At 44.6% G+C, this 288,358-nt stretch overlaps 2 protein-coding genes and 1 long non-coding RNA gene across 10 annotated transcripts; 1 reads left to right on the top strand and 2 right to left on the bottom strand.

Annotated features, from left to right (window-relative positions):
• Positions 1 to 47,520: 47,520 nt before the first annotated feature.
• EXOG (exo/endonuclease G) lies at positions 47,521 to 95,668 on the bottom strand. Of its 4 annotated transcripts, none has more exons than XR_008747318.1 (8): positions 95,470 to 95,668; positions 94,062 to 94,211; positions 90,471 to 90,610; positions 88,624 to 88,700; positions 85,581 to 85,695; positions 58,973 to 59,137; positions 50,214 to 50,410; positions 47,521 to 49,850 (listed from the first exon to the last, which is right to left on the bottom strand). XR_008747318.1 is itself a non-coding variant. In XM_055804599.1 (8 exons), the coding sequence occupies exons 1-7, from the start codon at positions 95,615 to 95,617 to the stop codon at positions 50,348 to 50,350; spliced, it is 858 nt and encodes a 285-aa protein (XP_055660574.1). In that variant the 5' UTR covers positions 95,618 to 95,668; the 3' UTR covers positions 47,521 to 49,850; positions 50,318 to 50,347. The 4 variants fall into 4 exon arrangements, 3 of the variants coding, with proteins under 3 accessions (XP_055660574.1, XP_055660575.1, XP_055660573.1); XM_055804599.1 differs by having other exon boundaries at positions 50,318 to 50,410; XM_055804600.1 differs by having other exon boundaries at positions 47,521 to 50,410.
• Positions 95,669 to 97,168: 1,500 nt separating this feature from the next.
• ACVR2B (activin A receptor type 2B) lies at positions 97,169 to 205,490 on the bottom strand. Its single transcript, XM_005240952.4, has 11 exons — positions 205,098 to 205,490; positions 125,440 to 125,647; positions 121,587 to 121,696; positions 120,085 to 120,236; positions 118,804 to 118,947; positions 117,555 to 117,698; positions 116,507 to 116,655; positions 112,762 to 112,876; positions 109,946 to 110,084; positions 107,477 to 107,607; positions 97,169 to 106,333 (listed from the first exon to the last, which is right to left on the bottom strand). Exons 1-11 carry the CDS (start codon positions 205,147 to 205,149, stop codon positions 106,139 to 106,141), a joined length of 1,539 nt encoding a protein of 512 aa, XP_005241009.2. The 5' UTR covers positions 205,150 to 205,490; the 3' UTR covers positions 97,169 to 106,138.
• A 191-nt stretch (positions 205,491 to 205,681) lies between these two features.
• Positions 205,682 to 210,973, top strand: LOC114013095 (uncharacterized). Of its 5 annotated transcripts, none has more exons than XR_008747554.1 (4): positions 205,682 to 205,772; positions 206,583 to 206,818; positions 208,053 to 209,208; positions 210,596 to 210,973. It is a non-coding gene; the product is annotated as an uncharacterized LOC114013095 (long non-coding RNA). The 5 variants fall into 5 exon arrangements; XR_008747555.1 differs by lacking the exon at positions 205,682 to 205,772 and adding an exon at positions 205,954 to 206,159; XR_008747556.1 differs by lacking the exon at positions 205,682 to 205,772 and having other exon boundaries at positions 206,281 to 206,818; positions 208,053 to 208,260; positions 208,964 to 209,208.
• Positions 210,974 to 288,358: the final 77,385 nt, after the last annotated feature.

Raw genomic sequence — 288,358 nt, 5'->3', positions numbered from 1 at the left:
GCTGCAGCCAGTTGGTTTTGGTAGTGCTGTGACAGTACCCAAGACATGTAAATTCAATCTGAGGGTCAGGCCACTTGAAGAAATGCACTGGCTGTTCCCTCTGAGATGAGACAAAAAACTTTAGAGTTCAAATAACAGTTTACCCATTTTTATATTGTCATTACCTGTCCTCATCAGTAGCTCTTGATGCACCCATGAGCTAGGCTGATCAGCTCACAAAGCTGTGCAGAAGGACTGGTTCAGGGGTTATAGCTAGGGTGGTTATAATTTTAGGGCACTCAGAGAGTGGGTCTGAAACAACATGGGTGCTTTGCCCTCCGAGCTTGGCTGTCTGTGGAGGAGAGGCTCTCACTGAGCTCAGGAAAGGTCTTTTGTCCCAATTAATACAGGGTTGACTATTGTCTGAGGAACTCTGATCATCTTTTCAAGTATGAATTACCTTGCATCTGCAAAGGGATGGAATCTGCCACCATGCTGCCAGGTCACCTACCTCCACCAGATTAGCTGTGGGAGGTTCATGTGTGAGTCAACACTGGGTCAGCACTGCAGTGTTTGGAGTACTTCAGCAGAAACGCTTCCTAGAAAAATGTAGTCTCTCTGGATACGTATCCTCCTTTTTTTCTGATGGGGAATCTTAAAAAAAAGTTTCAAAAGGGGATTCTGTTTTCAGAGGAAGGAGGAACTTTTTAAAATGAAACAAGAAAATTTCCCAACACCTGATAAATTGCAAGACAAAGACTGTGATGTTGGCACTGCTCTCCTCATTCATGAAGGGTAAAGTTAAAACCTGCTTCGAAGTCCTAGCATTGGGAACATGACTCATTAGAACTGGGAATTTTATTCAGAAGCTGAAAAATCCCACTGAAACTCCCTGTTCTTTTAAAATAGTATTTCTCCTGAAATAGCAAACTTTTTGTTCCAAATTCTCCATTTAGGGTTATCTGGAAGCTAACAAGACTTTTGATTTCGTGCAGGTGGAACAATGCAAGTAGAGATATAAATGCAGAAACCTGAACACACAGTGCTTAGGTCAGCAGCCTACTTCTGCAGCTGGGGATGGAGACAATTATTATTTTGTGTGTGCCATTATTATTTTTAGTTCATACTGCCCTACCACCTTTCTCACCTGTTTAACCTAATTTCCAACTGCTTTTCTAGATGGAGTGATACATACACAGTTCCAGAACAAAACCAAGAGCAAGCTCTACACAGTTTTATTTACATGTCCCTTCTGGTTGTGGAGCTGACTATTTGGCCATCTGCATTGCTTGACCTACAAGACAGATCTACCAGCCTTGCTGCTGGTACAAACTTGCTTTTTTCCATCCATGGAGTGTTTCAGCGCTCACTTGACCTGCCTGGGAGGTGGGTTGCCCAGTTGCCAGCATGAGGGTTTTGGAGGATGGCAGACCTCCTAACCAGATGCATCATGATGCTACAGAGCCTGGCAGATTTCTCTGTGTGTAGTGCAAGGTAACCTGCAAAGGTAGGGTGATCTTAACACTCGTGACCTAGAGCCTGTCTCAACGAAGGCAATTTTCTTCTAAGCTGTGAGTGTGAATCGGGAAGAAGACAAGAAATGAAAATATTGCCTGTTGGTTTTGGGGGAAGAGGACAAAATAAAGCTCTGCTAGAGGCAAAGTGCTGGGCCTGAAGCTGGCTTCCTGTCCAGAGCTGAGTGATTTCCTACTTAAAAGCTGATTAATCCAAATGCTTTTCAATTTAGAAGGCAGAGATCAATCAATAATTATCCCATTTAATCCCAACATAAATCCTTTAATTTTTTTTTAATTAAAAGCAGCCAAGCACCACTGGCTGGGATACACCAAATTGCATTAAAGTCCCAGGGGAGAGGCACAGGCAGCAAATTGTGCATGTGATTTTCTTCTTTCACTGCTGCGTTTAATGGCTGTTCTCTCTGCCTCCTGGTAGAAAATGATGAGCTTGGGATGTGTCTAGCAATGAGCAGGCAAATTAGACTTCTCTTCCAAGTGTGCAATGACTCAGAAATCAGAAAAGTGACCTCTTTCTGCAAAGAAAACAAGTAAGGGGGAGCTTCGCCAACACCTTTTCTGCAACAGGGCCCTCCAACAGGGATAACAGATGTTGGCCATGGTAGGATCCATGAAGTTCAAATTTCCCAGCTCTGAGCAAGATTTTAGTACCTCCTAAATCTGGCTCTTGGTTTGAGAATTTCAAGGGAACCTAATATTATGGTACATCCTATTACCTGCCTGCTTAGAGCAGAAGTCTCTGTTCCTGGCTAACAATTACCACAGTGTAATTGTGGGTCTAATCAATTGAGTAATGTAAACAGTAAAAATGTCGTAAGAGCTATGTCTCAGCTGTCATCAAATGTACAGCCACCATGCTGGTAAACGCTGTAGGACAGCCAGGGGGTGTATGGTGAATGCCTTTGTTTGCAGGTCCACTTTGGTGGTTGAATTATGAACGCTGCTTGCAGCCAATTCTCGGAAACTTACAAGTTCTACCTCTGTTGGTCTAAGTAATTAAGCTGAAGTCACACCCTTCTTCTTTGATGCCAAGGAGGTCTTCATTAAATTTTATATAAACATGCTCCTGCTACAACTTTAATGGCAAAGTTAACTAAAAATGCCAGTAATTAAATCAAGCCAGTTTTCCCATGGCAATGAGTCAGTGGTAGGACACAACTATGGAATGGGTCAGAGGCTCACAAGGTTGGATGAGCCTTTCTACAAACAAAAGCCTGTGCCTAACCCACCTCCTCTTCCTCCAGCTTGACATGAACACCATCAGAGTTTTAAAAATGCAGGCGTTGGCTGAAAATAGTGATGTTGCCCTTCACATAGCAAGATGTTGAGGTATCCCTGAGGCACTGTGCTGGAGGGGAAGCCTTTCCCGTTTGTTTCTTCTCAGCAGATGCGCCTGGTAGGAACAGCATCCCAGTGTGACTAACTGTAAGCCAAAAATGAAGAGTAAGGATCATAGAAGCAAATACAGCCAAAAACATGAGACATTCCCCTTGGCTTGTAGAGCAGCTTTCAATGTAATGTAGCTACAATTTTCTCTTACCCTAATATGACAGCCTTTTAAAGACTTCTTCGGACTTTAAAAGTCTGTTTATATTGAGCTAAAAAAAGGGCTTTGCAGCACTGTCCAGTTACGCTAATGTCTTCATTGGCAACCACAGAACAAGGGACCCTTATCTAAATGCCTCCTTTTTGCTGGTTCCAGTGCTCTGTTTTTGAAGTGTGTTTAATTTAGATGTCTCTGTAAAAACAACCCTTCCTTCATTTCTTGGAGTTTGAGGGTTTATTTTCTGCCAGCTCTTCTTGGAAAGGCTTTGAATCAAACAAAATTTAATTATCCATAGAAAAGAAAATACAAACCCAACCACCATTATTTTCTGTGTTTGAAATGATTGAGGCTTTTCAGAAAGTAACTTCTCAAATAGAAGTCACACCTGGTGAAAGTGAAAGCTGTGGCAGAGTCATACCATGCAAGCATCCCCTAAAGTGTGAAGTTCGACCTAAGAAGTACCCTGGCAATATTTTGGGTTACTGCAGAGGCTACAGCATCTTTGAATCATGCATCACAGAGCATTGCTCCATGAGCTATTAGGAGTGTCCTGAAGATCGAATCCATTAATCTGAACGTTATGTGCTGGCCTGGCCCTCATCTGTCTCTGCTGACAAACATGATACTACTTAACACAGCAAGTCACCTGCTGGGGTGGCTCAGGGATGAGGGTGTTTCAGCAGTGCTCGGTAGCATGACCTGAAAAGAGTGCCCATTCTGACATATCCACATCTATCAGCTCCCTGAAGGGAAAATATGTTTAATAAGAAGAATCCAAAACTTTACGATCGTGTCTAAGGTAGTCACTGACATGCAGAAATGGAGACCTGGATGTTAGAGGAGAGGCTGGGAATTGCAGTGTTGGTGTTTTAGTCGCTTCTGAAACTGCAGACGATGTCTGGGAACAGTAGAAGGTATCATAAGACCTACCATGATCAACATCCACATCTACCTTCCCTAGACTGGGTCTGGGCATGGCTGGGCACTCCCTGATCAGCCCACCTCCCCGGATCAGTCCTTTGCCTCACAAAACCCTCTCTTAAAGCTGCCAGAAGCTCGAGAAAACAGGACAAAGCAGCAAGCGTAGTGTTTGCAGTTGCTCCTCCCAAGCTGGCCATGTGCAGAGCCTCTACGGCTCCTGCATTTGAGTTTGATGTTGAAGGTGGGAATGGGAGACGCCCCCCGGGTTCTGGCCAAGCAGCAGCCTGTGTCTCTCCCACCGGTTCCTCCTCAGATCACTAATGCCCCGGGATTAATGATTCTGCTGACTCACTGCATGGCCGGGAATGTCCCTGGGATCGGCTGCAGCTGCTGCTATCATGCTGGAGAGACTGTAAACTCATTAGCCATTATCAGTGTGGTAGCACTCATCCACGCAGAGCTGCTCCCACAGCACCGGCATCGGGTTTTCTCAAGTGTGTTTTGAGGACACAAAATGTGGGGTTTGGGTACCTGCTGCTGGGGAAAAAGCAAGGTGAAGGGTGCACGCCCCATCCGAGCAGAAGACTCAGAAGGTTTGAGGTGGCCAACAGCTCCTTGCTAAACTTGGGATTGACTCCACTGCAGCTCTTCCTCATGTACATGTGAATGTGAGCCTTATCACAGACAGCTCTGCGATACCTCGGGAGCACAGCTGTCGACATCTGACCCTTGGACTCCTGAGAGAAGGGGGGACCTGCAGGCACATAGTGGAGATAATGTTTGAGGGCTTGGTGTGACTTGGTGCTCCCTGGGGATCCTGCGGAAGAAGGATTTTTTTTTAATTTTTTTTTCCTGCGCAGAAGCAATCCTGCAGAGAAGATGTGCTATAACGTCCTATCAGCTGGAATTCCCTGTTGAAGTTCGCCAAAGAGCAAGCAAGGCCAAATTTCAGTCCTTTTATACCAATGCATGTTAATTACAGCAGAAACGGGTTTTGGCACTCAACCAGTTCAAGCAATAAATCTGCAGCACTAGGAAAACTCATCTCTGCTCTGGCTGAAGTCCACATCTTCAAACAAGGGTCACTTGAGTTGATGCAAGAAGGACAGCCCTCCCTGGAGGAGAGGGGGGCCTCCCTGCACAGCAAGAGACCTACAGGTCTGTCCTCCAGAGTGAGGTGGCAGCAGGGTGTTGGCAATATCTGCATCCTGTGGAGGTGGTGCAAGCTACTGCTCCAGTGCCACCAGTGCTCTGGGAAGTTCCTCTGGGGCCTGTCAGAGGAACACCTACCGAATAAATGTCTATTATCCATGCTGGCTGGCAGCCAGGGAGCTGGGTCACGCTGCTGCACACGACCACTGACAGCTTCTCCCTACCCCTCTGGCCTGGCAGATCAGGAATAACTGGGAAGAGCTACCACCCGGCACATGTCGTAATTACAATATAAGCCCTGTCAGAGACACCATTTAACAGGGTATGCCCAAATGCAGTTTAAGAAAGGTCTGCAATGTGGGTTTTTTCTTATTTGGAAAATACTCTGGTGATATTGGGAAAGCTGTTTCAGGGGAGATGCTGTGTGATGCTGATTTACACCCTGGCACAGGTATAAACCATAGCTCAGGCAGCTTGCAATGCATGTTTTTCACTTATCCCCTAGCAAGAAGCCCATGCCTATGGCTTCCAAGTGAGTCCCTTCTCCATGTATGTTATCCATAAATGCTTTTTCCTGCCATTTATCTGGTAAGTTATGCGCATGTTCTTATAAGGATAGAAAATAACCTGCCTGTTTCACAAACACTAGTATCCCTAGGATGTATCACAATGTGAGGAGGCAGCCTTGAGTTACCTTTGGCCTGGCACTTCCAGCATCTTTGAATTTTTTAGTATCTGTTTCATTAATTAAAGAAATCTTTTCTACTCTGTATGTGACCTGCTCTGCAAGGACATCGGTAGGATACGCTGCTGGTGAATAACAATGTGAATGAGTTACAGTTCCACTGCTTCTAACTCTGCACCCCTTTATTGCAACTGCTTGACATTTAACTTGTGTTGAGCTGAATGAACATCCCTATCACCTGAACAGTAAATTCCCATTCTGATTTTGTCTCTTACCCCAGCATGGATTGTAAATTTCAGAAATGGACTAAAAGAAAATCATCATTTTTCTTGCTGTTAGGATCACGCCTGCCTTCAGGTGATACTCAGTGGCTGACAGCACGGCTGCATAGGAAATGAAGGCAGGAGCTGACATATTGCAGGAAATGGACTTATTCCTTTGTAAACCTCACATTTTTCTATTACTTGAGAAAAACGTGAGGAAGTGGAGTTCAGGGCAAAACAGTATTTCTAGATCTGTGTTGAAGTACAGGGATTATGTTCTTCTAGTGTATACATGGTACCTAGCTAGTGAAGTCCCTCTCATTTCTCCCCCCTTAATAAAATTTGACGAAGTCCTTCAGGTTGCTTCTCCCAAGGCTCTGCCAATTTTTTAGGTAAAGGGCTCGGATTCATGGGTAGAAACCCAGGGGAATATCCTGCATTTGGATTTCCACACATGCAGCTGAGGGCAGAGCTTATTCCAGGGATCATCTCCATTCTAGCCAAAAGTCAGCTGCAGTGAGAGTGTTTCAGGACACAGACCTGACCCCACATGCTCCACCAGCCTTGATAAAGCCAATGCCTTCTGTGAGATGTGGATGTGGGGTCTGTCCTTGGTGTGACCTATCACCAGGCCCCCCAAGGATGGGCTCAGTCCAGAGAGGACTTTTGGATGCTAGGGCTACATGCACCTAATTGAAGAGCCATTAGCAATAGGGTTGTGGAAAGTTTTTCACAGTGACATATTGCTCAGCTGACAGGACAAGCAGCTTCCAGACAGGGTCTTGCCTCTCCTAACCCTTCCTCATACTTGGTGCAGAATTTGCCTTCTGTAGCAGATTTGGTGGGGGGAACAGACTTTTCTTTTTCTCCAGTGTTATCCCTGGGATAGACTTGACACAAGTTTCTCTGTGGAAGACTCAGCCTTGATACTGTGCTTCAGGCTGACCCAAATACAGGCAAATAAGGTGAATGTCTTTGCACAAGAAAACCGTTGATCAATGACTTTCCTTCTGCAAGGGCATATACCACTGCAAGCAGGTTTGCAGGAAGGTTCAAGGGGACATTGCCTGGCAAGGACTGGTTATGTCCGGCAAGGTCCTGGTGGACACCCTACAGCACATCACCCCTAAAAGCATTGGCAGTCTAAAGCATGGGGATTAATTTTACCATACGCACCTTCACCAGACTAAAATCGGCTTGCAGCCAAGGCTAGCATCCACTCCAAGGCAGGTTGGTCTTGGGATGCAGCTCACCTGGCTGGCATGTTTCTGACCATGTAGCCCTCGTGCCACTGCCCCTGTGTAAAAGAGGGAGATTGGGGGAAAGGAGAGCTGAGCACTGCACGTCTGTCAAAATCCCTTTGCACCAAGAAATTGACTCTGTGGTGAGGCCATCTGTTGTGAGAAATGTTTGCTTGTGATTAACAAATCTCAATCTTGTAAGGAAACCAAATCTTTTTATTTAAAAAAAAGCAAAAAAAAACCCAACAAAAAAAAAAACCACAAAAAAACCCAAAACAACGAAAACAAAACAAACTTTTTGAAAGGGGGGAAAAAAGCAGTAAATATCTTCTGTAAAAAAAAATAAATTTGTTCTTAACCTTTGTGTAATATATACATGCAGGAATACCCTTCTGCCCAGCAGTGAGTAACTCCAGTCTGAGGGAGCATCCATCTCCATAGAAGCACAGTCCCCTTGGCTGCTGGGATCTCTAATATAAATGCTCCCAAATCATGACCAGCTACCCCTTTTTTTCTCCCTTCCAGCCCCCAACAGCAGGATGGGAGAAGGAAACAGTATTTAAAAAAAAATAATTTCAGTGTCCCCCTTCTTGTCTTTTTGCTTCTGACTTTTCGGCATTTGCAGGTCATATTTTCAGGCTGCAACACCACGGGCATTTTCTCCACTGTAAGGCAAAAAATTTGCATTTTGAAAATCCTTCCTAAAGAAATGTTTAAAGCACTTAATTGCTAGACTCCCAAAGCCAGAGCTTTAAGGAAAACACAGACTACTGCAAAATATGTAATTGAAAAGCAAGCACTGACAGAGTGTGCTCCTTCGTCTGTGGCTCTCACGCAGACCTACAGGCTTCTGTTATTTCGCCCCAGATTAAGAGAGGCTCCTTTTGCCCACTAAAATAGTTTTATCCCTTTAGTTGGCAGCTGAAATGATTACTTGGTTTAGTAAGCAGTGCCCACACTGAATTACCACACCCGTGGGCACTCTCTGCCCTTGGGCTGCCAGCATTTTCACAGGATGCAGTGGGAATTTTTTCCATTTTAACACTTGATACCCGGCTCCTGGTTTTACAAACATGTCAGAAACCGGTGCCAAAGCAAATGTGATTTGCATTCAGTAACCTTTGTGCCTGTGGCCCCTGAGAATACATTTCCCGACTTTGTATCACCTTGTAAAATACTTACAGTGAATGAGCAACAATACACTGATATTACTCCATGGAGCAGCCATTCGATATGTGAAGTCAGGAGTTCCAAGAGGATTAAGGATCACTGGCAATGAGCAAGCCACATTGCTTGTGGACGTGGAAGCAGCCACAGCTGCTCTCACTTTTCATGCATTGGAATTATTTTAGCATCAGTACAGGATTGCTCTGGAGTTTTGCTTTTCCAAAAACCATTGACCCATATTTGTTGCATTTAGAAGAATCAGAGGTCATGCGGTTAGGGAAGGTGTCCTGCCTAGCAGACATGAAGAAGCTGTTAGCTACTCAGTGTGAGAAAATTCACTGCATTCACGAAAGATGGAAGTCAGGCTTTCTTCTTCTAGAGACCTATCATCCACTCCATATTAAAAAAAAGAAGAAAAAAAAAAAAGATTAAGATCTTCCCATCCCATTCATGTCATTCCTTTCAGTGCCAGCGCCTGCTTATTCTAGTCTTTGGGCTATCATTTCAGAGAGGGTGTTCTGTCTGGTTCATTTCAACTGTATGAATGTTTTCCTGCTAAAAATAAAACAATTGTTAAGAGAACCAAGGGGATAGCACAGAGAAGAGGTACCACAGAATAGTATTACTTGGACAGTAATGTGTACTCTAAGGAGCTGCTGTTTGGGCACATTAGAACAGCCTTTTTTGTGTTGGTAACAAAAAAGTAGCTACAAGCAGTAACCTCCTGGGTCCCTCTCTCCATACCCTGTCTCCAGAGCACCATTTAAATGCTTGTGTATGAGACAGGGTGTCCAGAATTTGGACAGCCTCACAAGAGACGAGAACTTCCTCCTGCAGAATCCATAATTATGGGAACAGTGATGTAGATCCCAATTAACATGAGCAAGAATTACAAGCTGGCTACCAAGACGATGGGGGCATGGTACCTCTCAGTGCCATTTTGTCTGATGGAACATTGCTGGATGACAGTTGCCAAGGGAGGGTTCTTTTCTGCATGGGCAGGCAGCTCTTCCCTTCCTCCCTGCTCCAGCCTCAGGGATGTGCCCCCCAGCTCCCGGCTGCACTGCACTGCCCACCCATGAGGTGGTGGCAGCTCATCTTCAGTTGCTCCTCTAGCACCTCGCTTGCAGATACCAGCAGCCAAGAGCTGGTGCTCTTTGCAGCAGCTGCCCACAGCTGTCTACCCAAGAAATATCGCTGGGTGTTATTTATTGAGGGAAGAGTCAAATATGCAAGTCAGGCCATGCTGGATGAGGCCATACCTTGCCATGACTGAGTTTGTGATGCACAGGACTACCAAATGGGGACAGGGTGAAATAAATTCTGCAAATACAGCATGTAGTGCTCCTTCTTGGATGCAGAACAGTGAGTCGAACTGCGCTGATGAAGTCTAGGACTTCATTTTTATCTAATCCTACAATGAAAGCTTGCACCAGTGTTTGTAAGCTGGAAGGTTTTGCCTCCTTGTCACAACTCCTGCTGGAAAGTGCTGAACTGTCTTCATGAAACTAAGTTATGGAGAATCTAAACTTTAGGGGAATTAGAAAATTCAGACATGTTTCTTTTTGCTGCTGTTTTTAAGGCTGAATAGCTGAGTGCTCGCCTTCAGGGATTCTCACTGTTATTCTGTCTGTGGATTATGTCATTGCAATGTAATCTCTTGTCCTTCTGTAGTTTATTCATGACTGAGAGTCTTGTAAATGTAAAGCCAGAACATTTCATAGGGAACAGTTTTCTCTCTTAACTCTGTCAGCTTCCTTGGCAATAAGGTCTAATGGTTGGAGCAAACCCTCTGGAAGGCAGGTAAACCTTTTGTGGGCCGGCTTGGTGTCTCCCCTTGGAGTATGATCTGGTTTAGCCATACAGGTTGGTTTTAGAGCACTCAAAGTTTACCAGCTGTTTTGAGATATGGAAGTGATGTGCCCTGGGTAATGTGAAGTCATAGGAAATGTTGCTCCAGAGGTTAGGTGGCACAGGGCAGAATCCAATTCAGTTCCTTGCTCTGAGTTTCTCACCTGAAACTGATGTCTCAGTCTGAGGTAGAAACCCTCAGCTCCAGTGGAAGCCAGTAGAAACAGGCAATCTAAGAGAGCAATTCCCCATAGACAGACACATTAGCAGAAGATGAATCACCCTGTAGAGGCAGCTATTTCTCTCCATTAACTTAAAGACAGCCTGGAGCAATAGTTCAGCTGAGTTCCTTTGGCTGAAGAGCCTCATCCTGGCTCTGTCAACCCCACTGTGCTCTTAAAGCAGCCACCGATACAGTCACAGACTCATCTGTTCTGAGTACTTGGCATGTGATAATTCAGACCATGGCCACCCTATGGACAGCTTTTCCATATGTTCATGTCCAAAGACATGAGGGTCTACACCTGTGTACTCTATGCCTGGATTCATGCCTGCAGTTTATTATCTGCCCAGCTAAACGGCTCCATAGTGGCTATAAAATTCAAGGTTTATTCTTCTTGGTCTCGATTCCCAACAGGTAAAGTAGGAAGGATGGCACCTCTGCTCCCTTCAGGGTTTTTGTACGGATAAATACAGTCAGGCCTTGAGAAAACCAGCTCCTATAGGAGCTGTGGAGAGAGATGGCATAAAAACACCTAACTGCCATTTTCGAGAGTGCCTCTGACAGAAGCCACTGGCATTTTGTTATTTGGGAAAAGGTCGGTTCCTACCCCAGGTAGAAATTTTTTAAACAACTTCATTGAATGTTGAATTAAGTTTGTCGTTCTGCTTTTTCAGATTATGTAAAGTTTAAACTAATTTTTAACAGAAGGAAAAGTTTTAAATCCCTGTATTCTGCACTTGCTCTCTGTGAACATAATCTGACCCTAGATAAGCCCTAGACAGATGTTTAACTTAAATGCATTCTCATACCAGATAATACTGGAAACTTGGCATGAAGATGTCAAGTGACCTTACAAAAAAAACAAACCTCATTGTGGGTGCTCAGCTCTCTGCTCCTGTTGCAAGATCCTTGGCATGATAAAGACCAAAAATAAGCAATAGAAAGTACTGTGAAGAGCCCACTGCAAGAACATACCCATCTCTCTGATGATGAAATGAAACTGGGAACACTTAAGTCATCCATGGTCTGACAGCAACATCCCATAACCCTTCCACCACTGAGCAGAAGAAGCTGTGGCAAGAGTGAATCCTTGTGGCTTTGGAGACTTCCTGGCATGTCCTGATTTCTGCAAACAGTTAATAGGAAGGGAAGGAGAGAGGGTAGATGATGGAGAAAGAAGTATGAAAAGCAGGAGACAGAAGAGTTAAAAATAAATTGGGGTTAGATTGATTTATGTAAGATGACAATATAGGCTTATGGGCTAGGCTTATATAGGTCTGCTGTGAAGAGAAAAGGCAATGGCAGGAAAAAGTGAGTTATGTTATGTCCTTTTCTACCCATAGCCCTCCCTATGTTAGGTATGGAGGAGCAGGTTTTGGCAGAATATGATTCTGAGCTTGTGAAGACTGGTAGAGAAAGGGATTGCTTTGGTCAGGATAAAAGGACCTGGAAATTTTAGAATGTCTTAATATAAGTAGTAAAGGAAAAAAATAAAATCATGGCTAAATCAAGAGCTACCAATAAGTCAGTGGGGTTTTATGCTTGGTTTCCTGGTTACAAAGATGCATCCCCAGCAGCAGCTTTAATACCCAGAAGCAACACAGAGTTGCTGGAGGGACTGTGCTGTCGTGCCTACATCCAACTCAAAATAGAATAACATAAACATCACCTTAAAACGCAATGGTTTAGCTCTCACAACTCCTTATTCGACTGTCAGCTTTCCTTCAGCAGCTGACCCCTTCCCACATCACACAGATGACCTGGGAAGAGCTTGACAAACACTGATTACACACAGCAGCAAAGCAGGATCAGGGAAAGTGTTTGCAGCACCGAAGTTACAAACATGAACCAAAAATGAGATTTGCCTTTAGGGGGAACAATACAGAGAAGGTCTAAGGAGCAATGGTAGGATACAGCCTTTACCTTTGCAATCTTGTCCCTTCTGCTTGCAAAACAAGCAGGTTTTGACTGTATTTTTGCCCCTTTTCATGTCTAAGGTTGGTGACTGGCTACCTGTCTAAAGCTCATCATGTTCCTTGCTCAACTTGATCTTGGCCACAACTCCACCCCAAAGCAGAAGGGAAGAGGAGGTGGGGGTGTAGCCACAGAGGTGGCTGTGACAGTGCCCTGCCCAAACTGCAGAAGAGAATGTAGAAAAGAGTCGTCTGGGATGAGGCATCATCTCTCTCACTGTATGTGGGAGTTCACCTGAAGTTCACATCTGACTTCAACGTGAAGCTGGAGCTGATGTGTGGGCTCATATCCATCACGTCCTTTGGCTGTAATGAATTCAGCGGGGGAGCTCGTTTTGATGGAGGAAGATCACAGAGATCCACTAGCAGGAGCTGAGCAGCAGGGAAGTCTCCAGGCAGAGACAGGAAAGAGGAGGAGGTGTTTTAGGTAACACCTTACACGTAGGTGTGAAACACATTGATTTTTCCAACCCCAAATTGTAATGCACATATTTCAGTTATTACTCCCCAACCATACTCAAACAAAAGCCTTGAAAAGAGAGTTGTTCTTCTTGATTTATTTTTTTTTTAGATAAGAGCTAATTTCTGTTTCTTGTGGGTTTGAGCTCTCAGTCACAGCAGTGGGACAAGTTTTTACAAATTACACAACCGCTTGTGAATGCAAAGTGAGGATTGAGGTTACATTTACAATACACATTGCAGGCAGATTTGAGCTTGCTTTAACAAAGCTGAGCCAAACAATCACCGGAGCCCTATGGCCACACTCACACCACCAGCCTGGCTCACCCTCGCCTGGGCAGTGCAGGGTGCACAGGGGCTGCACGCCACTAGCGCAGCAAGCTCCTTCCCCAAATGCTGTGCAACGCTTTCAGCTGTGTGCGGGGAACACAGGACTCAAGACTGTCTCACATTCCCTCCTACAGCTGAATGGATGACCTGGGTTGCTTTTCTCTACCATCATCCCCGCGAGACGACACGGTGAACCTGGTAGCTGCAAAGGCACTCAAGGCTATTAGGTTTTGCATCAATCTCTGCAAAGCTGGCTTTAATCAGCACTCTCCTGCCAGCTCCACAGAGCATTCCCTGTTATATCAGGATGGCACAAAAAAAAACAGAAAGAAGCAACCAAAACCTGCAGTCGTCAACATGGTCTTCACAGCTGTTTGTGCGCTTTGGCTGTCTGGCCTGAAACGTGTATACAGACTGCGTCCTAAGTGCCCTGATAAGATTGGGGCTCCAGAATGTGTTGTCCTGAGAACGCTTGCTGCTGTTTATCTGCAAGCTGAAAAACTTTCCAAAGTTTCCCGGCCATCAGCCCTGACACCCTGATTCAGACCAGATGACAGGCAGATGCGATACCGACAGCTTTCATGCCTTGGGATGATACCGAAGTGGCTGAGAACCCAAAAGCTTTGAGCGAGCTGTTGAGTTGGGTCTGCTGACACGGTGGTGGCTGTTGATCCCCGCCACCACTGCTCTTGTGGCATCCTGTGAAAAGCGTGGGATTTGTCTCCCCCTGAGACCTGGGGTGCTCCTCGTCCTCCTGCAGTCGGTGGTCAGGAGGTGACAACCCCATCCTCCCTCCTCCTCCTCCTCTTTTCCAGGCTGTTGGATGCAACTTCTGTGTGAATATATGCAGCATCAGCTTGTGAGCATATATATTGCTCCAGCACAGATGTGTTTAATGTGATGGATGTGGGAAAGATGCCAGAGGCCTTCAGTGTGGGCATCTTGTGTTCTTCAAAGCATTGGCACTGTGAAGTGCCAGTGGGTAGGGGCTATTTTAAAGCTGAGGGGGTTGACATCAAGCTGTGGCTACTTTCCCTCAATGTACAGGATGGCGAAAACACCGAGCAACCTCCCAGCGTGGTTCTTGCTGCTGTGCTCCCAAGACCACCCACCCATAGCCTGCCTGATTTGATGACATTATCCTGATTTATTAGATGTTTAAATCATTTATAGAGAAAAATAATTTTTGGGTTTATTTTTTCCATTTTTCAGGAAAAAAATATTTACAAAGAGAAAAACTTAAATCTTACTGTATACATCCTTATAAATCCTTACATACTCAGTGGGGTGTTGTGTGGTTTAATAGCTTAATTAGTTAATGTTTATAAAGCACTTCTGATATCCTTGTGTGAAAGATGCTGTAGAAGCACAAACTTACAGTATTTTCACCACCTGGTTAAAATCAAGCAACCTATAGGAAAGAGCATAACTTAAGCATTTTATAACCCTTCCAGAGCTTGCAAAAGCTCAGAGAAGAAATCAGACTGGCTGCTGCTCCAGCTACCAACTGCTGACAGTCCTGGAGGTTTATGGTAACCTGTGTCCCATGGGAAGGGAAAGTGTTCTCTACAAAAGGCCGGTGTTTTTCAACCCTGTGCAGTCTGCAGGGTGGTGAAACGTGCTTGGCGCAGGGGCTGCCTGCAGAGCCCTGCAGTTTGAATTCCAGACGCTGGTAGCTCGAAAGAAACCACGTGGAGACCAGAGTTAGGAACTATTTCTGGACGATCTCCTTATCAAAAAAAGCTAAAAATAGCAATAAATGCCCCAGGTCCTTTGCTAGAGGGGTAGCAACCAGGGCCCACCAGATCTAGTTCCCACCTATGCAGAACCAGCTCTGGAGTAAAAGCCTACATGGAGTTGTTTCCTTTCTCTTCATTCATGCCTCTGATGTCTGCTCATAGCAGCGGTTTCAATCAGCCATTTATGTGCCTTTTGAATCCAGAGCAAACACAGAGACATCGATTTCCTCTCCCATTCATGTAGCTTTGTCCTTGTGTTTTGTAATTTTGAGGTCTCTATTCCTTTTCACAGCTGAGCTGGGAATTTGGCTCAGGCCACCACCGCATGCTGGTTTTGGAGGGAGATGGGCAAAAAACCTCCATTTCAGAGGAATAGCTGCCACGCAGGAAAGATATCCTGGAGCTGAAACGGGTATGCTAAGAAAATATCAGCTCAGAGGGTCATCATGGGCAGAAAAGCACTCTTAGGCATTACTGGGAGAGGTATCAACAGGCTGCTCTAGAAATGATGGGGAGTCTCCATCATGCCTGGCTCCCAGCTCCCCCTTGCCCAGAAGATGCTGCAGTGTTGGTACGGAGAAGGGTGACAGGCAGGATCAATGGTACGAAACAGCTCCTGTGGGGGGGAGGATTTAATAGACTGGGACTCTTCTGTTCACAGGGCAGATAAAGTGAAGGAGGACATGGCAGAAAGGCATAAAATCATGACTGGCCTGGAAAAAATGAATAGGGAAGGAGACTCTGACTCCCCTTACCCAAGGACTAAGGAGGGCTCAAATAAACCAGCAAGTGGTGGGTGGGAAACAAATAAAATACGATGTTCAGCACCCTCCGTGCACTACAGCTTCAGAGGCTGGACCACAGGATGCTGTAGATACTACATTTTTTTACATGGGTTCAGAAGACATAACGTTGGGAGTGATCTCTGCCCACTTGAGGCAAACCTCCTCTGTGGTGGCCTTCTCTACATGCGCAAGAAGCCTAACTCCAGCCATGCTTTTTGTGCTTCTTCCATATGTTCTCTGTAAGGCTTTCTGCAAAGGGGTTTAGCCACAAAATACTATTTTAAGCATTTTTTTCAGACAGCATTGCTTTAGCTCTGCAGCCCTGGGAGACGATGTTCTTCCCTCCTTGTTATGGGCATGGGGGCAGAAACAAGACCTGTCCCTGGTGCAGGGAGAGCACCAAATTCAGAGCCAGCCCGTGTTAAGGTTTCTCCCATTCAAACTTTGTAGATGACTAGACAATTTAGCCACAGGGACAATTTTAAAATACATTTGCAATACAAAACCTTAAGAGCACCCACCAAAGGCAGGGGATGAGCAATGATTATTTTGCACCCTATTTCCCTACCTAAATACAAAAGCATCTTCATGATTTTGATTTTATGATTAAATCACAGCTCATCCTTCATCTTTGATACGAGGACATTTAAAAACCTTTACTGATCTACTGCCTGACCCTATCCCTTCTAAAATCACTTCCAAAACTTGGTGTGATCATTCCCCTTCATGTTGACCAGCTACCATTTCCTTCTCTCTTCCTTCAGCTACAGTTCCGTTTTGCTGGACTTCTAAAACGTAGTCACAAATGACTCTGACCTTGCTCTCAGCTAAGTCTATATAAATTCGAAACATCACCTCTGCCTTTGATCCATCTTGCCAGCATGAAGAATCTGGCTCTGAAGTATGGATAGAGGATAGAGCCAAAAAATAAAAAGCTGATACAGTTCTAAACCCAAATTTATCCACAGGACTGTCTTAGTCTTCTGGCTCACTAGAGACCTGACCATGTGCAGGTCCACATGTGTCTTCAGTGTTAATGAAATCTGGAACAATATAATGCTTTGCTTTTAGTATAGGCAAAATGCAACGACAATAAAACAAAATCCTTCAATCTCATACATAATGTCATTATTATTATAATATATATTCTGTCCTCCCTCCTCCACTGGCTGTGTTTTGACCCTTTTGTAGCATAGGCCTTTCAAACATTACACTGCCAGCACTGCTTCTAATCCTGTATTGTTTCAGCTTTATATATCCCTGTAGGCACTGGGATAGCACAGGGCTTGGATATCAAAATAAATCCTTGGGTCTTGAAGCCACTTTTTAGTTTATCATTTTATTTGGAGATTGTTTAGGGTTCCCCCTCAGCTCTGAAATTACAGCCTATATACTTGCAGCTATTTTGTCCCTCAAAACACCTTGTCACTAAATTATTTCATGCAGGAACTTTCTTATAACTTATCTCCTCCTCTGACTTGTTCACACTTAAAGGTCACAGTCCTCTGCCTCTGGTATCACCAGCTCTCACTGCAGAAAGAGTCAGAGTCCCAAACTGCAGCAGGAATTTGAGGAGGAGGAGGCAAAGGAGTGCAGGACAGAAGCATCTTCCAGACGATTTATGGGCCATTGGAGAGGGCAGAAAAAGGGGTAGGATGAAGGGAACAAGAGCATCAGGTTGCAGCTTCAAGGAGGCAGCCCGGCAGCCTGGGCATTGCTAACCAGAGCTCACGACTGCACACAGACGTGCACTCCAGCTCACTTGCACCCCACCTGGTCTTTGCTACCCATCTCCCCGCCTCTGAGCAATGTGTTATTCAGAAAAACACATCACCTGGGTGTCAGCCGCTGTCCTGCCTACCCAATAGCTAGATGCACTGCAACAGGCCTTTTAAATGCAGCCTGCAAAATGTTCGATGAGTATCTGTACTTGTGACAGGAGCCCACAACAGGAGTAAAGTCAAAACGCCTGCATCCTGCCATGAAACTGAATATACCCCAAAAAACCCTCAAAGGGTTTCAAATCTGTGAGGTGGATTGTATTAGGGTACAAACCAGAACAGGAACATCTCTTAGAAACAACAGGGACTTGCTGGGTGAGATAAAGGGAAATAAAAGAGTTTGGGGGTGGACTGGGTTAACACTTTTGTTCCTGAAGGTCTTTCAGCTGCTCAGACTCTACAGCCAGGTGTTCTCAGGTACACCCACATGTCCTATTTCAAGGTCAAAATCAACTAGAAAGCTCCCAGTATCCAGATTTAGACTGGAATCCAAAACACACGAGGGACAAGTTAATTTTGCCTCTGATAAAAAGGGAGGTCTGGCCAGCTGATTTCACTGTCATTTCAGTAGCAAGTGGAAAGGGAAGGCAAGGGCTGTCCTCGGAGGAGACCCATACAGGTTACACAGTCCAGGTTTTCATTTAGTTGGAAATATGCTAAAGCTAATTGAATTTCCTTTGGAAAAACAGAAGCTTAAGTGAGAGGATGCAGTGTTCTACCACACTTTTAAAGTAATAACAACTGTTGTGGAGGGTCTGCAAAAAGCCAAAGTGGCAGGTTTTCCCAAACCAAATCATATTCCGCCACAACATGTTATGCCGGGAGCAGACAGGCAGGCGATGATAGAGTGGTGGAGAAAGAGGTGGGAGGGCATTTATAGATAAAAAGAGATTTGTAAATATTAAACGTGAGTCTTAATGGACTTGCATTTTCTGCCAATACATTAACAAGGGGAGAGGATTAGCAAGCAGTTTGGCACAAAGACCTCCATCTACAGAGCAGATATTCTGTAATTAGGAGGACCTGTGCTTTGAGAAAGATATTTATTTGGGTAATCTAAAAACTATTCTTGAAAATCTGCTTCTCACACACACTTGCTGACTTGCAAAATACTTGCTTTTTTGCTTTCCACAATGAGCAGAGACTGAGATCTGCCCAACTGCTCTGAAGCAGTTTCTGCCTCTGTATGGACTGTTAAGTGCTGCTGTTATGAAAAAATACAGATGTGCCAGGCTTTACTGTTGATTTCCAATAGATCTATGTGAATAATTGATTTTGCTGCATTATTGCCAAAGGAGTAAACTTAAGAGGGGGAAGCAGAATGCCATGTAAAAACTAATTTTCAGGGGTTTTATAGCTCAAAGCCACACTGTGCTTTGTTTTCTTTTGTTTTTTTCTATCAGTGCATGTTTCACTGCAAATCCATTGGAAAAGTGAACATCTTTGTTAATAATTGTGCGTTGCTCTGGGGGGAGCCACTTTGATGCACTACATGCAGTTCGCATCCACACAGCCACACCAGTGCCCGGATCTAAGTTTTGGCTGGGATAGGGTTAATTTTCTTAATAGTAGTTTGTATGGTGCCATGCTTGGGATTTGTGACCAAAACAGTGTTGATAACCCAGGGATGCTTTCATTACTACTGAGCAATGTTTACACAGCATCCTGGCTTTTGCTGCTTCTCCTGCTGCCCCACCAGCAAGTGGGCTGGGGGGACAAGGAGCTGCGAGAGGACACAGCCGCGACAGCTGGCCCAACTGACCAAAGGGACATCCCATACCATATGGCGTCATGCTCAGCAGTAAAAGCTGAGGAAGAAGCGGGGATGTTCAGTGTTACGGCATGTGTCTTCCCAAGTCACCATTAGGTGTATTACACATGACATAGACCTGCTTTCCTGGAGATGGCTGAACACCTGCCTGCCGATGGGAAGCAGTGAATTAATTCCTTATTTTGTTTTTGCTTTACCTGTTAAATTGTCTTTATTTCAACCTGTGAGTTGTCTCACTTTTACCCATTTGAGTCTCTCCCTCATCCCACTGCGGGGAGCAGGCAGGTGCCTGGGGCTGAGCTGCCCACTGGGGTTAACGTGACACTGGGAAATGGCGTTTCCCCAGCAGCAGTCCTGATTCTCCATGTCTGAAACAACGTGGCTGTTACAGGACCAGACAGTAACCATCTCAAGCTGCAGGAGCAACTTCATTAAGTTCAAGCTGAATTGAGCTGATTACGTTCCATGATAGCAGCCACCTAAGTCTGCCATCCCCACTGCCTGGCACAACTGTGACCTCCCAGAAAATTATTGCTCTTCTCAGTGGGAGCAGAAACAACCACCCACAAGCCTCACACGCTGTAAATTTGCTATCTTCATCATATATATATTATAGAAAAGCTCAGACTTGAATCCTTCCTTGCACAGCCTGAACTGTCATTTTAATCAGCATTACTAAACTACCCAGGAACATGAAATGCTCACAGACCACAGTGGGGTTTAGTTTTCCTGCATCATTTGTACACATTCCTGTCCCTCATCTATACCTGTCCATCCCATGCAGGGCTCTGCAACACAAACTACTCCTATGCAGAAAAAATGTTGGGGATTTCGCCTTTTTATTCCCCAAAGTCAATTTTTATTCTGCTTACAAGGTAAAATTAACATTCTGAAATCAACTGTTGAACAAGCTGAAGCCAAATATTTTGCAGTTAGAACTGCTTTTGGTAAGCAGCATCTTCAGATCTGCCAAACTTATAAATCTGCAGATATTTAGATAGATCATGAAGCCCTAGATAAGCACACCTGGAGCATGTACAGTGATCTGACCACTACTTCATCTGTCCATCTTTACAAAGGCAAAACTCATTAAAAAATTCACTCATTTCAGTAGATACGTGCTTTTAAGAAACATCTCAAACTGCAGTTTCAAAAATACCAAGTATTAGTCTGTTCCATTGTATTAGGACATCATCATCATTACACCAACGCTGTGGTTTGCTGCTGCTGTTATTAAGCCCTCCAATGTTTGCATAAGATAAATTCACTGCACTTCAGATTATTCTACACCTAAATGAAATTGAGTTTGTTCATCCTAGTGAGTTGCCAGGCAGCCATTACAGAGCATCAGGCATTTCTGATGTGTCTGTTAGCAGGTGCAATTATTGAAGAAAGTGGAAATAAAAAGAACAAAACTGAGTAGATACATTTTTAAGTCAGGCACCTGTTAGCACACATGCTTTTGTACCTCTTTAGGCAGCTACGTGTACTTCAAACGTGTAATTGTAATAGGTACACGGGGTACCTAAGCATCCACTGCACGGACAAGCGAGTCTTGCCTGCATCTGTGATTTCTGTGCATGTTTATTCAGCTGCAAACACATATAATCCTTTAGCTTTCAAAAATGAATGCCAAGCAGTGCTTGGAGGATTGCAGTATGTGGTGGCACAGTGAGTGTCTCGCCCTGGCACGCAGGGCACCCGCTGGGACATTACTTAGGACCAGTCCTAATAATGGATCAAACACCTGAACATGCTTTAGGCAGGTTTAGGCATTAAAACTCCTAAAAGGGAGGAGGCTGGAGAACGATCCACCCCTGCTTTGCAAAATGGGCCACTGTGCTCCTCTGATAACTCAGGTTTAGTCTACAAGCTGCTTAATGTGGCAACGAATAAACAGCTTGAGGAACAGGAGCTGCCGCAGGGTAGACCCTACTCCTACAAGAGTGGGCAAACCACACAGTTTCTAAGCAGGACTTTATGCAGCCAGGGAGCAAAAAGATACCCCAGTTACGATGCTGTTCTGAAGCTTTTCAGCATTTTTTTTTTTGCTTTCGGAAATCTCAGAGGGACACAAGTTACAGCCCTGTTCCCTCCCACTCTCCCCCATGGAGCTGAGCTGCAAGAGATCGGCTCCTTTTCTATTACACGACACTCTCCAGAAGAAAAGTTTCAGTCTGGGAATTTTAGAAGCTTCAAAACCGCTCGGGTTTTTCATCTTACAAAGTGCATGTTGGTAATTATCAATGAAATGGAAAAAAATGTAAAATACTTCGTACTGGCTTAAGTTGTGCAAAGGCTCAAGAGGAGACTTTATGCTCTGTCAGAGGAGACTTGGGTTTAGCAGTATGCCAGGTTGATTTTGCTTCTGATACCTTTTTTGCTGACCATACAAGTCATGATCCCACCTCAAAATTACCAATTGCTAAGATATCCCTCCACAGCGTACTCTGTCATCCTTTATGTTGATGGATGAGAAAGAAGGTAGAGGTTTTACTGATAAAGAAATGGGGATCATGAAGAAAGGTACATCGCTCTCCTGGGAAGAGGAGAATTTCCCTGCTGGGAGGTGGCTTGGCTCTGGGTCTGCTGGGTCTGGCTTGTGAACAGCATCCTTTGCTGGAGCACCATCAGCTTTATGAAGACAGATTATTCAGAGTTGTTCTTCAGCCACACAGTGATTATAATAAAGTTCAAAAAGACATGTATTTCAGAAAATGTAGCAGCCAGTCACTTCGGGGGTTTTTTGTTTGGAAATGTAAAATAGCTGTGTTGAGCTGAGTCTGCTCTAATTTTGTCATAAATTTACAAGTTATGGACTTAGAAGGAATGCTTCATATTTGTTAAAAAAAAACCCAAAACACAAAAAACCAACAAACTTTAAAAATCTTGCAAGAAACAGAGTTTTGTACACATAAACAACATTCTGGAAATGCCTTAACAACATGTCATTTTGTTCAGGTAGTACCTGTACTAAGTGCTTTTTTTTGATTTATTTGAAGATGAAAGAACACACTTTGAAAAAAAAAAAATTGAGTAATTGTTTGGGAACTGGGGGTGGAAAAAAAAAAAGGTATCTAAAGATGTGCCAAGTTTCACATGAAAACTACAGGTGTGGCTAAGTGAAAACATCCGTGGTTGGGGCATCAACTGGCACAGTCAGCAAGGAGCCAGCCAGCTTGTGGTGTCCATGGCCCAGCTCCATCCCAGTGCCTAAACCAGGGCAGAAAAATGGTGCTGGAAGTGCCTGTCTTTCTCCAGTGACTTCAACCACAGTTTAGGGTGAGTAGCTGTGCTGCAGATGCCTACATGATAAACCACTAAAGTGGAATGAGACAAATCCCCTCCAAAATACAACCTAAAGTGAAATAGATGAAACCAAGGGGATGAAACCCGATGGACTCATCCACTTGGCTTTGGGTGCTGCCCCATAACAAAAGCATGCGATGCATTTACCCCTCTGCAGCACCGCAGCGGGCACCCAACAGGCCGTGCAGGAGCAGCCGCCAGTGCACAGGGACTGGCGGAGCAGAGGGGCTGATGCTCTGGGGTCCAGCTGTAAGGAGAGTGGTTGGAAGATGTGCTCTGTCACTGCACCGTGGCTTTCTGTCTGCTGTATGACCTCATGCAGAGTTGTCTTATGCGTTGGATGTTTGGGAGATCCGAGCTATCCAGCTATGCCGTATAAGGGGATTTCAGCAGAGCATGCTTCCATCATGCCTGGTGGGTATTATCTGTATAACCCCTTCGGGTCGTATTATCTCCTTTACTGAAATCTGTTCTATATAAGGGGCTGGGAAAGAGCTGTGCTTCCCAATCTGCTCGTGCCTTGGAGTGGCGAAAGGACCGTGTGCCTGCAAGGAGTTGGCTCCAGCCCCAAAACATCCCCGTGCCGAGATGGCTGGAGCAGTCGGCGTGGAAGTTCATTTTTCATTTTCTTTGTAATTTGCCATCTCCCAGTCCTTCCCCATGAAAGTTCTTCAGAAAATGGGTAGTTTGGTCAGATAATGGTCTTTAGTGCCAAAAGGCTGGATGCAGGGTATGAAATCAGGTCTGGAGTATAACTGGAAGAAGTCAACGCTCAAACCTCGTGGCAGCATCCAGGAAACAGAATGGTCAGTTTTGTTGTCATGGAAATGCTACTATTAAATTTTACATATGTCAGATGCACTGTCTGATCTCCTTTATACGTACTACAATTCAGTATCTACTGGTAAGATTGCTGTGCTGCAGCAAAGGAGAGGCTTTGCAAAGCAAAAGAGTTTTCCACTCATTTCTGGGATGCATAATAATAAGTTAATGGCACAAAACTACCCATGGTCAAAGCAACTTTCTCATCCCCCCCATTAGTGTGTGGTCTGTTTTGTATATAAGTGATTCATTATAGAATTTTACTCCCATAAAAGCTCTTCTATCCTTCTTTTATGCCAAATGGCGAGGAAAGCCAGAGGCAATTAAAACAAATATGGCTTGAATTACAGGCCTGTTCCCACAAGACCATGTGATAAGTAAATGGGTTAAGATGTGCAATAAGGCAAAGTGGATGCTGCGGAGACGCCACCTTCTCAAAACTGGCATTGCTTCTGGCTTCCTTGTGCTCAGCCCCCTCCCTGTGAGCCAGGGTCTCTCCAGCCCTGCTGTACCACTCCATGCAAAGTGGGTACAAAGGATTGCACCGACATGCAGCCCCTGGTACCCGTCATCCTGCAGTGTGCAGCCACATCTGCTCAAAGGCCAGGTTTTACCTCCTCAGCCCAAATTCCAGCACCTAATTCCAAAGCGGTTTTTCTGTGGGTGCTGGTGGAAGAAGGCAAGTAGAAAGCCTCATGCTCACAAAGCAGAGAAGAGAGTAAGAACATTAAAACAGTGAAGGATGAGGGAAAATGAAAAAGGTTTTCCATCTTAGACCTCTGCTGTCACATCAGATCAGGGAAGGCAGAAAAGGTCAGTGTATTTTTTTTTCAATAGTGCGTTTCCTCTGGTGAACTTTCAGTAGTTTCACCTTCTTCAACTGTGATTAGATAAACGAATCAGGATTTGGGGGAATGCTGTGTCCTACACCAGCACCTAGCAAGGAAAGGTCCAAATGCAAGTCCACTCCTGTTCAAAGCTTCAGGGTGTATGAAATCTTTCCAATTTTTTTTGGCACAGAATTGAGATGGAAATTTAAGCAATGTTGTGTGCAGAATGACACCAATACAGGTGCTGATCAAAAAAAGAATTAATTTATGTGGTCGGATCTTTACAGAAGGGCATGAGGCTCCCTCAGAAGGTGAAGGAGAAAGAAATCATCTGGACATCACTCTTTGTACTTCTCTATCTTATGATAAATTTCTGTTCTTTACGCTGTAGTGTAAATCTCAGTTCTTTACACTGTAGTGACTAATACAGTAAAACTTGTAATCAGCTCTTTCCCATGAAATACTAGGCGAAATTCTGCACTTGTATTGCATTTCTGATAACTCAGTTGGATATGAGTGGAGCTTGACATCACCGTAGGTCTGAGCCACCAGGAATCACGTTAACCACCAGCAGAACTGATGCCACGGCAGCCTGCTTTAAATGAGGTCACACTTCTGCATCTTCAGGGCTGTTCAATGTCCTTAAAAGCCAAGGCTTGGTCCACACCCCCTAAGCTGGTTGCTCTGGCATAGAACCATTTGAATGGATGAACTGACCTTGGCCAAAACTCTCCATGGGAAATTTTCATTTAGCTGACATTTCATTTTTTACAAAATGCTGGAAACACAGGCTTTGAAAACTGGGGGAAAGGGTGCCTTTGGAATGGTGCCTGTGCTTCCCTGGGCTGGGGGAGACTGGGAGAAGGAGAAATATATTTTTTCGTTCAGCTCTTAATGAAAGTTAACTGGGCATTTTAATTTGCAAATTCCATCTAAAACAATGTTATTTTAACATCTTGTGTAATTTTTTCTATAAAAAATGCTTACCAGAATTTTTCCTTCACTGTCTTCCTGCTTACAGCCCTGCACTCCATAGAGGAATGAGTCTCTGGGTAGGACACTGAGAAACCTGTATCAAGGTGGAGGGGAAAGTCAGCAGGAGGAACAAGATTACTTTTTTTTTTTTGCACTAGATTTTACACGGCAGCAAAGAACATCCCAGACTTTGATCACTACCTCTACACTGGGTCAAAGTAAAAAAAATGACATTATAAATAGTGTAACTTGAGGTTGCAAGGCTTTGGTTCAGGGATTTTTAACTTTTACATTTCCATTTCACTCCCATTTAACACTCTTCCTCCTGCTTTTCTCTCCTGTGAACTTTTCAAGCATGCTTCCAAACCAATATCGCTGCTGTTAAATACATACAAAGAAGAGCTGCTGATGCTGGTTTAGATGGCACATTGCAAGGATCCAGCTGAAGGGAGAAGGAAGGAGGGTGCGTATGAGTATCTGAGTTAGAGCTGTATCAAATCTCACCACAGGCCATGAGTTTGGACCGCTAGGAAGGGGTGAGTGGGGCCAAAAAGCAGCGAGAGTTATAGCTTGAATAAACAAAAAAATAAAACAAAGTTGCTGACTTGTTTTCCCCTCCCAGATCTCATTGCTCATTGAAAACAGTCAGTAACGTTAAGTATTTACTACATGTATGTCAATTTACAAGCCTCCCTCCACCCAGGCCGCTGTGCCAGAGAAATTTTAAAACTTTTGCTTACAGGGCAAGTATGTCCTGCAAGGTAATTTGTGAGCTGGTCAGCAGATGCTCTGGGTCTGACCTCCCATAACTTGGTGGCAGTACCATTGCAGGGTTATACTGCAATAAAGAACCCCCCCTTCTCCCAGGGCAAAAACCAGTGCAGTCTGGAGCTGGCACAAGAGGAGGTCAGCCTGCTCTCATCTGGCTCCTTGCTTTGGCAAAAAAAGTCTTGCTCGGCTCTGTGCCAAGCATGGGTGATGGCTCAAGTTATTCCAGTCTGTTCTCTAGGGATCCACCACATCTTGTCACTCTGTCTAACAATTCTTCTAATTCAGAGAGGAAAGAAATAATCCACCAGGAGCAGAGGTTTGTCTAGGGCACAAACAGTGTGATCTCGTTGTCAAAACAGCCTTGGATAACCTGGGGTAAAAAAATCAGTGCTGCTGGCAAGCCAAGGGATGTGCGCTAGCCCTGTGCCTGTGATCAGTATGCTGATTTTACCGTGTTTGCCCTTTTCAATGGTCATGTCACGCTGAGCCCCACAACCCTGCTTTAATCAGTCTCTAGCTCAGCCGTGGGTCGTGTGTGGGTCAGCACAGACTGCCCCCAGCCTCAGCCACGTATCTTTCATCAGAAGTGAAACTGGGGAAAGGTGGGCACCAACTGAAATTGTCATTAGCGTGACTGAATGAGCAGGCGCAGACCTCTGAAGAGGCTGGAGCGCATTGATTTTTCCCTGTTATTGTTATTTATGCACGTGCTTAGCTGTCTCCCGGAAATGGATGCACAGGCCTCAGCTGATCTACTCATGGGGGTAAAGTTAAGTACTTCAGAGCTTGCAGGCTCTGGGCCTAAATCCATAAGAGCAAAGCATCTTGCTGCGTGCTCTGAATTTATCTAGACCAGAAACCCTTATTTCAGCTTGAAGCTTCCCAGACCCTCTGCCTGTGCTTTCATAAGAGGATGACCTTAAGCCCTCGACATATTCTGTTGAAATGTGAAGTTCTGGCAGAAAGGCAAATTATTTCTTTTCTTTTCTTTTCTTTTCTTTTCTTTTCTTTTCTTTTCTTTTCTTTTCTTTTCTTTTCTTTTCTTTTCTTTTCTTTTCTTTTCTTTTCTTTTCTTTTCTTTTCTTTTCTTTTCTTTTCTTTTCTTTTCTTTTCTTTTCTTTTCTTTTCTTTTTTCAAAATAAAACACAATAAACAAACATAAGCTGCTGCCTTTCTCTGGCTCTTCACTTCTTCTACTAGATGGATTCCTCGGGCAGACAGGTAAGACACAATTGAATTTGTGAGCCTAATGCATATCAGTTCATGCACCCTAGACTAGCTTCCAAAACTGCACATCACACCATCTGTCATGCATAGGTGGAGGGTAAATAGTAAAAAAAAAGTCTGCCTTGGTTCACAGAAGAAAATCATTAGCACTGGAAAGGGTGCTGTTACCTGAAAAAAAGGCAACATGTGCCTCAGGGAACGAAAGCTCATTAGAGTGCTAGTCTCCATTTTCTTTATTGCTAACCATAGTGAGTAAACATAAACCAAAATGTCTATTTAAAGGATTGCAATGCTCAGTCACACGTAATTTTCAAGCACTTTCTACATGTCTGATCTTGCCAAAAGCTGTTCTTCCTTTTCTTCACAGCTTTTGGGCTTTCCCTCCATATCTCCCCACACCTCAGCCTGTGGAATCCGGTAAGGACATCTCTCTCTTTCATACCTCAGTTTCTCAGTTCACCTCCCCAGAAACCATCACCAAAAGCCACCAGCTCCCTCCCAGAGCTGGTGTTTGCCACGGCGCAGTCATACCCTGCACTTCCCACGCCGTGCAACGGACAGCCCAGGCTTTACCGAGCAGCTTTCGGGGCAGTCGATGTTACCAAAGGTCCAAGTTATGTTGGTCACACGTTTGTTAGAGATCACCATATTCCACAATATTTCCACTAATTCCAGGCAGACTCACACAGTTGTGTGACAGCTTGTGCATCCAGATATTCAGTGAGGTTTGGACTAGGCTCCTTCCGTATGTGAGAGGGCTGCTGCTGTACCAAAATCTCCAGCCGCCTTCCAAATGAGACATGGCCAATGGGGATTATGATTTTTTGCATTTTGTTTTTACTCATCAGACTAGAGAATGACAGCATCCCCTTTTCGTTTAAATGATTTATTTACAAATTTCTCCAGCACTCGCTCTGTAATGAATGCACTGATGAGAAATACTTGAGACATTGCTTGTCCTGGATATAATTAAATCTTTTCTATAACTTGAAACTGCTATCAATACTTATTGAAACACGGAACATACACTTGTCCAGTGAGTGCTTGAAAGTGACTTAGGTTATTATGTTGTGGTTGATTTACAACAAAGCTTTCTGAATTATGAACTGCAAGAAGAAGTAATTAAATTTGAGATGTTAAGGCTGACGGTGCTTCAGATTGTGATAAATACCAAGTCAGAAAAGTCTTCCCCAGGGATGGTAGCATCAAGAGATGCTCAACTGCTCCTTAGGCATATGTTTTATAGTGGGACAAGTCTTGTGTTGGCAAAATGGTATTTATTTTTTTAGGGATGGTTATTCCACAAGTTAAACCAGTATGAGCTGCTAAACATTACAATGGGAAGGTCACTGAATGGTTAAAGAATTAAAAAAAAAAAAAAAAAAAGAAGAACCACAATAAAATCCTGCATCAGATTGATTTTCTTTCCTTACATTTTAGCTCTCAGATTTATGGAGGTAGTTTTAACAGAGTGCCTATCAGCAACTTAACTCAAAGCCTTAAATGCCAAGTGCTCTTTTGTAGCAAGTTTGCTGCCATTGCAACTGGTCAGCAAAGGCTACAATTTCAAACTACATTATTAATTGAACTTGATAAATAGTCGTTGGAAAGGGATAAATTCCTCTAGAGCCTGATTCGTTCCACTTATCTGAGATGTCTAGTTCAAGAGGGGATGAGTTGTCCTTTGTGAGGCACGCCTCTCATCACAGGCTGCAAATGGACCTTTCAGCACCTAACTTCATGAGAAGTAATATTAAATGAAATACCACCTGGAAAGACTAACTGAGACAAGAGATAATCTGTTGTTCAGTTGCTGTGACAGGTCATTGATCCTACCCTCCACACCGCACAGGTATACCTTTCTTCTAGTGATAAGACTTAGGTATATATTTTCTAGTCCGTCAATACAGATAGCAGCAAAAATACAGAGGGACATGATGGGCAGGTTTAATATCATTCCAGCTCCAGACATTTGGCATGCAGGCTTCAGCATCTCAGCTGGCACAGCCCTCATTATAGTCAGTGCAAAGAAATACGCACTTTGAGGACCTGATTCAACTGGCCAGCTTTAGAGGACAAGGTGAACTGCACCTCCAAAACCATGGACACTTCCAAACCCCCAACTCCATGCGTTGTAAGAAAAGCAGACAAATAGTTCAGAAATGGGTATTTTTCAGCGGGGTAAGATTTTCAATCAGGTATCACCCACTTTTATAGTCATTGCAGTGGGTGACTAAGATAGATCCCAATCACTGCTGCTGCTTGAGCAAGAGAGCCATTGCAATATCTAGAAAGAGAAAGCATAACTGTCTGTATTAGTGTACTTGATGTCACATATTTATTTTAAAAGTCCGCATTACAGTACATACCCTCTGAAAACATCCTCATGAGGTTGCTTCAGAGTCAGCACACTTTAGTCCCTTCTTAAGTGGTGATGGATGAGATTCTTTCACTCAATTATTCTGTGTATGTTACTCTAAAAACAAGTCATCTTTTAAAGGAAGGGAAGCTTTTGCTCTGCGTCTGGCTCACAGAAGCCCTACACTTGGGAAAGATGAATTTTCAAGGTTTCTTTCAGCTCAGTTTTTTTATGAATAGCTTATTTCTAATTTCTATGAAAAGGCACATTCGTCATAGATTTATTGCACACAGTTGTCAAGATTACAAGATCTGTCCCTACTGCTTTTGGTGTTAGCAAAAATAATTCTCAATTCCAGAAGAGCCATTGTTATTTGTGGACAGCTTTTGTATTTCTTCCTGAATTAAAAGCTGCAGACACAGAAGCACAGCTAAATTTAAGTCCTTAAAAAAACTTACTTCTGCAAATACATAAACCAGATGTTCTTGTGATTTCTAAGCTGACATATATTCACTTCAGCAAAGTTAAAGGGATTTCCTGGATGGATAAGGATTTAAGCCATTAACCCTGGTCATTCGCTCCTCCCAGCTTCCCAAAGTATCAGTTGTCCTCAGTGTCTGTCTCCTCAAACCCCTCTGTGTTGCATCCTCATCACCTCTGGTCTGGTGATCATTTTTTCCAGCTAGGTATTTTGATGACTCTTACGGTATTATTTGTGCAGATGATGAAATATATCATTAATAATTTATTCTCCAAGAACCCCATCATAAGAGTATTGTTGTGTACCTGCGGATGGGTTTGTCAGGCATTGCTTCTGCCTTGCCTGGCAATAAAAAAAACCAAACACCCACCTGCTGACCTTGCTGCACATGGGATGGCAGATGCCTTTTTTTCTATTAAAACACCAATACTGCATTTCTGACTCAGGTTCCCCTTTGACTGTGAACCAACCAAGGGCATGTGCCCACATCTGCAGCCTACACTAGCATCAGAAGTGGGATTTCCCTCACTCTGATTAATCAGATTGGGATACTGGCATCAAAATCTGATGGTGGGGCAACTTTAACCATTTCATGTGTGATCCCACTGGTAAATAGAAAAAAGTTCAGACCGAGAAAGAAGTCCAGGACAGAGAAATTTGGGGTACACTGCAGGCAAGCAAATACAGAAGGAAGAGCAGGATCAGATGGGGAGGGGGGGGAGTGGAAGAAAGAGAAGGGAGAATAAAAACAGAGAAGAAAATGCAGTATCCTAAAATGAAGCAGCAGTAAAGCATTCAGCCCATGCCCCATCACAAAACTTATGCTGATGATGTTCTCCCGCTGCCACAAACCACCTACCATCATGGGTGATCATTTTGTCTGCAGTGTGGGATGAAGGGACCTGCCTTTATACTTGGCCTACAGGCTGTTAAATATAAATTAAATATACATTAAATATAAATATATTCAGAAGCGAATGCGATGCTCTTTGACTAGGTGATGTTAGAAATAGTTTACCTTAATTTTCTACCCTAAAATGAATCTATACTCTTTGGATATTCCTGCAAATTCAGCCTCCCCCTCCTCTTCCCCCCACATTTCTAGTTCCTGTCTAAATCAACTGCCTAAATGGAGGTTTCTCTCTAGCATGTGCCCAAGTGCAGCTAGGAGCCAAGTTCTGCAATAAGGCTGACAGGAGAGTAGACCTCTATTAAGAGAGGTGGCAGCAAAGAACAACACAGTGATTAAATGCAAAATTGAAATCATAATGAAAATTGGGGCACTGAAAAGAAATTTTAATTAAGTAAGCAACTGCAAATCAAACAAATGTATTCATTATTTAATCAACTAGTGAGTGCAAAAATCTCAACTAATCAGGAAAGTCTCAGGGAGCAGATAAAGAAACAAATCAAGGAACCAATTTAAAATCCATAAGAAAATAGCACACGTCCTCACTATAAAAGAGCATTTGTCTGAGAAACAGGTGAGCTGCTTTTTTTCCACAAACATAATCTTATCTTTGTAAGGATGTGTGTTTTTATTAAAAAAAACAAACAATACCTTATGCAAGGATTTGGGATGCTGTGTCTTCTTGCAAATTTGCTTTTAATCTGTTCAGTCATAGAAAGAGTGACTGCAAAGTGATGTTTTTCTTTGCCTACTTCCACCCATTTTTCACCTGCTGCACTGACCCCCTTGAGGTATCATGATAACCAATTTGTTTTATAAGGAGATAAAACTTTGGGTGCCCACAGCTACTGCTCAGCTCCACGTACGCCACAGTGCATCAGCAGTGCAGAGCATTTGGCAGAGGTGGTGGAATCCACCTGGGCTGTTTCACACACATGTAAGCAGAGGAATGTGATTTATCATTGACTAGAACTTCACTAAAGACTCCCAACCTGCCCCTCCTTAAGGGGAAGATGGGATACCAAGCACCCCACCTGTACAATGAGGACCTGCATAAGGCTGTGCTTTTCGGCATGTTTTTACCCCAGACTTTTTCTGCCCGACACACATCAGCCTGTGAGCGGATACACACCATTCACTTCAATGAACTCCTTGCCGAGTCAGCAAACCACTCAGCATGAGCAGAGAAGCCTTTCAAGCCTCCGAGTTACTTCAGGGTAACCAAATGAGTCACAAGCAGCCGAGTAATTACTTTTCCAGGCTTCCTTACTTATGAATTTGGATCTGTGTACAAAAGCATGAATCCAGAGAGAATTGGCCATCATACTTTGCGAGCATAGACTTGTTTGCACTCAAAGCAGTTGGATAGGGGCAGGAAATAAGTTAAAGAATAGTACAAACAAGTCATTTACTGCACAGTCTTGTAAGTATAGCCTGTCTAGAGCTTAATAAAAACCACATATTTAATTAGTGGCTTCATTCAGCATTGTGTGAACAGTGATTCACTATGCCAAGCAAGAGGAGATGGGTAGCAAATAGACCTTGTACAAGGTACCCAAGGAAAAAAAAAAGATACTTTATACAAAGAGTAAAGACCAGCATCATAACAAAGATGTGGTGCTTTTAAAACACAAGTGTAGCAAACTCATCTGTAGAATAAGTGCAAACTGATGTTGTACATCTCTGCACCCAAGGGAAAGGAGTCTGATTCTACACCCTGAGTAGGGAACTGGTACACCAGATATCTGGTTTCCTATTCTTTCTCTGTCACTGGAACACAGCACAAACACTTTTCTATTTCTGCTTGTCTGCATTATTTGCTTGCTCCTACTGCCACAATGGCCACACAGTTCCCTCTCGAAGCATTTTTCAGCCCATCACACCTGTTTTGCAGATGGAAGTGCTCAGCCCTGTCACCCCACAGGGGTCCCGATTGCCTAAACACCGCTTGGGGCTCCAAGGTGAAAAGCTTTTGTTCTGCAGAGGCAGGGCTTGGGAGGCCCTTCAAGTTCAGAGCTGCTGATGTCTTTTCACATTAACATTTCCTGGGAGTTAAAGGTCTGCCAACAGCAGTCCCCAACATGCCCCAGTCTTTGGAGGACCAAGTATCCCAGCACCTAGCTCATTCCTCAGGCTTATCATATTGCACAATTTAGGAGCTACCTGGTGGAGCCTGGGCTGCAGAAATGCTCCGAGCAGGCTTGCAAGGCCAGGCCTTGCCCTCTCCGAAATTAAACAGTTCCCTGCTCCTTTCCTGTAGGTCCACAGGTGAGGAAGTTGGTTCATTTATGGAAGACTGAAAAATGGTTCTGTCTCAAATAATGGGAGTTGAACCCATTTTCTGGGCACTGTGGCCACAAAATCATAGGGGATGCTGAAGCAGTGATTTGTGCTTCATTCCTGATTTTGTTGCTATGCTGGTCTCCTGAAATAATTAAATGATAATTGGGCTGGTCTGAGAGGAATGTAGAAGTGTGATTCTGTAGCTTCATGATTAGGGTGCTCCCCTAGGAGGAAGGATAGCTGGCTTCCTGTCCACTTAATATTTTACGGCTTATTATTAAAGCAAAAGCTTTGCTCTGTGCTATTCCCTGAGAGCCTTCGGAGATACACAGATCTTCCCCCTCAACCCTTTTGTCCAGCTTTGCTGCCAGTTTGGTGTTTCAGCGTCAAAGAGCAGAAGCATTGCAAGCCCAGCTGGGTGCTGACTTGCCTAGTGCCAACCGTTCCTGTCTCTGGGGGGTGCATGGAAGCATCTGCCCGTTGTGAGCCCGTGGGCAGCCCTGGGGAAGCCCAGTTCAAGTTTCACATGGATTTTGCTGAATCTTAAACTGTGGAAAACGTAACATAAAGGTAAGTTAGATGGGCATCCTGCTGCTGACTACCGCTTTTCAAAGCAGTCGCAGCATAGGGCATTTTATGCTTCAATGATCCAAATCAAACATTGTTCCAGTTCTCTGATCGGGGTACAGCATCCCTCTGCCTTGCAAGTTGCCGTTGCCTCCAAAGTCCACAGTCTGCACACGTGCTCCGGTGCTGGCTTCGCTACCACCAGCCAACATCCCAGAGCATCTCCTGCTCTCTCCTAACCACATTAGCGGGAGGTAATGACGTGGTTTAGATCGAAAAGAAACAGTAAATTCGATTGTGACTTACTAGCAGGATCGGCATGCTGTCAGCAAGCACACACACGTACCCACGCACATGCCCACAGAGTGACCTAGCCTTACGTACGCACCAGGGCTTGTCTCTGGAAACGCACTTTCTATTAATTAGCCGAGATCAGAAACAAGCTTCTTAGTCTACTGTGGGAGATAATGTCATCCTGGGCCAAAAATAAATCTATCAGCTGGAAACTGGACGAATAGAAACTGGACTGATTTTAAGGAGGATGAGGTCATTTTTAGATTACATCATGCAGCCATGTTGCATTCCGATTTATATACTATGAGAGTGTATAATAATTTTGGCTTTGCTACAAAAGCTTATTTGAGTAAGCAATCTCAGGAAAGAGGTTAGAATTTTTCCTACGCAGAGAAAGCTGGTTTATGAACTTCTCCATCCTATAGCAAAGGAAGCATTATTATCTCCTAAAATCCATCTCCCCCAAATCCCTGGTTATATCTGGAGGTCAGAATTGTGCTTGCTACAGGGAAATCCCACTCAGCACACATCTAATTATGTTTCTGTCTTCAGATCCCACATCACAGTCCCTGATAAAGGAATAGACAGGAAAGAGGAATCAGTTGCAGTCCGGTTTATGATTTTACATCATTAAGCCATCGGGGACTGCCAGGCAATCTGAGAGCTTAGCGAACTGAACTCTCGAAGACCTGTTAAGCACTCAGGAGGCACTATGCAAACCCACAAAACAGGAGCATTAATCGTAAGGCAGACTTGTCAGGATGCTCAATACATGAGTGACAGATGAGAACAGAGTGGAAAAGAGAACAGGGAAAGGCAGAAAATAAGAACTGGGAGGTTTGAACAAACCTCAAAGTCTCACAGTAATTCTTCAAAAGTTGTTTTTGGGTTTTTTTGAGTGAGACTTTGCTTTTCATTTCATAGGGGCAAATCCATGCTTTAGCACCGATTTCACTGGAATTACTCCAGATTTACTGCAGTGTAGCTGTACAGCATTGGCTTTATAATAATATGCCTCATTAGTGGCTACTTACAGTGTAACTGAATTATAGGATGCCTAGTTCTGGGCAGTTGCTGCAAAATGGAGCATTGACGCGGCACCTAATAAAGTACTTGTACATGACTTCTGGGAGCTATAATGCTATATTATTTATGAAGTGCCATTGTGTTTTAAAGACAGAACACCACATGTTAAAATCTGTTTTATTTACATAGTGTCACCAAGGATTAAATCTATTGTCTTTACTGAGAATATCCCAATCTATACAATGCACATATTGGCACGGAGCATCCCTGGAGGCACAGAGGTCAGACATGCCAGGGCACACCAGCACCATCTATGGAGACAGAATAGTTCGAAGTGGATGTGTCCTGGTATAAGCACCGAGCCAGATGTTCAAAATCTGTGGAAAACTAAGAAGAGAATGATATTTTTCCCAGATCTGATTTCCCATGAAGCTAGAAGTGGGTAGGCTCTTTCGTGATAACTTATGCAGCACTTCTGCTGGTGAGGAGTGCTCAGGGAGAGCGGGGCAACTCCTAAACAAATAGTCCCCCATCATGACTTTTGGGAGCAAGTGGATTCCTACCAGGAATTTTGTCCTAAGAAGCAAATCTTTATGTACAAGCTCTGAATGTGTATTAAAGACATTTTGCATGTGAGAAAAGAAACGCAGCGTCAATTCGAACCCCTACAGCAGTAACATGCCATAACCCCACTTGCTGCATTTGCTGTTTGGTGCTGGAGGGCAGCACGTTGCCCGAGTCCTGGAGCACGTAGGCAGAGATGTCTCCTGCCAAATAGGACGTTTAGTCTGGTCCTACCCTGAGGTGCTGCCACCAGGTGACTGCAGCTCCAAACCAGCTGTCACATCAGCAGCATTCATCGGGCCATGCGCTGCTTTGCAGTGCTGCAAAGACCTCTCTCTATCCAGTGTCCCATGAAGGAGAACCGTGTGGAGCTTACAGGAGCCCTGACAGTGGAGCAGAACCCTCTCTTGGGGGAAAAAAGATAAAAATAGATTTTTAAAAAGTAGATTTGGGAGCTTTGAGGACATTATCCTCCTTGAACCAAAGGGGAACCAGCTCTTCTCTGAAACCCATGCCTTGCCTAACCATTGCTCTGAATATCAGATTGGGTGAAGTCATTCTAGTGAAGACCTTTCACCTTTTTTTTTCACCTTTTTTTTTTTTTTTCGAGAAACACCTTGCCCCCTAAATTGATGCGTTTCTCAGAGTACTTCCCTTAGGTGATCTGACCATTCAGGGTCCCCTCCCAGCAGGTATGTCCAGCTGCTGCAAACATGATGAGCCACTGTGCGCACCCCTGGCAGTCCCAGCACCACCAACACTATGTAAGGATGCTGAAGTTTTGAAGAACACCTAAAATGAAAGACATGACTGACCACAAACATTGACCTACTTGAAGCAAGCACTTCCCTAGGAAGGCAAATTGCCTGTTTGGGGCATGTCAGAGGAGCCTGGGATGAGTGGCTTTGTTCTTTGCTTGCCTCCTGCCTGGACAGTCCTCTGCTGGCATCAAGGGACAGGAAAGGGGTGTAAGATGCATGGGCAGCCCTGTTCACTGCTATCATCTTCTGTCATCTTCTCTCCTACTTCTTTTCGGGGGGGGGACCTATAATACCAGTGGAGAGGAGCCAACCAGTCCCTGTCTGGTCTCAAGTCCCCTAAAACCTCCAAGATCTTTAATCTCTATTCCCGCCTCTCTTCTTCCCAGGTCAGTCTCAAGCCTCCCACTGGGGTGGTGCTTCCCCAGATGCTGCTTTCACTCCATGAAAGTACCACTGATCCCTTCACCACTCTGCAGCAAAGCCCCCCAAGGCTCTCCCAGTCATCACCACTCTCTGAATTCCCACTGAGGTCTCCAGGGATTTTAAAAGCTAGAGGTTTTGCTGAATTAAGTCTATAGGTAGAAGATTTTACTTCATTTTCTAGATGGAGCTAGTTTAAATTGTAAAATCTTCAAACTCAAGACTACTTGTGCTTCCACAACCCTGGAAGAAGGGAGACTAGAAATCCTAAGATGGATAACTGTGAGGAAGAAACTGACCAGTGCTGTCTGGAAAAGTGGATTTCTGTCACTGGGCTCAGGTCTGCCTTCCAAGTTATCCCTACGGATCACCCAAAAGGCATGAAGGGGGCAGGGTTTTGGTCAGGATTTCACAGTGGAAACCTCCAAAACTGAGAATACGACTAGGATAGCAAAGGCTGGGGCAGGTGTGAGAGCAATGAGGTTCCTCTCGAACAAAACGGTTGGAGCTCCACGCAGCCATCACCCTGCCCAAGGGCAGTGGTGGGCTTGTGTGAAGAGGCTCCTGGCCAGCCAGGATGGACATGCACTGGCACAGGAGCTCTGAGGAGCTTTGGATAGGATTAAAATCGCCTGTGTTGTCAAAATGCTCCAGTAGAAACACACTAAAACAATAATTGCATTTCTATAATGTTTTAAACCTTTAACAAAACAACTCCCATTTGGGGTGAACCTAAGAGTGCATTGTGCTCCCACTGGGGAGACCCCCGGCAGACTAGCAGATTGGGGAGCTGATCCCTACTACTTGCCATGTAGGTGGGATGGTCATTCTATATTCAGGATAGATGAAGGTGGTAAATAAACTTTTCACAAGAAAAATAGCTGAAGTTGCGAGACTGGTCAGAAAAGCATGTGAGGCTGACCAAAATTAAACCACGTAAGGAAAGCTTGGCCTTGGGATTGGATGCCAGAGCAGAAACCTGTGCCCTAGTGCTGGCAGAGTGCTCTCTCTGTGTGTGGCTAGCTGTGGCTGGCAGAAAAGGAGCAAGTAGGTTGCTAAGCAGAGTGAGAAGGCATTTACAGGATGCCTATTAGAAAAAATGATAGAGAAATGTTGAGGTGCTGGCTGAAGGAGAGAGCTTGGAAGAGGAGACATGCTCTTGTTTGCTTCCTGCAGCACTAAAGGACCAAACATGCATCACAGACCGCATCAAAGAAATATCTGGTCATAGCCAGTTCCCATCCCTACTGGACACAGGCTGGGGGTCCCTCAGCATTCAATAGCTGCTTGGCTCAAAATGGGGAACAGTAATTCCCACGCTTCAATGAGAGCAGTGCCGTGTCTCTGATGGGCATGTAATGCTCTCTCGGAGCTAACTTTGCTTTTCTCAGGCATCCAGTTTCACAGCTAGTTAGGCATGGCTGTGTTATACATCTTCTTAAACACCACCTGCTGCAGCCGTCTCCTTCCAGAGCCTCCTCAGCTCAGAGCCGGGTCTTTCAAATAGCTGTTGTCTGAGGGTACCGCTAGCATGTGGTGTATTTGTTTTCTGCCATAAGCTCATGAGGACCTCGTAAACTATGTGGGATAAATTAAACCTTGCCTCAGCCCCAGTGGCACAATGAAGCTAAAGGATGAATTTAATCACAGGACGGTTAGTGTCAAGTGGCAGAAGAATCTCCCTTTGCCATCTTTACTACGATGTGAAATGCAGCTGCTGCTGGGGAGAGGAAGCCGTCTCTCACAATGCAGGTTGCAGGTGGCATAAAAGAGATGCTAAGGAAAATTTTATGTACTGCCTGTTCAAATGAATACAAAATACAAAGGTCTCTATAGACACACACCAACTGTTTCTGTAGGAACAGGTCAGAGCTGCAATATTTTTCCCCTGAGGGTACCAGCAGGAAAGTGTGAAATTTATTAGTGTTCTAAAGCAGCCCTATTTGCAAACACAAACTGAGTTTAGCTTGGAAAAAGTTTTTATTCCATTTTCCAACATGTTTCCCTTACTGTTTTGCAATGGGGGGCATCCGGATAAGCAGATCTTTCCCCAGCTGGGCTGTGACCCCGGGAGAGCTCTCCGCTGGAGGGGCCGAGAGGGAGCAGCGGGGCATGGGAAGCGCGGGGGGTATTGATTTCAGACCGGCAGCCTCCTGCCAAAGGGCTGGCTCCACGGCTGCCAGCGCCCTGTGTCCTGCCATTAGCCAGTGTCATTGCCCAGAAGCGAGACTCCCGCAGCCTCCCCTCGCTAATCCACCAGCCACATTGCCAGCTGTAGGTTTGTTTGGAGGTGGCACAGGGGGAGGCAGGGAGGAGACCCATTTAGCCTCCTAGGCATGTGTGCAGGGAGAAGGTGCACGCAGGGACATCGCTTCTCTCTTGCCTATCATGGAGGGGTGTAAAATGAGCTAATATGAAGAGACCCTGACTAAGTGCACCCAGCAGGACAGTGTAGTGAGGACTTTCTCCCCCTTTCCAGACCCATGAGTGCCCCCAGGGACAGGACCACAGAGCTGTAGCTGTGAGCAGCTGCCTCATGTGAAGCCTATAACATTTGTGACTCGGCTTCTGACCTTGCTCGGTGCAGGGCAATTCCCCAGCTGGGGACAAAGAACCATCAGGGCTCCCTGAGGCAGGTCCCCCTGGGAGAAACAGTCCTCCCCCTCTCCCAAGGGGCTCACATGGGGACTTGTGGCAGGTTTTCACAAGAGGTGAGCACTACAACGACCCCCACGAGGTTCTCCAAACACATCCAAGCTGGGCATAAATCCATCTCTCATCTTCACCAAAACCCCAGTGGGCCACCACCGTCACCCCAAAGAGGACAGCAGGGAGAACATGAGGGATGATCTCGACCCATTTGTGCTCCTAATTACTATGTGTGTGCAAACACTGCCCTCTGCCTCCTGCAGAAAGGCTTTGTTGTTGGGCTGGAGATCTGCTGGGGGGTTTATTTTCCTCTCCTATGAAGCAGGATGATAAAACAGCATTATCCAGCCTGGCAGCGGGAGCAAAATGCTGGCACGCCTGGCTCGGCACTGGTAGTGCCAGCCCAAATATTCAGAGTCATGTTGTGAGTGGGCTGTAAAAGTCTTCAGCCCTACAATAAGTAACACTTGGAGATTTTCTCCTATGTGTTATGGAAGGGAGGACTTTGGACTCCTTTTGCCTACAGGGCATTTTGCCTACGGGCATATTTTCAAGCATTTTTTGCCCAGGATAAAGGTTAGGCAATTTTTGATTGTTTTTAAGTATGTTGATTTTCTCAAGGGAAGGGGAAGATAAAATGGCATCAGACTTTATACCTAACCTGAGACACCTAGGCAGGCTGCTTCGGTCCCCAGAGGACTGGCAGTGCAGATAAGTGGAGCAAAGCCAAAGGTGAGCAAGGAGACGTAGGAGCACAGCAATGGAATGACCTTTCCCAAAGCCACAGCCAGCCCAGGGCATGGCCAGCAGTAAAACCTGTGCCTCTGCCTGGCCAGGACAGCAGGATGAGGTGCCAGAGCCTGCTTGCCTGGCTGGGGGGGCATCCCCAAGCTCCGGGAGGATACACAGGGGATGGGCAATGCTCTTGTGGGGTGTCCATCACCCGAACACCAGCGCTTCCCTCTGCCCCGTGACTCCTGAAGGGCAGCACGGATGCCGAGTCCCAGGGATTTCAACAGGAGGGAGGTGCCTAGCCCCTGTTCACACCTTGGAAAGTCTCCTTGGCCTTTTTTCTCCATAGGGCCCTATATTGTCCCCAATGGCTGCAATGTCAGGCTTGGGGAGGCATGGAGGGCAGGAAGGCAGCGAGCCAACTTGTGAGAAGAGAAAGCATGAAGGTTGCATGCAAGCTGCAAATGAGTCCATAGGAGCAAGCGGGGACTCCCTGGCATGGCCTGCCCTTCTGCAGACTTTGGTTTCCCCATTGAGGTGGCAGCTCTGCTTCTGTTTCATGCTGCTTTGGTATAGAGGATGTCACGGGGAACACTGTTCTAAAGAAATGCATCCTTTTTTTTTTTTTTTTTTTTTCTGGTCAATAAACTTGCAGTTTGACTTTAGGGTGAAGATTTGGATCAATTCTCATTTTCTACAAAATGATTCTCTCTTATACACCAAGGAACAGAATTGAAAATGTAATCTATCTTGTTGGGAGGTAGAGTCAGGGTCATGAAAATTAACCCCCAAGTGCCGTTTAGTGTGCCTTTTCACATGCCAGCAAATAGCAGAAAACATCTTTGGATTTCTAAACAGTAATTTAGAAAAAAAATAGTCATTTTTGTCCAGACATCTGAAAGGATCCTGCCACCAAGTCACTTTTCCTCTACAACATAAAATGAGAACAACCATTTCCAGCAATGATTTGCCAGCAAATAGCAAATGCTCTTGCCAGATGGAAACTGGGATCTGGGTGACTGTCTCACAGCACTGTATTTTAATATTTGGCTATATAAATTGAAGCAGAACTGGGCTTCTTCATATTAAAAAATTTCACTTCTGAATCCACAGGGTAAAAATTAAAAATTAGAAGTAAAATTTAATGAGCACTCTCATGTAAGGTCAGGAAAATGTGACACTAAAATGACCTGAACTGATGAAGAGACTAATCAAGTGTAGCTGGCCCAACACAGAACGCTTTGTGGAGGAACTACCCAGATATTGCCTTTATACTTAGAATTTAGACTTTATACTGCAAACAGGGGTACTGGAGGCAGACCTTTAACCCAGCATGCCACTGGTACGGTTCTTACTGGTGAACACCAGAGATGATGCTTGTAAAGGAGGCCCAGGCTGGATAAACGTGCATGGCGATCCACCAAAGTCTGTGAGAACTTCTGTGGTACGTGGGTCTTCTAAAACTCATGGGAGCCAAAGGAGATGCTGGGAGGAGAGCACAGTGGGTGGCGTGGAAGGAGAATCAAATATCCCAGTGTGAGGAAGGAGGATGCTGAAATGGGTCAGAGACCTGGGAAAAGCTCCTCCCGGTGCAAAGGCTTCGTGTCAGCACCAGGAATCACCCTTGGATCAGTTCTGCGAAGAGCAGCTTGAATATTGCCTGTGAATCAGGTTGATCAGGTGCCTCCTGTGAAATCCATTCAGCAGCTGACTGTTGGGATTTTGACCAAACACTTCTTTTTTAAAAAAACAAAAAGTGTCTGCTTTCCATTGCTACGTCCTTTCTATTTGGACTGATTACTTAAAGCCAGGAAAAAAAATGTCATTCAGAAGATTTCTGGTGCTGGATGGCAGGAGCTGATCCCTTGTGAATCAGGCTTGGTCACAGCTCGACATGTGGGTTCCAGGATCTGTTTTTCTTCTGCATGGTAATACAGGGAAAGGGAAAACCGAGGTGCATCACAGCACTGTTTTGGGGTGTGGGCAGTGAAATGTTTTTGGTTAAAAACTCAAGGCTTCAACTCTTTGCCAAAAGCAAAACAACAACAACAACAAAATAATAAAAATAAAAAAATCATTAATGGAAAAAACTTTCTCAGTGGCACTGCACATAAACTAGCCGAGCTGATGAAGAACAGAGCCTGATGCATAAACCAGAAAATTTTGAACAGAGCCTGATGCATAAACCAGAAAATTTTGAAAGCAACTCAGCTGACTTTTATCCTCACCGCTGAACTAGGTAGAAGTGGCCAGCTCTAAATTACTATTCTTTTATTCATCACCTGAGTTCTTATGACACTCGAGAGAGTTCAGGATATCTTTGTTCTGGGGCTCTAAAAATGCAGAATAAAAAGCCCTCCTAAGAATTTCCAACCTAAAGAAAAGACAGCATTTAATAACAGGCGCAATAGATTACTGGGAAATGATGAAGTGGTATCTGTCAGCATGATGGCCGTGAAGCTCGTCCATCAGTGACTTAATTACTACCAAGGGCTCTCTGGCAGCAGAGGCAAGTTCAAAGGCGAGCAATAAGGGCATTTTTCAGATAGTTTCTTGGTGTCCACAGGAAAACACAAAGATGCTTGTTCAAAAATTCTGTGAGTGAAAAGCAGAGTCTGGTGTGGGGCAGGTTAGAGCTGGGAATTAGAGGCAGCAAAAAGAGGCAGCAGAGGTCTGGAAAATACAAACAGACGGCTGTGCCTGATGCAAAAAGCAAGGCAGCAAGGCAAACCCGTGGAGATGTAAAAGCAGAGAGGTGTGCCAGCCAGGGCAACGGGGTGGGGAAATGCTGTGAACAGGTACGTGCCCAGTAGGACTGTGCTTGCCAAGGCTAGGGAGAAGGTTGCTGCAAATTTGATAGGAATCCAGTTCATGTAGTCCACAGATACTTGCCAGGGATGGATTCAGCAGCTCAGTTTGGATACCCAAAATGTCAGTGAGATAGCTAAGCCCCAAGAAACAGAGGAATGTGTTTGAACACCTCCCTGTTTTTTTCTGCTGCCTTCACGCTCAGCAAGTGCATCTCTGCTAGAGCAGAAGCTATCAGAGCCATAAATGTGCCCAGGGCAGAGGTGCACATGGATGGGAGATGTGTGCACAAAGCCACCCACCAACAGTCACAGCTGTGACACCCATGGGTGATGAGGAAAGATGCCATTCAGCACAAACACATCATCCTCCCCACATCCCTGGTGGCCATTTCCCAAAGCAGCGTTGGTGTCAGCTTTTCCGCTCTCACAACAGCCACTGAAGTGCTGCTCTAGTACTTCAAAAGTGTCTGTTAAAGTAGCACTATGACAGTCACCAAACAGGCCACTGCTATCTATCTTTAGGGATAAGATAAGACATCAAAGTGATTGATTCCCAGTTCTTCACGTCAGAGCCGAATGTGGGGCCGGTGGCAGCCCACGCATCCCCCCATCCCGCAGGAGTGTGGTTGCATGTGGGAAGGACTGTCAGATTCCCAGTGGCTTTTTTTTTTTTTTTCCTTCAGTCAACTTTATCTCCTTCCTGTTGGCAACCAAGCTTAATTTGTGCTTTTGAAATTATTTCCCTACCTTTAAATAACAATAAGAAACACCCACGGAAAAATGTCTTGGTGCCCTGACAAGCAGATTTACAATGGGAAACGGTGACCACCCAGAAGCAAAAAATTATAATTATAGGCACATAATTCATTCTATCAGTCCACCACCAATAACCACAGCATGAAATGACCCCATTAACACCCCCAAGACACAATCATTTACCTTCCTCCAATACCGTGTCAAACAAACAGCTCATGGAAATGCTTGTTATTTTCCTGGCTGCAAAAGCCTGCCTGCTAGCCAGTGGAAAAATGAGGGAAAGTTGTAAATGAGAACTCTTTCCCGATTTATTTTAAATTTGCTAGCAGATAGTCATCGATGGTCTACTTGAGAGGCTGTTCTGCCCTCCCTTTCCACGCTCCTTGTTGTCTAATACACATGGTATCATGCCTCCTCAGCAGAACCGGAGGAATGCATATGTCACACTGCGAACCCAAAGCAAATAAGAACATCTCTTATCTGAGCTGAGCTCCCTGAGAAGGTGCTGGCTGATGGGAGATAGGAAGAGGCTTGCTTGAGGGATCTCTGAAAGCTCCTTATGGCCTGTTGTGAGGCATCCAGATACGGGCTGCAATGGGATGATCCGAGGGAGAGCTTAATAAGTGACTTTCAGAGGTTTTAACAGCAGGAAGAAAGGAAAATGCATTGTCTTTACTTCCCCCCTAGAGTGTGTCCTGGGCTGCCACAGGGGCCCAGGATGATGGTTCTCCCGGTTGATGGTTATTCTCACCGGGGAGGACCCGGCTTGCTGTGTTGATATGGCATTTTGAGGGACTCTTGTGGTTTGTGCTGCTTGAGAAAGGTCCCCAGCCAAATGTTTTTTCATACTCTTTCATTCCGAAGCACCCATTTCTGGGGGCCACCCACGGACACATGGGAAACCACACAATCAGGGAACACCTCTGGGAAATGCAAGCCTTTGTGCAAAGCAGCGGAGGGAGGTGAATGGAGTTCGCCTGGAAAGCCAGAGCTGCATAAAACCCACCTGGTTTTCATTGAAGAAAGACGTTGTGCTGAGATGATATTAAACTCCCTAATGCATGGTCTGGAAGAACAAGCGTGTGCTGCCTGCCATCCTACCATCAGCTCCTGCTGCACAGCAGCAACCAAATAAAAGTGAGAAATAAAGTTCCTAGGCTGACGGACTGGGGAGAAAAAGAAAAAAGAAAAAAAAAAAAAAAAAAGAAGAAAGAAATGATACAATCAATTAAGCAACAGAATTATTTTCCAAGGAGGCAGTCAATAAGGCAGAAACACTAGAGATACAAATAGCCTGGAGGAACACGCTGGCGGCTTTAGTGCAGCCGGCTCTTTTCCATTAGCAGAAAGGGATTGCTTAGCTGGACACGCGGGGTCACTTTCCGCTTCGGTTCCTCCCAATCAACGGCTAAACTAACAGGTGCAACCTGATGTTTAAATTTGAATACAGATAATGGAGAGCTGCCAGAGCAGCGACGAGAGAGAAAACCGGCGTGGCAGATGCCTGTTGAGATGAAAGTGGGGATACCGGCAGAAGGGCTCCGGAGCTGGGTGGCGAGGAGGAGAGGTTCAGCCCGTCGCCAGCGCAACGGCTGCTGGATATCCTGTGAAACATGAGTGGGAAATCTGAACACAATTACAAGAGGTCAAGTGTCCGCATCAGAAAGCTATGAAAATCACGGGAAGTGATTATTAATAGCCATAGCAGAGAGGCTGAGGACTTAGCAGGTGGTCCTTTCATAAGAGGGACGTACCTGTTTTGTAGGGGCAGGCAAACTCGCACCCCTTGGCACTGTCAATCAGACCCTTTCTCTGCGACAGCAAGTCTCGGTCTCAGCAAACACACAACGGGAGGGGATAACAGCAGTAGGTTGGATGGGATTCCTGCTTTGCCCCAGCCTTTCTGCGTAATCGTGGGCAAAGCCACCCCACACTATCCCATTTCCCATCCCCAGGAAGCAAATAATTGTCTCTCCTTCTCTGGTGGCCAAGATTTGGACCAAGGAGGCAGTGGGAAATCCTGAAATGAGATGGTTATTGAGGACCCTAGGAGCTGATGCTTAATGCAGTCTCGTGACTTCTCAGCTGTGCGGGCAAAATCCAGGTTTCTTACCCCCAGAAATGCAGGGATGGGACCTGCTATGGGATAGAGTCAGTCTGGACTGAAGAACTGGACTTCCACTGCTTCCAGCAGGCATGAGATCCAGTAGCAATTCCTACTCCGGGCTGGGTATCCCAAACCACAGTAGCCACCATGCCATAAACCAGCATTTTGGTCACTCAGCAGGTTTCAGAGCTTTTACCAAGACAAAGTAGGCAGGAGCATGGTGGTTTTCTCTCTCCTGGTAGGTGGCTGCCCTGGGCAACAGTCTTTTTTCTGCAAATCCTGTCTGTGGTTTGTTCCCTGTGGCTCCCGCATTTAACCTATGATCCAGATACATAAAATACCCAACTTTACAATAATTAACTCTCTTGGAAGCCACCAGAATGTAATAGAGATTTGTGCACAGTCCTTCTCAGTAAAACACAACTGTTTTTCAAAATGGTTTAGCTTTTTGGGGAAGGAGGACACGGGGCCAGGCTCCATCCAGGAGCAACCCCGAGGATGATGCCAGATTTGGGGCAAGATGGTTCTCTGATTAGAAAAATTCTCTGCAGGTGGAAGGGTGAGAAGATGTGGTACATACTTTTTTGAGAGTTTGGATAGCAGATGCAATCCCTGATGTTTTATTTGAAATAACTCCTACTCATTTGTGGAAGAAGAGCTCACAATACTCACATTTCCAGTGCACCTTATTTCTCTTGTAACCTGCAGCCCACAACTGTCAACTTGATGCACAGTAAAATATGTAGACATAAAATGGTCAGGAAAATTCTCCATTTGCTAAGCAACAAATATGATCAGTGCTTCTTTGTTCACTCTAAGACTCTGTAAAAAAAAGGCCTAAAAATTTGAAAATGTAGATTACTAGCAAACCTTAAAGGTCATCCTGACACATAAGGCATTTAATGAATTCCTGGATTGATATTTTTCTTAATTCTTCTGGAATTAGATTATAATGATTGTATTTGCACAGTCTCAATTTTTTTGGAAATGAAGTGTTTGGTTTCATTAAATAAACTAGGGACTTTGCTTCAGAAAGAGTGACTTTCTTTATGAAACTAGCTTAATTGCAACTAAAATACGGGCATATATGCTGCAGTAATCATCCTCTTCCACAATTGTTTCAGTAATTCAATTAGCCTGATATACAAGAAAGGAAAGTAAATTTAGCTTCAAATTGAAGGCTACATATGATTGGTATATTTGACTTCAGGGGATATTTATAAGCAGATTATTCTTGGGGAACTTCAGCAGGTAGGACTAGAACTGCATTTTTTTAAAGACACTCTGTACAGGCACCGAAATAAATGGTCAGTGCTTATGGTAGTCCAGCCTGGAGATCCTCTGACAACATAGGTCCAAACACTTGAAAAAAGTCTGATCCAGGGCTTCCTTCTACAGAGGGCATGACATTTTTATAAATGGTTAAATCCTCACAAGAATTACCACTAATTCCAACTTCAGAGAGCTACATTGAAAATGTGTTTATTTAAAATTGCTATTCAGCTGTTCCTTAATTAAAGTTTACAAAGCCTGAGTATGCAGGAACACCCGCTAGAAGACCTGTAATTCTTGGCAAAGGGCAGAATTGAAGATGTGGTGCTTTTTTTTCCCACATTCTCTGAGCTAGCACAGGGAGTTTTCTGCCCACCAGCTTTCTTGGTCCCACACTAAGGCACCAAACCCCTCCAGTTTCTATGTGCAGCTCCGTAGCACCAAGCTCAAGGCTGCAGGGTCCATGAGATGTCACAGAAATAAAGAGTCAGCCTGAATATTGCAGTGTTTAATCCAAGCAAACCAGATTACTGGGAGGATTTATGTCCTAGTGCAAACTTCAGCAGTTAGTCCCATAACACATGTGAAGCTTCTGAAGCCTTATCTTCTCTTTATCAGTTGAATAATACCGGCTCCTGCCTAGCCAGACTAAATGGGATTTTAATTGAATGTTTCCTTTAAAAATCAATGGCAGGAAAACAACAGGGTCAATAGTGCATGAGCATGTGCTCAATTCCCCCAAATGACACACGCACACCCACCAAACATATCCATGTAGGCAATACAGCACTAGCGTGATTATTGTGATTATCATTATTACATATTCTTCTGAAATCTGAATTCAGCTCTTGATTCCTTGGGCTATGGGTAGGCACACGCTTGGGGAGGGGGCACGTAATTATAAATGTTGCAGCTGGTGCCCATTGCCTCACCCAGAAAAGCCTGGGATGGCTGCAGGAATCGCTGGGCACATTCTCATGGCCTGCCTTCACTGTGCAGAAAGGCAAATCAGATGATTGCCGTGGTCTCTTCTTGTTCGTGTCCTTGCTAAAATAAGTCACCCTGCTCTTCACCCTGTGATCGGTTCCCGAAGGCAAGTGCCTGCTCTCACATGGCTTCTTAAAAAGCCCATGCATCGCCGTTCAGATGCAGGCTTTTGCCAGTCCTGATCTGATTGCAGGAGACAGCCGTCTGCGGAGCTGCGTGGGATAGGGTAGTTTTTAAGGGATAGCCTGGTCTTTGGTCTGAACAGAGAAAAAATGTCCCTCAAAATGAGTCTGAAGGGACGGGACTCAACGTGAGCCTTTGGCTGATTCCGTGCAAGCTTCACGCATGCACATACACAACCGTGCCTCGGTCTTGGCTTCGGGCACCCTTCGTCTCCCAGTGACAGCCCTCCCCTAAAAGAAGGACATTAGTTATGGTGACCTGAACAGTATTTTCATGACAGTACCCACCAGAATTACTTCAGCTCCATCTTCTCTCCATGGATGGGATGGGTATTTCCAGCTCAGCTTCTGCAGGTGCTGCACAGCAGGTGTCTGCAGCCACAGGTCCCTATTGCTGCATCTTTCTGCTCCTTCCCGTGCCCATGACCCATGCCCCCTCCACCTGTCCCTCCACCTCGTGCACTGCCTTGGGCCATGGGACTGATTCTGAGCCCGTTGATGCTCACCAAAAGCTGAGCTCAGAAAAACGTGCTGTGTGCTGTAGTTCCTCCTGGCTTTCCTTCCCATGCCCCAAAAGACGTACGTCATGCATTGTTCCCCAGCCAGCACTGCCCTGGCTTTGCCATGCATGCTTTTAGCCCTTTACTGGGTTTCCTTGCCCCCCCGCTGCATAGCCACCTCTGCAAATCTGTCTCCTTCCCTACACATCCCCTCTGCATTTCACACATCATTCCCTTCACTGTGTCCGGCTTTACCAGGTTTTCAAGCTTTGACTCGAACAGGGACATTTTTTAGCTGTATGAACCCTCTAGAGTTAAATCCCTCTGCAGATTTTTCTTTCCTCTTTTCTCTTTTTTTTAAACCCAAAATAAGGGTGCCTTTTTCCAGTGTAGCTTATACTGCTTGCAGCCTGCTTTGCTCCCAGATACATCTGAGCCACTTCCCAGTCATAACAGAGAGAGAAGTATGCTGAATGGCGTGAGCAGAAGAGATAAAGGCTGCTGTGCAGCAGCATCTGCTGCTGGGACCACTCCACGTCTCTCTTGCCCCTTCTCACCTGAGTGGAGCTGTGCATGGATGTCTGAGAGCTAAAAAAGATGCGTGCACAGTAGGAATCTAACCCTGCGCTCGTGGAGATGGAAATCTAAAGAATTTGTTAAAATCAAGATGCAGTTATCTCTTTCACATTTACTGCCAATTCAGTGAGGATAAGTATCAGTCATCTTCCAGGTCATTAGCAGCCTTCCCCGAGCATTGCTTTCCAAGCTCTGCTTTCACAGCCTGAGGCTCCAGGTATTTTCGAAATACTACAGCAAGGTGGATGCAACTTCTAGGACACAGATCCCAGTTTTAACCTGCGTAAAGAAGAAAAGCTTTTAAAAGTCTATGTTTTGGTTGAAAACTGCTTATCCATTTGAAAGAGCAATAACTAATAAAATCAGATATTTTGTAGCTCTTATTGCTCTAGGATGAGCTATTACTGCCCTACCCAGGTTACAAGGCATCGGCGTCAGCAGCACCAAGGCATATTCTCTCCCTTTCACCCCCAGGCTTATTTTACTCATGAGCCGCTGGAAAATGCAAAAGCTGGTGTTTGACGTTGGGGTGAGCTTTTTGGGGGACACCATGCTATCTGCTTTGCCACTAAATGAAGCAAAGCGGCCGCTCTACATCCCCTGCTGTGTGTTTGGCTGACTTGTTACCCGTGATAACCTCACCAGCTGCCCAGGCTGCTTCAAACGGCGCCTTGGCTGTGGCATCCATAGCCTGGGCTCTCCAGGGAAAGGGCTTTTAGAGGGAACACGCCTCCCTTCCACCTCACCCAGCTCACTCAGGCTTGGAAAGCCTCCAATCACAGCTGGTTGTAGCAAAGGTCGGGGTTTTCTGTCGGGCTTTTTTCTTCTCTCTTTCTGGCCTGGAAGAAAGCAGCAGAACCACAGGTGATGCAATTCGATTAGAAGCTCCCGAGGCTTAAATTAAACAGAATTATTTATCAAATCTCTGGGCCATTAACCCCGTCTCTAACAACAGCCGTACAATAACCTCCCCCTCGCTCCTCCCACATACACTTCCCTTCTCTTACAAAGGCTCAGTGAGATCCAATAACATAAAATAAATAAAACCCCCCACATCCTTCAGTTAAAAAAAAAGAAAGTGGCAATGACAATAACAAACAAACAAGTGACCTCAGTGCTGGATGCCGGATGCTTTGCTGGCTGCTACGGGACTCAGGCTGTGCTGCATCCCTGGGGGGGCACTGGTTGGGCCCCCCAGCTCATGAGCCATGTGGGTGTTGCAAGGACAGCGGTGCTGCCCGCTGCCATTGACCTTTCCCTCATCCTCATCCTCACCCTGCACAAGCTAGCTAAACCTTCATCTGTGTAAATAAATCAGAGTCCCCAGCAGGGAGGTACACCCGCTGCCAGATATGTTTGGGATGATGCACAGTGCGCCTAGCACTCGTGTCTTCGCTTGATGCTCTTCCCAGGGCTGATGCTCCCAACCCTACAGCCAACACCAGCCTCCCCATCCCACCCCTCCAAACCTCACTGAGAAGGACCCTGAAGAACCAAGACCTCATTGCTAAGACTGCACACATTTAATATTTTTTTTTCTTTGCTAATTAATTTTTAGTTCTTTGTTCCCTGGTTGATGAGAATTTAGGTTTTGGGAGAGCCAGACTTTCTCATACTTTCACCTCAGCCACAGCAACTGAGCTTTATCTGGGGTGAGACAGTGTAATGGAAGCCAGACTCTGCTCTGCTTGCCATTGGTACTGGGAGCACCAAGTGAAACGTCAAGTTATTTTGCAACATGGAGTAAATCTGTAGTAGCTGGCAATGTGGCAAATGAGCTACATGTTGCTGAAAGGAAATCAATAGACTGCTTGAGCCTGGAAAATTTTACTTCTCTGATTTTGATATTTTATCCCATAGGTTGCATTTGTCTGATATTTTTTATAGTTCTCTGGGACAAAATCAGCCTGACAGACATGAAACCTTTGTTTGCACAAAGAAACTTTGTTTCTTCCTGTTTTCCTACCTAAGCAAATTAAACATTTTACATTTCAGTCGTCTCCAGCATGCCTGCCCTGCAGGAATGTTACTGGTGCTATTTGCAGAGAGAAGATGCTGAATAAAAGAGCAGAACCTGTCCCTAGGGTATTTTACACTTCCCCTACCCTTGGCTGATTAACAAAGATTTTAGTTCTATCTTAGTACTTCCTTCCGGCTTTGTTCAAATTATTTGTCTTGAACATTTCTTGGCTTGAAAGTATGTCAAGTTCAGTCTCTCCTGTGGGAATACCAGGACTTCTACTCCAACCAGGAAACACTGCCGGTGCAGCCTGCTCCAGAGCAAGTAACTCGGCTTGCACCAGGAAAAGAGGCAGGAGAGACTCCATGAATACTGTTCACCTCCTGGGCCAAAGTTTAGAACTGCTAGTGTTTAACTTGCAATGGTTTATCAGTTCCCAACTGAAATAATAACACAGTCAGATGTAATCCAGATAGGTCAGAAAAGGTAGAGAATGAGGAGGCAGGAATTCTATGGAGTCTTTATGAAGCCCTCTATATTTATATGCATAAAGACAAACTTTACATATATAAAGATGATATGGTTTTATCACCTTTAAGGAAGCTGGGGCTGTGTTTCATTTAAATTAATTACAAATGTTACCCATTAACGTTCTTCTGACCTCTTGCTGACTAATTAAAGGCCTATCATGATGCTCAGAAATGTTATTCAAAGTGAACCAGTCTTGAAATATGTAATGTAATATATACGATTAAGAAAAGTATAGCAATTGCCTAATTAGGTAAACAAGTAATATAATAACTCTTATTTGAAAGTTTTTTCTGACTGCTTCCTGAGCTGGGAGACAATTAAAAAAATAAAAAAGAATGAAAAATCCAAGTCCAAATGCAGCAGGCCAGAACTGTTTTTTAGACACAGGGTAAACAAACCTCCCATGGTTTAACCGTCACTTACAAAGACAGAAAGAATTCAAGCTTTCCAAGTGGACTCTACTTTTGACAAAGCAAATCATTCTATTTCTGCCTTAAATCATGATCTGGAAATGAAGGGCATTTCAAATGTCACTTGATGTAGCGCACTGACGTGGCTGTATTTTGGTAAGAAACCTATCATTAACTAGTCTTAAAAGTTTGTACAGGGCTCGGCAACCATTTGATGGTCTGCTGCAAGCGCCACGGAGACAACCTCAATTCTGGCATTGCCACACTTGTGTAAGCCTGGCTGCGTGACCTTAAGACATCTGTCTGTATGTGGCAAGTACAGATCCTATTTCTCCCTTCCTTACATTTGCTCCAGTCGTTCACATCCGTGCAAAGCAGGTGCAAAACGTCATGACTGTTCTCACGCAAACAACGAGAAGGTCGGTCAATGCCAGTAATGATGCCTCAAAGTTAATTACCCCCTACTTTGAAGGGGGGGGAGGGTAAAATTAGAATATAATCCTGAATTTAACAAACATAAAAGAGCATTTAATTATTCTAGTTATATTGTTATCCCCAGACACTTTCTCATTTTCGACAGGATCTGCTCCTCTAGGGCAGGAGATAATTGCTTATTTCCTTGTACACTTCAGTGATCATTCTGGAGTAGTTAATGATTTATTAGGAGAGCTGGAAGTGTTCAGCCGCTCTGCAAGTCAGGCAGCAGCACTGTGTCCAGCACCTTTGATGCTGATAACAAAAAATCCAGCAGCCCAGAATCAGGGCCACTGATCAGGAGCACTGCCAGGCAGTGACAGGGTGGTGATACAGGCTCTTTGCAGAGATTCCCCTCCTGTGAGATACCTGTGATGAGTCAGACTCTGGGAAGAAAAGATAATTCTGGTGTAGGGAAGTCTCTCCCACTCCGTGTTTACCTGCTGTAAAATCTCCTCCGGGCCGGCGGAAGCACAGCTGCATTAGCACAAAGCCTGTGGTCTGGCTGGAACCCTCTCCAGACTTTCAGGTTGTCAAATTAACATTTGCATCAATTTAATTTTCACATGACTCATCACTAAGTGATTCAGTCTCCAAACAGCCTTCGAATGGAGCTGACCTCTCTTTCAAAGCTTGACCTCAGGTGGGGATTGAGAGGAGGAACAGGAGACTGATGCAAGTGCAGATGCCAGGGTCAGGCAGCTCTGGCTTCCCAGGGCGCAGCTCGCAGAGGACCAGGGCTGTCGCTGCGCACCCACCACCTGCCACACACGCTTCCTTGCCACCTTGTATCAACCGGCAAAAAGGACAGTACGCACAGAGATAGGAGTGGAAAGCAACCGCAAGACAGCAAAAAGCACCCACGTGGGACCCTAACGCTGAGATTGAAACGTATTTTTTAGGTAAGACCTATGAGCTGTATGAAACTTACCCAAGTCCTGTGCACTCTCTTGGTGCCCGGGATGTCCTTTTGCCTGGAGCAAGCTGGGACGCGCTGGCGTTAAATGTCAGTAGATGGGACTACAGTGAAGAATTTGCAGGGGACATGCTTTCCTGAAAGCATAAAGGCCCAGCCTTTTTCAGCCTGTCTTTAGACCTCTGCAGCTGCATGTTTTGCCTCCAGACACTTCCCTAGTGGACATCAATAGTGATGTAGCAATCACACCAGCAGGCAGGCGAGTTTGAAGACTGGTCCCTTTTCAAGTTGCTTGTAAAAGAACTGTGGTTCCCATTGCTCCTAGGGAAGCAGGAGGGGCTGCAGCACCTGGTTTGATGAGGAACACAGAAACCAAATGTAGTGCTAATATTTGTAGAGGGAGAAAACAAAGCTCTGAGGGGGAACAAACCCCACAGCAGGTGTTCACCTACACCTGGGTAAGATGGGTCAAGCCACCCCTCTGGAGGCATCTACCGCTCTCTCAAAACTAGGAAGGGAGCAAACATCTGAAGTAGGTGGTTGGTCTGAATTCCCTCCATTGCCAATACCTGTCCCAAATGGCCTAAATTTGGTCAGACAAGGTCAGGCTCAGCCTGGCAGTTACCTCCTGAGTGCAGCATGCCAGACAACTTCACCACCATCAGCTAATGGGCCACCAAACAGCAGCATCTTAAGGATCACCTGGCAAAAGAACTGTGTACAGGTCTACATTCAAAGGTGGCCCATGGTGATCATCCTCCCCATCTCCCTTCCCTGTCTTTCTCATATATTCTATCTACAAAGCTCCAGTATCAATGGTTGCTCCTAAGCACCTACTTCTTTACACCATCCCAGTAGGATTCAAGGAAAACTCAGGTTGGAAGGGACCTCAGGTGGTCATGTGCTCCATGCTCTCCCATTTTGTTTCTTGGAGGGGAATTAAAGGCTCGAAAGAAGTAAGCAGGACCTGCTGGTTTTAGGAAGATCCCAGAAAAATGACGGCCTTGGGCCCACCTCACCAAGCAAAGTCATGTCTCCTCTGCTCCATAGTGTCAGCCCCCATTCCAAACACGGCACTTTCTTCTTCTTTTTGTGTACTCCCACCCTTCAGCATCCTCCCCACCAAAAATCCCACCCGTATCGCCCAAAACCCTGGTTCATCTCAGGTCTTTGACCTATGCCAGTTTTGGGAGCCACCAGCAGCTGCCCAAGCTCTGTGCCCTGCTGCCAAGAGAGACCCAAGCCTGATAGGGAATGTTCTGGATTTTCCTGAAGGCTTGTTTTTTAGTAACTCTCCATTTTCAGAGCTTATTGGCTTGCTCTTATCGTGAAAGGTGCCCCTGGCAATACTCATCCTTCCTTTATACGGAAAACATCCCGGGCCTGAAGTTATATAAGTGTCACAAGGGTTTAAGGCATTTTTTCCCCACTCACTCATAAGTGTCAGTTAGCTTCTTATCCACAGGCTGGGAGTCCAGGAGCAGTTTGTGTCTCTTTGGCTCCTGTATCTCATCATAGGGCACTTTTCACTTCAGAAATCTCTCTTCCCTTCTTAGGCTACTCCTCAAGTCGGGAGAAAGACTATCAACTGATGTCTGAAGGGGAGGTCAGCCCAGCAAGCAGCTTGATTTGTCTCTCCGCAAAGCTGAAAGTCAGGGGTATTTATAAGACGGAAAGACACAGGGCACTGACCCTTTCAGCTCACATTTCATTGTGAGGGATCTGAACTGTTAATTTTCCAGTGCACCGCCAAGAGGACCGCCAAAGAAAGTCCCAACTGCTAAAAAAACTCATAGTAAGCTGTGAGAGTCCTCTTGCTAGTTGAATGACAGAACTGTATTCAAAAGCATATAGATAAGCGTGAAAAAAGCTGTGAAACAGGGAGGAAAAGCATGAGAAACAAAAAGAGTCGCAGGCTGCCTCCGTGCTAGGGTGCTGAGCCAGCCACCAGCAGCACATGCAGACCGAGGCTGGAAAGGCCCAGAGCCCTGTCCTTCTCTCTGTTGTGGGCATGTTTCTCCAAATGCATTGCCAGAATTTCATAGAGACCATGGCCAAAGCCGCAGATAACAGCAGATAAAGATGTTCCATTTCTCCTCCGGACCAAAATTGGGGATATCTGCTTTGGTTTGGACCAGAGCCATGCGAGAGAGACTCTCACAGAGCTGGAGGAAACCTCTCCAGCCCAACCGCTTCCCTTGGACAGCTTTGTGGGAAGAGACCACAGCCAAGTGTCCATGGCTGGAGCCCTGAATATTTCAAGCTCTGTGAATCTCTGCTGATGTATTTGCTTCCTAATGTACCGGACTCCGTTAACGGCTCTTGATTTATGACGTGGATGTTGAAACTAGTCTGCTTCCCTGTTTGCCTGAACACATCGGATCCTGGAACCTTAAGGTCTCTTAAGCAGACACCATATGAGAGGACTCATCATTTAGCTTGGTGCTAAGATCTCTTTTTTAACACTCCATCGATGTTAAAAATCCTTAAATGAAGCTCAGGCCTAGAAACAAGAAAAGGGGTGTAAAGTTGTGTTGGTTTCCCACACAAGCACAGGACAGCTACGAGCAAGAGTTAGGCTCACATTTCTTACAAATGGTATGAAATAAATAAGATGGGAGGATGTCCTCCCATCTTTTCCTGACCAGAAATAATTCAGTTTATAATGGTTGCAAGCAAGAAACTTTTAGAGGGAAGCACGGTATTTGGGTGAACGTCTCTCGCACCTCTGAAATTTGTCTAGCTGATCTATACAGTCTTCCCGTGACCCAGCCGCAGATTCCAGCTATGGTTTAATGTAGCTCTCTTTTTCTTTATGTTAGATGTGCCTAACTAATCTCTTTTCCACCCATAAATTTCAGCTAAATACATGCAATATCACAGAAATACAGCTGCTGCCATACAAGAAAACACTTTCCAGAGCTGAGGTCTGCACTCTTCTCCTCCCTTTCTCTGACACACTTACAGTGTATGGTTGCCAGAAAAGTTTATCTAAAATAAGAGTCCCACTGTGGACACCATGAAGTTAATGAATCAATCGATGTACTTAATCCTTACAGCAGGGTGTAATGCACTACCTGGCTTTAGCTGAAAGAAATTTGGAGTTTTTTTCTGATTCCTGGATCTTTTACAACAGCTTTACAGCCCACTACCAGGCTCTTTTGATGTGAACTGTCACTGATCAGCACTGATAATATAGCAAATGAGAGACTTGATGGGCTTCTTAACATCTCAGTCATCCATAGACCGATGACAGTTCCAGATTAGCTGTTGCTGTGCATGAATCCATCTAAAATACAATATTTTGCTATATATTTTTTTTAATACAGGCAAGAGTAATATATCTTGTTCAATATAAACTCAAAAAGAGGGCGTAAATATAGACCAAAAAGAAACTTAAACCCTGGGGCACCTACAGATTAGACAGCAGCTGAGTTACGGCTTTGAGAACTTTGGTTGTGTTGAAATTTGTGTCTTTAAGGTTTTGCTTTTAGGTTTTTGGCTAAAGTTTCCAGACATTGAAATTCCTCATTAATTTTATTTCTCTATATTTTCATGGATCATTAATATGTGCAATTTATCAAGCAGGTGATAATAGCATGGCAATAGGAAAAGAAAAAAAAAATATCAGTGCAATAATTTAATCAAGTGCCTAAGCCTGCATCACGGGGCTGAGACTTCTGGGTTTCATTGACTCCACACTTGACCTTGAGATAGTTGTGTCTGTCTGCCCATTTGTCTTCAAAATTATAACCTGCATTACAGGTGTGCTGTGAACTTGCAGTCCTGCCTAGGAAGCCCATAAAGAGCATCTGATGAGCGGTACCTCCCTGCACATCACAATGAGCATTTGTAGCATTGCTGGCAGGGAAATCTTGCCACCAGAGACAGTGGAGCGTAAGACACTACTCACCCCACCCTAAAATGGGTGCGTAAAGAATTAGAAGCACACACATCTCTCCATTGATTAGAAATTGAGTTCAGTGCAGCTCACTTAGCAGAGGTCATGGTTTCTTCCCTCCCTGGAAGAGCTTGCAGAGGATCCAGGCTAGACATCCGACTGGGACATGCTGGTGCTGTGATGTGCAGCCCCGCTCCCTCCTGCACGGCTCCTGTACCCAGCAGGGTCAGGTGAGGCAGCTCTGCAGCACAGGTGGGGCACGAGGGGAACCAGAGACCTGAGCTCCAGTTTTCATTTTCTTTCTGCAGGGCTTCATTAGCACACAGCAATGCCTGTTAAACCCAACCAGCACCCAGTTCAGACCCTGCTGTTCCTTCATTTCCATTTCTTTCAGTAAACTTGTATTATCACCATTGATCATTCTGTTAATATGGGGCAGTAGCTCACCAGCACTTGATAAATTACCTGACCAGTCATCACGGTCCATCACCTACCTAATTGCATCCCTGAAAGAAATGGTACTCAGCCCTGTAATGCTCTACTTAAAAGTAATATAGTTGCTCTGGAAAGCTGTTAACGGTGCTGCGCCACATCTCAAAACAACACAGCTGTTAAAAACTCATTGGGGAGGAGGATGCTGACGGTAGGTATTGAAAGCAGAAGTGATATAAAGCCTCTGTGCTTACTGTTCTAATTGTTTAACGCATAAAAACTGGCCAGCACTTGTCAATTATATCTTTTCTTTAAAAGAGAGACAGTAATGTGAGGCGAGAATGGGAAGGATGGGGCTGACTGCCACTGGCATGACTACGGGCTCGATGGGGTCACCACAGTTTGCGCAGTTTTTACATAAGTACCAAATCTGGTTCTAAAATTATTCCTCTTTTGAGAGACAATTGCGTGTTTCATAGCAGGCCCTGGCTCTCCAGAGCAGTCTTTGGTGCTGATTCCTAAATAAAAGTGTATCTCAGAAGGGTTTGGCTCAGGAAGCTGCAAGTCCAATTCTGATGACCTGCTTAGGTAATTAACGTAAGTATAGTGACAGCAAAAATACTGTGTCCTGCTGTGTTAGGACGCTCCAGACTGCCTAATCAGGGACCTCCCCGTGCCTTCAGCAGGAGATGTATCTCTGAAGGGTGAAGTCAGAAAACCTGGGGGCAGACGGCAGGAGTCATGAGCTGGTAATAGGCACCAGGCAGAGTCATGTACCTGATTTTCCTCTCCTGGAGCTTGGATCTCCCATCGGACGGACACCTTCAGCCACTTTGCACTCTCTTGTGTCACCAAAGTACAGCTCATGCTCTTCAAAGCACCATCAGTGAGTAAGGCACCACCCAGTCTGTGCAGGACAGGAATATTTTGACATTGGGTGCCCTGGAGGATTGACAGATGGGAGACTGAGTTTCTAAGCAGAAAGAATAGACAGCAACCTACCACACCTCTATTCCAGCCCTCCCACAGCCTGTGGGTATGCCAAGAGGCAGACTTTCTCTATGTCTATCCCTGGAGCTGGAGCCAAGCTGCCCCAGATGCACCACACCTAGGACAGAAAGATGGAAAAATTAGACCATCACCCCATAGTGCTGGCCACACACCGAAGGACAGACCAGCGCTCTGGTCTCTCCTCTCAGGACATTCCTGAGTTTTTCAGTCAACAACTGTCTCCTACAAAGGGAATAAGCCATGCCTGAAGCAGGGATCAGCACCCAGGAAGGCCATGACAGAAGACCCAGCAGCACCTGGGCCAGAGGATCACCCACCCATCACTTCATAGTTAGGATGGCTTTCCCTGAAACTTAACTTTGTTTTTCTTTGATGGCAAAATACAGCAATTTCTTCCTGCTCTTCCCGCCCAGACATTCCCCTCCATCCCAGATTAGAAATTCATAGCGCACACGGCAGGTCCATGACTGCTATTTTTGCACATTCTGCTCATCATTTTCTTTAGTCACACCTCTGTGATGTTTAATAAGACCTCGCTGAATTTGACAGCAGTTGTACGCCAGAAGCAGACATAGCATTAGTCATCTTTCCTCTACTGTGGAGTAATGCAATAATGACTAGTTAATTAAAGCCTGCCCCTTACTAATACGCTGGGCTTCATGCTTTTTCTTTTGTATATTCAAAATCCAGGCATTTTCCCCTGCAGATCAGCCCTGTCTGAAGCGGACAAACCCTGGTGAATTGCACAGCGAAGGCAGTGCCAGAACACCAAGGAACGAGGGAGGAACAAGTGAAGTGAGAGCAAAAGAGGAAAAAGTACATGAAAAACAGTAAGGTAGAGGGAAAATTGGGAGGACAGGGACTACTTGAAAGCCACAAGCATCCTGGGCCATTACCCACTGCCTTGTCTGAGACCTCTGCAGTCACCCCAAAAGTGAAATGGCAACACAGTCCACCGTGGTGCGAGGGAAGGTAGCAGGACACACAGAGCACATGTAGTAAGATACATGGACACATCAGGTAACGTGGAATAACAGTGCTTTAGAAAAGATGTTAATCTGTACACAAAAGTATTTTCTTTTGAGTTTTGAGCTTTCATCCTGTGCTCTAAAGTGGTTATAAGGCAAGAGAGTTACAATCGCTGGTAGATGCATGATATCTGCACCCTTCATCGTGAGTCGTCCTCACAAATTTCCTTTCTCATTATGTTCTTCCTCATCTGATATTTTTTATACTTTCTTTTGAAAACCAAGGGTAGGATTGTCATATGTCAATGTTTAAATTTAAGTTGTTAAGCACATTTTAAAATATCAGGTCAATAGCAGAACCATTTCAGTCTCCATTATAACTAAGACTGATGACAAACTAATGCAGGCCACGTAAGGTGGCTGCTAATTATTTTGTGTCTGAGGTAGAAGAGCGAGGACCTGATCCCACAGAGTGCGTCCTGAAAGTCAGACTGAGATATTTATCTCAGTGTACCAGGTCGCTTTTAAGACTCCTCTTGTGAGGCTTCAAATTTTGGCTTTTACTGAGCTGAGGATCACTGAGCGGAGGATGCAACACCATCCTCAGGCCATGTGCAGCAGCAGCATGGACACTCCAACAGCAAATGCACCTCTTCCCTGCTAGACCAACACCCTTTAACCCAAACACAGAATAGTTTTTTTCCTGTACAAGGCTTCTGACCTTCACAATGCAGCTGATGTTATGGAAAGGCCACAGATGAGCAGGAGTAACTGCCAAATAATTCACAAAAAACCAGGCTGTTTAGGCAACCCGGAGACTTATGACACAAAGGAAGACAACAACGATATGTTATCAGCGAGACATGATTTTGACATTAGATGTTGGATGATGAGAGCCCTGGGGACTCAAACATCAAGACAACATCCTGAGCTGGGGCTCCACGTGTTGATCCTGCTCTGTTCCTACATTCCTCTTTCGTAATGCCTGCTAAAGCCAGCACTAACAGGGACCAAAACAGGATGGTGCCAGTGGCTGAAAACCAGCTTGGGAGGGATGTAGCACCATTGGCTGGAGATGGAGACAAAAACCATGAAGAAGGTGAGGTGGGCCAAGGAGCCAGCAGAACTGACCACGAGTGTGGATCTACTTTACCCTTTAAATAAGGTGCTTAAATGTGCAAACTCCCGAAGAACAACAGCAGCCTGGAGTACTGTAATTGTAAAAACAAGAGCACTTTGTCAGACTTCCCTTTCATGGCATACTGTTTCACCCGAAACAATGTTCCAAAGGTCAACAACGCTGTCACATAAAGTTAAGTATCTCCTTCTGTATCCTGATGCCTCAGGGCCTTTTGCACCCCAAATATAGCTGAAAAGATCTAACATTAGGGATGTAATTTTGACAATTTTGGCCACCATGCCCAATATATTAGTGCTTATATTGTTAAATGTGTACCCTGAATTATATAGGTGGTGCACCATGACTGACTCCATGTTTTCATTTTCTACCTTTTCAACCCCAAAGGCACAAATTTCCTTTTTATGAAGAGTCCCCTTCGAAGTAACTGAGACTATTTGTGTGAATAAGGGTTTGTAGGGTCAAACCTGAAAAGTCTTAAGTCATTTGGATAGGAATCTCATCTTCTCATGCATACAGAAGATACGGGAAGAAAATACATAAACCTGTTAAATTATACATCATAGTCAAGACCTCCGTTCTGCTGTGTTGGCCCATTTGGAGCTGTACTCTGCTCCACTAAAAAGAGTGGGCCTACCTGACAGCTAATAGAACTGAAAATTTCATCCTATGGCTGCAGTTATATTGTCAAATCAGAATCAGATGGATTTCGTATTTAGGATGAAATCCTCAAGCAGGACTGTTCTTTCATGACCTTCAAAGCATGTTCAGATATGTTGTACTGGTAAATTAGCTGGAGGCCTGGTTATTACAAACAATACAGAGCATCTTGCATTAATGTGTCTTTCCACTCCCGCCCCCCTCCCCCCCCCCCCCCCCCCCCCCGCCTTCACCCCCCGAAAGTGGCTGGTTTTACACAGATTTCTCAGGGAGGAAAGTCCCCAGCCCATGTCCTCACCCTAGCTACACCCAGGTACCTTACAGAAGGCTGCTAGATGGCATGAGCCAAGGCTGTGATAGAAACTGTGCCAAACATTACACAGCCTGGATGCTGCCAGCCCCGTACCCAAGACCTATCCTTGGACCACATATTTTCCTAGCACTCTTTCTGCTGCCTTGGAGTCCCCAGAAGCAGGTTCTCCAGCTCCCTGCCCAGCTCAGGCAGCCCCACCGCTTGGGCTCAACCCCCTCCAGCTGAGCACCCTCAGAGCAGGGCACAGAGACGGTGTGTGACCATGGGGTCACCTGCAGCATGAGCCCCTCAGCATCTTCTGCCCTATCTCCCCCAAAACGTTGTGGACCATCACTGCCAGCTGCCTGGAGGTGGTCCCCAGAGGGGCTGAGCAGCTGCTGCTGTTGGGTGCCAGCGGGCTGGCGTGGGCAAGCCCTGCAAGGGTGACAGCAGCAGCTTTTGGGAACTGAGCATGCTGAAACCACATCTCTCCTGTGCCCCAGCTTAAAAACAAGATCGTGCTTCCTTTCATAAGCCCACTCCTTCTTTCAGTTCCCAGGGATCTCTGAAAGGTCATGAAAGCTGCAATAACAGTCTTTAGTAATAGTAAAATGTTTCTTTTCAAGTATTTGTGTTATGTGTTGGATGTTGCTTACTAAAACATTCACCTGGAGGGAATGAAAACGCCCCCTCAGACACACACACATACATCCCGCAGATAAAAGCTCCTTCTAATTGCAGCAGGAAATGTGACATTTCAAACTGGATGGACGACGGCACTAATCATCCCCGGTGAGGAAGGATCCTGTGGGGACCGGGAGAGGGAGTGGGCAACCAAGCTGCTCCTTTCCAGCTCAGTGCCAATATGCTGTGAAATGTATTTTCTTAATTTAATAAACAGCCCTTCCCTCCCTCACACTACCCACTTCTCACGGAGCAAATACGAAGTGGAGAGACCCTGTGTCGCAGCAAAGGGGGGAAGTTGGTATCAGTTGTGTCCAAGATTCTCCACGTGTTGGCACTACGTGCAAATTTTCTTCTGCTTCCAAGGATGTTAAAGAGTGAAGTGGTTCACTGCCATTGGTAGACTTCTAGTTAGCATTTAAATTCTTTTTCTCAAAAGGGAGGAAATAAATTTTACATTTAATTGAATGCAAACATACATCTTACATATGGCATACGTAAAGGTGCTTTACTGCCTGTGGTTGTCCACTCCCCCTGGCTGCCACAGTCCCTTCAGGAAAATAAAAATAATGATGGTAAATTCAGACCTTCAACTCAGTGGATGAGTCCCTATAAGTAATGCCATACCGCTTGTTGAAAGACACTTTGAATGACACATAGACATGTGAGCACACAGTCAATAAATTATCCACCTCTAATTAAAAAAACCCAAAACCTCTCCCTTTTCCCCACCACCAACTACTCCTTCTCCGGCACACATCTGCTGCAGTATTTACATGGATTATTTTTTGTATTATTATTATCCCTTATCCTACCTCCTTACACAGGCACAGCCCCCCTGCCATAGGGTGGGAGCTGCTTAGAGCGGGGCTCAGTCCAGATGTGTTCGCCGCTGGATGCCCAATGCCTGGAGACGCAGCCCAGCACTCAGTGCACAGGATGGGCACAAGGTCCATGGAAGGCCTCCAGGAAGGGCTCATTGCTGCATGCTTAAATCTGATGATGCCTCCTCGAGGTCTAACCATGCTGAAATTGGGACAGTATTGTCATCACCAGTCACAACCAACACCTTCCTGCAAGCAGATATTTAAGCTGTTGTTTTAGAAACTGGCAGAGCAGTGCACCTCCTGACCCTCCTTTGGGTAACCCAAAAAATAGGGGAGTCATTTTGGACTGATCTTGGATGACACATCCTTCCCTGCCAAGCCCTTGCCACAGGATGGAAGAGAGCAGGCAGCTCTCCCCTTGCAGAGAGCATCAGCAGCGTTTTGGATGAGTGAGCTAGTGCAGGATCAGGCATTAGGGACAGAGGGTTTTCTAGGCATCCTTGGGATGCTCACATGGAAAACAGGAGACCCCATTCCACGGATTGAGGAAAAAATGTGCATTTCCTTCAGTTTTAATACCCAGGACTGGAAAATGCTGCATGGCCAGCACTGGGCACATAGCTCTGGGGCAGCAGTGGCCATCGGGGCAGAGAGCAGAGAGGAGGGTGGCAGGAGGGACACAGGCTCTGGCCCTCCCATCTACCTCCCTAAGCGGTTAGGTGACAGGCACAGACAAGGCACATCAGAAAGGGGACACCCCACGTGGGAGTGCAGTGGTTCCTTGCCTACGCATGGCACTGGCAAACCTTGCCGGCTGCCTGACTCGGAGCAGGGAAAAGGATCTGGGTGTTAAGTGGGCAGCATCACCATGGGAGTGGGTGCCGGGCTTTGGGCTCATGGGAGATGCACTGGGGATGGTCCCTGGCAGGGCATCACCGCTGCTGGGTGCTCCCCTGACCCCTCTCCGCCTTTCCCTCACTAGCATCTTGCTTTTCTGGAGCATCTCATTTCAGCGTCCAGCTGTACTTGAGGTAAAAATGTGTTGTCTTGAGAAAAAAAAAAAAGAAGAAAAAAAAAAGTAATTTACTGTGAAGCACTGGCTGAAAATCATTTTCTGAACCACTGCACAATTTTAATCAGACGACCACACTGTATCCAATCAAGGGAGGATTTGCGAGGGGGGTAGGGGGGCGTTTCACCGTGGCCTTCCCCAGAGGACAGTAAATCCAAACTGCTCAGGAAGACGAGATGTCTCAGGCTTTGCAGCCTGCCCAAACCTAATTTGCACTAGAATTACATGGCCATTACTAATGTATACATTGACTCAAATTGATTACTTTGCTATTAGTAAAAGCAACATGCTCACTTTGGTGATGGCAGCTTCCAACAGAGGAGGAGGAGGAGTACAAACTGGCGAGAGCAAAGTGAAGGTGCTGATTTGAAAGAGTACATGGAGATGAGGAGAGCCACGGGGGTGAAGGGGGCGATGGGGGTGAGGAAGGTCATGCTCAGGGGAGAGTTTGGCAAGCAAAAGAGCATGGAAATGGCTGGATGCTTTATACGCTTAGCACATCTTGCATTAAAAAGAAATACCACCTGGCTTAAACTTTGAGTCCCTGAAGTCTTATCACATGTAACAGGGGCATCTCTGGTTTTAATTCAGACTCCTAAGGCCATGGGAGACCCCAGACCTACCTGGGGCTCCCGTTCATGCTTGCAGTCCTGGGGGTGCTGCTCTGTGGGAGCGCCCAGACATGCTCCTGCACAGTCTCACCCACTTCTTCATGGCACTTACAGCCTTGGCAGGGCAGAGACTCACGCACCTTGCACCACCGATAAGCTCTGCAGTGAGGACTGCATCCTCCCTCGTTGGCCCAATGACAGCCAGAGCTTCTGAGCAGTTTAGGGAAAGTACGAATGTTTTAGCAGGAGAGTTCATGTCCCACTGCCTCCTACACCCCCATGGTGAATGTGTCCCCCCTGGGAGCGGGAACCTGGAATTCAAACCCCCAGTGCAAACTGGGTGCAGGGGTGTTTGAATACTGGCCTCCAGCATCTCCAATATGTGTCTGCTTTTCATCTACATGGCTTTTGCAAGAAGGATGTGGTCTGCTTTGGATACCCAACTCCTGGCAAGGGCTCAGGACAGGCAAGTCCAGGGATGGCGAGGGTGCTGCTCTGCTACTGATCGGACTTATCCTGATGGCAGGAACATCGATTTCTTTCCTGAAATCTCCTACTCGCTACAGCACAGATCTCATATAATGAAAACATAACCCTGGAGCCAAAACTCCTCTCCCACACAGCCACACGCAGATCCTAACTCCACGTGAACATACATTTTGCATTCCCACCCACAGGAATCCTGCCCCCCCTCCACATTAAAGCACCTGAAGACTGGAGCTGAGATAAGGGAGGATGGGGAAATTTTACCACAGCCTTTCACTGCTCCAGTACAGCTTCTCCCCGCACAGCTTTTCCCCATTACACTTGCTTGACATCACAGGATGCCTGTGACAAAGCCCAACGGAAAGGTTAAGATATTGTCACCCAGGCTATCACACACTAAGCAATCACTCCGTTTGCTCTTTAACCATGGCAGGTATTTCCAGGGCTCCAAAGTTCACCCGGACAGGGGGTGGCAGTGGGGAATGGCAGCCCTGCCACCAGCATGTCCCTTGCCATGAGGTCCTGAGCTCTACCAGATTCTCTGATTAGATTTCCCTCGACTGGAATGGACAGTCAGTCTGATAACAATGCAGTTAGTAGTAGTGTAGCAATAGGAAGAGCAATACATTTGTCTTCAAGATGGGGTTAAAACCGTTTAGGTTAACCCCAGCACCTTTTTCTGGAGCTCAAGCTGCTGCATCACAGCTTGAGGTGAGCTCAGTTAGGTGCAACGCTGTGTTCCAAATAAATAAGCAGGACAGTGGTTATGTTCTCTCCTCTTCCCACTTTCAGAGGACTGGGAGAGGAGTGGTATCTCCTTGCAGATGATGGAATTCAGCTTGTAGAGGTGTAGGTAAGATAAAGACAGGGAAAGACTGAAGCCTCAGTACCCAGAGCTGGAGACTGAAAAATGAAGTCACGTGTGACGAAAGGAAACCAACTGTGTGCATTGCAAATGCAGCGCTTGCAGCAAGCCCTACACTTCTTGCCCATCTGCTTTTGGGACCATTACATGCATATCCATGCACAGGCATAGGGCGATAATCCTACCTTGTCCACCTCGCCGAGCGGCATCACAGGGCTGATGTTCTGCAGAAGGTCCTGCAGCTGCCACTGAAGCAGCTCAGGTTCCACCCAAAGGGACCTGCTGATGGCTGAGGGACATGATTTGGCATCTTCCCCTCTAGCATTGTCACCGGTTAGGTCAGCTTTCTCGCCTTGCTTTCACACCCTTCAGTTTTCACTTACCTTGCATCTTACAACACTTCAGTAATGAAATCCAAGTTCAAGCCCACTGTTACAGCCAGGCTGTCTAATCCAGCTATGGTTCCATTTCACCACGCTTTGTGTCCCGTTGTGGCTCCCCAGGTGCCATGGCCACCCTGCTTTTGAGGGACCACAGCACCAAAGAGCATCAGCTGGGTCACACAACAGGTGTAGGGGGAGGAAGGCTTATTTTTCTTAATACATGAGAATAAAATGAGGCTGGCAGGGAGACAGGCTGGTCTTCCTCCAGATGGGCGCACCCATGGAAAGATGTGACAGGACTTCAGGCTGTTGAGCACCAGCAGCTCGGTGGGTGCTCCCGTTCCCTCCCCAGCTCCAGCCTGCTGAGTGCCGAGCCCTGGCTCATCGGCTGCTGAGAGCTGCTAAAGAAAAATTGCACAGGCCTGTATTTGTTGTCTTGGGCATATTTATGCTTGACACAAACCAAATTTACTTCTGTCATCTGCTAAATACCTCCACACTGGTTTTTAAGCAAAGTTGGAAGCACTTCATTCCAGACCTGTTTTCTGCATCTTTCCCCACTCACTGGACACTCCGGTGGGGATCCCAGCCATTGTACCTCTCAAACTAACATCAAAAGCTTTGCATTCAGCTCTTGGAAGTGAGTGTTTTGGGAATATTATGTTGCCACAGCTGTTAATTTTTCACATGGCAGGTGGAAAACTTGCCCTCTTTGAAGGGCATGACGGAAAAGGCCAGTTGCTCTGTAATATTTTACAAGACGAGAAAGTGGGGGCTGTTTGTAGCCATCCCAGAGCATCCATCCCAGAGTATCCACACAGACACTCCAGATATTTTAACCAAATACTCAAAGCTCTTGTTTGGTCTTTTCCTCCAGGCTATGGCAAAAGCGGACAAGCCATTAATTGCACAGGAAGATGGCTATTAGGAAGCGTGTGAGAACTGGCTACACCAGCACTGTGTAGGTGGAGCTGATTAGACGGACCTGAATCAAAAAAAAAAAAAAAAAAAAAAAAAAAGGTACATTTCCTTTGCTGCATGGTGAGAAAAGCTTTTCCTCTGTGACTGCAGGAGAAGACAATTCAAAAATAAGAGGAAAATTGCTCCTCACTTCCCCACTGAGCCAGGTTACTAGCAAAAGCACTTTGGGGTTTATATATAAATTCCTCCACAGCTTCACTGCTGAGCAACAAACACATGGGACTAGGATGGGCACAGGGGGATTTGGCATTTTCTTCACACAGGCTGGCACAGGTTAAACACGTAGAGACCCAGGCACTACAGTACCAGAGGTGCCCTATTCCCTGCAAGCTGCCACCAAAAACCCCCTCTGTTGCCCTGCGGTCCCATCTTTAAGGAGCTCTGGTTTATCCACCTGCCTGAGATGCATCTTTGGAGCTGCTTCACCATGGAGACCTCCCACCAAAACCAGCTATCATAGCTCAACAGCCCATTCCACCCACCAGCACAGATGATGAAGGCACCTGGCAGGCAGGAGACCTTCCAGTCTTCTGGGGCTGACATGGCCACCTGTCCGGCCAGCAGACCCTGGGGACAGCACAGCCCTAGCTGGCCAGTTCAGTAGGGTTTGTAGAAACTGGAAGTTTCCACTAGAAAAATCCATGGCTTCAAGTACATGAACCAAATTAAAGAAGGCTGTGAAATCATGCCTGCTCGGACATCTCACTAAACCAGGTGGTGTACTGGCAGAATCATGGAATTGTCTAGGTTGGAAAAGACCTTTAAGATCACCAAGTCCAATTGTAAACCTAACACCGCCAAGCCCACCAGTAAACCATGTCCCTAAGCACCACACCTACACATCTTTTAAATGCCTCCAGGGATGGTGACTCAACCACCTCCCTGGGCAGCCTGTTCCAGTGCTTGACAACCCTTTCGGTGAAGGAATTTTCCCTAATACCCAACCCTTAATATCCAATCTAAACCTTCCCTGGTACAACTTGAGGCCATTTCTTCTTGTCCTATCACTTGTTACTCGGGTGGAGAGACCCACACCCCCCTCACTGCAGCCTAGTTTCAGGCAGTCGTAGGGAGCAATTAGGTCTCCTCTGAGCCTGCTCTTCTCCAAGCTGAACCACCCCAGTTCCCTCAGCCAATTCCAACAAAGGGCTCATGACTGAGAAACCCAGAGGAACCCAGCGCCCACCTCCAGCAAACCCTGCTGGCCAGATTAGCTTCTGCAAATCCTGGGGTTTGTTACCTACCTGCCTCCATTTGTTTTACAGGACACCCAAGTGTCTGTCAGAGAGATGATTCCAGTGATGGAAACAACACAAGTGTGTGTTGCAGTATCTCTTGAAGCCCCTTGATGAAGTAATACCTTAAATTTCTGGGTTTGTATCTTCTCCCCTTCCAGCTGTTGCCTGCTGTATCTAATACACGTTACTTTTTAGGACAGGGACTGTTTCTCCACAGGTTAGTGCAGCACTTAGCACAACTAGCTAATGAGACCCATCTTTACTACTATGGGACAAACTGAAAATTGCAAAATAGTACTCCAAAGTGAACGAAACACACAAAAATTAAACCCAGAACTTTAAATTCCCACCACCCCCCTAAATTGTGTTTACAGATACAAAACAAGAGCATTACACAAGAACAGTGCAGGGTTAAATCGTCACCTAGACTGAAATTCATGAAGAAGCTGGAGTCAAAATTGTCTTTGGAGCAGATACACAACTTGGGTGGTCAATCTAAAGGCACTTTCAGACATTATTATCAAACCCCTTATCTAGGAAAAATCATTAGCTTCATACCACACTGCTGTCAGTATAACAATTCATTTTAAATGGGTATCGTAGCATCACAAGCAGACAGACAGGTATTAGGGGCCGGAGACACTTGTTTCATATCCCCCCATCATTTTTGGCCGCCGAGGCTGACACCATGGAAACAGTCTGCCCTCAAAAGGCCAAATACCAAAAGTGCGCGAGCGGAGCCAGTGGGCTGCAGCCCAAAGCCAGGAGCACGGTGGCAGCCCCTCCCCCCCCCCCCCCCCCCCCCCCCGCATTCCCTTCGCTTGCCTGCCTCCTATTTACCATCACTTTCTCCCTGATTCAAGATGAGCAGTTACAATCAAGAGTCAACAACAGTCCAGGGAATATCAGAAAATCACTGTATCAGGTTGTGGACAGCCTGGTGTTCAACTTCCCTTGTGATTCAGTTATTTAGCTTTAAACCCAAACAAAACAGCAGAGGAACAAAGGACAGAGTTCTCAGCTTCCAGGGCTCCTGCTGCTTAGCTGCATCATAGATTCGTATTGTCACTACAGATGCACGCAGGGAAGTGATTAAGTGTGCAACAGGAAAGACAGATGGACACGGACACGAGCACAGTTCTCATGAAGGATCTTCAAACAATTACTTACGTAGGTGGCTCAAACAAGTGTGTAAAGCCTCAACCCCCTTGCTATTACTTGTCTTATATTTCCTGTTGTAAAGTACATTTTTTTGCTATATGCTAGACTCCACACTTACTTCAGATGAGGAAACCAGCAGCAGAGCAGGTGAGCGCACTCTCTGGCACAGACCAGCACTGGAAGTGGTTTCACTGTTCACCACCTGCTGCCACCCTCCAAGGGGAGCTGAGGAACACCAACCATGCTCCAACAGCTGAAAATTATATAGGGAGTCTAGTCTATGCGGTAAGCCAAGAGGCATGGAAGTTATGGTAACTGGGGCTTGCAGGAATTCCAGGGGGTACGTAAGGCCCGAGGAGGTACCGAGTTAAGGAGCAGCTGGGCTCTGCAGGAGGCCTCCAGAGGTGAGTCACATGCCGCACTTTTGCTGGTGTTGTAATGGCAAGCTGTCAGCAGAGAGGGAAGATACCTGGAGTTCCTCGCATACAACCAATGCTGTCCCAAAGGCGCTTTTTTTTGCTACGGATGGACACGTAGCCATAGCACTGAGAGCTGTTTCAGCTGTCCAGAGAAGGTGCAAGCACTGCAGGAGATTTGTAACCTCAGCTGAAAGGATCGAGATGAAAGGGAAGGTGAAATGCTGAATTATAAAACATAAATAATTCAAATAATGGGGAAAAAGAGAAAGACAATGCAAAGAGTGATGACAGATACCTTTTCCAACGGGTGAGACCATCGCAGGGCCAAAAGGCTGCTTGGACTCCAGTGAAGCACACAAGACCATCAAGAGGCACGTGAAGTATCTGGCACTTTGTTATTCCAGGCAACACATGCTGTCATCTCCCACATTCTGCAAAGGGAGAGGTGGCTTGTTGTTTTGCGATTTACTGGTTTTGTTACATTTGATAGGATTAACAACCAAAATTCCAGGCTAAAATTGAAATGAGCAATTTCAATTTCCCTCTAATTTATGTGGGCAGTAAGTTTTTATGACGTCCTTAGCTAGTTGCATTTCTCTGGTTTTAAACATCTGGATTTTGTAAATATGTTCTTGGCAAACACAAAAGTGTCATGGGAAATGTAACTGCTTTATAAAGTGATCTACTTTTCGATACTGCAATTGAACTGAGATGAAGGAAACTATACAGTTTTTTAGAACATCCAGACGATGATTCACAACATCCAAATAATGCTCCTGATTCATCCTTTATGTAAACAGCCCAGTTCAACCTGGCACTACATGACCCTTCTCAGAAACCATTAACTCCCGCGTTAAAACTACTGAAGGTGTTTTTTATGGCACAACTCTAAAATTATATAGACTCTTACCACTAAAAAAAATTCTAAGTATTTCCAGTTTTTACTCTTTCTTTCCAGATGCAAAATCTGAGGATCAGAGGATACCAGTCATACTGATTTATGTCTGAAATTCAAGATGTATATACAAATAAAGTACAAAACTAGTGAAAAAAAAAATCATTCAATCTTTCAAGCAGATGTAAATCTAAGCAACTTCAGTTGCTGCTGAAACAGAACTGGAAATGCATTTTTAGTCAATCTTCTGTTTTCACACATAAGTTTTGTTGCGAAACCAAACTTTATAAACCAAAGGCTGATGCTAGGAAAAAAGCCAGTGAATGACTACTACAAGCAATGAGAAAGCCATGCTTACCTCTCAGATCAAAAAATACGCAAGAAAACAAATTTATCCAAACTTAGTGGTGAAAGTGAAATATTAAGCTTACATTAATTTATGAAGACCCAGTCTACACTGGTAGCAACTTGTGTAAACTCTGCTTCTATTGCTTTTTTAAAAGAATTGCAGAATTATATATGAATGGAAGAAGTCTGCTGCAAATGACAACAGTTGACAGCTACTGACACGCTGAAGTATCCAAAGCACACAAGGTCAGGAGAGGTTAGAGACAATCTGATTTGGTTAACACAACTAAGTGAAGACTGTAAGGGATTCAGATTATGTCGTACAGGTCTGTAATAAAAGATCTCTAAAGTAAACATTTCCAATTAAATTTTTAAAAATCCCAGAAAGTACCACTGCTTCTACAACATCATATTGAAAGACATTTACAGGAAGAATTACATTTAAACATGTTCCAGTTATACTCCCAAGGTGTCTACAGTCTATTTTTATAATATTCCTAGAAGGGATTCCATACAAACCCCAAGTCTGACGTCTCGCTTGGAAAATAGCACATAGCCTTTTCTGGATGTCCAGTATCTATTCATGCCAGAAAGGGGTCATTTTCATTTCCCACATCTAAGTACTGCAGCAAACCATGTGTGTGCATCATGTTACACAAGAATGAACGTTATTCCAAACCCATCAGCTTCCAAATGTTTTATTGCTTTCACAACTCAAAAAAGGATAATTCATAGAGCTCTTGTCTTTGTGTTTGTCTGCAGCTCCCTTTTCAAAGTACAAACCCCAAACATCTTCCTGAGCAAGTACTCAGCCAGCTTTTCCCTCTCTAGCTGCTACTTGTTTTTCCTGTAGTAGCTCCTCTTCTTTCTTCTTGTGAAGTTTCCTAAGATATTCATCAGGCTCAATTCCTGCCTCCCTTAACTCTGCCATGGCTTTCTCCAGCCGGTGCAATGTACGGGCACTCTGCACTTTTCGAGCAGTGATGTACAATGTAAATTCCTTGAAGCCCATCAGTTTACAGGTATCCACTTCACAGATATTTTTAACATCTTTGGTTTTGTCCACCTGGGGGAAGAAAACTAAACCTGACATCTTTTCCAGATCTTCAATATTTACTTGGAACTCAGTGAGGTGGTGACTGAAACCTATGGGATTGTTTGGCACCACAAAAGCCCCCAGTACCAAGGGTTCTGTAGATGTTGTGCTCCGTCTGGCAAGGATCACCTTGTATAGGTGGGATGGCACAGCTACATCATCCTTTCCGATTACCTGTCAAAAGGAAAGCTATGTTACAGATACAGATCTTATCAGTTGAAGGGGAGGAAAAAAAAAAAAAAAGATGCAAGACTAATCCTACTATGTCTGAAAATGAGCCATGGCATATAACTACACATCAAAACCATGTGCAATGTTATCAGACCAGAAGCTTTCCACAGAGGGTGGAAAGTAGCTGGATTGGGTCTTGCTGGGATGGAGACAGTTTTGCCTGTAGCAGCCCTCACAGTGCTGTGCTTTCCGTTGGTAGCTCGAAAGGCAGCTAGAACACACCAGTGCTTTGGCTGCTGCTGAGCAGCGCTTGCACAGCATCCAGGCTGTCCCACCAACATGCCCCCCTCACCAGCAGGCTGAGGGTGGGCAAGATCCTGGGAGGGGACACAGCCAGGACAGCTGACCCAGAATGACCAAAGGGATATTCCATACCATACATCTGCTCAGCACATACATCCATACCATACATCTGCTCAGCCACAGCACTAAGAGAAGGGGGAGCAGGGAGGCATTCATCATGATGTTGGTCTTCCAGAGCAACCGCTATGCACACTGAAACCCTGCTTCCCAGGAAGCGGCCAGACACTGCCTGCTGATGGGAAGCAGAGAACAAATATTTTATTTTCCTTTGCTTCTGCATGCAAGCCTTTGCTTTTGCTTTATTAAACTGCCTTTATCTTGACCCACAAGTCTTTTTGCATCTTATTTTCTCCCTGCCCCCCTCCCTGTCCTGTTGAGGAGGGGATTGATGGAGCGGCCTGGTGGGCACTTGGCCAAGTCAACACACCACAGCACCATTTCTTTGCAGCCCCTTATATAGCTGTTCAGGAATAAGCTAGTTATTTGATGCCTGAATCTCTCAATCAGGAAAAGCAGGGCAAAGAATGCTTCACTGCAGGGTTATTCGCTCACTGTTGGTAAAAAAGTTTCCCAGAAAGTTCTCTGCTTTTTGCCTCTAACCCACTGGCATTATATTACACTGTTAAGAACAACAATGCAGTCAAAAGGTCAAAAGATTAGTCAGTTATTGCCTAAATATTTGTAAAGATCAGCAACAAGAAGCTCTGGTAGAAGAACGAACTTGAATCTCCCAAGCAGATGCAACTTCAGCTACAGCTGAAACTGAACCAGAACCAAATCTGAAAAACATGCTTGGAAAGAGGGAGTCAGCCAAGACCCCAGCTCCCTGATCCTGGTGCAGATCCCTAAGTGTACTCTACCTGAAGGGATGGTAGAGCTCATTTCTCATACTGCCCCACACTGCTAATGCTTGGAAAGCTGTTTTCAGTAACGGTGGCTCTATAGTAAGTTCCTGACCTAACAGTTCCAAATCATATGCATTTTAATATGCATTTCAAATCAGCTCTAACTTACCTTCTGTCAGCTTTTTTTTAATCTCTATTACCTATACACAGGTTGCATTTAAAAGCTATGTTACCTAAGTAAGCATTTTTTTGAGGGGACCTGGATATAAAGTACATTCAGTCACTCAGTATCTTGGAAGAGAAGCTATCCAAAGAAAATGAACCTGTTTCTTCCACAAATTCACTACAATTCAACTTAAGAGCTTGTACATGTTGGGTTTCCTGCTGGGTCACTCAGACAAGGATCCAGGAAATTAACTGAAGCACTGGGAGTGGAGGATCAGGACTCTGAATTCACATGACATCTGTTAAAAGCTCATACATGTATGTACACAGTAGACACCCCACCCTGGAATAAGGTGTCAGGAAGAAGTCCAAGGAAATACACCTCTTGATGATAAACATAATCTCTCCAGAATTCAAGATGTGACGCTCGTACATGCAATGTATTAGGTTTGGTGGTTTTTTCTTCAATATTGCTGAACTGAATCTGCCATGCTAAGAAAGTACAACAGGCTCACACACGGAAAGTCTTGAGTTTTGCATAACCCTTCTGTGCAGCTACCCTTCTAAAAGCTGTACTTCTATTCTAATGGCAACAGAAGAAAAAGATACAAAAACTATAAAGGCATCTTATTTCACACATAAACCCCAGTAATTTGGTACTATTTCTAGTATATGCACTACCTGCAAAAGCAAAGACTGCTTGTTTTGATTTTTTGACAGTTTTTGTTAGATACAGTTAAAATATAATTTCAGAGAAAGCAGGTATTTATTTTACTGCCACAACAACATTAATAGAAAGTATTTTACAAACTAATTCCGTGTATCAGTCCAGACAGGCTTTGTCCATTCATATGTCTGATATAACTCAGTCACAAAAGAAACACTTCCTATGTATGCTTTATTCTGAGAGTATTCAGCACTTTGGCAAAAGAAAACATGTTTTTACAACTAAACTTTGCCTGTGGCTACTGAATCACCAAGGTTCACATCAGTCTATTCCAATAGTTAATTAATCTCAGTTATGAATTCTTTCAGCGCTTGAAGTGTGTCTTCTACCTCTGTTGTCAGTTTTTTACGTGACCAGTCTTAAAGACTTACTGGTTAGACCAAAACCAGAGAAAGTACCTTCAAGAGAAAGGGAAAACTTTGACAATGTTTTTTTATGTTTTGTACGATAATGTAGTAGTAACATTACTACTGCCTCTCCCAAACATGCTCTTAGATTTCTTTACTCTGTTACAGAGTATTTGCTTCCCCGTCCCCAAACTAGGCTATTTAATAGCTTTGCTATAGTTTAAACTTTTTTTCTTGTGGGTTGGGGTTTGTTTCTTGGTTTTGTTAACAAAATCGATCTTGCTTATGCCACCAGCCTTCTCCTAAATAAAAGCTCTGCCTAGACATCTAACAGTCATTGAAACTGGTAAGTAATAAATAAATGCCTTATGCCAAATCTACTTTCCCTTTCAACGACAACAGATGTCTTGATAGGGAAATCAGAGCTCCCGAGTGTCAAAGCACTTTGCATTTAGCATTCAGTGTGGGTGAAACCACAGTTACAGCTCTGCAGGATCAATGGCATAAATAATCAAAACTGACTGATGCACAGGTAATTTTAAAATATACTAAAAACTACGCATCAACACATTGTTATACCTGGTGGGTTAAAACTGAATTCCAAAATGAATGGTGTTGGGAGTTTAACCTATCTGAGATAGGTGGCACTCAAAATGGGGAGTTTCTACATGCGTCGTACAGGGGTGAGAAGGAGGGAGCCAAGAAGCATTAAGAACCCTGAGGGGGAGAGGAATGAGTTCATATTCCCATATTCACCCCAATGCATCCAGTAACTGACACTATTGAAGGCAGAAGGTTGCAGTTCCTTTTCTCCTGCTGAAGCGGGCAGCTTGCAGCGCCTGCCCTGCAATCCCACCTTCTGCACACTCTAGGGCAGGGCAGAAGAGAAGGGAGGCTGTACACAGCTGCACTATACCCTGAAGCTGCTGTAGCCTCCTGAGAGAAGGCAGTAGCGAGACTAAAGCCTGTTCCCCAGATTCTCCCTGGGCCAACAATCTCCTGACCTGCAGCATTCCTGCGCAGTAAGCCGTGCACTGCCTTTTCCAGGGCCCTTCACATACTTTTTCCCCATTATAAATACATATCTGTGTACCAGGTCCTCCCCAGCTGAGTTCTCTCCCCTTCTCAACACCTCCTACAACCGCCCCCCGCCCCCAACCTCTGCCTGTTGTATAAAAGACTAGAGGAAGAGCGAACATGCAGATGGAGCTGCTACAAGTATCTCCAATTAGGGGGTATATAGCATATGTAAAACAAACAGGTGAATGAGTGTTGAGTGAGCTAGCAGAGGGAACAGGGGATTGAGTCTGAGGACTGAGTGGGTGGATAGAAAGGCTGGGGAATGAATAGAGCTGCACACAGAATAGTTAGGTATGAAATGGAAATGCTGAATGCCTGAAGTGGGTGTTAAGGAAAAACAGACCCCGTGCTTATGTAATATTATGCAAATATATATATTCTATGCAAAATAATGCACATTTATGCATAGTATATGCACCTATGAAGGAGGTAAGGAAAGAGAGGACTAGTTCAAAATGAAGGAAGAATTGGCCTTTTGAGAAATGTAGCTCTTAATACAACTCAACTCTACACAGGCAATGGCCATACACGTAATTTATGTACCACTTCAGTTCCACATAAGCTTTCTTTTGAGGTTTAAAATAAAATTTAAGTAGTGCACAGGCTTTATACTAGTTCTCTGAATAGCTGTAAACTACTCTAATTACATCACTGAGTTCTAATACTGTCAGAGTGATTAAAACAAACTTCAGCCTCTGAACAGCCAGAGTCCACAAGTGTCCTTTCCTTACAGGAATCGGGGCATAAAGTTCTATCCCCAGCTCATTCTGCCGGAGGAGAATACTATCAAAGAAGGGTGCCCAATTTCTCTGACAGAGTAAATACGCATTACAAAGAATATCTAAGTTTTGTCCTGCAGTTTAATGCTTATGTGAACCAGGCACAGGATGCACCACCAATAATTTATGCAGCCAGTGTAACCCAATGATTTCTGTTAGAAAAGGAATGCAGTTCTGGAACATGCCATATTTCCATCATTATGCTCTGTAATATACCACAGTTTGCTTTTTTATGGGAGTAGGTAGAGAAGCTACAGATAAATGTTTCCATAGGCACCCCCCGCATACAGCTCGACAGACAGGGAAGGAAGCTGGATTCTCTAGAAGTGAAGTTTGCAACAGAAGCAATAGGTAGGAAAAACAAACTCAACAATTCATTTCCTATTGCCACCTAGGGGATTCTCCTACCTAACTACAGCGGTCTGAATCACTGTTCTGATCTGCACCATTTCATTTATCTCAGTGCATGCCTAATAGAGCCAGACAGCATATGCTTCTATTGTAACAGAATAGAAAATGGGTTAAGATTATCCATGCACAGATGTTGACTTTGATTTGTACTAGTCTATCCACAGGCAGCAGATGATCTTTCAGCAATCAATGCCTGAAACAGCTAGCTGTCACAGCTGGAGAAGAGCTGCATTTTTAACAGTATCTGTGATTCAAAAAAAAATTTATGTGCTAATACAAGCAATAAATTCCAGCAATGGCCTGTTGAAAATCACTACTGTCCCACATGTCTTCACACTACGGTAATAACAGGCCACAGGGTAAATTTTTGTGCAATCCTTCCATTTTGTTATTCCTATAAAATTTTGCTTAATCTTTCAAATTTTCAATAGCCTCATAATACAAAAAAAAAAACTATCAAGCTAAAAGCCTTCTTTTTATAGCATTAAATATATTCTTTTCCATTCATCATTTGGGAAAACAACATGAAATTTCAGATACTATTTCTCTTCGTTGTCTGTATCAGTCCAATGTGAAAACATTCATTGCCCTAACTTTCAGCAGCTGCTTGTTCCTTTCACTTTTGCTTTGCTCTTACTTTCTTTGGTGATTTGGTGGTGGCTGAAGTCCTTACAAGTGAACTGTAGTCATCTAATAATGCAACATTATGATAATGCAATTTTCAGCATAGTGTTTATTGGTTTTTATTATTATTGACATTGTTATTGACATTCCACAAGTGTGTATAAATTTGTTATACTCCTGGATGCCCAATTAAACGTGGACAGCTGTCATGAGGACAGGCCATTAAAATGTGTGCAATTCCTGACATTTAGAGATGTTTACATATTGCTAAAACAACAAACGTGTTGGTAAGCAGTTATACAAACTTAAAGAGCTCACAGGGACAGATAAAGATAAGGGCAGAAGTAATATGATTTCTTAAAACAGAGAGAACTCTGTGAGCTTTGATAAATCCGGTCTCTTAGCCAAGTCACTGGATGGGGATTTGTCTTAAGCTTGGCTTTCCTTGTGATTTTTGCCAAATCCTTAAACTGTTCTTGGTCGTAGTTTTTAAAATTGGAAGGACTAATTTGATATTATCTGTGGAGTGCTTAAGTATCACAGTAAGTAATGAAGACATTTGCTAAAGTCATGTAGGGTAAGTTAAAGCACATGGCATTAGCTAATTTTACCTTTGTGGTGGTAGTCAGGCAAATAGGAGGCAAATCCCTAAAAATGACAGTCTGGAGTTTATGAGAAAGAAAACTCCATGCTTAAATAAACAGGAGAAAAGGAATACATAAGGTGTAACGGCAGAACACTTCATACTATATTAGAAGAAAACAGAGTGTTACTCTTACCAGAAAGTTTTAAAAATACACAAATGTTACCATATTTTCACTTTATAATGGAGTTCTTAACATCTTCCCAGAGCAGTAACAAAATTATCTTCTTCTGAAAGGGTAGGAGGAATTCTTAAAAGAAAGGACTCTCGAATCTGAAAGTAGTATTTTGCCACCTAGTGACTAGAAAATGAAAATCAACCGTGAAGAGCATTAGCAGAAGGAATTAGCCTTTCACCAGCCAGAGCCAGTTCTGGACTGGCAATTATCTGAGATTCTCTTAGAACCTGGTAAACAGAAATCACATCCAATAATGCCTTAACTGCCAGCACACACCGAAGAGTCCTTGTACCAGAGGGTACCATCATCAAATACGTTAAAATGATAGCTCCAGAAATTCCCTCTGCACTCTACTGTTTCTTCACTCTCACGCTCGCTCTGTATAATAATCTGACTTTAGAAACAAGCCATACTGCAAACCAGAACAGACCGAAAACAAGCATACACACAATTCTCTGTGTAACAGTGCTTCCATCTACATCTGGCAGCAAAAAAATTAAGACTTCTGCCGCACTTCTTGATGGACAGAACCCAAGGACATCATTCTTGTCAACCAAAATAAGACTGTAGCTTTCTCTGAATAGGCATTCGTTTTGTTTTAGCTGTAACTTGAGGCATGATACTGATGAGGCCCACCAGATGTTCTACTGTAGATAATATTCTTGTTGATACAACCCCAGGTTTGACAACCCAGAGCTTTATTGTAATTTGATACTAAATTCTGTATAGAAACAGACTTTTTGGCATTATAAAAAACTCCCTTTGCTATCAGTATAATTTTATTTACTTGATCATTGTGACAGCATTAACTGCCTTCACTCCAGTTCCTTTTGGATTTGTGTTAGGCAGCACTGATGCTGTTGATATTGTTTTTTCCCCAATATTTGAGAGAACTCTGTCAGATGGCATTGAGAAGAACCAAGGGATGTGAAGGCAAACCTAGCAATACAGAAAATACTACAGATAAAAATCATAGTAACAATCTGCAACAACACTGCACAGCCAAGCACTCCAAAATGCAAATGTACGTACTTGAGGAAAATTTAATTTGTTATGGCTGGTCTGATTGCTACTGCCAAATCATTTGGCAATCCTAAAAAAGAAAAAAAAAAAAGAGATGGTAAACACCCCCCCCCCCCCCGTGCCTAAATACATATTTATGATATTAAAAGACAGACACTTCACCACCACCCCCTTGTTGATTTTTTTTTTTTAATTAAAGAGGGTGTGTATACACATTATGATACTGCATTTATATGGTGACCAATGACTACTACTTCCACAGAATCCACTTAGGTTACTTAACACTGAATGCGCTACAGTCCCTATCACTACTCTTTCCATAATAAAAGAACCTTTGGGATGGGTACAGTGCTAAATAAAAGCAACCCCATAAATCTGTCCTGCACGTTTGGTGTCTCTTCTCCTCCAATTTTAACCCACTGTGTATTATTTTCATTTGTACATCATGTCTAAATTTAGGGCTGACAGCTCCAGACGTTTAAACCAGCTGATCTAAGATCTAGTCTTTTGTACGTAAGTTTTATGGGACGTGTATAATGGACCTCGATCCATTAGTTGCCTGTGTAGCCTTGAGCCTATCTGGAGCAGCCAACAAAAAGTAACAGTCCCCAGTTTATTTCCTCCTTTAACAAGGATTCCTTCCCCTGTAGCATCTTGGCTAGGAGAAAACCTCTACTACTTCTGAAAGTTGACTGGGGAAAACCATAAAGTACCATCTTATATGTGAGAGGTGCAATGATTTCCCAGGGACTTATCTGCCACAGACTTAGATGACAAGTAAGTATATCTTCTGGTACAGTTACCATGCATCTCTGGCACAGCCTAGTCATTCAATTTTGAAAATTAAACAGCAGATATGATTCCAGTATGAACCCAGTATATCACTAAAATGTACATTAAAATGTTTCTTCAAACAACAAACAAAATTTTATCCAAATTGTACTTCCATTCACTAACCAGAGCCAATTTTCTTAAATTAGTATTTACTACAACAGCATTGAGAATAAGGAGGGTGAAGCATTGAGTGTGACACTGTAGAATTATTGCAAAATTTGTACTTCAAACTCCAAAATCTGCTGACAGAGGAAAATCACTACAGTGACAGTCACTGGAGAAGAGTACTGTATAAAACAAGAAAATGTCATTTTGATTTGATCTGGACAAAGATGAAAATCCTGTGTCTGCCTCTCCCATGACATAGAACAGACTTTTCCTGTTGGCATTCTATTTTACATATATTCACAAAATATGTTTTTCAGCTACCAAGCATGGTCATCAATCTACTCTTTGCAATAAAAGCCTCCCCTGCAGACAGATGAAATGACAGAACATATCTGAGGATACTGCAAGTTCAGCCAATAGACAGAACAACACTGGCATCTAAGGAGTTCAAGGTTAATTCCCTTTCTGGAATTAAACAACAAATGGTACCAGAGTCCAAGCAGGAACTGGGAACAATGCCATGACCGATGCTCTGTTGTTCCTCTATAGTGATCTAAAAATAACCTTTTTGGATGTCTGATGAGAAAAACACCAGCCTGTGAAGCCATGGATACATGTTTCACTGTTCCTTTAGTCAAAAACAAGGAAACTAGGATTGAAAAGAGGATCTGAGACAAATCAGTGCAGGCACATTCACTGTAGTACTTCAGTGTTTTCTTTTTTCCACAGTTCTAGTCTCAGAGAAGAAGAAAAACATGAGAAAGGAGCCTAGCCTCAGCAGTCACATTGTCAGATTATAGGTTGTAAGTTTCAGTACTATTGTGTATACTGTAGCACTTCCAAAACAGCACATACAAAGGACACCTTCTCATATCAGCTTCATAAGCACAAACAATGAGGACTAAAAGCCTTTCATTTCTACGGCACTTGTTTGAACCCAGCAGTTCACTCTGAAAGACGGCTAAGAGGCACCTTCCCTTCTCGTCAGCTGCCAACTCTTAGCACTGGTTTAGGGGCAGAATCCCAGACTACAACAATCAGCGGCAATGGCTGCAATTATATCGAAGGTATCTGTTTGAAAAGAATTTCTCTCCAGTGCTTTAACAGGTTGTGTTCCCTCTTCTAAGTGTATGTGTTGAGATAAGAAGGGAAAAATAAAACCAATCCCAAAATCCAACACACCACTCCACTTTGAAGTCTCTCTCCCCAAAGGACAACTTCAATGACAAGCACAAGAACTTCTGCCGTAAAGAGATTTCAAAAAAACAAAACAATCCTCACACTGTATTTATTTACACTTAGGAGTGTAGCCAAAGGGAACCCAAATAAAATAATTTAATGTTTTAAACAAACAAACAAAACCCCTCAAAAGTAACATTTTACTTTTCCCACTTGTAGACAGCATTATCTGTACTTAAATACAGCTTAAATACAAATCAATTTACATGATGAATCTCACCATAGGAAGCTGAGTAAAGGATTTATGCATGTGGCCAAATGGTGAAATGAAAGCATGAATACCATCATGTAGCATTCCACCGTTTTCAGTCCAACACTGAACTTAAGTTTATATTAAGACCAAAAGTGATAAAACATTCATAAAAGACCAGAGTTGTCATCAAACCCAAGGATGATGAAGACATCTTGGCAACAGACAAGAACAGAACGATATGATAATCTAAGCAGCATGGACATTTTGTGCCACTATTATTCCGTCACCATATCCTGGTAGCAAGTTATTTTGAATAAAAGGCAGTAAGATGCAGTGCCTGCTCTTATTTCTAGCTGGAGAATACTAAAATTTACATTTCAAAACCAAAATGGGGAGCCACAATAATTTCTCAGAAAATGTAATCTTTCTCTTCTAAGTAAACACTTTCTCTAGAGGAAAACTAGAGAAAGATGACCAAGATTAAAGTGAAGCAGTTCATAGATGATTCAGCTGCTTCCTGGAAAATCATTTCCAGCTATAAAACGTTCAAGTCAGCTCAGAATTTTTAATTCTTTGCTATGTAAGACAAATATGTATTTTTAGGGATAAAAAAATAAATGCAATATCCTGACAGCTACAAGGAGGCAAATTCCAGCAAGCTATGTGCAAGTCTGGAGAACTCTTATGGTACCGTTCTGCATGACAGTAAGCTAAATGCTCAGCTCAAGGCTGTTGAAAGGAAACATTTCCCTCCTGCTCCCAGCTATGTGCTTTTGGACGTATTCATGCTGTCACCAGTAAGCGCTGGACTCCTCTGTGTGCTGCTCTATCTTTCTAGGGCTGTAGAAAACAAGCCCAATAAGCAAATAAAGAGTCTGGTATGGATGGTCTTCTATTGCATTGAGTAATTAGGCATCTCGTGGAAAGATCTGACAGTCATCACTGCTGGCAGACAAGGGAAAGGACTGAAAAGTATAATGGGCAATGGCAAAGTCATCACTCTCCCTTTGGGTGACAAGGAACCACTGGCAGTCTAAAGCTGATTTTGCCACTAACATCACGTGGCATTGGTCATATCCCTTAACCACGGCTTATTTATCCACTTGCAAATGAGCACAGCTGTCACCTTCCTCACAAAGATGTGGTGAGAGCTGAAGTTTGGAACTGCCACTGAATATGCAATTATTATTACTGCATTTTCATATGCATAATACATGACTGTCTGGGGAAAAAATAACAACAAACCCAAACCCAAAGCTGTGATTTCATCACAGTCAAGGTTATAGACGTGCAGGTGGGGATATGAGACAGTTTTTAAAGAAGTAAAAAGGTAAAAGCGAACAGGAAAAATTAAATACTATCATGACTGCGTTCCAAGTTCAATCAAATGGAAATCACCTGTGTATTTATAATGGAGAAACAGTGCCTAAATCTTACCGCTCAACAAGCCAGTATTGAAAACTGAACATCTCTTTCTTTTGTGTCTCTCGTATCCCTCTGAAACAGGGGCTTGTTGTAGCAAGCTCATTCATTGCCCCTCAGAGAACTAGTTGGACAGCTGAATCACTCACAAGCTGAAGCTGCAGTTGATCCAAGTACTTATTTTCAAGGAAAAGTGTTTTTTCAAGAGGCGCAAAATACAGCATTTGTTATTTGCATCATGCTAGCTTTCATCTAGCAACTGAAGACAGCAATAATATCTCATTACAGCAGGGGCAGAAGGTAATACTCCCTCCCTTGAATGCCTTACTATGCTCAGATCCTACAGACATCTAAACACATGCTCACAAACAGCAAATCCAGATAAGCAGTATTAATTCACCCCTCAACTTGATAGCTTTCCCTATCTGTCTGTCTATCAGCGATGGTTTCTAACAACTGTGCATGATCAATCCTACACCCTCAAGGTATTTTAAGCAGGTAATAAAAATAGGGGACCAAAAGAAGAAGGGGGTGTATCAGTACCATGGACCAGTGATTACACTGCATCCACCTAAAACCTACAGAACTTGCAGCTGACTTTGGTCTGCTCAGAATCTCAGTTGCAAGGCCTCATCTAAGTGATGCATGCAGGATATCGGCAACCAACTGCTTCTGAATTAATGAATAGAAGTATTCCAATACCCTATATAGTTCTGAGAAACCTAAACTACCTTTGTATTGCACGGTCTCTAAAATACATAAATAAATGACTGAATAGATGCCTACATAACAGCAAAACCCACTAACTCTCTGCTTAGAGCCTGACATGTATTATGGAAATCAGGAAACAGCTTTACTGCAAACTGTAAACAGACATTTAATAGATCCCTCTTTGTAAATAAAACACATTATTTTAAAATTATACTTTTTCATGTGTAGGCAAGATCGAACATCACTGCTGATCTTGTGCCAACTAGTACTAGACATTCCCTACATTTTGCATGTACTAGGATGTTTAACTTTGTTTTATCAAGCTACAGTATCACTTTTAAATAAATATTACTACTGCACTGTTAACCCAGCAACATATATACATACCTGATAAGTAACACTCTTCTTTCCATCATCACTTGTTTCAGGCAAGGTCAGAGGTCCAGAAACTACCCAAACATCCTCAAATCTCTGGGTCAATTCCCGACAATACATTTCCATTCTGGAACATATTTGTCAGATAGGGTAAAGTCAGCTGGGAAAACATAATAAACTTTGAAACATACTGTGAAGGGCAAGATAAACATCTGACAGTTTGGGAGCAGTTTTCCAAACTCATGTGACTGACTCAATTCAAAGAGGGAATAATGCAGGTCCAAGTCCTACTTGCCACTTGTCACAGGTTCACTTATTTACAAATAGGGATGTATTATCGCACACATTTGAAAAAGGTTTCTGTAGCCTTACCACCGGTGCTGAAAATCTGAGTTCTCTACTTACTGCCACACTTGACACTAGAAAGATACCGTTGATGGTCCCTTGGGGTTAGTAAAATACTTATTTTAAACAGCAGGTTGTGGCATTCTTACTGCGAAAGATTTTACCACGATACTCAATTTGTTATGCTCCTTCCCAAGGAACCAACATCCCATAACAGAAAGCTCTTTCTGTAGCTCAAAGTACTTAGGAAAGTTTCTATGCACCATTCCCACAGTCTACTTGTCTTTTTTTTTTTTTTTTTTTTTTTAATATAAAACTGTTTAAACATAGAGTAGTATGTTGCTTTTGCTTTTTAAACTAACTGATTCAGTTTACAGCATAAAATATTTCTCCAAATAAGAAGGTTTCTGGATCCTGCCTATTTTATATAAAACAAAAGATTATAGCCTGTCTTCGATCTAACACCCCAAGTGTTAAATGAGTCACGTACAGTGAGCACCCACTGGTCCTTTACTAAAAGACAGAGTTGCACTTAAACGGACAGAGACCACAACATGAGCCAGATGAACCCAGCTAATCTGGCTGCCTCTTAAACAGAGAGGTTTCACCCCCTTCTTTGTTTCATCCCTATTCCTCACACCTCTCCTTTGGGTCACCTTTAGCACTCTTCATCTCTCAATAGCCTAGAACAAACTGTTTTGATTTAATGAGTTAAATCAGCTCATACAAATCAGAATTAGCAGGAATGAGCCCTTTCTTCATGTGATATGCCAAAGCACTGATCACAAGCTAATTTTTTTTCCTGCTGTTGTCAGCTTTGCTTCCAAGCAGCTCAGCTCCTCAGGCTGTCTCATGGCATGGCAATACAACCACCACCTGGCACAAGGAAAGAATGGGAACAAATGCAGCTAGGGAGCAAAGTGCTTTTGGTGGTAGCCAGGACAGAGAACAGATTACAGTGACCACGAATCACACTGAAGACAGAAAACAACAGTTAAACATCAGAAAATAAAAGAAGCACGTGTGTTAGTGGCAAGAGAACAAGAAATGATTAAAGTGCAGTTAGACCACACCACTGAGCCAATCTAATAGCTTACTATCTAACAGCTTGCTGAAAAATGCAGTCCTGCTCTCCCCTTTCCTACTGCTCCCCTTGTCTGCCCCAGCTGAAAGTCCTACTCCATCTTCCACATTGGCTCTGGCACTTATCTCACCAGTTGATCCAATTTTCTAATCTGGTAGAAACATAATCAAGCAAAACAAGATGCAAGTCAGTTCAACTAGGTTCACAAATGGAACTGACTCCCCAAGAGTCAGATTAGTACCACAGCTGGAACTAGGAAAGCAGCAAAAATACATGGCTGGAGGGCAAACACCACTTAAAAAACCCCAACAGATTATTAAACTAAATTGTATTATCTACCTGCACCTCAGAAGACAATTCAAGAAGCAAGCAAGGAGAAGGAGGGGGAGGAAGAGAGTACTGAAGCCAGGAAGGGATACAACACACGTGAAACACGGTATCCTTAAAACTATTCATCACTATACAAAGTGACTGACAGAAAAAGTGGCACCAATACCTTTGTCAAGCATTTAAACTGTGGGGTTGGGAGAAAGTGCTAATAGCTGCTTAAATGGTGGGGCTGACAGTGCCAGGGGAAATTTTCAAACACTCCCCACGATCCCCTTATTAGACAGAGATCCTGCTCAAGGGAAATAAAGGGGTTTTCCAACCTTGAATTAGTATAAATGCCTAGGTTTGGTATAAGGAAATTTTATGCTCAAATACTTCCAAGTATTAAAACAATACCAAAAAATCTCTTAACATGTTATATCATTTTATTTGTCTATAAAACAGTATAACCTTACTGAAAGCCTCATAGGATTTTATATGCATTCTTGTAAAACTGGAAAGCAGTGTGTAGTTGAATGACAATACGCTTTTGGTAGACTTTTAATACAGTACTGTATATAATTCTGCTAACCTTTCCTTGAGTGAACCTTGTGAAAACCCTAATTTTCCCCTCCTGTTTCTGAGTCTTAACATTCTGTAAGTCCTACGCAAGGAGCACTGGATGAATGCTACTTTTATTAATGTTTTCCTCTGCTCCCACTAAGGAAAGAATACAAATCCTATGTGAAGAGATTTAAATTTATCAACCACTCACTTCACCTCAAAGCCGATCCAGCCAGTGCTCACAAGTGACAGAGAACCTGCCTGACTGCTACTTGGAAGCCAGCACTTGAAGAAACACCCAAGACCTGAAGTAGTCACGACTCAGTGGGGAGCACTCAGATCTTCAATTCAAAGTGAACCAATGTCCACTTACAGAGATGGGAAGCACTTTTTTGAGGAAGAGGTGTTAAAGCAAGATCTAAACCCTTTCCTTGCTTCTACTGAATTTTCCTTGAGGACAGAGATGTTAAGCCTGGTACCTCTACCCACATCAGCCAGAGAAGTAATTTTATCTTTTCCAAAAATGTCCTTTACAGTTTTATTGAATAAATAACTAAAGCAATTGTTATACTGTTCTTGCACTGTAAGGACTGAGCTGCCTTTCATTTGAGAGAAAGTTCCTATGATCTCTACAGATAGCCTACAAAGTGCTGTAGAATACCTGGACATGAAGAAGCTTTATAAATATAGCATTTTTTGTTTATGCCACTGCCTGGTGTTTTTCACTTAGTTTACTTAAAAGCAATTTCTCACCTGTTCCAAAATCCAGCATTATTTTCATAATTCTGAGGTACGATGTTGGACAGATAAAATGTTTCAGCCATAGCTCTCTGCACAGAGAAAGAAAATAATATAATTTAATTTAAACATTTACAAGCTGAAAACACATTTTAGAAGTTTTCAGATCAGAATCCATTTCTAGTTTAGTCTTCACATGATCAACATAAAAGTTCACATAAAATCTAAGTCAGAACATCTCAAAAAAATATTTTGGATTATGAGGTGCATAACTGAGGCTACAAACCTTGCAAAATGTATCTACTTTTTGGGGCTTTGGGGGCGGGGGTTGACAGAAATACAGCACAAGAATGTCCAATTCTAGAGGCATAGGAATCACTATGTCACCCAGTGTCAGTTTCGTAATGTCTTTGGAAGTGACTAGCTACTCTTTTTTTTGAATGAGAAGGATGCTTTCACCCATGCTTGTCATTTATTTGACTGCCTAATGGGTAACTTTTTCTTTCCCTTACAAGTAAAAGTTTTATTAAAAATATTCATCATTATTTTATAAATTCATAACATGCAGGTGATGAAATTATTTACGAGACCGTAATGGCCAAACATGTACATATCTGCCTAATTTTATCTTTCAAAAGTGTTATAAACCTCTCTGAACAGAAGCCCACATGTCTCCAGATACAAAGGATGTGGCACTGAAAAACAACGCCCGTGCAGGCAAATAAAGAAAAAAATTTCCAAGATCTTAACCCAGAATCTTCACAGGTCCTGTACTTGTCAGTGTTTTTTACATAGTACTTTGTCAAATTGAAGGGGCTGACAGAACTCCTTAGGATAATGAGCAAATACTACCCACACTAATTACAACTGTGAAATAAAAATTTTATAATCCTTTATTTGAAAGATTGTATCATCTCACTGCATTTCAAGCCAGGTACAGGATCTCTGCACAGGTAGCTCACCAGCAAAATCTCCCCAAAGACCACAAATAAATAACCACAAAGGCATTTCCAGTAGAAGTAAAACAACTGGTTCTTTCATCCACCACATGCCACTGTGCTGTCACTCTACCCCACCGCATACTGTTCTGTCTGGTAGAAATACAAATTCAAACTGCTTTTTAATTGACAAATTGCTGCATTAGGCACATTTCACAAGAGGATCCAATAAATCCAAGGCTGCTTTGTTAGTCCGCCAAGGCATTAGAGCATGCTTTTCTTACAGCTCAAATAAATGGCAGGTGAAGACATTTTATAGACTGAAAGAACTATGGCAAAAGGTGGTTCTAATTTACCTCATACACACTGCCAGAAAGGAAAAAGCCTTTTAAATCATCCAGGCAATCCCCTTGCCGATACAGAACAGTACTTAACAGCTTCTTTGCTCTGCCCAATCTAGCCTTAAACATCTCAGCACCTGTTGGCCAGAATGAAGTCACCGTACCCTGTCTCCCTTGAACTGAGCTTTGGAAGACAATTGAGGTTAGTCTGATGAAGGTTATCATCTTCATTTTACAGGTAGACAATGTGACATACAAGAGGTTGAGAAGACTTGCTTAACACTACGCTGTTCAAGATATACTCGCATCTTCTCTGCCAAACAAGCTAATCAAGGTGTAATTTAATGAAGTATGTCACCAGAGCATGCACCCGATTTAGACGCCTGAAGCAGACTGTGAGAGCATCTACAGTGCTCAGTCAGGAACACACCTTGTAACTCCAAGTCCAGATCTGTGCATCAATAATGAGATCATGTTCCATCTCAAAACAAACTGTAAAAGGAACACTGCACATTACTTTAAAGGGTCTTTTGACCCTTTCTGACTGAAAAACACAAATTAAAAAGAAAAAATAAAATCCTACTGTTGAAAATTTGTTATCTCCCGCTGGTGCCATGTGTCCTCGTGACCATCCGCTCCCAAGGTAATCTTCATTGACAGCACTAAACATTAGAGGGATGTTAGGATCTGGTCTGAATTTACAGTGCCTTCGGTCCGCACTGCCTGAGGAATAACACACCAAACTGTTAGGTTATCATTAAACCATCATAAAAACAAGACAAAAAACTGGTTCTGTCCCATCTTGCCAAGTGACCCAAGCTTAAGGATTACACACATTCATCTAAATTGGGTATTTGTCTTCTCAACCATAAAAAAGAATAACTCTGCTTAAATACCTGTGCTTCAGTTCTCAATCCGTCCCTACTATACACTAGAAATTCTAACATGCTTTTATAGAGAAAAAGCAAAATACTTTGGCCTTTATCATAAATGCAGGCACATTAAAGGCAAGATTGCTAAAGATATAAACCAGTATATATTCACTCTTTAGGACAATTAAGATACACAGATCTTCACTACAACCATTTCTTCTTTTTCCAAGCCTAGCCTGAAGTAGGATAGGTATATCTTTATAAAATTAGACTTTGTAAAATAATAAGACTTTCTCTTGAATGGGTTAAGTAATTTGTTCTTCATGAACACAGAAATAAACATAGAGCTTTCCTGTTCCTTTCCAAGATTCCCCTTCTGCCTGTCCAGACATTTGGGAAATGTCCACGAAAATGACTAGGCCTAAAGTATTCTGGTAGACAACAACATTTTGCGGGGAGGGTTGGGAGGGGAGCTAACTTAACTGTTGCAGAGTTGGCAGCCCATTCTAAGTTGCTGTCTTCACTGGGGAGTCTGTGCCTTCTTCCCAGGTTTACTGGTCATACACCTACATTTGTGTCCTTCCACTGCGTGAAGTCCCAGTCAACTCCTTGGAAAAGAAATTACGCTGAGTAGGCTGCAACTTTGAGACTACTTCATCCCAAACACTGACTGCCTCCTTGGAAGTGATGGTCAGAAGAGCCCTACATGAATTATTCTGGCACTGACAACCTCCTGTAACACACCATCTTTCTTAGGAAACAGCTTGGGACCTAAGAACTTCCATAGTTAAGGAAGCTGCTCTAGAGAAGCAGCAGACGTACGTGCAAGGGCTAACTCAGCTGTGCCTGTGCAAGGGCTCCACACAGGGAGTGGCACAGCATGCAGCTGGAAAATAACTGGCTTAGAGCACCATCACTGTGTCCACATTTTTTTCTCCAAAATGACAATATAATTCAAAGTATCTACAGCATACTGATTTCTTTCTTTATAAAATTCAGGGTGTCATCTTAGGCATAATTTCATAGATGCAATATACAGGACTGTTTTACAGTCTCTTTTCATTTAAGCATGAATCCGGGCCTGTACACACCAGAGAATTTTCCTCAAACTCAGCAGTTTATAGAGCACCTCCTATTGCTATACAACGCGAATGGCAATTTTCAATAGTCATCACTGCTAGCTGTTAAAACTATTCTTTCTTCTATAGCCGACTGTGCATGCACAGGCAAACTGCAGCACTCTGGCTTTTTTGTCATGTCAATACTATCACTGAGCACATTTGCACCCTACGCTTCCTTGTGCTCCATACTGAGAAAAAAAGTGTGGTACATGTCTCCATTTGGCAGCTCTTTGAAGAACACAAGGATATGCAAAGACCACAAGGAAGAAGGGAAGAGGCGGACAATGAGCATGCATATGGATAATGCATTTCTTGGAAAACAGTGCCTGTAAGCAATTTCCTCTTTGCATAAGTCCATGGAGGTGATGTCAAAACATAGAGGTGGTCAGAGCACCTTTATGCACTGCAGGTAGAAGGAAGGAGCTTCACCTCTCTTTTATTTTGGTAAAGCATGTGACATGACACTTCAACACAGGAGTGATGCTTAGGAAGCCACATGGACAAGTTTATCAGTGTGCAAAACAACAGAATTCTTATTTTTAAAAAATCCTATTTAATCTCAGTATTTACGACAAAGTGTAATCTATCAATTAAACCTGAAAAACAGAAAAATGTATCCTTATTTATTCTGTGTTCACTGCTTTGACGAAAACAGCTAATTTCTTCTGTAATCAATTTTGTACATCTCATATACATGTAAAGATAATTTCTTTCCACTATGTTTTTTAAACATTTAAGTTCTTACTTATCAATAAAGTACATTTTTTTACATCACAGCCTTTTAAAACTCCAGAACACCAAAGGTTTTCGTGACCTTCCCCGAACAACACAGTTCTACCTCAAATCTCAATTGGAGTAGCTATCAGACATAAATCAAGAGTTGAATGCCTCAAGATGCTTGATCTCAGCTTACAGGTTACTTGTATCTGATCATTTGGAAAACATTTTAGCAATTCGGCTATTAAGGCCCACTTGAAAGTAAGCCTGGCATTACTGCTTTCTTCTCAGAAACAAGTGGAATCAATGATGCTACTTAGGGGTTGGTTATAAATATTTTCAGGATCACGCTTTTAATTTTGAAAGGTAATTTGAAGACAGTGATTAAGATATATTTAGAGGGCTACTGCATTCATAAAACATTTTACAATTATACAGTTACCTCCATTACTAATAATTTGCCTTATAAAAACTGAACTAATGCTATAAACTTAATTTACAATGACTGTATACTTCTCATATTTCATTCACTACTGACAGCAAAAAAAATCACTGAGCCTCTGTCTTGCATAAAGAACAGGAGAGAGAGTATTAGATAATGCACATCAGAAAATACAACAGAACTGCATCAGCGTAAATAATGGCTGCAGTAAGTAGGTAATGCCCTATCCATCTTTGAACAATTACAGCAGTTGAAGTCCTTTGCTCCATTTTTATCTCACAAATGGACATTCCTCTTTTCTTCCCATTCTGAGCAAATCTCTAAGATCTGCACATGAACAAGTCTGGTCACTAAAGGCGCTGACTCCACAAGCATTCACACATATGGGGCAGTACCTAAACTGGCATAAACTGGACCACAGAACTAACTACACTAGCTAAGGAAGCAAAAGCAATTTTCATGTGCTTCAGCAGTAACACTGATCTTTGCAGGTCTGAATCCAGTAAGGAAAGTTTAATTTTCAGCGTTTCATCTTTCCTCCATTCATGTTTAAAAGAGGTAAGTTAAGCTTCACTCCTGCAACATGACTTAACTGACACAGCTATATCAATCTGGTGCTTACAGACTGTTTCATAGCTGAAATTTCCCACAGAAGGTAGCTCTAGTTCTCCTTCATTCCTCCCTTTCATAGCCCTTGGGCCAAGTGTATCTTGCAGGCTTCAGGACATTGTACATCCAATACCAGACTAGTCCCAACAAGTGAAAGAACACTGAAGAGGCCTGCCAACCTGCAATGACAGATCACTTAAATCACTAGCAACATTAGACATATACTCTAATGAATGAAACTGACATCCACCCAGAGGCACGCTGCCTCCAGTGGGATTGTGAATGGGTGGAAAAATCCATACCTAGAAATCACTATAGTATTTTTCTCCCTGCTTGCTCCTGGGTCCACCTTTCTGTGAACAGCAAAGCCCATTCTGGGCATCATAAACGTAAGCAAATAAATACCTACATACCCAGCGTCTTCTGTTTTGAAATATGTTCTATCACCCATCTAGGCACTCGTTTTGCCTGGTCATAAGACAATGCATGATTTGTATAATATCTGGTCTCTGTTCCAGCTTCAGGGAATCCATATTTTTCCAGCAGAGACTCTTCTACTGGTTCTAAGAAGAAAAATAAACAGAAAGCCATCCAAAGATGAAATGGGATCAGAAACAAGACAGTAAGAAAAGTATGTCAGTGGATGTAAATATACTGTATAGGGAACTACTTGAGGTTACTGCCACAATTAAGACCTAAAAAAAATACGGAGAGCTATCCAGTGAAACTCCCTTCTACAAAAAAAAAAGTTGTGCTTTTCATTGTGTCCTCACATGAGGATCTCAGCTCTAGGACTAACTCACCCACTCTACTGCCTCCCAATATCTACCTAGCAATTGCCTTGGGCTGGCCTTCAGAAGAAAAGCTAACAGATACTTAGGAACAAATCAGTCAAAAAAAGAAGTTACGGACACAGGAAATCAAAACACACCCATTTCACCCTTCAGAGTTGGAAATTACACTCCTCCTCACAAACTGAGATGTAGGAGTTGAGCAAAAGCACGAGTCCTGCAGTCACCAGGAGTGTGTGCTCACACGCTTCTGAATGAATGAAAGCTTCACGTTGAGGATTTGTTGGGGGTTTTTTTGTTGGGTTTTTTTTTTTTTGCAAGTGACATTTTTGTCTCATGGAAGAATATTTACAGCATCTTACTGACTTCCTTGTCCTCCAGCCATCTGTTCGACAGCCACTCGTGTTTTTAGAGCCGTTCTTCCTGTGCTTTCCAACAGTCCGGTGCTTTTAAAGCCTTCAGGTTTCCCCCGGGCCCGGTGCCCCCCGCAGCCCCCTCCCCACGCCTCAGCCCCCTCGGCAGGTGGGCCGGGGCCTTCCAAGGGGACAGCCACCACCCGTGCTGGCCGCAGCTCCCCGGGACAGCCCAGGGCACGCAACAGCTTAAACGTAGCTATAGCCTGACCTGAACTGCATGTTTAAAAATAAATATATATATCTGTGTGTGGTGACATTATGGGGCCGTTACCAGATCACACCAGGCTGCTGCTCTCCGCTCCCCACTGCCACACGGGACGCTTGCTGCCACGGTGGCACGAAACCCCCTCCCTGGCAAGCCACCAGCGCCTCGGCGGGAGCAGGTGCGGCGAGGAGACTGCGTTTCCAGCGCAAGTTACAGCCCAGCATCCCCAAATAAGCCCCCCACGCCCCCAACCCGGCGCAGGTACCAGGGAACCGCCCGCCCTCCCGCCCCCCCCGGGCGCCCCAGGCTGGGAAAAGGCTCCCCTGAGGGGAGGGCGCCGGTTCGGGGCCGCACGGCTGTGGGGAGCGGGGCCGCCGCGCCCGGCCTCCCCTCTGCCCGCGGCTCTTACCCTCCGGCAGGGCTCGCCCGGGGACCGGCTCCAGCTGGCTCTGGCTGCGGAGAAGCCGCCACGCAACCCAGCACGACACGGCGGCGCCCGCCGCGGCCCCGCAGAAGAAGCCGCCCAGAAAGCGGCGGTGCCGGGGCAAGGCCGCCATGGCGGCGGGCGGGGGTGTGCAGCCGCGGCGCCGCGCTACCCCCGCCGCGCCCCCTGCCGGCTCGGCTGCGGCACTGCGGGCGTCTGGGCGCCATGGTGGCGGCATCGCCTCAGCGGCGCCGCGCGGGAAACCACCGGCAGGGAGGAGCGGCGCGGGGTTTGCCCGAGAGCGGTGGGGGAGGGAGGGCGAAGGCGCGGGGCTCGCCCTCACGGGGGCCGCAGGGACCGCCCGCCGAGGGGCGGCCTACCGAACCGCCAGCCGGCGAGCACCGCAGCGTGCAGCGTGATTGGCTTTAATCACCTTCTGGTGATGTGGCATCAGGCTTTCTGTCAGGACCACCACCAGCCCGATTACTGCTGGGGGTTTTTCCCTCACAGGTGCCCGGTAGCGTTTGTATGGGCCTCATGTGGGCCCACTGCAAGCATTTCCAAGCCAGCACCAAGCGTGAGGCGTTTTTGCTGAAAAAAAGGACCAGTTTAGCCATGGAAAACACCAAAACATGAGGGCTGCGTCGCCACGCTGTCAGCTCACTGAAGGCAGCTTGCCCAGTGGTCTGGCCACACTTCGGTTTGTGGCTGAGGGCTTCTTCTTGTCTCATGTGGGGACCAGGAGTGCAGGGGACTCGGGCTTCTTTTTTTTTTTTTTTTTTTTTTTTACCTTTTGTAATCTTCTTCCAGCTCCCGTCCCCCTGCCTCACAGAATCTTTTTCGGTGCCCTGCTGAAGTGGGGAAAAACCCCACCAAGCCCACGGTGTATGGAAGCTGCACCTCGGTCCCCGGTCTCAGCTCCCCCTGGCAGCAGATAGCTCACGCCGAAGCCATTTCCCTGTCTGCAGTTTCCCCGCCTGGGAACCTTGCAGCACTCGTGCATGCTGCGTGGTTGCTAACAGCCTCCCTCGGAGGAGGAAAATCTCCAGCCATCTTCATCAAGGACCTGGTTGTGCGGTTGCTGTGGGCACACTGTGAACAGGGGTGTGCTGGTTCATAGCAGCTGTACGTTCAGTGTTGTAACTTTCAACTTCCAGCAGCTGTTAGGGAATTAGCGGACAAATTTTTGTAAATCAGGTTAGAACCATTTAGGCGACTGCTGTCCCTTGCTCTCTGCTCTGCTCTTCTGCTAGAGCTGGTGGAAGGGAAGGGCAGGCACTTCACTGCATGGTCCTGAGATTTACCTTAAACCCCCCCCCGATCACTGGCAGCTGCAGCTACCTTGCTGGACTTTATTGATAGAGCTTAGCATGCATGTAATTCCCTGTGTAAACAGGTTTTTGCTGGGAATGATAAGCAGTGCTACCATAGCGCTAGAAGAGGCAACACACTTAAAAGCGTACAGCAATTCAAGCTAATTCCCTCTTCCCTCTGGAGGAGTTACAAATGATGGGCAGCAGAGGCCTCAGCTATGCCTCTGCAGGGATTTTGTTAGGGATTTTGGATAGCTGAGAAGCTATTAAAACACCAAAACACTCTTCTATAAAAAAGGAAATACTCCAGCTAGATGCTAAAGACAACAAAGTAACAATGATTTTTCACATTGCACCAACAAAAGAAGCAATTATTTGTAATTTACTGTTTATTTTCATATACAAAAAGATAAACTTGAAATAGGTTCTTTCTAGTTTTTTTCCTCCTATCTGTTGGGGTGTAGCTGCTTCACACAGGGCAAATACTACATTCATACTGATTTATTCAGACACCCAGTGCAAAGCTGAAGCAGCAAAACTCCAACTTGGCAGATCTAATTTCAAACTTGAGACTCATTTCTAAAATACCACAGTAAAAAGGAACAAAGATCCACTGCAAATTCATGAACTATGATACAATGTTCTTTCCAAAATGTCTTCATTTCATAACTGCAATACAATGGATGTCTGCATTAGGCCATTTTATATATACATTTTATATATATATACTTTTGCAGAATACATATATAAAATATACATATATAAAAAATCAGCACACTTCAATCCAAAAGGGGTTACAGCAACGAGCTTAACTCTGTATACTTTTTTCTTTAACAGGATACTTTAGTATAACTTTTGTTAACTCAGTAGTACAAGCTATCTCTGTTCTACATTTTTATAGCTACAAGAGTGAAATATAACCTACAACATTTACATTTCACATATCTTGGTATACAAACAGTACTTATTGAATTTGAGCCAAGGACCAAAAGACTCTTTAAAAATTATTTCACCATCTGATAGAGCTTCCTGTAATTTACACTCAGTTTATTCTGCAATCTTCTAAATCATTTACTTAATCTCATAGCTTGAGTTTAAATCCATTCAAACTGGAAATCCTGGAGAAACAGGTTACTGCAAACTCTTATGTATACTCTATATATACAAGTTAAGTAACACAGCGTAATAAGACTTAGCTATTTATCCTAAAACTGATATACACATATTTCACTACGCTAGACAAGTCTTAGGATTTTTATTTTATTTCTTTAAATAAAGCACAAATTTAGAAGTAGCTGGTAAAACTTACAATAAGATGGTTTAAAATGACAAATGGTTAGGGTGAAATTTCTTTCTGCTGGTGCCAAAACTTTTTCTTGTGAGTTTTGTACTATGCTGTGTTGTTTAACTGTATGCATCTAATGTTACATGCAGAAAGCTCTTTCCACAAGAATTGACATCAAACTGTACTTAAGTCAACTTTACAGTATAAAATTTGTCAAACTTAAGGACGAATGTGAAAATATTAACAGGTGAAAGATCAGGCTTTCAACTCTATCATGAGGATCATGCAGAATTCATAAGTAGATAGTTTGAGCAGATTGACAATGGCATTGTGCGGACTTATGGCATAGAATTGAGGTCAAGAATGTTACTTAGTTTGCAGTAACCACCTCCTTCAATTCTCATCCACCAACAGATCAACTTTTGCATCATAGTTATTCCATTGGAAGGCCAGCAGCATTGCAAAATGCCTCCTCCTGGGAGATTTTAGTATTTTTTGTAAATGATTTACCAAAGATAATCACAAACCATCGATAGCCATAGAAACATTAGACAGTCAAGGAAAAAACAGGGAAAGGGAAGCATCTCCTTTTCTTCCTGTAGTAAGTTAATTACTAATATTTAATTAATTAAATGAATTACTAGTAATAGTAAATTCATTACTATTTGGATTGGAAAGCTATTATTTTGTCCAAGTAAAATACAGACTGTAATGTTGCATCAGCTACATGGACACAATTTTAAAAAAACAGACATTTGGGAGGGGAACACGTACATAAGGTGTAGATTAAAAGAACGGTGTAACTTTTTTATTTTTTCCCCAGAAAATATATCCAGAACAGAATTCTCTTCAGCAAAGTACCATTAAGAAGTCATTACGGTTGAAGGTCTGCTTTTATGAGAAGGTTCTTGGGAGAAGGTGGTTGGAAAAAGGAAAGGGCCAGACGGGTTCTAGGTCTTGCCAACACGTTTTTTGCTATTGACAAAGTTGTTCTGGTTCCAAATCCACCTTCAGGAGCTATGAAATGCTCCAAACTCCTCCTCCTCCTCTCTCATGGCTGGAATTTTGGTTTGGATTGGTTTTTTTGGGGGGTTGGGTGGTGGGGGTCCTAGTGTTTTAACAGGGGTGGCAACACAAAGATGCCAGTGACCACTAAATTAGGATTTTAATTGACTAGGATGGTTACTGGTTAAACTTCAGTTCCTCAAAACAGTGGAAAATTTGAATTAAGTATGGCCAATGCCTGCCTTTTCACAAAATCAGAACCTATGAAGTCTTCCCAGAACATGTTTTAGTTTTGCAATACTAACCTTACTGGAATGTTATATACTGAGGTTTGTTTTGGTTTTTTTTAACAACTGGAAAGATTAAGAGGCCTCTGCTTAAAAATGGGCCAAAAAATGCAGAAATAGTATTTTAATCACATCATCTGCCCCATTAAAATACTGAAATAAAAGGCTAACAAAGGAAGCACTTTTCAGAAAACACTTTCTTGATATATATCCAGCACAATGCCATTATAGAGCTTCAGAGAAGCCCTTTTGGTTTTAATGTTGGAAAACAAAAAAGTTTTGCTTTTTTCCTTCAGTCCTTGGGGATCACTTTCCATTTACATATATATATCATATATATACCTGTATATATGTATATGATACATATATATAAACACCCATATATAGCAAGGTTCCTGTTTGTGTATGTTACAATATTGTAGTATCAAGGAGAATCCAGATAGCAACACTGTTGTTTAACATGAGGTTTGAGGTAATTGGTTCTTGAAATACCTGGATCACAGACTGCATCCAGAAATAACAGCTGGGCAATGAAAAGTGTTTTTTCAGACAGAAAAAACTAGTAAAAAAAAAAAGCTTACAGCAGTTGCTTTTACATGGAGAAACAAAGGCACAACAGAATCGCATTACATTTCAGAACAGCTTGATGGACATAACGCAAGTATGATCTCTTTCTGTGGAAGTGTCCTGACAAAAAGGATTACTGCTTACTCGATAGGTTACTACTTCAGTCAGGCAACCGAGCGTCACCCCAGAAGTAGAGTTTTAAGAAAGAAGTCCCATGTAAGTAAGGGACCAGGTGTACTTCGAAAGTGCTCCAGGAACAACACGCACATTCACGGTCCCACAGAACGGGATGGCACCTCTCCCGCTGGCTTCCACAGGGCCAGGACTTCACTAACACCACAGATGTAGGACTCCGCAATTGCAGGAGCCTGCTCAAAGTCGTTTAAGCACTGGTTTCAAAAGGCACACTGTCAAGCCAGCTTCAAGGTAGTGCAATGTACCGTTTGGTTTAAAGCTTTTCTCAGTAGCTCTTACCCCACTGACACTGTGCTGTCGAGGCTAAGGGAACCAAAAAGACCAGAGTGAATTTAACGTCCAATGGGAGAAGTTAGCTGAAGTGAAAAGAAAACATTTTAAGGTGGTTTTTTTTCTTTAATACTTCGAGAATACCTTGGATTGGCTACACAAATTTGGAATGCTCTTTTTCAAAGTAGGACTTTGGACATGACAGTGCTCCTTTTCTCTAGTGCCTCCAGCCCAGCGTAAAATCTGATGCTGGGAACAGAGAGCACATATCTGCGTGTCTGGTGAAGCCCGATTAGTTGTGTCATTTCAGAGAGCAGGAACTTCTAGGAATTGGTTTTATCAGGACTCTACTGGCAACAGCTCCTTACAGATCATATTGTCAATGCAGCAGACACAGCTGCTATAAACGGATACGGCAGTGAGCGAGATCAGCCTGGCTATTTGGTCTTGGTAAATTCTTAACACCCTGACTTCACAACTCACTGCAGCACCATGGCATACGCCAAACGACACACTTCTCACACATGGATACTTGCATGAACACGTGAAAAAAAACTCTTCCTGGTTAAACTGAAGATGGTCATAGAAAAGCAATTAAGCTTATTTAGCAGAAGGGATGTGACATGCAAGATAACCTAAACATATACTCAGTGCCATCCTCAAAGCATGTCCAAGTACATCCAAACTTGCTCCTCTAACTGGTTTCAGGCTAAATGTGTTCTATCCTCTAGACTTTGATGTAGTGCACACAATTTAGACATCATATATATATTTATTTATTTGCTGTGCATACACAGACCTTTCTCCCCTTTCCCTGCAGAAACATATTAGACATTACAAAAATAATTTGTGGTATAAAAGAATTCTCACACAATGTAGAATTTTTGTTTGTATATGTAACTAAAATATATATATATATTTCCAAAAGTAAAAAAGTCAAAATGTCCTTATGTTCCTCTATTATATAGTCTATTTTATTTACAATGTTACCAAACAATATTCTGTATGTAAAAGTGATAATAGTGTACGGGACACTTCCTGCTTAGCAACTTCTCAAGCAGAGTGTGGCTTGAAGAGGACTGCAACAACAGCACTGTCACAACGTTATCAACCAGCACCTTCACCTGCAGTACGAGTTTCTTCCATACTAAGTGAAATCAAATCTTCCCCCTATAAACAGGGCAAGTTCTGACAGTCTGCCCAGAAAGCAGCCCAAGAGGAATGAAACCTGTGTTCTCCGCTTTCTGCTGTGATACTAAGGGGGATTGGGATTCCTAACAGCGAGGCCTGATCCAGCCAACCTGGAAATGGCCCCCAGCAACGCTGCACTGCATGGACCCACAAGGCTTCTGCTGCTTCTGCTGAAACCAACAACTTCACGTGGGAAAAGCAGGGAGTCAGACACCCAAGTAAAATGCAGTGGAGTTACCAGGGGACACTCACGGACCTTCTCTTTGGAACAAACACACACAAAGATCTCGGCATTTCCATAGGTGTCACTTTACCTAGCATAGCATATTCTGTAAGAGAATTTCAGCTGAAGAACAAGGCAGAAGAGAAAATGGCTTTATCTTAAACAGAGAAAACTTTATGATCAGGACTAGCTAACACCCTTAATCATAATAAGCCTGGTACTACTTAACTGATGGTTAGACTGGTTTCTAGCCATCTCTTAGAACATGCACATGTATTTTCCCATGAGCCACGTACAATTTCCAACCTTGCCCTACTAATGCAATTTCATTAGAAAGTCACAGCTCTATCATCTCAAAAAAAGTGGTGTTAGCTCCTGTGGTACCTCCACTTCCAAACTGTGAACTCAAACTTTCTCCACCTAGGAAACCAGCCCAGCTAGTGCAATAAATTCATAAAGGGAGTTACTCCAGAGAGATGGGGAATCCTGGCTCCTAAAGTCAAGGAGAATTTTTACCCAGGATAGTTAAGGTTAATATTCACCTAAGAAATGCCACACAAGAGAGGAAGGTCAACAATAAAATTCTGCAGCAAAGTTTTTGAAGAGCTACTTCCTCTAAGTCTGAATGGGAAGTGAAATTTGGTGCTTGGAAAGTACCGTAAGAGGTGTTGTACCCATCATATTCAAGGGAGTGTTAAGAGGAAAAGAGCCGCAATTGCTTATTACAGCTAAATGTATGGAGGTGCCCGATGGCTGGCTGGCTTGGAAAAAGCCTCTGCAGTACTGAACAGAACAAAAATCATGTTGTCAATGAGAGTTCAAATGCTAGAGTAGCGCTGAGGAAACCACTTGCTTGACAGCTCAAGCGTTGAAAGACCACTAAGTTAATCAGAGCTTGCCTTCATTAATAAAATAAATAAATACCAGTTTCAAAGAACAGCTTTAGCTAAACTGGTACAAATTTGTAAATAAGCAAAAGTTCAGCATTTCTTTCTCTGCTGCAACAGCAAGACACACATACCTACAAACATTTACAATTTGTAACTGAGCACACACGCAATTTGGAAATTCTTTTTAAAATCATTTTCTGAATCCTGTTGACAAGATGATCTATAAGGAACCATTACACCAGGGAAGATGTAATACTTTACAATCAACATTTGGTCAAAGTTTGTATGGTCGTGCAGTTCCCTGCAGTAAGATAAGCTACACGTGAGAAATTTTTATGCTTTCTCAAAAGAGAAGATTTCGGAGACTGTCTAATAGGCTATTAAAATCATATGGCACTTTCAATAAATACTTTAAAGCTTCTTAAAGAAATCAGGATAAAAAAGCAACTGCTGTAATAAGCCTGTTTTAGCCATAATACATAATGCTGAAGGAAAAAATCCAGAACAGCAAACAAACAGGTATTAACAGTTAAAAGACAGTACAGCTTTTTTCTTTCTGCAGCAATATGAACCAGCTCCCATGCCTGGGGAAATGGAAGCAAGCCCACCTCAAAACAAGTATTCACTCAATCTTAACCGCTCTACGCTCCACCCCAACCCTTACATCACTTCACTACTAAAACATAGTCACATTTTTATATAAATCTCAGTGCAGAAATGTATTAAACATGAAAAATACTGATCCTGCGAACTTTTATGACCATGCCTGACATTAAGTGAGCGCCTAATGTCATGACGCCAGAAGAGCTACCTACACACTTAATGCCAAGCATAGGTATGTTGCAGCATCAGACCCAAAGATGCCAACCACGACCAGGGACATTGGCTGGGACAAAATGGTATGGTTCCGTCTGGTTTTGTCAAGGTGTTCTCAACAGAAGCACATCAACAATAGAAACTTCCAAACCTACACACAGAAATACAGTTACATGTGTGTACATACTAATATGCAATATACATTCAGTAACTTGAAAGAATAGGTTAAGACTTTATTCAGATAGACAAATTAAGGCAATTATCTTAATGTCTCTTCAAGATAAAGGACCATGTCCTCATTTGTGATCTCTAGGTTTTAAAGCTATATTTTTCAAGAAATGTGTTTCAATTTTCTTTGTATTTTCTCCAATTAGTGATTTTTGCTTGCTTAATAAATTATAACTGTGCAAGGGTGCACGCTGACAATTTGGCAGTGGCAAGTCCAATTAGTTTATATAATACAGACTTTTTACATTTTCATAAGAGGGTGATCAGTTTAGAACTGCATTTTGGTTTAACAAACTGAAAAATTTAGGAGTTCTGGCCATTCCATGGATATAACTTTGTCAGTCTAGCAAGACACAGAATTCATGTTATATTCAAAGTCAAAAAAATAAAAATAATTAAAAAAAAAAAAAAAAAAAAGATGTACTGTCCTTTCACTAAAACAGACCAAAAGAAAAAATAACACAGAATGGAAACAGCCTTCACAAATAAGAGTGAATAATGCCCAGGTACCTTATATAGGCAGTTATTCTACAACTGTATACAGTTATTTACAATGGTGCTTTATAAAACAAACAGAAAAAAAAAAATGGTAGCACTTCCTAAAAGATTTTGGAACTTTTTTTCATTTTTTTCTTTTTTTAAAACTCCCTTGTCATAAAAGCCAACTTACATTAAAATATACTTACTACAAGACAACACAACTAACAAAATATATAATAAAACTCATACAAGTAGAAAATTCTGAGGTATTTCTGGTTTGAGGTGGTCTGTGGTCATGAAGTTTTTAATTTTTTTTCAGTTTAAACCTCGGAAGCCACGTAACGTGTGTGTGTGTGTGTTTTGTGGTTTTGTTTTTTTTTTTTAAGTTTTTTTTTTTAAACATTGCATGTTTTGCAAATTAAAAAAATATTTCAATGTTGAATCAGCAGCATTAGGAACATTCACTGACTAGAGCGAGTTTATGGCATAATAAGAGTAACGGTATTTTAGAATATGCACCACTTTAAGACAAAAGAGTTTCATCACAGAGTGAGGAGAAAGCAGCGTCAAAGAAACCAGTCGGAGAGATGCTGCGATAATCACTGCTGCTGCTCAGCTGCCTGGGCATCCTGCAGCTGGGCAGGTCATAGGTTTCTCGGATGCTACAGGAGCCATCTGCCACCAGTTCAGGTATTTCCACCCCCGCCCCCAACCCCAAATTAATAAGAGAAAAAAAAAAAAATATATAGAGCCAGTTTTCACACTTTTCCTCTCTCCACCATCTGCACTGGTAGCTTGGGCTGACAGATAATCAACCCTAAGGCCGAATTCCCTGAACTGACTCACACTTCAAGTGAGATGCAAAAATTTTCCCATCTTCCAGTATTTTACCAAAGTGCTCCTGAAAACACACTTTCCCACCTCTTCTGATTACATTGCTTGAAAGCATCCTTCCCATTACTATCTGGAGTCAAAAAATAAAATGTAATTATAGTTCTGCGCTGTTCTTTTACCACCCAAGCCTGAGATACTGGAGGAAGAACTAGCGCCTTGCTTACAACCACTGGCTCTTTAACTCAGCTTTCTCCATACGCTGCAGCTGTTAATACTCTGCCCAGAAATGTCCTTCCCCTCCTCTAATGGTTACCTGAGAAGTAGCTCCATAGCAAACGATGTTTCCCCAAATGCTGCCAAATCCAACGTCACTCTCCCCACCCCTATTCTATGCTCCCCCCTTCAATTCTACCATCAAGAATTAACATTCTCCGCCCAGTTACTTTTTTTCCATGTTACAATGACACCCGTTAGATCCGTAAAAGACACATCTGCTGTTTTTTTTTGAAGCTCACTTCCAACAAAAAAAAAAAAAAAAAAAAAAGGAACTGAACCCAAAACCTAAACAAAATGGGGAAAAAAAATATCCTTTTGAGGAAGGTGTATTCTTTATATAACAGTCTTTAAGTTTCCTCCACAGTTTGCAGCATTGCGTTTTCAAAGATGGTAGGTGGTTTTCCTTTATGTCACAGATGCTCCGCTCAGAAGACAGACCGATAAAGAGAAACCCAGAAAACTGAATAAAATGAAAACAACTGAAGTGAGTTTGTTGAGGTTCTGAGGTACCTGCACCTTTTCTGCATTCATTAGTCGGCACCTGAATGCTTGCTGAAATGTCCATTTTCTTAATACAGTAGAGCAATGTGCTGGTAAAATTGATCCAATCCAAAAAAATAATAATAATAATAATAACAATAATAATAAAAAGTCAAGATAAAATAGCAGCTGCATTCATGTGTTTGTTGGATTTTTGTGTTTTTGTTTTTTTGTTTTTTTATGTGTTTTTTTTTTTTAACTTTTTTCTTTTTTTTAAATCCACTGAGTCTGGAAAGACAAAAGTGAACCAGGACTTAGATACTAGACTCTTTGGGTGGCAAGTCCACGTTGGTGACGGATGTCACGATGGAGACGAGGCAGTCCGAGGTAGTGCCGTTTACGGATTTGCGGATCTGCGCAATGCGCTCCTCGACACAGCCCGCTGAGAGCCGAGCCTCCGCATCGTGGTCCCAGCACTCTTCGATGGTCACACAGAGCTGCGCCAAGCCCTGCAGACAACAAGGGGGAGAAAGCACCTTCAGCAACGAAACCTGCTCCAGGGACCACCTTTGCAGCGAACGGGGAAGTCCACTTCACACAGCCTAATGCTGTAAAGAAAAACTAAGAATATTTCCTCCATGGTATGCCAATTACCCTAAAATTAGCTTTAAGAATTGCTTTCAATATGTGGTTTGGGGATTTTTAAGATTCTGCTTTCTAAGGCTGTAGAGCTTGGTCACATCCAGCTTTTTTTCATAGCCCCTAAAGTATTTTTTTTAATATCAAAATACACCCCAAGATTCAGTAGTTAAAGCTTTAAAAGACATTAAGTATTACGAACCCCATGATAAAACCATGAGAGCTGGCAGCACCATATCAGTTACCATGAAACCATTGCTTTGTGGGCAATCGCTGCTGAGGATATCCCCAAAATAACCAAATTCAACTCTGCTAGAAGAGCACAGCTCTTATTTGAACCCTCATTTGAACTGGAATACTCATCTTTACAACCCACAGCTCTCCTTGACTTCTAGCCTATGAGTTAGTACACATGACTGTAGCCAAAACCGTGGCCGTTTGGTCAGAACAGAGGCATTTAGCTTTTTCCTGAAGCCCTGTGAGATTTCATCATCTGCTCAGCTTCCCAGTCTTAAAAAAAAATCACCTCTTTTATTAAAAATGCAAGCCTGAAACAATCTACCTCTGGGAAACCCACGCTGCGTTTTGCTTCATTGTCTGCTTGGCTTCACATTTAATTAGTTTTTCCTCAAAAAATTGTTAAATCTTGTATGTTATCTAGCTAGTGAGGAACACGCCTCCAATGGTATGGATCGTTTTCTTTTTCTTAATGGAAGGGACTTTATTTTCCATCCTTTAGACCCACTAAACCACCACAAGCTCCGTGTTCAGCACTGGCTGACTTCAGACAGCTGATTTACCCTCTAAATACAAGGGACAAATGGGAAGTAGAGCATGAAGGTGTCGAGCAACCCCTCGTGCCCTGGCACTGACACTCTAGCACCAGGGAGCTGGTCTGTGCACCAGGGTGGGCTGGTTAGCTTCCCTCCAAAGCTAACGAGCGATGCATAACCACATCCCTTGTTCCCATCACACAGGAAAATATTTTCCACTGTTAACCAGGAGCAACGTACAGGGTGTTTCAGCCAGTGATCCTTGAACACAGGGCGCATCTTTTTGTGAACCACCACTTCTTGCAGGTCCTCAAGGGATGGGTGCTGACCTATTTCTTCTTCGAAAGGCAGCATGTATTCATCCACTGGACCTGAGGCGCACACAGAGAACTGAGTTAGTACAGAAACGTCCTCCGCAGAGCTACCTCCTCCCCATGCATGAGTGAGCTGCGACTCCAGAGCAACCTCAACCCGCTGCAGCAAAGCCTGAAGTTCACATGTCATTGCAGACAAATGCGATTTACATTCCTCCTGCACAATGGACTTTGCTGTCCCCACTGTTTGTCTGGCCACGCATTTTCCACCTCACTGAGTTACGAATCCAAACCCTCAGCCAGGCCTCCCAATCCCACTGCTCTCCTGGAGGAGACTCGCCGGGTAGTCTGGCTTAGTTTAATAGAAAGAGCAAATCAGCCCATCCTCCTCACATTTTAGCACAAATAGCACAGCAATTTGACAGACAACAACCTAGAGAAAGGTTTCAGCGTAAACATCATTTCATTTTAGGCACTGACTAGCAAGGTCAAGCACATACACCACTTGTGATCCGGCTTGTTCATAGGTTTGATTCAGCCCTGACACGCTGGAGCCAGATGCACTTGTCCCAAGTACCAGGTTTAAGTGCAAAATGATTTCTGAACACTTTAGTTATACCAGTTATGGCTGTGAACTGCCCGGGGCCACAGGAATGAGACAACTGTTTCGAGTATCAGTGCAGGTGCTGGACGGTAGCAATAATTTCTGCTTATTGAAACATCATTTGGCTTTTGGCGATGCATAGATGCTCTCTCACAAATGGCAGCCCCGCTTAACTGACAGGCTTTTTCAGGGTGCTGTGCAGCATCAGTTATGGTTTCTCCGTAGCAAAGAGTGACCTCTTTCAAGAGTGGAGATATTTCAAGAGGGCCTTTCCAGACTAAAATAAAAGAGCTGACCACTTCAGCTGGTCATGAACTGTGACACCAACAACCTGACATTTAGGTAATCCAGAAACACTCATTCCAACGTATGACACAGTAACTCTCACAACGTCCCCTTCCTCTTCCTCCAAGAGGAATCAAGGCTACAGAGAGCTGCACTGGTGACCTCCAAGCCAAATCCGCTGTTTACACATCACTTCTGAGCTAGAAGTGCAGATGAGGTTCAGCTCCCAGTTATCCCAAAGGAAGCCTCCTCTCTGATTTAACAGTGCTGCGTATGGCACCTGGAGTAGCTTGGCCAGCTGTTGCCTGAGAAGCGTTGGAAGGGTATCACAAACATGACAGGCAAAAATCCAAGTGGATATTTGGGGGGCCTCAACAGAGAAGGGTTATTCTTTATATGAGTGGATCTGGGTACCGCTGTTTCACCCCACTGTGCTCCTACGTCCCTGCTCCTCTGGCATTTTTTCTAGTTAGTGAATTTTTGAAAAAAAGCCCTCCTCTTACCACACACCTATGCAGCCATCCTAATTATAATCAAGCTCCTTGGTCCTACTGTAATACTAACAAAAACATTTGAAGTCCAGGTGACGTACTGTTAATTTATGAACTTGATATTCAGTCCAGAGTACCTATAACTATACAGAAAGAAAGAAGTTGGAGCAAGCAGACTTGGGGCTACTACAATGAAATGATTGGTTCCCTGGCCGGGGCAAGGTCCTGCAAGTGGCCAGGGTGTCACCAAAGGGCAGCTCTGCTATTTGGATAGAAAAGATGCCCCATTTTGCAGCATCGTTTTAGGATGAAAAACCTGAGAAAGGAGACACCATTAAAGTTCATTCTTCTGGATTACTGAGAAGAAAGGGACGTCCTCTGAAGTTGTTCCATCTACAACAAACTCAGCCCACTGCTGAGAGAAGGCTTGATCAGCGAAAGTCAAAGTTTAATACCAAGCAACTTATGATAGCAGGGAAATGGGCATCCTGATCCAAGAAGATCTTTCCAGCCCTGTGGTCCTGCTATTTCACCGAGGTGTTTCACTTCTGGGCTTTCCATTCAGGCTACCACACTGCCCTGTAGAAGCGAGGTGTGACAGCCAAGCTGGAGCTGAGGGCAGCTCTTCTGTGGAGCTCAGAGCCTGCCCTGGTCACAGGCAGGAAAGCAGAGTGCCACAGAGAGCAGCACAGAGCAGGCTCAGGACTAAAGGACACCCGCCACCGACAGAAGATTCATGTACTCCTTCTCACTCTGAGTTCTCAGCCAATATGCAATGCAACCGCAATTAAAGGCACTTTGAGACTTGAACACTACAAGGGTTGTTATCTACAGAAAATGACAGCTTATGTCAAAAAACAAGCAAGTGAAAAACAAGTTAGCTGCTTAATAAAAATATGCCATTGATTTTTTTTTTAATATTTTTTTTTTTAAACAAAGCCAGGCCCATGCTCTGGATCACTAAATCATGCTGAAACAGAACCCTCCCCAGGGAAGAGACAATCTTTATTCTTACCATCAACTGCTCTGCATCTGGAGACTAGCTCCCACAACACCAGTCCCATTGCATACATGTCTATTCTCAGGAAGGCGTCTCGTTGGAAGTTGATTGCTCCCTCTAACACTTCTGGAGCCATATACCTCCTTGTTCCCACCTACAGAGAAAAAAAACCCCACAACTCAAGTTACATTCCAGTTGGGCCCATCAGCTTCTGCTGGCTGGAGACAAGTGACAGGTGGTTTCATTAGCCTTACGGCTACTTCTGCTAAAGTTGCACCTCACTCGAAAAACAAGCAAAAGGGAGCTGTTTTTTCTGACACCGAATTCTCATTAAGATCGCCTGAGTCTAGATAAACTACCTGAAGAAAAAAAGCAAAGTGCATGGCTACATGTGTGATATATCATTCAGCGTATGCTACAGGTCTAAATTAAATGCAGTGCGGCACGGTGGGTACAGATGAAATCCTGCCTGCTTTGCATCCCACCACATCTCGCTCCAGCAGCACACACTGCATGAGAAAATGCAGTCTCTGGAGACACACAAAACCCCCTGAGGGCAAGTCAGACTTGGTTATTTTAACTGTTGAAAGTTCAATCCCCTTTTACTAAAAAAAAAAATAAATCTATATCAATATATATATATATTAAAAAAAAAAAAAAAGAGGAGAAAAAAAAGAGGAGAGTAAAATTGACATATCCTGAAATGATAGGAAAAGGTGTTGGTTTGACAGCCCCTGAATAAAACAAGTCTCCTGCATCCACAGGAGTAGTAAAGCATGAACCCTCCAAAGTCTACCCTGCCCTGGCTTGCCATGATGTGGTTCAGAAAAGATCCCCTCTCACTTTGAGGGGATTCAGTCCTCATTATACTGCCTGTTTTGTTGTGATTAGCCCAGGTAGAGCCATACTGAGCTCCTCATATAGTTGTGGTTACATATGCAGCAGAATTACAGCCCATAATGTAGGGCAGCAGAAAGGAGAGCAAGGGGAAAAGCACCTTTATAACATGGGAACTGAAATGCTTTTAGTATTTTCCTTTAGGAAATTTTCATCTCTTCTTGCTGTTACCTGAGGCAGTCAGGACAGGGGGAAGCCAGGATATGAAAACATGTGCAAAATATTGGAAAAGTTCAAAAAACAGGTGGAAAAATGAGGAAACCTGTGGGGAGGAGCTAACCCAGAAGTGTTCACTCTTCCCGAGATAAAGGTAAAAAGGTAGCCTGCACTGGAGATGGGCATTTGGAAAACCCTGGAGGCACAAGGAGGGGATGCTGGCCTTGCTGTGCCCTGGTACAAGAGCAGAACGAGGAGCTTTGCTCTCTGCAGGGCAAAGGCAGAAAATTAAGAATCCATAAAAATGTAGTAGATTGTTTATGCGGCACACAGACAGCTCACAAGATCTGCCATTGCTAAACGTCACCCAAGCAGTCAGCTTGGCCGAACTCTTAAAACTAAATTAATTACTTTTAGGAGTATTACTATTTGTATTGTAGTACTAGCATTAATATTCAGGAGTATTAATATTTACATTACAGTCTAGACAAGTGGTCCGTGTGGTGGATGGGGAACTGGCTGACAGGCCGCACCCAGAGGGGGTTAGAAAATTGCTCCTTTTATAAAACCGGCAACCTGTTGCGAGTGGGGTCCCCCAGGGATCGATATTGGGCCCAACGCTGTTTAATACCTTTGTAAGTGATCTGCATGATGGGATCAAGTGTACCCTGACGAAGTCTGCTGATGATACCAAACTGCGTGGGGAAGGGGACACTTCGTAAGGGAGGGCCATACTGCAGGAAGACCTGGATGGCTGGAAGAGTGGGGTAACGAGAACCTGAAGAAGTTCAACAAGGACAAGTGCACCTGGGAAAACATAATCCAGGAGTGCAGCACAGGCTGGGACCTACCCAGCTGGGGAGCAGCTCTGTGGAAAGGGACCTGGGGGTCCTGATGGACAAGCTCAATATGAGTGAATGGTGTGCTGCTGTGGCAAAGAAAGCCGATGGGATGCTAGGCTGCATCACCAGTAGAGATAAAGAAGTCATCATCCCATCCCACTCAGCGCTTGTCAGGCCACAACTGGAATATTGTGTTCAGTTTTGGTCCCCGCTATGCAAAAAAAGACGTGGACAGGTTGGAGATGTCCAGAGAAGGGCCACAAAGATCACCAAAGGGCTGGGAAGCCTGCCATGTGAGGAAAGGCTGAGACAATAGGGTTTGTTCAGCCTTGAGAAAAGAAGGCTTAGGGAAGACTTTATCACTGTGTTCCAGTATTTAAAGGGTGGCTACAAAGACGACTGAGACTCCCTTTTTGCAAGGCATTACATGGAAAAGACAAGGATTAATGGATACATCCTGGGGAGATGCCGATTGGACACAAAAGGAAATTTTTTCACAATGAGAACAATCAGCCATTGCAATAATCTCCCCAGGGAAGTGGTGGATTCCCCAACACTGGACACTTTTAAGATTCAGCTGGACTGTGCTTTTGCCAAGGTTGGGCCAGATGATCCTTGTGGTTCCCTCCAACCTGGTATTCTATGATTCTACGAATATTTAATACCGAAGCAATAAAGAGCCAACAAGTCCTGTGTTTGAAGGACGAAGCTGCCTGCCCCTGGGATTGGGGGAACCTCACCTGCACAGTGGTCAGGGGGGGTCTGAGCACTCTCCCAGATCAAAGCAGCTCCTGGAATTTATGTCTGAGCACAAGCTTTTATGGAAAATACATATCTCAAAGAGAATTAAATGCATCTATACAAACTACCTCCCACTTCCAAGGAGCTATGGTAAGCCCAAGTTTTTAAAATGTTATTGTTGACGATAATGATTACCTGTCCATGAGTGTCCCCTGGAGGCTTTCCAGGTTCAAACCGTACAGCTAGTCCAAAATCGGCTAGCACTGCTGTCAAGTCGTTCTTCAGCAAGACATTTTTACTCTTGAAGTCCCTATGGACAAGCCAAGAAGCAAGTTTGGGAAGGGTTTATTACAGCACACGTCCAAATCACATTGCAACAGACCACGCTGTAAGTCTCTAGGCTTAGCAGCCCCCGGCGATCAGCTCCTTCCTTCCCCAGCTGCCCGGCACAGCTGGCTCTGACAAATTCGGCTGCCTCTCACTGCCTGTGTCCCTAAAACACAACCAAGCAGCCCTGTGCTGCCCAGCAGAGTCAGTCAAACTCTGTGGTGAATCAACCTCAAAATAAAAGCAAGGAGTGATATGAAGGGGGGTGTTTAATTAAAGCAGGCAGTATAAGGCACCATTTCTGGCTCTGAGCACCAGCTGTGGACCCCCACCTCTGAGCACTTCTTACTAGTTCTCAGTCCCAACAACAAAAGCAAGACAGGTTCAGGCGGTGCATTTACTCTTTAACCTAGTAAGGATGTTTGCTCCTATCTACAAAATTAGATCTTCCTGGAAATTAACAGATGCTGGTGGGACTCTTTTCACCCTGACAACACGCTTCAACAGACTTTTGCCATAGTCATCTATTACACTTATGTTTTAATTGCTGGATCGATCTTCCATGGAGAATTTGGAGGGTTGGAAAGCAAGCAGGGAAGGGGGTGAGCCCACACTCAGACAAGCTGTCAGGATCGGACTGGGCAGCTGCTGGGCAGGTGTAAGCATTTGCAGAGAGATGGCGGGTCTGTGTTGAAGGTGGCATTAAGGGGACATTTGTGTCAGTCCTCTGCTATAGCACGATGGTTTCAGGGCAGCTCAGGTAAATCTGCAGGGGCTGCAGAGGGAGGGGGGAGTGGAAGAGGGTCACACTGAGATGCCTAATCCAGTCAAGCCCTGTTCCCTGGGCTTCCTGCATTTTCATCTGAAAAGGAATGTTTGGCAATCTAATTAAATTACAGACCTTAGACAGCAGATGGCAATTGTCCTGTATGCTCAGCATTATAATTTCCCTATCATCAATTCACTCGGTGACCCTGCTGATTGCAGGACATTGCAGGCCTGCACAAAATAATTAATGAGGGCAGATACAATTGTTCCGCACTAGAGAGACCTGTCAAAATTCTTTGGGAAGAGAGAAACTGCTGGACCATAGAGAAGGGCTGCTCACTGTGGCCTCAGATGCCAGAGCACCAGCTCAAAGCACCACGAACAAAAATCATCCTGTACCGCCCAGCCCCTGATTCTGAACTTTAAAAATCAGAAGAAAGGATTTTTGCTTTCTAAACTAAATACAGCGTGATGGGTATTTCTGGCTTGACGATTATGATGGGGGAAGTGAGAGTGAAGTTGGAGAGCACCATACACCAGGGAGCCCCAGCTGAAACCAGCCTCCATCACCACAAGGGGACACACGGGGTTTCTAGGGACACAGTACAGTTTTGCAGAGCCCGCATAACATTTGTACTCCTCTGTTACACAGAAAAACACCATTTACCTAATACCTGTCGTCTTAGAGACTGACTGCTTCCATGTATAGCAGTTTCCCCACAGGCTTAGAAAACAGCCATCATCTAATGACATAGATAAACTCCTTTGCTCAGTCAGCATTAGGGGATTATGCCCTCCAGGATGATACAGATTGTGCACGAGATTTTTGCAAAGCAGTGGCTCAGCTAGGACCACACAGAAATTATTACAGTCTGCTAGAACGATATGCTTCCAAAGTGAAGTGGGATGTAAATCAGTATTATTGCAAAGGCATTTCCTGCTGGTTTTCACCAGCACTGCCCTTCGGGCATGCAACAGTTAACTACCACATCTTGATACATGATGTAGGGACTTCCCTTTGTATTTCCTTTTTCCCCCCAATTTCCATACATTTCCCCATTTTTCCACACTTTCCTTCCTTCCACAATCCCCCATGAACCGGCAAGTGTGAGTTGCAATGCAAACATACCCAGGACAGGGAGACAGACTTAATCCAAGCCACGCCACGTAGAATTCCCACTAACACCTGATGCATTAGACCATCCTAAAACGGCCACCGGTAAAGTGGCCTGAAAAGAAGAAAGCGTCTTTTTCTGTGCAATGCTTCAAACTAGGGAATAAGAGAGCAAGCACGGGAGATTTTTTCAGCTTCCACGTGGGGGCACTTTCGCACCAACAAGCGATCCCAGAACCTTAATCCTCCTCGTAGTGCCAGGGGCCAGTAAAGCCTTGGCTGAACCCCTGCCCAGCAGTGACTCGGGGAGTCCCACCTGGCAACCCCGCCCTCCTCGCATGCATTGTCTGAAGCCATTCAAAAATCCCACCCCCCTGACTGAAAACGTATTTGGTGGTTTCTTTTAAAACAAAAATAAAAGGAGTGGGGTAAAACAAGGGAGGTCCCGTGTGTCCTGAAATCCTTCTTCCCTAGGTATGTGCTGAACTCACACAAATGGTGCATTCTCGTCTTTTATCTTTTGCTAAATGGATGGGGACACTAATGAGCACGATCTGTGGCTTTAAAGCTTTTCTATAGCCTTTCTCTGTTCCCCACCCTTAGGAATTTTCATGTATAAACCACTGCCTTTATTCCACAGGGACAAATGTCAGGGACACAGGGGTCAGTTCCAGGAGCAGCACAAAGGCAGCTGCAGGCTCTTTCAACAGCCCCCAGCTCTCAGAAATCTTCAGGTTCCGGGGAGGGGGTGTGTGTTTTGGGGGCAGGGACAGCCTTGCGAAACCAGGGATTATCTTGCTGTACATGAAGACATGCCCATTAGACCGGGTACAAATTGCTGCAGCTGGACCGTGGGGTTTTAAGTCCCTCCTAGATGAAATGCAGTGGGTGGTGGGGGAGTAAGGCAGTGGATTACAGCATGTAGCCTGCATAAATCCCTTCTGGAAAACTCCCCCCTCCTGCCATGACACTAGCAAACCAGCTGGTAGAGATGCTTTAGTCCAGGGCAAGCAAAGTGGAACTGGGAGAGGGGCTAAAACAAGGATCCTTGCATCGAGGATGGTTTAACCCACCACTTTCTGGATTCCCGCTGTCCCCACAGAGCTGCCACCCAGGTGGGTTGGAGCATGTGCCGAGACGTCTCAGAGGCACTGTGGTGCCTGCGCTGGTGTCCATCTTAAGCACCCTGGCACGATTTCGGCACTATGAAGCTACAGTGAAAAATAAATAGCAGCCATTTTCTGCATTTCTACAATTTCTCCATTTCTTACCTAATGATCAAAAGCTCTGTGGGAAGACATGCAGTGGAGTTATCAGTCTAAAACACTTAGGGAAAAACAGAGTCCAAATCTTGGTACAGCCACAGAAATACACAGATTATAATGTGATTTATCATGCACAGTCCTTTCAAAGAGCAGTTCTGCAGCAACCAGATTTTCCTTCCCACTACATGTCAAGAGAAGAGTTGATGGCAGAGGGAAGCACCTACCCTCCAGACATTTGCCATGAACCACTACCAACTGCACTGACTGTTTCACAGACAGGACACAATGCCCTTCACCGTTTCATACGTGACTGAAAAAAATTCTTGCGTTAGCATCGGATTTGTTGGGTTAAAAGGCATTCACATCCTAAAAGCACAATTTCCTCCTTCATTCAACAGCATCATTTCAAAGAGATTGTAAACATTTGAACACAGCACTTGAATGGTGTCAAGGAAAGAAGCCGTACCTGTGTGCTATAGCAGGTTTATGTCCTTCACCTTTGCACCAAGGGACATCTTCATGAAGGTAGGACAAGCCACGGGCCATTGTTTCTGCAACATGGCAGAGCTCATTCCAGCTGATAATATTGCCCTTCAGGTAATCCGTCAGAGAGCCCTGCGAAACAGGACATCGCATGTTCTTAATCGCAGACCCTGCTACATGACAGATGTGCCAACTCATCAGTTCAGAAAATGGTTTTAATGAGTGCTTGAGAAATCTGAACCTTGATTCTACAGGGGGAAAAAAAATCACTAGCAGAAGTAAGAAAGAAGAAGAAATTAAACCCAGAAGCGTTCGTGAGTCCTCAGCCCCTGACAGCACAGAAAGTGTCTGGATGTCTAAAAGGAGTGTACTAATCTGCCAGGCAAGTGGAGGGAGGTAAGGAAGGGACAAAATAATCTCAAACCGAGCAATTCATCTAACCTAAGAAAGGGGAAAGCCTTCCATGCAAGAAGATGATGCATCATATCAGCTGGTTGTGGCAATGATTGACTCAGTAGACCTTGGATTAAACAGAGGGATAACACTGCTGGCTCAACTCTGGATTTGCGTGTGTTTGTTTTATTTTAAGTGTTAGTCCTGTTTGATAACTAAAGCAATTCATGAAGCCGGAGGTGTGCCCCGAGCTTCAAAAGCAAACACAGAGCCCATCTGCAAGGGGTGAGTTGGGACTGAACAGTCTGTGACACCTGGCTCCCACGTGCTCAACTATGCATGGTAAGGGATGGTGACCACCACATATGTGAGCTGTAGTCTTTTGTGCCTCTCTCTCCCCGCCAGGTCCCACCTTTATTAATCTTATATTTGTGTAGGAAAGCCTTGAAAGCTAAAGGAAGGGCCTTTGAAGTAGGGGGGGAGGAGCATTCTTCCACTACCACTGAGCCATAGCTCACCAGGGACAGACTGGAGAGATTACAGGGGAGTTTCTGGGAGAATATTAGACACCAAACCCTTCTGTTCCACAACCAGCCGCTTCTCTGCCTTCCCAAAATGTATGTGCAATGATACGTTACCTTGTCGTGGAAAGCTGTGATTAGCCAGAGCTCTGTCTCTAAGTTTGTCCCTCTTTTCTCTGCTGCGATAAATTGCAAAAGGTTTTCATGCTTCATGCCAGGCGTATTGAAAATCTCCCTCTCGCTTTGCCAAGATTGCTTATCCTAGAGCAGGGAGAAATGCACCATCAAAGATCACGCTTCCCTTTAAAGCAAACAGCTCTTTCAGCTCAGTCAGAGATGCTCACGGTCCTCTTAATATCACCCTCCAGCATTTGGATGTGGTGTGTCCCTTCAGAATGAGGCTGTTTTCCTAAAAGGTAAGCGCTGGAGAAAGACTGGAAGTAGCTGTTCTCAGTCTCCCTTCTCCAAAATCATCCTCAGCTATTCCTAGAGCACATGTGTGGCGAGCGGGGAGGAATCCAAACTCAACCTCACTGAGAAATAAGATTTGTCAAGATTTCCTAAGGATGCTTGCAAGAATAAAGCCTGTGCATACAGCACCCAGATCCGCATTGTAGCTGAAACTGTTATGAATGCAAGATGTAATCTAGGCTCTATTGAATATTTACCAGTAGGTCACAGCTGGCTTGGACAGAATATGTGCAAATCTCCTTTAACGACACTATGACAACAAATACTGAGCAAAAAATTAATGAAGAAGGAGATAGCAGAGAAGCGCAAAGAAGTTTAAGTCATTCTTCTTTCATTTGAGTTTTGATTGCTTTACTGTTTCCATCTGCAATTCCTAGAGAGTCAAGTCAGGAGTGTTCAAAGGTTTCCTAGAGTGGAAGACGTGAGCTGACAGAAATGCTGCTGTGCAATTAGCTTTCACAGCGCCGGGGCTGTGCCTTTGTAAGCAGTAAACTGTTTGCTAGGTTCGGGTCTGGATTTACAATCTACCCAGGCAAGACACACAAAGCCAGGGCTTTGGTCCTTTGTGTGTGCTTTGGGCATCGCAGCTGCACGCTGTCTTACTGGACTTTAACACCACGGACATTTGCAGTGAAGTTAAAATACCCTGCAGATTTCAAAATGTGCTTGATTTTGCCCTTCTTGCAACAACTACTACTACAGGATGCATTCGGTAAGGAGATAATACAGAGAAAAGTGTAGGAACGGAGGGTCCTTGAACTTTTTCCCCCAGCGGAAGAGTCCAAATGCATTTTTGTTATGGCCTTAAAAAGCATAGCCTCCATGGGCACTTAGAGCATCTCAGCACAGGTGAGGAAGCCCAGCAAGTGAGAACCTAATGCAATGCCTTTCTCACCTGAATAGGGAAGATTTTCACTGCTACGTAGTCGTTCATCAGCTGAGCCTTCCACACGCAGCCAAAGCGGCCCCTCGCCTTGATCTCCAAGAGCTGCAGAGGCTTTAGGCCAACCAGGGGAGAAGGCGGTGGCGGGCCAGGGTCCTGCATGAGAGAAAAACCTTGTCACCGGCTGAAGACAGACAGTAAAACAAAGGGAGGGGAGGAATGGAGATATTGCAGATGGGGAAAGAGGTGTAGAGAAGTAACATTTTATTTAATACAAATTATTTAGCCGTACTGTCTGCAGCAAGAGCAGCCCAAAATTCCCTATCTTGCTTTGTAGGGTATTTGTATAGAACATCTATAACAACCTATGCCTCCAGCTGTCACTTTGTGTGTCAAACTCCTACCTGCCATCCTCTGGGCAAAACCTGATTTCTCCCATGTTCTCAAAGCAAGAGCTATTTTGGGCTGTAAAACACTGATGACCTCAAGGCTACCTCCTGCCAAAAGTAGGAACTTCTTGATCTTTGTGACCCAACAGCCAACTACACCGAAAACCTCCCACTGCTTTGCACTTCATTAGCCATGTTTCACATAACCCTAGCAATGGGCAGTAAACAGGTCTGTCAGCATCATAAAGATCGTATCTGTTTAAACTCTGCACTGGTCCAAGAGAACAACGCAACCCTGCAGGATGCGTGGGGCTGGAGCTCTGTCCTATCTGCTTTCAGCCGGGAAAGGTTCACAGTATGGGCTGTAATGGGTAGAGGAGGGAGGGAGAGGTAGCTGCTCAGCCCTTCAGAAGAAACCAGAAGGCTCAGGGCACAGCAGAGCCAGCAAGGACCAGTTCCTGATGGCTTTGGACCATGAGGATGACCTCCTGCACTCATTCTCTGATGGCTCATAAAAACGAGCTTCAACAGGGAAAGCATCTCCCCTCCCCCCGTAAAGCTGGTACAAACTTTATCATCTCTCTGATCTCTGCTCCTCTGCTGAAAGTTGGCTGAAAACAGGCAACAGCTTGGAGATTTTGGGGGGAAGGGTAGCCAACAAGCAGGGCTATGGAACTCCATCCCTTAGGAATCTCAGACGTGGTGATAACCCCATCTAAACCCATCAGCCTCACAGGGGATGCTAACACCACCACGTTGGCCAGCTGTACCACCAACTTCAAAAAGATAAGAGAAGAAAACTTAGGCCACCTGAAAAAGGGTGGAGCAAAAGTGGATGTGAACATATACTACGCAGCCTCCATGCCTTTTGTAAGGTCCAAACAAAGGGGAGTAACTCCCTTACCTCGTTAATGTCGACATGCCCGTAGGGAGGCTTGCGGTGACGGTACATCCAGAAGGCCAAGAGGATGGCCATGGAGAGGACAGCGATGGGGAGCAGCGAGTATACCAAGATGTTGAGCAGGGAGGGCGTTGGTGGCGGTGGCTCGTATATAACTGCGAGAAAAGAGCAGGGTAAGCGAGGGGAAGGACCCTTCAGGCATGCAACAGCACTGTCAGCTACATGTCCAGATGCAACCCAGCCCCATCCTTCCTCCTCCTCCAAAGCTGACAACGCTTAATGGCATGTCCCATCACATCCAACAGTATTCATAACACTCTGCGGTTTACTCCTTTCCATGTGGCTATTAGTAATGGAGTTACAATGGTCCAAACCACACTTTGCAAGGTGAGCCTCCATCTGACCTTTATTTAAGATGGGTATTTCTTGCTGGGATACAGCAAGAAAATTTCCTCCTCTTAACCCTTCCAAAGGTATTAAGTGTGCATGAAATCCCTAGCAGTGTTGCTTTGCCTTTTACAGTGATTGACAAGGTGTCAGTTTTTAGTAGAATGCTGCCGGAGCCACAATCAAATGCACTATTCCCACAGTAGCTCTTGTTCCAAATTACATCAGTGCAGTTGAGACACAAACAATGGGAATACTAAATGGAGCCATGTTGCTATGTTGGAGACAGGGAAGGAAAAAATAGCAAGACTTGCCAAATTAAACAAAAAACTGTGAGAGAAATAATATTTGCTACTAGGTTGCTACGGGTACATTAATAACAGGAGATAATAAACCCCATGTAAACAATTAAATACCTAACAGGAAAGCCCAGGAAAATTTGATAATGGTCTATTGGAACATCTCAGTAAATGTAAGTAGTTGATAGCAAAAGAAACCATCCTAAGGAAAAAATCCACCTGCTTCAATAATTTGTATTGAATGATACTTTAGCAAGCGTACAGCTGAAAGAATCATCATTTCTCTATTAGCCTCCGAAGAAGTACTAGCTATTACTTTCCTTCCTTGAAGTATACCCACAAACTCTGAAAGCTGACACACACACCCATTCCCTTTCAATCCCCAGACCAACAAAGTAGCAATCAAATACAAAAATTACAAATGCTCAAGGTATCTGGAGACCTGTGACCTATGAAAATTAATGAAGAAGGTGTCAAATACCTTTTAAGAGTTTGAGCCTTCTTCCATGCTGTATAAATCACTCTGCCCTCTTCCCCTTGTGCAGGATTTTGGTTTTGTAATATCCCACTGTGAACATCCACCATAAAGAAAAACTAATCCTTGCTGGTGGTATCTGAGGTGCTGGGACAACACATTTTACCCACAGAGTGAAAGAACCTTAAAAAACTATTGTTAAAGAATTGTAGCAGAAGGATTTCTGGACCTTGTAACCAAAATGGTGCTTTGTGTCCTCTCGGATGTATCCAACAACCCAGAAGTCATCACAAACTGGGTCTAGAGGAAGAGACCCCCAACTCCCCGTCCACCCAGTCACTCACCTTCTGGGCCAGTGACTTCAGGCAAATGGGTAAATTTCTCATTGCAATAGTTGCCCTCGCAGCAGCAGAAAAACACTTGAGGGTTTTCTTCTGTGGCTACGCATTCCTGCCTGTGTCAGGGAGGGACAGACATGACAATGAAGGGAAGAGAAAAAACAACGTCAGCCAACTCCTGCCTCTGGTCTTGGGGAGCTGACCTGCCCCAAATCGTCTTCTCCATGCACCTTCTCCTGCTGCTGCACTGCACAGATCGGCAGTCTCCACTTACAGAAAACAACTTGGCGTTCAAGTACCCCAGCGGATAGCAAAGACCCTTGAAAAGACCGTAAAGGAAACAAATGCTTCCATATGTACTGAAGGCATTAGATGGTGAGTAATAAATAACAGCCGCCGCCGCTAACTGAAAGAGCAGCAGAAAAACGATGGAGAGACGCCTTGTTCCCTGAACAGTGTCATTCTCACAGCCTGTATGTATGCTGTCAGCGGAGAGGAGTATTTGATCATGCAGTTAAAGACTGTGCCATAAAGTACATAAGATGAGGGCTGAGCGAGGACTGCTCTCACCGCCTTGAGCATCGCTAACTCTACGTGCTAGAAGGGCATCGAACACCAGCAGCAACGGTCCCACTGCAGGCAGGAGGGAGGCTGCAGGTTTGGGTTGTGTTTTTTTTTAAGTTTAATTTTCAAATGCTACCTCCTCCTTTAAAAAAGTTATTCCTGCATGAAAGCCTTTAAGAAAAACAGGTTGCAGCTCTCATTTTTTTTGTATTGGCCTGTTATCCAGGTAGCGCTACAGCCTCCTCAGCACTGAGGTTTCCTTCTACACTGTGCAAGGTGTTAGGGGACTTCCACGGATCAGACCAACTCCACTTTCACACATCCTCCCTCTCCCACAGATCAATGCCAAAAGAGCCGTGCAGTGATTTCTGCACTGCTCTAGCAGTCATTTCTTTCTCTTTCTTCAATGTCTGCTTCCCTTCCCTGCCACCTTTTGCTACATTACCCTCTGCTTTTAGTTACGAGGGTTGCAGAGCTGCTCTCCGCAGAGAACTGTATCAAACTATTTCCTGAAGCCCAGCTAAATTATATGCATAACTTCCTTCCTTTGACCACTCGGAGGAAGTAGCAAAACAATCATATGTGTTTGACATTATTACTCATTTATGAACCCATGCCAAGCCTCCCTTTCTGTGGTATCACTGACATACTGCCATGAGAAGAAAGAGCTCTCTTCAGTCATAACACGGGGTAGTTTTCAGTGCTTTACTCCTTTTGGGGGGGGGGGGAAGTGGCTATAGCCAAAATGTCTCCTGCAAGGTCTCAGCTGGGAAACGCTTGGTTTGTTTCTCAGGCTTTTATTTTTTTAAACTTCAAAGCAAAAAAAGCAGCTATTTGACTTATTCAAATGAACAAAGATTTAACAAGTTAAGCAATGTTTCCAGATGCTTTTTCGTGAAATCAGGTAACAAGCCCTTTGGATTTAACAGCATCAGTATTGGAGTCTTCAATAGAAAACACATCCTTTGCTAAATCTGTTGGTTAAGAAATCAAGCTAATGAGTGAAAACAGCCTGCTCCACATCTGCAATTCATTATCCCTGTCTTTGAGTTGGTGTGCGCTCAGGGCAGCCATCCAGGTACACATGACATGTTATACTTAGCAAATATTACAAATGAGACAGTGGGAGAGAATGACACATTTTTCTATGGCACTGAGGGCACGTTTCATAGCAGTACACGTGCTCTTCAAGGGAACGTGAACACAATCTCTCTGGTGGGGCTGTGTAAATAAACAAAGAGCACACAAGTCGATTCTTAAACACTACCTTTTCCTATAACCTTAAATATACATGTGCCATGTTCTTGTTTCCTTAAGATACAGAACAGAGTAAGGAGCCATCACCCTCAGCATCCCAACCCTTGCACTCCTGCATTTTTCATCTTCCAGCAACAAGGAGGTAGCATCTGGCACGTAGCAGCATGTGCTGCCTGTGCTCCAAGGGGAGCTGCAGCCTGGAATAACAGGACCGTGCCCTGCATCCAGGGGACACTTTTGCAGAGATAGGTACAGATGCATCTCCCAAGGCTGCACCCAGGAGTCCGGCATCCAAAGATGCTGAAGATAGAGACAAAAAGGGCGTCAGCACAGCAGCATCAATTGAAAAATCATCTTTTTAGCCATTTTTCCTGTCTTGGGATGCAACACTACCTGTATGAAAGACTGCAGAGGGCACTCAGGGAAGGGGGGGGGGGGGGGGGGGGGGAAGACTGCATTTAAACAGCCTTTATTTAATTAAAGCTAACCTTTATTTCAAATGTTGCTTTCAACACTTGTACTGTTTGTTAATTCTCAGAAGATCTTTTAGCTTTGCCCTGGAACTGTGTCTTTGAAGAATCAGCCTGCAGGATAATGGATGCTCTACCCTGGGGCTGCAAAAAGGCTTGTGAGGAGCCCTGGAAACTTTTTACCATTTTAACAGAGCAACACATTATGACAAAGTTTAAGAACCACTACATCCCTGCGCAGAGACACTCAGTGACAATACAAGTGTCACTGTATACGAGAGCAGGCATTGAAAGGAGAAATCTGTTTACAGTAAACACTTCTGCTTGGAAGTAGGAAACGAGAGTGACCTTCTGTTCTCAGAAGGATCAGCATTAAGATGACTAATGGGCCAAGGAGGATTGATTTATCGGGAAAGAATAAAAATTTAACTATATATAGAGCTTGGCTACGCAACTGGCAAGGGAATAGGTGTGGTGGGAAAGCAACCCCGGGGCTAAGAATAGAATGAAGATGAGGAACGACTCACACTTGGGAAAAGCTAAGACAACGGACACAAAAGTAGGGATAGCATACAGTGCCAAAGGGAGAAAACTCTCCACCCATGGGAATAAATCTAGTCCCAGCTTCAGACCCAGGGTTTAGGTCATGATGTCCTAAAATGTTTGGAATTAGAAGCTACAAAGATGCTCAGCTGGGAATTGGACAAAGGTGTGATCAACCTATACTGGTGTTTTATCAGGTGAAATCCTTGAATTTTATGTTCTGTTAATCCTTACTGAAAGGGCTGGGTTTGGGTGGCTTGGTTGCTCATTGGCATGTTTGGTTTTTTTAACAGAAACACTGAGTCTAGAGCTACTGAACACTACCCTTTCTAACCGTGAAACTTCAGAGGGCTATTTTCTTTAGCTGTAATTCTTTTCCCCTCTGTAGAGTTCCGTCAAGGGAAATGAGAAAAAACTAGTTTATTTTCCCAGCCACTTAATGAGGTTGGAGTCTTCATGCTACAAAACCTTGCTCCTTTTCAGCTTGCTACTGGCAGCGACACACAACCACGCCTGTTGCTTTTGCTGCCCCACTCTTTCTCTTGGCCCGTCTTAACTCGGCCAAAGAACAGTGAAACTTTTTCCAACATCACAACGCCAGGATATCTCAACCTCTAACCACCCCCAGATATCTGTGCTTTTCTAGAAAGCTCCAAATGATTCCAAGTTTTCCTTTGTATCGCCAAACGCTCTTGGAAGAACATATTGCTTTTCATTTGATGATACAGGACAGGTTTTTCAATGCATGCCAGAACTATGAAAGCTTTGCTAAGGAAAAAAAAAACCAACCACCACAACCAAACCCACAACAAAAAACCCTAAAAGTACCTTTTGCAGCTTCTATTTAGAACGTCAACGCAGAAAAGTGACAATTCTGAGACCTGCATTAGCAACAGAAGTAATTATAGGGGATGAATGGGCTGACTGACTTGGAATTGGCTTTCTTTTCCTGATGCAAATATCATGAGCCTTTGCACTTAGAGGAACAATTAAACCTGGATTCAGAAAACCAGTTAGGCTATTACCTGTCATAACAGTTGAAGTCATCTAACCAGCAGCCTTTCTTCACCAGCTCGATGGAGCCCGAGTTGTTTCTCCAGGAGGCGTAGCAGTGGAGCCGCTTGTCCTTCTCCCCCTCGCAGCGCTCCACGCCACTCTGGTTGGTCTTTTCCAGCTCCCAGTTGGCATTGTAGTAAATGCATTCCCTTGTCTCAGCCTCTCCATGGCCTGGTCCTAAAGCAAAATTCAAACCCCAAGTATGTTCAAGCAAAATCAGAAACAGATCCCAGGAGACACATCTCCAGGTGGCTATGCTTTAGGTGATGCATACATTTGCCTCCTGGGAACTAAGCAGCTCATCAAAGTGAGCTTCAGCATGGTGTTGAAGGTTATTCTTTGCTGATGTGAGATGGAGAACAGAGAGCACAGGTTTGCACAGGCTTACAATTTGAGCCCATGGTGAAGTCAAAAGCCCAGCTGAGACCCAACCCCCAGGTCTCCTCTGGCCAGTGCTTCAACCACAGGGCCCTGACATGGGGGGATGTACGAGGCAACCCACACCCAGTTACCTTGTAGCCACAAAAACCCTGTTTAAGCAAGACAACCTCCCAGGGTGCTACATGCCGCTTGCTGGGGTGTCACACAATGGAGTTGCCCTCTCTCTCCACCACTATTTTGAGAAACACCACCTAAAACCAAACGGTTTCTCATGTGTATAGGATGTAACTGAGAATAGATTATATCCATCCTGCTGAGGAGGGCCAGACCAGTGCCTGTTCCACACTTAGATCCCAGTTCAGTCTTATTTGGATAAGTCTCCATAGAATAAATGGCATGGTTTTAGCTGCAGTTGACACAGCTCACACTGCCTCTCCGCTCAAACAAGACCTTCAGCAAAATGCAACTGTTCCTCAAACAGCTCTCACCACCCCAGACATGTGGCCACCCGAAACAAAGAGTCTCCGCAGCCTGTGCATCTTCCCTCCTTTAGAACCTGGTATCAAAGGACCAAGGACCTCCTGCTGCCCCAAGTGAAACAATTCCCCCATAGACACCACGGCACAGAACTGAAACACGATTACAGACACTTCAGTTAAAACTGGAATCAAGCAAGGAAACACAGATGGCTTGTTTTGTCCTAAGCCTTAGAAATCCTATCTCCATTTGGAAATATTCTGCTTTATGGCATTTTGAGGATTAGTTTAAAATGAGAAGAAGAATGAAACAAACACATGGCATAAGCAGACAATCAGAAAAGGTACCATGAAGCTTTTGACTTTGTAAAACCTGAGATGCCCTGCAGCCATCTCTCTTCCGGATTACCCAACCTAAGGCAAGGTCAGACCTGGCTGTTATTTTTCTGGACTGCAATCATGAAAAATATAGGTAGCCCAATAAAATGTGTTGACAACTAAGTAAAAAACATGAATGGGTCCCACAGGATGGTGAAATGAAACTGCTGCGCTCCCAGAATAGCCAGACCTTTGCAAAGCACAGAACTAAATTTCTGGCTGGAAAAATTTGCAGTACTTTCACGACTCTTTATCTTCTCCAAAGGCGACACAACCTTTAATGTTGAGATTAAGGCAGTCAGGGCCATGTCTGCATGATATAACTGCAACCCAGCTTGTGATTCCCACTCAACATGGCAAACCAGCCAGTTCTGAAAGGCCTCTACAAAGTAATGCAATTCAGCCTTCGTAAGACGCTGAGCAGCAAGTGGCTTACAGCCAGCAGAGAAAAAACACCAGCATGAGCACAGGCACCAGCTCCAGGCCCCGGATACCTTCCGTAGCTTCATCGTTTCCACACCTGAACACCCACCCACTACTGATGTAAGTACCCTGACAACACCCAGCTATGGAAGGGAGTATTACTTCCAACTGAAGATCCAACATGCCAAGATTAAATGACTTGTCCCAAGGGAGCAGGAAGCTGGGAGAAGCCTGATCTGCCTTTCCACAGCCTGCAACTCCACAAGTTGCCAAGTCTGCATGCTGTTACCTCACAGCAGGATTCACCTCCAATTTTGCAGTGCACAGAGAGCCCGTTAAAGATGGTGCTTGAGCCAGAGATTGCGTTCAAACTATTCAGTGTAGCCTGATCTGTAGAAAAACAACCTTCTGCTGCCAACACATGCCACGCAAGGAGTGCAAATGATCTGCCACAAAGCAGAAGTGGAACTGCAAGAAGGTTGCAGGAGAAACCATAGCTTATGCACAAGCTAGGGGAGCCGTGTCCAGCCTGCTCTGATACCAACACCTGGAATCAGCAGTGGGCAATTTTCATGGTACGGCACAAACTCATCAGACTAGGAAGATCTCTTCGCAAGTTGAAGAGGTGCTCCATCCTTCAATAACTCTTTTGGGGAGGAATGTTTAATCTGCATCGTGGGAGAGACTGCAAGGGAAGAGGGGTATGAGAAAGTCATAAAGCTGACTTCTGAAACTAGAAATTATATTGACAGCACACATGAACAAGAGCTCAATTTCAATAGCACCTGCAGGTTTTATCGGCACTTGCAAAGCTACATTTGAGTTTTCCTCTGACAAGTTGCTTACTATAATAAAAACAACCTCCCGATATCCCTTAACACAGAACTGTGTCAATATTGACGCTCCTCATTAAAGCCTTGGTATTTGTTCTCTTGATACTTACACCACACTTTGTTAGGGCAGATTAAGCATTTTTCCTAAATACTGGTTAAAACAGCAGGAAAGCGAAGGAACACTGCCTTGTGTGCAGGGAGAGCGATATCTTTTTATTTATAAAGGAATGAATAAATATCTTAGCTTCGTTCTAATACTTCACATGGCTTCCAGCTGATACTTCATAGCTAATAACTCACTATCGCCTTCTGGTCCAGCCCTTGAAATACGTTTTGTAATATCATTTCCATCATTCCAAACCCAATCTCGCTTTTGCTCTAGATGGAAATTTCCTCTCCCTCCCCAACCCCATCTCCTGGAGAGCAGGAAGGTTTAATGAGCCATTTGCCTGGGAAGCGGCCCCAAAATCTAATCCTGGCTCAGCCACCTCCATCTGTAACCTCGAGCAATATTATGTAGACTCTGTTTTCTTCCACCTGCAATGAAGGCCAATGCAATGCACAAAGCTGTGGTGAGATTTGATGTTTCCACTCTGCTTTGAAAAGGGAATGTTAAAAAGATGTGAAACAGGAGCTGTATCAGCTGTGGGACCAGCAAACTGAGGCTGCTAAATCCTGCGCTGAGCCCAGGCTCCCTTCCCCCAAGACAGTTGTCTTTTCTGGAACAAGTTTCAGCTGAAGACTAAGATCTGCTTGCAAACATGCAAACCCAACTCTGCAAACAGCAACCGTGCCAGGAAAAAGGCCTTTCACAGTTTTTCCCCTGCTGTCAAAGTTTAGATTAGTTGAATAAAAGCATGTATAAAGTTTTGGATGACTAAATGTATGTATGCTTTCCTTAAGACAGCTCCTAAGGATGCTTGCATTAAGGAGACACTTTTGAAACCTGCGTGTTTGCTACCTGCTTCCAGACCCTTTTAAAAAGCTGTTTGGTGAGGACCCTCATCCCGCTGGGTGCTCAGAACTGCGAGAAGCCCTTCTGTTTGTGCCCAAGATGGTCTCAGCAGGAAGAGGCATGACTCCAAGACTTGGGTATTAATTTACCTGCTGCTTTAGCTCATCGAGAAACACTCGTACCTTGCCTCTGTAATGGATCACACAGAGACCAAAGTTTGTAGCTAACTGCTTTACCTGCACTTGCTATGTTAAAACTCTCAACTGAATGGAAGGAGGGGGAACTGAAACAGGGTTTTGTCCCTTGGAGGGAGAAAGGTGGGGTGGTGATGACTAAGAGGAGGAAATTGGAGCTCTGCTCCTACATCTCTGGGAAGCCATGTAGTTTCTCCTGCCTCCTCCTCCCTCCTTAGGCAATGGATACATAAGGACCCATTCCCCCAAAACCACTGCAGGTCTGTAAGAAACACTGAGCTGGACACTTCTGCCGAGTGACACAGGTGAGAGAGACACAGATCAACCATGTCCTGCTTCTCATTTCCCGAGTGACACAGGTGAGAGAGACACAGATCAACCATGTCCTGCTTCTCATTTCAAGCTGCAAGAAAAAGCAGAGGGTATTGCCCCAAAACGGCTGCAGGAAGCGCTTGTCTCCTTCCACTGGACACAGCTGATGCATTAGCGCAACAAGGGTTGGGCTGGACTTGAGTGGGCTTCCCTCAACGCCCAGCAGCACAACCTGGCTCAAAGGCAGATGTTGAACCAAACCCGCACAACCGAAAGAGGAGACAGGATTAATTTTGGCCAAAAAAAGCCTTTCCTGAAACAAAAGCCTTTGGATGCAGTAACAAACCACAGCTTGAGAAGGACTAAAGGGGCTGTGTCCCACTGGCTCTGCCCTCCCCTCCCCCCAACGCTCTTGCTGTCTCCTGCATACCAGCGTCGGTAAGTGGTCGGCAAACTCCTGACACCCTTCATTCGGTGGCATTGCCTGGTAAGGACACCCTGCTCATACAGGATGGAAAATAAACACACCAGGGAGCTGCTAAGCTTTTGGCAGAAAGTCAACAGGAGTTGGGCGCAACGAGATCTAAAAGATTTGCTAAGCCAGTGTTTGAAGATGGCTGTCGGAACTTGGTTTAATTCACTGGGCTCCCATTACCCTCCTGCCTAACCCTACTCCGCCAGCCACAAAGCAAAAGTTAGAAAAAAAAGCTGTTTCCTATCCAGCAGAGATTCCCAATAGGTACAAACACAGGTGGATCTGCTGGCCCTCCCCACACATAGACATTTTGCAGGGGAGATGTTTCCACCACGGCTGGACGATTGCCTGCACAAACTACTGCAGGCAGAACCGCCTCACTGCACTGGCAGCGCTTTGCAGAAAACGCTGAGCAAGCAAAGCATGAGCACGCATGCCGGGCAGGAGCATGGCATCTCCAGCAGCGCAGCCTGCTACCAGCCCCAATTTTCTCCATAGAAAAGAGCCTCATGGTAGCAGCCAGACAAAAACAGTAAACATTTTAATACCACAATCCATAAACAGTCATTTAAGGAATAAAGTCTGAAGTCCTGTTTGAAATCAAAGTCTAAGGCAGAATTAGGCTTTCCAGGAGCAGATGGGTTTCTTGCATCCCACTGCATCCACCCAGCACTTCGGGGATGACGCAATGTGGCTTCTCCCGACACCTTCCTCAAACAAAAGCCGCGCAGAAATACCTTTATGCAAAATACCACCAAGCTGAAATAACTCCCAACGCATCATGGAGGCAGAGGAAGGCTACCCACCACCACCCATTTTTGGGGTGGAAATCAACATTTTTACCGTGGTCCTGAGAAACCATCGTCACGCCCATTCCCTCGGGTTGATTTTCTGCTCCAAATGACTGAAGCATCGCTAGGTTTTTGCTGAGCAAGACCCCCAGCACCTATCTGAGGCAGGTAACGATGGGAAGAGCACTTGAAACGCCATGCGACACAGGAAGACCTCTCTCCTCTACTTGGGAGTTGCAAGGCAGAGAGGGAGCTCATTAAAATGGGTCCTCTTGAACTGAAGGACTTCAGCCTGCTGAGGCATGGGACCTTGCTGCCGATCTGAGACTAAACTCTGCTCTTCTAATTTGGAGCTGCTGACAGATCACTGAGGCTGTGTCATTATCCAACAGCTGCTAAATTATAGCCAAGATCCAGTGTAGCAACTCTGGGTCTAGGTGTTAGCAGTTGCTGGGCTCCTAACTCATAATTAGATACATGGGGAATATCTTCCCCAAGGCTGAAGGCTGCTGTAAATCTCAGCTCTTTATCTCTGCTTGTCCCCTTTTTAAAAGCTAAAATGAAAGTATATACAAAAAGATGGGACGTGTCAAAATAGTCTGCATAAACACTGAGTGATTTACCAGACAGTCTCTTTGCCTAACTGTCAAAACCACCGGGCTTTATATATGAAACTGTGTATGCAACTGAAGTTATTTGCAAACACTTAGTTATGTCCCTATATAGCTATTTGTACATGTAATTTTATAATATAAAATGACAGAGATTGTACACTGAATTGGGGTAATTGCCCTCTAATTTGGAGGGTAATTGCATGTAGCAATTAAGCAACTGTGGATGCATTCTTGCATGTGTGATTATGAAAGTCGGGCCCTTTGTTTGAGGTTTGGGTTTGTTTTCAAGAGCTATCCCTCAAACTGCAGCATGGTTGAGCAGAGCTGGGAAATAAGAGGCTGCTGGGCGCTCACCTTGCAGCTCAGCATCTGCTGGGATGAGCTACTCCGGCGCCAGCTCACACCCGCCCCTTCCCATTGCTCAGCACCTGCGGGGATGCTAAAACAGCCGCCTTCAAACACAGGGCTGCATCTTGGCACATCCTTCAGTGGGGGGACCACGATCCAAGCATGTGTAGAGCACACTGGGAGGGGAGGGAAAGGCAGGAAAAGAGGGCTGCTGTCCCCCAGCTCTCCCTCTCCCAGACACCTGCCCAGAAGTTATGTGCAGGACTGCAAACTGAAGCAATTGTAATAGTTATTGCTAGCATTCCAGATCCCAAAATTAAGCCAAAGAAAGGCTTACGACTGGGAAAGTTTGGAAAATGTTGCTCCAGAGAGACCAGCCAGTTGCATCTCTACAGAGCCGACAATGAATCCACAATTAGTAAGTGTTGCTCCAGCACTTATTCCCCAAGCGGGGTGATTTCATTCCTGCTGTACTTAAATAATAGGGTCTAAATACGTTTTTAGGCAAAGCATCAAACTAGTGATGACATCTGTGGTTAAATACATAACTGCACACGAGGATTTAAAGACTCGTTGCTTGCATCCCCTGTTCCTCCACAAAAGCCTTGGAACGGCAGAGCCCCATATAACACAGACAAGCCCCCTTGACTCTGCAAAGCCCCTTTCTCAAGCCCAAACTTCACCCCACCTTTGGGGATGTCTGTGGCCAGCATACATCTAGCCACAGAATAATTAAACACCCAAGGCTTGCCCCTTCCAGCCAGCTGGATGCAGGGATGGGCACTGCCCTGGCTAATTAAAAAACCCAAACACCTGGTACAGCATCGACTATTGCAAAATATTTTGGTTCTTAAGCCAGATCAGGTAAAACCAGGCCCCTGCAGCACTGAGAACAGCAACGGTGTAACGTCAAGGGAAGATATTACTTTGAATTTTGTTTTCTGTCAATACATTTGGCATATCCCACGATAAAAGAGCTCTAAGTTTTCTAGTCAATCAATGGCTGTTAATCTATTATCTCAGCATATATTGCCATGGTAACCTGCAATGATGCCATTGACAACCAGTCTCAAAAGGACAGGAGGCTTTAAGTCATTTTCTTTTAAAATTAAAAAAGGAACTTTAATATTAAGAAATACATCCTCTCTGCTCACCAGGGATGACAACTCAGGGCTTCTATATTCACACCATGACTCATGCTTCACAGCTTCCACGGACATCTGTGTAGCAAACCCCCCCCCCCCCATCCCCACCCCCACCCCCCATCATATATCTCTTTTTTACCTCGGGCTTAAATCAGTAAAAGATAAGAAGGAAATTATTCAAAATAACTTAGATCTTTATTAGAATTTTCCCCAAAACTGCTAGTAAAACCTGTTTTGTAAAATACAGGGAGCATGTTTAAAGAGTCATTACTGCCAGCTCAGGGAAAGGATGCAATAAAGGTTTTAATTCTTCTGAATAATTTCCCTGGTATTTTAAGTCAGATAGGGTGGATAGGAGAAGGATTTGGAGAAGAGACATGCAGCATCCCAGCTCCTTACAAGTCCATAAAACCAGGCAGATTCCTGTTCAGGAAGATGGAGCTGAGTGAGATGACAGCATTATTCAATGTAGTGAAATACTGAGCGTACACACACACACACACATGCACACACACAGATTGCTGATGAGATTAATCTCTTGGCCTAAAGGGGAGGATCACTCAGGAAAAGGTTTAGTAAATCATTCCTCTGGCCAGGCAGAGCAATCCATGGAGGTTTGGCCAGGTCACTGGCTGGACTGGTGTGTGGCAGGACAGAAACGTTGCCAGCAGTTAATCAATTTTTGGAAGCTGAGCATTTTTGACTTGAACTCAGCTGGTCATTTCTATATTTTATTTAAAGAAGAGATCATTTTAGTTATCCATTAGAAAAATCCTATTTTATAGCATTTCAGTTAAGGACAAAGCCAAAATGTAATTAGATTTCTCCCTTTGCATCACTAACTGTATCTGTCTCCCCAAAAAACGTTTTAGTTCTTTAATAAAACCATCAGGGAGATCAATCAAAACCATTTAATGCCGTGGTGCTTCTGCAGTTCATGTTTAAATGCACTTTGGGTCACAAACGAGGCAATTTGGACAGCAGAGCTCAAACTGGATTAGTAATAACACCAAAAAAATGCCTAATTTCTCTTTTTTTTTTTTCTTAATACAGATACACACTCCTCCGCTGCACCCAAGAGAACAGAAACAAAATCAAGTCAGCCTCGATGAACACAAAGTTACGCATCCAAAAAGGGCACTGCCACCAACCGCCTGCCTCCACGTGGCACAGGGTGGGGAACATGTGAAACTGCAGACTGCGCATCCAAACTTCCCAAGATGCTGAGCTGCTCTCTATCCATGTGTGACCATCCCCAAGAATGCCACCTCCTGCAGGACCTCTGCCACAAACGTAGCAGGTAAGTGCCAACTGCTCCGCCACCCTCCCTGCTTGTTAGGAGACATCTCCTGGCTTCCTTTGTACCACCATGCCAAGAAAATGCCTGGCTCCATACAGGATTTCCAGAGAGGAGAGGTTGTGTTTTCTCCCTAGACCACGAGTTTTCAAACAAGCACACAGTCATTTAGAATTTCTTTTTTTAAAAATTTGAGGTGTGCATTTATAAAAACATTAAGCAGCCCATTTATTTGGCTCATAACAGGAACGGCTGCTTTCTGGCATGAAAAATGGACCCTTGTGGGCTAAGCACTGTGCAAACAAGCTACTGAGAAGGTTGTTTCAGCCGCCAAACTTCGTAGCCTCAGTGACAGAAAGTATTAGAGTTTAATTACAAATGAAGATATTTCCAGCTACACTCCTGAAAATCAAAAATAGAGGGCAGATTTTGACCAGATGCCACAAATCACTAAGTACAATATGCAAGAAATTCTGAAATAGCATTTAAAACATAATCATTTGTTCTCTCCTGCTCTCCTCAGCAGCCAGCGTGAGGTCTCCAAAGAGCATGGGAGGAGGAAGTGAAATCACGTATGTTCATAAATATTTTCCCCACACACAGTGAAGTTTTGAAAAGCTTTCAAAGCAAGCCTACAAAGAAATTTCCTTCCAGGCAAAGGGCTGAGGATACGGGAGCATCTCCTTGTGGACTATGGAGATTTAAGGAACAGCAATTTGGCGGTACCTTTCCCGGCTCTTTTATGTGTGCCTGCTACATCCCACCATCCCTGCTACATCCCACCATCCTCGCCTTCCCATGCTGCTGCCACCAGCAGAAATGCTTTTCAGAGCTCCTGATTGCGAAGGTCTTCTCCAGGGAGAGACTGATGTGTGTCTAACACACCACAGCACACCTGGCAAGCCACAGACAGCTTCAGTACCCAAACAGCAGCACCTCAATTCATAATCTACACGTGGTCCTCTGAGATTTATCAGCAGGGACATTTCAAATATGCTTTAAAATGTGCTGAGTCTACTAAGATTGGGCCCCAAGTGCTTTTCTATTGATTCTGCTTGACATTTCCAAATACCACAATTCCAAATTTAATTCACTGGTAATTGGAAAAACTGTAATGCATGTAAATGGACAAGAAGATGTTGGAAGTCCAAAAGGTCAAGCATCAGGAAAGCATGCCCCCAAGAACTAAATGGTGTTTGTTTGTCTTCTTGTCACCCTCTTCCACTTGAATAATCAAAGCTCAGAGTTGGCCAGTTTTCTCAGCAGGACAGAGCTAAAAAGGAAATAAAAAAGCATACTCACTCTGAACTGTGGGACAGGGTTCAAAATCACCATTTTAAACTCCATTGACCAAAATTCAAATACACTGTAGAGATGACTCACTTAATCAGCAGATTACATGAGCAAGTGGGAAACTCAGGGAAGAATTAAATTTGATAACTCTGTCAGTAGAAGATTCCCTCTATCTAGAAATTAGGTTTCTAAGATTACCTTCCTGTTATTCCGTAGCTTTACAGGCACTGAGCTTCTCCTCGCCAGCCAGCTGAAGGGGAGGCAGTGGCAGGCAGAACATCTTACCAGATGTGTGAATTCAGACCTCAGTTCCCCTGTGACAATGGGTGATTGATGGCTGAAACAAACTAGGGGCTCTACTTTATTCACCTGAGAAACCCAAACTTTTGCTTCTGAGGAACGAAGGGTTTCAGCAAGAAGAAATACTATGGGACCACGTCGGGGATGCTTGCCCAGCTCTTTACATAGAGCCCCGAGTCGCAGCAAAGCTCATGGCACCCTACAGCTTGCTCAAGGGTTCAATCTACTGACAGGTAATTAAGCCCGTCTGGGCAAAGACCATTTGCATATTATACAAAATACAGTATGACAAAATTCCCATATTTCTCCATTTCCTAGAGAATAAGACATGCAAATCTTTGCTGCCAGTCTGACCTGTATTCCCCAGCGCATGAACAATCACTGATGCTCTGACACCCTGGTGTATTTTAGCTCAAAGGGTAAGAATACGATCGAAGCACAGTGCACAAACAAGTGCTAGCAGAGTTTATAGCCACTGTTACAGTGATGAAGGATAAGCATGGGTTACTACATCCCAGTCAGTTTCCTCAGTTCAACCCACAGCACAATGTATGAAAATACCTGATAACTCCTTGAAGCAAGCAACACCTTTTACATGACATCCTAGATCTTCAGATCAGTCAGGTTTTGCAAAAGAAGAAACCGCTGACATTTAAAAGCCTCTTTCTCTGCATACACTGGTATTTCAAGAGTTAACAAACTTCAGTCAAAGCACGGGAAGGCAGCTAAACCTAGGCTGAAAGAGAAGTGAGGCAGGAAGAAAAGCAACTCTCTAGCCCTTGCAATCACACACTAGCCTTAAGCCCTCCAAAAGGAAGTAAAGACATTCCTAAAATTCTTCGAGAATGAGAAGCAAGTTGTCAGCCAAATCAGAAGTCCATTTCTCTCGTCTTTACACACTTAATGGCAAATCCCACATGAGCAATTTTAAAAGCCTCTTTTACAATGGAGTTTTCTCCCAAGTGGCTACAGCACATCTACGACTTCTCTCATGTTTACAGAAATGTACCTTTCTCCTTTGGGTCCATTAAAAAAACCTCCCGTCAAACGACCTGAGGAAGGAATACAGCACAACCCAATACCATCATGCAATTTCCAGTGATTGTTTCTGTTACAATAATGAAAGGCACGGAAGAAACGGCTGGATAACTGCAGCGATTCTCTAAAGACAAGTTATAAAAGAGATGCTGAAGAGATAGTATATAAAGGGGGGTGGGCGGGTGGCTGGGGGGAAATAAAGTCACCTATTAGCTTTCATCTTGATAACATGCACTCACAAGCATCTGGAATCCACTTTGAAATAAAAATATTCCTGAGCAGACTGTCCCACAAAGTTGAAACTCTGACTGTTTCAGAGGCGGAAAACAGTAAAATAATCACATGCTCTTGGACACGTCTTCTACTTCCTGGCGTTTTATAGTTTTCTCAAGCCATAAGGAAGACTAAACCACTTTGGACTACAGTGCGCACATGCCATGGAAGGAGAAGCACTTACCCTCCATCCGTGTCCAAGCTTTCTGGATGACATGAGCTCAACAGCTCCACCCCAGAAACTGGGTACATTCCCTTTCAGTTCAACTTTCTATTTAGATGCCTGTTTCCATGGTGACCAGGCTCCCATATTACATAGAACAACATAAAGTAATATTCTAAGATTCAGTACTGTACTCCTAGACAATTTCCTAACTCCAGATAGGTGGGAATCTCCACCAGCCCCATCTCTGATGCTGCACCCATGTATTCAGTTTCTGACGTACAACAATAAGGAGATGGTGGTGCCCTTCTCTGGGCACTTTCAGAAGTATTTAGAGGGATTTATCACTGGAAATGCAACAGGAACTCAAGAGAAGAGAAGGTTCCAGGGACACCTTATTGCAGTCTTTCAATGTATAAAGGAGGCTTACAAGGAAGATGGGGAAGAGGCTTTTTATCAAGGCCTGCAGTGATAGGACAAGGAACAATGGTTTTACATGGAAAGAGGATAGGTTTAGCTTGGACACACAGAAAAAAAATCTCCTGTGTTGAGGTTGAGACACTGGAACAGGTTGCCCAGAGAAGATGCGGATGCTACCTCATCGCAAGTGTTCGAGGCTAGGTTGGACGGGGCTTTGAGCAACCTGGTCTCATGAAAATGTCCCTGCCCATGGCAGGGGGGGTTGACTAGGTATCTCTAAAGGTCGCTCCCAACCCAAACCACTCTGTGATTCTATAATGGAGACAGTTGGGTGGCTGAAAGAAAAACAACAGTATATGGTTGTCAGCCTCGATTACACAACTGTTGTGGTGACAAGAGGACGTTTGATCCCCGATGATTCTTATCATGTTGAGCGTTACCAGTTGTGATCCAGAGCACACAACACTGCTCTGCTGCCAAAGTCAGCATCCAGATTTCACCACAAGGCCACTAACTGTTCCAAGTCACCTCCTGACTTGCCACGCTTTGGTTTCCCTGTAGACAAAAAGGACTATCAACATACATTGAGGTCTGAAGCACTATGCAAGATCTAGCTGAATTTCTAAGCAATCAGTTTCTGTAAATCATACAATCATTTAGGTTGGAAAAGACCTTTAAGATCATCGAGTCCAACCATTAACACAGCACTGAGAAGTCCACTGCTAAAACATGTCCCCAAGCACCACACCTACACATCTTTTAAATACCCCCAGGGATGGTGACTCAACCACCTCCCTGGGCAGCCTGTTCCAATGCCTGACCACCTCTTCAGTGAACAAAATTTTAATATCCAACCTAAACCTCCTCTGGCGCAACTGTGGCCATTTCCTCCTGTCCTATCACTTGTCACTTGGGAAAAGAGACCCACACCCACCTCACTACAGCCTCCTTTCAGGTAGTTTGTAGGGAGCGATAAGGTCCCCCCTGAGCCTATTATGCTCCAGGCTAACCCCCCCAGTTCCCCCAGCCGCCCCCCACCAGCCTTGTGCCCCAGCCCCTTCCCCAGCCCCTGCCCGGCTCTGGACACGCTCCCGCCCCTCAGTGTCCCTCCTGTAGCGAGGGGCCCAACCCTGAACACAGGGTTCGAGGGGCGGCCTGACCAGGCCGAGCACGGGGGGATGCTGTGTGTGACCCCCGGGCAGGGCCCGGCACGGGGCCGGGGTGACCCTCACACAGCTCGCTCGGCCCCTCGGCCCGGCCTGCCCAGACCCTGCAGAGCCCCCTGCCCCCCGGCAGGGCAGTGCTCCCACCCAGCGCGGTGCCATCTGCAAACTGACCGAGGGTGCCCTCAATCCCCCTGTCCAGGTCATCGATAAAGAGATTAAACGGGACTGGCCACAGCACAGAGCGCTGGGGAACACCACTCGTGACTGGTGCCAGCTGGGTGGCACTCCAGTCACCACCGCTCTTTGGGGCCGGCCGTGCAGCCGGTTTGTTACCCAGAGTACAGCACACCCATCCAAGCCATGAGCACCAGTTTCTCCAGGAGAATGCTGTGGGAAATGGTGTCAAAAGCTTTACTAAAGTCTAGGTAGTCACCATCCACAGCCTTTCCCTCAGCCACTAGGTAGGTCATCTTGCTCATCTTGTCATAGAAGGAGATCAGTTTCGTTGATTAGGACCCACCTTTCATAAACCCATGCTGGCTGGGCCTGATCCCCTGTTGTCCTGTACATGCCATGTGATAGTACACAAGCCTATCTGCTCCATAACCTTCCGTGGCACCGAGGTCAGGCTGACAGACCTGTAGTTCCCTGGATCCTCCTTCTGGCCCTTCTCATAGATGGGCATCACATTTGCTAACTTCCAGTCAACTGGGACCTCCCCGGTTAGCCAGGACTACTGATAAATGATTGAAAGCAGCTTGGCTGATGAAAGATAAATGAATGAAAGTGTCTCCTCCACCTACTAACCTGGACACTCAGTGGAGATACCTTTCCTGATATCAGAGAACAGATCAGACCTTGACACAGCAAACCATTTCAAAACTTCAAGACACTTTTCTTCTTCTTCCTTCTCCTCCAGATTTCAGTAAGAGGGAAACCAAGGATCAAATCATCCTTGTTTAAACCACTTTGCAAGAAAATCAAATATTCCCTCCATAACCTGCCACATGATCACTTCTGGCTGCAGCCAAACCCCTTCCTTTCTCCTCAAGAGCTTCATCAACAAGATACAATGATGACTTGTGTGTGTGAGTTGTAAGATGAGAGAGGTGCCTGCAGGAACATACACACAGAGGTCTGGCAGCTACACAGAGATAAGCAAACTGCAACACTGAACCCATCTTCCCACTGCCTCCCCCTGCTCAGACATATGCAGGGACACAGGCGTGAAAATTACTCCCACCTCTCTAATAAAAAGGTACTGTACGAGACAGTACTGTACACTCTCGTTAATCAGCAGGAACAGAAATAGAAGACATACCACCAATAAACTCCATTTTCCACTAAATAAAATAATTAAAAATTCCAAGGCAACGTGAAAAGTTTCACTGTGACAGCAGCCAGTTGAGCAATAAAACCACTAAGCTACCCACTAGGTTTGAACACACAGGTCTTGGTGCTCTTCAGCCAATTTTCCTGAACTTTGGTAAGGTGTTGCAGCTATCAGAGAAGAGCAAACAAACCTTTCGATAACTTTCTGGAGAGCACAGGACTGTCCATCTGCTTCTACACCAACAAGCAGGTGAACACACCTGCCCCAGGCAAGGCAGAAACAAGAACGAGAAACTCTCAACCTCTTATATCTTTCTTTTTGAGGTCTGAGCAAAGATAAGACAACAGAGAGTTTCAGCCCACCGCTAACAGGTACTCATTCCCGTGGGTACAAGTTTTTCCCATCACAGTTCAAGCTTTTCAACATAAATACTCTAGTACAGGATTCATTTTCTCTAACATAACCCCAGGAAACATAACCTATTATTCTAGCTATCCCAGGACCTCTGGTGAGCACTAAGAGATGTGTTCTTCTCCATGCTGAATTAAAAGTGGAGAATAATATTGTTGATCAATCTCATCCATCTTTAAGATGGTCCCTGCTTTGCAAGGCTGAGACAACTGATGAAGGATGAAAGAAGTGATGAACAACAAGTGATGGAAGGGTGAAACGATCACAGCTAGTGAGATTCAGGTTCAAAACAAACCTGGAGAAGGTGGTTCCTCATGAAAAGGGCAGGTGATGTGGGGAACCCCTTCTCAGAAGATGCCCTATAATTTTTCAAGAACCACGTGCACTTGCTTGTTCTGCCATTCCTTCCAAGGCACCTTTTGGCAATAGATGGGGTCAGGCCACCAGGCTGGGTGGGCTTTTGTTCTGGCCCAGTCTGGCCATTGTCCAGTTCCTATACTAAATGTCTTCAAACTAGAAAACGCAATTTTAAAATACTTCAAATGTTGCAAGATCCAAGCAGCTACTGGAAAACCAAATGCAGTGTATTATCAACTACAATATTGCTCTTGATTTCCATTTGACCTATCCAGATGGTCTGCATTTCTTTTCATGTTGGGATTTGAGGAACCCAACCCCTTCAAACAACTGCCCCAAGCCCAGAAATACCATTTGGAGCCAACAGCTGCTGGAGAAGGACACAACACCTCCACAAACTCCTCCCTGCCAGAGCGCGTCCCCGCTCCCCTTCGGATCAATGCTTACAACCATTTCTCACTGGGCTAGGATTTTGCATGCGGTTTTCATCTGTTCATCGGTATTTTCCACCTTAACAAGTTTTTAATGTTTTATGTAGCAAGGATGCCCCTGCCATTTAAAGAGGAAAGCATGCAGTAATAATTATTCATTAACAACACATCATAAGTGACCTTTACACTGAAGCAGAGGAAGCTGCCATGCCTGCCCAGCTGTATTCTGGAAGTTGTGGGCCAAGAGTTTCAAAGGGAGTAGATTTTCATGCAGGGTAGCCAACCTAAGCTGTCTTGAAAAGATGCCTGATTCTTGAGGGGATAAAAAATGCTCAGAATGTCTCAGATTGAGTATCCACAAGCCACTACACAGTTTTGAAAAATCTTAAGCAGAAAGGAGAAGTCACCATAGCCCTGGGCCAGGCTGACATCTCACAACCAGCTTTGATCTCAGCATAGCGAGGAATTAACATATTGTGTTCCTTGCCATCAAAGGTGCATTTCTAGCATGGGATAACTAATGGGGATTAGCTATCTCACTGCAAAATCTGAACAATACTGGTGTCTCTACTAAAAAGCAGTCCTACAGATTGAATCAAAAGCAAGAACAGACCTACAAGCCTGGCAGAAAGTGCTGGAGCCCCCAGTTTACAACAGGCTCTTCTAGCAGGACAGGGACTATGTTAGTCAAGCCAGATACAAGCCAGACGTGCCTAGCATGGCAAAAATACTACCCCTGTCCCTATGGCCACTGTTTTTTCAGAAGAAGATAATAAAGCTCTTTTATTCTTGGAAGAGGACTAGTTCCATCTCCAAGTTGCCACCTCAGGCATACATGGATACATAGAGGAAGCACAGCACCATACACACAAGTGAGAAGCAGAGCACAGTCCAGGCACCAGAATAATTTGCAAAGTAAAAATAATGTGTATCACTTTATGCACAATTATATTTTCAAAAGGAAAATGTGTTGGGAATTTTTTTTTTAAGACAGCCAGTAATGTTTTGCAAGGATCACCGAGTCAAGCCCTCAATCTGGCTGTTTAGCTGATGACTGGAAAACAGCCCTGGCTATGTTTATTCTTTAGACAAAGTCCAGCTAAAAATGCATCCAGGCTTAAATAATCTGTGTAACAATGACCTCAACCCCCCAAATACAACATTGCATGGCATGCAGGTTTCCCAACAGGATGAAGCATTGTCAGGGCTGATACCCAGCTATCCCCTTTTGATGCACAATCTACCAACACAGCGCTTTCATCTTTGTACCACCATTACTGCTGTTGGAAGTAATACACTATTTCATTTCCATTTGCATTTCAATATGGCCCCAAGGGCTTAACGTACATCTGGTCCTCACTGCGCTAGTCCCTCCCCAAAGAGGATATTGCCTAAAGAAGGGGAGACAAAAGATGCACCGTGTCTTAGGCAAACTCAGGCATCAGCTCTTGGCTGAGACCCTGAGCACAGCCTCCCACATCCTAGCCTGGTGAAACATCCCGGTTTATTTTGCAGCTCTCCATGCCAGCGCTGCTTTTCCAACAGCAGCAAATGTCATTATCTCGGTTATCACAGGTGGGGAGAGCCGGAGGAGGCGGCACAGCTCCAAGGCCAAGGTTATACACTGGGTCAGGAGGGAGCCACTAGGAATACTTGCTTCATCTATGTCAGAAGATCCCAAACTTTCTGTGTTACATAAACAACAAAAGCTTAACGTAAGACACTATATATAACGGGTCTGCTGAGCACAGCCTGGGATCTGCAGATCTCACACACAGGCTTTTGGCTTTATATCCATCACCTTCCACAGTGCCCTTCTCTCCTCCCCCTGCACAGCCCAACCCAGCAGTTGCTTGGCTCCCATCACGAATGTTACCTTCAGTGGGAGAGAAGGACTTCATATATTTTTAAGACATTCATACATTTATAAAGTATTATAAATTAGGATTTGTGAGCTCTTCCACGCAGCAAAGCACTTGGTTATTTTCCAGACTGCGAAGGATTTTTATTCACACTCGGTGTCTCCTGCCCCAGTGCTGGCCCTAACTCCCCTTCAAACCCACCATCCTGGGGCTGAGCACAGGCAGAGAAGATAAATGACACCAAGTGTGTTGGAACAGTCATGCAGCTGATTAACCCCCTCTCCTCCTTTGGAGAGCTTGGGGCAGTCACATCGATTTTGCTCATGACATCTGGGGACTGGCAGTGGCCACGCTGGGCATGGGGAGGTGGTCCCTCCTGCCCAGCACAGCGTCAGCCTCTGGCTGCTGGTAAGCAGAGAACTGCAGACAGGAGGATCCTCAGAACCAATTCAAAATAATCTTAAAATAGGGTGATGCTTCTCAATCGAGCAGGCAGTGCAAGCCTTGCCAAGATGCTTCAGCTTTCAGACGATCACTTTCCACATCAGCCGCACGTGTATTTATTCCTACCCAACCACCCGCCCATCCCCTGCCTCTACCACTGAGCTGCTGTACCTTTTTTTTTTCCCCGACAGAGTATAACATGCTTATCGCTCTGTCTATAAAATAAATATATAATTTTTTAAGCAAGGACACATATCAAAGAGCACAGGATGCAGTGCAGTGACTCATGCAACCAGCAAAGTAACAAATTGGCTGCATGCATGCTCGCATAGGGCATTCTGCAGCTCTTCCTATAATTAGTCCTTCAAACGCTAGAGGGGAAAGTAACAAATTCAAAGAGGTTCCACTTCCCAATTATTCACATATTTCCAAATCAAATGGTTGTCTGTCAGAGAGCAACATGCCATTGCCCTAGGATATCAAAATGCAAACTGAAAAGTCTCTCCAGGAACGGGATTTGCTTTCATTACATTTATATCACCTAATTCATTTTAAGATTATATATAATTAGTCTCTCCCTCCATTCCCCACCCCCCCAGTTCAACATTCTCTCCCAAGCAATTTCAGAACATACCACATGTGCCAATGGCGCTTCTTCTAAGGCAGGAGTGTCTTGCCTTTCAAAGAATACAAGGAATTTTAATTTCATTTTTTATCATTTTCTTCCTTTGAATTGCTAAATCTTTTGGGTACGCGTTAGCACCAAACTGCTTCCACAAGACTTTTATCGGTTTGTTTTTTGGGTTTTGTTTTGTTTTTTTAAAGCAAACACCTTTGAGAAACTTTCTATCTTCACTTTTCATTCGACTGCCTGAGATTTCAGGCTACCATCCCTAATGTTTTACAGCTGCTTTCCATCACCGTCAGACTCAGCATGCTATCTTCATTTGAACGTCTCCACTTTCATTTTAAATCCTCTCGATTCCAGCAGGTAAAGCTGCTGTAAGGTTTAATACAAGAGAAACCCAAAGTGCCCGGATCACTTTCCCATCAACACGCTATTACATCTCTCCCAGCAATGTTGTAATTTTCTTGAACTAGAAGAAAAGTGAGCTCCACATCCTGAAAAAGACTTTCAGCAAACACGAGGAGACTCCTGAGACAGGCAAGTTTTTTCTGACCAGCTATGACTATAAAGGAATTATTTCATTACTGTTCATTTTCTAATAGGGAAGGAGAAGGATCTTTCCCTGTGAGGGAGAGATGGCATTTGCTGCTGCTTCCTGCTCTGCTCCAACCTTCTGCTGAGATTTCCCTGAGTTTAGGGGGAAAAAAATCACATTAATCATCAACCATTTTAGTGCAGAAGATGTTGGAGTTAGATGAAAAAAGCATCAGATTTCTACCGGAGGTGAAACAGCACAGTATCAAATACAAGGCGTATGCCTGGTGTATCACTGCCGCCATCCCAGGACAAACCACCCAGCGGGTTTTGCTAAGATGAAATCAAGCATTCCCCTACGGCAAGAAGATGCCACAGGGGTGCAATGATTCTTGATGGTCCAGGATCCTGCAGTGTCTCACTGCTTTGGTACCACCACCCGCAATTTCAGCTGCAGCCCTGTACCTGTCCTCGTCACCCTTTTGAAATGATGGGTTTCTGGGTTTTTAAGCAACAGAAGAGGGAAGTAAGTTTGTAGAGCTTCTTCCATTCTGCAAAACCATTTTATACAAAAACCCAAAAAGCAAAGGGATGTTTCACCCAATTCCCACAGGCACCCACAACCCTGGGCAGCCAGTGCTCGGATCGATACCGTTTAGCACCAGGGCTTTGAGCATCTCTATATGACTAAGAGAAAAATACCATGGCTCTTAACCCTGATAACTCACAGCCCTGAAGGTAAAGCCAGGGTGGAGATGGGCTCGTTTTATCACAAAATAAACCAAGTGCGGGCAACCTCAAAGGAAGGAGCTGGGCTGTGCTAAAATAAGGACCAGCACTAGCAGGCAGGGTTGTCTGGATGTATAAATAGCTGAAGCAGAAAAACATCACAAACCCCCATGAAAAGAGAAGTAGGAAGAGAAAATAAAAGGGGGGGGAGGGAAGAAGAAGGAAAAAGAAAGCATTATTGAACTATGGCATCCTTATTAAAATACGGCATCCTGCACTGCTTCCAACCAAAGGACCCAGGAGAGCGTGGTGGCCAGAGAAGCCCCGTGGCCACATACCCTGGGTGTCACCAGCACCTTTCAACCCTCCACCCTGCCCAGCAATGACCGTGCTGGGTACGAGGACACTGGCACCGGGGCCAACCAACCTGCCAGGGACCACCGGCACATCGCCAGCAGCACAGGCAGGGAGAGGACGAGGAGGCAGCCTGGCATGGAAACCTCTGCCAGCACGAGGGCACCCCGAACGCACCTCAGCCGCTGCGAGCCAGGAACTTCTCTCCCCAAAATCTGGCTGAAGGGCTCAGGGAGGAGCATATCTGGTTCAGCACATCTGGAGCTGCGCACACAGGAGAGCACCAAGAGAGGAGGGGGTGATGGGGGGGCAAGGGAGCCTGGCTCAGGCGTGTTAAAAGGCAAAAATATAAGTGACCACTTATACCCACCACAGATTTTTATTTTTTTTTTTTTTTTAGCTTAATGAGTTCCCAGAACCACCTTGAAAATTTCCCCCTCCCCTTGGATGACCCTTGGTGCAAACGGCTCCCACAGACACCTCCCACAGAGCCAGCCAACTTTGAGTGGGCCTTGTGCCAGCACCCCAGAAAACGGTGGTTTGCAAGAAATTTTCATCAGTCTTACTGCTTTTAAGACACTGATCAAGATCAGGACTACCAGCTCCTTGTCTTATTTTCAAGTGTTTTTACTCCCTATTCTCCAACTGCTTGTACGCCGCACTGCAATTCCCCATTAAATCCCAGCAGCTTATTTCCAGCTTTACTTGAGTTTTTTTTGCAAGCCTCTCGCCCTCGACTAGGAAGCAAACATGCTGTTATCCCTCCCTCCTGGCTGATCCTCAGGTATGACTGACATATCAGCTGCAAAGGATTTTCCACATCATGGGTTCCCTCTTAAAATCACAGCAGACGATTGCTGCCTGCAATTGGTTTGCAGCTTGTGCGCACACGGAGCTGTTCCAGCAGAGCTGTTAGGGCTCCCGTTCCTCCTGAATACCCGCAGGCAAGCATGTTTATCCTGGAATAATATTGTTTTGTTTCAATTTAGCCTCGTGGATATACTGCAACGAAATAAAACAGATTAAAAATTAATCTCCGCTCCAGATTAGGAATATCTACATGCATGCAGCCATTTAGGAGCAGCTATTTAATGTTAAATTCATATTGCATTTTAATTTCAACAACACATCTGATCACATCTTTAGCAGCTACTTCTTAAAAGCTGTAGTGCTCAAGAGCAGGAAACCTAATGAGTTCCTGCAAATAGTTGCTCTATTCAGGAACTAGTAACACTTTAAACCGGGTAGGCAAACACAGGGTATGTTGAGCGAGAGCATTACAACAGCAGTCCAAAGAGCTCTTCCCAACGCAGCATCCAAGGAGCTGTTGGCAGCAGCGTGAGGCAGGTTTGTGCCACTGGAGAAAAGCCTCACGTGGATGTGATTTCACTGCTGAAGGACGGAGTGACCCACCTTCCCAGAGACTCAAAGTCACTCGAGGACTCGGAAAGCACAGTGCTCACAGGAGGGATGCCTTCCCACCCACACCCAGTGTTTCAGTGCCAAGACTTGCTGGTTGCATCCAATTTCCCCTGTATTCTTCCCTATCGACTTCTGCACGGTGTCCCCTTGCTTGTCAAGTAGCAGAATTTGCAAACCAGAAAGTTGCTGCCTTGAGTTCATCTGTACCAAACCCCCCACCTGCTGCACCAGGGATGCTCTCTGCATCTTCCCAGGTTGCAGTTGCGTTGGATGGGAGTCCTTCACTTCCTACAATCAGCAAAATGGCAAGACATACTGACAGCTCTGCAGAACAGAAGTTAGAAGTCTTTGGGAATGCCAACTATCTGATCTCCACAAAATCTTTGTTTCAAAGAGCAGCAGACAGCAAGATCAAAGCACACGTGGAAGTCTCCACAGACCTGAGCAATTCCAGGAGCAGCTTCCAAGTGCCTCAGAAGGTATTTCCCTTGGCTTCTGGAAGTAGGGCTGAGTCAATACCAAGTACTTTTGGGAAATCTCGCCTTACAAACCATTTGCCTAAGGGACAGCAAGAACGCCGCAGCAGTGCTAGAAAGCAAGTGACTCTCATGCATTTCAACGCACAAGGAAGCCTGATGAATCCACGAGATGTTTTCTGGGGCACAACAGTGAGCTGGTTTTGGCTGAGAGAAGTTGATTTTCTTCACAGTAGCTGTTACAGGGCTGTGTTTTGGATTTGTGCTGGAAGCAGCACTGATAACAGAGGGATGTTTTCGTTATTGCCCAGCAGCCTCACACAGAGCCGAGGGCTTCGCTGCTCCTCCCCCCACCCCACCAGCGCTGGCTGGGGGGCACAAGGAGCTGGGAGGGGACACGGGTGGGACAGCTGCCCCCCACTGACCAAGGGGACATTCCATACCATACTACGTCATGCTCAGCACATAAAGCTGGGGAAGAAGGAAGAGGGGGGACATTCACAGTGACGGCGTTTGTCTTCCCCAGTCCCCGTTACTGGTGCTGGAACCCAGCTGTCCCGGGGGTGGCTGCGCACCTGCCTGCAGTGGGAAGTGGCGAATGAATTCCTTGCTCTGCTTTGCTTGCGTGGCTTTTGCTTTACCTATCGAACTGTCTTTATCTCAACCCACCAGGTTTCTCACATTTACCCTTGCAATCCTCTCCCCAATCCCACTGTGGGGGGGAGCAAGCAAGCAGCTGCGTGGGGCTGAGTCACCGGCTGGGGTTAAACCATGACACAGCAATCTCAAACTCAGGGCATCCTTAGCTGGAGATTAAGGATTGACAATATTTTATTTTTTTTTCTCAGAAGTCTCATCTGCATCAGCCACATGTACCTTCCAGGTATTTTCTCCCAATGCTATATTCTCTCAACTCATTATCCTAGGATGGAAGATCTCTGTCTCCCAATTCTATTTCCGTCTTCCACTTATAGACGAAGGACACAACTTCTCCACAGTTCCTCTTGGAAGCACACAAATTTCTCACGCTGGACTAGCTGGAGAGCTCAAGCAGATGGTTTTCAACTCAAACACCAGTGTGGGTATTACATTTCATTTACAGTCAGATTTCTTGGTCCCATTCCTTCGGCAGAGCTTTCCATCGGTAGCAACAGCCTCTGCCACATCATGGGTATCCCCGCAGGATTTGGAACAGATATACTCAGTATCATTTCGCTCCTCAGCTGACCGTGCTGTTTCCAGCTCTACTGACTGCTAAGCAATCTTAGAGGCTTAAGTGGACTCTTATCTTGGAACAGATTTTAAGCCTGAAGAGCACCCAGTAGAATAAAGACAGTCTGCAGGTATCAGAAGATAAAGTTCCTCTGTCCGTGCTAAGCAGAAGGTTAAATTAGTGCATCACAGTTCTCTTCAACAATCTTAACGCCTACAAAATCTCCAGCCCATCAACACTAAGCTTCTGCTGGGTAACTCCTTTTGCCATCCAGCCGCTTCCCTGAATGGTCAACCTATGGCTGGGTAACACACAGCATCTTCCAAGCACACAAATATACCATAAATCCAGCTGAAGACAGCACCTCTCCAACTCTGTTTGACCTGGGAATGGAGTAAGTTTGACTGCTTGCAGTTTAGCCTTGTTTTTAAAATGTACTTGTCAGAAAGAAGGTGAGAAATATGCATCGTGCCCTCCAAAGATGAGACATTTTTGGAGAGTAAAGCACATGGCTCAGGTAGAAACTAGCTACACTTACTTAATCACGAAGCATTTCTCCCAGCTGGCCTTGTAATATGTCGCTGTTAACCCACCTTCATCATGAGTGGATATTTTTTTTGATAATGAATCAGGTGCAAACGAGTCATTTCCTCCAGATGAGGTTGAATTAGGAGGGGCCTGCGGCAAAGGCAGCTCCAGCAGAGCAGACTGGGATTTCTTCCCAGTATATCCCTCTCTGGGGAAGGGACACATGTAGATTTTCCACATGAGCATTTCATGGGATAAAGCTCTTTCCTTGCCCGCTACAAGGGGACAAGCAGACCACAACCTGCTTCTCTGGAGCCATTGCTCACACAAGCAGATTTCCCCCGGCTGCCTCGTGCTGCACATCTCTGAGCCTGGCTCTGCCCTCTCCCCTGGATAAACCACATCCCACTTGCATGCATGAGCAACGTAAGAGAACAGGACAGAAAGGGAGATGACTAGATGAGTAATTATATGTATTTTTTTTTTTTTCCCCCCAAACAAAGCTAAAGCATCTCCATCACTGGTGGGTGGCTGAGATGAGGACGTACTTTACATTCGCCACTAAACAACTGCTCCGTTTCAAAAGGATGAGAGATTCAGAAGGTGAAAAAGATACAGTCCTCATGAAAGAGATACTGTCCTTGAAGCAGCGGTTGCAATGTGTGCCTAAGAGACAAAACCTACCTTAAAAGACACTGTAACAGCAGGAACCCAGCTACTAACATACAGTGACCTAACAGCACTTTCCATGCTGGGACAGAGCCCAACCAAGGATGCCATGTCTGTACCTAAGCAAAGGCAAAGATTTTCTTATCAATTTGAGTACTCAGAAGCAAGGCACTGTTTGCAGGATTTCCTCCCAAAAGCAAAAAATCTGCCAGGTTTCTGGCTGCCTTTAATTAATACAGCATCTCTGTTTCAAAGCCAGGCTGCTTAGCCTACCTGCCCGAATAAAAAAATGTCTTTTTTTTTTGGTTAACATTAAAACATTCGTGACCACAAACATCCATTCTCCATGTTATTTATAGCACAGTTAATCTGAGAGTCACTGGACAAACAAAAGCCATTAGTAGTCTGGTGCTCAAAGCATGGCTAATCTTCCTGTATATTATAAAATACAGATACATCATTCACACACACTTGCATTTTAAATGCAGTCTCCTTCACCTTCCACATATTTTTTTTTCCTTGGAATTAAATCCCAGCAGCAGGTACTATTACAAGCAACTTTTCATACTCAGCAGTCAATGCTGGATGTTGCATTAGTTCATCCTCCATCACTAACACAGCTGGCTAGGTTTGCCGACCCCAGCTGCGGCAGGGCTCTATGGCAGATACACCTCTATAAGGGGTCACAAGTGCAGGGTACACATCCCGCCACATAAATCACAGAACAGAAAGATTTCCACTGATTTTTCCTTTTAACAATATTTTTCATGCTTTTTGTTGTTGCTGTTGTTTTTAAACGGGATGGTGTCCATGTAAAGCACCAACTCTGTATCAGAAGAGCCTCATCCTATGCTTACAAAGAGCCTCAGTACATTAACGTAGACTAAGCCACAGCAACCATGGGAGGACTTAATGCAAAGACAGCTCATATATATCCATACTAGGGACAGAATAAGCCCAGATAGAAGCAGCACATCTGCTCCTACCATCCTCGGTGTATTCTTCAAACAATGGGAAGAAAAGCACGGAGAAGCAATGACCCTCACTTCATTCAAAGGCTGCCCCTGCTCAATTCATGAAAGTTTGCCTTTCCTTTTCAAGTGAAAGGGCCAGAAGAATACTTGGGAAACCAAAAGACTGCTTGAGAGAAAAAAAAAAAATTAAACTGCAGGAGGCTTCAAAACCATCAAATCCCATAAACTTTGTTTAAAAGATTTACAGCAAACTAGTGTGTTGGGGGTTTAATTTTTTCTTTCTGGTTTTTAGGGGGGGGGAAGTAAATATAGTTTTTTAATCAATCCCTCCACAAAGAGATTTACAATGCTAAAGTGCTGAAGCATAAACTGATACAGTGACAAACCCCCTTTCTCCTTAAATGTGCTAATAAGGTTGATCCTTTCTCCAAAGCTTTGTTCTTGGGAGGTTTCTGCAATGAGTTCACGTCTTTCACCAGCACAGAGCCCTGCTCATGTGGAAATCATCAGGCTGAATACATTTGCTGCCTCATCTGCCCCTCAGCATCAGGGCTCAATTGGGATTTGGGGTGGTGGGCGAATCACTGGCCAGCAATGAGAAAAAAAGAAGGAAAAAAAAAAAGCAGGGTGTGTGTGTGTGGGGGGGGGGGGGGGGGTGGGGGGGTGGAAGAGGGGAAGGTTACTTTTACAATGCAAAGTGAAGCACCATTTAAAATGGTCTCTCTGGAGTAGGAGCAGGTAGCACAGGACATGCCAGGCCTTGGGCGCAGCTCCCCAGCTCCTTCTGGATGATGGGCAGCAGCATCTACCTGCCGCGTTAATACAGCCGGCAAGGAAGCCCTGTCCCACCCCACAAACCTACTGAGGCAGAAGTAATCCCACCCCACACTATGGGTTTAAGAATGGAAACATTACCTGCAGGGGTAAACGACCCTAAAGTAGAAAGTTAAACCAAATGTAAGAAATCCCACCCCATTGAGACACGCACGGGAGCAGTTCTGACTTTTCAAAAGGAGTGAACTGATCAAAGGCACGCACGGTTAAAGGAAGACAGTCAGTTCGCAGGGTCAATATCCATATTACCCGTTAACACAGCGAACCAGGTGCCTTGCTCAATGAGGAAGGTTCGGTGTCATGGACTGATTCCTGCAAAAAGTTAGGCTGAGACGTCCCTCCTTGCCCTCGGCCTCTGTGCAGCAGCAGATCGTCACGCTGATGAGCAGCTTCAAAGGTGCTCCACCCTGCAGCTACCGAAGTTCGACTCATCCCTGTAACCTCCGGGTTTTCTGCTTTAGTAGGTAATAGCAAAGAAAACCTCCTCCTCAGACAGCCTCCTCCAACCCACGTTGCAAACAGCTGCCAAGAAGTCCTAGTCTACATCCATCCTCGGATGCAAACGAAGGTCAACGAGGACTTTGGCTCTTCTAACACCCCACAACCGCTACAGCATCACTTTGAAGACAGATAAAGTTTAAAAACAAACAAAATCCCTGCGACTCACAGCTGCTCTGCTGCATCAGGGCTGTGGCCAAGGAAGGATTCCTCCTGCAATATTTTTAGCTGAACACATGTGCGACGTTTATTTCTTGAAGAAGAGAAACCTCCTCAAGGCTGTGGCAATGAACACATGTGAGAGGACATTTAACTCTTTCCTACTAAAGAGTCCATGAGACAAATGTGAAGATAAATGTCCCTGCAGACATTTTATGGGAAGACAGGGATTTTCTTTAATACCCCATGGGTTTTAGCTCCTGCTAACACCTTTTTCCTCCACCCCTGAACCAAGAGAAACCTCCAAACCCCTTTTACTAGTCTAAGTGCCCAATGGCCAGTTCATACTTATGTCCCAGGGAGGAAAATGTATATTAAACAGTACTTTCCAGGGACTTCCCAAGCGGGACCATTGCCATAGCATAGCAGGGCTCACATAAACACACCGATCCCTGCTAAAAAATTATCATATGCATGAACCTGTGATGTTCCCAACTCAAGGAACCTGAAAATCTTCCCAGTGTTCAAAATCAAGCTGCCCAGGGACAGACGAGGGAGGTTCCACACCACCCAGCCTGCTGCTCCGTCCTAGTCATTGTGTGGTGCAGGATACGGTCCTTGGGAAGGGGCTGCATCCCATTTTTAAATCCCCCTCCCCAGCCAGACTCCTGCATCCGAGATGGACACTATGCCCTATGGCCACCCTGTCCTTGCTGCTGACTGATGGTTAGAGGATTATTTATGGCAGAGGTCTTTCTCCATAAAATAAACATAAACGACTTAGCAGCACGAACGCAGGCTGGACACACAAGGCAGAGTATAAATAACCTGCTTACCCTTAAAACCTTTTTCCAACTCACCTATGCCAAGTGTTTCTGCAGAATCCCTGTCTCAAATTAGAAACCCAATGTATTTTGAACAGCCACTGGCACTGAGCGTTCCCCGCCTCCAGCGAGCAGACCGGCCACGCCGGCGCCGCTGACAAGCAAGGAGCTGGCTCCTTCCAGCTCACGGCTTCACCTACCCAGCATGAAGGTATTACTGGGGAAGGGCAAGGAATAAAATCAGAGACGAACGCAGAGTCTGCTGTTCAGGTGTGCCGTCTCCTTCCTTTTACGCAGGACCTGAAAGCAGCCCGGAAAGGCAGAGCCCAGCCTGGGGTGCTGGGATGTGCATGAGTGGCAATGCCAACCCCCAGCAGCACTCGGGCGAGCTGGCCAAAAGGGATTTGAGGCTTTGCCCCAAAGCTGGCCGTGTGCGTGCCAACCGCCTCTCAAGTCCATCGTGAGTTCGGATGTAACCAAGGCTCTTAAGGACAGGAGTGCGGCTAATCTGAGCTCATCTCACTCAGCGCCACCCTACTGAACTCCAGATGCTGACTCCACAGCACCATGGCGCAAGGCCCACATTCACCTCTTAGCAGGTGCTTTTCATTTTTTCAATTGGTCCCTTTCTTTTGTTTAAAGCTCAAAGCAGCAGCCCCTGGCCAGAAATGCTTTGTTACAGAAAACACAGAGCAGCCGGAGCCCTGCAGCATCCACATACACCTTCTCCTTGCGCAGCTGTTTGGCTGCAAAATGTGGTCCCTGCTCAACCGAGTCGGGGATGGCTCGTCCATGGGCTGGCACAGGGCTCGGTCACTGCCCCTGGCAGAGCCAGCCCAGCTCAGCCCCTTCTCACACTGCCCCAGGGCAATGCGGGGGCAGAGCTCACGGAGGGGCAGCTCATCACATCACCATCAGGCCTGAATTTTCAGCTCTGGTAGCTAAAGGTGGAAGGCCAAAACTCAAATTTATCCAAGCTGAAGTTCTGTTTACTTATGCAATAGGAGATGAAGGGGGCAAGATTATCACAAGATAATCACTCCCTTGATTAATTATAAAGCAAAGCCAGCTGCTTCCAATTCCTGCGTGGTCCAAGCTGCTTCAAAAGGAACCAGCCAGCACAGAAAAGTTTCAATTGCTTCCCTCAACTGCTGAATTCTAAACCTAAGAAAATAATCACATTACAGACAATCCCACATCCATTCCCCAAAACTTCTCACTGTTTAAACTGAACAGATCGCTGCTTAAACATGAAAAAAAACCAGAAGTCATACCCATTCATTCAAGATTCACCTGTGCTCAATTAAAGATTACAGGAGCAGCTGATGAAAACATTTACAAGATATTATTAAATGTTACAAGGTGGGGAAGCCAACAGGAATCCAGATATTCAAATTTTTGCCAGGAATTTTATTCCACATGAACCACCCAAAAAAAAAAAAAAAAAAAAAAAAAAAAAAGGAAGCAGTTGTAGAAGGTTCTTTTGCCTCAACAGAATTGGTAAGTGCAGCTATCAATAGCCATTGCAATAAATAAAACATTTGGAGGAAAGAAAATACCTGCATAATCATAAATTTGATGGAAGTAGTCTTTCCTGGTATGGGGTGTGCTGTGGTACATGGCCTGGCACAAATTATTCAAATAGCAAAGTACTCTGGGACTTGTAGTCCAGAGGGACAAGCGGGAATGACGACTGTAAGAGCAATGAAATGGGGCCAATCCAGATGAGTCCGGCATCGTCCCTGTGCTGCAATACAGGCACGAAGGCAGAAACCACCAAACCTGCTGCGTTTCTTCCTAGCAAGGGAAAGTCAGCAATTCTCCAAAAGTGATTCCACAAGGAGAAAATCCCCATTTGCCTCTTTCCCCAGCCCAACCCTCAGAGAGTGGCCATGACGCCGATGGGCAGCACATCTCTGGAGCAGCCCAGGGCTGACTCCATGTCCCCCATCTCCTAGGGGTTCTGCTGGGCATCATTGCTGCCCCCCAAGCCTCGAGGAAGAAGTGCTCCTGGAGGGGACAATTTAAGCAGATTTCTGTGACCGTGAATTCACCCAGAGGGCTACATGACACTTGTATGAAAGGGAACCTGCACCACGGAGCTGCTGCAGCAGGGATCAGGTGAGAGCCATGCAAGCATCCCCGCTCGTGTTTCCCTAGCAACTCCAGCTCCTGCTTCCCTGTACACATTCCCTTCCTCTCGCTTCAAAGTAGGCCAAGAATCTCTCCATCGCTCAGCCACACAAACCAGAGATTACAGGAGTTCAGTGAGCCCTATTTCCATTTAATACAGAATTTGATGGAGAATGCATTCACATTAAATCCTGGCTCTGCACGTGCACTCAAGCTCACCTGCAAGTACAGGAGGGACCCATTTGGAGTAAAGGTGTCTCAGCATCCCACCCAAAGCCTCTTGGCACTCAGTAAAAAAAACAAAGAAGATGGAGGACCAAACTCCAACACTTGCTTGCAAACTTGGAGGTACCTGAGCAGATACCACCTAAACCCCAAAATAACGCATGGGGTCTGACATCCTGTGGAAAACCAGCTCTAAGGCTCAGATCTGCCAAGATATCAAGGTGCTCTAAGTATTATTTTTTTATGGCTCAGGTCTACAACATCTTTCCCATCCTGGAGAATAAAGAGCAGCCAAGACAGGCACCCTGGACCCCCCCCTACCCACCATGCCCTTACTCCCATGCAACACCAACACTTCACCGGTTAAACCAGCATCTGCCGCTGCTTTTTTGCCTCCCCCTATCATAAAAATGACACTTGGAGTTCAGGCATGAATGCCCAAACTCAATGGTGGGCATTAATCAGCCTCCATCCATTCAAACCTATCCCATGACAGAGAAATTAGCTCAAAAAACAGCTATTTAATCATCCAACACGGCATTTCCCCCAGCATCGCGACCATCCCACCCCGTCTGATGTAGCTACAGCACTAAAAGGTCACATTTAGGCACAGCTGTATCAGTGAAAAAAATACCAACTGGGTCGATGTCTCCTCCAAAATACCTCTGTCTGCACAACGAGGATTATTGGGTATAGTTATGGAATATATCTGGTCCTTTAGAAAAACACTGAGCTGTTTATTTACTGTAGTCACAGGCATGGCTGAATAAAGCTGGAGGTTTGTGTTAATTTTTTAGACAGAATCTCAGGGAAAGTGGCAGTTCAAGACTTACATCCCCCCTTATCCAAGTCAGCCCATAAGCATGGGCTTAAAATGAGACTAAAAGATGCTCAAGCTACTGGGCTTTGTGGAAGGCACACACTAAAACTAAAACAAAAACAAACAACAACAAAAAGAATGAAAGAAAGAAAAAGACAAGAAACAGAGCAAGAAGTGCTCCAGGGGAGAGGCGGCAGACAGCTTTCTCATTAGGAGATGACATAGCACGCTGCAGTTACATCTAAATCCACACCACAGGAATACCTCTTGATCCCCACTGAAGCCAAGACTAGTTTTCGGTCCCATGGATTAAAAGGAAAAAAGCATACCCCCAAAAGCCCATTTCCCAAACAAATTAATTAATCTCCAGCTATTTCTCTTGCTTTTGCACCAATGCAGAAAGAAGGGACCTAGCTAAATTGTTTTGATGTAGCTGGCATTAAAGGAAAACCCACTTAATGCTGGGCAATTCAGTGCTGCATGCACATGTGCTTTGCTGACCAAAAAGCCTTGCAACGTGCTCGACAATACGCACTTGAAACTTGGCCGCTACAGCTAAAAACCACACATGGCCAGAAACAGAAAGCACTCCTACAGCGGAGGACAGGCTGTCAACGAGGTACCATCGAGCAAAGCTTCTCAGTTTATCTCTCAACTGCACAAAATCCATTACAGCACGAGATGAAGTCAAAACACTTGGAAAAAAAGTGGAAAAAGGCAGCAACCGTAAAAGCATGCAGTATTGCACCAACACTGGGATGCCCCATCAGCCAGAGCTTGGCCGAACAGGTTGCTGGAGGGCTGACCCATGGGGCAACCCCTTCTGCATCTCCATCTGGCAGCTGGGGTTTGCACCCCAAAACTCCCAACAGTCCAGCTGGGAGAAAATTCCTGGCCAAGAAGATGGCAGAATCACAGCTCTTTCAACCCAGCAGAAGAAACACACATCACCTTTGTGAACTTCATCGGTCGAGATAGCACCGACGGCAAAAGGCCAAGCGGGCGCGGAGCGGGCAGACATGTAACGCTGCTGCCTAACATCTCCTTTAGGAAACATGGGATAAGAAGAGCTCATAGAAGGAAAGCCTGAGCATTGAAAAAGGACTTAAACAATTTTGTTGAAAAATGGTTAAAACCAGGAACATTTATTTTCATCTGCATCTTGATATAGAAATGTGGATGATGAACAACCGTGTCCTTAAGTGTTAGAAAAACAGAGCATGATAGAAGGAGCTGCCACTCCTACTCTCCATCTACAGACATCCCCCTAAAAATAGGCTGCCTAACATCTGGTTAATGTTATTAAAAACCCTGATTCCGAGAGCATTCAGACAACATGCTTTAGTCCATACCATTCAGCAAAGGCCTCAGCCATGACGTTAAGACAATCTATATAAATATACGATAGGTCTACACCAGAATTGCAAGATGTGCTCCACTGAACAGGGGCCAAAGCTGGGACACAGGAAGACTTCAATCAAAATGTCATGTTCTTTCAGTGAATTGATCAGCTGCAACAGTGGGAGAAAAATGAACAGAGAGACAAGTTTTGCTTTGGAAACATCAACGCACTCCGCTCTACCCTGCAGGGCCACCACCTGATTGCCCTAGGGTGAGGGACTTCACTGAGGACACTGCAACTCCAGCTGCAATGGGATGGCAGGCAAAATGCATTTCAATCAAATTAAAACACTAATGTACCATCAGCAGCACTGGCAGTGAATACATGTTTATTTTATATTCACATATTGTATTTATGCATGCATGTGTATATATGTGATCTTTTAAAAATTCAACAGTAAACCTTTCACTGGCCACAAATCTCTTTTTTTTTTTTTCTTCCTTTCACAAAAAATTAAGTATTGTCTAGGTTAACCAGCCACAAATCTCTGCTTTTTTTTTTTATTATTATTCTTATTTTTCTTCCCCAAGAATGAGGTATGGCTCAGGTTCAGAGATGAGCACCGCGGATCCAGCCCGGCTCCATCACATGTGAATCCTGATCACGCTGGGGAACACTCTGCATCAGCCCCAAAAGGTTATATAGGAATATAATTAATAAGGTGACATATCCCACATAAATAACTTATGAAAAGCCTGCCGCTTGGGGAAGAGGTGGTAGCCAAAAGGTATCCTAATTCACTCTAATAACAACAGATTGGAGAGCAAATACAAATATCTGGATGAAGCATCCATCTTTGCACTGTCAAATATCCTCAGCTAGGAGGAACCTGTGCATCTGCCTGGAAAATATTCTTTTTCTATTTTTTTCTTCCTTTCTTCCCCCTCAGCTATTTTTGGGGGTGAAGGGTGGCATATGGGGAGCATTACAGTTTCAAGTTAGCGTGAAAATGAGCTAAAGCGGAACTTCTGGACAAGATGAGCTTTCTATTACCTAACTCGTTGCAGGACGTTTGCTATTGCCCACCCTTGTCTGCCAAGGGTGTCTCTACACCACAGCCAAATCGGAGCGAGATGCCAACTGCTGGCCAGGCAAGGGAGAAGAGTTTATGAGGAATTTCCAGGGGTTGCAGGTCAGCTATTGAAAGGCAAAATAATCTATAAATCACTCCTTCATATAAATGGATTATCTTTTGGGCACAGTAATCCGACGGTCCAGGTACACTATCAGAACTCCCTCTCAATAAAAGAACTTCAATCCTTTAAATACTCCCACTAGTGCACATTCAACAGTTTTGAAGTTATTTAGTTTATACCAGAGCCGACAATAGGGGCATCCTCTTCCTTCTCTGTGGAGCTCCTCTCCTTTTCCATTTGCGCTATGAACATGGAGCTTCTCCACATCTTTCCTTTCTCCCTGCAACCTTCCGCCTTGGACCTGCCACCATGAAGCCACTGAAGCTACCAAGCACCCTAGGTCACCCCGACACCCAGGGCTTTGCACCCCCCTCCTGCCCTCAAGATGAAGTCAACTTCTGTTGCTTTGCAGTGTTCCTGCACCGAGAGCTGGGGGAGAGGGCAAGAAGAAACCCCCACGCAGTCCACCAGAACATCGCTCCCACTGCCCCTTATCAAAGAGCATGGAGCATTACAGGCCATGTATTACGTCTGCAGCGATTACCCACAACAGCTCGAGATTATTTGCTATTTTATAACAACGGAGCATGGGATGCTCTGGCATCGCTCCCACTCTTCGAGCGTAACTAACCTCCAAGACTGCTCAGACTGTCAGGAGGCTGATTACATGAAATAAAACACTGCATTTGACTATTAATTAATATTGACTTCACCGCTTGACCCCCGAACATGTAGAAATTTATAGGATCACTCTCCAGGTTTATTAGGGCACTATTAATAATCTGAGGAGTATTTGGAGTCAGTCACCTTAAGGAGCTAAAAAGAGCTCTTTGCTATGATGCATAGACATCATCTCAGGCTACTTTTGGCTTGGAAAAGCATTTGGCTAATTTTCAATTTGTCAAGTGAGTCCCTGACAAGTTGGTAACATATAACAGAGCAGATCTTCGGGAATCTCCAGCAAGCTTTTTCTCAGCCGTGGATGGCCACAACAGCGTGGCACAAGGATATTACAAGAAGCAAGATAATAACCAGATGGAGCAGTGCAATCATCTAAGCTATTTTGGTAGATCCACTGCAGATAAACACGATACAAAAGCCAATTAACTCCAATGTATCTGACATGTAAAACAAGTTTCAAATTGAAATTCTCCCCCCCCCCCCCTTTTTCCCCAAATACTGGGACTTCTGAACATACGGTGTTCTGATTTTTTTCAGCAAACACAGAATTAGCCTTTTCAAAAAAGGAAGCATTCAAGTATGGAGCATTTTAAGTCCATTTAAAAAAATGGAAAAAAAACCAACTACTTCTGTTAAAAACTTGTGTTTCCAAAAAAAACAAACAAGCAAAAAAACCAACAATGAAACCCAAAGCAAAAATACCACACACACACTATTTTCAAGCTTTTACCTTAAAACTAGAAATCATCTTAGTTTCTTACATGTATCACATATGAAATTGTTAAGGACTATAGTTTTGGGTAGTTAGTGACAGGGAGGAGACTTATGAAAGTAAGTGTGCAGGAACATTTCTTCTGAGCCATAATGTTCTTTACAAAACCCAACGTGCTTCTTAGAAAGGCCAAATCTGTGAATATCAATCTCTAAATGTTACAAAGGGTAAATTTAGTAAGTGTGCTTTCCTCGAAAGTAGTAATAAGTAAAGTGTGCGCTGAGAGAACTAATAGCCTCCAGCTTTTTATCTTCTAAATCTATTTGTGACTTACAGATGCTTAAAAGCAGTGGTCCAAGGCCTGGGAGCTCAATGCCTGAGATGTTAAAAGCACTTTAAATCCTTTAGGCTGCTTTGAAAAATCTCTGCGTCTTTGCCACGTGTGGATATTTTGCACTGTGGAGCCAGGAATCAATGCAAGCATTTAAAGTTCCTTTTGTCAGGAATGACTTAAACTGGGAGAGCACACAGGCTCATAAACAAAACTGCTGACACCTTCTGCATTACTGAAAGCAAACCATGATGCAGCATTAATTGAACAAGCACCTTCAATCTGTCAAGTCAAAAAATACCCACAGGGGTTGTTCCTGGCAGAGCTCAGGTTGATGCTGCGGCCATCAGGGCCATGCCATTAAACTCGGAATTTTTCATGATACTTGAACAACAGTGACAGCATTCGAGCCATCTGGGAAAGATGAAAGGACCAGCACAGCTTCTGAGACCATCTTCACAGAGCCCAGGCTTGATTATCAGTAACTACATGGTTCCTGGGAATCTCACTCCACTTGGAAGATTTCTTGCAGACTGGCTGATTGTAACCTTACTAGCAGATTGCCACCTCCACTGAGTCTGCACTGCTCCTCCAGCCCCAGAAAACAGGTCCTCTCCAGCTCACACGAGTCCTTCAGCCCAAGAAACAGGGTTTCTCCCCCTGACAGTGGTCCTGTAGCTCAAGAAAATGGATGTTCTCCTGCTCCATATGCCCACACACGCACTTGTGTTATTTCCACCATGAGAAGTATCAGTTGCAATGGGATAGCTCTGTTTTCTCACCAGGCAGAGAAAGCATCAGGTACTCCACAGCTCATCCCAACACAAAACCCCAACTGTTTCCTTCCAGCACTGCATCACTGCAGCCAAGGGGCTCAGGTCTGCACGATCTGCTGAGATGGCACCACATAGCTACAGCAGAAAGGAGCTTTCAAAAATAAAAAGACAGTATCATCAGGGGGAACATAAAAACCAGTGAAGGTCTGGGCCACCACATCAGCACAACTGCCAGACTAGTAGCCTTTACTGGTGCAAACAAATGATGCTGGGCCAAAGAAACAAGCAAAATTAAAACCTACATTAAACGGCTCAAGTGCTTAAAATAATTTTTACCTTAAGCAATCAATCCTTCCAGTCCCCTCCATGTTAATAGAGAGAAATAGGAAAGATTAAGAAGGTGCTTGATTTTTAACCTCCTTTTCCACTCCCTTTACCATCTCTGCTCCAAGGAGACCTGCACTGCGCTTGCTTTTAAGTGAAGGATTAGAGAGTGACCCCTCCCCCTTCATAGGGGAAAACCGAAAAAAGATAGCACAAATTTAAAAATTAGCTAATTTAGGACCCAGTTTACAGCCAGCAGGGCTCCAAACTGCTTGAAACAGAAGGGCAAGGGAAGGCAAGACCCAGCATGAAAACTGCCTTCCCGAGGCTCTCCTCCGATGGGGAAAAACAGGAACCAGTGGGCTCTGACCCACTTGACACAGATAATTGGCTGTTCAGTGGTTGCTTTATCAGCAACACCTCACTAATGAAAAGAGTAGTTTTACTTTTCCTTTTAACCATATTCCTACCTTCTCCTCTTCTTTAGGTCACAGTATTTGGCAGCAGGAACTTCTGCTTGGCACTAGAATTAATCCTTCCTACTGACTCATTTTTGGTAAAAACCTGTGAGCATGAACACTTGAATTTGACAGACATTCACATTATTCACTTTTGCAACTCAAGGTACAAGACCCTTCTCAACTCTCTCCCAGAGTAAAATTACTGGTTTTTTTCTTAATTACACCATTGGTTAATGCAACCTCTGACAAAGGAAAGGTTAAACATTTAATTTGGCAAGGTTTAGTGCCAATCTTCATTAAGCCACAGTGGTTTAACCTCTATCTCCAAGGCAGTGTGCCTACATCATTCCCCTACTAGCAGGCATCCCTGCCCCACATATTTCCTTGGGATGCCTACGGCAGTTTTGCTGGAGCACCCTGGACCAGCCGTTCTCAGTGCAGTCACTAGGGACACTTTGCAATCCCAACACAGCGACATGTATTCTTCCCAACCACCAGTACACTATTTTGGATATCAAAATCAAGGCTTTCATTAGAGGGCTAATTACACTGTACGTTCAAACACACTGTTTTGCATGTCTCAAAAAACACAACTCCGTACAGTCTCGTACTCCAGCATCTCAGAGAAAGAGCATCTAGCAGCACTTGCAACCTGCTCTCTCCAGTGACTACAGGCAACCAGATTACTTATGGTGTTCTGCTCCTGAAACAACCCCACGAAACCCTCTCCATAATGTCAATGCACATATGACTAAGTAAACACAAGAAGAGCATAACACTAGCAACAAAGAGGAGAGCTGGTTGGAGAGGATGCATCTTCTTCTTCACATACTGAATGTACTTGTCATGACCTGGTAGCCCTTCAACTCAACCCAAGCTGATGCTACCTGATCACCTTATACACACGTGGGTTTATCGTTAACAGCAATTTCTTGTACACATAACCAGGAGACAACTTCAGCATGCACATGCTGGGTGCATACATAAGCTTCACCTAATAGCTCCAGTACCCTGCAGATACTGATACATTATTTTCAGCCTCCCTATGTGCTTACAGACTAGGGGCTGCGACACTGAAAGGCAAAGCAACCTCCCAAAGACCACAGGGGACAGACTGCGAGAGAGTGGGGGATCAGCTTGGGATTTCGCACATGCCCAGAACTCTGATGACTACTTCATCCTTCCTCTCATCAATGGGATGGGCAAAAGTGGCCCACAAGTATGGCTATAATGGCTATAAACCCAACATGGCCACAGGGTGGTATGTTTCCAATGGAACAAGCTTATCTGCTCACTCCCCTTTTTGTCTGACTTAGCAGAGGAGTTAAAGCATGAAGTCTTGTACTTTGTTTTGCCCATAGTTTAAACAAGCAGCGTGGTTTCAATCGGTCTCTATAGCTTCGATGCATGACCTTCTCAGCTGCACCAGGAGATGTGAATTCCTCCTTGAGCAGTGAAATTTGGGTACACGGCATCGCCACAAGTAGGTGGTCTTCTGGCTCCCTTCACTAACAATAAGCATTAGGTGCTTCGAGAACAGAAAATTCTATCATGCCAGATGTTTTAACTGTAAAATACACTTAATACAGTTTTTTGTTAATATATATATATATTTAAATCAGTGTAAGACGTAGAGGCATTGTACCATAATAAGCCAAAGCAGATTTTAGCCTCAGAGTTAAGGGTAACTTTCTAACAACCCTTACACCGTCCATGAACCGTGCAGCCCAGGAGCACATCAATGCCTGCACAGGCAGGGAAACACCACCAACAGCCTTCAAAGTGCCTCTGGTGCTTGTTTCTCACGTGGCACCTTCCACTATTAACGTGTCCTTATCTGCTATCTCCCATTTATTAGAGAGCAACACTTCCCTATCAACAGGTTACGCTGCCACAAACAAGCGAAGGCCACTAAGGAGCGGGAGTTCAGGGGGATCGGGCAGCAACACTCCAAGCACCTCGCTTGGCTCAGCCTCCTTAAAGCTGGACAATTTCACTCCTCCAGGAGTTGAGACTGTAGGAAGGCTATTTGCCAAAAAAACCACAAACAGCACTTTATCGCAGAGATAACAGCGTTTCCCTGGATAGCAAGTTCTTGCTGTCAGAAAAGGCTCCTCTGGTGACCTCCTGACGTGGCTCAGCATTGTGGCGATGCAGGGGAGCAGCTGGAGGGGTGGCTGGTCCCTTTGCACCCCAACTCAAGTCCTTACAGACCTTCACACAAGGAAGAGGAGGAAAGGGACAGAACCACAAATGGGTGATAATTACCTGCTTCAAATAACCTACATGCCAACTGCAAAGGGAGGGGAGGGAAAGAAACTTTCAACATTTTAAATGGATTATATCAAACCAGAGCTGCTCACTCCAGGCAAAACAAAGGACAAGACTTCATGCTTTAACTTCTCTGCTAAGGCAGAAAAAAAGGGGGGATGAGAAGATAAGCCAGGTGCAGCCAAGCAAGGGCCGGGTTTGTTAAGTAAACACAAGAAGGACATAACACTAGCAACAGAGAGGAGATCTGGTTGGGGATGATGCAGCTTCTTTGTATACTGAATGTGAAGCAGGAGCAGGAATTGCCTGCTCCTTAGTGTGGGCAGAGACATCAGCCGTGTTATCTCCTTCCAGAGGTTCAAGCCCCCTTGTTTTCTTGGCATTGCAAGTAATCAGGCACAGACCCACACGCCGGGCAGTCACTGCCAGCTATCAACCCGCCCCCATAAATTTGGGTTGGCAAAGGTAAATGCAGCAGCACCTCTAGAAACCTCCCCCATACACACACACTGCCAGCACCAGGGAGGAAACACAGCTCCGGAGGTGGCTTCCAACCAGCTACTGAAGGTGGTGCTCCCATGTCCACTTCTTCACAGACTTCCCGAACCATCACTAGCAAAACTGTCGGCTGAGCCTGGCATTTGATCCCTGACCTGGGGTTGCAAACACCACCGTGCAGAACAAATTGTCTACTTTGGAAAAGGGAAAAGCCAGCCCTCTGCATCTCGGTTTCATCTGGGAGCAATCCTGCAGCCTCCAAGAGGATGGTGTCCCACCAGGACTTGGGGGTCGCAACCTTCGCTTGAGTTTAAGGAAGGGCTCCGCTAACCTTCATCGCTCAAATTCCCCTAATGACATTTCCAGGCTGTGGCCCCCACCCTGTCCCACTCTCTCCAGAGAGTCCCACTCTGATCCAGCTGCCTGAAGAATTTAAGGGGTGGGGGGAAAGCCCCCCTCAGTCTCTCAAACAATCCTTCATTTTGCAGCATCTTACGTTTTGTCGTGGGAGATCAAAGCAGCCCTGATACCACAACAGCGCAAAAGAAATTCCATGTTTCAGGTTCTCCTGCACAAGCATTCTGTCTCCTGCTCTGAAAGCAGAAATTACAAAATCTCAACCTAAACCTCTATAAAAGAGATATCAGCAATTCAAATGAGGCAGATTTTTTGTGTTCCTTTTACTCTAGCTGCATAAATCAGATAGTGAAAAATAAGACAGTGACACAAAAGACCCATCATAAAAATAGCTCAATTAATTTTCCTCTAAACAGTTCAAATAAATAAAGTGCCATTTCTGCATTTTGAGACTATTCAATTACAAGGAGGGGTAAAAAACCCCACCACCTTAACCAGAAATATAATGCAGCTATAGTATTTGAACAGCTATGAAAACCAAAAAGGGAGAGATTTATTTATTAAATTAATGCTGCCTTATCTGCATTGCAGAATGATCAATACAATTAGCAGGAAGCTTAAAAAAAAAAAAAAAAACCCAAAAGGGAAAAATCCCCAAAATATTCCCAAAATATTTAAGAGCAAACTCCACAGTATATGGCTTTTGGGAAGCAGCGTGAAGGATCCGAGATCATTCAGGGCAGTGATGGTTTCAGTACCCACTAACTCATAGCAGGACACAGCATAGATGACCATAAACAGTTAAACATACTGTTCTGCTGTACAAACAATGATTAATTCATTACCATCACTATTAAAAACTAACTGCTGCCTTCATCAGTATATCAGCTGATCACTAATGTCCCCCTTACTTTTTTGCAGCAATAATTAATCAGTTTTGAAGTTTTAAAAGATCTTACCCAGTTAAGTAAATCATTAATTGGACTTCTTAAAGGACAGATATTTTTAGCATAAATGTTTCTCAATGAGTATGCAAACAAATTATAATAGGGGGAGGGAAGAGGGAATATATTCCTTCAGTATTTCTACTTCTCACTCCTGTTTTTCGTTTCTCGTAACTGATTGAAATACTCAAGTTTCAGACTAAAATTTAGCAAATTCAGTCTGTACTCAAAAAGGAAATTTGGTGGGTTTTTTTATTGCTTTTCTTTTCAAAACTGAAAGCCAAAGACAGCAAACTCTTCCCCTCATCCTCTTTCCTTCCCACAAACCTGGCAGGCTCTCCAGGCTGAGCTGTGGCTCCTCCTAGAAAGCCTTTCAGTGGAGCTGAAATAACTGGACAGAGGAAAGTCAGGTTTTCCCCAGCCCAGTCCAGGCTTTATTAAAAAAGTGTCTCTAAGTGTTCTGATCAAAACTCATTTAATTCAATAGCAACACCACCATTTAATCTGTGCTTCCATTCATGGCACTTAAAAGCACTTTTTAGTTTCTTCTTTTATATATATATATATATAAAAGACTTCTTAAAGTCCTTGATTAAAACTAGGTTATCTATACATTGAGAGGGAAAAAAATATTTATTAAGGGTTGATTCAGAGTGTTTCCTTCTAGTCTGTCTGCACAGCCCCAGTGGCACCAGGGTCTGCTCGGTGCTACAGTAACGTAGCAAGAAATCAACACCACCCCCTGGGAAGCAAGAGCCTGGGTGCAGGGCAGTGGGCTTGAGGTTATGGGTGTCCTTTAGGGTGCCCAACCAGCAGCTCAGCGCCAGAGATGATGAGGGTGAAGGGAACGATGCATGACAGTCCCATTCCTCTGGTTGAAGAGGGGCCATTCCCACTTCCCAAGCTCAAAACTCCAAACCCCACCAGGATCACAACCTGTCATGAAAAGCGCTGGAGATGGGACACCCATAAACATGTGCAACATCCCAGTTCAAACACAATGGTGTGTTTCCAAACCAGAACAAAAAGGAGAAAAAACTTGACTGAGGTTAAAACACAGCAGCAGCGGTAAAATCACAAGCAAAACCTACCCGATTCCCAACTGGGCGCTACCTCGGCACGGATCCTCCAGAGCATCCTCACCACTCGGTCGGTCCCAGGGCTCGCTCATTAACACCTCCAGGGATCAAGCCTCAGTACTAGCCGCTCGAAGCCGGCAGCATCCCCACAGGCAGCACTGCCCTGCCCGCAGGCAGCCATTCATAAAATAAAACCCCAACAAAAGACACACACGCAGACATCCACACACACCTCTAACCAGAGAAAGACCATCTTACTCACTGCTCTCTCCTTCCCACGCTACCTCAAAACACTCATCTGCTGAAGCAATGCGCTGCTTGGCCGGCAGCCAGCTGGAAGCCAAAAGGGGCTTTTCCTTTCCTGCCGCTCAACCTCATTCAGGCACTTCTTGCTTGTACACAATGCTATTTATAGCTGCTGGCGAGCAACCAGGCGCAACCCAACCACAGAGCCCCAGCGGTTCCAAAAAAAAAACACAAAAAAAACAAACCAAAAAAACAAACCCAACAAAAAAACCACCAAGATAATAACAAGATAATAAACTCAAGTGCAATGGGTTTGTTGTTCTGCTCCCGCAGACCCTGTCACATGCAAACGCGATGGCAAGGGAGAGGAGAAGCACGGATGGGCTGTTCCGTGTTAAAAATAACCCAGCCAAAAAAGCCACCGCAGGGAAGCGTGACCTTTACTACTACTACTACAGCAAGAAAGCATGCTGCACCCTCTGCCTGGGTAGGTAGCACTGCTTTGTAAGGCAGAATTCAAAATAAAAGTGGTGGGGAGAAAGGTAGATGAAGGGGGGGAAAAATATGTGCCAAGAAAAATCTTTAGATACCAAAAAAAAAAAAAAGAAATTAAAAAAAAGGGGAAAAAAAAACTTCTCAGGAACGGTCCATTTTTCCCACCTCCAAAATGCAAAATTCTTGTTGCTTTGGACACCTCTTCCCAGGGAGCAACCCTGAAACATGGGTTTGGAAGGGGGAGAGGAAGAAGCAGCATTTCTCACAGATGATGATGCTATGATTATTATTATTATTACTATCATTATTACTATTATTATTTTGGAAGGAAAAGATAGTGGAGAGGATGGAGTGTCACTCATAGGCAGAGCTGACCCCCAGACGAAGCCACAGCCGGGGGGGTTCATCTTCCCACGCCATCCTGCAAGTGCTGGGTGCTAGCAGTGATGCCATGATAAAACCTACCCCTCGATCCTCCTGGTTTACACCCATTTTCTTCCCAAATCACATTTATTCCCAATGGAAAGACACTGCTGTCCGCAACAGAGACCTCAGCTGCCATTTGCATACACCAAAAGCATTCTTTGACCTAATTTGACCACTCAGCATTCAACTGTCCCCAAATACATGACCAAAGTTTCACAGCCACAGCTTTACTCTCCCCCAGCAAAGTGACTGGAGCTGAGATTTTCACAAAAAAACCCCAGTGGGTTTTGGTCCTTTCCTCTCTGCTGTGACTCCCTGGGGTCAGCACATGCATCCTACAAAGGACACACAACATTTCTTAAGAGAATTTGGGAAGCAGGGGCATGAACTGGCAACGATGTGCCTTCAGCAAGTGTGCGCCCATCAGTGCCGCTAAATAAATTGTCATAAATTGGGCAGTTAAAAAGAAAAAACACATCACACTTTGACGACGGTGTAAAACGGTGGAGCCACCAGGTCAGCAAGTATCAGCGACCCTAAACTCGCTCTCTCCTTCTTTCCTCTCCCACTTTTTCCCCCTGAACGAAAGCACTTTGATTTTGCCGAGACAGGTGTTTCAGATACAGCTTGAAAACTAATTAAATCATATCTGCAGCTTGAAAACTAATTAATCCTTTATTCCCTATTATAATAGATAATTACAATGCACGATTGGAAACGACTTGTCAGGTTTTCTGTTTAAAATGCTTGCACTTTATGGAAAATAAAATGGGGGAAATGGTTACAGGGCCTTCCCATCCTCCTGCAGCTCACCAACTGAGGCTGCTAAAAGGGGGCTTTTTTTCCAATATAGCACAAACAAAAACTACAGTTACTAAAAATAGCTTGGAGAATGAAAGACAATGGTAGGTCAGATTTCTCGGATCAATCCTGCTCATTTGAGCATATGGTCAACAGGCTACCGTTAAGAAGCCCACATGAAAACAAACAGGTAAGTAAAATATTTGCAATTAAAATAATGAGCAAGTCAGTATTCAGTGTGCAAGATGGGCAAGGGATGCTCCTCGCTTCCTTCTCTAACACCTTTTCCCATGGCAGGATCATGCAAAACCAATAATCCAGCGTCGCCAGGAAGGTGAGCAAACACCCACAATCACCTATCAGCAAAGGCACCCAAGAACTATTCTCCCCAGGCGCCCCCACATTTCTCTTAAATGCTCTGGCATCCTTACTCCCACTGCGAGACAAAAAGTACATCCATGCTGAAAGTTTCCATAAGTCCTTTGCAACAAAATAAAATTTCCAGTCTTCCTCTGCCTGTTAAAAGAGTTGAACAGGTCCCAGGACTACTTGTGAAAGGTCTAGGAAAGCAACAAATAAAGCAACTCTATTGCCCATATTATCAAAAGGTGCTTGCTGAGATCTGTAAATCCTTAGTGAAAATGTGGAAAGGTCCGTACAGCCATGTAGGATGAAACCTACCAGGTATCAAAAAACAAAGTCATGGCAAGAGCCAAATAAAATGAGGTGACTTGATTTGCACTTAACAGAAAGCAGCCTGCAACTGAAACACCCCAGATGACCACTTTCCCCAAAAAACCACAAACTAATTCCAGACTTTCTGCGTACGCTTTTTCCGCCTTCTCCTCCACCTGGTTGCTACTCTGCAAACTTCACAATCTCAATGCAACTCCATACTGTCGTGAGCTCCCATTTTGAGGAAGCCACAAAAAAATTAAGGGCAAGTGATTCTGCTCATTGGTTCTTTTGTTTAATACCGTCGGGGGGGGGGGGGGGGGGGGGAGGTTGGTTTTTTTTCTTTTAGAAACAAAGATTTTTCTAAAGCACTCAAAGGCGAGAAGCACCTTTCAAAACCACCCGGCTCTCCAGTGGGTAACACATGGGGTCCCCCTCCAAACTGCCTCCACCTTCCCACGTCCCCCAGAGCAGCACTGAAAAATGACCACTGCCATATAAAATGACCAAAAGTACAGTCAAGGTTGTTTTCTTTCCAAGGAAACTCCTTGCCATTCAGGAAAATCTCCAGAACTGTGTGTAGCTGGCAGGAGGGAGAAGGACAAAACAAACAATTAGCACTATGGACAAAGATCTTCAGCACGTTCTGGTGCCAAACGTGCTTATTGTATAGTCCTTTAGCAAGCTATCCTTGAAGCAATCGTCTAAAGATTGATTGAGGCCCTGTATACCTTATTAATGAGGTTAATTATAAACTGTGTTACCAGCAGGGGGACTAAAGGGTGTGAAAACACCTCAAGAGGGCCAGCTCCCCTCTTCCCTGCCCAGGGAAGGTGTCAGCCAGCCTGGTTTTCCTCTTTCCCCATGGGGATGACCAAAGGTCTCAAATCCAACAGCAGTTTTAGACCACACCTCATCCCAGCAGAAAGCATCCCAGCACCACCGCCACATCCGAAACAACTCCTCCACCTCCTCCCTCCCTCCTAAAGTAGTGCTCACCCTGCAAGCCACAGCTTTCCAACCCCAAAAGGTCAATACGTCACCCCATTTCACAACCGATGGTCTGTCACCAACAGGATGAAGATACAGAGAGATGTGGGGAGGGGGAAGCAGACAGAAAAGAGGGGAAATGGGTTTTAAATCAACACAATTAATTCCTTTGGTATTTATTCATATATTAGATTAGTAGTCTTGGAGGCAATTAAGTATCTTTGATAAGAGGATGCCCCATGGCAAAGCCTATTGCCCTCCTCCTCTTACCATTTAGGAGCTTGGGACAAAAGGGAGGGAGGAAATTCCACTATTTCAGATTGTATTGTGATAAGAGAAGAAGATATTTCCAAAATCTGCACAACAGGTTAGTTGCAAATTAGTGTTCTAACCCTTTGCATTTATCACTTTCCTTTAGAAATACAAATCTTAAACAATGAAACTAATACTGTGTATGAATGAAGACTATTAGAGAGAAATTAAACCCTCTGCCTTGTTTTGCCTATACTGATTTATTTTCTGATTTCCACCCTAACCCAAACTGATACTCTTCTCATAATATTTAATGAAACCCATAATGGGAAGATGTGTTTCTTCAAGCATTAAATCATCTGAGGATACTTAAACTGACCTTTTATATACACTAGAGCCAATCAAAGAAATCTCTTCTGCTACTACCAACTTCATTTTCATTGCTATTGTCAGCATCTCATGGACTTTTCCTCCCATGCAACAAATACACCCTCCAAAGCCACTGAAGCATAGCTTTGGGTATGGATTTGAAATACAGCTGAGGTTATCTCCTAGTTTTGATCACTTGAGCACAGCTCTCCCTCCACTTTGGTATTACTTAATCTCCATCACAATCCTAAACGTGTTTTTCACCCAAACACTCATTTCCTACTCTTTCAGTAATTAAGGCTGCAATGGAACAGCCTGGCAGCACTTTAGCTGTTTTTATGAATGCTGTTGTGACTCGAGTTACAAGGTACTGAGCCACTTTCATGTTTTTGCAAATGAGGTTAAGGGTTCCCCCCACTGCTGCAGGATTCCTGGCTCTCCATATTCCTGTTCAAAGTATCTTTTAGATTCCCGTGCAACACAGGCATTTCTAAGGAAGGTATGGCCCAAACGGCTTTCCAATTAACTATATAGCCTGGGCACAGGGAAAGAATTTTTCAAAACTGATTATATTACAGCCATGATTTTTTTGGCCAACCTTAAAGGGTCCCACTTTTCTCAGAGAGCACCAGCTCTTTATCCACTGAATACGAACTCCTTTCAAAAGATACTCTACCTCTAAGCCTCCAAAGGCAATGATAATACTTGCAAGACACTGGCCCAACATCTTGCTGTTACGCTGAGAAATACTCAGTGGCATCTCTTTTGGTCAGTAGTAGCAATATTTTCTTTAAGGAAACTTTGATGTGATTTCAGGCAAGTTACAAGACATATTAAAAATGACACACCATCTGCTTCCCAATGTGATGTTTTGCATTGTGTAACTAAACCAATTTAAGAAATGAAGTCTATTTGACATCTAATTAGTCTGTTTTGTAGCCTGATCACTTGTATATGTTTTAGAGGGGAAGAAGCACTCTAACAGCCTTGATCTTTTTCTTTTTTTTTTCCTCAAAGAAAACAATTAAAAATAATTAGTCACAGAACTGTTTTTCCTTCCTAAATATTTTCTTTTTCCCTATTTAGGAATCAAGACATATGTTTCTCCCATGCCACCCTCTATTTCTGGTAGAAAGTGAATCTAGCCATCCTCTTTTTTTTGGTTACCACAACCACAGAGCTTTCTCAGAGCCCTGGAAAAGGGAGAGGAACATTCCCCGGGTCGCAGAATTGAAGGCCCCATCAACACTGCCCAGTGTCACACGGTGGTTTGCCAGGTCCATTGTCTGCTTGCTTAAGTTAACAGTAATTCTCAGGAAATGCGTGGCCACCTCAAGAGTGATTTATCCTGGCAGGGTAGCACTAGGGTATAAAAGTGGTAGGCGCAATCCAAACAGAAACAAAACAACTCATACCAGAACATTTAAAATTCAAAGTCTAGACTCCAGCTTGCATACTGCTCCAGCTTCCTCACATGCTACACCAGCACAAAGAGGAAGACCGCAGGTAGTTAGCAACATGCCACATAAAATATCAAAGCAGGTCAAACTCGAAATCAGAAGTACCTTCTGGCATCTGTTCACCCCAGATAAGAATGTTCAAATTCATGTATCCATTGGGAATGCAGAGCAAGAAATGGTTAATGAGCACCTTTAATAGGGACAGCCCGCATGGTAGTTGCACCAAGGAGAAATGACTATTTTCCATGCACGAGCAGATGATGGAGAAGGAAATGCACACATCTCCAGAAGCATTTCAAACACGTCTTGTAGAAATCAATGACGACAGCTTCCAGCGCTGCAGACTCACTGCACGCACCCACACACCAAATGCAGACATGCCAGAAGACCAAAGACAAAATCTGATTCCAGCATCAGCCACAAACAACAGCGCACAGAAGCACAACGCGTTGCTCCATGCACCATTCCCCCAGAGGAAAAAAGGGGAGGGGAAACATCAAGTGGTTTTAACCCATAACATTTTTGTTGGATACATTCGTACCCTGATGGATCAGTTGGGAAGTTAATGACAAGGTCCAGAGCCTTTTCCAGGAGCAGTCACCTCCAGCCACGCTGGGAGCTCCCATCCCACCTGTATCTGGGGAGAACCCCATCTCCAGCAGTCTCTGCCCGCAACCCACACCTGCTGCAAGCCCCAGACCTATGAGGTATGGAGCTATTTTGGATAGGGAGGGAAAATAAATGAGTGAGAACCACAACTAGGCAAGAGTAACAGTTGGAGGGAGGGTCAGATCAGGTCACTCCCAGAGGATGTTGTTCCTGGAACCCCAAGAGTTATAGTTTGCAACCTTATCAGCTCCTGCAATGAAATACGACCACTCTTCTGGCCGGTCTTGTTTTCCGAGTTTTATTTTCTATTGTTCTGTACTAAGCAACTGCCTGTCCTTATCAGCACCGTCCTGGTCCCGCTTGTTTTCCTGTTACCTTCCCCTGCATCAGGCTGGTTCTTCAGCCTGGCCGGGACAGGCGTTTTGGAAGGTGTGATGAGTTTGATATAGCCTGATGTAATTACCGCCTTCCCGAAACAAGTCAAAAAGAAGGAGGGAAAAAAAAAAAAAAAGAACATTTCAGTTAGTTAAACATGCTGCTACCCAAGAAAAGAGCTGGAAGGAGACGGGGGGAATTTGCTAACTTTCACTCGGCAGCAGAGCAGAGCTGCTTTCAATATGCCATATTGACTTACCGCTGCTGGAGGCACAATAAAGGCAGGCCCTAGAGTCAATGCGGGCTCCTGCGGCTCTGTGTAAACTCCGCTTAAAATGTATTTCAAGGAACTTGATCTATTGACATGGCAACTGTGAAAACTTGAGTCCATTTGAAATTTAAATAGCATTTCCACCCTTCTCTAAATGCCAGCCCAGGGTGGGCCCCACAGCCGTTGTGTGGAAAATGCTTTCACTGGAAGACATCTCCCCCAACAGAATGCCTCCAGACACAACTGCTCTCCTCAAAAGCAGCCAGCACAACTGATTGGGGTCCCTTTTTGATGCAAATTCATATTATTCTGTTGGGGAACAGCAGGTGTTCAGCCATGCTTTCCTTTAGAAAAATTAGGACCTTGCTTTCTCCCCCTCCTTCTTGCACTTGGCTCCCTGTTCGCTCCAACCACTCTCACCCTCGGCGCACACTTGGGTGCCTCCTGGGCTGTGAAGTACAAATCAGCGCTATTCAGGAACTGCCCCAATCCATAAATATGACTTTTATTACACACGACAAAAGCTACATGGTAAGTGCCCACAGCAGACCGTGCAGAGTCTTCCCAGCGCGGTGAGCACCAGTCCCCTCTCCCATTGCACGGCCACCAAGACCCAGCATGGCACGACTTGAGGTTAAAATACTCATTTCACAACCAATTTCATTTGACTTATGGAGCTGCACTACCAGGTGCCTTACCAGCAACTGTGCCACGTAAGTAATTTACTCCAACTTTAGGAAGGGGCCTGAAGAAAAGAAACGGGGCATTGCCGAGTACCTCAAGGTCACTGTGGTCTATATAAAAGCCGGCCCATGCAGGGAGCACAAGCCAGCCCCAGGAAGGTGCCAGTACTGTTGGGGAATTATGTGTGTCACTCAATGACAAGGTCTACATTAAAGTAGTACCACAAGGCATGAAATGGCACCAAGCTCTCGCTGTGGTAGGAACCATTCAGGCATATAAGGGAAGGTTCCTGTCCTCCCTCCCTCTCTGCGCTGCCACCTTGTCATTTGCAATTTAATTTGAGAAGAAACAATGAAAAGGGAGAGCAATAGAGGTACGAACAGAAATCCACAAGGCACACAGATAATGTGATTTTACACAGTCACTGTCTAAAATTGATGGGGTTTGGAAAGTTAAAACCCTCAGCCTACTATGGAACCGTATCTTCAGGATTCCCTGAATTACCTATCTGAGCAAATCAAAGGGTCTTTTCTCCTGGCATGTGTGAATACCCACTCTCTGTAGGACCCCTGGAGTCTTAAAGAACAGTGTTGACGAAAGAAGCATCTTCATAGACCCATCTAAGGAGCACATGAAAGAGCAGCTGAGGATGCCCGCAGGAGACCTAGACAAATGGATGATTAAGGCTGGCATCGTCCGAGGGACACAGCAAAACACCACATCACTCAAGCGACAGGAGGGGGAGCTGTGAAGAACGTTTAAAGATGAGGGAAAGAAGTTTAAAAAAAAGACTGGAGGAAACATTGAAAAGCAGGAAGGAAAGGCGAGGGGACGTTCACAGAGGTGATGCAGCGGGGATGGCTGGAAAGGCCAAAGGAGCAGTGCCAAGAGCCTAGACATGGGAGAGTACCTAGCATTTGCCCATCACTGCAATTGATTTTATAAAGTAAAAAAACCCACCCAACAATAAAAAGGATAGAAATCTACATGTGACTACCTTCTGCTCAAGCCTTAACTCAAACCTGCTATTTGCAGTTGAAAGTGCCTATTAAAAAGTTACATAACCAACATTTCATCTGACCACATTTAAAATACTGTCACTTCAGTCCTCTTCGATAATAAAAAGGGAGGGGGATGAGTGATAAACGAAAAGTGCTTTTATTTCAGCTCTTCAAAATCAAAACAAAAATCATTAGACTTGTAGGAGTATTAGTCTAATTCAAGCCTTAAATTCCTAATTTGAGACCCGTTTATTTAAGCATAATCTAAGATAGACATCTGAAGTTATAAAATCACAAGACACTTCCAGCAAATTTGCCAGGTTTTATTGCCAATAATGATCACTGTCTCTATTACGGGCTCCAGTTAAGACCCTATTATGCTGGACTCTTTATAAAATACAATCCGAACCAATAAAAGTCTACCTGGCTGGCTTACAGCAGTTGGATGATACAAAGAAGAATAGATAATAAAGAACTGAAAGGAGGTCTGAAAGTCTTCTCTCTCTATATTTTTTTAAAGAAAATTTTAATCAAACAGACCATTACTCAGTGGCTATAGCTGCAACGCTTTTTTATATATATTATTTTTATATTTTTGTTTATACACACATGATTTTTCCTCTCCTTTGTAAAAAAGCTCAGGCAGGTCCTCTTTGGAGCAGCTTGGGGTAGATTCACATCAGAGCCCACAGAAGCAGACCCAGCAGTTTAACAGAGATGAAGCGCACATGGTCTGAGGGATTCACCTACCAAGAGCTGCTCACAGCACCAACACTAAAGTGACAATCAAATGTTCTGTTCATTGGTGAAAACAGAGATATTTTCTTCCTTTCTCAGCAGTACAGTCATAAGCAAAATCAGGCATATGTTGATGCAGACTAACCAGTTTTAAACAACATCAATTTTTTAGGTCTTATTTTCCACCAAGCGATCAACTCTCAACCTTTCCACAGCTCCACCTGAAACTATTTTATTTTTGCAGCAAAAGAACACCCACCCCTGTAAAGGCACAGCACTTCTCAAGTGAGAAAAAAGGCAAAAAACTAAGTAAAAAAAAATGTTGAGGACATATGAAGGGTTATGCTGCTGATACTCTTCAAGATGCATGGCTACAGGGCATTTTCAGTAACACCCTGGTCTGCCAGGAGGATGGCTTCTCCTGTGACCAGCACACATAGCAAGGATGTGGAAAGAAACTCAGATTGTCAGAGAGAAAGCTGGGATGTAAATGCAATATTGAAAGTAGAGGGTTTACCCTAAATGTAAAAAAATGTGGGAAAAAAAACTTGTGTACCCATCATTTCATATGCCTGGCTAAACATCCTTTAACAAATTAAACCGCTAAAAGACGCGCTGAATCAAAGTCAATGTCAAAGCACAATGCTTGACATTTGTTTTCAAAAATTAGCTATTGGCAGCATCTAAAATGCACCGTCACACCAGAACTACAGCCATATAATTCACTTTTTAGCTGCCCAGAAACAGGGATAACAAAAATCTATTGGCCAGTCACACCACGGCTCGTACTAACAACATTCCTGACGTCCAGCGCTGCTTCATTCTGCCTTTGGCAGAAGTTTGGAGTTTCGTTCTTGAAGTTGTATAATAGATACTTTTGATTTGTAACTGAATGGAAGATTATAATCAACCTTGGGACATTCACTCACTCATGGAATAAAGCCACACAGTCCACTATAAATATTTATAATTTTTTCCACATTTGTTAGTATAATTAAAGGGAATGAAATTCAATGCAACAGTTGGGGGAGGGAGGGAAGTAAAACCTGTTATTTACAGTGTCCTTTAAAATTAAATGTATAGACATTAATTGCTTATTATACACACTGTTATTCACCCAGCAACACACAGAAAACTGAGCCAAAGAGAAGAGCCTGCTGCTTATAAACACCCTGCAATAATTTGTCCCAACCGTTCATTCAGACAAGAAAAGGCACAGGGCATCTTGTTCGCCTCATTTGCGCCAGCAGCGAATATAAGATGCTACCGCAGCAGCACAGTATCGTTTTACACACTGCAGCGCCCGCGTGAATGACTGTGCAGTGTCAGATGCTACCAGCCCAATTTAGGAGTATTTTATACCACCATGTCCCAGGCAAGATAAATACAATTGGCCTCGTTATCACTATATATAAACCACCTACAAGCTCCGGGCAGAAGTGCAAGGGCACAGAGTGGTTAGGAAAATGCTGGTTCCAGCTCCATCCTTCCTGCTGCTGCTCTTCTTGGGGTGGGGGGGGTGGGGTGGGGGGTGGGGGGGGTTGTTTAGCAAACAAGCTGCCCATAACCTGGCTACTAAATCTGCAAAGTCAAACAATCACCTTGCCACAAGCTGAGACATTCAGTTTACACTGCAGTTCCTGATGAGGAGGTCCCATTTTCAAAAGGGTCAAATATTTAGGCATAGAGGTTTTTAAAGCTCGTCTTCAGCCAGAAGAAGGGGGATTTTATTCTGGTTCCGTCGCCTATTCATTCTTTCTTTAATAATGCATGCTTCTGTTAAAAAGGGCAGCGCACTATTTTTAGACTATCCCATAACATGTAAGAAAGCATCAGCTAGGGTTTTTTTAAGCCTGGTACGGCAAAGGTTTAGGAGTCTGGAAAAATGGGGCACAGGTAGGAGTTGGTCTCAGGTTGCAGGGACAGATTTGCAGGCTAGGTGAGAAAGCACCAAAAACGTGCATGGCTTTCTCCAACTCTTCTCAAACCTGAAATGTGCCGACAGAAAAGTAAGGAGAGAAAGAAAGAAAACAAAGTCACTGAAGTGCTATTGCTTGGAAACCACTTTAATGAAAGCCACCGCAGAGTATGACAAGATACCTAACCTACACTGACAGGGAAAACAGGCAAATCAAATCCACACAGCCACTTTTACATGCCCTCTGCTGCAAAAATAGCTGGATAATAACCATTTCGCAGCTGAAGACATTTGCAGGATCCAACACCTCTCTGAAATCTAAAGACTGCTGCTGTACACGAAGGAAACCCTTCTGGAAGCATCAGCTTTGAGGCAGGAAGATCCTTCTTTACTGCTGCTGTAAAGGACAAAGAGCTTATTGGAATTAAGGGATGTCTCACTCCCTTCACAACAAAATACTAGTCCTTATTTGCTTTGTTACAAATAGGCTTAATTTCTCCCCTGCCCCCTTTTCAACACGGGAGCACGGTACAGAGTGGTGTTTCTAAAGGATGCTGCCTGCCTCTGTTCCCATTTTTAGGAGACCCATGGGGAGGAATCCCACCTCACTCCCCAGCTTCCATCAGTTCAACACCCTGGGAAGGGGAGCAGAGGAAGACCACAGGCTCTCTTAATTCCCTTCAAATTTCATTCCTCGGGGGGTGGGGGGAAGCATCTCCTTTTGGCACTGAAACTGAACTCCTGTCCCAGGATTTGATAAGCAATGCTGACTTAGGCTGATAAAGCCCTGACTCCAGCTGCAAAGGCAGGGCAGTCAGACACCAGGCTCTACAGCAGGATCACATCCAAAACAATACATGTGGAAAAGGTCAGTGCTCCAGCCTTTACTCATTAAACCCTTCCTAGAGCCAGCACAGTTTGCTTGCTGGATATAACAGCATCCTCCAAAAACGTGTCAGTGATATACAAGCTTTAAATCAGATCCCTGAACGCAAAAAATAAATGCCAAGTCAGATGCAGCTACATATGCCAAGGGACTTTTTGCTCAAATAAACCCAAATAGATTTTAAACCTGCTCTGCTGGATAACTGTGTCCATCCAGCACCCCAGACCTCCTCACTGCCTACCCAGGTGCATTCTTGTACTTACAGGGAATATCATGTGTTTCTTCCACGCAAGAACAGTGAGAAGCTAAAATAAGATTGTATCTTTAGAAAGCCCCATAACAAATGGATAAACCGGGGGGGCAGGGGGGGGCGGTGAAGAAACAACAAACCCTAACCCAAAAATCCAATCCTACAACTAGAATGTTTGCTCTCTAGCCCAATATTAAAAAAAACAAACAACAACAACCACAAAAAGCACCAAAAAACCCCTGTGCAGGGTGCCCAGGTCACACAGCCAAACTGCCTTGAGGCTTATATCCTAATTCCACCTTTATTCTTTTCAGACCATACATTAATTTTTAAAGAAGGAGTTCAACGGGCCCATGTTTTATAAAGCACAAGAAGGTTATCACTGTTCTCCCACCAAGTGACCCAGCCAGGTACTAACACTTCGGACCAGCACAGCCGATGACTGAGCATCACGCCCTGTTTGCTGGAGCATCTGCTGGTGCTGCTGCAGTGCAGTGGCTCTTCTAAGAGGCTACACATGCATATGCACATTTTTCACTTTTTTTCTGGCAACGCCCAGTGTGTGTCCCCTGCTGTGGTCAGCCCAAACTGGGAGTCCAGCTAACCCTCCCCCTACAAGCCCACCAAATCCACCCATGAGAGTGGTGGTCAGGGACAAGGGCTGAGCTCCCCGAATTCTTCTGTATCCTCAGATTCCTCCTCCAACGCCAGCTGATGCAGCATGGGGACAGGAATAGCCCCCCATTAATCACTCCTCATTTTGGAGACAACATATTCCTCAGTCATGAGAAGCAATTCTGTGACCAAGACGACACCACCATGAAAACCTCTGCCCGCTAAAGAGCAGGACGAGCTCTGCCCTATCCCCTTCTCCCGGAGCAGCAAGATTTCAGTACCTTATATCCTCTTAAGAGCCACCACCGCTCCTCACCCCCCGGGAGACTTAGAGAGCTTCAGCAGGAATACATGCAAAATCCTCATCAGCTGATCAAAAGCTTTGCTTACTACCACCCTTTACGTAACCAGCTAGCAGCATCCTAATTATCCAGCTAAACGTAATGAATTCAATTCGCTTCGCCTTCACGCACTTTCACTACCACGCTAGATATGAAGTAAGGCGCAGGGCAACTCACCCCGTAGCACTTCAGTGAAAACTAGAGAGTCTGGAGATGTGGAAATGCTGGGTGAAACCTTCCGCCAAGTCTGCAACTGAAACATTAACCTACATCAGGACCAGCAAACATTGAGTATACCCCGAGGAAAGCCCTATTTACTGCTCTGGGTGGGGTTTTCCAGTGCTTTTTGCTCAGCCAGAGATGGAGAAGCAACAGAACAGCTGCAGCAGAGTAGATGGATACTTTTTTTTTTTTCCCCCTTGCTCCAGTTCCCTATCGCACTGTAAGTAATCTCTGCTCTCATCATCAAGAATGCTTGCAATGACTGCAGAATATTACCCAAATTTTCTCCGTTGGGTCCTTCCACCCTGCCTTGGGTTAACATCTACATTAAGCTTTCATTTCCTGTCCTGGTTTTCAGCTTTGGGGTTTTTCGTTTTTTGGGGGTTTTTTTTAATTATTTTTTTTTAATTGAACCTCACTGTACTCCATACAAGCCTTGCACGTAACGAAGTAAACAGCACCACAATGCATTCCTCAACACTAGCTGAACCACTAAATAGCTGCCTGGAGTTTGAGGCTGAAGCAGCTGGGTGTTGGATTACAAACGCAAAAAAAATGCCAAGGCATAACCGTAATACGTGCAATACATTGATGACCTACTGCGCTTAAATAACTCCTCGGAAAGCAGATCAGCCATTCAAAATATTGGTTTTTTTTTTTTTTTTTTTTTACACCTAAGAGAGAAGAGAAAGTAATCTGTGCTAATAATGCAAATCTGAAAAATCCAAGGCACATTTCTTGCGTGTAAAATAATTATGCTGGTGAGAGGGGGCAGGGGAAAAACACAGCCTCACCGGGTCAGCAGGCTGGGAGGGACAGAATTTCACGCTTCTGAAACATTTCCAAAGAGCGATATCCCTCCCCACCCGTGCCAGTAGCAAGCGTCTTGCTCCACACAGTTGGGCAGAGGATTTCCGAGGCCAATTGCGTCAATTTGAGCCCCCTCAGATCCTCCGTTTTCCTGTGAGGAGTAGGGCAGCGCTTTTCAAAGCACGTGGAGTCCACAACAGAAAGTCCCAGCCAAAGAGCACACGTAGCATTTTAAAGCAGTGTATCAGCATACCGTAATCTCAAGTATGCCTAGTAAAGCTCTCCATGGAGTTTGCCGAGTGCCTTTGGGTTTCGGATGAGGAATGCAGGGTCTCTGACCCCTACACACAGCAAGATGAAATGGGTGTTTTCATTCAAGCTACAACATCAGTTAAGATAAAGCAGCTAAAGAGTAAAATTCCCCAAAAATTTGATTTTTTTACCATAAGGTAACAACTGCACAATAGTTATAGCATTTTAAAATCATCACAAAGGCAAAGCCGGGAAGTTCTCACCCACAGTTAAGCAAGGTCCTGGAAGGTCACCTATGTCACCACGAATGCTACATGTGTCCCATCTCCAGCAATATTTACAGCAGAGAAGGGAGGATGTGGTAGCTTATCTCCCTGCTACAATGCACCTACTCAGCCACAGAGTCACAGCTCCCCACTGCCTTGCCTTCCTTCAAATCAGAGCGACGCCTAGTTAGAAGCTGTTGTTCAAAGCCATATCGTGTTGGACCACAAGCAACATTTCAAAACCTTAGTTTGCTGCTGCAAAGTTAGCTGTGGGAGTTTGCACCATACAGCTGCTACTCTGCAACAAGAAATGAATTGCCAGCGCTCCCAAGTATCGCGCTTTTGCTAAAACGCATCCAAATGGAAGCAAGTCTTTGGCCAAGGCAGACTGCAAGGAACTGGAGGAAGTGGTTCCTCCTGTAGCACTTCCAAAGTTTTCTGTAGAAAGAATGACAGAGGGACTAGCATCCACCTCCTCTTTTGTTCTGAAGTGCTATGTTCAGTGCAGAGCAGGAACATCTCAATCTGCAAAGACTAATTCAAGTTGTTTGAAGACAGTCAAAACTTCAGTGTCCCAGCAGCAGATGGGACACAACCAGCAGCATCTCACCAGTCGTCAACCTCTTGGTCAACTGGCTGGAGAAAACTGCAGACTCTGGAATACAACACTTTAAAGCATTTCGTAGGGCTTTTTCCTTTGGGAGGTTGGGGAAAAGGTTCCTCTTATGTTCAAAAATCCCCGACAGCAGGATATTAAAGCTGGATTAATTCAGAAACTGAGTAGCTTAGCCTAGCAAGCAGTGGCAAGGCAGTGTCTGGACTTTCCTGCTCCTGCACACACAGGATGGACCAGCTGGCTCCAGCTGACCTGGCCAGATACCTGACAGCGAACAACAAGAAAGCGCAGCAAGCAAACAGAACAGAATTCCCATCTGTGTGTGCCTGATTGAAAACCTGATGGATTAAAAGGTGACCAAAACTGGAAAGGGGAAACACTGAAGAAGGGAGTCAAAAAGGACATATGCTTCACAAAGAAGAAGAGTATCAGCAGACTGAAAAATTTCTCTCTCTCCATTTTGCTTGATAATAATATTCCTCCCTGTGAAAGAGGGGAGATGCTGCCAGGAGAATTTTTGACCATGCATCCAGAAGAAAAATAACTCAAAAGCCACCAGGGCTGCTCTGTGCTTGGTCCCAGTCCAGTCCAGCCCACCACACCTACCCCAGCTACGTGGACAGGGAAGGAGGATTGCGAGCCTTCCTGCACAACCATCACACTAAACTGGAGTTGGATATACAACTGGGAAGGCAGAATATTTCCAAGAAACTGGATTGGGCCCAAGAGCCCATTAGATGGAGTCAGACATGGAGAGACCCACTAGAGGAAACTGAGACGTTCATGTGTGCCAGCCTGGATTAAGATGAGCACAGGTCTACCTGTCTCCAACAGACCCTCCTGCTCCCCGCTGGATGCTCTGCTGAGCTCTCTGATCTATTGCAAGCTCTTCCTTTACTCCCTCTGCCACTGGGCCACCCGTTGAGCGCAGCAGAGGAAGAGTCAGCTCATGGAAGGGGGTTGGAAAGGCAATGAAAACTCTGCTAGCAGAGAAGGGGGGGGGAGGGGGCGAAAGCTCCCTCCACTTCATCCCCTCACACGTGCTGTTGTCTCAGGTCACCAACCACTCGATGGAGGCAGGGAAACCAGCTACCATGAAGGAAACAACTGCCCTTTCATGCCACAGACTTACAGCCCTCTCCCAGTGCTGAGACAGCTCAAATTTTAATTAAAGTGCAGGATCGTGCTTGTAGCAGAATAAAGAGGGTAAAAAAAAAAAAATCACTACGGCAAAATACAGTTTCTTTTTTGGGGCCCACTGTTTTATGAAACTCTGGCTAGTTTTGCCAACAGCTGGTCCACAACCTGCACAGTATTTCCAGAAGTGTTTCCAGTCCAATCTACTCAATTCAGCTAGAATAACTCGCTCATTTCATAACGGCAGCTGGTTTGCAGCACTGCTGCTTTTAAAGGGGAGAAAAAGACTGGATCATTTTTAGGAATGCAAACAAAACCAAACAAACAAAAATAAAGATGCAAGCCTTGGTTCAGCTGTGATTTTAAATAAGAGAGTACTCTCAAACGTAATCCTACCAGGACAACAGCAGATTTTCCACATGGGGATTTTCACCCTCTTAGAAGAAATTGCATTGGAACATCCTGAACAGCTTTCTGAAATACACACTACTGCCTGGAAACAAGGGATATGCGAGAGCTGCCACAGCCACCCTCCAGCTGATGACCCCTGCTTTCCTGGGATGGCTCCACTGAGGAACCCCAGATGTCCTTCACCTTCCTCCTGCATCCCACATCCTATCAACTGCACATTCTCACCACTCCATGGCCCATCCCGATGTCCAGCTGGGGTGGGATGGCTGTGTGGATGTCCCCAAGGCCACAGTAGTGGTCCACCTGCTCCTGCAGCGACTGGGCTGGACCTCACCTCAGAGAGTGGCTCCCATCCCATAGTCTGGCTGGTGGCCCACAGACCACATGAAGCCAATGTCCGGATCACAACACATTTTAAAGAGCATCCAGCAGGGTATCACGGAGATGAGTGCTGGGCCAAGGAAAATCAGGAATGTTGGACGAGATGCAACTGTAGAAGGGGATGTGGGCAGAAAGCGTAACGGCAGAGCACCCGGCTTGCTTGCGGCTCCAGCGCTCCACTCCCTACGTCCTCGCAAAACAGGGACCATCTTTCTTCTGGCTCTTCCCACTCTCTGGTTGCACCCAGCAGAGAGCACGATGAGAAATGCAACCCCAGCCCAGCATGCTGCTGCAACAAGCGGGATGTGGATGGGACAGAGGAGCAGCCACCTCGCCAGCCAGCTGCTGGATGTCGGGAGAGAGGGCATGAACAGAAAAGATACTGTCTTTCCTCCTGGAGACATCACACATGCCAATAAAAAGTGAGAAACCCACAAACATTCAGTAGCTTTTATTCCCAACAACAGGTGTTTCATTGCCTTAAACTTCTCCGCTGTGGCTGCACCTGTTCTGCCAGTCCAAGTACCAGTAACGGCAATAGGGGCAGGGCACGTAACGGCTCCCGCACCAAGGCAGGACCCCTCCTATCTGCTGTGTGCTGATGGCACGCTCCAAACTGTAGAGTCATGGAAAACTGGATGGCAGGCTCGGCAAATCCTGACCCCGGCACAAAGTCAACAGAAAGTATCACGATGCCTCAAAGCTAACGCTGTTTCACTAAGACAGGAAAAAAAAAAACCAAACCGAAACAAGCAGAGCAGCAGTCTAAATTTCCTACCCACACTTATAAGTTCTAGACCCCATTTAAAACAAAAATATTACAGTTCGGAAAGGTGCTTTATTTTCTGTAACCTCTAGCTGAATGCTTCCTCAGGGAGGGGATTGCATCTGCGGGAGAGCAGACAGGCTGCAGTGGTAACTCTGTCTTTGAAGCACACTGCAAACTTCCAGCTTTTCCAAGGAGGGCTGAAGAGAAAGCAAGAATATATTGGCCCCACTTACAAGCAGGGAATGTGCACCACGTCATCCACAAAACCAAAAGTAGAGGGATAATTAAGGAGAGCTCAGTTTTACAGAATTAATGCACATGTTTAAGTAGGTATACAACAGCTTCTCAACATGCTTCAAGTGAGGCACACAGACACGTCAAGGACCCAAGCAGACTTAGGTGGCCCATGGAGGGAAAAAGTCTTTACCACAGAGTAAACCCCCTTGCTGTTTTATAAGGCTGTAATTCACCCTTGAGATTAATACATTCTAAGGGGTTACAGCAACTCAGAACCAGCCCCACCATTTCCATGCCAAACCTCCTGTTTTCAAATAAGCAAAATGTCAGATGGCATCAGGTCAGCCTCAAATGGGATTTCTCTTTCCCTGCCTTGACTGCTAGCCACTTACCCAGCTTACCTTGAAGGACATGTGGTACAGATCAACTGAGGTGAAGCCTGAAAGGACAGAGGTTACATTATTCCCTTCACAGATGGAAGGTTTGCACATACACATGGCGACCTTTGTGTTTTGCAGAACAGATGATTTCTTACTTGAAAAATACAGTTTGTGTCAGCCACCACGACCACTCGAGGAGAGGCTGCAGCGTGCTCTGGCAGATGAGAAATGAGGAACCACTGCTGGGTTTTGGAGCGATATCCCTGTTACAGAAACTCTCCCCAACTGGTTTTTGTCTTTTCTTGGCCAGCACGGGGGCAGGATTCCCAAACTTCGTACTTTTACTGACAAGTGAGGGGAATTAGTTTGTCCGTCATTTCCAGAAAAGTCCACCTCTTGCACCAAAATCTGATCTTTGTTACTGTCAGCGTCAGCCCCAGCTTCCAGCCCTGGCTAAATGCCACTACAGCTCACAACCGGGGTGAGCCCCATGTCTTTACAGGGATGGAAATTATAAGAAAAAATTAGGTAGCTACATCTCATAAAAAAAGATACCAGCCTGAGACTCTTCAATACCTTCCAAGCTACTTTTCCCCCTGTATTTTCCTGGCCCTAGGGATTTCTAAGTGGTGCTCCAGCACCCACCAGTGCCCCACTGCCGGTTTGTGTTTTCAACTACATGTCTGACAACAAACGTGCACGTCTCCATGAAAAATTCAAAGGGGACACACGAGCGCTGAGAAAGCTCAGGAACATCTCCCCCCGTTGCTTTCTAATCGCTAATGCCCATCCCAGGGACCCTGCAACAAGCACAGCGCAAGGCAGCCCCCCGGCACCGTGCGCCCCGGCACGTGCCACCACCGCCTGCCCCAGTGCCGCCTGGCCAGCCCCGACGGATGAAAGCCCGTGTAGCCTTCGACAGAAGGGCTTTAGCGGAGGGATAAACAGATGTGTAGGAGATGCAGATACCAACAGCATTAAGTCGCACGATACCAAGATCCGGAGGCAGAAGAGGTGGAGAAACAAAGAGGTGACGGAAGCAGCAAAAGGAAGCACCGACGGGCTGCCGTGTCTCTCTTCCTGCAAATCTTCCCACTTCCCCACTCCTTCCTCTCCAAACCGTGTTAGTGGACAATGTTCCCCTTCCTTGTCTTCCCTGGGAACCAGCCCTCCACAGCTCCAAAACCAGGATAATTAAACAAAACAAAAAAACCCTCCACAAACATCCCCCTAATTCTAAAAAAATTAAAAAAAAAGGAAAGAAAAAAAACAAAACAAAGGGGGGGGGGGCACCAACCCATTTAAAAAAGTATACCTTTTATATGTTATCCTTTTAAAAGAGCATTTATATACTACTAAACTGCAGCACTATTTTAAACATTCATTTTCTGCCACTAGCTCAGCTGTAACAACAGAGAAGAACTTCTTTCTCCTTTTCAAGCTCATGTCTGGTAAAGAAATACAAAAAAAAAAGCGCCAGGAAAAAAGGGAAACAAGTATTTCCAGGCTATGAGGGTTTTCTCCTGGGGTTTTTTCTCCCTTTTTTTTAAGTACCATTAAAAAAAAAAAAACCAAACCAAAACAACAACCACCCACCCAACATTACTTTCATGATGCTGACCACAGTGTTTAAGCCAGCGAGGCCTCAATAAATATTTTTACAATGAAGCCTGCAAGAAAAGATAATACTTAAGACATTTATAGGACTTTTGTTTCTTTATAAATACATCATGAAAACTGAAAAGACAGAATTATTATTTCTAGTGTAACTTTGCAAAAGTTAGGGGAAAGAGAACACATAACACATACCTTAACATTTTACTAAAAGGAGACTTTCCTGGGAGGATGCTCCCAGGAGCTCCCACTCTCCTGACTTCGTTGAAGCAACATCAACAACAATAATCTAATTTACAGTCCAGACAAAAGGCATTTCCAAAGATGTGAAGGGAGGGAGAAGGGCATTTTAGTACGGCATTACCAGTTTAATTCAGTCCAGTTACCTGTGATTTAACTCCTGACAGCTCATCCTCCACCAAACAACGGATGAGTTAACGGATGAGGGATGAGTGTCGATGCCCATATGTGCAAAAGCACCCTGAAACATCTTTAAATTGCAGCCAAAATGGATCGGATCACAGCAGGCACTATCCAGACCTTGCAAAAAACCCCAAAACTGCGACTGACAAGCATGGTCATGCTGGGAACGGGAGCTCAGCCCGGGATGGGGGATGCTCCAGCCCAGAGGGTTTCCTTTGACTCCTCCGAACATGAGGAGCAAGAGAAGAAATGCATAAAGAATTGCAAGCATCCACCCCCAAACTGCCACTTGGGAGGAAGACAAATAAAAAGCCTTTCTCAGGCAGGGTTTTAAGGACTCCTGACTAATGGCAAATCGTTTGTCACTAGGACTCCAAAAAGTGAGTCGGAGAGGACCACCCCTCAATGGGGAAAGGGTAGGGACCGGTTTCACTGTTTCCAGTTAGGTTCCTCCAACATGAGGAGCAACAGGCACCGTGGGGAGGGGAAGTGAGCAGAGTTTGTTGCAAATGCAGAAGGACCAACACAACCATCACAGCAGAATGACCTCCCTGGTGACGGAGATGCTGTGAGAGGGTCCCTGCCCACAGCGCCCATCATCCCTCTCCTCCCCTAGCAGGGGAGGCACTGCGTGAGTGGTGGTTACAGCCTTCTCCTCTACTGAACTGTCAAGACTGACTTCAGGCTACCCTTCCCTGAAAACTGTAGATAAAAATCTGTAAAGATACGTAATCTATAAAAGAGCTGAGCTTCCCTGGCCCAGCTGCCGTTGACAAGCTCAGCAGCAGTGCCCGTAAAAACACCCTGACACATTCCCTGCACACACACGCACAAACAAAAAACCCCACCAGGCTCAGCTGCGTTTGTTCTGACAAGTGAGAAAACATTTACTGAAGTCAGAACAGACAATTTCTTCTAAAGAGAGAGAAAGGTAGAGAAAGCACAACTGGAGGAGGGGAAGAAGTAGGCAAGTTGCATGAGAAGTGATAAAAGAAAAAGGTTAATAAAAAACACAACAAAAAAACCCAAACACAAACCAAACCCACGTATCACTTGCTACTGGCCATGTTTCCCATTAGGGGAAACCTGTAAACACATCTGAGTGGTCTGCGAAGCAGGATGGATGCAGTGAAGAGGAGGAGGTGACCAACATGAGGTATGGAGAAGTCCTACACCTTGTAGGAGGTGCCTGATCCTGCAGCCTCCTGGACCTGGAGGCTGATAAACCCACCAAGCCACTGAAGAGAATAAAGCTGCCCCAATGGCTGGTGGCAGCCTAGCACAGAGTAAGGATGACATTTTAGAGCTGCTGTAAGAACGGTTTACCTTTCTGGGGAAAATTTCACCAGCTATAAAGAGCTCCGGGACATCAATCACATTCCGCTCTTCATGGAAAGCCTCCAAAGGACCAGAGCTGCTCGCATAACCCATTCTTCGAGTGATACCTTAACCTGCAGCACTAAGAGAGCTGTTACCAACTGGGTGGCACCACAAAAAGATTAAAAAAAAACCTTCAGGAAAGCACACAATGGCAAACTTCGCCTGCGGTCATGTGCAACCTGTCCCTGCAGACAGGGTGGCATCGGTTCCTGCCCTGTTCTTCCTTTCCAGGATTTTTTGCTACCCAGTAAAGAGCTGGATTTTTGCCTTCTACAAACTCATCCCTCAGAGACGCATAGAAGATGTAAAACATCACCTTCCATTTAAAGAAAAATATTTTCCAGCCCTCAAGGAATGGGAAAAGAAATACAAAAAGCACAAAAACGCATCCGGTGTGCATTCTCACACCTGAAACCCCAGAAAGCAAATAAAACCAGCCCAGTTATATTTGTCATTGTTTGCTTTCAATTCCCAGTATCTAAAGCCAAGTCTGAAGGTTTTAGCAGGAGGGAGGGTGAGAACAGGACAATGAACTCATCACTTCTAACATACTGGAAATAATCTGCTCCTCGGACCTGCCCGTCCAGCGTGGTGATGGAAGGGAAGGAGCAGTAGTATTTCACACTCCCAGGTCCACGTTCTACATCCATAATCAGCTCTCCAGTACCGCCACATGCTTCAGGAGAAGATCCAAGCAGATTTATAGGAGGCTGATTCTGGATTACAAGTCCCCAAGGAAATTTTCCTCCCAACACCCACAAGCCAGAGGCTGATTTATACCCAACATGTAATAGACTATATTCCTTAGAGACAACTCCTTGTCTTCAGCCCCGCTGCCATTGCTGCAACTGGAGGCTTGGTTTGTTTTAACAGTTGTAGAGTTTATAAATACTGAAAGCAGCACTCAATTTAGGCTGGAGACAGCTAAACTAGCTTAGACCAACAGGACGCCAAGCGGTGAGGAACAGTAATGAGATGATGACACATTCATAACCTGAGGCTTTCATTAAAAACTTGCAGCCCAAGAAGGCTCGTCCCTTCAGAGCAGAAACGTTCAGCTCTCCTAATTGCTCAAAGAGCAAATTTTTGCACTAAGCAGCGAAACCTGGGGAGAGGTCCTGAAGAGCACATGTATCTGTTAGGCAGAAACTGCGGAAGTACAAACCAGAGGGGTCTAAATAAGGTGGCGCACAACCCATTTCAGATGTCGCTGGGGGCTTCGGTGTGCACCCACACAGACAGGAGCCGCTAACAGTGGTACCAGCACAAAGTCAGGAGCCCTTGGTACACAGATTCAAGAAAAAGCAGGACCCCCTAACAGAGGTTGCTGGATGCCAAAATTCCCTGGACAGAGCTTTCTTCATCCACAACCACACCACAGTCTCTTTTCCAGTTTTTAATTATTTCTAAAGGCGTAACACGCTACTCTGAGCAAAGCCACAGCACATACACCAACTGACTGCAAAACTCGGCATTTGCAACATCGTCTGTGCTTGAGGTGAAGCCATCTAGATGGTACATTATTAAAATAATAACTGTAGGTATCTACCTCCCAGCACAGGACCGTTGAGATGAACTAGAGGTCCACATACAAATGCTTGTCTTTGCGGATCAGGGACTTCTACCTTGTGCAAACACCACCAAGGGCCTGAGCATCACTGCCATAGAGCACATCTCTCTGCTCCGGTCATCATCTGTGCGTGCGAGTAACAGCACTTCCACATCCCACTGGGGTGGTACTCTCAGATTATCATCCTCAAGATATATGAAAGTGAAGTTGGTAGGGATATTGCAGAAGACAGTCCTTTACAGAGATGATACGATACTGCTGTTCCTGCCTCTGCAACCATTGCTGATGCTGGTGAGCATCTCAAGGGCACAGGCACCTCCAGCCTATGATCCACCCAAATATAGGTGATGGAAGGCACCAGAATTTAGAGTCTCCAAAACCTTGAGAATGAAGCTCTGCCAAAGCACAAGTCTAACTTTTATAGCTGTTCAAAATCAGATCTAACTGTCCAGTAAGTAGGGAAGATCCATTTATCTATCCAGCTAGAAAAACATCTGCTGGTCAAAGAAGCAGCAATCAAACAAAGAAATGGTGCCAGCTACGTTTTTCAGTGCACAAGCCAGTGCCACAGAAATACATTCCTGCGAGTGCCAGCATCCTAATGAAAACAAATCCCAAAACACAAAAAAAAGAGGCAAAAGCACAAAACCCCACCTTTCTTTCCCCCACAATTCTGCCCCATGACCATGTGCCACAAACAGAAATCTGTTTGGGGTTGGGTTTTTCTCCCCTTTGCCACCCAAAATGTAAACCCTTTTGTTTGGGTCTGAAAAAAGAGAAAAGTAACGCCAACCACTCTTCAAATTAAATTTTGGTTTCATGAGGTTTTGTGGAGAGGGGGGGTTGTTTGTTTTTTTGTTTTGTTTTGTTGAAGTTTAACAGCACAAACCAAAACAAGCAGCTGTTCTTTCCAGAATGGTCTCCTGATTCTTCTCAACACAAGAAGATGAGCAGAGAAGGTCAAACATCCCAGCTCTCAAAATCACTGTTGCAAATGGGACCTTCTAGGCAAAAAACAGCCCAAAAAGGAAAAACCAACAACTTCTAATTGTACCTCATCTTCAGACCCTTCCCCTACGCAGGGTTCATGGAGCCGGAAAAGAAAGGGAAGCTGGAACACAAATGCGCATACAGAAGTACATTTAAGAAAGCAAAGCACCAAAATTGATTAGAGTGATCCGCTGCTTTATTAAAGAGCCTAATGATGTCCAAATTATAGCAAAGCTCAATTGTGTAACCAAGGAGCCAAGATTTCATCCTTGATAAGGACATGGATTTCTGTCTTGCAGGAGAAGCCTGCAGTTCACTAACAAAGATGACCTTTTATATTATACCCTTCCAGGCCACAATTAGCTGGAGAAATAATGTACTAACTTGGCAACATGAGTTTTTGTACACTGCTGTAATTTTTAGCAGAATCTTGCCAAGACCATTACCATCTTCTAACAAGACAAAAAAAATATATATACAAATACAAAACCCAGTGCTCTCCAGACCCAAATTACTTTCCGCAATTCAATGCGGTTTTAATTAAGATGATTAAATTACAGCAAAAATGATTAAGATGATATCCCGCAGCAAACCACTAAAGGTATAACACCTTAATCCAGAAGAAGCTGGCATACACATATCCATGATAAAGTATTCATGAAAAGCTAGAATTTTACACATGAACCAATTTTACATCACTCAAACAATACCTTGGGAGATATTTGTCACAAGTAAAAAAACAGTGACATCCATCAACAGAGCACAGTTTTTCTGAGACTACACAGAAAGAAATCTACACAGAAAAAAATTGAAAAGGCTACAATTACTTTGACAATGTTTCTACAGCTCAAAGGAATTTGGGGGTTGAAATAAATGGTTTCCTTCTCCTTCCCAGGGCTCCCAAAATCAATTTTATACATTTTTTCTTTTTTTTGAAGCAGAAGTTAGATCAGAAATGCATGTGAAATCAGGTCACTGCAATAATCATGTATGTGGTACATTTCCACTGTTGCCTATTAACTATGAGGTTTAAATGAATGAGGAAAGTCTCAGATCCATATTTCACCAGTGGAAATTATTAATATAAACATAGCGCAGCTCAGGTTTTAACCTTACCATCCAAATGGGCCTTCTCTCTCCTTCAGAGAAGGGTAAAAGGTATTAAATTAACTGGCAGGGTTTAAAAAGCAGCTACATGGAGGCATGTATCCCATTAAGACTTGGGAAAGGATGCTGAGATGGGAGCCGTGGGCTTCAGGTAGCTTCTTGTGGTGCTTCAGCACCTGATAAATTCAAGCCTGTGATCTTCAAGGAGCGATAGCTTCAGTGTATTTAAAAAAAAAAAAAAAGCTGTGCCACTGTGATGGAAAAAAAGTTACAATCCAGCTATTTCTAGGTGCAATATTCTGGAAACCCTCTGCAGGGACAGAGGCAGATGACAGAAAATGGTAAGGGAGATTTGCAAAGAGGAGGAATGAGCGACAGAGCTCTGGCCAGTGCCTCTCCCAGCCCATGCCCAGAGAATGGGACAGGACAGGGACAGGGCTGGAATGTGGCCATACTGCTTGGGTGGGAGGAGATCTGAAGGGCATAGCACCTGTTGTGCTGTGCCATGCCACTTGGCCACGGACTGTTTTATTCAGGAATACAGAGGTAAATCCAAATTGTCTTAAAAGTTTTGTCTAGATACACGGGAAGGTACCGAGTAACCAAGCTGTGCCTTGCTCTGGACCTCTGTGACTCCACCGAGACTGACTCATACCAGGGGCTTTTGCAGAGGTAACTACATGGGAATAAAGTCCCACAACACAGATCCATCCCCAAAATGCGGCTACACTTGCCATCTGGGACTCCTTCAGAGCCGTTTGCTTGTTCACACTAGCTGTTAGGTCTCAAAATAGGAAAAAGACCAAACAACTCAAAACACCCACAAAACTAAAAAACAAGAAGAAAAGAAATTGGCATGTTGCATTACATGGCCATACTAGGGAGCTACTAACAGCCCACAGAGTCACCCAACCCCTCGGGCATTCAGGACACAAAACCCCTGAAGAGCTCTTTAAGGACAAGTGCATTAGGGAAACCTGGAGATTTGTTGGTTTTACACATATATATATATATATATATATATATGTGTGTGTATGTATATATATATAACACTGTGAATGCCCGGTTAACAGCTAGCTTCCCTCCCAGCAGTAATTAGCTGGATCTGACAAGAGGCAAGACCCAGTCCAGGTGAGAGGTTAACTTTGTATTTTTCTTTAATAGACAAAGAAAAGTCTAAATGGAGAAAGATAAAATTCCAACATAATCCTCCACTGAGGCTGCTATGAAATAACTCTTTTGTTTAATTATTATGAGTTGGATCGGCAAACACTAGATCCCGATGGACAGAGAGCAGCTGTTACTATAACAGAAAGACATTCATCTTCCCTCCTCGGGACCCTGAAACTCTATCAACAATGCCTGTAAAACGACCCTCTGCTCCCCGCCCCCCCTCCGAATTTTCGCCTGGTTTTCATATTCAGACCTATTTTTAGCCGACTTTATCTTGCCATACCACACTTCAAAGTTTTGCACGTTAGCTGGTTTGAAATCATTCCCGTGCACAAAAAGCATCAGGGACAGCAACCGGGCGATCCTGGAGCGCAGGCTGCAAGAACGCGCGTCCCTCACTCGGGGTTTCTTCTTTCATCAGCAATTCATTGAGAAGGAGCCTATAGACACAGTTACACAGCCAGATACACTTGCATCTCACTTATCTAAAAGAGTAGGAGTGATCTCATTTACCTTTGGGGCTTACGGTTACCTTGGAAGGGCTTGTTTTAGCTGTTATTTACATAATAAATAGCCAATCTGTACAGGATTGCATGGGAAAGGAAATTCTATTACCAATAAAAAAAAAGAAAAAAAGGTTTCTCATGTTTGCTTTTAGCAGCGCTAACGCTGTCCTATTAGACGATAGCAGAAGCTATCTATGGAAAATTATCTATAGCCATAAAAATTATCTGTAAAACACTTCCGCAGTTATCTCAGGTACAATATAAATGTTAAAATACCCTCTAGGAACAGGCACATCAAGCCAAACCCTCTCCCGATGCAAACAGGTGACAGCCACGGGGACGTGCACTTGCAGGAATGGTACATTCAATAGCTTGGGGTTGGGGTTTTTTGTTTGTTTCCCTTTTTTTTTTTTTTTTTTTTTCTTTTTGCATCCACCACCTTCAAAATTCAGGCTGAATGAGCTTTATGCCACCGAGCTGCACCCACAAGGGGAACTGCCCAGCAACAGCAAGCGTGCGTACCAGAAACACTCCATCAGGCTTTGCTTTCCTTTATCGCCTGTGTAAAGAAACCTGGAAATGGAGAACGGAGGGCCAGCACTTTGCTTCAGTCTCTAAAAGGTGACTAAAATCTACAGGGGAATTTCTTGCTATGATGAAGCACACTGAGCCTGCCCTTTCTACAGGCTCTGCTTCAGGCTTTCACTTAAAAAAAGATGCTCCAGGAGCCTGAGGAAGGGACTAAACAGCGAGACAGTAAAACAGCGATCAGCTCATCTCCACGAGTTTTGGTTTGTTGGGGTTTTGAGGTTAGGGTTTTTTTCTTGTTTGTTTTGTGTTTATTTTTTTTAAGAGCATTTGTCTTTGAAATGTTTCAAAGGAAGCCAAGGAGCATGGATGAGGCGGCTCTGTGGCAGGGCATACCCCATGAAAGCATCCCCACCCAAGGGTCCACGTGCAGCATTCCAGCTGGAGAGGCTACAGCTCGGAGTCGGGCACTTGTACCTGTACACCACGCCTGTCGGAGGGCAAAGGCAACATCCCGGCAAGGCAGCACCAAGCATCAAATGCACCATCCTCCTCCTCTCCTTTGGGTTGTGCTAAGCATTATCTCGTGTGCATCCCAGGCTTCCTACATAAACAGGAGTTTCACAGCAGGGAATAGTTTCAGGTATGTCACCTACCGCCAAACTGGCTTTTCAGGAACCCAGCAGGTGAGCTGAGCCTTAGTCAGTGCAACTGCAATAGGTATCTGGGAAAAAGCCTTGCCCCAGGCATAGGAATATGCTTTAGCAGAGACTCTCTTACAAAAATAAAAGTGCCTGGTAAGTTGTGGGTGCATGTGAAAGCAAAGGATTCCAAGTTCAAACTTCTGTGCACCCGAGAGCTACTCAATAGCCACCGAGCTGTAAGGGGATACTCCCACCATGAAAACCAAGGACAACCGAATTTCTCAGCCTGCACATATATAGGGAAATTAGCATTCTTAACCCATTAACTACTCTCGGGAACTAAAGTGGCAATACAAATCCTGCTGTGTTTCAGTTATCATACTGGGGAAAGAAAATTAAAGACTTGGAGAAACAAGTGAGCCACGCAGTCCACACAGTAGCCCTGGTCCTGGCAAGTTTACCCTTGGCTACCACCAAGACAACCACAAAGCTGCACTTCGCTGAGCAACCGCATCTCAAGTCAACCATATTTTCTCTCTGCTGAGCACAGAGGCTTCTGCAAATCCACCTGGCAGCGTACAGGTCTGAAGCAAAGCAAATGCCTATGCACGCCTGAGTGCCTACCAACTTCACAGGCTCTTCCAAGAGCAGCACCATAGCCTCCCAACAACTTCAAGAGTGTAAAGCTCAGCTTGCTGCCTCAGAAAAAGGACTGAACACTGACTGCGCAAAGTTTAAATGTCCTCCTTTCCCAGAAAAATAAAAGCATTGATGGCAAACGGAGTGACTGGAGGGGTGAGTTTGCAGACAGCTCAGCCAAACTCTTGACAACAGCCACCAGTCTGCAGAAGCAAGCCAGAGACTGCAAAACATGAGAACGGCACAAAGAGGGCTTAAAAAGCCTGAAATACCCTCATCTTATGAAATGCTTTTGAGAAGTCACCAAAAAGAGAAAGAGCTTGATCGAACATTTCTTCACTTCAGACCCACGGTTACATTCCTCCTTCCCCAGGAATTCCAAACTGCCTGCAGAGGTGAATTATGTATAAATACAGTATTCCTAAAAGCCAAATTTAAAAAGTTGCACACATTACACAGGGCTTTTCAAATAGATAATGTCAGAGGAAAGAAGGGTTAGCTGCCTAGATTGACCATTTGATAGATCAGGCACAAATGGAGCTAACTTTATCCCTCTCATCCACTCAAAGGCTTATAATCTCACACCTCTGAGCAATAAATTAGGAAGAAGCATTACATTAGCACTACGGGCACCAGATAGAAAATTTAAACTTCTGCTACCAGTTAGAAAACAAGTTCTATAATGGGAAAATCTTTAAATAAAATAAAATTTAAAAAGAAGGTAGAGACAGTCACAGCACCTAAAACACTACAGGGCAGCATCAGCCCCCACAGACTTCTTAAAATGACAACTTTTGCAGCTGTGGTTTGGGGCTCATTCAGTACAGGCCTGAGATTTTTGCATTGGTCTGGAAAGTGCCAGAGACACTCTCATCTCTCCCAGTTTTTGTTTATATCTCCATAAAACTGACATCAATACATTCCATTTCCAGCTTTACTGGAGGAGGTTTAACACACCCCCTCTGCTCCCATGAGCCCCTTTTTCTTCTTCCCTCATCACACAAGGGTGCATATTAGACATGAAGAGTCGAGTTCAAAACCCAGGTCTTAATCTGCATGAGTATCCACTTAGATAAAAATTAATGTAGCTCAAACTGTAAAGTGCTGCATCTTTTTGTGAATGCGCTTTATTCTCTTTAAATAGAGGAGGAGAACTTGTGTACGGATCTATTAGTATGAGACTGAGACAGGAGAAAGAAAACAAAATGATTCCTCTGGTTTCCTAAAGTTATCAGGACATTCCATTTTTCCCAGAAAATTTAATTCCAGGCAGACAAAAAAGGGTAACGTGGCAGTCAAAGCCCAGCCACGGACCCAAGAGGATGGGGAGCAGCATTCTTGCCCTGCCACTGACTCCCAAGATCTCAGAGAAGTCACTCCCACCATAGAAGAGGTGGGAACACCTTGTAAATTGCATCCCATAAATCCTGCACTATAGCAACAGGATGCAAACGTCCACCAATACAAGTTTTACTTCTAACAGCTCTGGTGCAAACATTTTAACAGGTTCGTTTCAGCTCCCCAACACACCCCTCCTTCCCAAACCCATAAAGGAGCCAAAAAATGGTTCTTCAAGTCCTGGCTGCCCCCTAGCCATCACCCACCACCAGGCAGCCCTGCCTGCACCTAGCCCTGTGCCCTCCTCCCAGCAGCCTCCTGCCTGCACAGCTCCCCTAAGATCCGAAACCGAATCTGCGATGAAATGGCACACCAAGCTGGAAATTGCAGAATTATTAATGAGAAACACCTAATTCGCATCTTCCTCCAGCTGAGCACAAACAGGCTCGCTCCTTCCGCTATGTCTCTTTTATATTTAAATATACAAACCTGTATGCATGAGCCAGCCCCTGCTCACAGGCAACCCAATGTAAGAGGAAAAGATCTTCTCTAAAAGCAAAACCACACCAACCACCTCCAAAGTCACCAAAAGGGGGAAAAAAAAAAAAAAAAAAAAAAAGAATAACACAACAATAATAATAACAAAAATCCCATAAGGTGGCCAGAACACACTACCAGGTTAAAGCTTGATTTTAGCCAATACAGCAACACTTCCCCATACAGCTTACTTTTTTAGTATAGGTACAAAATATTTGGTGTGACCTTGGGTGAGCCACTTCACGATGTAGCAGGGAGCACTTGCAGACAGCCCCATTTTCTGGCACTTGGCCCCTCTGCTTAGTGCTTTTGGGACAGGGTCCTTTTCTCTACACAAACAGCACTTTGCAAAAGAAGAACTGTATTTTTCAAGGCACCTAGACAGCAGTAACATATTTTTCTTAAGTAGCATGATGGACCGATGCCACATGCAATAACATAATCAGAGCTACAGGACTCAAATACTGGCAGAATAAGAGGCACTTGCGTGCTAGAGGGAAGCATGTTATTATTTTACAGTGTACACTGACAATTGCCGCTCTTAACTTTTAGTTTGAATCAAAGCTATACCGTAGTAAGGGAGAAACATGACAGAGAGAAAAGAACATGAAATTGGTGAAAAAGACCAATGGTTATATTCAAATCTAAGCATAAAATGTGCTGGGTCTGCAAAATGCAGGCAGAGCATTTCATCTTTAATTTACTTCTCTGCCCCTCTGACTTCAGTAGTTCCAAGAAAACTTACAAGGAAGATGGGTGTGATTTATATTTTTTTGATACACCTTAAAGGAACAAATGACTAAAGAGATACAAAATTATTCCAGAATGAAGTAATAATGAAGCAAAGAGATTAGACATTAGTTGACCCTCAATGGTTAATAGAGGGGAAAGGCAGGAGAGAAGAGAGCTTACACTGGTGAATGCTGCGGCCACAAACACCTCTCTTAAACACATCCAATTTCACTGATGTGAAAATCTCCACATGAAGGAACAGGCGAAAAAGAGCTTAAGTGGGAACAGGGTGCAGAATGCCAAGTGCTACATTGAATAATTCAGATCCAGGCAGTGCTATTGGCCAGGCAAGAAAATCACACCCCCCTGCTAGTTTTAAAATCAAAGGCCAAGGAGGGATAAAAGGGAAAGACAACACCTTTTTAAAGCAGAGACTACGGTCTGCAGTTCCCATTTCCCAACTTCCCACAATGTTTTGTTACAGGGAGAGCGCCGGAGCCGGGGTACCGCAGGGTACTGCGGTAGTGCCAAGGCACAGCACCACGCTGCCCGCATCTGACCTGGGAACCTGGAAAACGCTGTGTCAAAAAACGTGGCAGCAAGAGACGACCAACTCTGAGGCAGGTACCAGCCAACCCTGACTTCACCAGAGTTGCCTTTGCAACTTTTTCAGTGCATAAGCAGTTCTCCAGTTGCCAAAACTGAAGGTAAGACCCCACGAGCGCTCTCTCTTGGGTCTAGACTCCTACTGAACTCACCCGAGTTGTCTCCCTGCCTTCAGCCATCCCAAAGGACAGCAACGCTTCTTCAGCCGTGGCTGATGGGGCTGGGTACACAGGTTTCCAGGCGAGGGGTGGGTGCCGTGGTGAGAAGCCAGCTGTGCCCCCGGCGCTGGGTGCAGTGCTGCCGGCAGAAGGGGCGTCCAGCATCACCTTGCTTCGGCCACACAGCCAGAAACAGGGGGGTCATCAAGTTGCTTCTGCAACTTTTAGACTACAGCTACTACATTAAGCTCGAAATAACCATCCTGGGTGTGTTTGGTAGAACAGTGTTGTATTTTATGGGGCTTGAAAGATGCAGCACTAGTAAAATCACATTAAATTCTGACTATTCTAGTGCAGCTCCACATGGTCACCTACTATTAACGTTAAATTTTAGAAATACTTCTAACAGTAGGCTTTGAAACATGACAGCCAAAACACCTTCCACTGCAAGGCCTAAAAGTGGAGTAACTTTGATGTCCATTAGTTTTAATTTAAAGGTGTCCTGGCTTTCTAGGAACAGGGACCATGCAGACAGAGCACACAAGTAAGTGCCCAGCCTCAAACTATCTCTTCCATCCACCTCCTTCTCTCTTAATTTATCAAGATAAACATCCCTTGGTTCCTTTTATACCTGCAATACTTCTGCAGAGGAACCCACCATGCAGACAGGCATGACGCAAATCACAGCAGCAGGATTCCCAGGCTGGTCCAGCCATCCTGTTACCAACACTCCAAAAGCCACCCCCTCTTCCTTCTCAACCTGTGTGCCCACCCTGCTTCCTAAAACCAGTACAGCCAGGAAACCCCTCCAAGTTGATCTACAAAGCGAGGAGTGCCTGCATGGTGGGGATCGGGGGCGGGGGGGGCACGGGGGGGGGAAATGGTGAGAAAGGAGAGAACAAAAACAAAACAAAAAAAAAAAAAGGAAGGAAAAAAAGTGAGGCTGGCCTGTTTCTTTCTTCTCTACCATCTATTCAGTGGCAGCAGGGGAGGTCTACAACTGTTGCGTCACATAAAGCACAAAAAACCTGACAAGCATGTTTTAGCTGATGGAGACCAGAGTGGACAGGAGGCTGGTGACAGCTCGAATACGGGGAGTTAAGAGACCTCCGCTTTAATTGGCTGCTTCTTACTATCTCATCAAGCAAGCAGGAGCCTTACAGCCTGGATGGGCTGCTCAAAGGCACAAGAACTGGCAGAAATCTCAGTGTTTAAATACTTCAGTTAACTACCCAGGCTCAGGTTAGACCCTCACTCCAGCCCGGGGAGACTGAAGTTTTAACCCTGCCCAAGCCACAAAAACATAGACCAGAAGGAAGATGCAGAAGGTGCTTGGAAATGGAGCAGGGGGAGAAGAGCGGAGTTAAACCACAGGCTGTGCAGGACCTGGAGAGGTGTTTATAAATAATGCCACTAAAAATAATACACTGTGCACTTGCACCTCTAACATAGCATTTTCTTCTCCACAGAACTGTGACAATGGTGATCTCGGCGGTATAATTATCTAGATTTGATGACAGATTAAAAAAATATATATCCCAAACACCTGTTCAAGAGTTTTGTGTTTTTAAAGGCCATTGCCATTAACCTTGGGCCATGCACTTCATTGTGTTTAATTAGCAAGCTAATGAAGCCAGTTTTATTCCCTTTCTCAAGCACAAGAGGATAAATACAAGACAGTGAAAGAGGAGACCAGACCCATTTGCAGCACAGTTCATTGCTGCATGGCATTACTTAAACTTGCACCAAAATAAAAGTAATGTAATGGCTCGGGAAAACGTGTTAGCAATGCATTCTGCAAGACAAATCCTTTTACACCTTCTGTATTTTCTAAAGCTCATAGATTAAAACATGATTTCTGAACATTTGGCCTGAAGAAAATTTGCAAACAAAGGGCTAAAAATGAACATAATGTTTTCCTCAATGAATCCTCAGTATTCCAAAAATTAAGCATAACAGATTTTTTTTTTTTTTTAAAGAATAGCAGCCTGTGCTCGCTTTGTTACAGCCAGCCAAGGTAGCGATGAGAAGCATCAACAATGGAGGTCAAGCGATTTTTGAAAAGCCCACCACTTTCGCATAGTCCTAACATGTACACACACAAAAGACATACTTCAAGCAAAGCCCAGTGCTATGAATCCCAGCAACACACTGCAACTTTGGGTATTTGAGGTTGTTTTCTTTATTGGTTTGGACTGAACAGCTTTAGGAAAAACTGGACAATGAAGATCACATTGATAAATACTCATAAATATCGCCAGAAAGGCTTTAAAGGAGAGGGAGGGATTTACAGAATTCCTAACGCACTGATTGAATGATTCAAGAGGACCCTTCCAAATAAGCAGAATTATATTAATTTTCTGGCATTTATTGTATTAATGGGGGCGGGGGGGGGTAAGTCAGCATAGGTATGCCCTATCAGATTATCCTTTCCATAACATGATACGTTTAACAAGCTTTCAGGGTTTGGTTTTTGGTTTTGTTTTTTTTTTTTTGTAAAGCAATTGCTTTTTTCCTCCAACTTAGATTTCTGCCACTATATGCACACAGCCATAGGATCGGGTTAAAAAACAATACCAACCCACCACCAAGCCAACCCCATCCCCAAAACAAAAACCAAAACCCCCGGAAGCCATCTCTTTTATTGAATCACCCGAGATAAAAGGATTCCAAGATAGATGGAAAGAAAATACATTGACCATAAATCTCCTTTATGCACATAATAGAATTTTCCAGCCAAGAGAGCTGTTGTGATGATAGCAACGCCGAGCACCACGAATGTTGATGGCACATACAGAGCCCCAGACACACACCACCCCCCCCACCCTCCTTCCAAAATACCTGCTCCCCCTCAGCACTGCTATGTAAATACAAGCCCGCACAACCCCCTTCCCAACACATGGAAACAAAGCTGCGTACAAGTGTCCCAGCCATCAGATCAAAAAGCCTAAGCTGGCTTTGCTCACCATCAATTTCTTTTTTTTTAATTATCGTTTCTTATTGCCCGCTCCCCTTTCATCGCCGCCCCCCCCTCCCCCCCGCGACCCGGCCTCACGCTTGCGGTGTGACTTAAAAAATAACAAAAATAACGAAGCGATGGCACTGTTGATGATGCCAAAGGCAGGCGGTGGCAGTGCATATTTAATGGGCACTCGGAACAAAGGAAGCCCGGCTGCAGGAGCGCCCCGGGGCCGGCTCCGCCGCCCGCTCCCCCCACCGGGCAGCCCCTTCCCCGGGGCGGGGGGACACACACCCCCGCGGGGAACCCCCCCGCCCCCCCCCCCCTTCCCCCCGCTTTGCAATACAATGAAGCCGCGATGGCCGAGCCCACGGGGACTCCCCGGGCTGCCCGTCGCCGAGCGGGGAGCGGGCTCGGCTGCAGCATCGCTGCCTCCCACACCCTGCCCCCGGGAAGCTCCGCGGCTACAACCAGGCGCCCCCCCCCACCCCCCGGGCCGTCCTCCCCCCTTCCCCGAGCTGGGAAATGGAGGGAACGTAACAAGTTACAGCCCAGCGCCGGGGCGGCGGGCTTAGCCCCCCGCAGGGGGGAGTCAAGGGGGTCTTGGTGACCAAGCGAGTGGGGGGGCAACACTGCTGCCGCCCCGTACACCCAGCAATAATAAAAAGGAATGGCGGCGGGGGGGGGGGATAATATTAATTAAAAAAGAAAAAACAAGGAGGGAAAGTGGGGAGCGTGGGGATTTCGAGCGTGCCCGCGTTTTCAGTGCTGGAGAGGGGCACAGGAGCTCTGACACGCACCCCGAGGGCTGCGGGATGGGGCACCCCACGGCGAGCCCCCGCCCACGCAGCGCTGCCCGGTGCTCCCGGCCGTGCCCGGGCTCCCGGGTAACTTCCCCCCCGGTTCCCCCGGCCAAACGCGCACCCGCAGGCTGCGGCTGAAGTTTGGGGGCTAGCCCCGTTCCGTGATATAAACGGCATGAAGGCCACAGAAAACACAAACACACCCCCGCCACAAAAGCCATCTCCCGGGGGATGCTCCCCCAGACCCCCTCCCCCACCCCGCACACCCCCTTTTTTCCCAACTTTCTCCCGGCTCCCCGCAGCGCCAGCCAGCCCCGAACGGCTCCTTTCCTGCTAACGGTCAGACCCCGACGGGACCACGGCGTCCCGGGGGGGCTGAGGGGGGGAACCGCGGGGGTCCCTCTCGGGGTGGAAGGGGTCCCCTCCACCCCCCCGGGATCCACAGCCCGCCAGGAGCTGAGCGCACACATGGCCACTACCTGCGCGGCTCCGCACCATGTTCGGAGCAACCCCCAGGTCTCCTCCCGCTGCTCCCAACTTCTCTCCCCCCCTCAGCAACCCCCCCACCCCACTCCCGCAGCACCCGCCCAGAAGTAAATGCCCATTTTTGTAAAGTTTCCTCGATATCGCGCCGTGTTTACATTGCCATTAATTCCCACAGGCTGCCTGAAGGGAACAAAAAGCAGCACGGGAAGGCTCGTCCTGCGAGCAGGGAGAAAACGAGGGTGAGGGGGTAAAAAGCAAAATAATAATAATAAAGCAAACGAAGCAGCTCGCAGCGGTGGGGTTATTCCCCAGTTTGTAGGCTCGCTGGTTGCTCTGCGCTGGTTTGGAGGGTGGCTGCAAGTATAATTGCACGGCCCATTCAATTCTGCATTTGAAGAGGCGACCGTAAGCCCGAGCGGGAGGTAAACACGCCGAAATGCACTTACCTGCACAGAAAGTTCCACAAAGCAAGGCGAAAGTCAGCCACGAAGCAATCATATTCCTTTACTTTTTTCCTTTCCTCGTGTGCCCCTCTGTCCCCAAGGGAAACAAAAATAAAAATAAAAATATCGAGAGAGAGTGAAAGAAGGGGGGAGAAGCGAGGCTCTGCCCTCTCTCTCTCTCTTAAAAAGAAAAAAGAAGAAAAAAATCCTGAAAAAAAAAAAATCGGATTTAATTCCTCCGCAGTTGCAAAAGGTATCCAGTGGAGAGGAACAGCCCCGGACGGTTCGACCTGCTCCTGCCTGGCCCCGGCGTTTGCTCCGAGCTTTCCAAGAGTTTCTTTCCCTGGGCTTTTGTGCTGGGAGCGCGGCGTGCACCACACACCGACTCCCCCTCCTCCTCCTCCTCCTCCTCCTCCTCCTCCTCCCAACCCAGCCCCTCCGGCTCCCCCAGCAGCAGGGGCGAGCGCACACGCCCGCGTGCGCGCACAATCAGCCCGCCCCCCCTCCCTTCTCCGCAATGCACGCGCAGCCCCGTGCAATGCACGCGCAGCTCCCCCCCCCCCCCCCCACCACCACACACACACGCGCGCACACCCCGCGCTCCCCCGCGCAACGCACACGCGCTCCCGGCGCCGGCAGCTCCCGGGGCGGCGGCGGCCGCAGCGAAACTTGGCGAGGGTACGGACCCCGCACCCAGCGCGGCTGCGGGGCGCCAGGCAAGAGCCCGCGGAGGGGGCGCGCAGCGGGGCGGGGGGCTGGCGGCGGGCCGGCGGCGGGGGGCCGCGGCATCGCGGGGCGAGGGGGCGGCGGGAGCAGGGGCTGGGTCGGGAATTGCCATCTACCGGGGAGGGGAATAAAACCAAACAAACAACACAAAGCGGAAAAAATAAATTAAAAAAAAAGGGGGGGGGGAGAAGGGGAGGTTGGGGTTTTTGTGCGCGCGCGTGGTTTGTTGTTGGTTTGGTTTTTTTTTTAATAATTAAAAAAACCTGAACCGAGTCCAAAATGGCTTCTAAAAAAAGGGAGAAGCCAGCGCGGAGCCAGCGGGGGAAACCCGGATGTTCGGTACAAAGCGGCTGGAGGGGGCGGGGCGCGCGGGGGCTCCGCGGCCGCTGAGTGGGCAGCGGCGCTGTCCGTCAGGCCGCGCCCCGCGGGGAGCCTGCGGCGTGGGGGGCGGGAGGGGGCGCGGGGCGACCCCCGGGGGAAGGGGGCGGCCGCCGGGAACCCCCCGCACCCGCCGCCTGGCCGGAGGAGCTAGCGGCGTGACCCCCCCGGGGCGTCGGAATAAACCGTGTCCTTGCAGAAAAAAGAGCCTGTCTCCAACAGCTCCAGGCGGGGGGGGCGGGGGGCTGCCCCGGGGACCCTGCACCCAGAATAGTGCCCTGACCCCCAGGGGTGGCAGGAGCGGTTGCTCGGGGACAGTGCCCGGGGCTGAGGGGGCACCTCCGCCGTCACTTTCCGTGTTAACGAGGTTTTCTCTATTGCCAGGATTACAGGAATGGAGCGCTCTCCGCAATTTATTTTAATGATAATCGCTAAATAGCACGGCGTTAGGGAGCACCGGAGCAATCTGGAGGGGAAGGAGGCGGAGGGGAAGGTGCCGGAGTTGGGTCGTTCCCCACGATTTGGGTCTGCGAGGTCCATCGGAAGAAGGGGCCGTGGCACAGCCGAGCTGCACAGGGTGCTGAGCCCCAGCTTAGCTCCCTGCCTTCTGCCCGGTGGGGGTAAGGCTGAAAACATTACTAAAATAATTTGCTTTTTTAACTGTGGAGGGAGATAAGACTAAATAGGAATCATTCTTCTAAAAGTTTGAGCAGCATTTTTTTTCCCAGAATAAATACATATATTATTTTTTTTACGGTAAGAGGTTCACAGGAAACTTCAGGTGGCTTTTATAAGGGCTTGTAACCTCTTTGAAGCTGGAGACTTTTTTTATATACGTGTAGCACTTGTGTAACAAGGTCTTAACTGTGAATGGGATTCCTAGGTGCAGTTGCAATAAACTGATTAATAGTATCATTCATGGTATCATAGCTCATTCATACGTTTGCTGTAAGGAACACACTGGCGGGAATATAAGCGGTTGCGACTTTAAACACGGTACTCTTGGGGGGAAAGCTGCAGCTAACGCGCACACCGATGGGCAATGCAATGGGTAAAGCTACAATAAAAAGCTCAGGAAAAAATTTTTTGGAGCAAAAAGCAGCAAAAACAAGCCCACAAAGAGCTAATGCTGGGCAGGTCTGTAGCACAGAAGCAGCATGGTGGGTATTGTCATCCAGCTAGTCAAACCAAGGGTGGGCGCTGAGGAGACGTGTCTGTCAAAGGTGGGGGTTGGGGATGATCCCTATTTATCCAGAAACAAGCGCTCAGAAGTAGGGTTGGTTTGTTTTTGTTTAATCTGGTGACAGCCAGGACTGATTTTGTCGCTGCATGCTGGTGGGACAAGTCACGGAGAAGTCCATAAGGGTGCAAAAGGGAGTGCAGCACAGTGATGGAAGGAGAAGGAAGTGTCACTTGTTGGTGACACCTGGCCATGGGCCACAGCAGCTCGGGATGTGTTTGAAGCCTCAAGGACAAATAATGGGTCAACATTTTGTATAAGGCTGCTTCCTTCATTCAAAAGCAAATAAGGCATCAATATTTCTTCTTATTTCATTCAAGGAATAAATTCTTAAACAGCTACCGAGTGGCTGAAGTACAGAGAAATATATGGGGGGATAAAATATGACCACAGTGTTTCAGTGTACCGGCGTCCCCATCAGTAGCTGAAACAAGACATTTAGTTCATACCAAGAAAATATTACCCCCGGGAGCGGGCAGCGTGGCTAACGTTGGCCATCACTGGGGCTGTGTCCCTGCCCAGACTGAAACGCTCCCTGGCGAACGTTGTTCCTATTTTTAATTGCTGCGCTATGAAAAGCCCCGTTTGACAGTACCTGACTTCATGCTTTACAGGCAGGGACCTGGCAGCACATTTATCACAGGGCTGTCATCGCTTTTGAGGAAACGGGCCCAGAGCGCTTCGGATGTTGTCCTGAAGCCACCCAGTAAGACAGGCATGGTGTGGCCTTTTGCACTTGGACAGCGTGCTGCTTCACAGTGCAGGCAATGCTGCAAACAGAAACCCACAGGGAGCTGGACTCAGGGTGATTTTCGCCCAGAGGTAAACGATACCTTGAATTTTCATTTATTAAATTGCAGTCCGTCTTGCTTACATTGTTTCACAGGCAGATGTTTACCCTGCTGAAAAGCTAAAATGTTTTCTCTACTTGCAACATAAAAGCCCAGGAGTGAGTGTTGTCACTGGAGATAATGTTACAGCCTTAGCAAGATGACACTTAAAAACTTTGTCAGCCTCCAAGAATTTTGGAAATAGCAATGAACGAAGGTAGCAAATGTTAATAGCAAGCACTGCTTGCAAGAAGTGCCGTCACAAGCAGCGTTTTCAAGAGCTTCTTTCTGTTTCCAGTTGTCTGAGCTGCACGGCTCAGACCATTTTTAAATAATTATACTTAACAGTTAGAAAAACCTCCTGCACTAAAATAAATTTTAGCTAAGATGGTTTTATGCTTTGCGGTCTCATATGACACTCAATCTTTCTCGTGTGACTGTTGTAACAAGTCAAATTCATGTATTTTGATACCCCGCATGTGATAAAGATACTTGGATCACTTAAGCCTGTACAAAACTGCAGTGCTCGCATGTCATTTATCTTAAAATCCTATTGTAGCTCTCGTGAAATGCAATTTCTTCAGCAAATGGAAATTTATACTGACAGGTGTTATAAAACATGGAAAATACTGGGGGAAGGGGGCCCAACATTTCCTTTATCTCTTCAGATATTCACTAATGGATTTATTTTGCAGCTCGGCCTCGGTTTGTTGCAGGTTACGGAGCTCTGGTGCAATTAAGGGGACCCATTTCCAGCCTTCTTAAGCAGAACTTGCATTACTTGCAACAGGTGAGGAACGTGCACTGCGGCCCCAAGACAGCAAGCTGGTTTGCAGGCTGCAGTTTCCCTACCGGTCCCTAAAGCTGCTTGTAGGAAATCACTCAGCCTAAAGGAACTCCTGGGATCCCAGCCTCTACCTTCCCGTTTCAAAACGCATGGGTAAGAAAAACCAATTTATATTCATAACCTTGAGTAAATAAATTGTCACTTTAACTACGCATTTTATTGTAATTAAGCACTTCCCGGTAATAACCAACCCACACTATGAAGCAGTTTCTTAATATAACGGTAAGCTAAGTTCTCGGTTGTGAGCAGAATTAGGAAGCTTTTAAAAGCACAGGCCAATTAATATAAAAATAAAAAGATGTTGCACAGTTCTTCACGTGGAGAAAAGGTGCTTTTGCTAAAGAACTTGATCCTTATTTTCAAGAAATGCTGTTGCTGTTCAGCCAGCACCCCACCTGCAGAATTTCCTAGTAGGATTTATATCCAGTATTAGCCTGACACTGCTCCCAGTGGCTTTGCCTAACTCTTAACGGGAACAGACCTGAGACAGATTTAAATCTTCCCCAGCTTTCTAAGGACTCGCTGCTGTCACCTCTCCGTGATGCAGCTACAATTAACTTCGCTGGAATTTCTATATTTGAAAGCAGCTTTAAATTAGAGCCTTCTGAACTTCCAGACGTGGATGCAGATGGTCTTTGCTACTGTCTGTACGAGCCCTTGGTTTTCGCACCAAAAAAGCCCACCCACGTTGACAAATTTGCCCTTTGCGGTCTGGCTTCAGTGTAGCCAGTAAAAATAGCGAGTGATACGGCAGACAGAACGGGCCCTAAACGATATTTTTTGATAGCTTTTATTAGCTCCAGACTAAAGAGCACGGCGTCAGATGTTGACAGATTAGGAGGGGGGAGTATTCAAAGCAAAGGGATGTTACCAAGATGCCCATAAACCAGCACTTTTGCCATTCTCCAGAACTGGAACTTTTCCCTTGGTTTTCAGTTGTATTTGGATTAAAGAGTAAATACCAGCAACTGGCATGTGTCAGCCGGTGTCAGAGCCGTGTGCCAAAGCTTTGCTCAGGTTAGATCTTTAGCATCGCTTTACTTTCCTGTGGATTTTGTTAGGACTTCTGGGCCATAGCTTGTTATTTTTTACTGCTATAACTAGCAGAGTCATCATATGATTATTTCCCTTTAAATCTGGGAGAACTTGTCTGGCCTATTGGGTGGGGAACTTAATTGCAAGAAGGCTCTGAAGGATGGTTGGTGCTGGACGGTAGCTGTACCATCAGCATGTTACCCGTCCCCAAAAAGGAGAATCCAGGCTCTAATCCATACCGCCAGGTCATGCCAGCTCAATGGGTACCAGAGCATGTCCACACTCGAGTTGGAGACATCTGTGCTTAGACAAGGAACATGATGGATGTCATATGACTAATTCAATGATGATATATGCTTAATTGGTAAAGGACCACATTTTCTACTTTTTTTTTAACCCAGGACATAGCGTTAAAGGTCTGCCTGATGTTTCATGTTCCTTTCAGGTATTTTCTTCACTGAGATTCACGCTACTTGTTACTGTGGCCGCTGGCTTTGTCTTACGCCCTTGAGTGCTACTATGCTTTTTAGTGATGAGAAACCAGCATTCAAACTCCCCTGAAGCACCAAGCTGTGCTGCTCCTCCCGCAGCTTGCAGAGGGACTTCCCTGAACCTCAGGTACAAATGCTCCAGCTGTTGGAAAAGCCAGTGGCCAGGAGTGGAACAGCACAATATTTATGTAAGTGGACTACAGGACCAAACTTTAGACATTGATTTTAATGACCTGTTTTCAAGCTCTCTCCCTCAATTTCCCTGTAATATACAAATACAGCATTGGTGATGCTTAGCTAATAAAAAAAATAAATATCTCTCTAACTTCCAAGAGTGCGTGTTGCAGTGAGTGGAAATCAATGTATCTTAAATTTGGTGGAAGATGTTTCTACCAGCTGGCGGTACTTAACCATTCAAAGAGATTACCAAGTGCCACAGCAGCAAAATCTCTTCTGCTTGAAACATTTAAGATTGCCTGGATGTCTGTCAGGAAAATGTGCTCCAAAACTGGTGGTAGCAACACCAGAATAGCTTCATGGCGACAATCCTGGTGACTGTGACAGCCTCCAGTAATGGCAATCTATTAATCTCTTGCTCCATGCCCATAAAGCACTCTGTCCTCCTTCCATTCAATGCTCAAAGTAAATAAATATGGGTCCCATCATCAGATTGTTTTGCTTGCACAGAGCAGATCTACAAAGCGTCTAAGTGAGATGGACAAGGAGAAGGGTGAAAGAACACCTGCCCACCCGCTGTGCGCAGCAGCCGGCATTGCTGACAGCGGCTGGGGTTGGCAGGTGAGGGGCAGGGTGTTACACCTCCCCTGTGCCGGACCAGGCTAGGGCAGCCTGAAGTGCTGCAGTCTTTTGGGTGGCTGCCAGCAGATCCCGTGAGGTTTTCCAGCGCCTCAGAAAGGGCCTGGGAGTACAACAGCCCTTGAATCTGCAGAGAACACCATCTCCAGTCAATGCCCATAGACTGTTCCCTAACCCCATCCATTTGAGTTACCATCCTCTGTAAAAGAAGGCAGTAGTTGTTTACCCACGTTGTCTTCAGCTGTCTGTGTTTGACCTGAAGATGCAGTGCTGGTGTTTTAAAGTGTACGTGGTGGCCACAGCAGCTTCGAGCCAAGGCTTGTCACCTCTCCAGCTCTCTCACCTCCCTCCCTCCCCAGGTGTTTGGTTGGCAGAAGAACATCTTTTAAATTCCAGTATTTTATTTAAAAAGCTAGACTTGGAAGGTTTCAAACCGGTTGTAATTAAGCATTAACAATGGGAAGGTTCCTATGGAGGTGCTGTGTCCCTGCAGTGCCTGTGCCTAAGAAGAGCCTGTGCATCCCTCCCGCGGCCAGCTGGGCTGCAGCGCAGCGTGTATAGGGTTCACTGCTCTTACCTGTGGCCTTGTGCCTCCTGACGCACTCAAGGCATGTGTGGAGGGACCCATAAAATATGTCCTGGAGTGGTTGGGTGTATTTTTAGAGTTTGTCCCAGATTATTGGCCATTGTCCCAGATTTCAGTGGTTAGGGTATAAGAATGCCCGGTGGGGCTGAGTGCTTCCTGCCTTGCTCTCAGGAAGGCTTTAATCAGGAAAAATACCCTCTCAGAGAAGGCAAATAATTAAGTTTTTGTGGCAAATACTCTACTGCCATTAGCGGGAGGTGATAAACACTCCAGACCACAGTATAAATGGAGCAAGGCAGACGCGCTAAGCTTTAAAGTGCAATATTATTGTGTTATGTGGTGCTGAGTAATGAATTGGACATCACTAGCAAGGTGGTTTTCCTTTTGTCTTTATTGGGACCAGAGGGTTTTTTTACACTATGAGTTGTCTGCCTCTGCTGCTCGTTGTGGGGAAATGCTGATGTAGATCACCTGAAGGAAACATGTCCCACACACTGGCAGCTGGCAGCGTGCAAGCTGGGAGCTAATGTTGGAAGGGATCTTTTGGTGTCATCCAGTCCATCCTCCTCCCTTTGGCAGTGTTCATTCAACCTGTGTCATTCCTGGGAAATACTCATCCAACCTCTTCCTGCAGTGCTGGGCCCTGCACAGTGCTCCAGGCTCTCAGGGCATCATGAGTTTCACATGCAGAACATTTTCCCTCCTGGGTATCCTCAGCCTTTCCTGCTGCAGTTTGGTCCGTACTGAGCACGTGTGGGACAGATTGCTCCTTTTCTGTCTGCTCCAGCTTTTACCTGTTGGAAAATCGTCTCTCTTCAACCTGCCAGGGCCAAAACAGACCGACTCATTTGTCCCTTCCTCATATTTCTGGCTGCACAGCATGACCCTCACTCCATCCCTTGGGCTGCTTAGCCATATCTCAGGGGCTGAATTCCCGTGCTGAAGTCCTGGGCTCCCCATACGACCATCTCTGGCATGTGCTTCTCAGCTCCAGGGGTCTTCTCTTGGCTCAGCCCTCCCAGTTACACTGCAGGTTGTTGGCATGCTGAAGGGCTCTCCGGTGGACTCATCCAGGCAATTTCTGGCTTTCATGACCTTCCACCTTGGTCGTACAACCTCCTATCAACTGCTTCTTGCCTAGCTGCCCTGATGCCTTTTCTCAGCCTCCTTAGCTTCATAGCATAGGACACACTACATGTCATAAAAAGTGCAAAGTATAAAAACTGTTCTGTTAGGAATCCGACTACTGGTCCATCTATTTTGTAGAGAGACAGGAGTGACACATTGCCAATACAGATGCAGGTGAGTCCTGCTGCAGCCAGTCATGCCTGTGAGAGGGACCTGCTTTCCTTCCCGGCGTTCCCCGGCATTCAATTCTTGGACATTTTGGCATATTGTCAGTGACAGATCTATTCACAAGTGAGAGCAGCCAGGCCTGCAGGCTGTGGTGCCAGGGTATTGTGGGCTCCTGGATGGGCAGAGCCTCTCCATTGATTTCAGAAGAACGAGACAGAAATATTTTCATAGCCAGACTCAAGTTTTTATCTATTCATAGCTACCTTGGTGTCCCCTAAATTGGACACTTTGGCAGGAATGCTGCACTTCATGTCTTGACTTTCCTGGCCCCATATCCACCCAACCTTCTCTTGCTCCTAAAGGCCACTGATCTTGTCCTTTATTTTTGCCACCAAATGCCACTTACTTGTGCTGAAAAGCAGGATCTGGCAGCAGGGAAATTATCAATAATCAGCAAGTAACCAGCCTGTTTCCCTTTCTGTGTGGCCTATCCGTGCTGTGGGATAGTGCACAGACCCTTAATTATTCACCTGCAATAGTTTAAATGTTTGCAAGTGGCTACTAACCAGATTTGAAAAGAATTCAATAATGGAGGGAAAAGAATTAAAAAAAAAAACAAGGACGGCATGGGACAGGGATGAGAATGGTGAAGGACATATGGCAGAGGTACTGGTTGGGGGTATTCCGGTGGCCTGGGTTCCAGCTCAAGCTTCTGCAGGATCTCTGATAGGCTTTGCTTTACTTATCTCTTAAGTCCTGATCAGAATGGGAACAACGGGCTTTATCCACAGAAGTAATTAAAATGTTGCACTCTCTGGCAGGGGAGTTAAAATCAATTTCTCAAATACAAGATGAAGAACAATTGGCCAGGCTGCTGCCGTGCAGAAAAAGATCCAAGGCTGTGATGCTTGCGAGTGCAGCAGAAATCCAGTGCTGCAAAAGCCCAGCGCGGGGTGCCTGTTCAGAGGGGCACGCTGCAGAAGGCATGGGAGAACCTTTCTGTTCAACTTGGCGGCGGCAGGGTCTTGGCTCAAGAACAATTTCCACACCTCAGGAAAGATACAGCTCAGCTGGGAAAAGCCCAAAGAGGTGCAAAAAGAATGATGGGGGGGTGTTGAAAGCGTGCCTTTGAGGATGGGCTGTGAGCAGTGTGAGGTCTGAAGAGGGGACCAAGCTAGGACAAAACGAGTTGCCAAATACATGCAAGGCTGGTGCAAAGAGGCGTGGTGGTCCTTGTACCTTCTGCAAGTAGGGCGAGTAATGGGCTTCAGCTCCAGCAGGAAAGACGTAGATAAAAGAGCAGGAAAAACTTTCCTAGTGTATGGATAGTTCTGCACAGGGATATTCCCACAGGCTGTTGTGGAATTGTCACTGCAGGAAGGTGTTAGGCAAAGATCATGCAGGAATTGTTGAGGTATTGTTGATTGTGCTGGGGGCCTCTCAGAAGGCTTTATCCAGCATTCTTTTCCTATTTCCTCCGGCTGCCACTGAAATCGATGGAATTCAGTACTTCAGTGTTTGGGAAGACCTGCCACAGTATCAATTCCCTGTTTGCAATCACGGAGATTGCAAAAGCTATCACAAGCATATTTAGCTGATGTGCAGCTCCTAGGATTGTAGGGGTACAGAAGCAAGCTAAGAAACAGGTGTGCCTAAGCTGCAGAAGTTAGTTACTCTAGAGCATTAAAAATCCAGCCTTTGACAAGGAAATACTGCACATGAGTGGAGCTTTTACGTGTGAAATACTGCAAAGAAATCTCAGTTCTGTGTAGTGTTAGAGAGGCACAAGGAAATCTCATTAGAACCCACTGACAATGATCTGTTATAAAGGGAACAGGAGCAATTCGTGAGCTCTCAGAAAAATAAAGTGCGTGTCTGTTCTGCCCCTGTCCTCACTCTGTGGCTACCCTAGGACACAGATTTCTTGAGAGAAGGATCTGTGCCTTCTTCCTCAGTTAGCTCTTCTACATCATGTTTTATTTGCTAGGAGACTTGAATGATGGGCAGCAAACACTCTTGTTCCTATTTTAAACCTATGGAAACTGCAGTACAGAGAAATTAAATTACTTGCACATGGTCAGAGAGCAATTTTATGGCAGGGCTAGGACCAGAACCCAGCTCCCTTGCTCCCAAACCCGTGGGCCACCCTTCGGCTCTTCACAGACTCTTAATTTAATCACCTTCCAAGGAAGTCTGTTGGCCCCTTCCAAATGACTTCCACGGGAGTAATGCCAGGCATCAAATGAAGTCACTGGGAATATCAATGCAAAAGAAGCCAATATTCGTTGCAAAGAAAGAGCTGATGGAAGGGAAAAAATAGATTTTACAAAAAAAAGGAATAAGTTCTAGCGCCGGTTCCATAATATCATTCCCCCTTTAATTTGTGCCTGGTCAAAATTAAAAAAAAAAATAGATTGCTAATATTAATAGATGAAATGAATCTTGAATTTTATAATAGTGGAGGAAATGAAAGGACCAAAGTAATATTGTGTTGTTAACTGAGATTTTAATAATGATTCTGTCCTCAGTTGGTGCATTTGTTCCACAGAAAGTAAATCATTAATGAAGAGGAGGGGAAAACAGTTTTATGGTGATGGATTTTTGAAAGAAAAGTTTTAATTTTGCTTAAATTCTAGAAATTCTAAAGTATGTCTGGAGCTCAAAACTAAAAGACAAACATCTTAAGAACCAGTCCATCAAGATGAGATTTAGCCAAGTGGCGGACACTGTCTGGGGTAGGATGGAGCAATGTCCATGGCTCCTCTCTGAGAGAGCTGAGGTGAGTGGAAGAGATGGTTGGAGACGGTGTTGATGGAGAAAGGAAGGTTTGAGGGTTTGCCGTTGGTTGGTTGCATTCTCATAGCTGTTTCTAAATGGCATCGGGAAAGCAGTAAGGACATCATCCTCACCCTAAAGCAAAGGAGATCTAACTGGGCTTGTCCTGTGGTTTCTGTGGACTTTTGCAAGGTCTGCTTCCACCATGTCCTCTACAGGGCATGGGTGAACTCAAACCATTCTCAGGGCTGGAGGGTGTTCGACTTCCCAGGTAATGAAAGAGCCCACCAAGGCTAGCATGTCCAGCGGTGCCTCTTGACCTACCCACCACTATCTTCAGCCACCTCCAAGGAGTCCCAAAAAAAGGGCTCCCTGGATCAGCAGCCCATTTCACACCAAGCCCCCTGATTCAAAATGTTGAACATGGGGAGGATCACAGTCTCAGTGCAGTGGAGAAGAAAAGCATCTCTTTAGCTGGGATTTGGTGCCTAAGAAAAAGCAAACAAGGCACATACGTGCCTGCGTGTGCATGAAAGAGATGGGGGAAAAGACAGAATTCCCCTCATTCCTTAATGAGCACAGCACCCCAACAATGAATGTGGAAATCTGCAAATTGAACGACATACTGTATTTAAATTATCAAATCAATAAAGAGACATAAACATTAAACAACATTATATGAGAGCCTGGAGTGTCACCACAAAAATTAAGACTATGTAATTAAAAGTACAATGCAATTTATTTTTATATCGTTCTTCATTGAAATCAACAAATCTTACTACTTACCCAAAAATGTAAAGTAGGCTGCAAACTAATTCAAAAAATGAAGACAAAGTGGCTATTGAAAAACCTATGTTTCTTGGTCCCTTAGATCTGGCAGCAGTCATGATTTAATATTTTAACTACTATAATAGGTTATACTGCAGAAGAAAAGTGCATTAATTACTATGGGAAACCTAAAAAAAAAAATCTAATTAAGAAGAATAAAATCATTCTTATTGACGGGGAAAAATAAAACTATGTAGAGGGAAATGAAGGATGAAAAAGCTGAAGACACACCAATATTAATAAATGCGGTCTGTGCAGCGTAGAAAACACACTTCTGTAGTTGCTGGGGGGTGTGGATTTGGATCTGGCTGGAGATGACAGTTTGCCGTGGCCAAACCTCTTCTCCAGGATCTCACCCACTGGAAGCACCTTCTAATTAGGTGCAGCAGAGGGAGGTGAGGCTGCTCTGGATTCAGCTCAACATGCCCGTGCAGGGCCGGCCCCACTGGCTGTGTCTGAAACAACAGACCAAGAGCATCAGATCACATTGTGTTTCTGGATATAGTATGGGTAATTAAATAATGATCTCAGTAGTTGCCATCCTTCCTGAAATGTCACAGGAGGTGTGTGTAAGGAAGCAGTCCTGTGTCCCAAACCGTGCAATACGTCATGCCTGGGGACACCATAGGGATGAATCACCGTGGGCAGGTGCGAATCTGCCTTTCAACTAGCCACAGCCCTTTAAAGTAACTTAAAAGGAACTTTTCTGTGTTAAATATCCACCGCGTTCTTTGCTCAGCCCCAGCTAAGGTGATCTTTTGAATTTATCCCCGTTGTAAGGGAGCACCTGCACCCCCATCGTGAACCTTCATGGGATCCCCAGGGATGCAGGGCTGCTTTGGGAGCAGGTGCATCTTTTAACAGCCAGAAACAGCAGCCAAAAATGTTAGGAGGTGTTTGGCTATGTTTTCCAGATGTGAAACTAGATGGGACCATGTGTGGTTTTGCCATTGCTGGGACTGGATTCTAGGGCTCTGATTTTGAGCTTTCATCCCGATTTGGAATAAGAGTGTGTTTATTTCATGATCTTGAGTATTCTTGTGATGGGAAAACTGATTTTCTGCCCAGCTTTACAGCCCTCATTCCTAAAGATCCCACCGATGTCAAAATGTCTGTGGAAGTTAAGAAGAAAGGAGAGGATGCCGTAGGGTCAACAGCTACACTAAGTGTTTAAACAAATACATGCAGTTTAATTACTTCAGCTGGTATTAGCAGTATTAATGTCTTTTCAAGCCAGAAGTTATCCTTTGATCACTTATATTTACTTCACATATGAAATGGACTACACAAATTTGGCCAGTTACCTTGTACTGAATCCAGTAACTTGTACATCATTAACTTCTCCACATATGAAAAATTAGTAGTATAAATTTTGCACAGCCTTTCCAGGATTACAAATCTTCATCAAAGGCAAGAGGAACTGTCTGAGGAATAAGGACTTCAAGATTCAATGAGTGCATACCATGCCAGAGAAGAAGAAACTAAGCAAAATTGTTGCAATAAAGGATGCTGTTAGGGATACGTGCTTGCACAGAAAGCCAGCAAAAGGGCACTGCAGCACCTCAGCTGTATTTTGGTGGCATTACTGACACCCGGAGCTGCACAGCTTTTTGCTCAAAGGTAAGCTCATTCTCCTTTCCCACCTGTACCCACAGGAAACAAGGTTGCAAAGCAGTAAGCATAAGCAGGGGTTGGTTTGAAGGGGTTTTGATTGGCTGGGGGTTACTTTGCAGCACAGAAACATCCTAGCAGTAGTGCCTTTTGATTAGCAAAGAATTTTTGTGTTGAACCTTGCAAAACACACAAGGATTACTCCTGGAAAGTATCACATAGACCATGTGTAAGTATCTGCACAAGGGTTGCAGAAACAGCCTTTAGTTATAGAACACAGAAACAAGCAAAGATTAAAATCATCCTTTGAGAGAAAGATAGAAGGGGGTTTATGTGGTAGCGGCTGAAGGCCATTGCATGGGGATGTGCCATAGTGTACATGCTCTGCTAATCCAGGATCTATAGACATAAGAATTTTGTATAGCCTAGCCTGAGCTAGCTGCACAACCAGACACCCAGGGCTGATGCAATCCCAGTGTGCAGCTCACGTACCGCATTTTGCATCATGTGGCTGTGACTCATGAATGGAACTGGGGGTTGGGGTCTAGGGACACATGAGAGGACCTGGGGCTGTGAGCTGTTTGTCAGGTCTAGAACATTTTTAGCTACCTGAGTGTGGGACTGCCGGTTTGCCCTCAACCCAGCATCCCTCAACCCAGCCGTAACTCCCTTTGCACTGCGGGATACAGAGCAAGTTGCACCAGCAAATGCCTGAGATGCACAGAGAGCATCAGGGCAGGGGGAGGTTGCGAGGGCAGTGGTGGGATTAGACTCACCTCATTTCAAATATTTGCAGTGTAGGCTCTGAAATGCGAGCTGTCATACTGGGCTTTCCAGGCAGCAGGAAGAAATAATTATTTTTATTATGCAATTCGTCTGCTCTGTGTTAACTGTCTACTTTAGGAAGAGATGAATCACCGTAGATTCCATCGACTGTATTGACTGACTCTCCATTGAATAGCAAGGGAGCCATGGGTGACTAGCTCAAGTGCAGATTTCTGCTTCAGTTGGGTGAATCTACCAAATGCTTCGTGCCCATAGTGTAAGACTTTGTGCTCTGAGCAGCTCAGACTGTGGCATTTCAGTCAATAACTTCTGCAGAAGCACAGTATTTTTGGAGAAGTGACACCCATCAGGAGAAGTTTGCAATGTAAGTAGACAAAAAAATAGCAGGTGGGAAACAGAGGTGCCCCATGAGCAGTAGGAGGTAAGTTCTGTGCTTCCAGCTCCTGCACCATGTCCCTCAAACCCCATGTCTTTTTTATAGCAGGTTCCCATGTCTTCACAGAAGGATTAGTTCATGTGTGAACTAGTCGTACTGACAATTAGGTCAGGATGATTGCTGTCATCTCTCTCCTGCCAAACTGAAAGGGTCCTGTTGAAGCCATGTCTCATCCCACTGTGCTATTGCTGCACCTTAGCCTCAGCGCATCAGCCACTTCTGAGGGAGTCTTGGGTCATCAGGAAAGAAACTGGCTGGGTCATCAGGAAAGCGTACACTTGAAAGAGAAATAAACCCCATCAGTCTGTAGGAGGGTATGCCATTGAAAGCAAAAACCAGCCTACACGTGTAAAAGCGGCAGCCTCTACAGTGTGGTGTACGTCCAGACACTTAGCCTGTTGTTTCAGGAACCATCTCCCTTCGGCTGTGATCACTCTCAACTGTTTGCAGTCTGTGTGCGGTGACGTGCATGGAATATTACTATGAAAAAGTGCGTTCTTGTTAATAGGTATAGTTTAGGATGATTGTTAGCAGAGCATAAGGCCTTATTGATTGAAAGTGGCATATGGCAAGGATATATAATGATTCACTTTGGCTGCTAGTTTGAAATCCTATTCACGGGTGAAAAAAAACCCCACTCTCCTTTGCAGTCAGGCTTCATTCTTTCTGCAGTGTGTTTTTCAACCCGGGCCATTTTACAAGTGATCCATAGGAGAGATTTCCTGCTCTCCTGGGTGTGTGCTCGAAGCTCTTTTCAGTCCTGCAAGGGCAGGTCACAAGAACAAAAGCTAAAGTTATCATATGCCTCCCTTTGAGGGAAAGGTTGGTTGTCTTGCAGCTCTCTCCTCTAAAAGTCTTTTTCAGGGATTTAGTGTTTATGAAAGGTGGTGGACTTGAAAACCTGATGTGTGGTAAATGCCAGGGAGAGGTACAGCCCAAACGATCCCTGTTTTCCAGCAGCACTCCTTGGTGCCCAGTGGGAGAGCATGCAAATTCCCACCTGTGGCAACAGCCTCATGGAAATGGGTTTGACATTTTTACTAATTGCATTTGTGAAAGACGAAGCTGCCGGTGCTCCGGCAAGCTGGAGTAAAGGTGAGCACTTCTCTGGATCCCGCTTCTCTTCACCAGGGGGAAAAAACGCATGTTCCTACATGGCGTTAGCAAATGCAGAGCAATTAACCTGAGGTGAAATCCCAGTGAAGGCAAAGCAGCCAAAGTATTAATACACATGAACTGAAAGAGATAAGCCCTGAGGACCTCATCTATCTTCCCTGTCTGTTAGCAGGTCCAAGTGAAGCTTGAGTTGTCTCACCTGGTTTGCCGTGCATACACCTTGCGGCTGGGTAAGGTGGAACCTTGTGAATCCTGAATGCCGCGCCCCCCCCCTCACCCCCACCACATCACTGGTACTTCTGAGGGATGTGTTGAACCTCAGGAGAGGTGTCCTGAAGGATGACAGCTTGGAGTGACACTTCCCTGGTGCTCAATAGCAAATATTTCTGCACCTGATGCTAATAGGGACCCCAGCAGCCACTCCGCCACCGCTGCCACAAAGGCAGAGCAGGGAAGGGGTTTGCTGCATTGGCTGAACAGTGGAAATGGAAAAAGGTGATCCCAGCGACCCCTCAGAGCAATCTTGCAACCTCCACCATACAGAGAAAGCCTGTGGGGGCTGGTCCTAACCACCAGTGGATCAGCTCATCTGAGAAGATAACTGATGGAGGGCGAGAGTGTGATACCTGCCCATTTCTGTAGCCCTGCAAACCTCCCTGACCTTTATCTGGCTGGTTTAATAGCATGATGTTCAGTGATATCTGGACACTTTTCTTGGCAACAGCACCATGCATGATTCAAGTGGCATTCACCTCACTGCTGGATGCACAGCCCTTGTGTTTTCCCACCAGAAATTAAAGAACGGAGCCTTCATATATGTCTCTTCTGGGAAGCGATGCTTTCTAGGAATTGCTTACAAAGAATTAAGTAACCCATTTGATTGTCATCCAGAAGCCCTGGGCTTGCTACATGATCTTGGATGATTCTTTTTAACAGGGAGATACTTCTTCAAGATGGTCTCAAGGTTTTGCCTGTGGTAGGCAAAACAGAGCTCCCTTGAATAAAGTAATTCTGAACAAGAAAATAAACTGAATGCCTTTCATTATACCTGTCACCAGTTTATTTACTCCATGGCCTCTTTCTGCCATAAAAGTCTTGAATGATTTCAGCATACTAAAACATCTGCACTCATTTTCAGAAAATAACAACTGCCAATGTATGAACTCACTATTTTCTCAGAACGCCTATTGTTCAGTGTCCGACCCTTATTGTTTCTCATCTCCTGTGAGCGGTTTACAATAAAATCCACTTTATTTACAGTAGAAAGCAAAATATGTCAGAGCAAGACAATCGACTAGAAGCCTTCAGTCAATAACAGCTTTTTTTTTGTGCATGCTAAAATGTAGTCATTTCTTGCCTTCATTGAAATTGGTGGCAAAATTCCCAATTGGAGGTGTCTGTTCAGTCCTGTGCCAGATCCTGGGCTCCTGCTAAGCGTAAGCTGGTACGCCTTACCATGCACCTTCTAAAACTGGATGCAGTATGTGCAGGCTATCTTTTCATGGGCTCCATAAGCCATCCTGCAGTGAGCGCTCACAATTTAAGACCTTGTATCAGGACAACACTTGAGCATCGCTCAACTGGTTTGCTGATTAGGAACCTTTGTACGAGATTGAACCATTGACAGGTGAATCATCTCTGTCCCACACTGTCTCAGTCTTTACTCTTGGTTTGTGGCCAACAACAGCTCCCACTGAAGGCCTTTCTTATACACTTTTCCAGCAAACACTTTGCATGGGGTCATCACATCTCGGAGATAAACACTGAAAAGCTGAAGCGTGCTATTAAGCTTCTTAAAACATTAGAAAGACAATCGTTTTGACAGAATAGATGTTAATCACACTTATATAAAAGATTTTCATCTTCAAAGCATTTAACCAACATTAATTACATGTAATTGGCTTTTCCAGGTACGTCATGAAAAATGCACCTTTCATGTCACTTGTGGCTCCTATCTTACCCAGGGTTCCTGAGAGAAAGCTGTGCCTCCTCAGTGCAGCACAGCTTCCCGAAGCCACCCTAGGCCTCATCTTGCACATCACAAAGGGCAACATTTGAAACAGCAGTTGCACAGAACGCAGACACCTCAGCTGAACGGAGAGATCTGCGAAAAAAATCATGCCATCCCACTCGGGTGCCGGCAAAGTCATAAGTGTCTCCATTTCCCTGGCAAAAGCTTCCAAGGAGACTCTTTGAAGTTTTGCTGTACCCTGTCTTCACCAAGCCCATGAAGGTCCCGTACCCACACTCTGGTGTCTGCAAACACTGCTTCTTGCCCAAAATGCCCGGGGTGCCCTAGCCGGCGGGTAAGGTGCTCTCTGGACTCCAGCAGCACTGCATTTGAAAGGGTACAGGGAAAAGAGAAGGGATGACATTTTCCATACTAACCTTGTCTTCAAGCACTTGCCCAAGAAGTTGAAAATCTGGATCAATTCCCTTCACTCTGAGGGGGTCTGAAACTCCAATGTGCCACCACCCTGTCATGCTTTTCCTGCCTGAATTTTTCATTGAAACAACTGCTACATTCAGCCACAAGCAATTTGAAAAAGTTAAGATTTTTATTCCAATTTACAGTGTGTGTGAGACAAAAAAAAAAAAAAAAAAGGATTTCTTGCTCAGTGAACTGTCAGGATTCAGCTAGGAAATACGAGTTCCACGTGTCCTTGGAAAAACTTGCTAGTATTCAGGTTCCCTAGGGCTCAGGGCTGAAAGGAAAGGATTTTGGAAGCATTAGTCACCAAAGAAAAGTAAAGTCCACCAAAAGGATAAAGAAAAATTCCAAGAAAAGTAAAAAAAAAAAAAATAATTGTAAACAGGGACTAGATCATGGGGAACTTTTCCTGGAGATGAGTACTGGATAGAGGATAAGGTTCACAGCAGGTAGGAAACGAAACCCAAGCACTCTGTGATCAACAGCACCACCTCGGATAGAGCCATAGGACCTTGCCTATCGATCAGAGATCGGTGAAGGTCCTGACAGGTGTCTTCACTCTGGTTCTTTCAGAAGGCAACATGGAAGGTGGTATTATGCTTGTTTTCTTGTTTTCATATTGAATGTAGCATCGTTTGCAAGCTGTTTATCCCTTTTCATACACGTAGCTAATAGAGCTAAAAAATGTGCTGTTAGTTCAATGGCTCGTAAATGGATGAAAGCTCCACCTGGCACTGCTGCATTGCGTTGAGGTAAATAAAGCTGCTTTCCCCAAAGCCCAGGATTTTCATAACTTTTATTCTTAGCCCTAGACGGCTGCAAAGGCCAGAGGCTGGGTTTCCCATGGAGTTGTTTGGGTGTGGGATAATAAATTGCCAACCTCTTGAACTGTCCTGCATGTCCTTCATTAGCATGCATTAGAGAGAGGGAGACCTGCATGGTACCGTCAGGATGAGCAGGAAAATGGTCCTGCTGTGCAAAAGAGAATTCAAGGAGCCCAGGGACCTAACCCCAAATTATAGGGAGGCAGGTTTTTAGAAAAGCATTTAAGTGGAAGGTTCCAGTGCAAGCCATAATTGTGCTCGTAAATCATCAAGATCCTTTAAAAATCCCACACAGTGTCACCTGCCCCCAGTAGCTACAGTGGCTGTTTATTTTGCAGACATCTTCACAATTGTGTTCTCAAGATTATAATTCAGTTAGTGGCAATACAGTTGTGAAAGGCTACCCGCACCCTTGAAGCTAAGTAAATGGTTAAGTGCTTTGTTGGTTCAGAGCTAGAAGACTCTCCACCTTGCAGGACTGAGCCCTGTAATCTATTCGTATTTCCTTTTCAACTTCTGCAAGTAACCCCAAACAGGCTGGGAACACTAAGTGCAAAGTTACGGGAGATGACTGTGGCAATTTCTGAATGACAAGAGCGTTTAAAAGAAATGTCAAGAGTCTGTGGGCTGCAAGCTTTTATGTTTCAAGGAGAAACAAGAAGAAAGGAGGGACAATAAATCAAATGCAACAGTTTTAACCTCTTGAAAGCCATGTTCCCGACACAGCGCGGGCCACAGTCCTTTGATCAGATCCATTATTTTCTGCAAAGCGATGGAAGCAGCAGGGTGGGCTCCTCCATGCATGCCCAGGGGCCGTGTATACTACACTTTGCTTGACATGTGCTATGCATTTATGGGTTAACTTCAAACATGAGCTGATTTATAATTTTTAATCAAAAAAGGATTATAACCTAATAAATCCTAATAACATATTCTGTCTGGAGGTTATGTGATGTAGTCATATAATATATACTGGTAGCCTTGCTCTCCTGAGCCTGGAAGATGGGGTGAAGTTTTTTGCTTGTCAGTAAGCTGTTCTTTGGAAATGTTTAAAGGGATCAAGACCCTCTAAGCACCATGATGTGAATGGCCATCCCCTTGGATGGAGCCTTTCCTGCTATCACAGGTTTTGAAGTACCTAGGCAGAAACACACTCAGAATCTTGCAGCATCCCTGTGTGCTACGTATCTTTTCTCTCACTTTCAAAGGATGGGTGTTGCTGGTTAAGGGCTAATTATTGGTAGTTAGCTAGTTGAATCTAAGCATTAAACATACCAAACACCCCACTGATGATAGTCAGAGCCCCAAGGAGCCCTCAACAACAAACTGCTAGAGGCTAAGGGTTGGTTTGTAAGGGCCCATCATTTTCTGAAGTTAAAAAATTATGACCACACAAAGGAAGACTTAACTCTCTCTATTGGATTTCCTGGATTTTGGTTCTCCCGCCCAGATAGACAGGTATTGTCATGGGGAATCTGCAAGTAAGCCAGACCTGACAATTATCAAAGAGGATTTCTGAGCCTTCTGTTCCCAAAGAATGATCATCTTCCCTCCAATCCATACTCTGCCTCCCAGAAAAAGGCTGTCCTGGAAGAACATTTACTTCCCAGGAGACCTAATTAACATTACAAGACTAATGGCAGCTAAGTGTAAAGAATTTTTAAAAAGTTCTTTGAATGCAGTGCCATTTTTAAAGCTTCTCCTCCCTGCTCTTTCTTTCCACACAATAGCTAAAACACCGCAGTGGGGATGTGGTAGGGGTCAAGAAATCCAAGGTATTTTCAAATTTTAACTATCTTGCTGCTACCTCATGTTTCCCTACTATGTTTGCACCCATCTGGGGTTTTTGGCCTCCCTCTATAGTTGCTTCCTAGCCAGGAATGTTCTCTTGGTACGTATGCACGGGCATGGCATGAGGAGCCTCGGAGGGCGGTCGATGAGCAAGACCTCAACAGAGACTCCTGGTCTTGCCACATCTTTATCACTGCTGGAGAATAATGCAAATGGGAGCCTGACCCAAGCCATAGCAATCTCAAACGGAGTTTGGAGCTATTCCTTTATGTCTTGATTTACTAATTATGGAAAGATTTTCAAACCAGTCAGAGACGGTAGTTGTTCAGGATCAACGAAGTCTACATCAGTACAATAGCTCTCACTCAGGTGTTGAGAGTGTGGAGAGGACATTTCTCAGAGGTGATCCACTTACAACTCTGGTTTGGAAAATTCTTTCAGGACAGCTATGATCTTGGAGATCATGGAAAAGGCAACTCTTCAGGCTTTTTTTCTACTAGGCTACAGTTAAAACCCCTGGTTTCTGCAGGGCTCGGATAAAACAAGCCTGGGCTGACAAACCTCAGTTGCAACCTTGTGTAATATTAACAGTGCTTTGTAATAGGTCTTGGATATGGAAATTCATACACTTCTGTCTTCATCGATTGCTTTTCAAAGCATCCTAAAATACTGCTCCTTCCACCAGTGCTTGTGAAAAGAATGTTTTCTCTCTCTCCCTGGCTCAGAGGAAACAGTTGCCTTTAATTCTTATTGTGCTAGCATTGACTGTATTACTATTAATAAAAGCATCTGTCCAGTATTTCCAAACTCCTCTTTTGGGAAATAATAGCTGTGCTTTCACAATCTCATTGAAATTCAGGATGCAAAGGGGTGTCTGTCTCCCCACCTAGGCCCAGACATCCTCACCATTTCTTTCCTTCCACAGTTCAAAAACATCTTCTGCTCTTCATTTCTCAACTTGTCAGAGCATTAAGGCTCTGCTATAGAGCAGTAAACGCAGCTAGCACGCTGTTCTGAACAGCCCGGTGAGCCAACCAGGCTGCTCACAGACGACGACATTAGATCCCAATGCCTTTCCTGGGAGAGAGGGATGACTGTGCAAACAAACAAAAGCTCAGCCAGATTCTCAAAAGAGAGAGTTTTCTGAAACCAGAGTGAGATTTATCCAAAGCCCTGCCACCACCCACTGCTCAGATTTCCAAGAACAGGACTTGTTGGACCTGACAGAACCCACCCAAAATTCCTCCAATTAAAAAATCATTGTAATTAAAAAAAAAAAAAAAATCCCAGTTGTAAGCAAAGTTCAACTACAAAACAACGAAATGAAAAGCAGAGAAATGTGCCTGATTCAGATGAAACACTACAAACACGGAGCAGCCTCACTCACCGCAGCCATCCCCCTTCACCAGCACCTTTCCGGAACAAAAAATTGGAGTTTGGAGCACAAGTAATTCACAGATTGAAGTCAGCTTTTAATTCTGCTTAGCTCTTAGCACAACTTGACCCTAACCCTGATTCAAAAGAATGGATGTTGCTAATAGATGCATTCAACAGGCAGCTTCCTAATCTTCTTCTTTCCCTCCAGCCAGTCTTTGCTCTATCTGCAGCATCAGACTGTGACCTTAATAGGTACTTGCTAGGTCTATCTATTACGACCACAATCTTTGCCAAACCTGGAGGCTTTCAAGCCTAAAATGGTGAGCTGCCACAGTTTGGATTAAAGACACCAAAGGCTGTCTGGATGGAGCTGCAATAGATCTTTCCTCTGAGAATGAGATAGCAAGAGAATCATGCAACACACACCTATGGCTTATATCACCCAGCTTTCCGATTCAGCCTCCCAGAGGCATTGCACAGCCAGTATTTCGGGGAGCTGGAGCTGCAGTTCTAGGGTGCACAACAATTGCTGCGATCCTGCTTGGTGAGATGCAGCGAGCCGGGAATTTTTCACGGAGATTGGTTCTGCACCCATTGATGTCCTGGGCAAAAGCACCTGCAAGACTTAATGCTGCAGTTTTACGTTCATAATCAAAGTCTGTGACTGTATTGTGCACTTTAAGGAGTATATACTTGGTTTCATAAAGGCAAAACACGCATCAAGGACTTCTTTAATTGCACATAAGCCCTGATCTTTGCAGCTCCAATTTTATAAAATGTGTTCTGCTCTTATTGCCTGAAACCATCAGAGGCTACAGAATTGTCCTCAGATTTTTAAAGCCCTGATTTTTCAGTTGTGCTTTAGAGTGTCGTGAGACTTTTTGGAAAAACGAAATTTTAGCCTTGCTAATAAAGAAGCAGTAATAATTAGAAAATATCTTGCTCAGTGCAGATTTTATAACTCCACAGATACCATGGTATTAACATTCTGTTTGTCCACCTGTTAGAAGAAACAGATCTGAAGAGTCATAACTCTAAAACAGTGGGTGACAATTTAATGAAAAATTGAGCTCTGCATTTAATTTCCTTTTAAGTTCAGTTGAGCATTCTGCAAGATCAAAGGGGCTTTGTGGTTTGCAAATGATCTATGGTATCAGAGAAACAGATTATAACCCAGGCACAGTTTGGTATTTAAGTAAGTATCCACTTTTAATACCAATGTTTAAAGTAGGCTAATGGAACTAAAGCGCAAGTATAATTTCCTATGATACAAGTCTATAATCCAGTTTAATATATCAGCTGAACACTAAAAGCATATTGTAAATTTCTTTCAGTGCTTTGGCCCCATTTGGAAAGTATCTTGAGACACCATAAAGCATTTTTAAGAAAACAAGAAGTCTTACCCTAGCTTGTAAGCGTTTGAGGCAGGGACAGCACCTATGCACTTGCAGAATGCCTGGAGAAATGAGTGTCTTGGGTCTGGTGCATGAAGAATAGTTAAACAACAGCAACACTGCGTATTCAGTGAGGACTTTCTTTTAGTGTGGGTGCTGGAGTTCTGCCTAGAAGGCATCCCGCACTTGACATCTCCCCCTTTCAAATCCATCGAATCCATGCACCATTACAGTGGGCAGTGGACTTACAAAAAAAAAAAAAAATCCAGGTTAAAAGGTGCCTCTGTTTTTCTTGTTGGTGTTTTGGTGCTTTGTTTTTGGTTTGGTTTTTTTTTTTTTTCTTTTCTTTTAGTTTTGTTTTGTTTTGTTTTAAATGAGTCCCTGGAGCGGCAGATTCCATATTTCCCCTTTCAGAAATATGCTCCAACTTAAACCTAACCAGTTTTTTCCCCTCCATGGTTCAGAGAAGAGGCTGCTATAGACTCAGTTCTGTCACTTGCACGCTCCTTCCTACTTACTAGCTTACATTTATGGCCAATTCATTCTTGTTTATTCTTGTGCCAGCGTTGCCCTTCAGGCTAATAGGTCTATCCCCACCTTGATGTTCACCTCTTCGATACGTTTATAAGCAGTCATTATATACACGTGTCTTTCCCAGCCTGAAGGAGTCAAATTTGTAATCTCCTCTTGCAAAGCAGTTTGTTCGTGTCCCTGATCAGTGGTCCTTCCTGTTTCAATCTGAATTCATCAGATTTGAACACCAGTGACGGGAATTGTACAGACTGTTCCAGAAGAGGCCCCATCAGCCGCCTGTACGATGGCATTAATACAGCTGTATCTTTGCTAGAAATGTGTCTCTTGGTGCATCTCAGGATTGCATTATTCTAACGTGACATGATATGATGTTGGTAGCTCAGATGTCTCATGATTGACCAATACATCTGGGTCTTTGTCCTCTGCATTCCCAAGGAATCCACAAAGTTTCTGATTATGGCAGGAATTAATGCAAAGTGCAAGGTCATGTATTCAGGATTTTAGTTTCATCCATCCCCTTCCTGCTATTCCAATCTGTGAGGTCATCCAGGCTTTCCTGTGGGATATCTAGAGCCCCTTCAGTATTGATACTGCTTCTCAAGTTGATGTCACCAGCACATTTTCTTCCCATCCCTTCTACTTTTGGTGCTAAGCTCTACCTGTATCTTTTGCCTCGTGAAAGAGGTCACGGCTTAGCACAACCTGTGGTTATTTCTCATCAGGCTATAGTCCCTTGCCCTTTTTATAGTGTACTGCTTGTTCTTGTTTTCTCCAAGTCATCATTTCCCATGTGTCATCACCTAAAAATCAAGAGGAGATGACTGTTTAGGTTGATGGGGAATGCTGGACACCCTCTGATGAAAGCTCCATTCCAACTGGTACCAAAATTCGAGTTAAATCCATTTTACTAATGCCCAGAAGGACTAGTCTGCTGCACAGACTTAGTCTAGAATATCAGTTGTCTTTTCTGTGAAAACAAAGAAAACCCCTTCACATCTCCCTGATTAGAGGTAGATTAGAGATTTCGATTTACCTTATCACTGATTTGGAGAGGTGAGCTGCTTTGCTGGATTTGTGATTCAAGCAGCTCTTTTCTCAGACAAGACTATCATGGCTAGTTTGGGATGCCGTGCTGTTGATTCTATGTGTAGTGCTTTCAAGACCTGTGGTCTTGAAAGGAACGTGTCTGGGATTTTCAAACTCAGAATATGCTGAAAGTCAACAGAATCTGACACTTGGCTCCTTTGCTTTGAAAGTCTATATTTACAGCCTTAATGCTTTCACATCCTCGTTTCTTCTTCTTGTACCCCAAAGTGAAGGAGGTGGCATCCAATTAAGCACAAAAATACATGACTCAGTTGCCAAAAGAATAGGTATGTGGTAAATGGATGTAGGGATATCCAGGACATCTGGGGCAAGTAGGTACGATATAAAATCCGCTTGTGCTCCTCTGCAGCAGCAAATGAAAGATGCTAGATCATTTCAGATGGCACTAGACACATATCTCCAGGCAACTGAAACATGCCCAGCGCAGCCATGAATCACTTGCTTCCTCTGGCTAATGAAAAGAATTTGCTTTGGAGAAACTTGCTGGACAAATGAATACAAAGCTACTGCAAAAGAGAGACCAAAGTTTTGGAAGAAGCTGAAGACTAAAGATTTGAGGTCTGCAGAGAGACTGTAATGCAGAAAAGATGGGAGGAGGATGGAGTCCTGGCAGCAGGACAAGGAGGAGGAAGAGTAAGAAAGACCCCAGATTGCATCCCAAAGTCTTCTCCAGTATCATTCACCCTACTGACCCACTTTCAACTGAGTTCCTCATTCTGAAGCTGGACAGACTGAAGTCAGAACCTTTACTTAGACAGAAGGAGCAGGAGAAGCACAAGGCAAAGTGACTTACAGTACAACAAAACACTGAAGTATCAAAACTAGGTCATCAGTTGTAGCATAATAGGATAGGTGCTTCAGTTTTCACCTAATTAATTCAGTTGCCCCACTGGATAAACAACTCTGCCTTGTAGTTAATCTTCAAACAAACATGCTCTTAAAACCCAGTGGGTATTTATCTAATATAGGATAACTGTCTTAGTGAAGTGAAATTAAATGCTTTTGGGTAAAATTCATTTAGCCTCTTGCTGGAACGGTTTGCTGAATGAGGTGAGGGAGAGGAAATGCTTAAGTCCTGTCTGGAGCAAGGATGGTGACACCAAAGGCAGCTGGAGCATATTGCTGGGAACAAACTCCTCCCATGGAGCTAAGCACACACTAGATGACCAAAAATATAGGTTCTTAGCACTTGTGTAGTAGATAGCTTAGCACCTTGTAGTAGTAGAAATCAAACTTTCAAGTGTGGTCAGTGTCACTGATACCATTTTACACGTGAGGAGACCGTGGTGTTGAGGAGCAGCTAAGGAACCAGTGGTGAAGCTGTGAGCGTGGTCCAGGGCTCTTCATTCAGAGCTGCAGTGCCAAACTGCCTGGCTTTCCCCAAGCCATGGGGAAAACTACAGCAGCATGAGAGCTGCCCTTCTTAGAGGACAGCACCTCTCACACACACTGTACCTCAGGAACTGGCGCCTGGCTACAGCAAAATGAGCCTGCACCCATCCTGCCCTGGACCTTGTCTCAGGCTGTGTGCAAGGACACCCTTTGGACACCACATTTGGCACAAAGGCTTCACCTCAGCTCCTGGTAATTAGGAGGTGGTGGAAACCCTGGAGCTGGAGGATGCTTGTTTACTCCAGTCTGTTCATGTCTGGTCATGGAACGGTCAGTCCCTCTTTGAATCTCCTTAAATCCTTGGCCACTGCAACATCCAGTGGAAATGAGCTCCACAAATCCATCACGTTTTCCACAGTGACATTTCTTACTAATCTTGAATTTCCTGCCTTCTGCTCTTTAATTTTATGCTTTGTGTTGGGAGACATGAAAAAAAAAAGTGCTGAGCCAGCCTCCTTGTCACTGTTTCTGATAGTGCACAGCGTTAGGGTGGGGAATTTTGTCAACCAGCATGTGTGCCTTCCCTTTGGAGCCCAAAGTCCTCAGTCTCAACAGGATTCCTGGCTCCTTCCTGACGCCACTGGCTGTCCCACCTCCCTGCCTGAAGTCTTCCCGGGCAGGCTCGGCAGCACCTCTGCCCGCAGGCTGGGGCACGCTTACACCTCCTGGGTCCCTTTTCACCAGTCTCCCTCTTCCCCTTGCCACAGGCCTGACAGCACGAGCTTTTATCACAGCCCTTCTTATTTAGCTCCCTTCCACTGTAAACACCACTTATCTTTTCAATCTCTCTCCATATAAGATTTTTTTTCCCAGGTCTCAAATTATTCTTGTCATCCTTATCTGAACATCCTTTAATTCCCTTGGCAGTGACATATAGCATTCCAGATGAGAGAGGAGCCTTGGTTTTATACCATGCTGAAATTTACTCCATCCCATTTCTTACACATCCTAACCTTTGCTTGGCTCTTTGACAGAAGCTGTACCCTGAGCTGAAAACTTAAGTGAGGAGGGTGCAATAATGATTCAGACATATTTTCTGTTGGTCACTGTTGTTAATAAGGTGCTTCATTGTTTCTCAAGCTGTCTGCAAGCGCATTCCCCTTTTCAGCTCATCTTCCTTTGTGCAGCACTCCAAACAGGGAGCTGCTAACTACCTTTCCTTGCTGACAGCAGCTCAGGTCCTCCAGGGTGGAAGAGGCATCTGTAATTAGTGGCTGCAGAGATAACCAGTCACTAGCCCCCACAGAGGACTGGTATTGAGACAGTGCAAGTCAACATAACTCGTTTTGTTTTGCCTTAATTAATATATTTGTAATTGATGGAAGATTTTTGTAGACATTTTGAAGCCCCTTTAAATTATCCTGAGATCCCTTGCCATCTATCATTGCAGCAGTCTTACGATAGTGCTGCATCTGCAACTAGTAAGTGTACTCATATTCCTTTCCACTCTTCTTATACGGATTATTTTACATTCACCAGCAATGGTTTAACTGAAGGATAACAGGGCAAGGACTCTTACCTTGATCTGGGTTTATATGGTGCCTAACAAAGTAAGACCTTGATCCACAGCTAAGCCCACAATATAATACTACTGCTAATACTAACTTGTCATGTACCTTCACGCTGTCCACTCACCTAATTCAGTTATGACCTTCAGAAATTCTTTATTGCCTATTCTGGACACAGGAGTGATGTTAGCTATAAATTTTACCGCCTTGCTTGTCCATCCTTTTTCTGTATCACTCTTTCTTTTCTTTTAGTTTGTGGCTTCTCGCCTGTTGGTCTTAGATTTCAAGTTGTTTTGAACATGAAGGTTCCCTTGTTGAATATATGGTCTCACATGCTATGCACTCTTCCAAAAATAAAAACAAATTAATAGTATCTTATCATATGAACCATCCCATTGAAGTTAAGAGAATTCCTGGTGTGAAAAGACACAAGATAAATAACAGTAGTAGAATCTGTCCCTAAGAGTTTGTCTTAATTAAAAGTTTAACTACATGCATTAATAATTTACAACTGAAAAGGTTATGAATGTGTGATGTTTAATAACAGTAATGCAAAAAGGTGATATTTTCTAGCACCCACATGAATGCTTATCCAGTGAATTTAGAAATAACTTTGGCTGCGTGGTTCAGCCTGTAATTAAGATTTGATTAATCCCTAAAGCTCAGCTTAACTTAGATTAAACCTACATTGATTTGAATTTCTTTACAATTACACTCCTAGTACAGTGAACTTACCTGTTCATCATGGTGCTTTTCATAGTGCTAGCAATGGATTTAAGGGGTCTGTCTGATCTTTGACTACGGTGTCACAAAGCATCCTATAGGAAAAGTGTCCACATCAAGGAAAGGCCATCCAACTCACTTGGTTATGCATGCCATGATGAGAAATGACTGATGTGATAGGAACAACAAACATCATTTCTTCCAGAACTAGCTGTTCCCCTCTTGGGCTGCATGATAGGAAACAGAAACCAATGTCCACCAAAACGGATGAGAACTCTTTCCTCTTAATCACAAATACACAGCTGTAGGCCTTGCCATGAGTTTATCTTGTCACAAAGAAGGCAAAAAGCCCACCGTGGCACAAGGTTTTCATTGCCAATGGCAAGTGGTTACAAGAGCTGGAGGAGATAAAAGCACAGCTGTATGAAGTTCAATGCTGGGACTTAGCAAGGCAGGAATAGACCAAAAGTCTGCATGCAGCTTCTGTTGAGAATCTTTGTAATGGATGGTACAATTCCCATGGGGACCCACATCCTCTCAGTCATTACAAGACCAAGAAATCTTGAACCCGGTTTGTCCGAAAGTCCAACTTTTCTGGCTTTAGCAGAACTGCGGATGGTTGTAATAGCTCTCCCCAGTGATCCTGGGACTCAATCATTCAGAATAAATGTACCAGATGCAGGTCTTGGCTATGCCAAAGAGAAATAAGGAATGGATACAGTGTTTCTCCTAGACTTTACAATAATCATCCCACAATAAGATCAGGGAATCACAGAAAGCAACTAACCCTGACCGAGGACTTGGGGAACAGCACGTTCCCTGGAGTCTGCAGCTGCCTCTAATCTACATCTTGGTGGCAGAGTTTTGTCCTGAGGCTCTCCTCCCATGCCCAACCTTCCTGTATCAGACAGAGATGTGGTGAGCTGGAAGGCTACCTGAACACTCAAAAAATCCTCACACAGCTGCGTGTCCTGTGTCTAACAGGCAGCTCTTCTTACCCAGCTTCTGAAAGAAACCATCTGTTAAATAACTCCCCCGATCCACATCAGCTCTACGGGTGCTCTGGAATTACAGCTGCAGTGAACCAATGCAGCCAGGCTTAAAATGCATTATTAGGAGGATTCATGGTGACTCCATAACATCCAGAGAAATTCTGCTTTCTAGAATTATTTGGCTGAATATTTATTTTCGGGACCTGCTGGCTATCTATTAGCAGTGTATTACCCTAAAGTGGCACTTCTAAATAGCCAATTAACCTCCACAGGGCAGTCAGCATCCTGTCCACAAGAGGATACCTGGAAGGTCAACAACATTTGTTTCAGGTGTAAGACTGCCTGGTAAGGAATGACAACTTGTTACAACCGTTACAGCCGGAGTAGCCAAGTGTGAGACTCCACCTGTCTGTTGCGGTGCCTTTTGCCCCTGGTTGCCTCCACGTTTTAAGGGAGGTATCACAACAGGGTAGCAAAAGTCACTTACTGTTCAGCAGCAGCAACACACCTGCTGGGTAGAGGTGGTCAAAAGGCAAAATCCTGGGATACAGCCCCTGAAGTGTAAGGAGGGGAGTTTCAAAGGCTGAGCCTGCCCTGCCTTTGAAGATGTGGCGGTGCTCATCTGTCACTGCAAATGCAAATACAAAGCATAGACTAAAAGGAAGCCGTGATTCCCCCTGTTTAAGTGCGCTAGCATCTCTGCAGGTGGAGGTGATGGCTTTCTTGCAGGTCACCAGATCTTAGAAATGGGAAATGCTGTGTAAACAAGACCTGCAGGTTCCTGAGGTCTGGGCTTTTCGTGTCTGTTACTAAGGAAGGGGCACAGCTGCAGAAATGAAGAACAAGAAGACTAGAGCAGTTTCTTTAATCTTGTTGGTGATTCACCCGGTGCCTGTGCCTCAGAGACAACAGGAGAGATGGTTCTGGGGAAATTGTATAGACAATATGTACTATCTAGGTTATAAAGGAAAATCCGGGTTACTGTAGATGAGTCCAATTAGTGTGCACAGTGTAGCTTTATAACTAACGCAGCGTGCCATGCAGCCTGCTGCTGTAGATACAAAGGGGAGGGTTGCATGTGGGGTAGGACTGATCTCATGTTGCACCCCAGCACCTTAACAGGGCAGGCAGAGAGCTAAGTCTCCAATAACAAAGCAAGATTTTTTTTCTTTTTACCCCGCTCACATGATACCCAGCAGACATGGTTATGGGGGTATCAGCACATGTTGCCTTCCAAACTCTTCTTAATCTCAAACGCCTGTTCCGTTTTGGAGGATGATTTAAATGTTCACAGCTCAGGTTATGTAAAGTCCTGTGAGAATCGATGCATTCAAGCCTAAAGAGTTTCAGTTTGGGTTTCTTCTTTTCCTGTGGAGTATGAAAATGGTGCTGTTATAAGGTTTTCAGTTTAAGGCTTCTGCTGCTTCAGGGATCTGACTAAAACAAGTTACCCTATACACAGACGCTGCATCCGTGGTTGCTTTCCCTTGCTGATATGACCTGCAAGGCTCACCATTTCTGCTGCTACTCAGGACAAAGGAACTGGGATCTAAAAGGGATATTTAGCATTCAAAGAAGAGCAGCCAGACTGAGTCTCCAGGTATCTCCAAATTTCATTTGAAGTAAGACAGTTGGCAGAGCTTCCCTGAGAACTGCCATCATTGTTATATTAAACCCAAACTTTGGTCGATGATTTTTGATCTTGTTGAGTCTAGGATCCCTCTAGAAAGTAGCTCTAATGGGGGCCTTCAAGTCTTGTACCCTTTCTTGTTCCACGTGGCTCCGAAGACCAGCTTCCACAGACTGCAGAAACGACAGGAACCTTCCCCCTCACCAAAAACACTTGCATACCATCAGGAGAGCTCCTGGTCACCTTGAGAGTGTGGAAACAGATAAAGATCTTAATGTCACATTTTATCAGCACTCTAAGCCATGTGCACACTTGACACAGACACACCATAATAGTTGCAGACCTGCAGGAACAGGCACCTACAGGCAGAAGCATCCTGAAGATGTGAACAATTTCCTTCCAGAGGGACCCCAAAACTTCCACGTCTTCCCCTTGATCTTATGTTACGCATTCCGTAATTCCCATTGACTGGAAAGAATTTTGCTTATGTGGTAGTTCTCTTTGCTTATAGTAGTACCCTTTATCAGATACTCACTTGAGATATTTTGAGGGCCTTCTTTGGTAGCTTGTCACTGATAACCATCACAGGAGAAGTCCAGCCTGGAAGAGCAACAGTCTGCTGGGTGGGAGCTAGATCTCCACCCGCAGAGGCTTTCCTCTGAATAGATTGTCCTGACTGGCCACCATTCTACATTTTCTGTTCTGTTCAGGGTATTCCCCTGTGTTTTCTCTAATATTTCAGATCAAATCCCCTGCACTTGCCGGAGCAGATCAAGAGAGAAACATTTTTTCAGAAGTGAAGGCACGGAGTTGTTTGGCAATTAAAATAGCATTCACAAGAAGAGTGAGTTTCCCAGCACACATTCATGTGCCGCTATCACAAATATCTATGCTGACCAAAATAGGCTCAGAGCAGAAAAAAAAGGGAGAACATGGACGTTCCATTCCTACTTCTGTCTCCATGCCTTTTAAGTCATCAAAAGTTTCTCAGCATGGTATGAATCTGGGAGAGCAAATGGGTAAAACCCCATTCCTAGGAAAGGGGGATCAAAAAGCACCCAGAATGACAAATTCTTGATTTTCTGAATTAATTTCCTTACCGGGAATTTGGAGCTCCAGAACATGTACCCGTTGGTGATGAGTGAAGGTAATAAACGCTGCCATGTAACCTTGGCTGTTCCCTGCAAGCTGCAGTTACCCAGAAGCCCAGTCACCTAACATAAAAGGAAACTATCCACTTTAATTAGCAGAGCAATCAAAAGACTCTTACACAGGAAAGCATTTATCACCAAATAGAAAATGAATGATACTTTAAAATTAGAATATGCAGAATTCATAGCCAAAGGCACTCAGGAGAAAAAGAGCTTTGCACCAAACCAGACGGGGATTTTTTTTGGCTTCAGTCTAATGAACTTTAACAATAGATATCAAATTCTGTCTGGCAGCACATTTTAGCAATGGATCTGATTTTTCAGAAATACTAAGCAAGCCTCACCAGTAACAGGAGGAAAAGACTGGCATGTAGAAAACCCTTATTAACCTGTATTCAGACCTCAAACCCAGATCCTTGGAAATCCAGCCTGTTAAAAAAATCTTCACCTATACTTTCAAAATGCAGTACAAATAAGCAGCAGGGAAATTTTATTTTATTTGTTCATGTTGATGAAGACTTCATTGTATCCCACCTACAGCCAAAAATGCTGCGCAAGGAGAAACCAGGCAACACTGTATTTCAGAGAACAGAAAAAATTCCTTCACCAAAAGGGTGATCAATCACTGGAACAAGCTGCCCAGGGAAGGGGTTGAGAGTCACCATCCCTGCAGATATTAAGAAGAGGTGCAGATGTGGCACTTAGGGACATGTTTTAGTGGTGGACTTGGCAGTTCTGGGTGCACAGTTGGACTCGATAATCTTAAAGGTCTTTTCCAACATAAACGATGCCATGATTATCAGGAGGATGGGCCAAGCTTGAATTGGAAGAGGAGAGCAATCTCTTCTGGGTCTTCACTGTACTTAGGGAAAAAACTGAAATGCCTGAAAGTCAGGGAAAGGCTAGAGACAAAAACACTGTCCTATTGCTTTGGAAGCTCACTGGGATTTTGCAGTACAGGAGACTGGAGACGTTTTGAAGAAGGTAGGAGATGCTGTCACTAAGTGGTCAGTCTTCCTAGTGATTGTTAAAATGCAAAATGCAGAGTTTTTCACTGGGTTTACAAATCTCACCTTGCGAGGAAACCAAAAGCCAAGGACTGAGGTTTAGCTCCTCCAAAATGCTTCCTACCAAGGAAGTTCCATAATTACTGCAAAAAGGCAACTGTACGTCAGCCTGCTACAGACTCTTAAGTACAGATGGGATTATTTGATTGTAACATTTCAAAATGCACAAGCTTCTGTTCATATGAACACAAATTACACAAGTCGTCTTAGGTCTGCAAAGTTAGGATTCCACAAGTTGCATCCAACAGGAAAGTTGGTCTGAATGCTAAGTAAGGCCATAATGACAGCTTTACTCACAGTAGCTATTCAGCCATTTGATGTACGAAGAGCATCAAGGGAGTGAGACAGGGTGTGGGTCCTGATAAACAAGAGGGAGACAAATCAGGAAGTCAGCCCATACTTACCCAGCTTATTTGTTTCTGCTTTCTTCAAAGGCCCTCCTTTGTTTTAAGAAGATCAGTGATTTTATAGACCCACTGGATTTGCCATGATCTGCAGACTGTAACTTCTAGGATTAAAATATAAAAAAATTGCTTTGTCCAGGGAATTTAAGATGGGTCCCCAGTGTACTGTTCCAGCCACATGTTCCTCAGATATAGCCGTTCTACGAATGGTCAAGGGATGTTGGTGCCTTCAGTTCCTGCTGAACTCTCCCATTTCTGTTTTTACCAATTAGTATAAGCAGGAGCACATGTGGCTTAACTACAACAGATTTGCTGGATCAGAAAGAGGTAATGCAGAAACAGTGTAAACAAGAAAACCACAAGCCAACAACAAGAAGGTCCTTGTCTGAACCCACCCTCACATCTCCACACAACTAAGCAACCCTAATTCCATCTACTTCCAGTTGGTACTTGCCTTTTGCGTTTGGTATCCAGGCTGTTCTGTGCTTCAAAGACACAATAACCACCAAGATAATTCTTGAAACTCTGTATACTAAAGAATTCAATTTGTCTGCAGAGATTTTAGAAGTGCTTAATAGAACCTGTCTATTACCCTGCTGTTTGTGTAAAAAGCCCTTCTAATGCTGAATGTCCTTGGATGTCGTAGTAGCAGGGCCAACACAGATATGCACAGAATAATCTAAAGCATCCCTTGTTACATCTTGGTGGAACAACGACTTCCTTATGGCTCAGCAGAAGGTTTGAACAACTTTGTTCACCTTGCCTAAGAAGTGTGGCTCACCTACTAGCTGGTAGCAGTCAGAAGCTAGTGGAGTAGGGAGAGTGGTGTCTGGGTAGAGTCTTGCAGATCAGGTTCAGTGCCGTCTGCCAGGAGTGGCCTCAGAATTACTCAGGGTGGTAAATCCATCCCCATTTTTCCATTCACGGTTTCAATGGAAATGGAGCTGGAGGATGCCTTTTGGATGGTCATATCCTATTGTTAATTTTTTATTGTTTCCAGATCTAGATTTAAACGTCCCAAGCAAGAGAGCTGCCACTGGAAATCATTCCATAGTGTAAGAGATTTGCTTGTTAAGAAATTATCTATTCGTTTGGCCCAGTCTTAGACCTCTTTAAATAGTCTTATAAACACTATATATGGACAGAGCACGTCAGTGGGATGCCTGATCCATTTCTGAATAGTCTGCCTTGACTATACAGCACTGTGCAACACCACATTGGTGCATGAGCTTGAATCAAGCTTACAATACCCACAGAAGTGTGGTGGTCTGCCCGAGCTAATTAGGCCTCCACCTCAGTTGCAGTCACATCTCCAGATCTGGTATAGACACTCTTTATTATCCTTCCAAACTTCCACTCCGCCTTAACAAAGTCTCCAACATTATCAGCGTAGAGACAACACAAAGGACTCACCTTTGCTGCAAACCCAGATGCAATCGCAGCTTGAATGATTCCTACCTCATTGTAAAGTATTGTATCTCCATCATGAGTTCACAATGATTTGATAATAGCCTGAAATAAAGAGAATAGAGATCCACGAGAGCAGTGTTTAAAAAGTATATAGACCAAACGCAGTCATCGTACTAGCAGGCTGTCTATTTACAGCATTAAAGGAAACACTGAGCTTCTAATGATGGTTTACACACATGGAAAAGAAAAGAGAAAGCTAGTTTTCAGAAAGGACTAGAGGTAGCTGGTACTACAGACCCATCTTGGGTTGCCCATATACATAGCCAGCACAGCTGCTGCAACTGCACGGAGCTGTTCTTCTAGGAGGTGGGCCACCACCACCGCCCCCTTCAAATCTGGCTGCTCTAAATTCTCCTCTAGAGATTGTTTCAAGATATAAGCAACACTGTCTTGGCACTAAATCTATCTGAACTCATCACCCTCAGGTCCTTCTATGCTCACTGCCAAAACAATTGGTAAAGCCAAGGGAGCCCAGGGCACTCTTCACCTCACTCTAACATTGGTCAGAAGGTCACTCTTTAGAAAGGTTTATTTCTCTCCTTCCACTACACATGGTGGCTGGGTCAGGTGGACATCTGCAATGTAGACAACTCCAAAGGTAGTTGTGGTGGGCTTCACCTTAGTTGTCACCTGGGAAGTAGATTCAGAAATGTATGGAGTCCAAAGGTTTTAGGGATGAATTCCAGGCATGAGGAAGAAAAGAGGCTTTAGTAAAACGAGTTCCATGTTTTAAAACCCCGTCATTGTGTTCATGCTTCAGCCATGGGTGAAGGTTTTGGGTCCCTATAACATTCACTTTGAGAAAGTTCCTGTGTTGAAATAAGTGATTGATACAGAAAGGAAAAAACCCATGATTTATTAAAGGCACTCACTCTGCACGCAGAAGCAGTTGGTTGAGAGTGGTATGGAACATGTTGTTCATTGGCTTCAGCAACTCTTAAGACCATTCTGCTTGCTTGGTCTCACCTCCCTCATAATGTAGGCTGTAGACTCTCCCTATGGGAATCACGCACCAGGCTTTTGACTTTCAGCTGATTTAGAGTGTATTTTCTAGGAACACATCCAGACTTGATTTAAAGCTGTCAGATGATGGGGAATTTAGGTAAGTTGTTCCAGGAGCTAAAAATGCCTATGGTTGAGAGTGTATGCTCATTTTTAGGTTGAATTTTGAGAGATTCAGCTTTCATAGAATCATAGAATCATTTAGGTTGGAAAAGACCTTTAAGAACATTGTGTCCCAGCTACTGCATCTCATCATGCTTTTTGACCTCTTCTATGGAGGGAAATCAACCCTGTCCCAAATGTGAGTTGTAAACACATAGCATGCTGTACTTATGCTCCTTGCAGTGACTCTTCTCATGAAAGAAAATTTCCCCCACTTTGAAAGTGAAATGTCCCACCTTGTACTTTCTGAGCGAGGAGAGTTGCTGCACCTTTTACCTCACTGTGCAACAGCTTCCCCAGGTAGCCTTTAATCTGCAAGATGAAAGAGCTTTCTAATAGCGTATCAGGAAATTTATTTGCACAGTGTGATTAAGTCTCACTTAAATTTCTGTTTGTTAAGTTAAACAGAATAAACATTTCTTCCCCTCCTTCCCCTTTTATGGCTGGTGCAGAAGCTACGGGATGTTCCAAATCCCAGAAAACCCTGAACATCTTCTGTCCAAAACGCATCTAGTTTTTTCTTCCTTAAGTCAGAAATTGCTAAAGATGTGCATTTTAAGATATGCTGCAGACAGGGATTATTATTTTTTTTTTTTTTTACACTACATAAAATAAGGAGACATGAACAGAATCTCTATTAGGAACCCATCTAATATGAAAGCATAAAAATCTTGTTGTTAAAGTCTTTTATAAGATGCTGTAGGATCGCAGGCTATTTACTCTGACATCCCTTTAAAAGTTACTGAAGCTGCCAACATTAAAAAAAAACCTAGCAAAACCCATGTCTTTGGGGACTTCTCCAATGATAGTTCTTTATTTATGACTCCATTTAAAAATTTTAACTCAGCGCATTTGTTTACTTATGATGGGACTGGCTTCTCCCCACCCCACATGCCTTTGTAGGGGAACAAAGGGGTGCCAAGAGCTAGCCCTATAGCAAGCAGCCCCATGGGATGCGTTAGTGCTCTCTCTCCAGCATTTTTCCCATTATGCCCAGGGCAGGGAGAGAGTCACAGCTTGGCATGTAGGAAACTGAGAGGAAATTAATCCCTTGGGCTGGGGTGGGGTGCTCGTACCCAGCACTTGTGACACAAGTGAGATAGCATTGAGTGGTCCTGTATGGGTAAGGCCAACTTCCAGCACCAGAAGGGCCATTTCCAGAGAAAATTTCTATAAGGGAAGGAACCACAGTCACAGCCTGAATCCTCAACAGGGAGCAAACCCAGATCCTACCAGCACTCCCAGCACTCCCAGATTTAACACTTCCTTTTCAATCTCACCCCACCCTGGCTGCAGATCACTGCCACAGCCACAAAGAGAGACCTACCTCTTCTCTTTACCCCCAAGCAGAAAAGCCTCAGGCCATTTGGTGGGAATTAAAGCTAAAATTCAGGCAGGGAGCCAAAAGCGAGCCTGTACGGGACAGGGAACAGCAGAGATGTGCTTGGTCAGCAGGCAGCAGCTCACCGAAACCTGCACCCACTCAGATTTCCACATCAGCTTGTCAGCATGGAAAGGACTGACCGCTGTCATCACCCGGTGCTCGAAACGTCCAGAGGTGCTCAAGCAGAGAAACCCCAAAGACTGTTGTTATATCTTCCTATACCTTAATACTCTTGCCAGTTTGTGGTAGCAAATGGGTGCACATTTTTTTAAATTAAAGATGGCATGAAAAGGTTTCAAACATGCTGGATTTCTGCCTGGCTGCAGGACTGGATTGTGTTAGAGAAACTTCACAGCGCTTTAAAAGGGATTGTGTAAGGGCAGCCATGCCCCTCTGAAAAATAAATGTCTCTCTGGCCTGAGTTTTGTTTCCCCATTGTCTCCCTTGAGCAGCCCAGTAATCCCACTGCTCTGCTGTTTTGCTTTGTCCTATTCAGAAGGAAACCCCTGACACAATGAGACCCCTTTGACACAGGGAAAACATCAGGGGTGTTGAGCTGTGAAGAGCTGTGTCAGTTGTGAGCCTGGTCAGAAGCAGTGTGGTGGTTTGTTGTTTTTTTTTGTCCCCCAAATTGGATAGAAACAGGAGAAAAAAGGAAGGAAAATTAAAAAAATAGAAGGCAGGGGCCAAGAGGAGTGTATGCAGACCTCCCAAAGTCTTGATAACAGTAGGAATGTCCCCTTTCCAAGTGCCACTTGTCAGCGCAGCCATGCGTATGAGCAAGGGGGAGGGGGGGCTGGCAATCCCCCTGCTCACCTCCATGGGCAGGGTAGGGCTGGGCTGATGCCTTCCAGGCTTGCAAAGCCCCATGCCCCAGCAGCCAGAGGATGCTGAGCCCTGCTGCAGCCTCCTGCGGACCTGGGCATGCTGTCACTGGGGAGAGCATCAGCACACAATGCCCTTTTCCCATCCATCCTCGCTGGCAGACCTTCTCAAGGATGTGCTTTTGCCACACAAGGGCTGAATGCAAAGCTTGAAGGTCGTCTCAGAGCAATGATGATTTACCATGTTGGAATAAATCTGTAAAGTGGCTTTTACAGAGCAGCAGGCCTCAAGCCAAGGGGCCATTTTTGGGTACAGATTTGTGAATGGCAGAAATTGGCATTCATCTCTCCAGGCAGGTTTCTGAAATGTATACTGTCCTTTAAATTATTCCTTAATATTTAATATCATGGTAGGATGAAGTCTGATTTTATGGTTAAAAATGTCAATTTTCACAGCTGATTGAACTTGTTTAAATGGCAAGCAGTTTACTTGTATTGAAAACCATATAAACAGATCAACTTATTTACTGACATTAAAAGAAGAGGGTACTTTATGCCTCAAAGCCTTTCGGGTTTTGAAACTGAAAATGAGCTCAGACAACTAACTTCATACTGCATTTTTCCCCCCAATTGATTGTAGTTTATAAAAAAAGCCCATGTATCTAGCAGCAAGAGGAGTTGCTTAAGATGCTAAGACACCCTTTCAAAAGTTCTCCGTAATTAATTATCAGCTGCTTGCAAGTCCATTCTGTTTTTCCTTTTGTTTGTATTATTTTAATGGTGACTATAATGTACATATAATGAGAAAAGCAGCATCTTATACAAATAAATCTTAAGACTTTAAGCAGGATTAGGCAAGCTAAAAAAAACCCACCCTGAAATCCAGATGCATGGAATCACAGAAATCAGCTTTGTTAATGCTTTCCTAACTCTGAAGCCAATTAAAGTATTCATGGACGTGAAGGAACCAGGGTTCATACTGGCACAGATTTCCTCTGCCTCCTCTTAAAAATAGCTGCAACATTCAGTCCGATGTCTGTGCTGTTAAAAAAAAAAAAAAAAAAAAGTATTTGATTTTGATTCAAGGAAAGCAGGGGATAGAAAGTGGAAATAGGGGATAGAAAGTGGCCTGAGTGTGGATAACAAATCTCCCGCCTCGTTAGTGGGTCAAAGGATCCTTCCAACAGTTCTGGTCGGTGGAGGAGCTCAGTTTGAAATCTATCCATTAGAGGGCAATGCACTATCCATAGTGATGTCCTGGAGACAGAAAGCAGCAGCAGGAATTTCAGGAGGGGGCAAAGAGAAGGTCAGAAGTGACAGCCAAAGAGCAAATCCAAGAATTAGATCTGATTGGGGTGGTGCCTGGAAGATGTGCTGGATGATGGGACACAAAAGTGAAAACAGAAGGATGGAGGGTAACATAGAGCACCAGACCCCTGACAACATGTGGCTGGTAGGATCTACGGGATTGTCCTCAAAAGAGGGTAGGTCAAGAGGGTACTACTTTGCAGACCACTTGTCATCACCAGCTGGGTGACTCTACATGCAGTATGCTTAGGCAATGACCAATGGGAACTCAGAGTTCAACTGATAACAGATGAGTCCTTAATATCAGAAATGTCTTAAAAATTTGAGCTTACAAGGGAAATCACCATCTGTCTCTGAAAGCAGCAAACACGGTGAAAAAAAAGTTCATCTCTACCAAAGTGTGCCCAGGGACGTGAAGTTTTAAAGAGCGTGGTTGCCTTCCAGTTTTTGCCCCCAAGGCAACTACTGAATTTATTGTCTGAGGCAACCCCCAAGGCTTCCCTTGAGGACATCAATTCCCCACGTCCTTCCCACCAGTGCTAAAGGATCTGCTTCTTTGGAGACCTTCCTGGGACCAGCCCTGAGGTCAGGGAAGCAATCCATGCTGCTCTGCCTGGAGACACCCCTGCCACCCATCCAAGGGTGGACACAGGTCCACAGCCTGGCTCAAACCCCAGGCAGGAGATGTCGGCACTGCCCCGGTGAGCACCCTCCCTGGGGGGTATTTGGCTGAGCCTGCAGGACTGCTCTCAGCAGGCAGCTGGGATGTGGCCACCCTGTTTTTTCAGAAGAGGGTTTGTCCATATGGGTGCCAGCATGGCCGTGCCAGTTGGCAGGAGGATCAGAGGATGGATGGCAGCCTGCTGTGGTCGCTGGTACAGGCGTAGCCTCGGGAAGCGCTGGCTGGGAGCTGGGAAGCTACACTGTAATTCTTGCTTACTGACCACCTTTTTATTGCAAAGAGCTTTGAATGATGGTGCAGAAATTGTTCAGTGAAGAGAGAGTGAAGAAGGCACTTGGATATCACTGTGGCTGCTGCTTTCGAGAGAAGAGTAATTTGTCTAATATACAATCTGTCACCCTCCATTCGTGCTGAAAAAGTGAGGAGCTGCTGGAAACTAACCACACATATGGTGACATGGCTCCATCATTAGCTTGGGTAGGAGACAAATCTCCCCGCATGGCTTTGGCATGCTGTATTGGAAACGCTTATCTCTTGGGCTCATGTTAAAGACTAGCCAAGACGGACCCTTCTTTCCACCTGCTTTGCCTCACAGGCTGTGTTGTCACCACACAGCCTCCATCAGTAAATAAATGTTTCTCATAACTCAAAGCAATTTATCCATGGAAAAGTTAACTGGTTACACTGCAGGCCCTCATGTCACATATATGATGAAGCGAACCCCAATATATATACATACATATAAATCAACAATTTCAGCCCTCCAGTGTAACCCCTCCCTGAACCAAAATACACCTCTGGAAGTGGCATCTTCTGCAATATTTTAGAGTGTGCAGAAATTACCCTCTGGGTGGGTATGGATATTTCCTCTGGTTCCTCCTTCACTGCAGTGTTTTGCTAATAGCTGTCTCCAAATGGAGCTCTTCCCTCTCACCAGCATTTCCTCAGGCTGCATTTTGCAGGACCAAGGAGGGGAGAACTATGTATTACACTAAAAATAATAATTAAATAACTACTAATTCAGTTACCATGTCTAATCATGATAATAACTGCCTGCAAATTGTTCTTTCAGGGCCCTCCCTACAGCAGCAGAAATTTTATGGTGACTCTTCCGAAGATGCCTGAGGAGCCCTGCATAAATATTAATAGGAGGGAGGTCTGGGTCTTCCTGAACTGCACTGAAGTGCTCAGCCTCACCGGACAGAGGCTCATCCATTTTTGAAGTGGTGCAACTACCAGCTGCAGAGTTACTTCAGATTTACGCCGCTGCAGCTGGGAGCAGAGGCAGGCTCTGCTCATGTAGCGGAGCCTATAAAGTAGCGCCACACACACCTGCCTTACCCTGAGCCTTGGCACCTTCATCTCAATGTTCATTTCCAGCCCTTCTCACTTTCTGGCATTCAGCTGTACAGCCAGCCCTCTGCTAAATATTTTATGTGTATTGTGTGTAGCCGAAACAAGTTTACACGAGGTGAGAAATGGTGGCGTAGCTGAACACGCGCGGTCTACAAGGGCCTTCTGTGCTCGGTGGCGGGCGCTGGCTTGGCCCCCCACCGCCAGCTGCCACCCCAGCTGAAGGTGCCACTCGGGTGCACACAGGCACGCTCGCCCGGTGATCCCATCCCATCCATCTGCTGAAGCCAGCAACAAAACTTTAAAAGGGTTGTGGGATGCAGACCCCAATGAGGAAACCCCCCAGAGGTGACCTTGCGGGAGGGCTGGCTGGCTGCTGTCTCCTCCTGTGGCCAGCCACCAGATTTTTGCTTTTGAGGTCGGCCACAGGAAGGTGTGAGGGCACAGGACCACTTTGGAAGCTAAATAATTTTCAGGACTAAATGAGTTATTTGGAATAAAGGGCTAGGTAAAATAGCATCACCTTCCCATGCCTTCAGACTTCCCCCAGCCTTTCTCCTTTCCCAAAGCCCAGGATAGCAGAGTGCTTTGCTGGTTCCCTATGAAAAGCAGGTCTCGGGTCATTATCCTGGTGCACAAGCATGCTGCGAGGTCCGTGGAGCTGGCTTGACTGCCTAAATCACAAATGAATTTTTATTCCAGTGACGCCAAGGCAGGTTTCTCTTTATGCTAATCCCTTGTGCTTCAGGGTGTCACAGCGCACGGGAAGCACAAAATCATGCTTTATGAGTGTGATCTGTCTGCAGATTCAGTATCACTTCTCTCCCAATCTTACCTGCCACAGTCAGCGAGAGATCATAAATACACCCCTAATGCCACAATTAGCATACGCTCTTGAAAGAAAATTGTGCTTGTAGCAAGAGTCCCCAAGGGCCGATATCAACAGAGAGACATTACAGAGCAGGAACTGAAGATCAGGGCTGAGCTTTCAAGTCCATGCTCCCTCGCTAGGCAGTGGTCTCTGCAGGGATTATTCCTGCTTTTATCAGGAACAGGCAATGCAAAAGGACTGCACACGCTAACTTGGCTTTGACTTAAGGTTGGACCATCTTTTTTGGTGGGGCGGTAACCGATGCCAGACTTTCAGCTGCCTGCTTCACTAAATCTGGCTGAATAATTGAAAAACAAAACAAAAACAAAACAAAAACCCCACCCTAACGTTTAGCTTAATTTTTGTTCTTCCTCTTTTCCTTTGGTTTTCTAAGCTGCTCCTGGCAAAGGGGACCAACTCTCTTGCCAGCTTTGACGAGGTAGATTGACAGGATGCCTGCACAAAGCGAGAAGGACAGCTGAAGGAGACAGTTTAGAAAGCAAAGGTAACGAACGAGCCCTGCTCCTTGGATCTGTATTTGTCTGTCAGAGCAGGGGCCCCATCCTGCAGGGACCTGCACAGCTTTTTTCCTAGGAGTAGAGTTAAGTGCCTGCTTACAGGTTTGCAGCAGGGATATGGTACGCTGCAAACCCTCCCGAGCAAGCTTTAAAGAGTATGGGTTTGTCTGCTACCTGCTCTAACAAGCCTTTGATGTTACCGCGACTTCTAATGGGATCCAATTGCGACCATAATCATAAATAAGTGAAAAATATAAAACAGGTAACAAAAGCCGCATAAATGTGTTGCCACTTGAAGATTTTTGAATTCCTCCCTTGCTCAGCGTGGTTCCCTGAAATAAATGGAAACGGCAGACCTGCTGAGGAGGAATACTGACATTTTGTGGTGCCTGATTTGTGATGCAATGGGAATGCTGGGGGGCAGTGCGGACAAATTTTCACTTTATATTCTGCTCAAATGAGACAAAGATTACAGTTAGGAGTCAAGTACTATCAAATTATTTATTGAATTCTGTTGGGGTGGAGAGGGTATTTGCTCTTTTTTCCAGAAAAAAATATTGATTTTAAGGATGGCTTTGATATCAATTAGGCTCAACATGAGAGACAGGCAGTCACTTTGTATAGGGAATTTAATTAAAAGCTCTGTACTTAGTCAGAAGAGTGTTCTAAGGATAAAATTGTTTTCCCCCTTTGGGTCAATTTTCTGTTATGTTTATATAATGCAATTAAAGAAGGACCCATGCCAAGCAATACTTATGTCTCATATAAAGCTGTCCATATGTAATGACTGGCTCTTTGGACTTCCAATAGATTAACAAGTGTTAGCTGCATTTGGCTTTGGTCGTCTTTTGTTTCATTGCTACAAGAACACGTCCTTACAGGTGCACACCTCTAAGTGTGTAAGCAAAGAAATTAAGGGAAGGGTGATATTCTGCAAAGCTCTTTCCTTTTGAGGAATTAGAAGGAACAACCGACTTGACCTGAAGCAACTGATGTTCGTACATAGTTACTAAAGAAAGCCCATGTCAGAGCTTGTAACTAAGATTAGTCTTTAATATAAGGGTACATGAACTACCAGCTTTTTGGGAAAGAGCTCTGAGGGGCACAAAGCTCACGCCTGTTTGTTATCCTGGAGCTGAATCGCTAGCACTGGTTAGATGAAAGTCTTGCACAAATTTGGATTTCAGCCCAAGACTCCCCATTGCTTCAGTGGGTTTTAGAGCATCAGTTGCCTGTTTTTCCCTGCGAACGAGCTTGGGAAGGATCACAGCGAGCAGCTGGCAAGAGGCTGAACAGGGGCTAAACCAGACCTGGCCTTGGAGGATGCTGAGGTCTGCAAGTGCTGCAGTCCTGTGACTTCTCTGCAGCCTCCTCTTGGCACTCAGGATATGAACAAATGGATTATTCCCTTGACTTACTTATATACATGGAAGTTTGGGGCTGTGGATATGATTCTGAATAAAGTTTTGAATACAGCTAGTTTCCTTTTTGCACATGATATTCTGTTCTCAAAAAATGTACTCATTTCAGCTATTTTAACTCCTAATTAGAGGTGCAACAACTGACATTTAAGTCTGGTCAGGTGGGAAAGGATCTGCAGGGTCTCTGAAGCCCTTCTGATTTTCTGGGAACGTCATGGTCCGCTACCTTTTGTTTGTCAGAGGATACACTCCAGGCTATTCCTGTGGTACACATAGGACAGGACACCCAGGAAATGTCAGCCCTGCTCTGAGTTTCCTCCCATTGAAGCTGGTGGTAGACCTTTCATCTAAGCAGAGTCAGAGCAACATTGCAGAATAACTGAGAATCCCAGCCATAATTTTAGAGGAAAAGTGCAAAGCCAAACACGCACAGGAAAGAAGCCAAAAGAAATTGGCATTGTGGAGGATGATTCCTGCCTTATATATTGCAGTGGTGGGTACTAGGGAAAATAAATACATAAGACAGATACGTAAACAGCTAGGAGAATTACAGAGACAGATATATGTGTACACAGGGCTGATGCCAAACCTGCTGAAATCAATGAAAAGCCAAAGATGGATGTACCAGATGACTCCAGAACAGGTTTAGATAATGCAGGGGATAAGAGTAAAGGCCCTGCTCGAAGTCGGTCTTTGGCATTCAAGTAGTTGCTCAGACAACTCAAGCAGACTAAAGAGCCACTCAGCAATGCACAACCATCCCTTTTATCTGTTCGTGCTCCTGCCATAGCACGTGCAGTCCTCACCTGTCCTTCTAGTAAGGCAGAAAGCCCACATGAGGCTCCTGCATCACTTACCTCCCTCCCCTCCCCTCCCATGCTAAGCATCCTCTGCAGATCCTCCATGCTGGAGATGGTTTCACTCAGATGGAGTTTATTATGCACGATAAAGCTGGCATATATTTGCTCTGATGTAATTATCGTTTTACAGCAAGAGGCTGCAAATCATTCAAAAGCACTCAGGCCTAGCTTCTCAACAGTGACTGGGATCTCAGGGGCAGAGAGGTAACTAAACACCTTAGGGGTTGTTCATAGCTCGTCTTCCCCTCCTTCTCTGTCAGGGATTTTCAGCCTGTGCTATACCAACCCCATTCCCCCGCTGTTACAGCAGCAACAAGTTTCAGGACCCTTTGCACCCATCAAAGAACGTATGGAGGCTGTGACCCCACACGAGGCCCCATGTTCCAAGTGATTTCTCACTTCATTGCCATATGGATATGCCAGCACATACAGTCTTTTTTTTTTTTCTTTTTTTTTTTTCCTCTGATTTCCATCTGCTAAGAGGGAGCTAGAGTGTAGGTCTTTGCAAGGAGTAGATGAAAATGTTAAAAGCCTGAACCCCCCCCACCCATGTTATTCAGGGAACATAAAACTAATGATGTTTATTGGATCTGATTTTTATGGTGTACACAAGGAAAATGGCTTTCCTGCTCTCCTTGTAGCCTGCTCTGCAAATCCTTCAGTCTAGCAGAAGCAGTTGCCTCAGGGACACTCCCAGGCACACACAACTCCTTCCATTTTAGTGGGGCCTTTCCAAACTTGGCCTTTTTGAGGGCTGAGAGGTTGCTTCACTGGCTTCCACTGACTTCCCTGGAACCACAAGCTGGCCTGTTATCCTGGCTACCCAGAAGAACACAAACCTATCAATTATTAATATTTCAATATTGCTTTTGGGTTCCACAATCATTATTTGCACTCACTTATTTCACAAAAAAATACAAAGTGGACAGCCTGGTATTACAGACTTATGCTTGCCCATCATAATATGAATCCTGCAGCAATTTTAAACCATGGTTTGATGACACACCACTTCTGGCTTTGGAGTCAAAGTGCTGGATCTAAAAGACCACCTGGCATACAGCATCGGTCTATTAGGGGCTTATAAGTTGTTCAAAACCATTCACAGATTCACCCTTTATCAGGAACTGCTCTGCCAGATCAAGTGTTTAGTCTTCCCGCAACTGGGAGCATACTTTCTATCCTGTCCCATTCCCACCAGTTCATGGAAGTGCAGATAGTTGTTGTCCAAACTCGGGTCTGTAGAGGTGGCTGAACTGGCACTGCACAGACCTGACACTAGTGACGGTGGAAGTGTGCTTTTACATTTGTGGCAGCAGAGTCCCCTTTCACAAGATGCACTTTCAGCACGTTAAGTTTCAAATGTTTTGTAAAAAGAGAGGTGTGGGAGCAGAGGCAGCACCTGAAGGCATTTGCAGCCATGTGCACTTAACAGGCCTTAGAAATGAAGGAAAGATAAGCAGATTTCTAATGACAGGCAATATGCTGAGTGAAAAAGTGTGAGATGATCCACTGTGACCCACACGGCACTAGAGTGAAGATGCCCTTTACTTACCGGATGGAACAGACTCATTTACCTAATCATCATCTGCAGTTAAGACAGCAAGAAGGAGGTTGCACAAGACAAAACAGACTGACACAGAAGTCCTCCCTTGTGCAATAAAGTTCAGCAATATAAATGAAGCGTTGTGTACAGGCTTACGGCACGTTTTAGTTGTGCCCTTCATTCAGAGAGCTGTTTACAAGGGAAAAGATCTCCCTACCGGTAATCTTGAGGGCTAGGAATTCCCCATGATGATCATCGAGCTTTATGGGTTAGTACCAGCTGGCATGTTATCTGCTGTAGGAAGCAGCACCAGCAGCCTCATCAGCCCCCTTGCACTGGGACCTGCTGCCCTATCCCTCACGTTGCCACTGTGCTAACTCCTGACTGCTGAGCTCAGCTTTAGCCCAGACGTATATAAACTCCCTTACACACATGGTCCTAATCCCACTAATGGGAGAACCCATTCTTTTTGCGATCTAACTCCTCCACACATGCAACTCTGTACAACTCACCCTCTTAGTGTGGGACCTCCCACACTGAGGGATGGAGCTGCTGACACACAGATGGTCACAGCACCCAGGCTGCACCTCCACATCCATTTCACCTAACACTCAGACCCTTTCTGCTGCCTGAGCCTGAAGCAGCATTAATAGTTACCCTCCTTGTGGTAACTGGGAAACCACTACTGGAAAGGGAAGCCCCATAATGCTGTTTTAAAAGGCACATTTCTACCAGGTTCCCACGCTAGCCTGTATATTGTGTCCCCTCTTTCTGCTATCCAGTAAGAAATCCTGCAGAGACAGTGATGATCCCTGCACCTTCAAGTGGTGCAGCTCCTGCTGGCAGCAGTACCGCATCCAGCATCCAGCAAAGCATCCTTCCCAAGCCCTGTACCCACCACCCGTGGAGGGCTCAGTCCCGCTAGCTTTGCTGCTACCTCCTCAGGGTCACCCCAACACAAATCACTGTGACCATCATATGGCTACTCAATTTTTTTGTCCTCCAAGTCTGCAAGAACCATGCTGGGAAACAACAGCAGAGCTCTCCTCAGGCCCTGTCCAAGCCCTTGCGAGTCAACGGGAGTTCTCCCATTAATTTAGGTTCCCAAGGCATATGCCTCGGTGACCGATAACCTTGCAAATGAATTACTTTCCTGTGCTGGTTTCAGAAGACCCAGCTAGCACAGTTATTTCAAAAGACACTGCTACAGGCGTGATCTTAACATTTAATTACATAACATTTTAATAAGCACTTGAGAGCATTTGAATATGTCTCCCACCTTTTCTGATTCTGCCAGGTTTGTTTCTCTTTAAAAAATAATTTGAACAAACACAGTGCAAACCAGGCTCTAGTTGTTTCTAGCTACTAAAGATCTCCTTAAATTTCCCCAATGAGTACAGCTTCTCCACATCAGACAGATCCTCATTCATTTTGGGAAGAAACTGGGACGGAGAGAGTGGGGGAGAAGAAAAGACAGAGAAAAAAAAAGAGGCTTATGTTTCAAAGATCACTACAGGCCAAATATTCTCAGGCACCCCGGCTTTTACAGAGAAATCCTTAACAGTATAAAAATGGAAACACTTCAAAGATAAAATAAATAATTTAATAATAGTCTGCTTCTCCAAAGGGTTTTGAACAAGTTTTAGATTTGCCAGTGAATGTTTCCCTTAGGCAGTAGGCCAGTGGAAAAAAAGGCACAGTGTGCCTCTTCTTTCGTAAGATGTGCTTTGTATTATTTTATTTCTTGATAAGATTCAGAAACAATTCTTTCCCCTCTCACCCTCCCACCACAAAAAAAACCCAAAACAAACAACTTTTTTTTTTTTTTTTAAGAAAAGCCAAAGATGGTGCAGATGCAAATGATCTCTTACATACAACAGACACCAAAAAAATTGTTGAAATAGATCCAACGCCATCCAGATTGCATCTTTTTCTTTGTGGTTGCTTCACTCACTATCACGTGCTGAGAAGCTCCTCACATACTACAGTGAGGTATGTCTAAAGCGAAGCCATTTGAAGACCCCAACTGCCTTCTGTGTAAGACTACAGTATTTATAGGCAAGACTCTACAGTATTTATAAGCAAGACTCTACAGTATTTATAGGCTTGTAAGGAAAATGCACAAGACTAAACTGTAGCATTACTGGTTGTAACATTCTTGGTAGGTCAAAGAGGCTGCTATTCTAGTAAAAAAGCTTTTATTTGGCAATTACAAGAACAGTAGGAAAGACTGAGCTGCATTAGTATCTTCTTCAGATTGGCCTCTACATGCTACCTAGTTTCATTCACCTTTTCTTGTAATTATTGACAACGAAAAAAATGATGGGAGGCTGCCTTGTTATCTGTTGATGGATGTTGTGCTGGTTTTTACTTGTCTTTACTCACAAGTCTTACCTGCAAGAATCCCAGGACCCTGAGACCTGTGTCAAAGTATGGAGCAAGCAGACTTGCCCTTGGTACAGTAGGATCAGGTTAGGGAGCATTAAAAAAAGCTGAATATACAGAAGTTCATGGGATGCACCCATGAGTGCTGAAGGACCTGGCTGATGGCACTGCAAAGCCATTCTTAATTATTTTTGGAAGGTCATGGCAACTAGGAGTGGTTCCTGAGAACTGAAAGACAGCAGATGCCACTATGGTCTTCAAGAGGGGCAAGAAGGAAGATCTGAGGAACTACAGGCCAGTCATCCTTACCTTGGCCCTTGAAATGATAGTGGAGCGAATCCAGCTGGAAGCATTTTCCAACCACATGAAAGAAAAGAAGGTGATTGGAAGTAGCCAGCATGGAGTTCTGAAGGAGAAATCATACCTGACCAACCTGATAGCCTTTTATGATGAGGTGACTGGTTTGGTGGATGAGGGGAGAGCAGTGGATGTTGCGTATTTTCATTTTAACAAGACTTATGACAGGATCTCTCCTCACATCCACATTGACAAAGTGATGAAGTACGGGCTAGATGGACAGTGAGGTGGACTGAACACTGGCCGAGATGCTGAAGTCAAGGGGTGAGCAGCAGCACAGAATGCAGCTGTAGGACAGTCACTAGCGGTGTGTGCCAGGGCTCAATACTGGGGCTGATACTCTTCAACATCCACATTAATTGCTTGGACAGAGCGACATTCTCAGCAAGTTTGCAGATGATGGAAAACAGGGAGAAGTGTCTGACAGTTGTGTTGCTGTTTAGAGGGACTTCAACAGGCTGAACTAACCCAACGGGAACCTCATGAAGTTCAAGAGGGGAAAATGCAAGCTCCCATGCTGAGGGAGGGGCAACCCCATGCACCAATACATACTGGGGGCCAACTGTCTGGGAAACATCTTTGCAGAAAAGTCCCAGGTGTACAAGTCAAACATGAGCCAACAATGTGTCATGGCAGCAAAGAAAGCCAACAGTGTCCTGAGCTGCATTAGGGGGACCATCACCAGCACATCAAGGGGGCTGTTCTATTTCCTCTGCTTAGCACCACAGAGGCACATTTGGAGTGCTGGGACCAGTTCTGGGCTCCCCAGTATGAGAAGGACATGGACATACTGGAGTGAGTCTGCTGAAGGGTCATAAAGGTGGTTAAGGGGTTGGAGAATATGATGTAAGAGAAGAGGCTGCAAGAGCTGGGAGTCTGGAAAAGAGGCTGGAGAAGAGAAGGCTTAGGGGGATCTTATCAATGTGCATAAATACCTAAGGGGGGTGGGGTGAGTGTTTAAGAAGATGAAACCAGATTCTTCTCAGTGCTACCCAGTGACAGGACAAGATGCAATGGACATAAACTGAAATAGATAATTGCATTTAAATGAAATAAAAACTATTTTGCAGTGAGGGTGGTCAAACACTGAAACAGGTTGCCCAGAGAGTGCGTGGCATGTCCTTTAGAGATATTGAACTCCAGCTAGAATAGATCCTGGGCAACCTGCTCTTGCTGATCCTGCTCTGAGCAAGGTGGTTGGGCTAGGTGGTTCCAGAGGCACCTTCCAGCCTCAGCACCTCTGTGATTCTGTGCTGGGTGGGGGTGCAATGTCTCCATCCATTGCAGAGCACAGTTCCACCACACTGAATGCAGGGAGCTCGCTCGCTAGAAGTGGACCAGCTGCTTTTGTGGTTTTGGGTGTTACAGGCTGTGGTACAGACTCCAACAATGATGATAATAAAACCAGTCCTTTCCAATGATTTCACCACCTCTTTATTTTATTCTGTGGTTTTCCCATGTTATCCAAGCACAGATCCCTGTGATTGCTTTTCCTGCTCCATTATTCTCTCTGCATTAACCTCCACCCACCCAGCAGCTTTCCTTTACCAAGGTGTGCTTGGAGATACCTGGGAAGTAAAAATCATAAACCAAATTATAACATAACCAAATTCAAAGCTGATATTTAGGTTCAGACTTTGGCCAAAGGAGTAAAAGTGAGAGGAGATCAGAGTAAGAAAAGTGATGAATGGTTAACAACAGGTAAGACATCTCCCTTCCACTGTAAATGTTTCCTTCACTTGGGTTTCCATGGACCACAGCATTATATTCAGCATTATCCACCTTGCCTTTGAACAAGTTTTTTGCAAATGAGATGCTGACAGCCACATGTGGGGTCTGACTCCTTTCTCAGGGATGCTGACACAGAGCAGGAGGACCTTCCCGCAGACAGCTGGTCCCGCAGCACCAGAGCTGTCAGAGCAGGAGACCCACAGGCTTCAGCAATGGCAGCTTTGGGAAAGAAGAGGTTATATTATGGCAAAAGGAAATGAGAGGGCTGGACTAAGAAATTTGGGTAGCTGCTTGACCCTCTTGAACGAGCACAAATCAAGGATTATTCTGTTGCCATCTGGTGAGTTATAGGGCTGTAAAACTAGTACGAGTGGAGAAACAAGCTCTACATCTTGCTGACGCTGTGTCAGTAAAAAGCATTTTGAGTTATTTCGTCTGTGTCACACTGATATTTACCACCATAACTGCTTCCTTTGACTTTTTTTATTTCTAGTTCACTTTAAGCTGTTCTATACAGATACACAATATTACCTTTAATGTGCAAGATCATCCTCCGGTCAACGCATCTTTCACCGGGGAGATGACATACAGCTAAAATGCGGAATTTTCACCTCTCTCTTTCCTGTCTTTTCCTTCCTACCAAGCATGGGATATGCATAGAGATAACATACTGGGCCCAATCCTTATCTCTGTTGCAGCTTTGGCACTGATATGGATTTACATGGATGTAGCAGAACAGAATTGAGCTTACTGTCTGTTTCTTTTTCATGCACACACATCACGAGTCAGGATTTTGTTCTGACTTCAAAGCAAATGCGGTATGTAGATTAATATGCTCTACCTCAAAGGAAGTTGTCACCAGGCACACAAAGTGCTTCTTCTTTTATGATAACCCATAATTTATCAAAGAAAATCAAATCAATTTGTTGGCAAAAGAAACATGTTTTTCATGAATTTAGACAACACCAAAGGTTTCGATGACAAAGCAATAGAAGGCTGTATTAATCAGACATAGCATCAAACACTTCGTGGGGAAGAGCACAAAGCTCAGCTGGAACATTCATTGTCTCAGGACCTCAGTCCCCAGATGGCAGCTTTGCCCTCTGGTACCACTCACCCTCTCCTCCCATCTCCCTTCGTACTATGGGAGCTGAGGGCTTGAAGATTGATAGCCGCATGGGGTGGATGTAAAATACACCCTTGTGCAAGTACCTGCTCAAGGTACAGGTCATTGGGAAATTTAGCCAGAAAGCTGTTGTACACAGAGTAGACTAGTCTCTGTCCCTGTGCTTCCATGGTGGTCTCCCTTGCCCCAGGCACAGAAACGGAGGCCAATTTTGTAACACATCCTACCAACCAGAAGTTGTCCCTCAGAGATGGGCAGAGTTTTTCTCTCACTTTGCGGTGTTTCAGATGCAGGGTTTCCATTAGTGACCTCTCTATTCAGTTCAGAATCAAGGAACATTCCTCAAACACAAAACAAACAAAAAGGTGGAAGAAGAATAGGGCAGATGACGCCATCAAATGAAAGGAAGAGCAGAGCAGCATCCTACAGCTTGAATAGAAAAGTGATGACTAAAATAGTCATGTCTAGTACACATCCAGTACCGGGGCTGGATCCCAAGGGACATTGTGTGCAGACATACAATACAAAGATTGTCATGAACAAGGATTACTTCACCACCTCCTGCAGCCACTTCAGAAGTGAGTTAAAGGTAAGACTTGAAAAATGCCTAGAAAAATTGTAGCACATCTTAGGGCAAGAAGTGATGTATTTATAATCTAACAGACCTGAGAGCACTGGGGAGGGATGGAAGATACCAAGTCCCAGTCTCAAGGCAGGTTCAGGTAGAGCTTAACTATTCCTGATGTTTTTTAAACTGTTCTCTGAACTCTCCAGTAATGAAGATGCTATGCCTTCCCCAGGACAGACCAAGACAAGGATGGCCAAGAGATGGCAGGGAGCAGACCCACCTGTTTTCTTGCAGAAGAGTTTAGCTACATGCGTGAAAGCTGGGCTGGGCAACCTTTCCTCAGGGCCCCAGACCATTTCATTTACTAGCACAGATGTAGCCTCCTTGTAATAAAGCCTTTTTATACTTGAGAGCAACCTTCTCACCCTTTTAGTACCATTTGTTTGTGGTTCTAATGGATCCTTCTTGAGATGGAAAGGTTGGAGGACCAGAGCTGCACGCTGTGGATGTGGTCAACCACCTTTGCTTCATTTTTGAATGAATTTTGTGCAATTTTTGGAAAGCTTTCCTTTTTCTGTTGAAAGCACCCATCTGAGACACCCAATAAGTTGGCAACACTGGACAGTATCGCTGGAATCTTGATAAACTGGGTACATTTTTGGGAGCTATGCAATTGAAAGAGTCTGGTTACAGTGACCTAATTGAAGAAAGGATGATTTTCCCTGCTGGCATGGTTTTATGTCTTTGTATTATGAGTAGTTCCTTTTTGAAACTAAGTCAAATGAAATGTGCCCTCTCATGATGCATTTTTAACATGCTGATATAATTCCTTAAGTACAATATTCATGGCACCAAAATGCTCTTCAGTATTAATTACTGTGACAGTGACATCGAGTTTTTTTGTCAAATGCCTTCACAGCTTAGCTGGTCAAGGCTCCTTTTAATCATTCATACCCTCCTTGCTTCACAGTAATTCCTGCTAAGCTTGTGACACAGCCTGAACTCAGTGGATGGGCCAGGTTACATCATGGAAGAGCAGAAATACAAAACTCTTTAGTTCCAAAGCCTGCTCTGGAGACAGACACGATGTAAGAAGCTTGTCAGGGTGAGTGCAAACCACATCCTCTCAAACCTGTTCTTGCTAATAAGAAGTAACAAGACCAGCTGTAATTTATATGCACTGGTTGGTTAAGATTTTCTTTATACAGCCAACATATGCTTTCAGTCTAACATCACCTAGTTCAAAGAAAACAATAAAAAAGGACAAATGCCAAAGGACCACGAACATCAGCTCAGCAAGCGTGTCTTGTCTGTAGTAGGCAGTGGCCGTGCCAAAGTTCCAACGGCAGCCTCTTGCCACATCGTCAGCAATCTTGGAGATGCAGAGGAGTGGTACGTGGAAGACAAGATGCTGTAATTTCAGCCAGAGCCTGGAGCAGTCTCTCTCTCTCCTTCTGTGATGATAATCACTACCATGCAGTTCTTCAACTTTAGGCAGTAATAATAAGGCCAAGATCAGTTTTGTGCCAAGATCAGTTTTGTTTGTTTTTAAATGGGAGTGCAAATCTCCTCACTATTTTCCTTCTGCGAGATCGAGCCTGCTGATTACCTTTTGCTTGTCTGGGCTTGGGATGTCAGCCATTCACCCTTTGGTTCCCCAGTGCAAGTTTCTAGTCTGTGATTACTTGTGGCAACTCTTCCTTCAAAACCATCCACGTTTATACATAGAAATAATAATGTTTCTATTCTTCCACCTCCTCCCTGGGCTTAATTTCAATGCTCAAGTCTTGCTTAAAGCAACAAACAAGTTGCAGATACGTTTAGAAACCTTGGGTGTTTTGTTCTTCTCCTTTCCTTGTGCTGGTGTTGATTCGCCTTGTGAAAATATTCATGCCTTGATTTTGTTTTTCAGCATGTTTAGTAGTGTCTTCCAAATTGCCCTGTGTGAAGGAGGGAGGCATAATCTGTGTCTTGTTAATGCTCAGATCTCTCAGAGGGGTCTCTCTCCCTCAGCTAAACCAGCTGATGCTTTCAGAGGCAGGCAGCACCCTGGGGCATAGCAGTGAGGACAGAGTGAAGTTTCAGCATTGATGTATCTAAGAAGTAAGTAAACAACATGTTACCCAAACAACATATCGCCCAAGTAAGATGTGAGAACTACATTTTTTCTTGGGCTTATCTTTGACTGCACCGCTGCAAAGCACTCCTAGATCTGCAGCACAAATACCAGGCAGTTCAGGACTAGTTACCAAGCATATCCAATGATGCCAGGGCCATCAATGTCAGCACAGCTTTAAGAAAAAAATTAGGTGTTGCTATGCCCACCATTTCAAGCTCTGAATTAACAAGATCTTGAAGTTGCACTGAACCAATCCTTCTGAACGTAGTCAGAGTCATGCCAAAATGGTTTCCAGAGGTGAAGAATCAGGAAATAAATTTTAAATAAAGGCCATAACATGTGTTAACCTATTGCACTTCAATCTCCACTCTTTCTTTTGTGCTTCCCCTTTAAAATTTTTGTTCCTAAAATATATATGCATGTAAGTTACTAGAACAGCTCCTGCCAACTGCACAATGTGATTCTGTATAATAAGTATTCAAAAAAACCCCACCAATCCAGAGTGAAAATATCAAATTCATTATTTACAGCAATGACTCTTACACACCTCTTGCACCTCACGTTCTCTTTACCTCTTGTGCCATCCATCTTTTGCTCAAGAAGACAAAGTAACAACACACATACGTAAACAGAGAGTGTAAAAGTCAAACCCACCAAACAGCTTTCGAACAGTACGGTCCTTGCTCCAAGCTCAAACACAACAAGGTCATTTGCAGTCCTCAAGCTTCTGAGATTATTTATGAAGCAACAACCACTACGCTCATTGTACCTCCTGCTCGCAATGGGACTCATCGTTCAGAGCTGTTGAGCAGTTGGGAACAATTACAGAGGATAAACTGAATGAAATATGTGATGCTGTGAATGTGTCAAGATTTCGACCAGTGGAATTTACATACATGAATAAATATTGAATACTGTTTAGTAATGAGGCTCCTGCATAGCCTCAGTACCGGGCATCCTGCGACGTAAAAATAATTGCTACCTTTATTATCAGTTACCAGCTTTAACAGCAAGCAAGAAGCAACTTCAAGTCTGTGAGGCAAAAAGGGAATTAGGAGATGTATCTCCATTAGCTTGTGCAAATAGTAAAAGCTCCCTCTTAGCCTCTTTCAGTAGGGAGAGTAAGTGGACTGTAGTTTTCTCTTTGCCTATATTTAGATTATGATGAACAAACAGAAACATGAGCATATTGTGGATTAAGATAAATTCCCCCAAGATGCTGTTGTAGAATTATTAGGACAAAAAAGATGGATTCCAAAAGTCAACTGAGCAAAGCCGTTATTCACAGAAGTGGAGAGATCTCCAGACACACGGCTATTTCACAATCCTGGCTGGGGCCTCAGGGTTCAGGAAGGTTCATTTCCACCATGACTCAAGCCCCAAATAACTCTTCTGCTCAGCCAAGCGCTTCCTTGGCTCGCTGGAACGTGGCTAAGCGTCCAGTGGGTACGAACGCAACGTCTGAACTGGAAACACCCAGCTACGTGCCAGGAAAGGCACTAAAACTTCACCCTCCCCAAAGAGCCTGTGGTTTGTAAGATGGGAAGCCTTGTGGGGTCTCCAAAGCTCCCAGCTTTTCAAAGGGTGGTCTACAGCTCCTTTTCCAAACCTAAGTGGCAATGGATTGCTTTTCATTTCAGGCTCACTCGTGGACACAAGTTTCCCTGACTCCTTTCATCACAGAGGAGGAAGGAGATGCATAATGCCATATGAATGTGTTTGGTGTTCTAGCCCAGAGAGCTTCCCAGCAGTGTAAGCTTAGCAATAACGGGAATAAGAACAATATGTAAAAGAAAAGGACAAAAATGAATCAGAAAGATTTGATGATAAAGATCACGTGGTCCCAACTCAGGGCAGTATTGTTGTCCAGGATAAGCTGGAGAGCATTCCTGATATAAAAAACAGCTAGTCAGGGGTGGCCAAGAATGGAATTAAGCAAAATATCCAGTGGGCTGAAAATGGCTCAAAACCAGTTTCTGGAAGAGGTGCGGTCACTTAATAAGGCAGGGAACTGCATTTGCTGTTTCTGCGTTCCTAGGGTAGCTCTTTAAGCATTTGAAGGGAACTTCAACACATCTGTGAAGTTAAACACTTGTCTACACGTTCTCTTACATGTGGGTCTGTGGGTTCAGTTCAAGGCTCTGCTATGTGTCTTCTGCACGAGTTCGTGCATCCAACTGGGGCTTCAGGAAGCTGTGGGGAAAACAATACTGTGCTTCTTCCATCCCATCCATCTTTGCTCCTTTATCTACTGCAGGCTCCTCAGCGCAAGGTTTGTTCCCTGTGATGTGTCATACCTCTCGTAGGAGCTCTCCTCTTTGCCCACTAAACTTTCCAGTCCCTGAGGACAGGAAGGTAAGCTGGCTGGGTGGAAACATTTGTTCTTTCCTGCTTTTCTTTCCTTCTCTTTCACACTGTAATGTCAGTCATAAGGCTCTGAAAACCACATTATGTTCTCTTGATCATCTCTTGCCAACTCATTAATTCATCAATTGCTATTGTTCAGTGCTGCGATTAGATGCAACTAATTGCAAAGAGCTGATGAAGCAACACAGTTGGATTCCCCTCCCTGCAGCTGCGCCGGTCGGTACAGACCTTGCAGGAATACACCAGCAGCCGCCTCTGTGCATACACCCACCTCTGCTGAGATGTTTCTGCCCTGACAGTAACTCTTGTGGAGGCGATACATGGAGGGCTTACAGGTTTTCCAGCCACAGATTGTAGTTTATTATCAAACCGGGCTCCCAAAAGCTGACCTGGTATCTCCTGGTCCATGACCTGCCACCTAGGCAAGGTGAAAAACACCCATGTTATTGCTTTGTCTATCAGGTGAGCCACCTGCAGGTTTAAAAAGTGGAAGTATTAGTTCAGCTTACCACATCTTCTCTTTAAAGAGGACCTCCTCAACAAAACTCTAAATAACAACTTTCCCATAAGTCATGCAACCTCTCTGTTTAAAAAAGTACTTTTTGTCCTTTTTCTTCCCAAACTGATGGTTGAGGTGAAGGAAATTTTCCTTTTCTCCTGTTCCCACAGGTAGCTATGATGTATAGATACATAGATGTATATCTATGATAGATGCATACATAAAATTTGCCGTGCAACCTTCAGCAGCAGCAGAATGGACTTGACCTGATTTTTGGCTCAGTGTTACATGCTGGATGAGTGAGAACTGATGAGACTCTGGACAGTTTTAAATCCGTCCCCCCTCCCCTTTGACAAATCCAGGAGGAGCAGGAAAAGCATCCAAGCTACCTGTTTGACCCAAGGGCTGGAAATATTATCAGGTCCCAAGTAATTGCTCAGGTTTCAAAAGGACTTCCTAGCAACCTGTGGGTCTTTCTTCTGGGGATTTCTTCCCTTTTTAATGAATGTTTTGTTGGGTACAATCCAAAAGCAATTTACAGAGAGAAACTTCCTACTTGCTACAAGCTATTGGCATTTTCACGTCCTGTTTGTATGTAAGCTGGATACTCAGAAGTATTATTTAGGTTTTGAGGGAGAGGCATGCTGTTGAAGAAGCACAGTTTTCACCGAAGAGGAATGCTCTATGCTTTCTGAAAATCAGTTCTCTAAGGTGTTTTAATTTGTACACCCAGAAACAATGGCATCCAACCACACTGAAATCACTGTATTGGTAAATCTTGGCCAAGTCTTTGCTTAGTAATTATTTTAATGCTGGCTTTTTTTTTCCTTTTTTTTTTTTTTTTTCCTTTTTAATCTGGCATATACAACCACCATCTATGTTAGACTACAGAGACAAAAGATTGCATGGGCCACAGACTGGATCTTTCACTCCACATATTTTCTTTCATCCCAGTCTGGTCCAAAACAGAACATATTAGCATGACGGTGTCTCACCCTGCCTGCAGTCTATGCTGTCACTATTCTGGCAACAAGCAGAGTTGTCAATCTGGCACTTTATACCAGCTCCGAGTACACTTAAAAATCTATAAACAACAGCAAGATAGAGAAACTTCCTTCAGTATTTATTTGCTAGATAGATAAGACGGGAGATGCTCCGTTCATTTTGGCAAACAATATGCATTTTATGACCTTCTCGTGATGGTTTTATGCCTATTATGATAGGTTTGCCTTTTTTATTAAATAAAGAAAAGCAAATGTAAAAAGCTAACATTCAGATAACATTTAAAATGTAGATAAAGTGACAAAGCTCTGCTGAGTTGAAGTTATGACTGACATTTTGTCCTTTGTTGGGGTAGCAAAAGGAGAGAAATGCAAGAAAAAAAAAGGAAATAACTTTCAACTTTCCATTTAATTATCGGGGGACTCTGTCAATTAGTGACACTATTCATCATTTTAGGGGTAGACCCCTAATTCTGCAACCCTCTCTGAGCATCACTGTGCTGCTGTTGACAACCTCCTCATGCTACAAGTTGTGAGTGCACCTTGGGATTTTCTGCAGGGAGGATTTGGGTCCAGAGGCTCCCTGTGGTGGAGGGGCTGTTTTTTGATCATAGCACAGTGTTATTGTGCAGTTTTATAGAGTGGAAGAAGTTAACCATTGTTGGAAACCTTATTTTTATCCCTGGCTTCTTGGACAAGTCACTATTCCTCTCCTTAAAATGGGGATGAGGATCCCTGGCTGAGAAAGGGTAAAATAAAGATGACACTAGAGATATTGATAATTCTGGAAAAAGTTACATTAATATATTTTTCCCTCCTCCTCTGGTTTCATAATTGAATAGTTATGAAATAAAATGTTCTTCCCCCCTTCTGTACTTGGAACATGGTGATTTATCAACATAGACAGTCTGAGGCCCGGTAGATAAAATGCAAAGCGTGAACTGAAATAAACAACTGAAGTTCACAGCATGAACTAAATGATGTTTTATTACCTTTAATATTTCAATTGCTTCTTAACATAAGAAGCAGAAACCAGGGTGCCTTCAGCAGCTCTCTAAACCTCCCTTTCCTTTGCATTGCTTTAGCTGTCCTCCTCCCTCTCCCGGGGAGCCACGCTGCACAGAAAAGCAAAGATCTAAATTCGCCTTCACCAGGAACCAGCTCTGGGACGTGGCAATTTCAGGATTCCTCACTGAGCATCTCATTAGGGCATCTAAGGGGGAAACTTCGTCACTTCGGGCTGCTTCTGTAACTGAGGGAGACAGAACTCTCCCACGAGGCATTCACATCTCACATACACCACATTTTTCCCTAAGAGGTACGCTTTGCTCTCCAACATTTATGGAGAACATCTAAGGCACTTTGGCCATCCTACTAACAAGTCTACATGCTTGGCAAGATCAAAAGTCATCTTTCCTCCTGCCATTCTCCCAACAGTTTATTAACTAAGATCAGCTGTGCTTTCCATTTTGAATCTGGCTGACCCTGAAGTTTCTCTCAGTGTTTTAATATAGTCTCACCTCTCCAGCAGACCATCTCTAATGTGTTCAATCCTCTTCAATAAATCAGTGTCTCTTGGATGGGCTGATTCAGACTGAAGTCTGCAGCTGCATGCAGTCTGAATGGCAGCAGAACTTCTCACCTGGCTCTTCCATAGTCCCTCAAAAGAAATGAAACACATGGGAATTAAAAGCATGCTGGATGGAAAACTGTCGGCTGTAGCTCATTAGCAGAGACCATGACTTGGTGTCTGGCTGCAGCAATTGAAGCATGGAGCAGTTTGTTGCAGAGTGGACCACTCTCTCCTCATTCTCATTCTTGAATCCTTAGTTTTCATATTCTACCACCACCAAGTCAATTGTTGGTTTATTGGATCCACAGATAAATAACCAGAGGAAATGTTTAATATACTAATTTTCACCTTTTGGCACCTGAAAGAAACACTGCATTAAACTTTGTTATATGATCTCTGAACAGTGTTTCAAGCACTTCCACTCCATTATTTCCCATTTTTTTTTATGTTTAGGAATTGGTTCAACTGTACTTCCTAGTAGAAATTCTGTTGGGCAGACTAATTACTTAAATCATCGATTTTATCAATTACTTAAAAAGACCAGCTTCTGGACCAACAGGACAAAGGGGAGGAGGGGATTTCAGAACAATGTATTCAGGAAAATTCTCTGTCTTGCAGACCAAGAACTGCAAACTTTAATTCAAACTGCTCTCTCAGAAGGCTTTACAACTTCACACACAAGTATATTTGTGGTCTCCAGTGAATGAAGATGAGGATGACTCTTTTCAAAAGGCTCTCTGGAAAATGCCACCTTGGGTTGGTATTCTTCTCTTCCAAGAATGCTGAGAATTGACACACAGCTATACACACAGAGAAGCAAATGTATTATTCTCAAACCACTCTGCTGCTGCTTTCTCACCATTGTAGGCTTTCTACACAGCCATTCCGATCATCTTTTCATTATCAGACAAATCCTTAAGAATTTCCTCTGGCAACTTATCCACTGCAACCAGAGAATGTTTTCCTTGAGCAAGGATGAATCAACATTAGGTAAAAGCTTCAGGATTTCACTGAGGCTTTAAAAGGCTGGAGAGTACCAAGCTAAAGCACATGTGACTTTTAAGCCTCATTCTCCTTACACCTACCATGCTTAATGAAGTCCTCCTGGCTTTATAGCTACCATCCCAAGAAGCAAAGCTTGAATCTGTAGACATGCCAAGTGTTTGTAAGTCCAGCTGAAGTCATTAGACCGGAGGATTTTAGCAGTTCTGAAAATCAGGGTGTGCCTTACTTAATTCTGCTTCCCTGATTTCTCTCAAGGGGATGGTCAGACATGCAACAACTGTGTTATGCACCACTCGCAACACCCAGGCTGGTACCTTGGCACTGCTGCCATCTTCCAAACCAGGTGCCCCTAAAACAAGTGCAATTGCTTGGGATGCATTCTCATTCATGAACCCTTCATTGTCATGGGTTTGGATAGTTCAGTAACGAAAGCCAGACAAAGCTCTCCAGCATCCTCTGCAAAATGTAGGTTTTCCCGTAGGCTGGAGGCCAGTGCCTGCTGCCGGGATCTCTGCACAGGAGGAAGGCAGCAACACCGCAGCTGTGGGCATTGCAGCAAGGACCGGGCAGAGGATGAGTGCTGAGTGAGTCTGTCCATCATCTACTGTCCGTGGTATAGCCAGCTGCTACAGAGGGGGACTGCATTGCCAGCAACAGATTAATTCTTGTCTGGGAGGGTTCCTTTCCATTCACGTTGGTGGCTTTTTCTTTTTTTTTTCCCCCCTTACAAAATCACTCATCTCCCCAGTCCTAATGTATACTTTATAACCCTAACTCACCTTTCTTCAAGGAGAAAATTATTGCAGTGATGAACAGTTTTTGCAAGCACAGGTACAGCTGAATACCAGAGTACTGGCTGAAAAACAGCATTATACATTAAGCATTATGTTATTTTAACAGTGCTCAGTATCGCTTTGCTTCCAATCAGCCAGAGATCCAGCTATTCTTCTGCATTGGGAGCACCAGTAAATATTTGATCTTTTCAATCTGCAGGCAGCCAGCCAAACAAGGACTGACTGTTCCACCAGTCTCCTTATTTTCTTATCCCATGCTCTTTGGAGGCATTCTTAAGTCAACAGACTCTGTCCCTCTTTCCTTCCCCCTCTGTCTCTCACATAATGCCCTGATTTCACATTGCTGTTATACTCCATCACACAATGGAAAATGCCAGCCGCAGATGTTGCCACAATGTCATTACATTAACAATTGTGAACAACTGGACTTGATGATCTCAAAGGTCTTTTCCAACCTAAATGACCCCATGATTCTATGACTCTGTACGTTCCATGTGCATAACAAATTCCTCACCAAATATTTCCAGGGTTGCAGTATAACTTATCACAGAACGCAGGTAAAGAGTTAAAGCAGGGGGCTGGCAGCTCAAGTGCCAGCTCTCTGATACAGATACGTCCCTGTGCACGGACCCTCTGAATTGTTTCTTAGCACAGAGAAGCACTCATACCTTTAAATTGTAGTAACATGAGTGGCAATAATTTCCCACAATATAAATTCCCCACAGTACAAATTTAGCAATTCATTCTCCTTGGAGTGGTCGAAAGAAGCTCACCAACTGTATGATTTTGTAATAAAGAGCTGGAATAAAATTTCAGAGAGGCTGACTGATTTCTCTTCTTCAAAATTCCATAGTCTCGGGAAACACTTTACATTTTCCAGACAATGCTAGCTGATGTGACTAGTGATTTTGCATTTTCCTCTTGACTTATGTAGATTTTCAAAAACTGCTGAGCACCTGGGAAGTTAGATTCCTGCCTGGCATCTGCAGAGGTCTCCTACAGTAAAAACGAAGAAATGCAACGCATCTAGCCGCTGGACATGCCACACCACCACCACAGAAGCTCTGTCCAGCAAAGGATTAAATGCGCTGTTGAATTAGGACCCATGGAGCATCCAGGCTCCATGTGTAGCCATAAATAAAATCATGGCTTCATGCACTGGGCTGGCCTGCAGTGACCCACGTGGCTGTGCTGTCCCTGGGGTGTTTTTTGGCTCGTGCTCTCGGGCTCTGTCGCCAGCATGGTGCAGGGCTTCGTGCAGCCGGCTCTGGGTAGGAGGCAGTTTGGACACAGCCACCCTGAGGCTGGCAGGAGAAAAAAAGAAAAAAAAGGGTTTAGCAATAAAGGTATAAAGTATGTCACCGCTCATGGCTTCAGGGTAAGGGAGCAGTCCCTTCTTGAAATCTGCATCAGCCACAGCCACCATCCATGGCTTGGGCACAGCTTCTCAGAGCCCAAGGGGTCCCGGTGGGCATCCAGAGGGGCTGGAGCAAGGCTTTTGTCTTGGAGTTCTCATGTGTGGCTGAGCAAGAGGCAGTGAGGTCAGAAAACATGTCTGAGCCAAGTTCATGGGTATAAGGTCTTTATCTTCTTGGGAGGATACTTTAATGTTCACATTTTTGCCCTCTATCTTTTTCCTCTCTATGAATGAACAAACCCCAATAAATAAATAAAGCTTCCATCTGATACTTTTCCTCAGGAGACAAAAAGTTAAAAAGCGGGGAGATGTTACACGTACAGACAGCTGGTACATTCTTTTGCTGTCAGTTCTCTCCGGCAATCAATATTATGAAATGTTATGATTATTATCAAATATCATTATGTTAATTTTGAATCTGTTATGAGTCCCATGTACTGCAGTCATTACACTTTGAATAAATGATCTTCTGAGTTTTAAAAAATAATTAAAAAAATAACAAACATATAAGATAAAACTCCCTGCCTAGCTATTAACTAGCAGGAAGATTTAGGTAGGCAGACGGATCCGCTCCTTGTGGTGTTCAGCTTGATAAATTGTGGCTTTCCTCCAAATAGAGGCAGAGTTTAGTATTTCACACCATGACAGGTTCTCTCTGTACTTTGTGGATAAGGTTGCTTGGATCAGAACCAAACTTGCAGCTATTCACGGAAGGTGGTAGAGTTTCTAAAGGAGCACGTCTTTATTGTATCATGGTGCTGCCTGCTAAAGGCTCGGCCGAGACCCCAGCCCCGCAGTGCTAGGCACTGCGTAAACACAGAGGAAGAGACAAGACAGCTAAGGAGTTGCAAAGAAAAAAACTGTATGGAGAAGCTGGAGAAAGACTGTCTCTGGGCTCCTGCTGCCCGTTCCCATGCTCTGTATCTAGCGGACCAGGCTGTTTTGCAAAAACACTTCTGGGACCTCTAAGGAGGGAAACACGGCAATCGCTGCAAGGGTGACAAGGGTACGCCAAGTTATCTGCGCTGTTATGCTTTTCAAGATCAGGGATATCTGACCATGGGAACTAGCAGGGGAATTTTAGGAAATCATCAAGAGCAAAGGCTGCTCTCCTAAAACTGCATTTCTTCACCCTTAGGGATCTGGAGCTTCATGGATTTTTTTTTTCTGCAGCCCTCCAACTCACCTGGATTTTGTTTCACACTTGAAGCTCAGTTGTGTTTTGTCAGGAGGGTGGTGGAACCCAAGGGTCGCTGGTGCGTCCCATGGCTGATTTATGGCTTGGTGGTGCAGAAGCCAGGTGCAGACTTGCCAGGGGGTTAAGGGTCTGCCTGCCCCCCATTGCTGGGCTTGCTGTGGCCAGCTCTGTCCCAGCCGTGTGGGGCAGGAATGCCTGCACAGCCTCCTTGTAGTTCTGTGCTGCATCCACCGCTCATAAGCTAGATGAATCTTGCGGTTTCCTGGTATTTGCATACCAATGCAGGAAAAATGCAGAGGGTAGAGCTGAGATTTGCTGCGAGTTTGGGACTTGCAAGAATGCCAGATTCAGAGATACTCTGTAAGGCAGACAGAGGGTGAAGGCACAAAGGTTAAACAAACAAAAATAAAAGGGTTTTGCACCAAATCCTCCAAGCAAAAACTGCCCAGCTAACTTCAGCTCTGAGGGGCAAGCATTAGGCTTTCTTCCCAAGATTAAAAAATATAGCCTGCTACTTCAGACAGAAAGCTAAATAAAGCCACGCTGGCTCTTCTCGTCTCAGATGCTAACGAAATTAATGGCAGTATTTTTGTGGCCAATCATTCATTAGCCTCTTTTCCCTGCTCCCTAAACCTTCATAAACACAAGCCAAAACCCTCCCTGAGAGAGATCTTGACTACAGTCAGGTTTTGCTTCTCTCCGGGCTGGTGTGAGATTATAATGCTTCTCAAGGTGTTCTCTTCCTCATAATGAAGCTCCATCTGTTCTACAGATGGTAAAGATCACAAGAACCAGCACTAAATATCCCTCCCCCACCGAAGAGTTTTTACCTTATGGTAATGTTGCTCTTTGTTTTCCCTGTCTTTCCCAGGAGCAGAGGCACGTGGTGCAGAGCACAGAGACTAATCCATTGCCCCAGCAAGGCAGCACGGTGGTGGCTGCCTCTGCGCAGGGAGGGCTTCATCGATTTTGGCTAGGGGAAAGCAAAACCGTCTTCACTGACTTTTCAGGAAACTGTGCACTGGCCACCTTTGAATACTCCAGCTGTAGTTTTCCTCCCATCTCCACTCAACCGCTACTTGTATCACCCCCAGCGCTGCCCCCAGCAGACAACTCCCTCCCCTCTCACCGTCGCACAGGTTACTTCAAGGGCAAACTAAAAATCTGCTGCAGTGAGGACCTGCCAGTTGGGACACAAAGGGAATTCAAGGGGTCAGGTCCTAAAGGATGGGAAAGAAATTTACAGGTGTTAACAGTTTGTTCCCTGCCCCACATTTCTGCGTGCCTTTGGCTCCGGAATGGAAGAGGGGTTTTTTCAGCATTAGACCCTGTAGAGCACTTGGAGGGGTAGAGCTCCTGGGTATGCTGCAACCTCCAACTTTTGGCCTCCTCTGGTGTAACCTCGCTAAGCACCCAGACATTGAAGGAGAGAAAATGGAGTCATTGTTGATGATCTTGCCCTCCATACAATCCAAAAAATTAAATTCACTTAGCTAGATAAACAAGTTTGAGTTCTGAAACAGGATAACCACAGTGGATCCTGAAGACAATCCTCTAAAGCAGCTGGCAATGGAGTAACTTCATTTATGTGGTTTAAGATTTGCCTAACAGAAAATACTACTACTTTTCTCTTCTTGACAGGTAGATAATCCTAAGAGGTTTGACTACCACATTAACATCCAAACCACAAATGATGGGTAATCTGAAAAGCTGGATTGTCTGACACACACACACACTCTTTACATCTGCTTTCTACATCAGAGCCAGAATTAGTTCTAATGTTGTGTTTGTATTAAATATGTGGATTAATGGAGCTCAGCAAGAGTGCTGAATTATCTCTTCCTGTCTCCACTGGATTTGGACTGCATCTCTCCATGCAGACAGATGTGTAGCTTGTTATATTTTGTATTTTGCACTTGGAAAGACTGTGGCTTGGTACTAAATCAACAGTTGCTTGTTCAAAAGAAGTGGTTCCAAGCATCTATTAAAGCTAAGAAAATCTGGGCTGGGGGAGGTAGCAGGGAGAAAGTCCTACAAGGAAACATTCTGGGGCTGTTGGCTCAGCCCATAGCCCACCAACAGTGCCATTACTCAGGGAGAACCAACCCCCTTCATGCATAGTAAAAGACCAAAGTCCTGATCCAGGAAAGTCTGATGGCATGGGCGGACCCAAACAATGAAGATATTTTGCTCTAGTGTTCTGGCTCAGTCCCAGCTCAGGTAATTGTGTCCCACTTATCTAAATTTCTTCCTCAGTTTTCCCTGACATTTAGCAATTTTCTTCCTTTCCTGTCCAAACCAGCAGTTTAACAATCCAGCTGGCTGCTGAATAGTCACTGTCCTTTGAATGATGGCTAAATGTCTCCTCTGTGCACACGTATACGCAGTTTGCAAGGCACCTTGGGACCTTATGAACTGGGGAAAGGAGAGAAGCAATGTGAAAGTGATCGGGTTTGTTTTCTTTTTTTATTGGTCTCACAACTGGGAACACTGCTGGCACAAGATCTTAGAAGCCCAGAACAGGTAAAGCGGCATTTTCCCAAATTAATAACTCTATGAAAATAAAGCCAAAATCACAACGAATGTTTCCATAACCAATTCCCTCTGGCAAACACCTTGCTGAAATAGTAGTTTCAGCAAGACTTGGATGCAGATGAGCTCCGAGTCCCAGAAAGGACATGCGTGCCCATGACTGCGGTGCGTGGTGACACGCTTCTGGGCACCTGGCCATGATGTGGAAGTCAAAGTACAGAGCTGGGCTCCAGCCTCGCTGAGGCAGAGCCCAGGGGCACTTCAAGCTCTGAAGGCACAGAGCGGAGCACCGAGACAAGAGGTCTGGAACTGCACTGGGTTGTAGATGTTGGTGCCTGAATCAGGGCCATTGGCAAGGTGACAGCAGTGCCACCATCGGGACTGTATGTCTAGAGCTGGCTGCAGGCACAGACGCTGAACTGGAGAGTACCTGCAGATGGGGAAAGGGAACTGGGAGAAAAGTGAGCTTCTAAGCCTTCCACAAAACTGTGCCTGCAGCTCAGTTCTCCAGGTTACAGCAAGACTAGGGTGATAGCCTCTCCTTTTCCTTCTTTTAGGTACAGACAAATGTACAGGGAATTACAGGATCAAGCAAGAGCGGCTTTGGCTTTGTAGCCCAACAGTTGGGAGGGACAGATCTGCATTGTCATGACTCATACCCTAAAAATACCTGTGTCTCTTCATTGACTGTGCGGGGAGCCCAGGGTGACCAGCTTGATGTAGATGTGTGCTGGGGAGATGTCTGAAATTAGACAAAGTGAATCCCATCCCTAAAGCCAGCCTGGGTAGGAGGTAGTGTAGGATGGTGCAATGCAAGAGTCTACATGTGAGCTGGAAGTCTGCACTCCCACTGCCGGCACTGGGGATCTAGTCAACATGGTCGGCGGAGCCTAGGAAGCGATTTGTCTCACTGTAAAGCAGACTCCTACGTTTGGTCAGTGAATCACCCTCTATACGCCCACATTTCAGTGAGATGTATCCTATCCCTGAAGTTAGGAGAGATGAATCTCACCCCTAAGTCTTTTTCCTCTTTTTTTTTGTATCTGCTGTTAAATTTCCAACGTGCTATAACACTAAATCAGCTGCTTGAGTTAGCTATTACTTCACTTTTCCTCCGTCTCCAACCGAACCGTGATAAACTAACACAATTCAGTGTTTATTTTCCAAATTCCCTTTCCAAATTGAAGCCAAAATCAGAATCTTCCAACCCTTCCTCATTTTCAAGCAAGCCCTTCAGTACATACATACCACAGCAGTGCACTGGGGCTGCCTTCCTCCTCCAATTCCCGTATAAAGCTTTTAAAACTCTCCATTGCAGCAGACAGCTCAACCTGGCTGCCTCCCTCAGATTGCAATGGAAATTCCCGTGTCTTTCCACCATTTTTTCCTTTCCTATCCAGATACTGTGAAAGATGGCAAGTGGAGAGTTCTTGTCAATACTACTGCCAGTGTGGTTCTCAAATAATTGCATGTCAGGTGCACCAATTACAAAACTAATACAGGCTGTGATTACATTTTGTGTATGGGTTTTCAAGGCATATGATAATGAATATTAATAGAAACTGTTTCTCCGGTAAATGATTATTTTCTCAATAGTTGGTATAAATAAAACCACTTGGATATGAAACAGATTTTTTGATGTCTATATCACAAATGCAGTGATGTGTTTCCACAAGAAAAGGCACACCTGCCAGTATACGCTAGTAGAAATGTAAATATTTGCAACTTTTGCAATAATTAAATCCAATCCTCCAAGGCCCATCTCACAGCATCCGAAGACAGAATTTAGGTTCATTAGCTAACAAAGAATGAATGAAGTGGCGCAAACCAGCTAGAGTGAAATTAAACCTCAGAAATCACCCAGAGAAGGCACGGTTGGCATTACCAACCTTCAGATGCCTGCAGGTAGATGGCTGCAGGTGAGTTGGTCACTCGGGCAGTCATCCCCTCCCAGTTAACGGAGGCAGATACTTAAGGCATGATTCTGTCTTCCATTTTAAGTATCTAATTTAGGATGAAATGAATCATTGGCTCTCTGGACTACATTTCCACTGGCTGCAGAGGGAGCTGAGGGTGACCAGCTGAGATTCAGATGGTTAGTTAGGTGCACACAGGGATAACAGCCTACCTTAAAAGCAAACTTTTTTTTTTTTTTCCAGAATAAATGCCCGGAAAGCAAGTGTTACCAAGTTTAGAAGAAGAGAAGAGTCACAGATGCCAAACTGGGCTTATTTACCCATTTGAGAGACCGTATCACAGTCCATTTCATCCTCCCACTGTCTTTTATTCCACCGTAAGGTCAGAGCAGCTGGACCTGTACCCTCCTCTGAATTGCCTCTCTTGGCAAGTAACTCTTGTGTAAGGGTGGACTTATGGGTAATGGGCAACAGCATCAACTTCATGAGGATATCAAGAGAAAAATTCATGAAGGGAAGACAAGGCAAGGCAGGGCAGGGCAAGGGAGGAAAAGGGAAGGGAAAGGGAATTTTCCTGTAAATGCCTGTGTTTTTCTTCCAAACTGGAAGTCTTCTTCAGGAAGCAGCTGTTATCCCTGAAGAGCTGTGTTTACTGAAACATGAAAAAAAAGGAGTTTTGACAGATTATTTCTGGCCTCCTACGGTTTAGTTGCAGTCAAATCTGTCATTAAGAAGTGGACAGGGGACTTGAGGGAATATCTGCAGACATCCATTCTGAGGAGATCAAAGGGAGCTTTACTGATGAATTTACTGTCCTACTGACTTATTTTTTTAGAAATTCTAGACACGTGGAGAGGCGTTAAAAAGATGAAAGGGTAAAAAAAAAAAAAAAGACAGCAACATTCTGCTCTTCAAAAAAAGGACAACTTAGTCTATTACATCCTCCAAATCTAGTTCCAACACCTTTTAAAATAAGGGAACAAATATTGAAAGAAAGGAAAAAGATTCATCAGCTCCTGCACTATACTTGTTGGTTATGGCTTTTTTAAAACATCTAGTTGTCCAGCTAAGCTACCATGCGTTCTCCTCATCCTCTCAGTGCTGCTTCTTTCCCTTTCCTTCTTTCTTTGCAGCATCTTTGCTGCATCATCTTCCATTAGACCACAATCTCTTAAAAGCAGGAATCCTCTTTTAGCATTTCTATAGGCAGGAGAGATGTTTGTCATGACTGAAGACCTGGGGTGCTATCATGAGACAGTAGAAGAAACAGGAGGAGAACTGAGGTTTAACAATGGAAGGTGAAAATCAGACGAACTAGTTTCATGTTGTTGGTTTTGGTTTGGTTTTTTTTTGTTGGTTGGTTGGTTTTGGTTTGGTTTTTGGTGTTTTGTTTTGTTTTGTTTTGTTTTGTTTTGGTTAAATTACAGTGTTAAAGCTCCTGATGTGTTGCATTTGAATGCTGTTTTGTCACAAACTCTCTGATGCCCATACCATTACCTGACTCAGCGATAGAGGAAATAAAAAGCAAAGTACACCAGGTTAGGCTGCTGTTTTCCAAATGGATTCAAGAGGCTCAAATGAACTTGCCATAAAACCATGCTGGCTTTATGAGAAGCATAGCATGCCAATCCCAGTTTAGCACAATTCTTAGACATGTGTTTAGACTTAAGCATGTGAGCAGGATCCTGAAGTTAACGGGATTAATCGGAGGTTGTGTACACTGGGCAATGCAGGGCATGTCTTGCTTGGTATCACTGTAAAGTGTCACAAAGATGAGGCTTTCTGAGGGAAAACATTTCCCTTCTCCATCAGCTTCTTTTGTTGCAGCAAAGAGGAAACAAAATTGCCCTTCCCTTGCTCAGACCCTGAAGTGCCTACATCACCTCCCTTCTACAGAAGTGTAAATTAGGCAAGAAAAAGCAAAGATACAGACCCTGAAAAGATGTCTTAATAGCAGGTGCTTGTCCTGACCCCACTCATGCCGACAAGCACTGTTCCATGCATCCTGCTGGATACCCACTTGGCCCTGGTTCATAGGTCCGAGTACTCCTAATTCACATTAACAAGACCCAGACCCTCAAAAATTAGGCAGTTTATAATGGTGTCCTCTCAGTGTGGGGTTAAGGCCCTAAATGGGAGCCACGTTCTTTACCTACTGGGGTGCTGGGGTATGAGTCCACAAGCCCCAGGTAAATGGCCTGAAATTGGCCCCTTTTCAAGAATACAAGTTTCATGAGTCATAAAATCCCTGTTCTGCAGCCTGTTGGTTAGGATGCTCAGGCAGATGTTTGGGGTCCTATCCTGCTTTCAGCCCAGGTTATGTATTTGATATTTGATGGTATTTCATGAAAACACACAATCACTTCATGAACAGGAACCCAGTCTTCAGTGGTATGGTTCTATTTTTTTCCAGCTGAATAGTGCAAAAGGAGGAAAAGGAGAGAAGCAATATAAAAGTGATGAAGCAAAAAGGAAAATTCAGCCCTGTTTCTGTGCTGTCTGGGAGGAAGATTCAGGAGTATGCTGCTTTGGGTTGGTAGGAGAGGATTTCAGTGATACTTTAGCCTTGGTGTCAATGGTCTGAAACACAGAGCTGAACTTCACACACAGCTCAGTCCTACTGCTGCTTAATTGCCAATACAAAAGATATTATCTCTACTAAAGCATGAACCCGAACCTTCGATTTTCAGGAAATTGGTAGGCAAAGCTGTGGGAGGAATTAAAAAAAGAAAGTAAGCCCATCTTGTTTGCTAAATCAGTTGGTGGATGTGGCAATGTAAGGGCTGAACTCCCCGAAAGCCATGCTGGAAATTCTGCAGTTGCTTTTCTCCAAGCTGAGCTCAAGACTGTGTGGTCTGTCCTGTGAAAAGTAGATGAGAAATCCAAAAATAAAAGAGCTGACAGTAAGTTGTGATCAGCACACTATACATATGTAAATTGTTGCTGACCCTGAGAAGAGCTGCCTCCGCATTATGATAAGGTCTGAAACCTGATTGAAATTTTTCATAAAGGGCATTATTTTGGAGGTGATCCTTAAATGAGCAGAGCAGGAAAATCATCAGCCTCTTTCTTCAATAGTCAGAAAAATAGGTTACCGATGAGAGGGACTTTGGTCAAATGAATTTCTTTAGAATTCAGCCACTGGATTTTTCTATATCTCAGAGCTCTCTTTAATGACAGCATAGTTCTGGGGTACAATTATATAATTATTATTGTACTATTAATGCGCAGGCATTTCCTAGTGTTACTACCACTGAAGCTTTAATCTAGCTCATAAAGGCCTTTCACAATGCAATATTAATAATACCAGAGCATGCTGGATGCAGTCTTGCATCCTTACTGCGTCCTTTTAACATCAGCAGGATGATGGAGCAGAACGACACTAACCATCTCCATGACACAGACATTTAGGCCATTAGTATTTTTACTTATTAATAAAGATAACAAGCAACAGAAAGACTGGGAATTTGTTGCCATGTCGCTCAGCTACAAAAGGGTCTTTTTGGTTTTTGTTTTTTTTTTAAGAAGTATGAGGGTTTTCTGGAAATTTAAAGCCAAAATAATTTCTGTTTTGCTGTGAATGTGCCAGGCAGACATCTGGAAGGGCTTCCTCTCTGCTCTCCATGTGAACCGTCCTCGTGTAGCTTGGAGGAGAAAGCAGCAAGCTGGGTGTTCAAAGATGCTCTGTTTATGCTGGGTGTTCAGAGATGCTCTGTTTATGCTGGTGCCTCTGGTACTTCAGCTGCTCAGCAATATTCAGATCAGACCTATCTTCTTAAGATATCTTTCTCCTGACTCCTATTGCTTCAGATCTTTGGCTTAACCACTTCCTTGCTGTTTTTCCAACAAACCTGCCCATCTGAGAGGCTGCAGATGTTTCAGTAGCAGCATGCTCCCTTGGAAGAAGGATCAGAACAAGCTTCAAGGATGTCATTGCTGTGGCTGTGCTCGTCATGCTGTGCCAAGTGCCCCTCAACAGCTGTGGATTTTTCCTATTTCCTTTCAAACATCCTATATATGTGATTTGGACCAGTTTACACAGCAAAGACTGGCCAAGTTGCAAACGTCAGTCTGCCACCTTTAATAAACAACTCTTCTTATTACACGTGCTTTCAGAGTCACCTGGAAAGCCCTGAAAAGCCCACTTTTTCCATTGCTCTGCTTGCCCATGCTTCTGCCTGCCTCTTTGCACAGCAGCTAGATCTGTTGTCACCCCTCACCTTAACCCTGCGTCCTCACCTACTACTAATAAATCCTATTTCACCTCCCAACAATTATGCCCCAAACTGCCTCAAGATCCCTTCTTCCCAAGGAGCCTCGCATCCCATATCCCTGGCTTGGGGCAGGTGCAGAAAGGTCATCTTTTTCCACCACCACCCTCAACCCCTCTCAACATTGACTCACTGCTCTTAAGAGAAGCATGGGAGAAGCATATGTTTTAGCTGCCTGAGGCACCCCAACTGCTAGGGTTTTATTCTCCTTGACCCACCTTAACTATTGCCCTTATAAAACCCCCTCGGGGAAGAAGGTGGAAGATGGCTGAGAAGGAACTACTCTAGTTACAGAGGAAGAAGGACATCTTTAGGTCTTCACTCACAGTCCTGTTCTGGAAATGTTCTTTTGAATGAGCTCTCTCTTCCACCCTGGGGTAAGTGTTTCCGCATGCTATCCCTTTGAGTGTTTGTAAGCTGTGCTAAGTAAGCCATCTTTCCTAAATTAGCTCTGTAGCTTTTCCCCACCCTGTCTCCAGGTACAGCTTCTTCCTTCCCATTTCTTTCTCCCACCTACAAAGAGAGAACATTCCTGATTTAGTAATCTCCATGTTTCTGCCTGTGGGAGTTTGTGTAGGGCTTACAAATGGAAAGGACAAGTCCAGGACACAAGTACTCCACTTGTTTTTGGGCCAAGACTGCCAGAAGAGAAGAAAGGAGGGTTGGTTTCAAGTTCAGCTGGGGGCAGGCTGGTCTGAATTTATCTCCTGTTCATGACAAGGGCTGCTGCATCTGTTGGATGCACAGAGCTTCCCTTGACTTTCCAGAAAGACAGATTGTTCCCTGTCCCCTGCCTTAGCTCCAGGCACTCTTGCTTGTCCTCACAAAAGGCAGACCAAGCACCAGTGGCCTCTAAATCCCATCCAAGCTTGCAATGTTGGGAGGTTCCAGAAAGCCTGTCTTCATTTGTGTCTGGCAAGTAAAGAGATAGATTAGGAATGCCGTGGATGCCAGCAGACTGACCACACCAGATACACATGCACGTACTATGGACCTGTGTTCTCCACCCCGATATTCATGAAGCTTGACCCACACCTGCAGATCAGGTTCTCACCAGTGTCTCTGACCACACGGTGCACTGAACCATTACACAGATACGCTCAATATTTTGGCCACCACTTAGCTCTCTTTTTGCCAAGCTATAAAAAAAATATGTACGGGAGGAATCGGACACTGCATTGGTTATGGTGAAGACCTCCCTCTGGTAACCCCAGTAGAAGCAAACCAAGCTTTAGTTGATGTTCTAAAGAACCAGTTCCAGGCACCTTCAGGGTGAGACCTGTAGCTGACTTCAGACAGGAATTAGACACACAGTCTACGAATTTATATAGGCAATGAAAAGGGAAAACTTCCAAATAACCAGCTCACTGTAAAAAGACTTGAAATTCCAAATGAAAGCATTTCAAGGTGGAACATAGCTTAGAATTAGTTTTTATAACAACTAGCACTGGGGTAATAGAAATTTAACACCCACAAGAATTTAAAGGAGTTGTTTTATCTGCTGGAAGAAACCTGTACTATTCCACTAGTCTGATCAGAGATTGAAATTTATAGGATGAAGGAAGCAAGCTATTTGAATTGGATCAAAATCACCTAAAAGTTCAAAAGGGTTGTACACACAAAGCGTATAGGAACAAGACATACAAAGATCTGAGTTCTCATGCTTTGTGTCAAACAGTGTAAAACTGCAGTCTTGACAGAATTTCTTGTTTTAAATCCAGTATTTTGTTTGCAAATAACTTTATAGCTGGTGCATGTAATGCAGTAGTATATTCAAGTAACATTATTTTAATAAGGTTTATAAAAAAGCACTTGAGTGTTAAAGCTCCATTGTCTCTAGACAAATCTCCAAAATCCTCATCCAATTCAGTCCCTCTTACACAGCATATGTAAGAACATTGGAGCTTCTTTTGCCCTGGCTTCAGGTAACTACCCAGACTCTCAATCTGAGACTGATTTATTTATTACCCCCAGTTAGACATATTAAGCCTATTGCTATTCTCATTAACAAACAGTGGTTTCCCTGTACATTACTTCAACAGCCAACTATTTTTATAATTACCTTGCAAATTTTAGCTCAAAGTAACACTCTCCTGTCTTAAGCTGTTTTAACAAATTCAGCCCCCTGGGCTTGATCCAAGTGAAAATCCAGTGAAATTGGTGGGAAGACTTGCATGGACTTGAAGGGATTTTGGAGGCGCTCCTATGCACATGCCGTAATTTGTATTTGGAAATGTGCTTATTTGTAATCTCATCCATGGATAAACAATATTGTTGTTAAGCAAGCTAACACTGCCTACTACTAATCTAAGCCAATAATTTTCATTGAAATATTCTGCCTTCCATTTCTTATAACTCTGCAAACTTTTTATGACATAAGAAAAGTTTTTCCACACTGAGTGCTTGCCTCAGGTAGATTCTTTTCAATATAATCAAAAGCAGTCCAGACTTTTCTGCGGATAGCCCTGAGGAAAAGGAGGGGGGAAAAGTCCAGTTTACTAATGCTGGATTTTGGAATCCTTTTTTCCCAAGACTCCCCATCACCCCTTTCCTTAGGATGAGAGACTTCACATTTGGGAGGAAGGGTGGCATTTTTGATACCATCTTTTCCACTCCATAAATGCTTGTGATTTTCAGATGGAATATTGTTTCTTGAGCCCCTGTTCTGATCTCTGTCTAAAGAAGTGTAGATCTGGGGAGAGAAAGAATCCTTTTTCACTTCGCGCTTTGTTGATTTAACTGCCACTTTGTACTTTAGCCTAGGTAGATCACAGATCTGGCAAACACTGTGAACTTTGTGCCCTGGAGGGACAGCGCAGGCTGCAGGGCAGGTAAAGCCATCCTCCTAAAAAGCCTGTGAGTCTCTGAATCCCCTTCCCTTCCCAGGCTGGGTTGTATGTTTTGAAAAGCACCCACCTTTCTACTATTTTGCCAGATGTTTTTCTACGAAAAGCTGAGGCTGTCATTCCTCTGACACCACTTGTCTGCCAGAAATCAAAATCTCTAGAGAGCTGAGTTTGACATCACTGAAAAATGAATAACATATTTCAATACCTTTTTGGTTGTGGTCTGGACATCAGTGGGGTATGTTTTTCCATATACTTCCATGGTAACTGAGCTAGCATTGCCTTTCCTGTGTCAGATCTTCACATCAGTAGGTTTAGCCATGACTGTACATTGTCCTGTACTATACGGCGTCTGGACAGAGAGAGAATTTTGGATGGCACACTATTTATGGCAAGCACACTCAGACACGTGGTGACACCTCCATGTTCACCTGATATGAGCAGGAGGCATAGAGAAAACAAGAAGTGACCAAAGGATGACATCTCACCTCATGTCCCAAGTAAGGCAGCAGAAAACCCAGGATCCTTCACAGACACATGCTGTGCTGTAGGACTATAACGGAGAGGCAGATAGTTAGGGGTTTGTATGGACGCTGCTGCTTCTCCAGCTAAAATGAATCCAGCATCTGAACTAGCTTGTCCTGAAAACCAGCCATCTGGTCATGGCACCGCAGTCCCAGGAAGAGCATTCAAATGCAAAGGATTACAAAGGTTCAGTAGGATTTTTGCAACTTATATTTTTATCCTGCTGGGAAATTACCACTGAAAAACTTGAAGGAGAAGGATATCTCTGATGCCCTGACCAGCACTCCTCATCTGCACAGGCTCCACATCCACCAGTGAGCCCTTGCTGAGCTGACAGTCCAAGCGGCACAACCGTATCGTTCTTTCTATACCAGAAAGTTATATATACCAGTTACTTTGCAAAGCACACAGGGAGTGTACAGCTCTATATAAAGCCATACTATTCCCTGCTGCGTGGTGCTGAATATGTCAAAAGAAAGAAAAAAGAAAGATAAGAGAATTCCACTATAAGTGCAAAAATGTTTATTGTTGTTGCTGTTGCACAGCTCTGCACCCAACGTGAGACAATTCCTCTCTCATTAAGTCATGATGAATGATAGATATGGCCAGCGGCTAAGACTAGTTCTTAGATTAAATGTTGTGAGAAATGTCTTTCTACCACCAGGCAGGTGAGATCATTTCTTTTTCCCATTATACCGGTTTCTTCTCTCTATTTCTGAGTAACACAGCATGACTTGATAGTTTCTGCCTCTAAACTATTGACATATGTTTGCTTTGAGAGGGGCCTCCTAAAGTGTGAAGAATGGGCCACCTAGCTCCTAACTACTCACGGCCAGCGTGGCTGTTAGGCTGGAGCCTCTGCAGCACTTAACCCTTTGCCAGGTGTTACAGAATTAGGGGACTCCACCAGGTCTTGTAGGATTTTCCTCTGGAGAAGCCAGAAGGCAGCTTTCCTGCTTTCTCGTGTCATCAGCTGCACTCTCTCGATCTCTAGATGTTCTTTGAGTTACCTGCCTAGCCCACTCCACAGCTTATCTTTGCACATTTCCAGGTGTAATGAACCACCTGTAGCAGTACTACATACACAGCGTCCATCACAGAGGATGGCAACACTTCTTTATTGAAGGAGTCACTTGGGAGGCTTTAGAGGACTGATGCTAACAAGAACAGAATTTTGTTCCTGGTGCTACTCCCAAGTGATTTTGATCACGAGCCCTCACTATACCTCCTTCAGTCAGTGCCTCGTACATTGCAGCCCTGCCTCTGCACAGATTTCCTCATGTATCAAGTTTCTGTGTGCAAAATTAAGCAAAGCTGTGTATTTTTGGAGGATTGAGGCTTTAAGACTGCAAGGGAATATCTACATGATTAATTAGAAGAGGTCTAAGGAGGAAGCCAAAGTGCTGGCCCCTAATCACCCAAGCTTGCTCCTTGTCTTGGTGGCGGTGTCATCAGACTTTAACAGATAGAAGTCCTAGGATTGTTTTCATTTTCACTCTTAGTTGAAAAAAAAAAAAAAAAATCAATAAATCCCATGTGCTATGAGCCCCACCGCAAGCACCAGCTCCGTGCACTTTACTAGCAAGCAGAGCTTTTATTCCTATCTCAAGATGAGACAAGGAAAGAGAAAGAAGTATGCAAAGCCGGATTTGTAAACCTAGGATGCCTGACCTAAATAAGGATTACTTGTGAGTGACAAAACAGAATTGGAAGTAAAAGGACAAATTCTGAAGCCCTACATTATTTGAAGAAAACAACCATTCAATTAAAAAATACCTTGAAATCCCTTAGAGAGGGATGTGAGTTGCAGAAGTTTGGTCTGGATCTCAAACTCTCCAAGAGTTCCAGGATATTTATTCCTGTTCAGAATTTTGGCTGGGAAGGTTGGAAGGAAGAGTGAGCCATGAATTTTGGATCTAACTTCAGACTGAGCTATCATAAATCCAGAAGAACTGGACGTTCTCATCTAGGAATTAATTTTTTTTTCTTTAAAATGTGATTCACTCAGCATGACTAAGGCATGTCTTTATGGATGGATGGACAACTTCTTCCCACTTATCCCACCAGCCAGCTCTTTTCCAGTGGTCATATGGCCACCTTGGCAGGGTTCTGCATGTGGGTTAGTAGGAGCACAATCAGACAGACAGAGGCGTCACAGGAAGTACTGTGAAATGAGCAATAACGGTTGCCTCCTTTTGGATGTGACCCTAATATTCAGAAATTGAAGAACTGTCTTTTAGGACTTTAACAAAAAAAAATTCATCTGGATTATATGTGTAGGTACATATGTGTTTTCACATAAGTTTTGACTCTGATCCTATGAAATTCCTGCCCATTTGAATAGGACCATTCCCACATCTAAGTGCTTTGCTGGATCAGGGCCACTGCCAGGAAAGTGGAAAGTATTTCCTATATTATTGTGATTACACAGCAAAAGGGACTGTAATTAATATCTGCATTGCATTCCAGCTTATTCAATCTGCAGCAAAACCAAAGTTGTAGTAAAAGTGCCTACATTCTTTTTTTCAGAACTCTTTACCTTTTAGATGTTTGGTAAGTCTCTTGTTAACACCAGAAAGGTCAGATACAAAGGTAGATGGAATGCATATACAGAAGACACCACTACCATAATTGAAGTTTCACACTTCAAAGAGAAACTTTTCAATTTAAGGGGTGAGTACCAATCACTTAAGAAAAAGGGATCTTGGAAAGAAACACATAAAACTCTTATCTCCATCTTTAATTCCAGTGTGCATAGGATTATACCAGAAGTGGTGAGTGAGTGTCCTAAAATAAACAGAGAAAGTCTCTAGGACTTGAATTAAAGCCATTGCATTTTCCCAGCCAGGAAATTTTGAAAGTATTTCATTTCCAAGCACAGTAATTTTGATTTCTATCTAAAGATCACTTATTAAGGCACAAACCTCTAAACCATTTTTAGTCATTTACAAAAGGATCTAGCTAGCTCAAATCCTGCTTCAAATGAGACCTAAACACTTGAAATTCATCAAAAGTCCCAGCCTCTGCATACACCAAGTCTGCTTTGTCCTGGAGACATCTAAGGACATTAAGCCTGAAAGACCACTGGCTGCGTAGCTGTGGTCACTAGCCCTCACCAGGCATCCTTAACCTAGAAGATGGCCATCTCCTGTTTTGCTAGAGGTGCAAGACAGCAGTACAGGGTGGTGGAGGCATCACCAGCCTCTGGCCCATTTCTCTAGCAGTTAAATGCTCACCCACAGCAGGATGCCATAGTTTGTGTCTCCTCAATCCAGAGGAGACTAGTGTCCCAGTTTCCTGTCTCCTGAGAGGTCCTTAACCACTAGGATATAAGGTGGCCCAGACATACCTGCTCTTGCACTCTTCTCTTGCAGCTGGGCTGTGTCTGCAGGCAGGAACGCAAAAATTTCCAGGAGAGAAAAAGAGGTTGAAAGACGTTTCCCAAGGACTAGGTAAAAACTGAGGAAAGGAGTGGCTGGTGGTCAAGGGAAAAGACCTAGGCTTCAGGTCCCTGCTGCAGACCTCTTCACTGTTCCCCATTGATGAGTTAAAGAAAATTGCATGGGATTGCCAGGAAGCTGGGCCGGGAGCCCAGTTTTGATTTCCTCCAGCTAAGAGCGCTTACGGTTAGGCTAAAGTTAGATTTCTTCTTTCTCTCTGGCCAGCCCCATGACTTCGACAGTCCTGGCTGCTCTGCAGCCCTGGGAGAGTGGTGAAGGCAGAGATAGTCCCTACAGTGTTGGGCACAGGCTGGGGTGCCATCTCCCTCTTCCCTGCTGAGCACAACTTGGGGACCAGGGTCTTCTTCCTGGCTGGATATGCTACTCTACAAAATAGCAGCATTGCTACTGTCACCATCACACCCTTTTTTTTTTTTTCAGCCTAGCAGACCAGATTCCCTGCTGAGTGGTGGCACCCAAGGTTTCCCATTGCCTCCCTGTATTGTCAGGCAAACGCAGACCGAATTGTCCTCTGGACCTTTGTACAGTCCAGAGAAGGTCTCATAAGTATGGAGAAAGAAAACACCAAAATTAGGTAGGCTGGACTCTAGTCTGCAGCTGTTCAGAAGGGTCAGATTCTATTACAAGAAAAGGTACTTCAGTATATTAGGCCACCTGGACCATATCACCTCCATTCTTCCTCGGGATAAGGCACCTAGAATTCCAATGAAATAACATACAAATCAGCCAGTGAAGCTTAGCCAATGACTTTCCACGCTACTATTAAATGTTCATTGGAGAGGAGAAGCCCCTCTGCTTCATATGTGCTCCTCATGTAAGAACCACGCAGGGAATGAAGACTGCGTTAGAGAACGGCACACGTCAGAGAAGCTGCCATCTCATATTAGTCTCATCTCTTTTACCATTCAAAAGAAGGGTGCAGAGTCTCTGATTCCCAGCTTCTCAGTGCTGCTGAGTACTAAAGGAAGTTTGGTTTCCCTTCATTTCCCAAACAGGGCAATAGTCTCTGCAAGGTTGCAAGAAAGGACCAAAGTTCCCAGAACTGAGCCTAAAACTGAGGCATCTTGATGGTAATTATGTATCATCAAGCATCTTCGTGATGAGAGAACACCAGGTCCTAAAGGGCTTTTTAGCAGAGAAACTTTATCAGCTAGATTCAGGACCTGGAAGTTCAACTCATATTAAATAGAAAAATGCCCATGCTCCTTTCCTTTCCTAAAAGCCATCTAATGCAGAAATTTAGCAGAATACCAAAGATAAAAAAAAACATTTGCCATGGATTGTGTTATCCCAGCCAAAATGAAATTTCTTTCTGGAAGAGAATTTTTAGCTGGATATACTACCAGGACTGATATGGTAACTATGTGTTTTGGTTCCCCCCCCCCGCCCCCCCCGTGAGCCGCCTTGAAGGTTTTCTGGCCTTTAAAAATGAATAATATTTGTTCTCAGCTTCTATAGCCACTGAAGGTATAACAGTCTTATAAAAATCAGGCTACATTTAGTTGATTGTGTTTAGATTTTAGGGGTCTGACAGTGAAAACAAGTATTTGAAAATGTTGGTCTTACCTCGAAGCAAACCTCATACGTTCCTAGATTAGAAGGTTACTATTTGTGCTTGGTGGGCAGGTAAAACCTTCTAATATTCATTTTCCTTCTTAACTGTAGCATGTGCAAATGTTTTCCACATTTCCTGCAGAAAGATATTTAAAAGTAATTTTTGAATATTCCATTTAGGAAAACACATTTTGGATTGCTTCAAAACAAAATTACTATTCATAAAATTATGTGGTTGCTTTCATATTACCTTGTGACAATGCATTAGCAGCCGTGCTTTATACCTGTTGTATAATGTGGTCACAACGCAATTATTAGAGTGTATCTTTTTGTTCTTAAAGCCCTGAGAAGCAGCTGTGATTTAATATTGATTGAGGCATCCTATTTAGCAGCCCATCCTCCTGGAGCTGTAATGAAGTTGCTTTGTACTTCGAACAAGGAGAGAAGCGGTACTATTAGAACAGTGATAGTTCTCAGTGTCTTAGAAAAAGATTCCTGT

The sequence above is a fragment of the Falco peregrinus genome, chromosome 5 (genome assembly GCF_023634155.1).
Source record: "Falco peregrinus isolate bFalPer1 chromosome 5, bFalPer1.pri, whole genome shotgun sequence".
In the NCBI taxonomy this organism is placed as follows: domain Eukaryota; kingdom Metazoa; phylum Chordata; class Aves; order Falconiformes; family Falconidae; genus Falco; species Falco peregrinus.
Note: the sequence above shows the minus strand (reverse complement) of the source record. Positions and strands in the feature narration are given on the sequence as shown.

Coding starts and splice junctions, on each gene's coding strand:
- EXOG (XM_055804598.1), bottom strand. CDS start 95,617: ATGGCGGCCTTGCCCCGGCACCGCCGCTTTCTGGGCGGCTTCTTCTGC. Junction 94,212..95,469: donor CGGGCGAGCCCTGCCGGAGG/GTAAGAGCCGCG, acceptor TTTTCTTCTTAG/AACCAGTAGAAGAGTCTCTG. Junction 90,611..94,061: donor TTCAAAACAGAAGACGCTGG/GTATGTAGGTAT, acceptor GTTATTCCTCAG/GCAGTGCGGACCGAAGGCAC.
- ACVR2B (XM_005240952.4), bottom strand. CDS start 205,149: ATGATTGCTTCGTGGCTGACTTTCGCCTTGCTTTGTGGAACTTTCTGT. Junction 121,697..125,439: donor GACTTCAACTGTTATGACAG/GTAATAGCCTAA, acceptor TCCCTGACACAG/GCAGGAATGCGTAGCCACAG. Junction 107,608..109,945: donor CAGATGCAGAGCAGTTGATG/GTAAGAATAAAG, acceptor TGTGCGCCTCAG/GTCCAGTGGATGAATACATG.